We start from the raw sequence: 288,358 nt of genomic DNA on the forward strand, positions 1-288,358 counted from the left end.
GCTCAAAAAATTCTGCTGCTGAATAGAAACAGTGATCTAATAAAATACCCTTAGGGATTTGCAAAAGAGTGTGAATGATGATATGATTTTTTACATTATGTGGAAGACTATTATAAATTTGGTATGCCACTGTTTATTTACACAGTCTAAAAACCGAGCGAGGTGGCGCAGTGGTTAGACACTGGACTCGCATTCGGGAGGACGACGGTTCAATCCCGGGTCCGGCCATCCTGATTTAGATTTTCCGTGATTTCCCTAAATCACTCCAGGCAAATGCCGGGATGGTTCCTCTGAAAAGGCACGGCCGACTTCCTTCCCTAATCCGATGAGACCGATGACCACGCTGTCTGGTCTCCTTCCCCAAACAACCAACCAACCAACAGTCTAATACGTCATCATTAATTCTTAGTCTAGCATCATTGTGTTTTTTATTAGCATCACTGCGTTTTTTATTCAAATAGAAGTACATGCAATTAGTTTTCCTTACAGCTAGAGTTACTTTATTTTTCTGTGGACATCTTTGAGGGCTACATTAGCCTTTCCTCTCTGGCTGTGATCGCTGTATTGTTGTCACCAGCAAACGTATTTTTTTTTACCACATCCGACACACTATGGGGAATCCTTAACGTAAATAAGCAAATTGACTGTCCCCAAATTGAAAACTTCGAGGTAGCTACCAGCTTTTGTAGGATAAATAAGTCACAAGGAGGTTCATGCATACTCATTCATTCTGATTTAGATTACCATTTAAGATTTGACTTCAATTGTTTTAATGAAGAGTGTATTTTTGAAAGTTGCTGTGTTGAGTTAAAGGACTTAAATGTTGTTATAATATCAATTTATAGAATCCCAGGGAAGCTGACAACTGAGCATTTCCTACGTAAATTTCAGAGTTTGTTAGAGTACCTCAGTAAAGGAAAGAGGAAAAAAAGTTGTGGTTACTGCTGATTTCAACATCAATGTGTTGAATGAAACATCTGAGGTATCAAAATTTACAGACTTAATAAAAAAATATGGCTACAAATTAAATTTTTCTGAGTCTACAAGAGAAAATGCTCAGTCAGCTACATGCATTGACAATATTTTAACGAATTACGTGGATATAAATTTTGTCTAGATCTGGGAATTTCTGATCATTCAGCATTATTCATTGAGGTACCCAGAGCAGGTAGAGAAGCCCCATGTAAAAAGCTTATGTAAAAAGGATCTTCAACCAAGAAACTTTGACTCTATTCCATGATAAGCTCAAGGAGACAGAATGGCACTTTATTAAAAATTTTTCATGCACGGCAAATTTTGAAGCATTTCTAAGGGATTTTCTAAGTGTTCTCAATGAAACGTTTCCACAAAAAACTTATTTTAATAAAATGACAAAATTAAAATGGATCAATAAAGGTTTAAAAATCTCTAGTGCTAAGAAAAGGCAGCTACATAAGGAACTAAAACATAATAAAAAAATTGAATTTATTGAATATGTTAAACAATACAGAAGTACATTTAAGAAAGTTGTCAAAGCAGCAAAGCAAATGAAAAATAATAAATTAATCTTAAAACATGAGAATAAATCAAAGGCAGTGTGGTCAGTTGTAAAACACGAATTAGGTATCAAAGCCTGTAGACATGGAATTAGTACAATTAAGCTTGAAGATGAGATCATTGGAAATCCAGCTCAAATTTCAGAATGCTTCAATGAGTTCTTCATTAATGTACTGAAACCAGAGGTTAATGTTGCAGATTATAAGAACAATGTATGCCCATTTAGACTAAATCATAATTCTGAATGCCTCACAAAATTTAAAACAGTTTCAACAGCAGATGTAGAAAAAATTATATTAAAACTAAAAAACAAAAATTCTGCAGATTGGGATGGAATACCAGCAAAATTCCTTAAATTTGTGTGTAAAATAAGAGGATACCCACTATCTAAAATAATAAACCAATCCTTTGAACAAGGAAGCTTCCCAGAGGCGCTGAAGTATGCAGAAGTAAAACCGTTGCTCAAAAAAAGGGACAAGAGAGGATATGGGGAATTATCGTCCCATCTCCCTCCTTCCAGTCCTATCAAAAATCTTTGAAAATGCTGCTGCTAATCAGATTCGAAATTTTATGGAGAAATATGATATTATTACGGAAAACCAATTTGGTTTCCAGCGTGGCAAAAGTACTACTGATGCAATTAACAAGTTTATCAACAAGATCAGCACATCATTAGACAATCATAATAAAGTTGCAGGAATCTTTTGTTATCTCACAAAAGTCTTTGACTCTGTAAATCATGCACTGCTCATCTATAAGCTTGACAAGTATGGGATCAAGGGTATTATTCTAAATTGGCTTACTTCACCTACTTATCAAATAGGAAACAAAGAGTGATTGTCTCATCAAATGCAGCAAATTACTATTCAAAATGGAAAACAGTAGCACAAGGTGTCCCTCAAGGCTCGATTCTAGGACCTATTTTGTTCTTGTTCTATGTTAATGATTTACCAAACAATATAAATGCTCCATCGATTTTATTTGCAAATGACACATATGTATTAACTGAAACCCAGGAGCCAGAAAACATCCCTCTCTACATAATAAACACAATGAACAAACTAGAAACATGGTTCCAACTGAATGGATTAAGATTGAACATCCCCAAAACCCACATGGTCCAGTTCAGAAAAAAACAGTCAAATCCCCAAGAAATTAAAATAACTCATAAAAAACAGGATGTAGAAGAAGTAGATTCTGTGAAGTTTTTAGGGTTAAACCTAGATAAAAATTTAAATTGGAATAAACATGTTGATTACTTGTTAAACAAATTATGTAGCTTTGCATTTGCTATGCAAATATTAGCTGGTGCAACAGACATGAATACAAGGAAAATTGCATACCACAACTACTTTCAATCAGGTGTAAGGTATGGTATTATATTTTGGGGAAATTCTAGCAATATATTGCACATACTTAAGTTACAGAAAAGAATAATAAGGAACATGTGTACTGCCCATCCAAGGACATCATGTCGCCCACTATTTGAAAAACAACAGTTATTAACAGTTCCCTCCTTATACATCTATGATATTATCATCTTTCTACATAGCAATTTAGAGTTATTCGAGAAAAACTGTTTCAGTCACGCATATAACATGAGAAACAAAGACAATTTTATGCTTCCCACTCATCACTTAAACCTATATGTGTAGTCTTCTCAGTATGGCAATGAAAATTCATAACAAGCTAAAAGGAAAGAATGTTCTGAGTATGAACCTAGAGACACTGAAAACAAAGCTATATGATATGCTTGTCAAATGCTGCCACTACACTGTTGAGGAGTTCATGAAGGATGAACTGAACATTTGAGCAGGATAAATTTACATATAGTCTTGTACGTAAATGTAGCTGTCCTTCACAAAAGGGAGGAAAGAAAAATAAAAGTTTATATTAATGTTAAAATTCTTTGTACCAATTAGGCCTAAGTAGTGTTATCCATTTCTTTGATGTGTCTCCTGTACACTAATCATATGATTAGAAATTGTATGTTATGAGACGAATAAAACACTATTCACTGTTCACCTGTGGTATGACTATATTAATATAATTTGTATACGACAGGTGTTTTATTAGAAACACTTTTGAAGTATGTGATGATGATGATGATGATGATGATGTTTGGTTTGTGGGGCGCTCAACTGCGTGGTCATCAGCGCCCGTGAAGTATGTGAGATCTCACCGCATTGCACCCGGTTTTCTAGATATGACTTACACCAGTAGTTACAAGGGAAACTAGTGGCAAAATTGTCCAGTGGGTAGCACAATGAAAGCAGAACACTGATCAAGCATGAAAACAGGAAGAAAGTGTACTGAACTGTGGAAAGGTGAGCATATGCAACATCAAGTAAAATCTAAGATCTGTGGTGTGTTGGTTATATGGTCATGGAGTTGGACTGCAAAGTGGGAGATACATGTTCAAATCTCCCTCATCCCCTTTTTTTCACAAAATTATGAATTAACTGTCTGGTCATTAACGTCCCTGTTCTTCTTCTATAGTCTTTGCAATTGTCATACTAGACATTGGTTATAGAGCATGAGTTATGTGATAAGAACATATTACTGTCGCAAGTAACTGCGTTGAACAGTGAGAGCGGCTTAGATGACGCATACACCTCTCACAGAAATGAAAACAAAAAATAAATGGGTGTTACAACAAAGGAATTCAAGAGACAAAACTTCCAAAACGGAATGCAAGAGTCATAACATGTGGTACACCTGTAAAACAAATAGGAGATGCGTACGTCTGGAGCCTCATCGCCATATAATCACGGAATCCTCGCATCGAGTACGGCTGAAAACACACATAATCTCGTCATCACTAGTGGGACAAACTGCGTGTCACCCCACATTCCATTGTTGCCAGATATATCCAAGGTGGCGTCATGTAGACTTGGCAACAGCACATGATGTCATCCAACATGGTGGATTTTGACAGGAAGGTAGGTCAACTGGGCTACCTCTACTTACCTAACCCTCCAGGAAAATTGGCGGGAAGTTCAAATTCCAACAGGACAATGTGTCACACCTACGAAAAAGGCGGGAGAAAAGGATTTGTCTTCATTATTTAACCAATTTCAGCAGATGTGTTCGCCACTGGGTCTGGACTCCAGCTGGCCTAGTTCATATCCCTGACACCAGAGAGCGCCACTGTGACGTCAGATCATGACGCAAGTACCGTTATTCAAGATGGCTGCACCCAGTGTATCCACCATGTGGCTTGGTACACTGAGGATGCTGTTGTAATGTTAGCTTATCACACGAGTAGCGTTATTCAAGATTGCTCTGACATCCCGCACATTGGGGCTGTTGACAGCTGCCACGTCGTCTGACAGTTAGCGAACAGGTGGGACTGCCCAGTCACCACAGCTGGTGCAATGGTAAAAGGACTCAACCCACAATAGGTTGATGGAGAAAGGAATTTGGGCGCATTTAATTTAAGGATGGAGTATACGTATCACAGAACAGACGCTCTGACATGCCCCACAGCATACAGACCTGCAAACTACTCCTACATAACTCATGTATAAGGCTCTACACACACGCTTGCTAATTGTAAACTGTCAAAAATGACGCATTACACAGCTTACAGACATGTAAACCACTCGTAAATAATACAATGCAGTTATGTCCAGATAGCCAAACAACTCCTAAATTGTCAAAATAATAATCCATCTAAAAGACTCTGCTTGCTAATCGTCAACTGTCGAAATCATACACCAGCCTTCATTTAAAGAATTAGAGGCACACAACCATCCAGTGTATTCGCCACTGAGTCCAGAGCCCAACTGACTTAGTTCATATCGATGCCACTAGAGGACGCTGTAGTGACATCAGCTGATGACGCAAGTACCGTAATCTGAAATGGCGCCACCTAGTAGGTTCACCACGAGCTCCAGACCCAAACTCTCTTAGTTCATTTCGTCGCCGCCAGAGGACGCCTTCGTGACACCAGGTGATGACACAAGTACAGTTATCCATGATGGCGGCAAACAGCTTGTTCTTCACGAGGCCTAGTACTCAATACCACCAGCAGAGGACGCTGTCGTCCTTTTCGTGACGCAAACCAAGATGGTGATGGGAAATGGTGGGGAAACGACTCAGCCTGCGCTGGGCTGCTGGGGAGAGTAAGGATCGAGTGCACTCTATTTATTTTCAATAACTTATTTAAGGATAGATTACATCTATCACACTGATACAAAACATCCACCCTGATGTGCCTGGGGTCATGTTGCACTGCCCACAGTCATGCAACCAACTCGTACTTACAGTACACAATAGCAAACTCCTCCTAAATAATTCTTCACTCTGATGTGTAGACATGCTCAGTACTCATAAACTGTCCAATTTGCGAATAGCAGGGCCTACGGAGCCGCTCGCGAAATAATGCAATCAATGCACGCAAGCACAGTCCGCCTCCCCCTGTCCAGTAGAGTACACAGGGGGTAGCGATAAGTGACGCATCCGTCAGATGTCAAAGCGCGCACAGCCCGTGCTCGACTTCCACAAGCATGAGTTGGTGGCACCCCCATTCATACATAACACATGAGAAATTCCTATCCGCTAGACACCGATGATGACGCGATCACACGTACGGTCGATGTGGCCGTCAACTGTCAAACTACACACAGGCCCCGCACACGTCCCGCAAATGGCAGCATCTCATTCAGACGGCCGGAGTGGCAGAGCGGTTCTATGCGCTGCAGTCTGGAGCTGCGCAACCGCTATAGTCGCAGGTTCGAATCCTGCCTCGGGCATGGGTGTGTGTGATGTCCTTAGGTTAGTTAGGTTTAAGTAGGTCTAAGTTCTAGAGGACTGATGACCTAAGAAGTCAAGTCCCATAGTGCTCAGAGCCATTTGAACCATCTCATTCACATTTCATTTCAGAGAAATTCACATCCAAATACGTGTTAACCTAGACACACTTGCTGACGAGATCGGAAGGGAGCACAGCCACAAGCTGCCCCCGAAAGCAGGCGAAAGACGTATGTAGCCACCATTGATGATGCGACCGGACAGGGATGGGGGCTTATTTACATAGCGTGCACTCCAAACAGAACCAAGTATGTGGGGCGTTCCTCGCTACCCTCACTCTAACTGTGGTCTTCCGAACATGCCGCAGAATTCCATTCCACAATTGCAGAACCTGCATTCCCCCTAACGATTCTAACGGACCATAAGTGACGTTTGACTGAGACTACACCGCTCGTAACTACATACCCCCGCAAACGCATCTAGCAACGTTATCAATCTTATACTCAATTCACATTGCTATCTAAAATAATAACCAAGTCTAAATCTAGTAAATTCCATAGCTCCCACAGAAATACATAACACGCGCTTTTGTACTAGTTTTCGTCTACTCTCAGCTTCTATGCATGGAAATTCATGCCCTAACAGAACCTCATTACGAAAATAACGCACAATAACGACCAATGCAGACTTCTGCGTGGGGTTAACCCCACCTGCTCTGAACATATGCAAATGTTCACACAGTGTAGAGGCTCCCATATCCCAGCACAAGGCATGTTAATGAATCCAACATTATCATTTGCCCTAATCCAATTTACTTGCTGAATTACTGATGCCGCTGGTATCTGAGCACCATCCACCTATTCTTTCTTGGACTTCCAGCGGTTATTTTACATAGATTGCTAAACTGCATTGACAGTTAAACCTGCAAAATTCTCTCCACATTATCAAATACATACCTGACTCACATGAATATTCGAAGCGATGAACATATTTACCAGTGTAACTACAATTAAATATTACGATTGCTGCTACACTCTGTCACCAAACAATATACAAGTAATCTCTTGTCTTGACGACTCTGCTTCAGTATCTATAGGCTCTGAGTGCTATGGGACTTAACTTCTGACATCAGCTCCTAGAACTTAGAACTACTTAAACCTAACTAGCCAAAGGACATCACACACATCCATGCCTGAGGCAGGATACGAACCTGCGATCATAGCAGTCTCGCGGTTCCAGACTGTAGCGCCTAGAACTGCACGGCCACTCCGGCCAGCTCAGTATCTATAGCGCATATAATTTTCCACTTAAAGCTCTATCTAATACGCTTATCATTATCAATCTGCTCAATCTATACATCCCTCACGATAGGACACACAGTCATCCTCTCTAGTCATGCCATAACGTAAACCATACGATCTGTACGATGCAATATATACACAGTTTACACACTGTAAGACACAGTAACTTAACAATACAATATATACACATACCAGACTCTGAGGAATATTGGAGCATGAAACCAATCACCATCCCAGCAATATATCACCAAGTACCGTGTCGATCTAGTACACATACAATTCACCTCCCCCACCATACAAAATCACCCCTTTTACATCAGCGATCCGAAGTCACTCTCAGAACTGTTCTACAAATTGGCGAACGTTTCCCCCCTCGACACAAACGCGTTACTGTCTCTGCTTCCTTTTCCTGGATTCCTCCTGTTGCTGCATAACCTACCTGCTCTCATATAGAAGTTGTGTTGCTTGAGGCTTTCCCGAAGGACATGTTGTATATATGGTTCTCAGGCGAGACGTTGGATGTCATAGTGAAAACTCCACAATATTTCATCAGCGCAACTGGCCGACATCTTCAGGTTGGACGAACACACTGCTAAGACAAGACTAGAGCCCCCTATTTATGCCAGTCATAGGCAGGAAGCGCGCATGCGTGGAGGTGCCAAATTCGATGGCAAATAGCGACAATATCAACCGATAGCTGGAAGGACAGCAACGCCACCTGCAAGATGAAGAACCAAAGACTTCGGCGCATGCGCGGAGGCTGCCGCTGCTGCTCTGCGCTGCCATCGGCCGCTCCAGCGACCTCTGTCGGAAGCCGCAAGCAAAAATCCGCGTCCGCGTAAGGCGTGTGACTATCCTCCTGTTGTCAACAGAGTATTTATGTTGCTGGCAAATCGTCATCCGTCGTATGACCAATATTACTCCTCTCTGCTCGATGCGACTACAATATGGCCACTGCTGGATCCCAACCTGTACTCAGCTGAAAGCCCGTGTCTCTGTTTACAAGATTTGTCGAGATACGTATTTCCACTGCTTCCTTAATAACACTTCCCTGTACGAACTCGTCGACACGAGAATTTTGGTGTGTTGATAATTCGTAGAATGGCTTGTACTGAGACTATGCTCGGCCACTGCAGACTTCTCTGGTTGCTCCAGACGAGTGTAGCGTTGGTGTTCAGAACATCTCTCTTCTACAGTGCGACAAGTTTGTCCGATGTACGACATGCCACAGCTACAAGGAATCTCGTAAACACCATGTCTTCTTAGGCCAAGGCTGTCCTTAGATGAGCGCAAGAGAGCTCTGAGTTTTGCCGGTGGACGAAAGACACATTTAACTTTATGGCTCTTCAATAATCTTCCTATTTTTGAAGAGACACCGCCGATGTATGGCAAGATGAACATCCCCCTTTGTTCTTCACCTTCTTCCAGTTCCTCATGTTGGGTAACCCAGTTCGGGTGTAAGGCACGGCGAATCTCCCGTTCTGAGTATCCATTTTGTTGGAAAGTGGTACGCAGATGGAGTAGCTCATTGGATAAGTTGTCTGAGTCTGATATGGCTCGTGCTCTGTGACAGCTAGTGGCCTGTAAGTATAAGTCCGTGTGTGTTGGTTTACGGTACACTGCATGAACTAATGTGCCATCTTCTTTTCTCCGTACCAGCACGTCCAGGAATGGAAGTTCGACGTTTTTCTCCATCTACATAGTGAACTTGATGTTGGGATGAAGCGAGTTAAGATGCTCAAGAAATACATTCAGCGATGCAGTGTCGTCCACACATTTCTTGAGCATCTTAACTCGCTACATCCCAACGTCAAGTTCACTATGGAGATGGAGAAAAACGTCGAACTTCCATTCCTGGACGTGTTGGTACGGAGAAAAGAAGATGGCACATTAGGTCACGCAGTGTACTGTAAACCAACACACATGGACTTATACTTACAGGCCACTAGCTGTCACCATCCTTCGCAATGAATTGGGGTACTTACGACATAGGTTCACAGAGCACGAGCCATATCAGACTCAGACAACTTATCCAATGAGCTACTCCATCTGTGTACCACTTTCCAACAAAATGGATACTCAGAACGGGAGATTCGCCTTGCCTTACACCTGAAGTGGATTACCCAACGTGAGGAACTGGAAGAATGCGAAAAACAAAGGAGAATGTTCATCTTGCCATACATCGGTGGTGTCTCTTCAAAAATAGGAAGATTATTGAAGAGGCATAAAGTTAAATGTGTCTTTCGTCCGCTGGCAAAACTCAGAGCTCTCTAGGGCTAATCTAAGGACATCCTTGGCCTAAGAAGACCCGGTGTTTAGAAGATTCCTTGTAGCTGTGGCATGTCGTACATTGGACAAACTTGTCGCACTGTAAAAGAGAGATGCACTGAACACCGACGCTACACTCGTCTGGAGCAACCAGAGAAGTCTGCAGTGGCTGAGCATTGTCTCAGTACAGGCCATTCTATGAATTATCAACACACCAAAATTCTCACGTCGATGAGTTCGTATTGGGACAGTGTTATTAAGGAAGCAGTGGAAATATGTAGCTCGACGAATCTTGTAAACAGAGACACGGGCTTTCAGCTGAGTACAGGTTGGGATCCAGCAGTGGCCATATTGAAGTCGTATCGAGCAGAGAGGAGTAATATTGGTCATACAACGGATGACGATTTGCCAGCAACATAAATATTCTGTTGACAATGGGAGGATAGTCACGCACCTTACGCAGACGGGCATTTTTGCTTGCGGCTTCCGACAGAGGTCGCTGGGGCGGCCGATGACAGCGCAGAGCAGCAGCGGCAGCCTCTGCGCATGCGCCGATGTCTTTAGTTCTTCATCTTGCAGGTAGCGTTGCTCAGGGGGGTGAAACTCATATAGGGATTTCCGGTAACACGACGTTGGTTTGGTCCCAGGCCACTTGGAGCGCTGCAAGTTTAGCAATCTACAGTCTCGTGTTCCTATTGGATGACTTAGTCTTCCATAATTGTTTTGGTATCGTAGCAACGTGATCGTGATTTTACGTTTAAATTGCCGTGTAAGTATGTTGCTATTATTCTGCTTAATTTTTGGGTGCATTCGTAATATTTGATGGTGTGATGATTCAGTATTTACTTTTTTACTTTTGTTTCATATAGAACACGAGGTTGTATCATCACATTACGTTCTGTGGACTCTTGTATATTTGTTCCTGCAAATAAATACAATTTCCGTTGCTCAGTTTACTTAAATGGTAAGTATATTTCTTATTTCTGTTCATATTTCCTTGTATTTCATGGAGAATCCCATGCTACAGCTTTTGACTTAGTTGGTATTCAACTTTCCGAATCCTGTAATCGAATATAATTCTGGCTTTGATTCATCTTTCTTTTTGCCACGAAGTACTCTTAGTGACAGAATAAGTACCATTTATTATGCCGTTTACTACATACCAAATATGGGACGTGTTACAATTGATTCGTAATGCCTCGAGTGTGTTCTATTTCCCGTTTTCGACAGTAAATATTCTGTGCAGTACATAACACTCTATCCAGGTAAAAAGTGTTTGTTGCTGTTGTACCGACAAAGGTTGTGTTCTCACATAATAACACATTTGTTTGGAAGTCACACAAAGCAGATTCTTCAAGCAGTTAGACATTTACACGTATTATTGTGGCAATATCCAATGCAATAGAAATCTTCTCGCACTTTAGTACTCAACACAACGTAATGCAGATTTACAGCTGTAACTGTTACTGAATGGTACAGTTGAATTTGGTATCTACCATGGTATCTAGATGCTGAAATATACTGAAATGGTACAATAAGCAGTGTTTCTACTGCCTGATAGCACTGTTTAACGAAGTAGTGTTGAATATAGTGCAACTACGCTCACACAGATATAAAAAGAGTGATGTGCATATCCGTAGTAGAAATGAGAATTTGTTTCGTTTTTTCACTATTTTGTAGCAATACCACATCAGATTACAAGCCGTGATAACAGTTATCAATACTTCAGTACAGGATAGCTGCATTTAGACATAAGCTAATACGATTTTTGATAGGGAAATTAATTTCACATTGAGTTTTCTTTAACATTAATCAATGTAAACCGTACCTGATCTTTTTTCTCGTTCCTGATTTTTGGTTTGAATAACATTTCAGACACATGAGGATGGATCATACAGGAAGAGAAGAATCCAGTTTGAGATTGAAATACTCGTGCGAGTTTCCCGGATGCAGGAGTAGTTATTATCTAAAAACAAATTCCAAACACAAGAATAAACATTTCTATAAATTTCTAGCTTCACCAAAAAGTGAGACTTTAAAGAAGTGGAAATTGATCTGTAATATAGATGAAAGTGTCAATTGTAGTTATTATTATGTGTGTGAGGATCATTTTTATGAAGCAGATTTTGTGAACTTTACTAGACACAGGCTAAATCCTGGTGTTATTCCAAAGCACATGGAATTGGTGTTGTATCACCCTCCCCCCACCCATGTGTGTTACACTGATGGTGGTGGTGGTGGCGGTTTCACCACATCGGGTGCAAATATAAGTGTGCATGAGACAGGTCACAGTGCAAAATCTACAGTAATTCAGCAAAGCAGTCCCCCTGTACAGAGCACAGATGATGGTGAGTACAGCTTTTTATCCTCACCAGTTTATGATGTTGAAATTAGTCCAGGTGTAATGGGATCTGGCGTTTCTAAATGTGATTTAACTCCAGGAAAACACAAAATGTATAAACTGCATAGAATTACAGTTTCCAGAGTGTGTAAATTGAAAAAACAGCTACAGAATGAGAGGAATAAATTGAAAATTCTAAAAGAGTTGTATGATGACAGGAAATTTCAGTTAATTGAAGAAGAGTTGAATGATGTGACTAAAACTTTTATTAATAGTCAGTTAAGAAATGCCAATTTGCACCCCACAGCAGTACGGTGGTCTATACAAGACAAGGCATTTGCTTTATCTATTTATAAGCGTAGTCCCCAGTTGTATAGATATTTGGCCACATACTTCTCCCTTCCATCTGTCAGGCTCCTCAAGGGAGTCCTTTCTCACATACCATTTGATAGAGGACTTAATCCAGCTTTATTAAACTTTTTAGCAAGGGAAGTAAGTAATATGCATGAAAATGACAAGTATTGTGCTCTACGAGGTGCATTAAAGTTCTAAGGCCTCCGATTTTTTTTCTAATTAACTACTCACCCGAAATCGATGAAACTGGCGTTACTTCTCGACGTAATCGCCCTGCATACGTACACATTTTTCACAACGCTGACGCCATGATTCCATGGCAGCGGCGAAGGCTTCTTTAGGAGTCTGTTTTGACCACTGGAAAATCGCTGAGGCAATAACAGCACGGCTGGTGAATGTGCGGCCACGGAGAGTGTCTTTCATTGTTGTAAAAAGCCAAAAGTCACTAGGAGCCAGGTCAGCTGAGTAGGGAGCATGAGGAATCACTTCAAAGTTGTTACCACGAAGAAACTGTTGCGTAACGCTAGCTCGACGTGCGGGTGCGTTGTCTTGGTGAAACAGCACACGCGCAGCCCTTCCCGGACGTTTTTGTTGCAGTGCAGGAAGGAATTTGTTCTTCAAAACATTTTCGTAGGATGCACCTGTTACCGTAGTGCCCTTTGGAACGTAATGGGTAAGGATTACGCCCTCGCTGTCCCAGAACATGGACACCATCATTTTTTCAGCACTGGCGGTTACCCAAAACTTTTTTGGTGGCGGTGAATCTGTGTGCTTCCATTGAGCTGACTGGCGCTTTGTTTCTGGATTGAAAAATGGCATCCACGTCTCATCCATTGTCACAACCGACGAAAAGAAAGTCCCATTCATGCTGTCGTTGCGCATCAACATTGCTTGGCAACATGCCACACGGGCGGCCATGTGGTCGTTCGTCAGCATTCGTGGCACCCACCTGGATGACACTTTTCGCATTTTCAGTTCGTCATGCAGGATTGTGTCCACAGAACCCACAGAAATGCCAACTCTGGAGGCGATCTGTTCAAGAGTCATTCGGCGATCCCCCAAAACAATTCTCTCCACTTTCTCGATCATGTCGTCAGACCGGGTTGTGCGAGCCCGAGGTTGTTTTGGTTTGTTGTCACACTATGTTCTGCCTTCATTAAACTGTCGCACCCACGAACGCACTCTCGACACATCCATAACTCCATCACCACATGTCTCCTTCAACTGTCGATGAATTTCAATTGGTTTCACACCACGCAAATTCAGAAAACGAATGATTGCACACTGTTCAAGTAAGGAAAAAGTCACCATTTTAAGTATTTAAAACTGGGACGTATTGACAATGAATGCGGCCTCATTTTAAAACAATGCACATGTTCCTATCTCTTTCCAGTGCGGAGAAAAAAAATCGGAGGCCTTAGAACTTGAATGCACCTCGTACTTTGTGCTGAAATGTCTCTGGATGATGGTATGTACTATGATGCACATGAACCGCTAATCTATGGGTATCACGACTTGGGTCATTTAGGACGTTCACCTGTAGCTGCTAGTCAAGCATGGTTTTTATGCTGAAAGGCATTCACAGAACTTGGAAACAAGTTCTAGCATATTACTTTACTGCAACCACTTTCCACTACACCCATTTGAAATCACTCATTGTTCACATCATAAGTGAACTACAGAATATTGGGTTCAAAGTCGTTTGTACTGTATGAGACCAGAATGCAACGAACCAAAAGGCCCTTAAACAACTGTGTGAAGCAAATTTGTTGAAGCCCAGTATATTTAATTTTGTCATCAATAATCAACCAATTGTTACCATTTATGATGTACCACATCTGCTCAAAAACACTAGAAATGCTTTGATAGATAATAAAATTCAATTTGAACCTCACAAAGCAGCAAAGTTTGAGTACATCAGTACAATGTTCTTTTTGGATAAAAAAAAAACAGTTCAAAACTCTACCCAAATTAAAAGCATAACACTTTAACTTTTCTGATTCCCATGTCAAAATGAAGGTAAAAGTTGCTGCTGCACAAATGAGCCATACTGTTGCAGCTGCAATTGAAACACATGTTTCTACTCACACATTACCATCTGAAGCTATACACACAGCTGAGTTTGTGGAAAAGGTAGATAATCTCTTTGATTCACTCAACAGTAATGAGCAATATCCCAGGGATGGAAAACAATTTAGGTGCGCTTTATCAGAAAATTCACCACATTTATAAATGTGGTATAGCATATTGAGGGAAATAGGCAGCTGGCAAATAATATATTTAAAAATGGGAAGAAACAAGACTAATATGTTTAGCTTCATAAAAGGTTGGCAGATTACATTACAGTCTATCATTTTCTTGTGGAAGACCTTGAAAGTGGTTGGCTTTAAGTACTTAAATTTAAAGGCGTTCAATCAAGATGCTTTAGAAAATTTCTTTTGTTGTATAAGACAACATGGTATTGCTAATACAAACCCAACTTGTTTTCAGTTTGTACAAGCTCTGAAGACTTGTGTTGTCAATCATATGACTTTGCCTTTCAAAGCCATGAGTGTAAGTAACTGTGAAAATGATGATTACACTCCCTTGAGCAGTTTGTGTCACTTTTTGGTACCTAGTGGTAGGAGTGAACATTTAAGTGAATGTGAGATGAATGACACTGATACACCTGAGCAAATTTATTCTTACTCAGATGGTATCATCGAGTCTGTAGAAGATCAACAAGCCTTAGCCTATGTAGCAGGCTATGTACTAAAAGCCATAGATGTACCAGATAATTGTGAAACATGTAATACCAGTCTCTACTCCTCTGTCGTGACTGAAAATCATTTGTTTACCTCATTTAAAGAGAATAGTGAGGAACATTCTCATTTGATATATCCAGGCGAAAGAGTCATGATATTCCTAAGGGCACTCCATGATCAGCTGTATGAGTATCTAAATAGTCATGGTCACACAACAAGACTACATGATAATTAAAAAAAAAAACATTTGTTCTGTCTCATACAACAATTTGTAATAAACATGACATTGAAGAGAGACTTCTGAAGACAAGTATTCCATTTATAATATACAAGTCTGTGAAAGAAAAGAAATTTACAAACAAGAGGAAATTGTGTATGCAATAACTTAAAAAGAAGTTCAAATCATGTTAAAAGACTTTGTATTTCAGTGTTTATTATGTGTACAATGAGAGTAAGCTCCCTATACATATACAAATGTTGTGTTAAAAGCAGAGAATTACATGTTCATGTACCAAAATCATGCCTTTGATTTGTTATGACAAACTCTGGTACTTCAGCAGGAACATAACTTAACACTCTCTAGATGTGATGATGGGACTCTAAAAGTATAATGAATAAAGTGCTGTCAAGGGGAATTTGTGTTAATTTTCAGTAGTGTACCAAACAAAGTTTTCAAAGAGGAAGTAAATAAATAAAAATGTTAAAAATAAATGTTGTACCAGTGTCTTCTTTCATTATTTAAACATGATGGGTGTTGCCAAAATAACTGCCAAGTTGGGGAAAAAAATGTTACGTGTTGCTGTTCATTTTCTTTGTATGTCTCATTGGCAAAAACATTTTGGCTACATCCATGGAGTGTCTACCTGCTCTGCTCTGCTCTGCTCTTTGTTTTTCAGTTGATGTAAAGTAGTATTTTGTGTGTTTCATAAATTTAATTGAACTGTGCAGAAGTTCAGTTTCAGATGACTGTATGTCCATAAATAACAATCAACAGAAAAAATAATAAATCGGATTTTGTAGACTTTACAGTACATCCTTGGCTTGTAGCACAGATTATTGTGGACATAATGTGCTTTAGGATATGTGGAAACCTAAAAATCATTTATATATGCATGCAATGTCAGATGATTTGTTAGTCTGACATGTGCTAAAGCTAATTTATTTCCACATGATAATGGCAACACAGCCAAAATGCAATATTGAGTTTTACAAAAAAATTTCACAGTCAAAAGGTGACGTTGTAATTTACGAAAATTTTTACAATATAAACTGCAGCTATGAGTAGTTAATGTTTGTTTTTGATTCAGATTTCTTTTATATATTACTTTGCAAAATCTCAAAAACCTTTATTACTGCACTATGCGGCCCACATTCAAAGATCAAATGAAAAATATTGTCATCTAATTCGCGTATTTAGAAATAAACATAAGAGATTTTCGCGCCATATTTTTTCGTATTGAAGTTCACAGCCAGGCGACAAGTAGCGCTGGTGTCGTTCTGTGTTTCCGTATAATAACGTGGTCTTTGCACTTCTACTATATTGGTGTTCTGTGGCGTTGCTGTCCTTCCAGCTATCGGTAGATATCGTAGCTATTGGCCATCGAATTTGGCACCTCCAGGCATGCGCACTTCCTGCCTAAGACTGGCATAAATAGGGGGCTCTAGTCTTGCCTTAGCAGTGTGTTCGTCGCGCCTGAAGATATCGACCAGTTGCGCTGATGAAATATTGTGGAGGTATCAGTGATACACCCGAGTTGACTACTGTATTTAATGCTTTTTGGGAAGACAGTGAATGATTCATTTCTAAGCTTACTCCCATCTGCGTTAAAGGATAGCAGAGAGTGGACCGGGTGATCGATTGAGATGGAGTTGTAACGATGTATGATTTAATGGCCGACAGATTCATTCTAGAGAAGGATAAGTTGATGGAGGTCAAGTTTTTTTGTCAAGTGTTCTGTCCGGTTGCATCAGTCACGTGACATAGCCCTCGTTCTACTTGTATACAGCTACGTGTTCCGTATGTGTTTTAAAGCACAGTCTACTTGCGATCGTTAACGGTGAACCTGTCTGTCATCAGAGGACTTCCATCTCATGTGCAAAGAAACTTGACACACTCCTCTAAACGAGCTTTGATTTATGCGATCGCCCCTGTTGCATCTTGTGTGTGTAAAATCGAGCCTTCAGCGTCATAACTAAGTTATCGGTATGGGCTTGTGATGCGCTACAATCTCCGTGTACACATTTGCCTGACGTATGTAGTGTTTTCAGAGTTAGTGGCGGAATGACTTGTAATTTTCACATGTCGGACGCTGTTGCTATGCATGTATCTGTTTTCTTGTAAGATGTATCCACCGCTACTATAATTTTATATAGGCCTGATGCAGGCATGGTATAATTTCCGAACTGTGATCGGTTGTGAACAGCTGACGCTATACGTCTCCACAAAGCTATATTGTGCTCGTATGATGCAAAGCAAATGTTTTACGGAAGTAGTTTTTTCGTTTTACGATTCGATAAGATAGTTCAGCGTAGAGAAACTGTGAAGAAGAATGTATGTCTGATAGGCCGGAAAGGTAATCGATCTAACATTATAGCCAGTTTTTAAGTGCAGAACGTTGTAGTCTTAGGAGTGCATGTGTTTATGTTCTCTCTCTTACCAATACCTTCCAAGTACATATCCTAACCTATAGAAGAATAGAGTTGAGAATGCTCTGTGACTCACATAAGCAGAAAGATGGATCGTAAATGAAGTACTATGCTCGAGGTCTTAGAAATATGTAGAGTGCTGTCTTGCATACTTTGATGATTTAAGTGTTTGAGAATTAACTCTGAATGGGCGTGCTGAGTAATCATCTATCCACGTTCGCAAAGATGCTCGCAAAGTAGAGAATGGATGGTTTAGCTATGATACTGAAAATGAGAAAACATGCTGTCACATGATGGGCTGGTGTTGAAGTTAGCGTAAAATTGTTCGAACTCTCAAGTTTCATGTTTATTATTGGAGTACATGGATGGTGTCTTTACCATCCCATCCGTGCATTGGTTAGCAGATAATGATTGACTGATATGGCTTGTTTGATTTGGGGAAAAAGTTTTCGTCGATGGACGGCAACTTCCGGGAGTTGCTAGCAGCGAAACAGTGATCGTGTAGATGAGTGCAATATGAGGAATGAGTGGAAATGGAACACGGAGCCATCATCTATTTCGTCACTGACACATGAGTTTAAATGCAGAGGTCGTCAATCACTTTCGGACAGTAGTTTGGAAACTCTCCACAACGCTACCAAACTCTTCTAGTTTCCTTATGTTGTAAGTGTATTTTATTTAAAAATGATCGATTGTTATGGTATCCGCCGTAAGAATATTATTTACACCGTGCGATGTGTAGTTTTCTGTGAGAGGTCGTGGATCAGAGGATCTTAATGTCAGTTTTGAATCTGACACAGACCTCGAAGTCGTGGAAGAAAACGAAATGTTTGGCAGCGTACAAAAGCGTGTTAGAAAAGAGTTTGAATCAGGACCAGAAGGAGCGTCTCATACGATAATTTGCTTAGAGTATAGGTGATGAAACTTTAAAAGTGCTCTCTGCGGTGTCTGTATATTTAATAGAATCGTGTCATAGACACAGCAGGAAGGGGCTATACCGCTAGGAATGCTTCGATGGCAGCACGCTACGCTATTCTGGGCAAGTATTGTGAAATCTCTTACTTCGCACTGTAGGCTCACGGCAGCTATGTGTCATGGCGCTCGCATCGATGCCTTAGTAACTTCTACTTGGTATGAGCTTTTATAGTTCGTAATTTTTATCTCTTGGGCTGATTGATTTGAATGGACGTGGATCTGTAGTACTTGTATCTAGTTTGGGGATGTACCACATTGCCCGCATTTCCACCGAATGGTCAAAACATGGTCCTGTTGCAGTATCTCAGCTCGATCTGTTTCTACACGGGTTGCAGAAGGTGTTGGATATGTCTTTCTCCGACTTCTGCTCAGTTCGGAATCAAATTGGAATGAGCACTTGTGGAAAGCTGTAGAAATGGGTGCGACTGCAATATGTGTAGGGTGTGATTAAAACGAGGTTGTAATTTTACTGTAGCAGACAGGTTCGAGGAAGGTGACTCGTTTAGAGATATGAGAGTGCGCGAAATATGATTGACTTGTGGGTGTGAGCCATTGCAAGTATGTGTTTGAATGGACGTAATTTCTAACATATAGCACAACGTTAGAGATCTGAGAAGTTAGTGTATATTTTTCTTCTTACAACCTCAATCAGCACATCATCTACTACTACTGTCTGTCATTGCCTATAACTGAGCAGATATATCGCGGAACCTCTGATATGGTCTGGAGACAGAATGCGTTGCAAAGGCTAATGAATTATCTAGTCGGGTGCGGTGTGATGGATTCGCAAATAGCGCTTGCATGCCATGTTCCTTAGCCAAATCACTTTCAAAGTTCAGTGATTTTATCTCTAGACTGCATCGCTGGCTGATAATAGGTGTTCCTATGATCACCGTCATGGTATTAGTCCAGATAAAATGACCTCATTCACAGGTAATGTCGTACATCGATTCGTAATGAGGGTATAGGTTTTAACGTGGATACTTGTGTGCACCTATAGAACCAAGACTGATTGTGACAGTAACATGCGCTAGTTGCTGAGATTGTTTTCTTTTTCTTTAATATCTCACAGATTATGTGTCTCTTTCTAGGACACAGTGGTAGGACCCGAAAGAAGAACTTAAGATACATGAACGCCCATCGCTGATTTTCGATCAGTATTGTTTTGTATGGTAGACAATCAGTTATTGGCGAAGTAATATACACTCCTGGATATGGAAAAAAGAACACATTGACACCGGTGTGTCAGACCCACCATACTTGCTCCGGACACTGCGAGAGGGCTGTACAAGCAATGATCACACGCACGGCACAGCGGACACACCAGGAACCGCGGTGTTGGCCGTCGAATGGCGCTAGCTGCGCAGCATTTGTGCACCGCCGCCGTCAGTGTCAGCCAGTTTGCCGTGGCATACGGAGCTCCATCGCAGTCTTTAACACTGGTAGCATGCCGCGACAGCGTGGACGTGAACCGTATGTGCAGTTGACGGACTTTGAGCGAGGGCGTATAGTGAGCATGCGGGAGGCCGGGTGGACGTACCGCCGAATTGCTCAACACGTGGGGCGTGAGGTCTCCACAGTACATCGATGTTGTCGCCAGTGGTCGGCGGAAGGTGCACGTGCCCGTCGACCTGGGACCGGACCGCAGCGACGCACGGATGCACGCCAAGACCGTAGGATCCTACGCAGTGCCGTAGGGGACCGCACCGCCACTTCCCAGCAAATTAGGGACACTGTTGCTCCTGGGGTATCGGCGAGGACCATTCGCAACCGTATCCATGAAGCTGGGCTACGGTTCCGCACACCGTTAGGCCGTCTTCCGCTCACGCCCCAACATCGTGCAGCCCGCCTCCAGTGGTGTCGCGACAGGCGTGAATGGAGGGACGAATGGAGACGTGTCGTCTTCAGCGATGAGAGTCGCTTCTGCCTCGGTGCCAATGATGGTCGTATGCGTGTTTGGCGCCGTGCAGGTGAGCGCCACAATCAGGACTGCATACGACCGAGGCACACAGGGCCAACACCCGGCATCATGGTGTGGGGAGCGATCTCCTACACTGGCCGTACACCACTGGTGATCGTCGAGGGGACACTGAATAGTGCACGGTACATCCAAACCGTCATCGAACCCATCGTTCTACCATTCCTAGACCGGCAAGGGAACTGGCTGTTCCAACAGGACAATGCACGTCCGCATGTATCCCGTGCCACCCAACGTGCTCTAGAAGGTGTAAGTCAACTACCCTGGCCAGCAAGATCTCCGGATCTGTCCCCCATTGAGCATGTTTGGGACTGGATGAAGCGTCGTCTCACGCGGTCTGCACGTCCAGCACGAACGCTGGTCCAACTGAGGCGCCAGGTGGAAATGGCATGGCAAGCCGTTCCACAGGACTACATCCAGCATCTCTACGATCGTCTCCATGGGAGAATAGCAGCCTGCATTGCTGCGAAAGGTGGATATACACTGTACTAGTGCCGACATTGTGCATGCTCTGTTGCCTGTGTCTATGTGCCTGTGGTTCTGTCAGTGTGATCATGTGATGTATCTGACCCCAGGAATGTGTCAATAAAGTTTCCCCTTCCTGGGACAATGAATTCACGGTGTTCTTATTTCAATTTCCAGGAGTGTACTTAGTAGTATTGGTGGGTGCATGATATGTTCGCATTTGAGCATCGGGTTTATAAAGTATGTGTGCTTGTGGAAAGGAGATGAGTATGTCCTGCTGTGGGGGAGAGGGGGGATAAGGATTTGACTTGGAGTACTGTGGTAGCAATGGGGGGAGATTGTCCAGTTGTAAGGACGGTACACCTATTTTCAGAGCCACGTCGCTCATTCTCGAGTGCTGTTTAGTTGAGGGCGCGATCGTAGCATTTAATTGTAAGTGTAATGATAAAGATATATGCGACCAGTTTTCAGGCATGATTCCATGTATGCAAAGTCCGTGGTGGTAATGATTGACGTCTCATGCTAACAGCAGCATCTGTGCGAATGCAGAGACTTGTTCGATTGTAGGAATGTATATGAGTTAACTTTGCCCTTGTCTACTTATCATGTGTTGGGGGGCTTCTGTGATCAAGTGGCACTTTGAGAAGATGGTCTGATTGTGGTGGACTGTTATTCCTTCCTATGTAAATTGTTCGGTTGTCTGTTCGTGCGCATTTTGGGTCTTTATTTAATGGGAGAAGATCGAATGTGGTGTGTGGAAGATACGATTGCCTGTTCTCTAGACATGGGCTTGTAAATTAAATGGATGATATGGAGGATGTTAGATCAGCGAGATCAGTATTCTCAGGTGGAAATATGATTTTTCATGTGTTTGTTTCTAGTTACTCAGTGGTCTACAGGACGCTCCATGTAGCTAAAGTTTAGTGTTTGTAGAGAAATGATTTCGAGTCTACATGTCGGGAATTATGTTGCGTTAGCGATCGGGAGGCTACTGCTAGTTGATATCGCGAAGTATAGGGAAAAAGGTGTAATATTGTGGCGGGAATATGTGTGATCTTGTAATCCGCGAGTCTGTAGATGTGCATAGAAAAGTGAGCAGGCAACAAAGCAGAGACAGCAACGCGTTTGTGTCGAGGGGGGAAACGTTTGCCAATTTGTAGAACATTTCTGAGAGTGACTTCGGATCGCTGATGTAAAAGGGGTGATTTTGTATGGTGGTGGATATGAATTGTATGTTTACTAGATCGACACGGTACTTGGTGATATATTTCTGGGATGGTGATTGGTTTCACGCTCCAATATTCCTCAGAGTCTGGTATGTGTATATATTGTAGTGTAAAGTTACTGTGGCTTACAGTGTGTAAACTGTGTATATATTGCATCGTGAAGATAGTATGGTTTATGTTATGGCATGACTAGAGAGGATGACTGTGTGTCCTACAGTGAGGGACGTATAGATTGAGCAGATTGATAATGATGAGGGTATGAGATAGAGTTTTAAGTGGAAAATTATATGCGCTATAGATACTGAAGCACAGTCGTCAAGAGAAGAGATTACTTGTTTATTGATTGGTGTCAGAGTGTAGCAGCAATCGTAATATTTAATTGTAGTTACACTGGTAAATATGTTCCTTGCTTCGAATATTCATGTGAGTCAGGTATGTATTTGATAATGTGGAGAGAATTTTGCAGGTTTAACTGTCAATGCAATTTAGCGATCTATGTAAAATAACCGCTGGAAGTCCAAGAAAGAATAGGTGGATGGTGCTTCGATACCGGCAGCATCAGTAATTCGGTGTGTAAATTGGATTAGGGCAAATGAAAATGTTGCATTCATTAACATGCTTTGTGCTGGGATATGGGAGCGTCTACACTGTATGAACATTTGCGTATGTTGAGAGCAGGATTGGTATAACACGATGAGGTTAGGCCCGTGAGGAAGACTGCATTGGACGTTATTGTGCGTTATTTTCGTAATGAGGCTCTGTTAGGGCATGAATTTCCATGCATAAAAGCTGAGAGTAGACGAAAACTAGTGCAAAAGCGCACTTTAAGTATTTCTACGGGGGCTATGGAATTTACTAGATTCAGACTTGGTTATTATATTAGATAGCAATGAGAATTGAGTATAAGATTGATAACGTTGCTAGATGCGTTTTCAGTGGTATGTAGCTACGAGAGGTGAAGCGTCAGTCATACATCACTTATGGTCCCTCAGAATCGCTAGGGGGAAAGCAGGTTGTGCTATTGTGGAATGGAAATCTGCAGCATCTTCGCTGGACTACAGTTAGAGTGAGCGTAACGAGGAACGCCCCACGTGCTTGGAGTGCATGCTATGTAAATAAGCCTCCACCCATGTCTGGTCGCACCATCAATGGTGGCTACATACAACTTTCGCCTGCTTTCGGGGGCAGCTTGTGGCTGCGCTCCTTCCCGATCATGTCGGCACGTGTGTCTAGGTTAACACGTATAGTGGTAAACTGAAGAGCGAGCGAGCGAGTCCCCACTCTGCCAACCCAGCTACGTCACAAGGCGCTTCTACAAGCTGTTTCACAACGTAGTACCGGCCCTGCCGCGGCGTGCGATTTAAATCTGTGGCGACGCCGTACACAGATACGTCTCGGCTGCGTTTATTTTTAGACAAATGCACTAAGACCATAAGGAATACAAAAGACGATAGCTTCTTTCGAAATACAACAATAGAGTAAATAATATTAACATAAGAACTGAAGTTAGGATTCTACTGCAAACATAGAACCGAATGCCTGTTTATGTGAATATGGTATATGTTCCTCCACTGCTATTCGTAAAACGAACCGCGCATAATTCAATCGATCTGTAGAATTTATGGCTTGTTCTTACTTTGTGTTTCTACTGAAAGATAGAAGTTTTCAATGAAGGACTGTGTTGAAACTTAACAATTCTTGCAACATGAAGAGTGTTAAAAAAGTAAGCAGAAATTTATAATTTTATGTGTTAGTCCGATTTGCGCTACTTTTTTGTCACTGTCTTCGTGAACATGTCTCTAAAGTATGTGTACAATGTTATGCATATTGGCTATTTACTCTGTTGTCAGTTGTCAAAAAGATTACATGTGTTTTGGTAGCATCAACGATTATTTGTTTTGTATAAAAATAGATCAGATAATCTGTATCAAATTTTGTTGTAAGAATGGAATAAAATGTATGAAATTTTTAGAAATATTGAATATTGCTTTTGGTGAACTTGTTATGAGTAAACCAAGGGCATACAAGTGGTATAAACATTTCAAAGTGGGTCTTAAAGGGCAGCAGTTTTACAAGTATGGATGAGATTAAAGATGTGCAGTTAGAAGACCTATAAACTATCCCGAAGAAACAGTTCCTAAAGTGTTTCGGGAATTGGAAAAAGCACTGGCATAAGTGTGTAGTATGTAATGTGGAATATTTTGAAGAGTATAACATTGCTGAAGACTAACAAATAAAGTTCTTACCAAAAAAATAAAAGTTAATATGTAAGCGCACCTCGTATGTCAAGCTTTCTGCTTGGAAGTCCGGAATCGGGATATGTGTTTCGAAGGGTTTACAATAGCTATTGCGCACATGTCTTAAGCAGTATGTCTTAGAATCGGGTGAATAGTGACCGAGACAGAGATTTAGTGTTCCATCAGCATCAAAGGATTTACGTGATTTTGAAACTGTCTATAAGGATGGGTTTCCTCACAAAATTATTAATTTCCTTCGTGGCGATTCCAGTAAACCATGCGGCTTATTTCCGCGTTTCTTCTTTATGCGTCCTATTGGGCGAGGCTGACGTTTGCCTAAATTACAGCCGATTGGTTGGGAGTAGCAATATTAGCCAACAGTTCTTTTTGCGTCGCCTCTTTAACATACGCTGTACTAACATTAGAGACGATCGAACGCTTGTTACTCCGCAAATATCTTCTTCGTATTCTGCACATTTTCTTACAATGCTAGACGATTATCCATCACATCCAGATATCGAAGTATATCAGTAAGTATACAAAGTTAACTGACACTGGCAACTAAAATCCCACGAACAGAAACGACATATATCACTGCACGCCGGTCTGCACCGCTACACAGGTAACGGGCAACAGATTTTGGGTGCCCCTGTAGTCCGGTGGCAGCGTTCTTCCGGGAAATGCCACTTCCCCCACCAAAAGCGCTGCTCGCTCTTCAGTTTGCAGACAGACTATAATTCGATGGGAATTTCTCAGAAATGAAACATGAACGAGATGCCGTCGCTTGCGGGATGTGGGAGAGGCCTGTGCTTAGTTTGACAGTTGACGGCCTCGTCGACCGTACGTGTGATCGCGTCATCATCGGTGTCTAGCGGATAGGAATTTCTCATGTGTTATGTATGAATGGGGGTGCCACCAACTCATGCTTGTGGAAGTCGAGCACGGGCTGTGCGCGCTTTGACATCTGACGGATGCGTCACTTATCGCTACCCCCTGTGTACTCTACTGGACAGGGGGTGGCGGACTGTGCTTGCCTGCATTGATTGCATTATTTCCCGAGCGGCTCCGTAGGCCCTGCTATTCGCTATTTGGACAGTTTATGAGTACTGAGCATGTCTACACATCAGAGTGAAGAATTATTTAGGAGGAGTTTGCTATTGTGTACTGTAATTACGAGTTGGTTGCATGACTGTGGGCTGTGCAACATGACCCCAGGCACATCAGGGTGGATGTTTTGTATCAGTGTGATAGATGTAATCTATCCTTAAATAAGTTATTGAAAATAAATAGAGTGCACTCGATCCTTACTCTCCCCAGCAGCCCAGCGCAGGCTGAGTCGTTTCCCCACCATTTCCCATCACCATCTTGGTTTGCGTCACGAAAAGGACGACAGCGTCCTCTGCGGTGGTATTGAGTACTAGGCCTCGTGCAGAACACGCTATTTGCCGCCATCATGGATAACTGTACTTATGTCATCACCTGGTGTCACGAAGGCGTCCTCTGGCGGCAACGAATTGTACTAAGACAGTTGGGGGCTGGAGCTCGTGGTGAACCTACTAGGTGGCGCCATTTTAGATTACTGTACTTGCGTCATCAGCTGATGTCACTACAGCGTCCTCTAGTGGCATCGATATGAACTAAGTCAGTTGGGCTCCGGACTCAGTGGCGAATACACTGGGTGGCCGTGCGCCTCTAATTCTTTAAATAAAGGCTGGTGTATGATTTCGACAGTTGACGATTAGCAAGCAGAGTCTTTTAGATGGATTATTATTTTGACAATTTTAAGAGTTGTTTGGCTATCTGGACATACACGCACTGCATTATTTACGTGTGGTTTGCTTGAGCGTGTGTGTAGAGCCTTATACATGAGTTATGTAGGAGTAGTTTGCAGGTCTGTATGCTGTGGGGCATGTCAGAGCGTGTGTTCTGTGATACATATACTCCATCCCTAAATAAATTGCGCCCAAATTCCTCTCTCCATCAGCCTAGTGTGGGTTGAGTCCTTTTACCATTAGTGCAGGCCTATGCACCGACTGCGGTGACTGGGCAGTTCCACGTGCTCGGGAACTGTCAGATGACATGGCAGCTGTCAACAGCCCCAATGTGCCCCCGAACTGTCGGACGGAGAGGTGTGTTCAGGATGTCAGAGCAATCCCGAACAACGGTACTCGCATGATAAGCTGATGTCACGACAGCGTCCTCAGTGTATCAAGCCACATGGTGCATACACTGGGTGCAGCCATCTTGAATAACGGTCCTTGTGTCATGACCTGATGTCACAGTGGTGCTCTCTGGTGTCAAGGATATGAACTAGGCCAGTTGGAGTCCAGACCCAGTGGTGAACACATCTGCTTGAAATTGGTTAAATAATGAAGACAAGTCCTTTTTTCCCGCCTTATTCTTAGGTGTGACACATTACCTGTTGGAATTTGAACTTCCCGCTAATTTTTATGGAGGGTTAGGTTAGTGGAGGTAGCCCAGTTGACCTGTCTTCCCGTCAAAATTCACCATGTTGGATGATATCAGGCGTTGTTGTCAAGTCTACACGACGCCATTTTGTATGATATCATAGCCACTGTCTTGGATACATCTGGCGACAATGGAATGTGGGGTGACACGAAGGTTATCCCACTACTGTCATCAACTGTCATAGGTATGTTCCTTACACCCCACTGTTGCAAATGGACGTCACACCACGACACAGACACAAATTTGCATACAGAAAACAGACACATCAGTGGTCGGGGAGAGGGGGGGGGGGACATTTCATAATTTTGTGGAACAAAAAAATGAGCAGGAAGGGGATTTGAGCAGGGAGCTCCTGTTTTGCAGTTCACCAACACAATGACTACATATCCAATATGCCGTGACCACTTAATTTTGTTCGATATTAAAGATCATGAGTGTTTTTGATGGACTATCCACTGAGCCATTGTACCAGTAAATGTCTTAAGAATGGTCCATCTAATCATGATGCACTACTAGTTACAGTATATGACATAGCTCCATACAGTAATGCAATGCAGTCCTCCAAAATAATGCATTCAATTAATGATTTAACAACCGAAAATTTTAAGGAAAGCTTGCAACAGTTGATCTGGGATGAGGAGTAAAAGGACCTTGTGCTAATTTAAAATTTAACTTATTTCATGATACCTTTGTGAGTATATTTGAAAATAGATGCCCTAAGAAAACAGTGCAACATAATTGAAGAAACCATCTAAAAAGTCATGGCTTACTAAAGAGATAAAAGTATATTGTAAACAGAAAAGGAAAGTATATCTTATAGCTAGAAGGATTAGTGATCCAGAATCAGTCAAACACTTGAAACTACTGCTCCGTTTTGGGAAAAGATATTAAAAAGTCCCAAAGTATGTGCATTATTTCTGAGATTAGCACCTCTGATAACAAAAGTAAAGCAATTTGGAATATTTTTAAATGGGAAACAGGGTAACTGAGAGCACAGGAAGACTGTATTTCTATCAAATTCAATGAAAAGTTTGTTTACAAAAAAGTCAGAAGTAGAAAATATTTTTAATAATCATTTTTATGTGTTGTAGAGAAAATAGGATCCAGCTATTCACTAGAAAAAGTAATGTAATGTATGGAAGAGACAAGACATACGCAATTTGATAAAACGGAAATTCAACCCACCTCTCCTCCCGAAATTAGGAAATAATAAATTCACTCAAAAGTAAAAGCTCGCTTTAAACTGTTGGCATTTCCAACAGAGTACTAGAAGCCTGTTCCCACCAAATAAGTAGGATTCTCAGTGAATATGTAGAAGCTCACTGAAACAGGGCATTTTTCCAGATAGAGTGAAATATGCCATTGTTAAACTGTTGTGTAAAAAAAGGGGATAGGTTTCATGCTAACAACTACTGCCTAATCTCACTTCTGGCAGCTTTATCCAAAATTTTTGAAAAAAGTTATGTATTCAACAACAGTGTCACATATTTATAAAAATGAAGTACTTACAAAATGTCAGTTTGGTTTTCGGAAAAGCTGTTCAACAGAAAATGCTTTATATGGTTTCACTGATCAAATATTAAATGCTCTGAATAACTGAACACCACTTACTGGGATATTTTGTGATCTCTCAGAGACTTTTGACTGTGCGAATCATGAAATTCTTCTAACTGAGTTCAAGTATTGTAACATGAGTAGCACACAAACAGTTTGATTCATATTTAATTGGAATGATGCAGAAGGTTGAAATTAACAGTACAAATAGTCTTAAAAAATCAGAAGATTCCTCTAATTGGGGAGGTATCAAGAATGCTCAAGGTTTCAGTCTTCGTTCCTGCATTGTTCTTAATATATATTAAGGGCTTTCCACTCTATATTCACAAAGATAGAAAAGTTGTTTCTTTTGGGGATGATTAAAAGTAATCACATCCAACGAACAATAATTAGCAGAAAATTATTAAGTGGTTCTTTGCAAATGGACTCTCACTAAATTTTGAAGAAAAAAACCACAGTACATACTATTCTGTACAGTAAAGTACATAACACCATTGATAAATATAGATATTGAAAAAGAAGTCTTTTGCCAGGGCAGAATATTCAAAATTTCTGGGTGTGTGCATTGATGAGAAATTGAATTGGAAGAAACACACTGATGATCAGTTGAAATTTGTTAGGTTTGGCTCCTTATACTATTAGGATTAGTGGAGACTTTGGTGATAAACATATTAGTAAATTAGCCTACATTGACTGTTTTCGTCCACTGCTTTCATATGGCATCATATTTTGGGATAATTCATCACTGAGTGAAAAATTATTCATTGCTCAAATGTGTGTAATCAGAATAACAGCTGAAGCCCACCCAAGTTCTCCTTGCAGACATTTATTTAAGTAACTCGAGATGTTTACAATACATTCACAATATATACATTCACTTATGAAATCTGTTATTAATAACCCACCCCAGTTCAAAAATAATCTTCACTATTCTGGTTTAAATCTAGTTTTTGAACAGAAAGGTGTGAATTATGCTGCCACAAAAATCTTTGCTCATTTGCTAAATAGCATTAAAAGTTTGACAGATAGCCAGCCAGCATTTACAAACAAATGAAAAGAATTTCTGAATGACAACTCTTTCTACACAATAGATGAATTTTTAGATATGAGGTAGTAATTGTAAAAAAAAACAGTGTCATAATAAGAAAACTTATGTTATACTGATATATTCCACATCATTACAAAACGTGGTATTCATGATCTATTGAACAAATATTAATGTAATGTAAGCTGAGAGGGGGTGCAATGGGGACTTTTCCTTGTTAGCTATACCTCTTATTTCTAATAACTGTAACTTAAATAATAAAATTCTTTGGTCAACTCCCTGAAATGCCATAGATAAGTCCAAGAAAATTCCATTCACATTATTGCCTTTTTCCAGTACCTCAAGAGTGACTTTTGTAAACTGTGCAGTAACAGATTCTGCACCTCTTCTGGATCTGAAAATATGTTGTTGATTGAAAAGAAGGTTAAATTTATTTATTTACTTCATTAACCTATTTTTCATTAGTTTCTCAACAGTCTAGGAAATGATGGACTCAAAGAGATTGCTTTGTATTTTCCTACATTTTCTGCATCACCATTTTTATGTATGGATTTCACTTTTGGTTGCTTTAGGTACTCAGGAAAACAGCCAAATCTGAATGATTCATAGATTGTTTTTGTCAATGGAGCTTTATGGTATTTGCACATTTATTAAGAACAGAAGCTGGGATTTCATCTAAAATGGTTATTTTTCAGTTGGTGTATAGCTCATGCCAGCTGTGCTGTTTTGAAACAACATAACTTAATACCCCAAAATTATAGACCTTTCATATAGTCTTTTCATGTCTTTCAGTAAGCACAGATATTTATGTTCACATACATACATATTCTGTAAACCACTATGATTGCATGATGGAGGGTATTTATCGATGTACTACATGTTAGGATTTATTCCCATTCCAATCGCATGTGGAGCATGGGAGGAATTACAGCTTAAAACATTTTTGTTTGTCAATTTGATTAAGATGCAGAGGTGCACTTACGAATACAATGATGGTTCTGTAGCCGGCCGAAGTGGCCGTGCGGTTAAAGGCGCTGCAGTCTGGAACCGCAAGGCCGCTACGGTCGCAGGTTCGAATCCTGCCTCGGGCATGGATGTTTGTGATGTCCTTAGGTTAGTTAGGTTTAACTAGTTCTAAGTTCTAGGGGACTAATGACCTGAGCAGTTGAGTCCCATAGTGCTCAGAGCCATTTGAACCATTTGATGGTTCTGTAACCAAATGCAGACATTTTTCCATGGAGGTACTGACCATCTCATCTCACAGTGGTTTAAATGTACTGACACTTATGGCAATAAATTTTGAAATAATAAACAGTGTACTTATTTTTTTCATCTTTCTCACTGTATATTGGCTAGAGACAGTCAGAACTTCTAATATGGGAAATATTAGTTTACAATGGTAAGGCTTTTGCTTGAAATACTAATTCTCTTTGCTTTCTTTTACAATAAAAGAAAATTATTGCACACTGCAGAGTACTCCTGCAGCAATGGCTGATGTGTCTGTGTACACTCTTTGAAAGTACTGTTTCGATATTATTCTTTTTTATACTTTGTAGTTTCCTCAAGAGACACAGGACTCATGAAATTTTGGAACATACATGTTCAGTATGCTGTTGCAGGTTAACTTAATTTCAGTGAAAATGCCCAGAAGTTTTACGGCTGCTGTGTCATCCAGTGCTCCATTATCACTGAAGCTGCATGTCATCAGCTTCGTTTTGTCTTCTTTAATATTCATATTGTTCAAGGTAAACCAAGCCTTGTTGTCACTGGATAGGACTTCTGCTGGGTGAACAGCATGAATGACACTCTCCATTTTTGAGAACAACGTTGTGTCGTCTGCAGACTTTCTAGTGCTTTAGACTGTTTGTCATCTTAACCCTAACCTGTATTCGTAACTAAGCCAAGTAGTCCTGTTTTCATTGACCTGCACTTCTAAAACCCATACTATGAACCATAAACTAAGTTATTTCCTTCAAAATAACTCAATAATTGATCTTTCATTATGAACTCTATTACTGTAGGTAGTTCTGGTGTTATAAAGGAGTATCCTATAAAGAACGCAACTTTCGTGAATGCTAATGTCGCTGTTAAGTCTGGTGAAATATACTTCTTGACTGAATATTCCCAGAGCCAGTATTTAGAGAATTCTGAAAGTAGATCCGCACCTTTTGGGCTATAAAATTCAACTAACAGCAGAAACGAAGCCAAACGATCACGAAAGGCCCACTGGCTGCTTGCAAATTTCATCAAGAATATTATGTTGACTGATGAGGCTCATTTTATGTTAAATAGCTTCATGAACAAGCATAGCCGCAGAGTTTGGGCCACAGAAAACCGTCTAGCAATTGTAGAGATACCATTACATCCAAAACGAGTGACTTCGCGAGGTGGCATTTGGGCCAAGGGAGTAATTGGGCTTTACTTTTTCAAAGATGATGCCAGAAACGCTTTAGCAGTGGGCGGCGAACGCTACCGCAATAGCTTAAGAGCGTTTTTATGGTCTGAACGTTTGTATGAATGCTCAAGAGGTTTGATTTCAACAAGATGGCGCAGCCTGTCACACATAAATTGCAGCAATGGATTTACTGCGAGAGAGTTTTCTTGAAAGAAATTTCCGACATTTGACTGTTAGTTGTTCACTTATTTTACACAACCATGATTTTGGCTTTATAGCCACTCTCAAGCGCATGTTGAAATGTTAAAATGTGTACTGAGTGTATCAAAAAGAATCATCCTATTTTGCACTTCTACATTTCTGAAACTAATAAACATATACAATGAATTTTGTTTTCTGATGAACGGGAAACTCAAAAAGTTTTATTCATACCTTTTCACAGGTGTTGAATATGCCCCCCTTGAGATGCTCGCCACATGTCAGTGTGGTATTCAGATTGTTCCCACACTGCAGCTAGCATGTCTTGAGTTACAGCTTCCGCACCTGCTGTTATGCGATGTCTCAGTTCATTCATTGTTGTTGGTAGCGGAGGCACACAAAGAGTCTTTTATAAACCTCCATAAGAAATAATTACACACAGTCAGGTCCGGTGACCTTGGAGGCCAGTTATGTAAGGCTGAATCATTTGGTCCAGTGCGACCGATCCATCGTTCAGAAATCCTTTGATTTAAAAATTCCCGCACTTCCAGATGCCAGTGTGGCGGTGCCCCATCCTGTTGGCAAATGAAGTCGTTTGAATCAATCTCCAAGTGTGGGAAAAGAAAGTTCTCAAGCATATCGAGATACGAGCTTCCTGTAACAGTGTTCTCGGCAAAGAAAAACGGACCATACTCCTTCCCCTGTGAAACTGCACAAAACACATTAAATTTCGGAGAGTCCCTCTCATGTTGTACAACTTCATATGGTTGTTCCGTATCCCATATTCTGACATTATGACGGCTCACCTTTCCATTTAAATGGAATGTTGCCTCGTTACTAAACACTAAGTATGGAAGAAAACTTTCATCCTCTATCTTGCCAAGAACGAAATTACAGAACTCTACACGTTGTTTGTCACCTTCAAGAAGAGCTCGCATTAGCTGAATTTTGTACGGTTTCATGTGTAAACATCTACGCAACACACGCCAGACGGACATCGGGGGCATGTTGAGCTGTCGAGCTGCACGGCGAACGGATTCCTATGGACTCTGTGAAACTATGGCGGATGCGTCCGAAATCTGTCAGACACTTGGGGGCGGCCCGGCGATTTGCCCCTCCACAAACAACCTGTTTCTCTGAATTGTTCATCGTCTAATGCTCTGTGGTGTAGGAGGAGTCACACCATACCTTGTACGAACGTTGTGCTGAACAGTTATTACTGACCAGCACTGCGCAAAACGTAGAACACAAAACGTTTTCTGTTGTTCCGACACTATTTTTACTAGAACTGAAAGGGGCGCACACTGTTGCTACCTAGCGGGAACCATGTAAAACTCGAGAGTTTGCTCTTTCGGACAGTACGTTGTTCAGGTACATATCTCAGGTAACATAATACTTATGAGTTTTTTTAATCTGGTGATTGTTTTTGATACAGCCTGTATATCTGACTTGTCTGTGGCATGTTATCGTCGAAAAAAGATATTTCTGGCCTTATGTTTAAGTTGTATTACAGGGTACTCATATTCTGTAATAAAACTAGTCTATCATCGTTTATGTCAGTGGATAGTTCCTCCTCCCTCTTGGATAAATCATTAAATGTCATTTGTTCCAATGGTTATCAAGAAAGGAGAGAAGAATGATGGGGACGAATTTTTCTTGTTATCGGCACAATCTCTAATTTTTGGTCTGCAGATGCATGACAGTGGAAAGTAATGTAGGTGTTGCAACGCTGGTATTACTGTAAAGGAACAGTAGTTCTTCTTTAAATGGCCCAGACTTGGAAAACTAAATCCTAAAAAGGCGCAGTTTCTTTTAATGATCGTGCAGTACGCATTTAAGGCTGCAGAAATTGCTGCTGATCGATAGCACCACCAGTAATACTCGGCATGTTAAGCGGTACGGACTTTAGTACACAAGCTACCGTTTAGACGTTCGCATACGATCATTGTCTACTAACCACTGCCGCCCCACAGCGAGAACAGAAACGACGCAGGGTTGAACGCTGGTACCACCGCGTCATCCCTGCTCTAACCAAGAGCCCAGGGAAAAGTCAGGACTGGAAGGCCAGTCGAAAAGGGCAGTGTTTCACCTGTGTGCGAGTTTACATTTTAAATTGATTTACATGAGCTTTGTATACTTGTTTTGTTTCTGCCCGTTTGAAGCTCACAGCAAATTCAGCATGAATAGTTTCACTGTTAACATTGTGGACGAAGAAAAGACTGAAACAGCACGAGTGAGCGGATATTGGAAATCGCAACGTATTTGCAGATTAACAGCTAAATATTTGTGAAAACGAAGAATATAAATGTCCTTTAAACTGAACTCTTAGGTTCATGCGTAACCACACCCTCGGAAACCGCAACTGTTCGGAAATAAACAGCAAATATTTTTGGTAAGTGAAGAATAGAAGGAAGTGCCCTTCACTGGACTCCCCACAGACAGAATGCGGCCTGCAGCTACGACGGACGGCGCAGCGGGGGGCCGGACCCGCCAGCGCCCAGGGACGCCACCACAGACAAAGATATCATACTCTGTGACGCCACGCAGGCAACGGCCGGCCGACCCGCCGCAGCGACTCTTGATGCGTTAGCTGTTACACTGTGGAAGCGGCCGAACCCCATTATTGAGCTTGCATGCGTAGCGCCATTGTCTTGGCGTTAGACGATTTGGAATCTTCACGCGGGACACGTTATCTTTAGGCGAGGTTTTTTTTTATGTCAGAAATGAGTAGCACGCACTAGCGATACGAAATGGCACCAAGAAGAGATGTTGGGTGCACGACATTAATAGCAAGAGACAAAGCTTAGGAGAATACCATCGTCTGTGTATTGATCTAGAGTATGACGAAGATAGATCCTTCAAATATTTTCGTATATCGCGAGAATGTTTCGAGGAAATGCATCGCCTGATAAAAAGGTAGCGCCGAGAAGTGCACAACGAACTCGAGAAAGCCAATTGATACAAGGCACAGACTAGCCATTTGTTTAAGGCAAGTTTTACCATTTGTGGCCTCTTTGTGTTTAAAATAGAAGTCATATAATTATTCCATTTCAGTTTTGCTGTATCATATGAAAGGTTCGGCGGAAGAAAGTGCTATCGCACAACGTAGTTGCGAGTGGAGTGATAAATTTATCTGCAGTGTTTACGAATACAGCAAACTATAGTAACATCTAGTTCCATATGTCCCGCTAGAGAGAACTTTCTACTCAATAGATTGTTTTGTTTCATTGTATTCATAACATTGTCATTGACTTTAAACAAACATATCTTTGGTCGTTAACTTATCTATTCGTTCTATCGGCATAATTGATTTTAATCTTTTCCAGATATTTGACTACAGGCGACAGTCACCAGACCATAGCTTTTTCTTTTCGGTTAGGACGTTCAACAGTCTCAGAAATTGTGAAACAAGTGTGCCAGGCAATATGGTCTGTTCTACAGCCCAAGTATTTACCTACTCCTGCAACAGAGATGTGGAAGAAATCTGAAGAAGGATTTCTAGAACTTTGGGGGTTTCCGAACTGCCTTGGAAGCATAGACGGAAAGCCTATCAGGTTAAAATTCCCGAAGGATAGTGGATCCCAGTTCTTCTGTTACAAACAGTTCTTTTCGCTAGTTTTCCTGACGATCGTTGATCCATACTACCGAGTTTACAGTAGTTGATATTGGAAGTTATGGACGTCACAGTGACAACACTATTTCTGAGAATTTAGCTTTCTATCGAGGTGTTGAATAGGATTGGGGAGAAGTTTGTGGCACAACTTGACTAGAAGAAGGGATCGGTTGGTAGGACATGTTCTGAGGCATCAAGGGATCACCAATTTAGTATTGGAGGGCAGTGTGGAGGGTAGAAATCGTAGAGGGAGACCAAGAGATGAATACACCAAGCAGATTCAGAAGGATGTAGGTTGCAGTAGGTACTGGGAGATGAAGAAGCTTGCACAGGATAGAGTAGCATGGAGAGCTGCATCAAAGTGGTCTCAGGACTGAAGACCTCAACAACAACATCAAAAGTACATCGAGGGCAAAAGTATTCTACCTCCAAATCAGGATTGCGTGTATCATACAAAAAGTTGTATTCTCTCACCTCCTCTATAAGTCTTTCTGTGTGCTTGCACTACGAGCTGCAAGACAAAAACCGCCTCACGCCACTGCTTCCAGTCTGACCACAGAGCAGCTGAGTGCGTCAACAGAGGCAAGCAGCCGCTCCGGCTTGCGGCGAATCTGTAATCTGTGACAACCCGGCGGCGGCCGGTGCGGCAGGCCGTATGCCGGTGCGTCAAAGCCGCACTCTGTGTGACCGCCGCCATACAGTAACAAGCGATTCAACAGTGCGGCCTGCCGGCTGCGGTTCAAGGCCACAGGCCGGACGGCCAGGCCGCATTCTGTCTGGCCAGGCCTTAAGACGCCGATCAATTGCTTCGAACATCTTCCTGTCGGGACACCTTCGTTCTGGAAAAATGTCTCAATACAAACGTTCCGCGCCACGGCTATTGCCCCGTGCTAATCCATACATCAAATGGGCATCTGTCAACTCCGCATTTGTAAACATTGCACTGACTGCAAAACCACGTTCGTGATGAACACTAACCTGTTGATGCTGCGTACTGATGTGCTTGATGCTAGTACTGTAGAGCAATGAGTCGCATGTCAACACAAGCACCGAAGTCAACGTTACCTTCCTTCAATTGGGCCAACTGGCGGTGAATCGAGGAAGTCCAGTACATACTGACGAAACTAAAATGAGCTCTAACATGGAAATTAAGCGTTTCCGGATACATGTCCACATAACATCTTTTCTTTATTTGTGTGTGAGGAATGTTTCCTGAAAGTTTGGCCGTACCTTTTTGTAACACCCTGTGTATATATGCTAGTATTTTCCCTGTGGCTCACACAATGTGCACATCATATATATATATATAAGGCTGAGTGTATATATGTATGTGGAAGAACTCCTACCAGGCCCATGGACAGAAGTGGCCCAAATCCGATACACAAACTCCTTGCGTGAGATACAGACATGTGTGTTATTAAGCCCCAGCCATATAGGCTGCCGTGCACGACGAGTGTGTTTGTAAATGGTATCGAGCTGCCTTATCGAACTGCTTCACAGGGCAGCCTACATTAAAGGGTCCAGAAATTGTTTTTCAGGCCCCAACATGCAGGCTGCCCCGCACAACAGATGTGTTTTGTTGGAGTAGTATCAGACTGCCTCCTTTATTGGCCTGCTTTGCATGGAAGCCTACAAATCATGGGGAGAAAAGGTATCCAAGCCCTCGGTATATAGGCTGTGCAGCATGAGAGGTATGTTGTGGGTGTAATACCACCCTCCTTTGTTTACCTCTTTTGCAGGGGCTAGAAGTGTGGATGGGCACACCTGGGGGAAGGTTGACATAAATAGGGGAGGAGATGGAGGGGGCAGGAAGGGATGGATAGAAAGAGAGGGGGCAGAAGGGTTGGGTAGCGAGAGAGGGGCAGGAAGATATGTAAAGACAGAGAGGGAGGGGAAAACGCGATGGACAGGGAGAGAGGCTGTAGGGATGAGATGTACAGAAAGAGAGGAGGTGATGGATAGAGAAAGTCGAGGAATTGATGGGCAGAGAGAGTGGAGAGGAAGAGATGGACCAAGAGCTGTGAACATTATACATCACACACACACACACACACACACACACACACACACACACACACACACAGTTATAATGTAGCTCCAATAGGAGCAGAGACATGGGCAAAACTGAGTTTTTTCAGCCACTGACATGTAGGCTATCCTGCCCAACAGGCATGATGTGTGGGAACTGTATCGACCTGCCTAATCGACCTGCCTTGTAGGGCAGTGCACACATCAGTGGCAGAAAAGTTTTCAAACAGCTGATGCATAGGCTGCCCTGTACAACCTGTCTTGTGGTAGAATAGTGTCGGCCTGCTTCATTGATCTCTTTTCCAGGAGATACATGTGCAGATGGGTACAGTTGGTGTTGAAGATTATCTTGGACAGAGAAGGAGATGGACATAGTGAGGGGTTGGAGGGATGACTAGGGAGAGAGGGAATGGGTGGGGATTGACTGAAAGAGGGGGGGCAGAAGGGTTTGTACGGAGGGAGAGGGCACAGGAGGGTATGAATAGAGAAAAGGGGAAGTAGGAGGAAGGGAGATTGGGAGGAAGAGATGGATAGAAAGAGGGACAGGAAAAGATGGACAAGGAGAGGAAGGCAGGAGGAGATAGACAGTGTGATGGGAACAGGAGGTTTTGGACAGACAGAGAGGGGAGTAGGAGGAGATGGATAAGTAGAGAGGGTGGCAAGAGGAGAAAAGAGATGAGGTAAGAGAAGGTGATGGGCAGAGGTAGGGGTAAGAGTGGATGGTCAGAGACAGAGGAAGTGAATCTATGGAGGTGGGGTGTGCGACTTTGAGGTGTAGGGACAGGTGGACAGTGGGGCAGGGGTGGAAGAAAAATGGCACACATGTGATGAGGATAGGTAGAGGGGACAAGAGATGATGTTTCATATATTTATTTGGCTGTTACACAACTGTGAACCTCCAGCAGACAAACTTGACTTCCACGTTGCGACCCCAAACCAAGATTCAGCTCCACCTACACATGTGGAGAGAAGAAACATTGTATCACATCTGAAAAACAACAAAGCACCAGGGGAAGACGGTGTAGTTGCCGAAATGCTCAAGATTGGAGGCAAACTCTTGATTGACAGATTAGGAACTATCATTGCAAATATATCGGAAAGTGGAGTCATACAAGCAGATTGGGAAACTGCTTTGATTCACCCTCTACACAAAAAGGGCGACAAGACCGATCCCAGCAACTATCGAGGCATTTCACTCCTACCAGTCGCTTACAAAATGCTCTCATGTGTTCCTCTCACCAGATTAGAACAACAGAAAGAACATATGATTGGGGAATATCAGGCAGGCTTCTGCCCACATTGACCCTGCACAGAACAGATCTGGAACCTGAAGATGATACTGCAACACTGTCAGTCGAGCTGCACAGTAGTCAGCTTTGTAGATTTCAAGAAAGCATACGACTCAATTCATCACACCAGTCTGTTCAATACACTTCGTGAATATGGTGTAGATAACAAAACTACTTCATTAATTGAGCAGACTTTAACAGACACAACCTAAAAAGTAAAATTCATGGAAGAAGTTTTTGAACCTTTTCAAATTAGGACAGGAGTGAGACAGGGAGATGGGTTGTCCGCACTCCTCTTTAACCTGGTACTGGACAAGTTTATCAAGATGTAGGAGAAAGAAATACCTGGAATAAATATGGCAACAAAGGACAAACGAATCAATATAAAATGCCTTGCTTTTGCTGATGACTTAGCAATAAATACGTGGACTCCCAAGGAAGCCAAACATGCCACTGAGAAACTTCATGAGGTTGCCATCAAAAACGGACTCTTAAATTTCTTACGAGAAAACACAATTCATCGACTCCAAAAGTTCAAATCTGAAACCACTTGCAAAAAAATATGGTGACATCAAACAAGTTAAGTACTTCAAGTACTTGGGTGAAATGATCAGCAACACTGGCAACGAAAAAGTAGCTCACAAAACACGAACAGAAAAATTGCGTAAAGTTTATACAATGACCTGGAACACATACAATAAGAAATCGCTATCCACCCAAGCCAAACTTCACCACCATCATACAGTCACTCTTCCAGAAGCGCTCTATGCAACTGAAATATTATCATTAACCATCAACATCAAGAACATTGAGAAAAGGAAAAGACAAATACTAACAAAAATACTTGGACCCAATATTCAAGATGGTATCTGTATGCGCAAAAGTCCTGATGAACTGTACTCAAAGACTGAACTTTTCATGTCAGTTGCATGGAAAAGATGATAGAAATTCTACTGACATTTAGCAAGAATGGACGCCTATAAAATGACCAAGAAAATCTTCCTTATCATCAAAGGAACTCACCAAACCAGGGCACAATGGCTAACAGAAAGCCAAAATGACCTCACAGAACACAGTATTGACCCACTTGAAACCACATGGACTGCGTGCAGACAGAATATCAACTCTCATAAGTTCACAACCAAAAATCCGACGGAAAAGGACTGAAATTGAAAAACGCATGGACACAAGAAAGAAGACAGACACACAGTGAAAGGATGAGTAAGTTTTGGGAAGAAAAGAAGAACAAGAAAGCTAAGAAGACCAGTGCTGATTAATGGTTCCATGTGCTCCTCAGAGGGCGAAACGAATAAATAATAAATAATATTTGGCTGTAGATGAGTCAAGAATATCCACAGTCAAATATGATACATACTGGGTGATCAAAAAGTCAGTATAAATTTGAAAACTGAATAAATCACGGAATAATGTAGATAGAGAGGTACAAATTGACACACATACTTGGAATGACATGGGGTTTTATTAGAACCAAAAAAATACAGAAGTTCAAAAAATGTCCGACAGATGGCGCTTCAGCTGATCAGAATAGCAACAATTAGCATAACAAAGCAAATATGATGTTCTTTACAGGAAATGCTCAATATGTCCACCATCATTCCTCAACAATAACTGTAGTCGAGGAATAATGTTGTGAACAGCACTGTATAGCATGTCCGGAGTTATGATGAGGGATTGGCGTCGGATGTTGTCTTTCAGCATCCCTATAGATTTCGGTCGGTCACGATACACTTGCGACTTCAGGTAACCCCAAAGCCAATAATCGCACGGGCTGAGGTCTGGGGACCTGGGAGGCCAGGCATGACGAAAGTGGTGGCTGAGCACACGATCATCACCAAACGACGCTCGCAAGAGATCTTTCACGCGTCTAGCAATATGGGGTGGAGCGCCATCCTGCACTAACATCGTTCGTTCCAGCAGGTGTTTATCAGCCAGGCTGGGGATGATGCGATTCTGTAACTTATCGGCGTACCTCTCACCCGTCACGATAGCAGTTACAAAACCAGAATCACGCATTTCCTCGAAGAAAAAAGGCCCGATAACGGTAGATGTGGTAAATCCAATCCATTCAGTGACTTTCTCGTCGTGCAGTGGAGTTTCCACGACAGTTCTAGGATTTTCGGTAGTCCAAATTCTGCAGTTGTGGGCGCTGACAGATCCACGGAGCTTGAAATGACCTTCGTCGGTCCACAACACGTTACTCAACCAATCGTCATCTTCCGCCATCTTTTGAAACGCCCACACCGCAAATGCCCTCCGCTTCACTAAATCGCCAGGTAACAGTTCATGATGCCGATGGATTTTGTACGGATAGCATCGGAGGGTACGCCTTAGTGACAACCAAACAGTAGTGTATGGAATGCCGGTGCGACGTGCGACTGCACGAGGGCTGACTTCCCCGTGCATAGACGAACCCACTACAGTATCCATTTCTTCCTGAACTGTCTCAGCAGCATTACGCCTTGTGCTCGGTCGGCCACTAAGGGATCTATCGTCTAAACAACCCGTGGCTTCGGACATCGAAATCATTCTCGCCACAGCTGCATTTGTCAACGGACCTTTACGCGTTCGAATACCCTTCCTATGGCGATAGGATCGTAACACTGAAATAGCACATTCCCCATTCTGATAATACAGCTTCATTTAAAGCTCCTTTTCGGGTAACGTCAACATGCTGCGACTGCTGGCGCATCTGATTCTCTTTTTTTTTTTTTTTTTTTTCCTTTATTGAATTTCAATTCCCCCCGAAGGGGGCGGGCTGGTAGCAGCTTAGGACGCCGCTCTGCAGCCTACAGATTTTCTGACAAAGAGCAGGAGAATAAATAATAATAAAAAACAGGCGATAAAATCGGGGACTTAGTGAGTAACAAGGTGAAAAGAAAATGGGAAAATTAAAACAAACAACAGAGGGATGATGAAGCGAATAAAAATACACAGGGAGCAGACAGGGGAAACAATAGACAATTAAAAAAAAAAAAAAAACACGGCGACAGTCTGGATTCTGTTCGCAAAGTATATAAAATGCACACCCAGCGACAGCATGGTTTCTGTTCGCAACACAACACTGAATAGTCACAAGAACACAGCACGAAAAAGGCGGCAAGGGTGACACCACAGTCGAGAGCAGGTGGGGGGAAACTGGACAGGAGATGGGAAAACAAAAAGGGGGGGAAAGGAGAGTAAAAGCGAAGGGGGGGGGGAACCGGGAAAGGAGCTGATGGAGGATGAGGACCCATAAGAGGGGTGGGGGTCAGACGCGACAGGGAGGGGGGTAGGCAGAGGAGGGGAATACAAAAGGACTGGGGGGGAGAAGGGAGGTAGGGAGAGGTGTAGTGGGGAGGAAACAGGACGGAAGGGGGGGGGAGAGGGAGCCCAGGGAAAGGACAGAGGAAAGGAGGGGGAGGGAGGATCAGAGTTGATAGGAAGGATAAATGGAGGGAGAGAGGGCATCATCCGGGAGGGGGAGTTGACGGAAGCCACCCTGGGAAATGAGATGGAGGGTGTAGAGATGGAGGGTAGGGGGGACACAACGGTGAAGACGGGGCAGGGGGCGAGGATGGGAGAGGAGAGGAGCAACCAGGGGGTGAGGGGGTTCAAGACGGCGGGAGGTGTAGAGGATGCGGATATGTTCGAGGAAGAGGAGCAGATGGGGGAAAGGAATGAGATCATAGAGGATCCGCGTGGGGTCTGATTCTCTCATTACAGCTCCTTTTATACGCGATTGTCGTGCGCAGTCACTGACGTTTTGCTGTCCAGCGCCATCTGTCGGACATTTTGTGAACTTTTTTTTTTGGTTCTAATAAAACTCCGTGTCATTCCAAGCATATGTGTCAGTTTGTACCTCTCTATCTACATTATTCCGTGGTTTATTAAGTTTTCAAATTTATACTGTCTTTTTGATCACCCAGTATTATGGAATGAAAAGATATTTGTTTGCTTTAACTGTGTGAATCAAGAGTTTTAAAGGAATGGTCATCTGATTATGTCCATAGTACTACCATTTGCTATTTAGGACATCAATTATTTATCTTCCTGTTGTCATCTTAAACGTTACAAACAATCTTCAGGGCTAAATTACATATTTACCATGTGAGATGACGTCGCTTTTTGGGATAGTTGTGTTTAGCCTGTTGTTTTATCTTGGACTGAAGTAAGCGGCTCTTAGGCTTGGTTGCTGACTTCATGAAGCCCTCTACCCTTCGCCATAATTGGATGAAATTCGTTCCTGTTATTTGCACATTTTTGCAAACAGTGATGATGCCTAAATTATACAATTTTCTCTGACCAAATATATCACATGCTTAACAGTGTTTGATAAACACGTCATTTCCCTTGTCATTTGGTGAAATGCGAGTATAAATTGTGCATTTGTTGTTATGAAACAACTCACACATTTGATTAGAAAGCCATTCTGAAAATACTGGTACAATTGTAACATTACATTATATTAGAATTATGTACATAACTTTCATCTATCAGAGACTTTCTTGCTCATTAGGTAATTTTGTTCTTCAGAAATACGAGAATATATGCCTTCTAATTAGTTTATTTGAGCGCATTTCCTGCACTAACTGATTTATTGCTTTACTTTTGGTAGTTCTGTTTTAATAGAATTACTGCCAATAGTAAATCCACAGCAATAGCTCTTAGAATTGACAGCTTTTAATGTATAAGTTAACAACACTCACAGAGTACCATCTTCCAATATTCCAATAAAGATTTGAAAGTACACCACCTACAGGAGCAAATATTTCTTCTTGTATTCATTTTGAGAGAAACTCATTTGTCCACCAATGAAGCTGGCTTAACTACCTTCTCATTACCACTTTTGTTGTCATATGTAGAGAATTTCCGTTTTTTACATTTTATGTAACCTTCACTGATATTTCCAGTGTTCTCTTGTCCTCAGAGTATTCCCCAAATGTTTTGTTTGATTATCAACTACTGGTCTCAAGCTCCATCTGGTGTTCATTGCACTTATTGAAAATTGCGCACTGCAGTGACTACAACTGAACCTTATAGCATCCATGATACATGAAAGTAGGTAGTGGCGTCAATATGATGCTTTCCTGCTTATGTTTCCTCGATCCACACTCCATGTAAAATATTGTGGCCATGTGGAAGGATGAAACAATAAATGTGCTACTTATTGTTTCTCTGAGATGTCATTTTAAGGTAAATCATACTACCTCAAAATTTACTTGGTGCTATGTGCAGAAACGTTATAAATCCTTATTAGCTTTAGCATCAGCAGATACCGTCATCAATCAGAAATCATTATTGTGGAAGTATTTGTACAAGTGAATTCAACCCGTCATCACTCTACCATCCTTACAGACACAATACTTGGGAATTTCGTCCTTCATTTCTGGAAATAGGCAAGAAAAAGTTTGCAGTTGATACTTCAGACTGTGGTCAGGTAGGTCATAAGGTAATATTTGCGAGTAGTTAGACAACAGATGGTAGCACCTATTAGTCTGCACATTTTAAATGTGTAGAAAAAAGTTGACCTATCAAAAAAGTACAGAAAAGTACAACTAAAACATAAGTAGTAGTAGTATTTATTTCATTTTCACTTTGTTCAATAAGTTAATTATGGACATTTTATCAGCAAGAACTCAAAGGATACAGTGCCTAAAATTCCTAACTCATGTCAGAATTTATGTAACATCATATAACAACTGTAAACAATTTTTATCAACAGGAACATCATAGAAACAATTCAAATAAGACAACAGCAATATAAGATAAATATCCTGCAACATCTCTTTACAGTAAGGAATTAACTTTACTTTTATGTGGTAATATTACGAATATTTTGACATTTCTTTGTACAAAATACATAAAAGCTTATTGTAGAAAATACATTATAACATATTTTGACGTACATGAATAACATTAAAAATAGCTTTCTTGATACATAAAATTCTCTAGGTGTATTTAAATGAAAATAAATTATCACATAACAGATTCTTTGACTTACATCAGCCAATTTAACTTTTAATAAATGTATTTGATAAAGGTCTCATAGTTAATTATACTTCACACAGGATCTAAAAATTCCTCATTTTTCTGTTGGCAAAATAATGCCTGTATTAATATATGCTGTATTTGGACTTCCTTGTCCCTTATAGGATGCTTGTACAGTTCTTTATCGATAGTGAATGATCATTTGATATGTATCTTATACAATATATGCTATTCTTCAATATATTAATGTACTTAACAACAGTATCACATATATGGACGGAATTATATGTACATTTAGGGCTTTTTTAAACTAAGCTGAAAAATTCTGTAGGGCAGGATATAATTAGAAAATGAAGTTTCACATTAATATTATGAGATAATGAAGCATCACATTCTTTAAGTGTTAAATTAAACACCTGTTTCAAAATGTTATGTTATAGATAGGTTTTGTACATTATATGTGCATATACTGCAACTGGCATAGCAAGATATGACAAAATGGCACTACTGTGTTAACAACGAAATTTATGTAGAAAAGTATCATGGAAAGAATGTTTATATTATCTCTATTAGAAACATTCGATACATTACTCCGTTCTAGCCCCAACAGAAATTATTTACATTACTCCACAGACACAGAACTGTTAACAACCTAAATCTGTCAGCATCTTCAGTCATCCACATTATTTCAGGCTCTGGAGAGTTTTCGAGATGTTTCGTAGTACCTGTTGTGGTACTACTTCTGAGAGAACAGTTGCAAAGTTTGGGTGGAATACAAGGTGCCTGAACATTGATTTTGCGTGACATCTGCAAAAAAAAAGTTACGATATTAGCATATTTCTTGTGTAAAATTTGGAAGTTAGAGTTTGTGTCTTATAATGTCAATACATATCTAGATTTCCATATCATGCTACCGGTCACATGCAGACATGGATTTAATCGTCAAATCAATGGATTCATTGTCGCACTGGAGAATGAAATACACAGTAGGATCAAGTAGTAGAGTTGACATGCGTGGGAGAGACGACTCACTATCTGTTTACGTACTTGCTGATATGTGGCGGCAACCATCTGTTAGTAGTGAGTTAGTAGTTATAGAAGAAAGGCATGCTACAAATTCCGTGAATATTCGCAAGTTTTAGGAAGGAATTTTCTCACCAACTGGCTGTGCTGAATATGTGAAGTTTCATGAGCATAGTACAGTTTCTTATATGATGTGCATGCCAGCGAGTTAACGAAAAACCGAAAGATGGAAGTGATAGACAGTGGAGTTTTTGATGCTATTCGGACACTTTTACACTACAAAGGCAAGGTGTGTCTCCTTCGATATTGCTTTAGAACGGTTGATGCATGAAAGAAGTATGAGAGAAGAAGCATAACTAAAAACAAGCATCAGTTTATTGTGAAGCAGTTTCATGCTTTTAGTATAGTTTGCCTAAATCCCCTGTGTTGTGCTTGCAGGTTAACTACATCATGCCACGAATCGAGCTTCTTGGAGTGAAGGTGATTTGAGAGATGTGGTTAACGCTGCAATGAGTCAGAAAAATTCAGTGAGGATGAATGTGTAGAATGTCTGGAATTTTACTCTGAAACCCGATCTAAAGCTGAATGATTACAGTATGTAATGTGCAAATGGTAGTTGTGCGAAGATATTTCAGTTTATGACAATATATGTGCCCTTTGTGCAACAAATTAAAAGAAACAGCAGGAAAAATTACAGTTATACAAAAGAAGAAAATACTTTCTATCTTGTAATTGATTATTCTGATATCTTCATTGTTTCCATTGGCTTGAAATTTTAATGAATCTTCTTAAGCCAGTTGTAAACCAATAGGCAAAACTTGCCTTGATAATGAAACGAACTGGTTCCAGAGCACAACCAAGAGCCATTTCTCCTACCCGTGGTGCTTCAGCTTAACTACCATAGGAGGAGAGCTGGCATAATAGAGTCTTATTAGAAACTGCTTAAAATTCCGATTTCATTGATGTGTTTGTAGAAGTGATCTTTTTTCAAAAATGGGAAATGAGTGCCAAACATTTGGCAACCATTTATATATTTACATATGCACTTTAACAGGATTTAGACAATGTTTTCGAAATGTGCCACATCTCTCCTCACTTTATCATACGGAGCTTCGAGAACAATGAAGCAGCCTCGCATTTTCCTTTCCTTGATTAATATCCATTCATAGGACAGACACAGGAGAGAAGTTTTTGTATATGCTATGACAGTCTTGAAGTAAGGTGTTTGCAGACCACCTCTATATCATTAGAGCATTAGAAATTGTTGAAACCGCTGGATCAAAAAAAATTACAAGCTGTTATAAATTAACAAACTAAAACTTTCGGTGAAACTTGCTTCCTGTACTTCTGGTTAATGCCCATTCCCAATAGCTGCTTATATTTGTCTGGCCCTATTAGTCTGAAATGCGAATTCATTTGATGATGTAAGTAACAAAGGCTATCATTCTTGGCATGGTCTTAGATATTATAGCGTCTCCTAAATTTCCAAAATTTGCATCAACATAGCTACCCCTGGTAACTGTTCGACATGTGTGCCAGTACATGTAAGTCGCATACATTGGTAAGAGGTGAGTACTATGAGTAATGATACCAGTGAGTTGCACTCATTATACTCGGAGCATGTATCATTCGTATTACTGGTGAATGTTGTCTGTAATTAAATATTAGTATGTACAGAAATTAGTGCTGTAGTAATAAGACATCCCGCTTCCGTTAGCTGAAGAAGGAGGCAGAGGTCGCACTGTTTGCAATAAATCCTAGTCAATTATATTAACATACTTTGTCTTATTTTGAAGCTATTTTTCGTATTTTTGCGTCAAAGGTGAAGCGACAACATTTTTTTGTAATCACAAACTGTTACCAGCGGTATATAGAAGGTGGACTGAAAGTCACAAAGGAGATACAACTACGAATAACGGTTTTATTATTGCACTGTAGAACAGTAGGTAAGAGCAGGAATAATATTTTGTTAAAAGAGAAGTGAGACGATTCTTAGTAGGGCGTGTCTGCTGGCTATGGGGTGGTTAGTGTTTAACGTCCCGTCGACAACGAGGTCATTAGAGACGGAGCGCAAGCTCGGGTTAGGGAAGGATTGGGAAGGAAATCGGCCGTGCCCTTTCAAAGGAACCATCCCGGCATTTGCCTGAAACGATTTAGGGAAATCACGGAAAACCTAAATCAGGATGGCTGGAGACGGGATTGAACCGTCGTCCTCCCGAATGCGAGTCCAGTGTGCTAACCACTGCGCCACCTCGGTGTCTGCTGGCTATGCAACGGTGTCTTAACCATATGTCAACACGGGAGGCCTGAAGTATAAACAAGCTGGAAGATCGTTTCTTCAAACTATGTGATAGGGATGCCAAGACAATTACTCAGAACTTTGACGACAGTGCGGAGCAGACATAAAGCTCTACTGTAGCGAAGCTAAAGGTAGTAACTTCAGTTAAAGATGCCACAAGGACGCCTTTCAGGACACAGACTTCGTGTAAAGAAGCGCTCTGAAACCTTGAAGTTACATACCAGAGCAGCCAACAGGACTGACAGGCTCAGAAAACGAGAACAAACTCAGTCACCAGAGAGAGAGAAAGGGGGGGGGGGAGGAGGGAAGAGGATTCAGTTATCTGCCTGCCATAAAACCTCTGGTCTCCTCAAGCCCATTATCAGGGTGAGGATACACCATCTGCAACACAGATACTGATGGAAGACTAGCTTTGTTAAGTTGCAGGAAGCTCTGGTTAATTTTACAACAGTCTACAAGCTGCCACCAACTTGGAGTCAATTTATGCAAGTCCGGAGCCATCTGTCTGCAGAGGGGACTTCTGATGTGCAAGCTACAGTGCTGCCGGTCACAATGGTGACTGACTGAGGATGGGGGCAAGGCCGATCTTCTGTGGATGAAGAACTGGGCTGCCTACCTACAAGCTGCTCAACCTCGGCTCTGGGCGCCTGAGTCACCACTACTGGAGTAGTACGAGGGTCACTCCAAAAGAAATGCACACTATTTTTGTAAAAATACAGTTTCCATTCTGCATGTGTGCAAGTTTTACAGTGTATAGGTACATCCTTCCCGCTTGTTTTCAAACTTAGTTCAACCTGTTCTCATGAGTGGCGCTGTCACAGCATGTCTTCAAGATGGCTGCTACACTTGACGTTCGTCAAAAGCAACGTGCTGTCATAGAATTCCTGTGTTGTGAAAACGAGACAGTGGGAAACATCCACAAGAGGTTGAAAAACGTGTATGGAGATGCTGCTGTCGATCGCAGTACAGTTAGTCGTGGACAAGCAGGTTATGTGATGAAAGCGGGCACAGCAATACTGAGGATTGTCCTCGCAACGGCAGGCGTCGTACTGCACACACTCCAGACAATGTGCAGAGAGTTAACGAATTGATGACTGCTGACAGACACACCACAGTGAACGAATTGTCACGCTACGTTGGGATAGGGGAAGGAAGTGTTTGCAGAATACTGAAAGTGTTGGCGTTTAAAAATGTTTGTGCCAGGTGGGTTCCCAGGATGTTGACAGTGGCTCACAAAGAAACAAGAAAAACGGTATGTAGCGAACTTTTGGAACAGTACGGGAATGGTGGAGATGGATTCCTTGGAAGAATTGTGACAGGTGATGAAACATGGCTCCATCATTTTTCACCAGAAACGAAGAGGCAATCAGTGGAGTGGCATCATGCAAATTCACCCAAGAAAAAAAAAATTCAAAACCACACCTTCTGCTGGAAAAGTTATGGCTGCGGTGTTTTTTGATTCCAACGGACTCTTGCTTGTGGACATCATGCCAAGTGGAACCACCATGAATTCTGATGCATATGTGACGACACTGAAGAAATGTCAAGCTCGACTGAGTCACGTTCGACCACATCAGCAAAAGCAGGATGTTTTGCTGTTGTACGACAATGTACGGCCACATGTCAGTCAAAAAACCATGGAAGCGATCACAAAACTCGGATGGACAACACTGAAACACCCGCCTTACAGTCCTGACCTGGCTCCGTGTGACTATCATCTCTTTGGGAAACTCAAAGACTTTCTTCGTGGAATAAGGTTTGAAGATTATGACTCCCTTGTGCACGCTGCCAAATAGTGGCTCCAACAGGTTGGTCCAGAATTTTACCGTGCGGGTGTACAGGCACTGGTTCCAAGATGGCGTAAGGCAGTTGAGAGGGACGAAAATTATGTGGAGAAATGAAAATATTGTTCCTAAAGGATGTATCTACACACTGCAAAACTTTCAAACATGTAGAATAAAAGATGGATTAAAAAAAAGTGTGCATTTCTCTTGGAGTGACTCTCGTACAAGTACTGCCTTACCGGATGTATTGCTGGCACAGCCACTCGGGCTGTTCTTTGTGTTGCCGGTGAGTCTCAGCAAGTTCGTCGCTGGACACTGACGAGCTACCTCGCTCTTTCAAGCAGTGCAGACTCAGCACGGCTGCTAGGCAGTCGAGAAGAAGACAGAGTGACTGTAAAACTCTCGCCAATACATGATTGATAGTTGAATAATGTTTCATTGGCAACTCAGCGCTCAACAGGGTCACTCACCCCCGCTCTTCGCTCGACGTCCTGACAGTAACCCGACCCTGGTTCGAGTAGTAAAAGTATTTATTCTTTTCTCCTTTCTTTTGTTTCCCATTCTGAAAGAGGAAGGGTGGGAGACTGACCATGGAAAAATTGACCACTGTTCAATGAACCAGTCTTCTGGAGCTTTACTTCAAAAACCAGATGTCAACTGATCTCACAGGATGAGCATATCGGCAACATTTCAGCACCAGGACTGGAAATCCATCCTCCGTCGCTTGATTCAACGCTTCAGATGAACAGCGATCAGTGTGCGATCTATCATGATGTTGCATACCCGGGTCATCCACTGAGCCTGAGACAGTGTTGTTGAGGATACAGGAACTTCAGTACGAAGACGTTCTGGACGACTGGGGTTGGCAAGGACGCTACATTGGCGAATTCTGAAACTCGATTTGGATCTCTGTCTCGACTGAATCCAACTGGTACAACAGTAAAACACACACGGATTATCGTCAAAGCCTTGCATGTGCATTCCCAATACAGTTGGGCACGGAAAACAATTATTTCATCCACAAGTTGTTATTGAGCGACAAGGCGCATTTTTCACCTAATGGATTTTTGTTAACAGACAAAATTATAGGTTTTGGGGCAGTAAAAACCTATACTCCATACATGAGCAGGAACTGCATCCACTGAAATGCGCTATGTGATGTGGTATGACGTCAGAAGTGATCACTGGGCCATACTTCTTTGAAGACGATGGAGCCGAAGCATGACGGGACTGGTGATCGATATCGAAATATGGTTGTGACTACCGTGCGTCCTGCAGTGGAGAACAGACTTGAGACGTGGGTTCAACAAGACGGGGCAACGACGCACAAGGCAGAGGCCTCCTTTGGGCTTCTGAAGACGATTTTTGGCCATCACATCACAATAACATAAACTAGCCCTCCCATTTGTTTGACCTCACTCCACCTGATTATTTTCTTTGGCGATATCTGAAGGACGAAGGGTATGTGTACAAACCACAAACAGCACAGGAGATGAAGGAAAACATTCGTGCAGAAATACAGGCAGTCGTACCGGAAGTGTTGACCCCTGTAATGCGCTACACGAGACCCGTATCTGTGAAGCCTATGACGTCAGACAACCATGTGAAATTATTCCACACGTATCTGTAAACAGTCTCCCATCTTTAGCATTTAAGTCATGAAATATCAATTGAAACTAAAGAAAAACAAAAAAAGTTATTTACAATTATAAACCCTTCGTGACTTTTGGCTCACCCAGTATTACGTTTTGTTTAAAGAGAGTGATATAGTGTTATTCCGTTAAACTGTTCATCTGAAATATTTCCGGAAAAGATCAAGATATTGTAATAATTGTGTTTGCTCCTTGTTGAAACAGTGAGAAAGTCCTCAACAAACGACATAGCTATATTAATTCGAGAACTGTCGGTGTCAACTTCGAAATGAAATTGTAGCAGTTTTTTTGCTGCTAGTATTGTATTACGCAATGAAACTAATTCAGTGGCGTTTCACTCTTTAAAATTCGGTAGCTAGTTTCGGAGTAATTACAATATTTAGAACTTAGGATTTACCTGGCTTGCGAATGAAAGTGATTGGTTTGTTAGGCGGAAGTTTCTGATTTCATATCCAAATAAGGAAATACATGAGGTCCAATGAAGAGGACACAGTGCGTTGTGCCGCAGCAAAATTACAGACCAGTATCCCTAACTTCTGTTTGCTGCAGAATCCTTGAACACAGTCTTAGTTCGAATATAATAAACTTTCTTGAGGATAAGCAGCTTATGTTGACGAATCAGCATGGTTTTAGAAGGTAGCGCTCGTGCAAAACACGGGTTGCCCTTTTCTCACATGAAGTATGGATGAAGGGCAACAAGCAGATTCAGTATTTCTAGATTTCTGGAAAGCATTTGACACGGCGCCCCATGGCAGGCTGTTACGAAGGTACGAGCATATGGAATAAGTTCACAGATATGTGAGTGGCTCGAAGACTTCTTAAATAATAGAACCCAGTATGTTGTCCTCGACTGCGAGTATTCATTAGAGACAAGGGTATCGTCAGGAGTGCCCCATGAAAACGTGATAGGACCGCTTTTGTTCTCTTTATACGAGGGTTGGAACTTAAATAATGGCAACTATTTGTTCACAACCGACACAGAAGAGTTACATGTTTGCAGCTGTTACTGTCCTTCAAAGTAGTCACCAGCGTTGTGTAGAACCCGTTGCCAGCGATGTGGAAGGCGTAGCAAACCGTTAGCAGAGCCTGTTCTGTTTGGAGCGGTCTATTGCCTGTCGAATCTCTGGAACAGTTGTGAAGCGAATGCCACGAAGTGGTTCCTTCATCTTCGAAATCAAATTAAAGTCACAAGCACTTACGTCCGGGGAGTATGGTGGATGGTGCGGTACTTCCCAGTCCCATCGACCGAACAGAGCAGCCACAGATTGCGCTGTATTCGCCCGCGCATTGTCGTGCAAAATGATGGGTGGGTTGCGCATTAAGTGTCGCCGCTTCTTTCGCAAAGCTGGTCGCAGGTAATGCTCCAAAGACGAACAGTAATATTGTGCATTGATGGTCTGTCGTTGAAGAACGTAATGGGTTAGGATAACACCATCACAGTCGTACACGAGAATCACCATAACTTTCACTAGACTGGGACTCTGACGCACTTTCGACTTTCGCAGCGACCCCTAATGACGCCCTTCGTTGGATTGGCGATTCAGTTTTGGCTCGTACGATGTGGCCCATGTGTCATCCAATGTTACGATATGGCGTAAGAAAGCCTCTCCTTCGCGCTCATAGCGCTCCAAGTGCGTCTGAGCAGCGTCGTAACGCATCCATTTCTGCATTTCCGTCAAGTCATGTGGAACCTATCGTGATGCAATTTTTCGCATGCCAAGGCGTTCCTTCAGGACGCGAAGCACAATCGTATGCGCTAGTCTGGTTTCGTGGGCGAGCTCACGAATCGTATGGCGTCGATCACTGTCCACTAACGCGGCAACAGCATGCACTTCTTCTTCAGAGACGCTAGGGCGACCAACCAGATGCATGTCTGCCACAGTTTGCCGACCTTCGTTGAAGGATTTTATCCAACGTGCCACTGTTCTGTACGGCAATGCAGATTCCCCGCACGCTTCTGACCTCGATGACACTGTCGTGCAGTACGACCTCTGGCACACTCAATCTTGACCCAACTCCGTTGTTCCTCTTTCGAAAACATAGCGACACCGTTACGTTAGACCGCTCGCTCACAAGTGACTGTGTTTCCCTCGATTGTGCGAACGCCGGTGACGTGGGACGGGCGAGTCTGTTTGCTCGGAGGTAAGGTAGGTATGTCAACAACGTGTGCTATCAGCGACAGTAGTAGATTCCATTGCATAGTGTCTCCACAGCAGTGTATCCACTATTAAGTTCCAACCTACGTATCTAAATGATTTGGTAGACAGTGTGGGCAGCAGTCTGCTAATGGGAATCTCTGGAGGGAACGCGGCGTTCTTTTCGGGAAACACCACTGACAAAATTTAGAGACCCGGCATTTGAAGCTGACTGCCAAACGATTCTACTGCAGCTAACATATATCTCTCGAAAGGACCACGAAGATAAGATCCGAGAAATTAGGGCTCGTACGGAGGCGTACAGACAGTCACTTTTCCCTCGCTCTATTTGCGATTGGGAATTAGATTAGGAAATGAGACACTTAAAATAGTAAAGGACTTTTGCTATTTGGGGAGCAAAATAACTGATGATGGTCGACGTAGAGAAGATATAAAATGTAGACTGGCAATGGCAAGGAAAGCGTATCTGAAGAAGAGAAATTTGTTAACATCGAGTATAGATTTAAGTGTCAGGAAGTCGTTTCTGAAGGTATTTGTATGGAGTATAGCCATGTATGGAAGTGTAACATGGACGATAAATAGTTTGGACAAGAAGAGAATAGAAGCTTTCGAAATGTGGTGCTACAGAAGAATACTGAAGATTAGGTGGGTAGATCATAACTAATGAGGAGGTATTGAATAGGATTGGGGAGAAGAGAAGTTTGTGTCACAACTTGACTAGAGGAAGGGATCTGTTGGTAGGACATGTTCTGAGGCATCAAGGGATCACCAAGTTAGTATTGGAGGGCAGCGTGGAGGGTAAAAATCGTAGAGGGAGACCAAGAGATGAATACACTAAGCAGATTCAGAAGGATGTAGGTTGCAGTAGGTACTGGGAGATGAAGAAGCTTGCACTGGATAGAGTAGCATGAAGAGGTGCATTAAACCAGTCTCGGGACTGAAGACCACAACAACAACAACAACAACAACAACATTTGAGAGTGGAACAGGATGGGAAATGACAAGTAATGCTACAGGGTACCCTCCGCCACGCTCCTTACGGTGGCTTGCTGAGTATCTATGTAGATGTAGATGCAGACATAGGTTTAGATGAAAGGGGCACACAGGAAATGTGTCTGTGTCGCTCACGTGTATAGAGTGCTTGTTAGTTAAAAAATACGAGAGTTGTCCAGAAAATAATTTCCGATCGGTCGCGAAATGGAAACCACTGGGAAAATCGGGTAAAGCTTTGCACAGATGTGTTGGGCGGAGTCTCTAGTATGCCCGTCGATCGTGTCGCGTCCCTCTTTTCAGTTCTGAGTGAACAGTGAGCACGTAAAGATACGTGGGGAATAGCGTCTCCCGCCAAGTACGAGGACGTGGTTAGAGATTTCGCCTGTGCCATGCAACCCATATAACAGAACTGTCGAGCAGTTCCATCTTCGTGCTAATTCTCGGCCGCACACTGCAGGGGCAATGAAGATGCTCCTGCAGCGTTTCCGATGAGAAGTTTCTGATCACCCACAATACAATACATAATTGGCTCCCCCTGAGTCTCATCTCTGCTCACGAGAACCGCTTGCTATGAAGACAAAATTTTTTCCACAGACAACGAGATGCAGACCAGTGCAGATAACTAGCCGAAAGCACAGGCGGCTGCTTTATATGACGAGTATATTGGAAAGTTGATAGAACACTACGACAGAACTCGAAGTTGGAGCTACAACTATGTACAGTTTTGTGACGGCTCCCAAACCCAAGGTCCTCGGCGGTTCTCTTGGGGCAGCCATTGTATAAAGCGTGGGTAGTGACCAGGATGTAGCTATGTCTGTTGGCCGAAAAATAATTAATGACTAGAATTGCGCCGGCTAGAATGAAGAGATAACTTATCTTTATTTCTGACGAAACGTGCACCAGTAATACAAGTCCAAGTAATGTCCAAGAGTAATCCGTGTCCTGAACCTAGTCGAATGCAATAGCAAATATCACACTGCAATGGCTCCGCTATAAACTCCACTAAAGGGTAGCATTAGACAATCGACAATAGACTGTCCGTCTCGGGCCAGCGCTCCTCCTTATATGCGAAAGGCAGAGGGCGCTGCGGACCCGAGCTCAGCCATGGCGCGACCTCTTCCGTCGGCGGTAACGCCCTAAGACGCCGACGGCCGCGACAGGAACTGTGACCAGCGATGTCGAGGTCAGGGCGCGCGTGCGCGAGTTGGTTGGTTGGTTGGGTCCGTGGATACAACATAGAGAAGTAGGTGGAAAGTGTGCCTAACTGTTGCAAATAAAACGTTTCTGGTTTTCACTGTGGTTTCCATTTCGCGACCGATCGGAACTTACTTTCTGGACAACCTTCGTAAATAAACGTCTTTCACAAACCAAGAGATACTACATATACTATTTGTTCTTCACAAGAACGTGAAAGGAACGCAAAGAGAAGTGTTGAGTTGCATGCACAAAGATTTCCCACAGACGGTGTTCAGCGTGAATGACAACTGAGCAAACGTGCAACAAATTGTTACTGGAAGGCCACTGGAATACTACGCAGAGGGAATGAAGATAGTGTGCAACGAGCGGAGCGAACGAAATAGGTGTTCTGGCAGCTGTCACCCATTATTCGCAAGTCAGCTGCAGAGAAACTGCGAGTGCCTCTGCAATACGTGAGGCCAGCTTTGTTCGCATTTTGCGCGCAAACAGCTTCCATCCGTTTCACGCGTGACTTCACCAGGAGATCTGTTACCCGGTTCTCTTTTAACATCAGGATAATAGGTTTTTTCTTCAAAGAATTATCTTTAGCGATGCAGTTACCTTTACAGATCATGGACAGCTGAACGTAATAGCCGGCCGGAGTGGCCGAGCGGTTCTAGGCGCTTCAGTCCGGAACCGCGCGACAGCTACGGTTGCAGGTTCGAATCTTCCCTCGATCATGGAGGTGTGTGATGTCCTTAGGTTAGTTAGGTTTAAGTAGTTCTAAGTTCTACGGGACTGATGACCTCAGAAGTTAAGTCCCATAGTGCTCAGAGCCATTTTTTGAACGTAATAAATGTTTAAATCCGTATCTAACTGCGTCAAATTTGCCAACAGAGGTAACTTTTATAGTTTAAGTAACAATAGATAAATTAAGAACTTGTATGTTTACCTCTCCTCGGTTGTCATCTTTGGGATTAGTTGTGTGCTAGAAAATGAGCTTATAATGCGAAGCCTATGTCGTACAGTGTAATAAAGTTTGTCGAACAAGACTAAAAAAGTGTAAGAACACAGTAAGAAATACGTGTTATTAGGAGGTGAGAATCCGCAGTGGCTGAGGTAAGTGAACATCTGAGGAAGTGGAGTGCGAATATTTGTTGGTGCATTGTTAGAGACTGCATGATTCGTCTTTCCTTCATCGAAGAAACATTAAAGGTTAAAAGGTATGCACAATTTGTAACCGAAATGTTGCCCTTTGTCAATGAGGAAGTATCACTTGGGAAATGTAGACGAGGGACCGATGACCGTTGCAGTCTAGTCCCTTTCATCCCACAAACCAACCAACCAAATGTAGACGTATGTGGTGCCAGCTCACCCGTCCCCTTCGTCGCTGGAGAGCACGTGCCTGTTAGGCGCTCCTGGAATTTTGTCTCTGTGGTAAACCCAAACATGAAGCCTGTGCACAAGTTCCGACGACCTAATGAAACATCGCAGTGTTGCAGCAAGCGTTATGATACAGAACGAACCTCCTCTGGTAATACAGGTTCCTTGCCCACGAGCTGCAGTAGACGGTGGGGATTTCAAACAACTGATGATATAAATGGAATATCAAGGAAGTGTTTATGAGTACATTCTTTTGTGATTTCCCTTTTGTTGCTGTTACTGATGTAATTTTGTAACGTAAGTGTACATCTTGATTTTAGACTCGAAATGCGAAGTTATTATTTTTAACAACCTTTGTACATTTTTCTTGTTTCACAAACTGATCAGTTTCTGACGGGGACCTTTCCTTGAAGACTCTGGCACAGAAGCGGAAGCAGAACTCTTACTGTACTTAACTGACGAACAATCCCAAGTTCCTACGTCCTTTGCCTTCCAGTTGGTTTGTCAGTCAAGTGTCGCTAGCGTCAGTTTTTAAATCTCTGTTTCACTATTTCGCTTTTATGAGCACACTATCTTAGTTGTGTCAAGCTGGAGTACCCCATCAGCCTAATGCGACAGTTTCGTGTAACAACACGAACTTCCTCATAAGACAGCAGTCGGATTCATGTCTGTGTAAAAAGGGGAGTCCACGACATTGGGATCACGGATTTGCTTCAAACTTTGTAAACCTTTAGTAGGCCATTAAAACAACATAATGTGCAAGCAGTAAGGTGTAGTACTCTGGCAATGCCGAGAAAATCACAAGAGAAGTTTTACGCGTCTGTTATGTAACTGATGAATTTGTACGAATATGCCGAAAGTAACAAGTCTTTATGGTCAAGTGATTAGCGTTCGCGCTTGGCAAGTAGGGCGAAGCTATGGATCGAATACTGCTAACACTTATATTTTAATTTATTTTTCGTTTTTCATCACTAGTGTAATTTATATGATTTTGAGAGAACAAAATCACATGCATTTTGATGAAGTAGTACTGAATTTCATGTGTTATTTGACTAGTTACCATTTGTAATTAAATTCTCAAGGGGGAGGGCCACACTTGGAAAACCGAAGTCAAACCTCGATAAGTAATGCGAATGACGTTACGCACAATCAGTAATATAGTAAGTCACACTGTGCCAGACCAAAAGAGTAATGCACGATTACCCGTCGGATGTGCTCTCGACATCACTCGTTGCAGGATGATATTTATCATACAGACACGGAAAACATAAACTGAAACTTGATGTAAATACTTCATGCAAATACACGTGTTTTTTTCGTTATATTACCTCTCAAATGTCATACAAATTAAATAATACGACCAGCGATGAAAAATAATAGATTAATAATTAATTTTGAACAAGAGTCGCCGGCCGCTGTGACTCAGCGGTTCTGGGCGCTTCAGTCCGGAACCGCGCTGCTGCTACGGTCGCAGGTTCAAATGGCTCTGAGCACTATGGGACTTAACTTCTAAGGTCATCAGTCCCCTAGAACTTAGAACTACTTAAACCTAACCAACCTAAGGACATCACACACATCCATGCCCGAGGCAGATTCGAACCTGTGACCGTAGCGGTTGCGCGGTTCCAGACTGTAGCGCCTAGAACCTCTCGACCACCCCCGGCGGTCGCAGGTTCGAATCCTGCCTCGGGCATGGATGTGTGTGATGTCCTTAGGTTAGTTAGGTTCAAGTAGTTCTACGTCTAGGGAACTGATGACCTCCGATGCTAAGTCCCATGGTGCTTAGAGTCATTTGAACCAGTTTTGAAGCAAGAGTCGAACCCTCGCCTCAAGCACTTTCGGCTTACGAAGCTCGAACGCCAATCACTTTTTTTTTAATCTCATTTTGTTCGTTATTGTTCGTTGCAATTGCTCAGGGCGGATGTCCCAGGACGTCCGTTCAAGTTAATCGTTGATCTGTTCAATCGGTTTTTTTATTGCAGAGGACAGCGAACATCGATTTACCACCACGAACTCGAACGTCCGACACCTATACACAGGTACATAAGTCACATAGTAGACGTGTAAAACTTCTCTTGCGATTTTCCCGGAATTGTCAGAAAAGGGCACCTTACTACTTGAACATTATGTTGTTTTAACGGCCTACTGAAGGTGTACAAAGTTAGAAATAAATCTATGATCCCAACCTCGTAGCGTCCCCTTGTGAATACTGTGATTTATCCGAAACTACAAATCGGATTTTTAAGAGTGAAATGCCATTGAATTTTTCCCTACTAGTAATACGGTACTAGCAGCAGAAATTACTACAGTTCCATCTGAAAAAGTGAAGCTGATACCGATATCCTCGTAATTAATATGGCTACGAAAGGAGACAATACATCATTGGGCGAGGATTTGTTCATAATTTACAGTACTGGCCATTAAAATTGCTACACCAAGAAGAAATGCAGATGATAAACGGGTATTCATTGGACAAATATATTATACTAGAACCGACATGTGATTACATTTTCACGCAATTTTGGTGCATACATACTGAGAAATCAGTCCCAGAACAACCACCTCTGGCGGTAATAACGGCCTTGATACGCCTGGGCATTGAGTCAAACAGAGCTTGGATGGCGTGTACAGGTACAGCTGCCCATGCAGCTTCAACACGATACCACAGTTCGTCAAGAGTAGTGACTGGCGTATTGTGACGAGCCAGTTGCTCGGCCACCACTGACCAGACGTTTTCAATTGGTGAGAGATCTGGAGAATGTGCTGGCCAGGACAGGAGTCGAACATTTTCTGTATCCAGAAAGAGCCGTACAGGACATTCAACATGCGGTCGTGCATTATCCTGTTGAAATGTAGGGTTTCGCAGGGATCGAATGAAGGGTAGAGCCACGGGTCGTAACACATCTGAAATGTAACGTCCACTGTTGAAAGTGCCGTCAGTGCGAACAAGAGGTGACCGAGACATGTAACCAATAGCACCCCATACCATCACGCCGGGTGATACGCCAGTATGGCGATGACGAATACACACATCCAATGTGCGTTCACCGCGATGTCGCCAAACACGGATGCGACCATCACGATGCTGTAAACAGAACCTGGATTTATCCGAAAAAATTACGTTTTGCCATTCGAGCACCCAGGTTCGTAGTTGAGTACACCATCGCAGGCGCTCCTGTCTGTGATGCAGCGTCAAGGGTAACCGCAGCCATGGTCTCCGAGCTGATAGTCCATGCTGCTGCAAACGTCGTCGAACTGTTCGTGCAGATGGTTGTTGTCTTGCAAACGTCCCCATCTGTTGACTCAGGGATCGAGACGTGGCTGCACGATCCGTTACAGCCATGCGGATAAAATGCCTGTCACTCGACTGCTAGCGATAAGAGGCCCTTTGGGATCCAGAACGGTGTTTCGTCGTATTACCCTCCTGAACCCACCGATTCCATATTCTGCTAACAGTCATTGGATCTCGACCAACGCGAGCAGCAATGTCGCGATACGATAAAGCGCAATCGCGATAGGCTACAATCCGACTTTTATCAAAGTCGGAAATGTGATAGTACGCATTTCTTCTCCTTACACGAGGCATCGCAACAACGTTTCACCAGGCAACGCCGGTCAACTGCTGTTTGTGTATGAGAAATCGGTTGGAAACTTTCTCTTTCCTCATGTCAGCACGTTGTAGGTGTCGCCACCGGCTCCAACCTTGTGTGACTCTGAAAAGCTAATCATTTGCATATCACAGCATCTTCTTCCTGTCGGTTAAATTTCGCGTCTGTAGCACGTCATATTCATGGTTTAGCAATTTTAATGGCCAGTAGTATATTTGGGCGAAAACAGAATGAAGGTGTCTTAACCTGTTCAGGAAGTATTTGAGCTCAGCGTGATACCCATGTACAATGCAGTTAAAGTTCGACCTCTCTGTTACTCTGCGCAGAATACTGTAGTCGAGCATCGTAACAAGCGAAGCGAGCACTGTGGTGAAATCAAATGGACGAAGCCATTGTCCAGCAGGGAGAAGCAGAAGGTCGGTGTTTTCGTCTCGTTCGTAACAGTATGACGTACTGTAAACTTTGCAGACAGCGTGACACGAGGTCGCTGTCGCCGCACACGCGTGACGTACCTGGTGTCCAGACTGCCCTCGGTCAGCAGCGAGGAGCCGGTGACCAGCAGGCGGCTGCGGAGGTCGCGGGGCGCCGACAGCACACGGTCTGCGCCCAGGCGCGCCGTCAGCGCCGCCAGCAGCCGCGCGGCCACTGTGCGAACCACGGCGTTCTGGTGACTGCCGGGAGCGGACGGGAAACAGCGTGAGTTAGCATTCTGACACGCCCGTACACACACACACACACACACACACACACACACACACAGTCTCTCTAAGCAGTCAGTACACACATGACAAAACAACAGCACTTCAACATAGTCCGTACACTGTACTGTGACCAGGGGCGGATCCAGGGAGGGGGGGGGGGGGAATGGGGGCTATCCCCCCCGCCCCTGGTGCGTGACCGATCTTTTTTTCCCGACTGCCTTAGGTGCTGATTACGTCGGCCTATCTAGTATGTTTTTCTTGAAGTCGAAGATGTAAACAATGGCACGCAGTTTGATGTAACAATTCAAAAAGAGACCATGAAGCCTCTTCCATTTAGTGAATAAACTACAGAAGAAACAACTATACTTAGAATAAAATGATTATATTCGCTGAGGCATGAGCGATCTGTGTCCCTTTTTTAGCACTTTCCCTGCAGTGCGTATGTAAGATTTTGTTTCTAGTGGCAATTTGCAAAGAGATGGTGTTGATAATTAAGCGACGAACATCGAAGGAATACTTATAAAATCATTTCCTGACCACAGTCAAATACCCTATTATAACTTTTTGCAGTCGTATCGTCATTGCTACGTATAAACACATGCGCGAATTCGATGGCAACATTCTGTCATATGAAAGTAATTGGTGAACTAATTTCGAAGATTTAAGAATGGAAACGAACATTAGCATTTTTATAGATTATTTTGCATTAGCAGACAAACACGGAGTTTTTCAAGTGCACGTGTCGTATTTGAAGAATATTTTTTAGGTAATACAGTAAGTTATTTCATTAAACACACTTAACACATAGCGATACACAATTAAACTAAAAGCAGAATATATATATATATATATATATATATATATATATATGTGTGTGTGTGTGTGTGTGTGTGTGTGTGCGTATATAGAGTATTAATGCTTTTACTTGGAATTAATTTTTTGGAAGGCAGGTACCAAAAAATTTACCCCCCCCTGAGCGGGATCCTGGATCCGCTCCTGACTGTGACACACTCGACAGTCTCCCAAAGAGTACTTGACTTACTGACGTGCTACCGCTGCCATGCAAAGTAGGGTTTAGGGGTACTGTAGCATAGCTGCCGGTCTCAGAATCGATAGTTGCCTCTTGAAAGAGTATGGAGAATGGTTGTTAACGAGTCATTTGTGAGCTTTGGGATTGGGGGCTAGGAATATTAACGAACGAGTGTTTTATAGAACGCTGACCGTTACGTTGCCAAAAATGGTTAACACTTCCCACTACACTAGATGTCTGCTTTTACATTAGTGTTCATCAGTGAAAGTGTGGTGTAGTCAACAGGAGTCCCGCCGGTGCCTGCTATCGACATCATCCTCGCCGTCAGAGCGTTTGGCCACACCGATTAGACGCGAGTAGTGAGACACGACCACCCAAGTTCTCTGCGCCACCATCGGCAGCCTGTCTCGGAACAGACTGAAGCATCGACACGAGAACAGTTCTGTGCCAGGCTACATTCCAGTCAACGCCTAGTCCTCAGCGAGCAGCAAGAAGAGTACCGTGTCTGGCTTCAACACAGTTAGAGAGAATCAGTTAGACTCTTCAAGTTAGCTGGAAGTCCTTCCATACGTTTGTGAAATTTGTCTTTGAACAGCGCTACGATGATGAGCTATTAGTGAACAACAGGGCTATGAGAAAGTGCTTCGAGTTGTATTTATGACCACATTATGTTTCAACACAAAGACTGGTTCTGTCTGTGATATGAATGTACCTACGCTTGTAAGTAGGCTGTTTAGGTTTTTATGCTGGTAACGCCACGTAGCGCTCTATATGAAAATCACTGGCTGTGCTGTGTGCAGTCTGTGGCTGGTTGGCATTGTTGGAACATTCGCTATTGTAGTGTTGGGCAGTTGGATGTGAACAGCGCGTAGAGTTGCGCGGTTGGAGGTGAGCCGCCAGCAGTGGTGGATGTGGGGAGAGAGATGGCGGAGTTTTGAGAGCGGATGATCTGGACGTGTGTCCATCAGATACAGTATGTTTGTAAGACTGGACGTCATGAACTGATATATATATATATTATGACTTTTGAACACTATTAAGGTAAATACATTGTTTGTTCTCTATCAAAATCTTTCATTTGCTAGCTATGCCTATCAGTAGTTAGTGCCTTCAGTAGTTAGAATCTTTTATTTAGCTGGCAGTATTGGCGCTCGCTTTTTGCAGTAATTCGAGTAACGAAGATTTTTGTGAGGTAAGTGATTCATGAAAGTTATAGGTTATTGTTAGTCAGGGCCATTCTTTTGTAGGGATTTTTGAAAGTCAGATGGCGTTGCGCTAAAAATATTGTGTGTCAGTTTAGTGTTGATCAGAATAAGTAAAGAGAGAAATGTCTGAGTACGTTCAGTTTTGCTCAGCTGTTTGAAAATCAAATAATGTAAGAGATTTATCAGCACAGTAATTCATAAATTTTTCTAAGGGGACGTTTCCGCTCTAATCCACAGCCACATCAAAGAAAATCTATAACAAAAGATAAGTGGTCATTTTGGCTGTGAATATATTTCAATTCTTACATTTTACATGGTCAATCTCATGTTATTTATCACTTGTTTAGAGCCCAATTCATTTGTGGCAATGCGCAAAAAAAAAGGGTCTATGAATTGCAGTGAAATGGCCGAGCGCGAGCGGTTCTAGGAGCTTCAGTCTGGAACCGCGCGACCACTACACTCGCAGGTCCGAATCCTGCCTCGGGCGTGGATGTGTGTGATGTTCTTAGGTTAGTTAGGTTTAAGTAGTTCTAAGTTGTAGGGTACTGATGACCTCAGATGTTAAGTCCCATAGTGCTCAGAGCCATTTGAACCATTTTATAGTGATAAGTGCGCTTTCTATATCTGTGCAAGTGTGAATGAGGTAAGAACTGGCTGTGCTGTGACAGTTACAATATTGGTAAATGTGGAGTTGAACATAATTCAGTGAGATACTTTAAACTGACCGTCGTTAGAATTCACGAGTGCAAATACTTTTGTGCATGCATCACTTCTGGACATCAGCAGCCAACCACATTTCAGATGAGTTATGCAAACACACGTGAAAGACAGGTGTTGTGTTTTCATAATGCTCTAAATGGAATGGCCAAAAGTCACAGGAAGGGTTTTCCACTTGAAACGTGCTGTGTATGACGCTGAAATATTGCTGCTGGATGTGGTGTATGGCACAGGCGTAGATACAGTCTCTGAGTAATCTGTTACAGACAAGTGTTAATAAATGTGGCAGCATGTCATGATTTTACCGAATTTTAATGTGGGATGATTACTGCTCCAAGATGCATAGCTCAGAGGGTATCTAAAATTACACAAGATTCGGGCTTGCAAGGTCAACAGTGTGTAGAGTAGATCTTCAGTGTGGCAGAGACAGTGGTTCCACATGTGTAAACCACTGCACTGGAGCACTGCAAAAGTTAGATGACCGGATGTCCTGTTACCTTTGCAGAGCTGTACTGTAACTCAGATATCTGCTGACTCAAAAGTGGATGTCGGAATTCTTATGTTGATATCTTGCACAGAATGCAATGACTGGTATGGGCCCATGATCATTATCACTCTACCAGAGATCAGTGGTGGCGCACAGCAAGATCTGATGAATCCCACTTTCGGTTGTTGGTTGTTTGGAGATACCAATCTGCAGTCATTGATGTCCATCAGAAAATTGATCAGATTATGAAAGTATGTAGGAGTGATAAAATTGAGGCTCTGAAAACAATATTGATGCCAGAGCTGAGAAATGATTTAAGGAGAAGTAAAATTATGTGTATCAGAGCAGAGGAAGGTTCTCCCAGGGCTCATTGTGTAGAGAGAACCCCCAGCCACATACAACTGCTGCCAACCTAACTAAGAGTGAAGACAGTTACAGAATAAATAGTCGTTTCTAGTCAGGTCAAGGCTCAAAAGTATTGAACTACAGTTGGGCACATAATAATAAAACGAGGTGACAGAAATAATCAGGTCAGCAAGTGGGTGGAGCCAGGCAAGTTTCCTCAAGGGCTCTGCATGCAGCAGGAGCCGCCCCTCCCATAGCTGTCCCACCTCCGATCCTTTGTAGTCAAAGAGGCGAACAGTATGTATCGCAAGGCTACCCCTAAAATAGAAAATAGGGTGCAATTCAACGAGAATAAAAGAGAGATGACGAAGGCAGCTGATGAACGAAGCAGTGTCAAGTGCCTTCCAAACCCAGCAAGTGACAAGAGGTGCACCATCCCCAGCCACTTTGCACGTGCCTCAAAAGCAGTTTAAGATGTTATATCTGAGAATAAAAACAATTTTCAGGGAGAAAACCGAGAACGACTTCCAGTGTCCTTTTGTCGTTCAGCAATATTAGAGGCAAAGAATCTGGAAGACCTCACTTAACATGGGGAGCCAGAAGGAGGGAGCATTCCAGCAGGGTGTGAGCTGCTGTCTGTAAGGCCCCACAACCACAACGTTAGGTTGGCTCGTTGTTGTTGTTGTGGTCTGCAGTCCAGAGACTGTTTTGATGCAGCTCTCCATGCTACTCTATCCTGTGCAAGTTTCTCCCAGTACCTACTGCAACCTACATCCTTCTGAATCTGCTTAGTGTATTCATCTCTTGGTCGCCCTCTACGATTTTTACCCTCCACACCATGGGTTAATCTGGTATGAGTGATGTGAATGCGATATAAGAGATGGGGTTCCTTCTGTGAGGAATAAAAGGAGAAGCGGCATGCAGCACTAGACTCCATGGCAGTTGTAATGGTACTTGAATTACGTAACCATTACAGCATCTCACCTCAACCTCTCAATACCAGCAATATTCTACTGCGTTTCTGTAAAATAGTTAACATATTTCTGTGACAACATTCAGATTTGATTTCAATAATGTAGAGGTACTTCGATACATCGATATTTTTATATTGCAATGATATTATTCTTATGTGTATTCTTCATGGAGGTAAGAATAGAGGGAGACGCCGTGACGTCACAGCTGTGAAGCTATGTGAAGCCGAGGGTAGGCATCTCAATCAGACCAAAACATTGCTGCTGTAAGCTTGTGTGCATAGGCTTGTCGCTCGCTTTTGGAAGGATTTTGCGCTATTATGGTGACTTGTGTAGTGTTATGATGTACGAATCGTTCTGATTGTGATGCGAAATCGAAGGGAACAACATTTCATGTGTAAGTTGTCTCGTTAAGTGTGATTTTACAACTTCATTGTGAATGAACGTGTGCTACATCGGTACTTGTACTATAGCGTGTTTTTCTCCTGTATGATTTTAGATTTCCTAGAAATGAAAGTCGGAAAGCTCTGTGGGAGAATGCCGTGAGGAGGAAGAATTGGTGTGCGTCTAAATGGAGCACTATATGTTCTCAGCATTTCCGAGAAGAGGACATAGACCGAACTTCCCTTTCAACAGTAAGGCTCCGAGAAAATGCTGTACCATCAGTTTTCCCTACACACCCAAAAAATTTGCAAAAGGTATGTTAATTCAAAGAATTAAATTCTTAGTTTTCAAGTTCACGTTTCAGTATAATACGTACGTATCGTCGATAATCGAAGTGTTGAGTAACTCACTTTGTCTTCATCATGTACCAAATTAAAAGCTAACACTACATTAACTGGCGTAAAGTATAGGCCTAAACAGGACACTGTGTAGGTTTGCCATTCTATGTACCGTATTGCAGTAAATATTGGTGGTAATGAACAGTGTTTCCCAGTAGTGTAATGTAACTGAAATGTCCCAGTACGTATTACAAACAAGATGCATTTATGGGGCTTTGGAGGGAGGGTATAGCTAACTTAGTTTTCAGTTTCTATTATTTAGTTTGTGATACACGTTTATTACTGAATTAACAAAATTATATCGTTTACATTGAAGGCTAGCTATTCGTAATATTACATTAAAAACTATTTTTAATCAGAATAAACGCGGAATTTCGCCTTTACGAGATTTTATTTTAAACAAAAACTTTGAAACAACCAATCTGATGACGTTACATGCGTATATGGTGCAATTAGCTACTGTAATACACGCAGCGCTATAGCACACTGGCAATGTTTTGGTCAGAGTGTCATGGCAGCGAGCAACGCCCCCATGGCTTCAAAACGTAGTACGGCTGGGATACGTAGCGCCATCTTCCCTTATTCTTACCTCCATGGTATTCTTTCTTTTGTCACTATGATCTTTGACATACTTGTAACTCTGATTTTTGGGCATGTAAGCGGTTATTAGAGAGTCAAGTTTTGGTTGTCATGTTAAAAAGACGCAAATTGTAGTCAGTTTATGAAATGTGAACTTTAACTGTGAGGAAGATATTTTCATGTATGTTTTATATTGTGAAGTAATGTTTTGGAACGAGTTACGTGATATTGCAACAACAGTAATAAAAAAGAAGTGTAACTTAAATTCGGAGTGCTGATTACTTTTTTACATCACCATTGTCCTAACTTGCAAAAGTTTAATCTTAAAGAATGGTTTATGAAACACATCTATAAAACTTTTGAATATCGCAGAATAACACCTAGGCCTCTTTGCATCCGAGCTTGGAATCATCACTACCTAGATTTTCGACGATTGAGCCTTGAGTTCACGAGACCAGCGTGGGAAACATTAAAAGATGAGTGCCTAGTTTATCCATTATTTCAAGAAATGCCTTTATTAACTGTGCTCTAATGACACCTGCCACATAATATAACTTTGTTGTTGCCCGAAAATGCAATATTTAGCAGCGTGAGCAACACTACAATCATAATTAATTTTTGACCGTTGTTGTGGTAGGGTTGTTAGACAGTGCAGGATTTATTGGAGTGGACAGTACCCCACCAGATGTCATTCCATCTCTGAGTGAGGAGAGGTCGTAACTGCACCCACAAATTCGCACTTTGGCTGGTCGAAGCGAGTGTTGGGCAAGTAATCGCTTCTCTTGCGAAATGGTCTACCATTTCATTTGCTACAATACCCACAGTACTTCAGACACAGAGAATGACTACTGAGCAGATAGTATGACTAAGGTCAGAGAGAATAGCAGATATCACAGGGTGACAAGAGTAACATCGATCAGTGGCCTGGAGTACTCTTTGAGTCACAACAAATAGACGGTCGAGAGACGTCTGTTCAATAAAACTTTGTGCTCTGTCATTGACTATCAGCTTCACTGTAAATACATTAAATGTTCCTGGCATCAAATGTTGCTCCTGACCAGGATGAGTTTTAATAACATATCCTATCTCATCCATGGTTTTAGAGCAATCAGTGTAATTAATGGTAGAACAGAGACATACAGATATCGAAAGGCAATGGGCGCGGTCAAGAAATACAAGACATAAGAAGTAAATTATTAAAAAAAGTAACTGTAATTTATTCTAATGAAGATAATATTATTTGGAATCGAAATCACGTCAGTGCATTAAAATTTGTGCAATATTTTCTGATTTTATCCTTAAATACGGTTGCTGAATGTCATCCATGTCCAAGATAGTTTATTTTATTTATTCATTTATTTACTTGCTTGTTTATTTCATTATTTGGCCTTCTAGGGACCACAATAAGTTTACAGCTTTCGTGATAAGTGTTATCCTTCCATTTTCTTTTTCAAGCCGGATGTTTTTCACAAATGCACTGCATCTAGCAAGGCCTTTGTCACACCACTTGGCACCAGTCGTTCATTTGTCTTGAAAGGTCCCGAAAGTTACTACTGTTATCCTGAAGGTGTTCCAATAGTGTGTGTCTTCTGCTTGTATATCCTTTTCTCCTGTATATTTTTTTATATTTGTACCACAGTATTATTTTATTGGTTCCAAGTAAAAGATGTTGATCATGTGTTTCATTCCTTTGGAGTCCTGCGTTCAGCCATAAAAGCGAACTCTGCATCAGCTTAGTGTCTCCATATTTTTTTTCTATTTTAGACTAAATTTCTTGTTTTTATCTCTGTTGATAGATCCCATTTTATGGCATGGGCCCAGCATATTGTGTAAGATCTCTTTCTCTCTCTCTTCTCCTTTATACTTCTGCAAGTAAACATTTCTCAAAGAATGCAGACACGCTGGTCTAGACGATTTTTGGTGTTTTAAAGGTTTCCAGGTGATGCGCCACATAAAGTTGTGGAAATTGAAAGGTGGATATATATAAATGGACTAGACATTTATTTTGCAGACAATTTAAGAATGAATGGAAATTTCATGTTACAAGAGCGAAGCAGTCGTGTGTGACATCTGTGGAATAGTCGACTTACGCAGTGAGAGTAATATCTCTGAACTTGTGTATCTTTGGCTCAGTTGTAGAGCACACGTGAGTGAATCCCGGATTTCCTCGCGTTTGCCAGTCGCCCGGCCTGGCATGGCATGATGTGATGTTACTGCGCAGCTATTTCGCAGGCTCATGCCGTTGTTGGTAGTGCTGTGATCTCGTTTCCTTGAGTGTAGATCGTGACCTGTGGCATATTCCGGTATGTAGTGATATCTTTTCTGATCTTGTGAGTTGTTCACAGCATTTTCCGAGTGAACTGAGCTAAAATACGTCATAGTGTGCTGTTTATAAATGTAGTAGTTCTAGACATAGATCCGAGGGCGTTCTTTATTATCGGTTTCCGAAAGACTTAGAACTCCAACGTGAATGGTTGTCTCGCTGTAAACGTGAGGATAAGATTAATATTAAAAATGCAGGGATATGATCTGAAGATTTTCGTTCACAGTATTACGAATGGGACATGCAAAGTGAGCTGTTCGGTTTACCTACAAAAAGTTGCTGAAGTCAGATGTAGTTCCATCCCAGAAAATACATAACTGGTGGGGAAATAAACCAGGTCCAGCAGGCTCTACCCACACAGAAGACGATTTAATAGATAACGTCGTAGTAACATCAGAACAGTGCGGAAGAGGGCTCCCAAAACATTGGAAATTTTGTCTCCCAAGAAAACAAAATTGGGCAAGTCAATTAACAAAGAAATTTCCTCTGATCCGATCGTCGTAAGCAAAGAAGAAGAAATCAAGGACGTGAAGAAAGATTGGCTATTGTAAAGAGCAGAAAGAATTTACTGGAGTAAAAAATTGCAACAATGAAGAAAGTTAAGGAACATTGTGTATCTCTCAAAACATCTGTTGCTGCTGACAACAATACGGGAAGAGTAAGTAAGGAGGTTAAGACTGTACTATCTCAGCGTTTCACCCAAGGACAAATTCGGTGCCTGATGAAGGAAAAAAAGGTGTAGAATGGAGTTTGGAAGACACTGCAAATTCCATTACTTTGAGAGTTTTGTCTTCAAAAGCACATGCTTGCTTAAAAAGAAAGAGCTAGCCTTTGCCCTGTCGATCAACACTCCAAAAATGGAGCAAACAGTTCAAGCATCAACCAGACATTTTAGAGGAAGTACTAGATTTAATTAAGGCTAGGTCAGCAATGTTTACACCATTTGACAGCATGGTGTCCTAAGCTTCGATGAAATGAACAGTGACAGTTGTGTGAGGTACGATTCACCTGAAGATTCAACTTGCACCACACAAGAACTTACAGGTAGCCACGATAAGAATTTATTTTCAAAGTGGAAGCAGCCAATACATAACCATTTTCGTGCGACAATAACAAGTAATTTGTTGCGTTACAGAACTTGAAGGAGTTGGCATTCACGCTGTTGCAGTTACATGCGAGATGGGAGCGAAAAATTCAATATTGTGGAAACAACCAGATGAATCCACAAGTAAGACGGATTTTTCGAACCCTGTGGACAAGGAAGGTTTTTTTTACAATGTACCACATTTGCTAAAATTATTAAGAAATCACTTTGTGACGACAGAATCACCTTGCGTGATGGTACCATATTTACAAAACAGTAATAGAAGATCTTCTGCAACACAAGACAAGTGATCTTTGGATCACATATCACATATCGGAAGCTCACTTGAATGTGAGAGGACGTACACATAAAAACGTTAGAATGGCTGCACAGATATTTCCACGTCGCACTGCACAAGCTGTGAGATATGTCCTCCATAAAGGTCGTGAAGGAAGTTTCAAACGAATTGACATACGACGTTTTCGATGTGTTAAACTCGAGGTACACCTTAAATTCAGAAAGTACCTCTTAGAAGTGTTTATGGTTTAAACCTCAGAAGTCAAGAACATTTCCTGAAGAGGGTTTTCGAAATTTGCTCGAATATGCGAGTAGGGAAAAGAAATAGGCTCTCCCATTTAAAAAAGGATTTGTTACATCAATAAATTCACTTTTTGGACTTTTTTTACATATGTGAAAAATGCTGGGGCAACATACATCGTGCTTGTCAGACTGAATCAAGATTGTCTCGTAAATGTCTTTTTTAAAATTCGCGGTCTTGGTGCATTTTACAATATACCACGCCCTTTGAAGTGAAAAATAGAATACGCCCACTAATACTGACTAATAATGCGACAAATATACCTTTGTCCCTTGATGCTTCCATTGCACAGGACAGAGACCAAAATTCTGCAGAAGAAGTAGTGTGCGAGTTCGAAAACTTTATTTCTGGCGAGTTGTGCAATAAAGTATTTGACACATAACATCACAGTATTTTATATGAAGAAGGTTTGTTTGGTGATTGCGATCTTAGTGATTCAGCGAGCTCCAGTGAAGACGTCGCGATACCTTAAAATACTTGGCAGGATACATCGCGTTCAAGTGGAAAAACATCGACTGTTCATTAGGAATTACAACTGCAAAATGCCATTCGATGCAAAATTAACAGCGAAACTAGACTGGATAAGTGTGCTTTCGTAATGTGGGCTTACTTCCCCATCACCTGACTGGTTTATTACAATATAAGATTTCGAATTTATTTTTGCCTCTTTTCATGGAGCAAATGATTCACGTTGCAAAAGCGTGATGGAATCATTAGCAGCACTAGTACAATCAAGATTTCCCGAAATCTAAAAGGGAATCATTTATTTGTGTGTAAGAACGAGAACTTTATCCGCATTCGATTTTTGAGTAAAGGAGTCGAATGAGATGCAATGAAGAGGGCATCGGCGAAAAGAAACTTTAGTTATCTTATGTTTACCGTTAGATATACGTTTAATTTTTTGTCAAAAGAAACCCAAAACCACGTTCTGAAACAGTTTTTTGTTTTCTCCACTAGACAGTGCCACCAGTTCCTCCAAAAACTCGTAACGCGACACGCACACAAATGTCATAAAAATGGTTCAAATGGCTCTGAGCACTATGGGACTTAACATTTGTGGTCATCAGTCCCCTAGAACTTAGAACTACTTAAACCTAACTAACCTAAGGACATCACACACATCCGTGCCCGAGGCAGGATTCGAACCTGCGACCGTGGCGGTCACGCGGTTCCAGACTGAAGCGCCTAGAACCGCATGGACACACCAGCCGGCACACAAAACAAATGTAAATCCACCTGATGATGCAGGTTTAAACCTCTGAAACGCGTCGTGGAGATAAATAAACAGTGACTGGTAACAGTAAACTTGTTGTTTAATTTAATGTGCTCTGGACTGCACCGCTTTCAGCAACAGAGTTAAATTTTCCGGGTCAACAGAGTAAGGTAAGTTTCGTCATCTTTATCATAACATTCTCTACATATGTTTCAACTAAAGTCGATCCCAAAATTGTAAAATATTCTGCGCAGTCACGTTCTTAAGCTGGAATTATTGGTGAAGAGCACCTACAGCTAACATTGGATATTGAGAAGTGTTGTCATCTTTACGCTTTGTTTTTCCTTTCGAATATTTCTAATAGTGATTATTTCGAACCATCTTGATCTCTTTCAACGAGATGCTCAAAATCGAATGAAAAGAGACACGAAAAATATTTTACTCTCTGAGATACCCACTAGCGAGTGCGCGACTGCGTGAGCGCTGGCTGCCAAGTGACGCAACACGTCGCTGACCAATGAGAATGTACTTGCCGGAATGGTCACCCTCTCTAGGTACCATTGTAGGGCGGAGAGTAGCCGACTGTTGGACACGGAGTATGCTGGCAGAACTTTTAGCATAGTGCATATTGGAGGAGGATTTTACTCAAGAAAATTGTTAGGTATTATTAATCTGATGGAAGGACTTACGGACGCAGCATTTATGGAAAACAGAGAATGGATTCGCATTATGGAAATGTTTTGTAAGGTAATAATTTTTTTGCTGCGTGTACTGATAATATTAGAGATTCTTGCAACAGAATAGTCCATTTCCCACCTCAGTTTAGGTTATTTCAGTTTCATTAATTTCAATTTGCATAATAGTAAAAGCATTGCCTTGTAAGACTTCTGTAAAGGAAGTAATGGTTTTGGTTTTCTGTGAGTGTTTTGTTCATGTGAAATAAGAGTTTAAAATACAGCATTGTCATTATAATGAAGAGATTAGTATTTTCATTGCAAGTATGAAGTTTTTTAAGTATGAGAAAATCGTCTCAATCTTTCTCCCAGTAGCTTAGTTTTACTTTAGCATCTGTCAAATGACGCGATTTCTTCGTCCTGTGCTCTTGATGCTGATTACGCTGTAATTTTTCAGGTGAGATTCTTTTCATTTTTTGTTAGTTTTTCAGTTTCTCATCTCACGTTTCCATTGCGCAAATACTAAGCATTTTCTTTGTAATTCATATTTTTAATGGACCAATGAACAGTGTATATTTCTACACAGTTACTACATGATTTCAGTGTTCAAATTTTTTTGGGCAGTGCGCAGTTTGATTTTGGTTGTGATTTTTGAGTAACAATTTTGATTTAATGGAATATCGTCTCAGTTATGTGACTGGATTTGTGATTTCCTGTCAGATAGTCACAGTTCGTAGTAACTGACGGAAAGTCATCGAGTTAAACAGAAGTGATTTCTGGCGTTCCCCAAGGTAGTGTTATAGGCCCTTTGCTGTTCCTTATCTATATAAACGATTTTGTAGACAATGTGAGCAGCCGTCTTCGGTTGTTTGCAGATGACGCTGTCGTTCATCGACTTATAAAGTAAACTTATCTGAAGATCGAAACAAATTTCAAAACGATTTAGAAAAGATATCTGAATGGTGCGAAAAGTGGCAGTTGACCCTAAATAACGAAAAGTGTGAGGTCATCCACATGAGTGCTAAAAGGAACTCGTTAACTTCCGTTACACGAAAAATCAGTCTCATCTAAAAGCCGTAAATTCAATTAAATACATAGCTATTACAATTACGAACAACTTAAACTGTAAGGAACACATAGAAAATGTTGTGGGGAAGGCTAACCAAAGACTGCGTTTTATTGGCAGTACACTTAGAAAATGTAACAGACCTACTAAGGAGACTGCCTACACTACGCTTGTCCGTCCTCTTTTAGAATACTGCTGCGTGGTGTGGGATCCTTACCAGATAGGACTGACGGAGTACATGGAAAAGTTCAAAGAAAGGCAGCACGTTTATCGCGAAATATGGGAGAGAATGTCACAAAAATGATACGGGATTTCGGCTGGAAATAATTAAAAGAAAGGCGTTTTTCGTTGCGATGGAATCTTCTCACGAAATTCCAATCACCAACTCTCTCCTCCGAAAGCGAAAATATTTTGTTAACACCGACCTACATTGGGAGGACCGATCACCACGATAAAATAAGGGAAATCAGAGCTCGTACGGAAAGATATAGGTGTTCATTCTTTCCTCGCGCTATACGAGATTGGAATAATAGAGAAATGTGAAGGTGGTTCGATGAACCCTCTGCCAGGCACTTGAATGTGATTTACAGAGTATCCATGTAGATGTAGATATAATTTCCTGCACAGTAAACGCCAGTTAGGTTAGTCTTTATGTAAATGTGTGCACTGAGACATGCTGTTCGCATTCAGTTCAACGTTTTTATAACAGAGGACAGTACATTCAGACTTGAGTAAAAAACAGGCAAACATTTAAAGTCTCTTGAACGAACGAACGATAGAGTCTGAGCAAATAACTTTCAAAATTATGTAATATTTTCAACAGACAGTATGAGAATTCTGGATGCCTAAAATACCTGTTCATGATGTATTCTGTAATGCACGTGGTGTACTGAACAACACACAAATACATTGATATTAAGGAAAAGGTTGTGTTATGTGATAAAACCAGATTTCACATATCTGTGCCCGCGAATAATCATAACATTAGAATACTGGGCTAACGAGGTGCAATTTGTTTCCAATGACAGCTGTGTGGAGCAACCTCAAATACGTTTACCGTTAGACTGTGTCGGAACCTACCTGGCACCTTTGGAGACAATGAGTTGGACGGCACGTGCTGGAGGCAATACATCCGCCATCTTGTCGAGGGCGGCGTTGCAGTCAGCTCGCAGGAACCTGTTTGTGTCTGCGGATCGGTGAAACAGCGAGCCCACCAGTTCCTCCACATCCTGCGGAACACAAAAGTAGTCTCAGTGCTGGTCAGTGTAGCCATTGTGTCTTCATCATCACTAACTTAGCAAGTATGTGGGCCTGACAGAAGAGGTACGTGAAACCAGAAATTGGAGAAGTTAGACTGTGCGGCTGGTCCCAGCAGAGGTTCGAGTCCTCCCTCGGGCATGGGTGTGTGTGTTTGTCCTTAGGATGATTTAGGTTAAGTAGTGTGAAAGCTTAGGGACTGATGACCTTAGCAGTTAAGTCCCATAAGATTTCACAAACTTTTTTTTTTGGAGAAGTTGGTATTCCACTTAAGGTGACCACACCCTGCCTGTCTAACCTATGATAATTTAGGCAAGTATTTGACCCATTTCAGAAAAAAACTATTTGATGGAGGACCTTAATATGTTCACTGTATATTACACGATGCTAATAGAGTCAACTGTAATAAAATCTACTTTATCCATTTTATAATTTTTAAGAAACACTTTTTTAAATTTATTAACAAAAAATATTAAGTTTTTCTGCAGAAAATATTTTTTGTGAACTTCCTAATGGGGAAATAATAATGAATGTAGTACCAGAGGTGGCTTTTTATGTTATGCAGAGTCTCTCAAAACTTCATTCAGTTATCTATGATAAGATAATGGGGCATATGTACTGAAAATTTTAGTTTGCGGGAAATTGACTTTAAAGAAAAAACTTTTGAAATTTGTTGCTTACAGTTAATTAAAACTGTCCTGCTGCATATGATGACCCTTCTTTGGCCTCTAGCAGGTCTTAGAGCTTCTTTTTCACCTTCCTGGATGTTTGTCTTGCTTTCTTGGCCATATTAGATGCAGACCTGTCTGCATCGGCTATTCTCATTTTATCGCAATGTTGCAGCCCAGTGATCATATTTTCACCAGGATTAATTCCCAGCTTTTTGGTACCCAACACTTTCCAATGTTACCACAATTGAATGTAATAACAGAATCATGAACTCCTAGTTTCATTGTATCCATGCCTAGAAATACAGTTTTGGGAAGGCGGTTCCAAATTATACTGTTGAAACATTCATTTGGGTTCTGTGTCTGCCCAAGCAGACATTTACTTAGAAGGTCAGGATGAGCCAGGTCTCTGAAAATAGGTTTAATTGCTGTAATAACAGCAGCAGGAAGAGGATGCTGGTGAGAATAAGATTCTTCAGTTGCCTGAGCCATATTGTATTTGCACCACGAATTTACTCCTGATGGACACAATCCACGACATGGCTTATCATCAGTAGAGGACTTATGGAAGAAAATGGCCCAAACATCTCTCTTCATTGCCTCCAGATTGTCTTTATTTCTCCTAATTGCCAGCCTATAGTATACCTGCAAGTTTTCTATTTCAGTTTTAGTTAACCGACCCTGTCCAGTCGACAATTTTCCATCTTCTAATTTTTTTCCTCTCATATCAACAGTTAGTTTTCTCAGCCTTGTTACCAAACGTTTTTGAACATGGCCTACACATTCTATTTTGCTAATAATGGCATCTCCATATGGCTTAGAGTTCATCACATTGTTGAATGCCTTACTGTCACCATCGCCCAAATATTTGGTGTACCGTACACCTTTTGTTTCTATGGAGTGATGAAATATTTGTTGTACCCCATGAACTTACATACCACAACTTGTTCCTCTAAAATTAGCCACACAGTTGTGATCTTTATGTTCACTGACTTTAAAACATTTGCAGTATTTAGACATTATCTCCACATCACACTTTACCGGTATCTACACTCGTGGCAGTCACTACTCCATTCAGAGAAGTATGTCCTCTTTTCTGCCAACTTCCATCAAGTGCAACTGCAACATCCGAACATCCATCATTTTCTTCCACTGCTTCCCTAGCAGCCAGTTTCATGCATTCCTCACTGACCTCACATACAGCTTTCTCTAATATTGCAGCCAGTTTTTCAAATTTATTTCGTGGTTGATGTAAGTTCATCACTGAACAAAATGTTCTCCCTGCAGCCATGCCCTTGCCAATGGATCATAAGGCATAAACTAATCTAGTACTGATTTCATAAGAGCCACTTGCATCTGGTTTTGAAGAACTCATAAATGAAATCACAGCTGAACATTGAGTGCAAATTAAATCCAAAGCAATTGCTAGGCCTTTTCTCCCACTGGCACTCTCACAAATTTTCACACTCTGTGACTCACCACACTGTCTACATTGTACAAATTTAGAAATTACATCTGATGATATTCTCAAATTTATAATAATGTTACTGCACCCCTTGTCACTTACAATAAATTCGTTGTAACTCTCTTGAAATTGTGAGAGCTTCTTTGATGATGCACTTGTTGAAGAATTACAAATAGAAACATCGTTGCCAGGCGACATAACCTCTTGTACAGAAAGCTTTCTAAACTTGTTTCCTCTAATTTGTCGTTTCTCGAAAATCTTTACGTTTCGTCATCTTAAATAAACACAACAAAACACACGTAAACAAGCCCTGCAAACGTAAGTATAACAACTACTCGCAATCACACTTGAACAAAACTAACCGTGTGTTTGAAAGCGTGTTGTTTACAAACAGCAGAAACAAAAGAATACCGACCGTTGCATTCCAAGGATAACCAACACACTCAGGAATAAAAAAAATTCCCTAACGTGCAGCCGGCCGTAGTGGCCGTGCGGTTCTAGGCGCTGCAGTCTGGAACCGAGCGACCGCTACGGTCGCAGGTTCGAATCCTGCCTCGGGCATGGATGTGTGTGATGTCCTTAGGTTAATTAGGTTTAATTAGTTCTAAGTTCTAGGTGACTGATGACCTCAGAAGTTAAGTCGCATAGTGCTCAGAGCTATTTGAACCATTTGAACCTAACGTGCAATGTAGGGGATATAAAGATCTAAAATATATGCAGAAAAGTGGGTGACAGAAAAGTGGGCGTGGCACATAAACACACGTGCTAGGAAAATGCTCTTTAAATGCTCGAAAAAATTTTTTCACCAATATCCTTTTCAGAGTAGTTAAATAAAACCTTAATCTATCGAAATATGATGAAAACCGAAAATCGATTTTTTTCGGCCTGAACCATGGTGTGGTCTCCTTAAAATCCAATAAAACTTATGGTCGCAAAGAAAACGAATTCTGTGTATTATTGTCCCATCAAATTTGAGGTTATTAAATACGTAGCATTTGTTCATATGAACAAGTAATGAGTGAAGTCTCAACCTGGCATTCATCTGAAGGTATTTAGGGATACCATGATGAAAATAAGAATGTCTTGTTGGAGAGTGGATCCCACAAGGGAGGTCAGAGTTTAGCGACCCATCAACGACGAGGTCATTAGAGACAGAGTGGAAGCTCGGACTGGGAAATGAAATCAGGCTGTTGACTGTGAGTCTACTCTCCTACCAAAGCGCCATCTTCCTTGGCGGTTTATTAATTAGTTAATTGGTTACATGTTCCATAGATCATTTGAATGATTCTTTTATCGAAATAATAAGGAACGAGTTAGTTTACAGCATATGTACACATGATTAGTGTTAACATCAATGGAAATATAATTTTTTAGTCCTTATCAAGCAACTACACTTGAAAACTAGTTTTCGTCCTTGTTTTTGATTGCTGTTTTTTTTAAGAGTCGTCCACGGAATAGAAGGAGTTGTCTGGGAAAAATGATTTTATGGTAGATTTGTAAATTTAAAACTTGCTTTGTTACCTGTCAGACTTTTACAGTATTGAGCAAATAATCAAAAATTTTTGTAGCTGCAATCTGAACATCTTTCTGAGCCAGTGACAGTTGTAATAGTAGATAATAGCCGGCCGTTGTGGCCGAGCGGTTCTAGGTGTTTCAGTCGGGAACCGTGCTGCTGCTGCTGCGATGATGAACTCTGGTGATAGATATTGGTGGCCAACTGGCCACCTGAAACTACCAAAACCACTGTTGCACGGATGCACTGTATCTTTGGCAGGGTGGGCCGCACCTTGGAGCTGCACTGGCGCGAGGAGCGAGAGATCTGATAGCCTCTGCCCTCAGGGTGACATCGTCCGGTGGACTAGAAGCTGCTGCATGCAGGGCGTGAACTCGCGGCCTCCCAGGTGCAGAGCCGTCTGTGGACACTTACTGAGCTGTCCTGGGCACACGACTACAGCTGCTAAGGCTTACTACAACGATGACAGTTGTCTGTTTCCCTTCAGCGCTCATCATGGGGTGCACAAGTTGTGCTTGAGGGAGCAGTTAGTCGTGTCATGGACTGCTGGTGCAGCCAACACATGGGGCAGCCACTTAGCCATGGCGTGACTAAGAGCGCTACGTCTGGAAGGCTGGGCAATTGGATGCTGATACAGCAGATTGTGGCGTTGGGATTGGTGTTGATGCGCACACATACTCTATGTGGCGTCATCACTGGGATCAGTGGAAGGCTGGCTGTGTATCCTCAATGCAATAAAGTCAATTACCCACTTGCCGACGTTTGTCTGCCTGCTTCAGCGTGAGTGACGTATTGAACGCCTGTGCTCAGGGGTTGCAACATTTTATTTGGCTTCTTTTGTGGATCAACCATGTTGCAAAAGTATCGAAGTCGTCACAGAATCTTCATAAAGGATAACCAAAACAAAGCAAACAACAGCACAAAATACACTACTATAATATGAGTGAGCACAGTGGGAACAGGTTAACTTTCAGTATCAACAGATGCTACCAGTTTCATACCACTAACGCTAAAATCAAAATTTTATGCCTTAGAATGGTTGAAGTCGATTTCTCATTCTGATTTGCTTTGTCACACTGACAGTCTGTATGCATTCTGCCATCTGATATGTATTATGGAATGTTCTGATATTCCACTCTGTGACTTTCAGTCTGAGTTGACTTAATGTGAGAACAGCATTGACGTAGAAAGAAGGTAATATTGTATATCTTTCAACTTATCAGTGACACATCATCAGTCTTATACATACCTAAAGCTTACCTGAGACAGTGTCCTAAGTGGGCAAGTAAGTCACACTGCCTCCATCTGTTTCCATCACAAAGCAACTACACTTTTATAATGTTACTAACAAGCACTCAGACTTGCGATTCACATCACAAATTCCAAAGCACAGATTCCGTTGCTTACGATTGAACTATCCAAATGGCAAGTACAAAGTAATGTTCGCATCTTACCAGGTCCGGCGTGCGCCGCAGCCCCACGAAGAACTCGCCCGCCGCCTGGCAGGCAGCTCGCGCCACCTGCGAGCGCAAGTTGCGCACGTGGCGCGACAGTGCTGCCGCGACGGCAGGCGCCTGCAACAGCACCGAGTCCGGGTGGTGGCGCACCAGTCGCACCAGCACCGGCATGGCTGACAGCACCTGCTCCCTGCAACATGGGCGTGGGCCACACATGAGGAGTACTCCCTACCAGTGATAGTCAGTGGGATATACCAGGTGGGCTGAGGCCACTCGTATTTATATCCGACACATCAATCCCTCCATCTCCAGGCACCCCATATCCTGTCCCAAGGCAACTTAGACAGCCTCCCTCTTCTTGACCCAGAATTTCTACCTGTCCTACCAATTTTAGCCAAGTTCCCATATAAGTTCCTTAGCTCAGCCCTCCAGTACCTTTCCTAGTCTCCTGTACCACTCTCATTTCTTCTTGTTCAAGCTTCCATTTATGCAGGGTGTTTGGAAAGTCCGTGCAAAGTCCGAGAGATGGCACCACCAGCGTGTATTGAGATCATGTTTAGTTAGTTGCATCTTTGGAAAGAACGCTTACCAAGTTTCAGCCATATTGGTCTATTTCTTTGTGTTTGGCATTTGTGTGAATCAAGGAAGTAAAGTGATTGTTAAAAAGTGGACGAAAAAGAATTTCGTGTTGTGATTAAACATTACTTTATGAAAGGCAAAACGCCTCAGGAGACTAAAGAGAAGCTTGATAAACGTTAAGGTGACTTTTCACCTTCGATTAGAACAGTTCATAAGTGGTTTCAAAATTTTCAGAGTGGCCATATGGGCACAAGTGGTGCTGAACATTCTGGACGCCCTGTGGAGGTTACGACTCCAGAAATCATTGATAAAGTCCATGATATGGTGATGGATGACAGAAGAGTTAAGGTGCGTGAGATTGTTAGTGCTGTGGGCATCTCGAATGAATGGATACATGCCAGCCAGAGTGGCCGAGCAGTTATAGGCGCTACAGTCTGGAACCGCGCGACCTCTACAGTCGCAGGTTCGAATCCTGCCTCGGGCATGAATGTGTGTGCTGTCCTTAGGTTAGTTAGGTTTAAGTAGTTCTAAGTTCTAGGGGACTGATGACCTCAGAAGTTAAATCCCACAGTGCTCAGAGCCATTTGAACCATTTTTGAATGGGTACATAATATTTTGCATAAACATTTGCACATGAGGAAGCAATCCACAATATGGGTTCGCGACTGCTCACGCTTGACCAAAAACGGAATCGTGTGAAGTGTTGCAAGGATGGTTTGCAGCAGTTCAGGAACAATCTGCAGGACTTAATGCGTCGTTTCAGCACTGTGGATGAAATATGGATACATGACTATATTCCTGAGACCAAACAACAATCTAAACAATGGGTTACCAAGGGAGAATCTGCACCAAAAAAGACGGAAACCATTCTTTCAGCAGGTAAGGTTATGGTGACTATCTTTTGGGATTCGCAAGGTATAATCCTGATCGACTATCTGGGAAAGGGTTAAACTATTACAGGTGAATATTATTCATCGTTATTGGACCTTTTGAAATCCGAGCTGCAAGAAAAACGCCGGTGATTGGACGGCACAAAAAACCTTTTCCATCACGACAATGCACCAGCACACAATTCAGCAGTTGTGATCGTAGAATTAATGGAAACAGGATTCCAACTCGTTTCATATCCCCCCTATTCTCCAGACTCGGCTCTCTCGGACTACTATTTGTTTCCCAATTTGAATAAATGTCTGGTGGGACAAAGATTTTATACAAATGAGGAGGTGATCGCAGAAGCTAATAGCTATTTTGCAGATTTGGACAATTCCTGTTATTCGGAAGGGATCAAAAAATTGGAACGGCGTTGGACGAAGTGTATAAGTCTAAAAGGAGAGAATGTTTAATAATAAAAAAGGTTTACCCCAAACACGTAAGTAGTTTTTATTTTTGCACAGACTTTCCAAACGCCCCTCGTATATATTCCACTTCCCAGTCCAACATTATCCCCTAACCCCAGAAAAAGCGATAAATCTATCTGTGTCGCCGTAAGCTTAATCTTTATCTGTATCGCCCTGTTGCCCTTCATCCCCACAACTTTCCCGCCAACATAGCATTTGCCACTGCAAATTGAACTTGAGGGACTTGCAAAATTTATCATCATTATCATCATCCATAATCACCATTATCATCATCGTTATCATGATCATCATGATCGAACTAGCTACATTTTCACCACCTATAAATAATCAACAGCAGTAATTTTTATTTTGCTTTTAATTCTACAAAAAGGACGAACGTTCAGTGTTTGGGGATATGACAGGAACGATTACGCGAAGCAAAAAGGTTTACTAAACAGCTTCTCTAAAATGCATAACTTAAAGCTACGAGCACTTGTTTATCTTCACTTCTATGAAACATGTCTCTTGTACTAAAAACGTGCTCATAGGTCTTAAGGTGTGCAGTTTAAAGTCCATGTTTACTAGACAATTGTTTCTTGTTTTGGTGCTTACTACATGCTCCTAAAATGTAGAAAGCAAACATCTTGCAACAGAAGAGATTTGTTTCACAGTATCGAAGATGAAGAAGTGCTCATAGCTCTTAGGACATGCACTTTAGAGACCATGTTTACTAGATTCAGATGTTCATTCCTGTCATATCTCCGCATTTTCACTATTCTTCCCGGGACACCCTACATAGTGTTTCAAAGTCTTTGCATCAAAAATTTCTAGAGATTATAGATCACCTCATCGGCAAAAGACTTTAGTTAGAGAAATGTATGTCAACATTCCCGGCGACGCTATGCCTCTTCTTATTGAATTCGCCGGTCTTGGAACGACGATATTTCACCAAACTAGTGTGCTGTATCTCCATACTACCTACACTAGTAAACCAATACAGTGATTTCCAACAAGAAAAACGGAAGAGTGAGTATCTCTAAGAGGGTTAAGATATTTTAGAAACGTATTAGCCACTTCAGCTTGTCTCCGTTCACGCAGACCAAATGATTGCACAACAGGCAACACATGTTGCACACACACACCTCGGGTTCCCTACGCCGTGCCGCCGCTCAGTCAACAATAAAGAGACACCCAGCGTCACAAAAAGTTGCTGCCCACAGCGTAACCTATCATCCCAACATGTCTGATGTAAAGACTTTGCAGTACCTCGTGTATAGTCAGTTCCACAAGAAAGTGTACGCCATAATTTTAAATGTATCGTCCGCAGTGACATCGCTGGTAGTGGTCTTGAATCTGCAATCAGTGCACTTTTGCGCAGTGTATACATAAAGTGTGAGAGTTGAATGTTTTGTTTTGTCGGCTGCAGTTTAAAATTTTGCATTTATTTAAAGCCAATTCAAACGTTGAAAAATGTGCAATATTTAGCAAAAATGTTTTCTGAGCTATTTGGTTTGAAACAGGATAATGATCCGAAACATAGCAGCCGTCTCCATACAGGGTGGAAACAAGACAATGGGGTGTCGACGATATGGCCACTTCGAAAATTTTGAAACCACTTATGAACTGTTCTAATCGAAGGTGTAAAGTCACCTTAATGTTTATCAAGCTTCTCTTTAGTCTACTGAGGCGTTTTGCCTTTCATAAAGTAATGTTTAATCACAACACGAAATTCTTTTTCGTCATTTTTGACAATCACTCGACTTCCTTGATTCACACAAATGCCAAACACAAAGAAATAGACCAATATGGCTGAAACTTGATGTGCATTCTTTCCAAAGATGCTACTAACTAAACATGATCTCAATACGCGCTGGTGGTGCCATCTCTCGGACTTTGCACGGACTTTCCAAACACCCCGCGTAAATGGAAGCTGGGACAAGAAGAAATGAAAGTGGTACAGGACGATATGGAGATCGTTAACGAGAGGATATGCAAAAAATCTCGTGAAAATCATGCCAAAAAGGTGCTGGGCTATAATCGATAATGGCAGCGATTGGATTAACTATTAGGTAATTGCGCAACTAGTAATAAAATGTATTTTCTTGTAAACGTATATATTTATAATAATGTCTTTTACTTCATCCAGATAGTGCTGTTCACCATTTTGTGGAACTGACTATATATATAATTCGCCTGAAGAGCAGCAATATGGCTGCTGCCAGTTATGGGGGAATTGAATGATCAATAAATTAAAAGAAATTATGTCATTAAACTCACTCTACACTACCACTGGGAATGTAGTCAGACTCGGGAGAAAGAGGAAAACGGGAAGAAAAGTAAAGAAACATTGTAAACGACTCTCAAGATTTCCTCACAAATTGAAATCGTCTAATCCAGTGGTAGGAAATCCTTAATATGCAGGCGACATTTGATCCACGAATATCGCGCGAACCGCAGAGCCATTATTATTTTGGTCATGGTACAATAGAGATTTCGCCTTTGCAGCATGTCCACACTCAATTCTACCACATAACGCCATGTCAGACTGTTATGTAGCGTAACTCTTGTAAAATGACTTTATTATCTGAGCGTTCTGTGACTGAAAACGAAAAAGAATTCTATGAAACAGTAAAAAATCTACTTAAATCTCGCTTCATACCTAGCTTTACATATGCTGTCAGGATAGTCAATGAATTCACATGGGCCGAGTCCAGTGGAACACAGGAGAAAGGGGAGGGGGGGCACCTCGCAGTAGCAAATCCTCATCACACAGCCTACATCAGCTGTGTTGTCCGTTATTATACCCCCTAAGACAAAAAAAGTCGACACACCGCAAAGGAATTTTCCGAATGGGACGGAAATCGGTAGATATGATGTATGTGTACAGACTGTAGCGGCACCACCGTTTAGGATAGGGAAAGTTAGTTTTGTCCAATATTCTGAGCACAAGTTACAGCCAGGTGGAGGCTGTATTGCAGTGAGTTATGCATACCAACAGCTGTGAAGTTGATTAGAGGCCACAGGGCTGTAGTGTGTTATGAGTATGTGACGTGAAGTGGCGTGTATGGAAAAACAGCGGTGCACAGCTGCATATAAATAGGTGCGGGTTTCTAACGAGATTCATTCAAGTGTGGCAGCTCTCCTGTACGGCGTGGCATGTCACACCACCAGCTACACACTGTGGAAGATGGGGCTCCAGCATTCCAGTCCATAGTGGGTCGCTGGTTCGACCCTCTGAGGCCAACGCAGGGTCCGTAGCCAGCCAGTGGCGAGCCACTCCACGGCTCGCTATCGAGGGCAGTCGTCCTGGCTTCCAACACACGCCAGAGGCATCCCGAGGCGAGGGCCACAGATTTGGACTCCGGATTGCTGGCGCTTGTTGTCACCACGATCTTAGCCATGGCGAGGAACACGCAGCTGGCCGCCTGCGGCTCCCACCAAGCAGCGCTGAGTTGGCAGGGTCGCAGACCACTGAGTCAACTGCTGGCATCCTGAGGACGGCCGCAATCCACTGCCATACAAGGCTGACACACAGTTGTGCATGCACCGGTCACTGAGGCAGCCATTCTGCGCCAAGCCATTTCGCAGGCAGCAAAGTGGTGTCCTCAGCATTGTGGGACCCAGTGACGCAAATTGAGAGGAATGGGGGCACTGTAGTTGGAAACAACAAATCACTCAGAAAACTCAGACGAGTCTTAATACGGTGACTTCTACCTCTTCCCGCTACATTTGGTGTTGCTGTTACATTTGGTACCAGAAGTTGCCGCTACAAGACAAACAAACGATTACAGTTTCAGAAAAATCGGATTTTTATTCAAGAGAAAGAGCTTCACAAATTGAGTCAATAGCGCATTGGTCCACCTCTGGCCTTCATGCAAGCACTTCTTCGGAGTGAGATTGATTGATAGAGGTGTTGGATCTCCTCCAGAGGGATATCCTGGAAATTATGTCCAACTGGCACGTAAGATGTCAAAATCCTGGGCTGGTTGGAGGGCCCTGCCCATAATGCTCCAAATGTTCTCAATTGGGAAGAGATCTGGCAAGCTCCTGGTCCAAGTAGAGTTTGGCAAGCACGAAGATAAGCAGTAGAAACTCTCGCCATATGCGGGCGGGCATTATCTTGATGAAATGTAAGCTCAGGATGGCTTGCCATGAAGGACTACAAAACGGGGTGAAGAATATCGTCGATGTACCACTGTGCTGTAATGGTGCCGTGGACAACAAGCAAAGGGGCGTTGCTACGAAAAGAAATTGTACCCCAGACCATCACTCCCGACTGTCAGGCGGTTGGGTGGGCGACAGTCAGGTTGGTACCCCACCACTGTCTGGGTCGTCCCCAAACACGTCTTTTCTGGTCATCGGGGCTCAGATTGAAGTGGGGCTCAACCTGAAGACAATTCTCCTCCAATCAAAAAGATTCCTGGCCGCCACAGACATGCTGTATAGACAGTATTTTAGAGGATTTAATCTTCGAATGCCTTGAGGCAGTTTACGTTCAGACATGCCATACAGCACAAATAATCACTTAAGAGGTTTAATTACAAGACATCCAAATACATGGCAATCCAGAGTGACCATCTGACTATCTTGTAACTGTAAGGATGAGCCAGACAGTAGGGGATTTTACCTTACTTTATTAGCTTTCAAAAGGTAACTTTATTTTTCTTGTTGGAGCCAAGTCTCAGCCAGCAGTGTCGTCTGCATGTAAATTTTCTCGTCCCACGTTCTGGCAACAGGAAGTCATCACCAAGGAAGGCTACCTCGATCATGCGCCTCCCTCATGTGCTGACAAAGTAACGCCACCCAGGTGTCTCTGACCAAGCCACACTCTGGAAAGTTCCATTGCCGCCCCCGTGGGTTTCTCAGTCCTGACCAATCAGGGCGGAGGAAGCCACATGGCGCGTTGGATGTACCCTGCTGCCTACCCCCCAGGGCCCTCTCTCTTGGACGCATGCTCTGTAGCAGTGAACATCTCCCACTTCTCCTGGTGCTGTGGCGCCGTGGACTTAGTTTTCGCAGCTGGCATGCCGCTCGAACTTGGCCAATTGGCAGACACCAACTGGGGGATGGGGACTGGTATGAGTTAGCGTCACGTTTTGTGGACGAATGGGACGTCGAACCACAGGGAAACAGATGAGATACTACACACACATACTGTCAGATGTGCAGACGTTATTCTCGTATATTTTAATGCCCGTCTGCCTCGGACTGTTTTGCGGAAAGAATATCTTGCAGGTTAAAGGATGGATTCCAAAGTCGTTGAGAGGCGTCTCTGGATCTTAAAACTGCAGTAGATGTGTGAGAAAGCAAACTGCAGATAGTTATAGAACGCTTCTCAGGAAGGTATGCGACCACTTTTGGAGATACTGAACTCCCCCTCTCTGCAGATAAAGAACTGTCTCATGCTCCCATCTATGTTCCATCTGTGACACTGCTTTGGGGAACGTTTTTGATGTTTATCACTTCGCATTGTGTCTAGACCATTACAAAGTCAACATCGTCCGTTGAATGTTAGAAGTCTGAAGTATTGACCTAAACCAACGCGTTGTGTTTGTGTAAAAGCGTCACCGGTACCTGTAGCAGCACTGTACTCACCATTCGTGGCTGTCGAGGTTCTGCAAGCAGTTGGAGAGAGATTCCCTCGGAGTGTCGACAGGCGGCAGCGCCGGAGGGAACAGCTGCAGCTGTTGGGACTGGGCCTGCAGCTGCAGCTGCGACGAAGAGCGGCCGGCGCCCTTTACCACGCTGCAACCGAACACAAAAAATGATTAAAATGGCTCTGAGCACTATGGCACTTAACATCTGAGGTCATCAGTCCCCTAGAACTTAGAACTACTTAAACCTAACTAACCTAAGGACATCACACACATCCATGCTCGAGGCAAGATTCGAACCTGCGACCGTAGCAGTCGCGCGGTTCCGGACTGAAGCGCCTAGAACCGCTCGGCCACCGCGATCGGCACCGAACACAAACACGCTGTTTCTGCAAGTCCCAAAAGAAACAAACCTGTCGCATATTCTTTCCGACCGATACTGCAGTCTTCAACAAGTAGCTCAACCGTCTTTTGGTAATCTGAAACTTTCAATGAACTCCTACTTGTCGCCTCAAGACTGTGACACAATCTCTCAAAATGAATGAGTATCTCTTTAGCATTTACGCGGGAAGGTCGTGTGAAATTAAGGACTGCGGACTTCATGATTACGGAATCCCTTTTTTGGAATACGTTGGCTGCTATTATTATAAGAAGAAGATAGTTAATGGGAATTCAGAAAATGTATGGAAGAGGAAGGTATGAGCAGCATTCTTGTGGATGTGGAGGGCTTTTCCCATTTGGGATTCAGAATTGAAGTCTCTGCTTGGCTGCTTTGTACACAAACGTATCCCACAAATGGATTCCGTAATCATGAAGTCCGCAGTCCTTAATTTTACACGGCCTTCCCGCGTTTAATCCCCCACCATAGCGTTTGGCCCTCCTTCTTCCTTTCTCACGCTGTGTCTCCCACAGCCCAGGCAAACCCAAACTCCGTGCAGTCAAATTCAAATGGTTCAAATGGCTCTGAGCACTATGGGACTTAGCATCTGAGGTCATCAGTCCCCTAGAACTTAGAACTACTTAAACCTAACTAACCTAAGGACATCACACACATCCATGCTCGAGGCAAGATTCGAACCTGCGACCGTAGCAGTCGCGCGGTTCCGGACTGAAGCGCCTAGAACCGCTCGGCCACCGCGGTCGGCACCGAACACAAACACGCTGTTTCTGCAAGTCCCAAAAGAAACAAACCTGTCGCATATTCTTTCCGACCGATACTGCAGTCTTCAACAAGTAGCTCAACCGTCTTTTGGTAATCTGAAACTTTCAATGAACTCCTACTTGTCGCCTCAAGACTGTGACACAATCTCTCAAAATGAATGAGTATCTCTTTAGCATTTACGCGGGAAGGTCGTGTGAAATTAAGGACTGCGGACTTCATGATTACGGAATCCCTTTTTTGGAATACGTTGGCTGCTATTATTATAAGAAGAAGATAGTTAATGGGAATTCAGAAAATGTATGGAAGAGGAAGGTATGAGCAGCATTCTTGTGGATGTGGAGGGCTTTTCCCATTTGGAATTCAGAATTGAAGTCTCTGCTTGGCTGCTTTGTACACAAACGTATCCCACAAATGGATTCCGTAATCATGAAGTCCGCAGTCCTTAATTTCACACGGCCTTCCCGCGTTTAATCCCCCACCATAGCGTTTGGCCCTCCTTCTTCCTTTCTCACGCTGTGTCTCCCACAGCCCAGGCAAACCCAAACTCCGTGCAGTCAAATTCAAATGGTTCAAATGGCTCTGAGCACTATGGGACTTAGCATCTGAGGTCATCAGTCCCCTAGAACTTAGAACTACTTAAACCTAACTAACCTAAGGACATCACACACATCCATGCCCGAGGCAGGATTGGAACCTGCGACGTAGCGGTCGCGTGGTCCTAGACTGAAGCGCCTAGAACCGCTCGGCCACACAGGCCGGCTCCGTGCAGTCCGCCAGCTCTCAGTGCTGAGATCAGAAGTGTAGACTGCGTTTACAGCCAACCAGAAACTTCACTCCAGTCCTGAATCCCAAATGGGGAAAGCCCTCCATATCCACTTGCTGCTCATACCTTCCTCTTCTATACATTTTCTGAATCCCCTTTAACTATCTTCCTCTTTTAATAATAGCAGCAAGTACAACAATAATTACTTTGTGAGTCTCAACGTCCTGCTGCAAGCCTACCAATTGTACGTCTCCTTGGAGACTTGCATGTCCATACATGTCCTTCTCAGATCCCAGTAAGGTTACAGTGGAACGGGACTTACAGTTGAACAGGAATACGGACCTCGCTTCATTCCTATCGAATCTTCACATCACTGAGAGCTGAAGGCTACGTTAAAGGCACACTGAAATATTTTGTGGTCCGACTGTGGATCGATTCCGCCATTTTTCGGTTTCCAGACTCGAACTTTGCCACTGACTCTCAGGCCTGACAACTGTCTCATTACTCATGACGACTTCAAGGAAACCTCATAGCACTTTTCCGATCCCAAGTTCAAACATAGCGTCCAAAATGTCTTACCTACAATGTCAGCCTAACCCACGGTTTCAAATATCCGCTAAACTCTCCCTGTTGCAAATCCAATCACATCCTTAAAGAATGTCCTACCTTGCGTTTCCCACAGTTATGTATCATACGATGCAGTATTTCTGACGATAAAGCTATGGAGTAGTAAACCGCTCCCGCGTTGTACAAACGGTGCTTTCACGCGAGTAATCGCCACTAACCGTACATCTAGGGTTGGTTTTAGACCAGCGCTCTGAGCAGCAAGCAAGTGACTGCTGACCAGGTTCATTGTCGTAGCACTCTCTCTCTCTCTCTCTCTCTCTCTCTCTCTCTCACACACACACACACACACACACACACACACACACACACGCAATATCTTGTCATGTCAACTACTTGTCCTCTGAAGCTGCGTTACATTTAGGTTTAGGGCGCGCTACATAGATGCTACTGGCGCCTGGGGTTATCTGTTACTGTCCTCAAATTGTATACTCAGTCCGCCCCGATAGCTGAGTGGTCAGCGTGACGGATTGCCGTCCTACGGGCCCGGGTTCGGTTCCCGGCTGGGTCGGGGATTTTCTTCGCTCAGGGACTGGGTGTTGTGTTGTCTTCATCATCATTTCACCCACATCGAATGTAATAAGATCTGCACCAAGGCGACCGGACCTGCACCGTCAGGGGCCTCCCAGCCAATGACGCCAAACGCTCATTTCCATTTCATTGTATACTCAAATTGTGTACATCGGCTGATTTTATGTTAACTGTGTGCCACAATGAGATTATTAGCACCAGGGATTACATGAACTGAAATAATAAGAACGTGTGACTCGGAAATATCAGCGTGACCAGTATTGCCAAGGACATTTACCTAGAATTTCAGGGAGGTCAGGAATGGAATCCACTGAGCTTAACCAGAAGAAGTAACCTAAGGAGAGCCTGCGGTTGTGGTCATGTGAAACTGGCATTAAATATCGGGAAAGCTTTGTCCCGGTCACGTACCAATTCACCATTGCCATTAAAAAATAAAGTCTAATTTTGAAGAGAAGCGTATCGTATGGGAAGTAAGTAAGTGAACAGCAGGACCAAAGATAAACGGATGAGCGAGATGTCTGATCTGATAAATATAGTGACTGTTGATCTCTAACGTTACTAGAGAGTGCGAGACAGATGTCTACTTAGTTACTTAGTCAGTTAAATGTTCCATAGATCATTTAAACAATTATTTTATCGAAATGATGTGGAACGACTAAGTTTACAGGATATATATACATGATTAGTGTTGAAATGAGCGTACGGCATTGGTGGCCGGGAGACCCCTCGCGGGGCGGTTCGGCCGCCGCTCCACAAGTTCTTTAACGCCACTACGGCGACTTGCGAGTGAATGAAGATGAAATGATGATGAAAGACACACAACACCCAGTCATCTCGAGGCAAAGAAAATCTCTGACCCCGCCGGGAATCGAATGCGGGACCCCGTGCGCGGGAAGCGAGAACGCTATCAGAAGACCACGAGCCGCGGACATGATTAGTGTTAAGATTAATGAACACAATTTGTTAGTCCTACTCAGGCAACCATTTAGTTTTTTTTAATGTACTATTATTTTTTTGCAGGCTATCTGTGTTCAAACAGAAATTCGTCCATCGATCAGTTGTCCAGAAGAAATGTGTTTGCATACATATTTCAAGTACATACATGTGCAGTGATGAGCTAAAACATGACCATCTGCTTAATAGCTTGTTTGTCCGTCTTTGGAACGGAGTGCATCACTAATTCTGGGTATCAGGGATCCGACACTTTGTTAGAAGGACACTTTGTTAGAAGGTTTGTGGAGGGCATGTAACACGCGTAAATAACGGGCCGCTGGTTCGCGTACGCGGTGATGGCGCTCGATAGCGACCCAGAAGGATGTCTCCCATAGCGTAATACTGCTCCCACCAACCTGCGTCCGTGGCGCGCTGCACGTTTCGAGCCGCCATTCAACTCGGTGACGGCGTTTGCGGAGACGACCATCGACCTAGGGTAGCAAAAAAGTGATTCATCCGAAGAGCGGACGCGTTTCCATTGATCAGCAGCCGAATGCCGACGGTCCCGTGCTCACTGCAATCGTAACCGACGATGTCGTTCGGTCAAAATGTGAACACGTAGGCGTGGTCCGCAACGGAGCTCCATGTTGAACAATGTAGGATGAACGGTGTGCCGCCTAACACTTGTGCGTGCACCAGCACCGTGCTCTTTCAACAGAGATGCCACAGGCCGCCATCTATTATACATCACAGAGCAATCAAGCCTCCGACCCCACGTTCGATGAAGAGTAGTGGACCTCCAACCTATTAGCGCCTGGTGGTAGTTTCACTGTCCTTCTACCTCTTCCTGTAGATGCTCGCGAGACCAGCACGTTAACAGTCGACCAGCTTCGCCGTTTGCGAGATACTCGTTCACAGGCTCCGCGTAATAATAATCTGCCCTTTGTTCAAGTCGCTTATCTCAATGGATTTCCCCGTTTGCAGCCCATATTTTGGCTAGAGTGACCCCCTGTCCGCGTCTGCTCCGCTTACGTACTTTTGTTACGGCGTCACATGCCCATAATGCCACCAGGCGGCTACGAACTTCGCGGTGGGCAGTGTCCATAACCCAGAATGAAATTTTCCCTCTGTAGCGGAGTGTGCGCTGATCTGAAACCTCCTGGCAAATTAAAACTGTGTGCCGGACCGAGACTTGAACTCGGGACCTTTGCCTTTCGCGGGCAAGTGCTCTATCGACTGTTTTTATATATATAAGACGATGACCTTTATAAAATAAAATATTCCTGGGAATCGTCATTAAGTGGACTTTATTTTACATAATGGTGTTACAATAACAAACATAATATATGAGACGATGACCTTTGTAAAATAAAATATTTCTGGGAAACCTAAATAAGTGGACTTTTTTTGCGTAACAGTGAAAAAATTATCCTGCTTCTGTCAGTACAAAACAATAACGGACCACGTTCCTCTTCTTGGGCACGTACCTTACTAATCCCGTTATACCTCGCGTTAGTGCCGAGTACGTCTTCACCTGTGGTGGTGGATCCTCTCCACTGTCCTGGTCCTTTCTTGTTCTGATATTTATAGGCAATAATTACATTCTCCTACCCGGGACACCCCAACCGGGTGGGGGATAAAGCAAGGCACTCCCTAAAAATTAGAATAATATGTTCGATATCTCGGATGTCTCATAAGCTGTGAGTGAAAGTTCTTGTAGTAATGCCCAAAAGTCGTGTACATTTTTATCGCCGTCTCGGAAAAGATAAAGCACAATCAAACCTCGAATCCAAGTCACTGCGTTTGTCTTTGCTCGGGGATAATAGGTCATATCTGGGAGAAGTAGTATCCGTGGTTCTATTGCTTGCGGCACCACCCGAAGGAGGAAGGCAATCATTTCTTGGACCAAACACCATACGTCCGCCGAAGGCCCAAATATCAGGCGATTTTTCTCTGTGTCTATAACATTGCACTGCTGACATAGTGCCTCGTCCGCCATATGAATTGTATGCAACCTGGAACGAGTCACTTATTTCCCATTTACCACCTGATAGCACAGTGCGCGCCTCCCCGTATCAAGTTGCTGAGCTACCCAAGCAGGACTCACGATGTGCCCTCACAGCTTCAATTCTGCCACTATCTCGTGCCCTACCTTCCAAACTTCACAGACGCTCTCCTGCGAACCTTACAGGAAGTTTCATATCGACGCGCACTCCGCTGCAGAGTGAAACTTTCATTCTGGAAACATCCCGCAGGCTGTGGCTAACCCATGTCTACGCAATATCCTTTCTTCGAGGAGTGCTGGTTCTGTAAGGTTCGAAGGAGAGCTTCTGTGAAGTTTGGAAGGTAGGAGACGAGATACTTTGTAAGAGGTCCTTGACTAAGGAATTTATTACTAGCGCACTCGAGCAGATGTAACTTCGACGGATGGCTCACGCGCTGCCTGCGATATATAAGCTACAATAGAATCGCAGACCAGAGAGCAGTGTCGGCAGCTGTAGCAGTAGTAGCTCGCAGTCGGGCGGTTGGGTAGGCCGGTCGTGGAGAACGATGGCGGTGCCTGAGCGATGTAGTATAAAGTAAAAGCAAAAATTATTATTCTTTATTGTTGCGCGCATATGTTAATTGCTACAACTGATTTTTGTACTATTGTTATATCAAAGTCCCATGTAAAAGTTTTCAAAATCTTTCAATAATAATCTTTCTTATAAAGATAACTTTTGACAGTCATTCATCTGAATTTAAAGATTTTACTAATTTCTCCTATCCATAGTCATGCTGATTATCATAAAGAAAATCAGTTGTTTTTCATACATAACAAAATCTAGTGGCCAGCATTGCACTGGGCTGTGCCAGAAAAATTTCTTATAGGAGCAGATATATACGCGTTATCCGACAACATCATTGAGATAAGAATTTTCAGTAGATTCTGTGGTGTCACCGCTAGACACCACACGTGCTAGGTGGTAGCTTTAAATCGGCCGCGGTCCATTAGTACATGTCGGACCCGCGTGTCGCCACTGTCAGTAATTGCAGACCGAGCGCCACCACACGGCAGGTCTAGAGAGACGTACGAGCACTCGGCCCAGTTGTACGACGACTTTGCTAGCGACTACACGTACGAAGCCTTTCTCTCATTTGCCGAGAGATAGTTAGAATAGCCTTCAGCTAAGTCCATGGCTACGACCTAGCAAGGCGCCATTAACCATTTCTGGAGAGAGTCTCACTTGTATCATCAAGAATGCTGTATACAAATGATGGAGTAAAGTTAAGTATTTCAGCAGCTACGTACTTTTCTTTATAGCATTCACAACGTATCCTGTTCCAGACTTCACGCGAGTCGGCGTGAGTTGACGCGTGCCCTTTCGGTTTCCTCGCCTTGTGTCTAGACTGTCTTGTCTAGACACAACAGATTCAGAATGAATTTTCAGGGCCATGACGCAGCACTGCTCACGTCCAGATTTACCAGTTTAGATTCACAGTCAGTTAATTATTGAAAGGTTACATTATGAGATTTCTTTTGATAGGTTATATATCAGTCACTTTTTTATTGGAATTTATCTGTTGGGAGGTTACAACTGGTAGAACTGAAGCTTTGAGGAGAGGTCGCGAGTCGTGCTTGGGTAGCTCAGTCGGTAGAGCACTTGCCCGCGAAAAGCAAAGGTCTCCAGTTCGAGTCTTGGTCCGGCACACAGTTTTAATCTGCGAGGATGTTTCAGCGTCCATAATGGTTTTTCTGATCAATGTAAGAGTTAGTTATAGCTTTGGAGATGTCAGTTTCGAAAAAAACCGACTTTTTTTTACCAAAAACCTGGCAACCGTGGCGCCACATTACAATGTGTTGATGCAAATTTGATCCTCGAAACATACAAATAACTGAGTAAGTAACTAGTACAATGACACTCACGGTCTGGCCTCGTGTTGTAAGGAGCGTCAGTGTTTGTGACGTGGGTTTGTGGCAGTGCGATATACACTACTGGCCATTAAAATTGCTACATCACGAAGATGACGTGCTACAGACGCGAAATTTAACCGACAGGAAGAAGATGCTTTGATATGCAAATAATTTGCTTTTCAGAGCATTCACACAAGGTTGGCGTCGGGAAAGTTTCCAACCGATTTCTCATACACAAACAGCAGTTGACCAGCGTTGCCTGGTGAAACGTTATTGTGATGCCTCGTGTAAGGAGGGGAAATGCGTACCATCACGTTTCCGACTTTGATAAAGGTGGGATTGTAGCCTATCGCCATTGCGATTTATCGTATCGCGACATTGCTGCTCGCGTTGGTCGAGATCCAATGACTGTTAGCAGAATATGGAATCGGTGGGTTCAGGAGGGTAATACGGAACGCCGTGCTGGATACCAACGGCCTCTTATCACTAGCAGTCGAGTGACAGGCATTTTATCCGCATGGCTGTAACGGATCGTGCAGCCACGTCTCGATCCCTGAGTCAACAGATGGAGACGTTTGCAAGATAACAACCATCTGCACGAACAATTCGACGACGTTTGCAGCAGCATGGACTATCAGCTCGGAGACCATGGCTACGGTTACCCTCGACGCTGCATCACAGACAGGAGCGCATGCGATGTTGTACTCAACGACGAACCTGGATGCACGGTTGGCAAAACGTCATTCTTTCGGATGAATCTAGGTTCTGTTTACAGCATCATGATGGTCGGATCCGTGTTTGGCTACATAGTGGTGAACGCACATTGGAAGCGTGTATTCGTCATCGCCATACTGGCGTATCACCCGGCGTGATGGTATGGTTTGCCATTGGTTACACGTCTCGGTCACCTCTTGTTCGCGTTGACGACACTTTGAACAGTGGACGTTACATTTCAGATGTGTTACTATCCGTGGCTGTAACCTTCATTCGATCCCTGCGAAACCCTACATTTCAGCAGCATAATGCACGACCGCATGTTGCAGGTCCTGTACGGGCCTTTCTGGATACAGAAAATATTCGGCTGCTGCCCTGGCCAGCACATTCTCCAGATCTCTCACCAATTGAAAACGTCTGGTCAATGGTGACCGAGAAACTGGCTCGTCACAATACGCCAGTCACTACTCTTGATGAACTGTGGTATCGTGTTGAAGCTGCATGGGCTGCTGTACCTGTACACGCCATCCAAGCTCTGTTTGACTCAATGCCCAGGCGTATCAAGGCCGTTATTAAGGCCAGAGGTGGTTGTTCTGGGTACTGATTTCTCAAGATCTATGCACCCAAATTGCGTGAAAATGTAATCACATGTCAGTTCTAGTATAATATATTTGTCCAATGAATACTCGTTTATCATCTGCATTTCTTCTCGATGTAGCAATTTTATGGCCAGTAGTGAATACATGCACTACATGTTTGAGAAGTTATTCAGCTGACCTGGAGCGTGACGTCAGAGGTCCCCTGCCCTGGGCAGCGGCAGGCTTGACGAGCAGCGCCCCTGCCCGCCTGCCCGCAGGCTGCGGCCTCCTGCTGCCACCGGGGGCTACTGGAGGACCCTCGACGTCCAGGCGGAGGTCGATGACCGGCGGCCGCGTGACGGAGGGCGCGTGGGCCGGCAGCCCGGGGCCGGCTGCGGGGGCGGGCGTGGGCGCCGGGGCCGGGGGCGGTGCGGGCTCCACCGCGGACTCCACCTCCGGCTCCTCTGAGGGCGGAGAGGGCGGCTGCCGGTGCTCCTCCTGGCGGGCAGGCTCTTCTTGGGGCGGGGACGACGCGCGCGTCTGCTGCGGCAGCGCCTGCGGGGGCGTGGGCGTCGGCGTCGGCGTGGGCGTGGCGGCTGTTGTAGCTGTAGGCGTGGGCGTGGCCGCAGGGGCTGGAGTGGGCGTGGCCGACGGTGCAGGGGCCGGAGTGGGCGTCGCCACCACCCCCGCCGTAGGCTCCAGTTGGGGCTGCGGCGAGGCGGTCTGCTGCAGCGAGAGGCGTTAAGTGTACATTCTGTCGGTAAGGGTCTGTTTAATGTTAGCCAAAGCTTCTGCCTTATACAGAACAACAGGCTATCATTATAACATATTATAAATGTATGTAGCTTATATCTGTCCATATGTTTGTAGAGTATCGAGTAAAAATTTGAAGTAAATCGATCAAGAACTTTTCGAGATTTTTGGTAACAACATTTCCCCTTTGTACATCATATACATATATTTACGTATTACAATAACAACAATTGTATGGAGGTTGTCTATGAAAATGATCGTTAGAGAATTGCGTAAAAATTTGAAACAAGATGGTCAAGAACTTTTCAAGTTTTTTGTTAACAACATTTCGGCTTTATATGCATATTTACATATTATATAAATTAAAAATATGTAGCCTATGTGCATCCGAATGTTCGTTAATTTATCATGTTAAAATATGAAATAAATCAATCAAAAAGTTTTCGAGATTTTTGCTAACAATGTTTCCCTTGTATGCTATGTCCGTCCAAACTTTTATTAAAGTATCGTGCAAAACTCTGAAGTAGATTAGCCTAGAAATTTTAGATGTTCTTGGTAACAATCTTGAATATGACTTCTCTTTATATGGTAGTACAGTTTTTATATGTATATTTATGTACCATCATCATCATCATCATCATTTAAGACTGATTATGCCTTTCAGCATTCAATCTGGAGCATAGCCCCCTGATAAAATTCCTCCACGATTCCCTATTCCGTGCTAACATTGGTGCCTCTTCTGATGTTAAACCTATTACTTCAAAATCATTCTTAACCGAATCCAGGTACCTTTTCCTCGGTCTGCCCCGACTCCTCCTACCCTCTACTGCTGAATCCATTGAGTCTCTTGGGTAACCTTGCTTCTCCCATGCGTGTAACATGACCCCACCATCTAAGCCTGTTCGCCCTGACTGCTACATATATAGAGTTCATTCCCAGTTTTTCTTTGATTTCCTCATTGTGGACACCCTCCTGCCATTGTTCCCATCTACTAGTACCTGCAATCATCCTAGCTACTTTCATATCCGTAACCTCAACCTTGTTGATAAGGTAACCTGAATCTACCCAGCTTTCGCTCCCATACAACAAAGTTGGTCGAAAGATTGAACGGTGCACAGATAACTTAATCTTGGTACTGACTTCCTTCTTGCAGAAGAGAGTAGATCGTAGCTGAGCGCTCACTGCATTAGCTTTGCTACACCTCGCTTCCAGTTCTTTCACTATGTTGGCATCCTGTGAGAATATGCATCCTAAGTACTTGAAACCGTCCACCTGTTCTAACTTTGTTCCTCCTATTTGGCACTCAATCCGTTAATATTTCTTTCCCACTGACATTACTTTCGTTTTGGAGATGCTAATCTTCATACCATAGTCCTTACATTCTGATCTATTTGCAAACTTTCAATCGAATCTACCATCACAACTAAGTCATCCGCATATGCAAGACTGCTTATTTTGTGTTCACATATCTTAATCTCACCCAGCCAGTCTATTGTTTTCAACATATGATCCATAAATAATATGAACAACAGTGGAGACAGGTTGCAGCCTTGTCTTACCCCTGAAACTACTCTGAACAATGAGCTCAATTTACCATCAACTCTGACTGCTGCCTGACTATCCATGTAAAGACCTTTAATTGCTTGCAAAAGTTTGCCTCCTATTCCATAATCTTGTAGAACAGACAATAACTTCCTCCTAGGAACCCGGTCATATGCCTTTTCTAGATCTATAAACCATAGATACAATTGCCTGTTCCACTCATAACACTTCTCCATTATTTGCCGTAAGCTAAAGATCTGGTCCTGACAACCTCTAAGAGGCCTAAACCCACATTGATTATCATCCAATTGGTCCTCAACTAATACTCGCACTTTCCTTTCAACAATACCTGAGAAGATTTTACCCACAACACAGATTAAAGAGATACTTCTGTAGTTGTTACAATCTTTTCTGTTTCCATGTTTAAAGATTGGTGTGATTACTGCTTTTGTCCAGTCTGATGGAACCTGTCCCGACTCCCAGGCCATTTCAATTATCCTGTGTAGCCATTTAAGACCTGACATTCCACTGTATTTGATGAGTTCCGACTTAATTTCATCCACTCCAGCTGCTTTATTGCACTGCAATCTATTGACCATTTTCTCCTCTTCCTCAAATGTGATCCTATTTCCATCATCATTCCTATCCCATTCTGCCTCGAAATCTGAAACATTACTGATCGTATTTTCACCTACATTGAGCAACTCTTCAAAATATTCCCTCCATCTGCCCAAGGCATCCACAGGATTCACCAGCAGTTTTCCTGACCTGTCCGAAATACTTGTCATTTCCTTCTTACCTCTCTTTCGAAGACTGCTAATTACACTCCAGAACGGTTTTCCAGCAGCTTGACCCGTAGTCTCCAACCTGTTTCCAAAGTCTTCCCAAGATTTCTTCTTGGATGCTGCAATTATCTGTTTGGCTTTGTTTCTTTCTTCAACATAACTTTCTCTGTCTACCTGAGTTCTAGTATGTAGCCACTTTTGATATGCCTTCTTTTTCCTTTTACAGGCTGCCTTGACTGTGTCATTCCACCAAGCTGTTTGCTTCATCCTACTTTTACACACTACTGTTCCAAGACATTCTTTAGCCACTTCCAGTATTGTGTCCCTGTACCTTGTCCATTCCTTTTCCAATGACTGTAATTGACTACATTCAACTAACTGGTACCTTTCTGAGATCGCTGTTATGTACTTGTGCCTGATTTCCTTATCCTGAAGTTTCTCCACTCTTATCCTCCTACATATGGACCTGACCTCCTGCACTTTCGGCCTCACAATCCCAATTCCACTGCAGATTAAATAATGATCAGCGTCACCAAAGAATCCCCTGAATACACGTGTGTCCCTCACAGCCTTCCTGAATTCCTGATCTGTTATTATATAGTCAATGACAAATCTGGTTCCCCTGCCTTCCCAAGTATAGCGGTGGATGTTCTTATGTTTAAAAAAGGAGTTTGTGATTACTAAGCCCATACTGGCACAGAAATCCAAGAGTTTTTTCCCGTTCCTGTTGGCCTCCATATCCTCTCCAAATTTACCCATAACCTTTTCATACCCTTCTGTTCGATTTCCAATCCTGGCGTTAAAATCACCCATGAGCAGAACACTGTCCTACTACATCACTGAGTGCCTCATAAAAACTATCCATCTCATCTTGATCTGTCCCTTCACAATGCGAATATACTGACACAATCCTAATTTCCTTGCTAGACACTGTCAAATCTATCCACATCAGTCGTTCGTTTACATACCTTATTACAACTACGCTGGGTTCCATTTCTTTCCTGATGTAAAGCCCTACACCCCATTGTGCTATTCCTGCTTTGACTCCTGACAGGTAGACCTTGTATTCTCCCACTTCCTCTTCTTTCTCACCCCTTACCCGAATGTCACTAACAGCTAAAACGTCCAGCCCCATCTTATTGCAGCCTCTGCCAGCTCTACCTTCTTCCCAGAGTAGCCCCAATTGATATTAACAGCTCCCCATCTCATTACCATTTGTTTACCAAGTCGTATCTTAGGAGTCCCTGGTTTGTCAGTTAGAGGTGGGACTCTGTCACCTCCAAAGGTCCGAGGCATTTTGCTTTGATTGTTGCTATCATCATATTTAAAGTACCAGGGAAGCAGGTTGGTTGCCTTACTTGCCGAGTCCCATTGGGTATTACCCCTAACGGTTGAGGGACTAACCGGTGGTTCAAAATGGCTCTGAGCACTATGGGACTCAACTGCTGAGGTCATTAGTCCCCTAGAACTTAGAACTAGTTAAACCTAACTAACCTAAGGACATCACAAACATCCATGCCCAAGGCAGGATTCGAACCTGCGACCGGAGCGGTCTTGCGGTTCCAGACTGCAGCGCCTTTAACCGCACGGCCACTTCGGCCGGCACTAACCGGTGGATTTGGTAGTCTTTGCCGTATGAGCACAAAGGTGACCACGACTCAGAATATGTCCGAGATGCCCTGCCTTATTCCAAAGTAACTGGTATCCCGACTGTCGGGACCACTTACTTGGCCCGTGGTTCATGAACTAGGACATGACCACAGGAACCCACACCATGAACCACAATGTACCATATGTACCAGATGTATTAAAAATATGTAGCATATGTCCGTCCAAATGTTTATTCAAGTATTATGTAAACATCAGAAGTAAATCAGTCAAGAACTTATCGGGCTTTTCTCAGAAAACTTTGTCCCTTTATAAATAGGATATATATACCAAGTCCGTCCGAAAATTTATTAGGGTATCGTGTAAGAATTTGAAGTAAATCTATGAAGTACTTTTCTAGGTTTCTGATAACAACGTTAAACAAAGACTTGTGTTTGTACAGTAGTACAGAATGTAATAGCTGCAGAGGGCCTATAGAAATATTTTTTCTTTACTATTTTGCCTCATTCCTTGTGTTTAGCAATAAATGTCAGTACATTCATATATTACAAGAACATAAATATTTCAATGCATCTACATATATCTTTGCTACAAGAGAGCCTGTTTTCGACTATCGAAACGGAACAATCGAGGGTGATGGCGAGAGCAACACTCATTATTGACGTGTGGCATGGCTGGAGTGTTGGTTGTCATACATGCAGACACGGATAAAACAAGGAAACCAAGATGTGCGCCATATCTTATGCAGAAAGACAGTGATTAATGTTGACATGGGTAAACTGTAGACTGAACGCCCTGTTTTATGCGTGCTTGAACTGAGACACTTTTTGCGTGTGCAGTGGACGCGAATCGGTGTGCCGCTGGCGAAACAATGCGTCCGCACGATATCAGTTTTGTACATTTGGAGAATACTGCTTTGATTTGATTCAAAAATGGTTCAAGTGGCTCTGAGCACTATGGGACGTAAAATCTGAGATCATCAGTCCCCTAGAACTTAGAACTACTTAAACCTAACTCACCAAAGGACATCACACACATCCATGCCCGAGGCAGGATTCGAACCTGCGACCGTAGCGGTCGCGCGGTTCCAGGCTGAAGCGCCTAGCACCGCTCGGTCACACCGGCCGGCGCTTTGATTTGAATAACCCTTGAACTGTGTCGTACAAATCAGCGAAGTGAAACTGTTTTGCTGTTGTCTTGAAGGACGATACTGTGTGGACGAATATCCTCCGTAAATAACTACTTTAAATTGTGCACACTCTGGAACTGCAATACCGCGACATCAAGCTCAAGACGACAGCTATGACGGTACGGGAGTCCCATGACTATCCGAAAACGACCTGGAGGCCTTATTTTCAATGCAGAATTGCCAAGTGCATGTACCAGCACGTCGCACCGTCCTTACCACACTATCTCGGAATCCAGCAACGAGGTGAGGTGCAGCTATTGCTCAAACTTTCTATAAAGACTTCGAAATCAGGGACTTCCAGTTTAACAAGCCCTTTAGTATCTCTCTTCTGCTAAAAATACTATGTTCTTCCAGTCATAATTATACATTTTCTCAATCTGCGACACCATAGCCACTGCAACATTAGACAAAAGTAGTTTTTGCTCCTTCTTCGTCACTAAAATTTTTCTGATACTTAGTAAAATTCATTCAGTGCACCTGAACGTTACGCAGATCCTAATTTCTCAAGTAGGAAATAAATAACTGTCGAATGAACAGATTTGCAACCCGCCATTGTACGGCGTGCGTGTGACCTATCGTAAGCGTGATTTGTTCTGATAGACCGCGAACTGCATCTCGCGCGCCATTCGTTTTTGACAGCTGGTGTTCACACGTTTGGGGCTGGTTTGTTTACAATATTACGTGAGTTGCATTGGTTGGACGCGTCAGTGTATTGGGAATAACTGAGCGCATTTCTGGATGCATGTACTCTTATTATTCAACAAAATTCGTACTACAGGCTGTACTTGCTGTCATCATCATCATCAGTGTTCTGCCAAAAGGCAGGTTTTCACATGAAAGTTCTCCAGGATGTCCGGTCTTCTGACATCCTCTTCAGGTCTGCATAATTTCCCCTTCCCTTTATGTCGTCCATCATCTTGTATCTCCTTCTTCCTCTCAGTCTTCTCCCACAAACCAATCCTTCCAAAGCATCTGTTAGCAAGCACTCCCTTCTCAATGAATGTCCCAACCAGTTCTCTTTCCTTTCTCTTACAGCTCTCACCAACCCTTTCCAATAATCTTTCATTACTCACTTTTTCCATCCAGTTTATTCTCTCCATTCTCCTCCACATCCACATCTCAAATGCTTCTAACCTTTTTTTCATCCTCTCGTCTCAGCGTCCATGTTTCTGCCCCATATAGTGCCACACTCCAGACAAAACATTTGCCCAGCCTTTTTTCTTAGTCCTTCATCTAATTTGCCACATAAGAGTCTCCTCTTTCTGTTGAATGCCTCCTTCGCTATGGCAATTCGAGATTTCACCTCCTGGTGACATCTCAGATCATCAGTTATTGTGCTTCCAAGATATTTAAATGCACTTACTTGGCTAATGGTAGAATGTCCTATTTTAATATTGGACAGTCTGCGTCTTGTACTGATGATCACACTTTTTGTTTTTGCTGTGTATATTTGCATCCCATATTCCACACAAGTTTCATTCAGATCTTTCAGCATGTTATTCACTGTCCGCTCACTTTCTGCCACTATGTACTTGCTGTAACGACATTTAATGTCAGAAAACTATGTTTATTTAATTTTCTTGGTGCTGAGTTTTACTGTTTGAGTAAAGGTACAAGTCAAGTACATGCGTACAATTTTGATGCTTTGGTGAGACTCCCACACGTGAAATTAGTCACTTAAGTTGGTAATATAAAGAGCTTAGGTCATCACATGATTCAACGATCATTTACATTATTTATATCTGTGTCGACTATTTACGTTGTGTTGTACACCCGAACATGTTTCTAGCCTTTTATGTTGTCTTCGGCACGTCGCTTTACTCAGTTTCTTGCCTGGAAATGACAGCAGTATTTTCCAATAAAACACTTAATCGTGGACATTACTTGCACGCCGTCAGCTTCTGCATTACACTGACGGAGATGAAAGTGTGAACGAACGCTACCAACCCGATACTCCAGAACTTCCATGCGTGCTGGATATATTGACTAAAACATCATCTTTAAGTGACCTTACTTTCAGTATAGAGAAAAGTCACTCCTACAGATGTAAAATGGTGTGAGTACGCGATGACTTTTTAGGACCTATAACGTTATTGGAAATTTTCAGATGCGTATTGCAAAAGCGTGCCTGAAGGACATGCGACGTACACAGCATCTTTCGGACTGTGAGAAACGTGGTCACTGGCATAAGGGTCATGGCAGCGTCATACCGATAGATCGCGCGGACAGTTGGCTGAGGTGCGATGACTGCAGTGCCAGTAATGACGAGATGCATTCTGGACAACAGAGTAGCAAGGAGAGTAGGCGCTGTCCCTTCCACATGGACTACAACACGTTTAGTCTCGAAGCCTTTCCGTTGAAGAAAACACGTACCAGGTCCCTCTCAGCCTTTTAAGGAGACGGTACATCTCAGCCTTGTGTACATGTAATACATCCTCATGCAATTTAATTCCTTTGTGGGATTTTTCTCCAGAAATGTGTTGTATATATTAATCCTGGGGTGTCTAAAGCAAAAGGATCGCACTATCCCCTTTTAACTTCACTTTCAAAATGAATAAGTTTTCCCTCTTTCATACAAGGACCTGATCAGAAGATCCAATAACTGTGGGTCACTTACTATAGTCGTTGGTATAAATGATATGAACACATTAAATTGCCTCAGTTTAGAGGGGAGGTGCCGTAGGTAGAAGCATGCACGCTATACTGTAACACATATAATGGTTAATTAAGCTGCATAAGCACTGGATGCATTGCAGCCACTCCCTACCAACTTAACGAGTGATAATTTATCTTGAAATCACGTAATTTCCAGCTACGGCGTTTACTACATTACAGTTTATTAACTCTGCTACTAATTATCTGCTATGTCATCTGCAACAAAACTTGCATCACCTCAGTCGATGAGACAATCTTGTCAAATTTGTCATCATGTGCATGTAGTCAAAATAGGTAAATAAAAAACAGGATAATAATGAGGAAAGTGATAAATGTCAGGAATAATTCAGAACTGCTTCACTTAACGTTTTGTATCACTGCTGCTCCAAGAAGTGTCGATCACAAATGGAAAGCAGAAACTTTTGACACTTTCATTAATCATAACAGATTGTTGAAAAGAACGGGATTGTGTCATTCATTATTTAAATAATGAAAGACTGCATAGTTTTCGCATTTTTTTTCATTCTTAGCACTACGCGTTTCGAGAATTTCACAGTCACGACCAAATATTAACGTGTTTTCTGTACTGATCTGCCTCTCTTGCGCTGCAGTCCTCTTTTTGAGGTAATAAGGCACTGTGCCTCCTCCATTATGAAGAAAATCACACACACAGTGTGAAACTTCACAAACAGTATGAGTGACGACACAGTACAGTGCAAGAGAGGCACAACAACACACACACAAATGTCACACAAAATACTTACGTACATATTTGCACTAGCCTATGAGAATAAACTCTCGAAACGCTTAGTGCTAAACACGAAAAAAGTGCGTACCAGCTGCGCCGTTTCGTTATTTAAATCAGAAACGTTTGAGCCACGCGAAGAGAGCAAACAGCCACAGGTGGCCAAACAACGAAACACGCGAGGTTTGCGTTCGAGTAACGCAAAGGTTTCATGATGACCACAACGATGGCGACGCTGCGCATCTGCCGTAGAAACGCTTTGAGAACGATTGCAATCGGTTGTGATACCTTTACTCGAACGAAGCTGATGAGGCATCTGGGGATACTCATAAATTCTTTAAGACCAATGATTCACAGCTGTGACGCATAGCAAAACCAATCACATCAAAGTAATCACGGCACTTAGGTGCATGTTCTGAGACAACGTAATGCACCTAGGAACATTGTCGAACATGATCGCTTGGTAGTGCAGACGTTATAGTGTGGGGAAGCATACTTTTGCGTGGGCGTAGAGGTCTCCAAATCTTTGAAAACGGTACACTCCACAGCAACAATATTATTACAGCGTCTTTTCAGAGGTGCATCGGCCCTAAGTTAATTTTTGTGGATGACAACACGCGACCGCATCGAATTATGTAGGTGGAGAAGCTCTTGGAACGACAGGACATTCAGCGAATGGATTGGCCACCAGTACCCCCGACTCAGATCCCGTCGAACACTCGGGCGGAGCGTTGATCAGACATATCCGCACGCACCAACGATCATCCGGCAGTTGTCAATCGCCTGGCGGAGGAATGGAAGACTCTGTTACAAGAACTCCTTACGAACCTTGATGTCAGCATCGGAGCACATCGCAGAGCACGCACTACTGTCTGCGGGGATCACACGGTCTATTAAGAACCATGTTCCGCCTTTTGTAAAATCCAGGAGTCATAATAAATCGCGATGACTTCTACATCTACATCTACATCCATACTCCGCAAGCCACCTGACGGCGTGTGGCGGAGGGTACCTTGAGTACCTCTATCGGTTCTCCCTTCTATTCCAGTCTCGTATTGTTCGTGGAAAGAAAGATTGCCGGTATGCCTCTGTGTGGGCTCTAATCTCTCTGATTTTATCCTCATGGTCTCTTCGCGAGATATACGTAGGAGGGAGCAATATACTGCTTGACTCCTCGGTGAAGGTATGTTCTCGAAACTTCAACAAAAGGCCGTACCGAGCTACTGAGCATCTCTGTTGCAGAGTCTTCCACTGGAGTTTATCTATCATCTCCGTAGCGCTTTCGCGATTACTAAATGATCCTTTAACGAAGCGCGCTGCTCTCCGTTGGATTTTCTCTATCTCTTCTATCAATCCTATCTGGTACGGATCCCACACCGGTGAGCGGTATTCAAGCAGTGGGCGAACAAGTGTACTGTAACCAACTTCCTTTGTTTTCGGACTGCATTTCCCTAGGATTCTCCCAATGAGTCTCAGTCTGGCATCTGCTTTACCGACGATTAATTCTGTATGGTCATTCCATTTTAAATCACACCTAATGCCTACTCCCAGATAATTTATGGAATTAACTGCTTCCAGTTGCTGACCTGCTATATTGTAGCTAAATGATAAAGGATCTTTCCTTCTATGTATTAGCAGCACATTACACTTGTCTGCATTGAGATTCAATTGCCATTCCCTGCACCATGCGTCAATTAGTTGCAGATCCTCCTGCATTTCAGTACAATTTTCCATTGTTACAACCTCTCGATATACTACAGCATCATCCGCAAAAAGCCTCAGTGAACTTCCGATGTTATCCACAAGGTCATTTATACATGTTGTGAATAGCAACGGTCCTACGACACTCCCCTGCGGCACACCTGAAATCACTCTTACTTTGGAAGACTTCTCTCCATTGAGAATGACATGCTGCATTCTGTTATGTAGGAACTCTTCTTCAATCCAATCATACAATTGGTCAGATAGTCCGTATGCTCTTACTTTGTTCATTAAACGACTGTGGGGGTACTGTATCAAACGTCTTGCGGAAGTCAAGAAACACGACATCTACCTGGGAACCCGTGTCTACGGTCCCCTGAGTCTCGTGGACGAATAGCGCGAGCTGGGTTTCACACGATCGTCTTTTTCGAAACCCATGCTGGTCCCTACAGGGTAGATTTCTAGTCTCCATAAAAGTCTTTATACTCGAACATAATACGTGTTCAAAAATTCTACAACTGATCGACGTTAGAGATATAGGTCTATAGTTCTGCACATCTGTTCGACGTCCCTTCTTGAAAACGGGGATGACCTGTGCCCTTTTCCAATCCTTTGGAACGCTACGCTCTTCTAGAGACGTACGGTACACCGCTGCAAGAAGGGGGGGGGGCATGTTCCTTCGCGTACTCTGTGTAAAATCGAACTGGTATCCCATCATCGAGTGGCCTTTCCTCTTTTGAGCGATTTTAATTGTTTTTCTATCCCTCTGTCATCTATTTAGATATCTACCATTTTGCCATCTAAATGGTTCAAATGGCTCTGAGCACTATGGGACTCAACTGCTGCGGTCATGTCCCCTAGAACTTAGAACTACTTAAACCTAACTAACCTAAGGACATCACACACATCCATGCCCGAGGCAGGATTCGAACCTGCGACCGTAGCGGTCGTGCGGTTCCAGACTGTAGCGCCTTTAACCGCTCGGCCACTCCGGCCGCATTCTGCCATCTGTGCGACAATCAAGAGAAGGAACTACAGTGCAGTCTTCCTCTGTGAAACAGCTTTGGAAAAAGACATTTAGTATTTCGGCCTTTAGTCTGTCATCCTCTGTTTCAGTACCATTTTGATCACAGAGTGTCTGGAAATTTTGTTTTGATTCACCTACCGCTTTGGCATAAGCCCAAAATTTCAGTGTAGTTGTTGTTTTTAAATAGAAGTGTCATCTATTTTGGTCTACTTTCTGTACTGTATCGTAACAGTTTCTTTATGTATGGTCCACTTTCATTGGTCTATGTTACTTGACAGTGACGCGTCATGCTAAAATTTTGCATACAAGTGTGTAATACGTGACGAGCCTCACGCCTTGGGAAGAGTCGTCGCACTTCTCACGACTTTTTTCGGAGGACTAAGGTTTGTCTACAGGCAACGTCATTCGAAACACAGAAAGCAGAGTAGGGGGAGCACAGCATTCCATGTTAATGTGGCTTTTGTTGGATAGACTTATACAACCGCCTCGAAGAGGTGCAAGGAACATCAATGGCGCACTCGATAAAACAACCACGCACAAATCACCTGTACCCTAGCTTCGGATCGAGTACAAACATGGAATGAAATGCGGCGATGCGAACGCCAGGTTTCTGAGACAGCTTAATTGTTGAAACTATCCAAATATAAACTTCGGGAAACCTAATAACGTGGGACTGGGGGTTAAGTTTAAGGAAATCTTGTGATTCTGCCTTAAATTTGTTAAGATCTCGCCAACCGCCTCCTCCACTGGAGCAGGAAGGTGATTAGAGAATGAGCGTCTCACGGAACGAGAGAGCGGGCTGCGAAAAAGAAATGAGCGTTGTAGGGTATAGTGGGTAGCTGCAGCCAAACTCGGCTATAATAAAGTGGTGGTCCTTCAGCAATACATCAGTCTGCTCAGAGTTCAGGTAGTAACGATAACAAAATAACTAGCAGCACACATGAGTAGCTTGGTAGTCGGAATATTGTGCAGAAAAAGTGGAAAGAACAACTCCGCCGAATACACGAAAGTGCAGCATTAATAAGTCGTGCCAAGCTAACCTGAGATATCACAAAATAATGGAAATTAAGACTCATCCTGAGATATTTATTGAACATTTATGAGACCAATGCTAAATTATTCTGCGGAAGCTTGGTTATTAACGTCAAAAGATACTAGAAAGCTAGATGCCGTCGAGGCCTATGGCCTTGCTACAGTGGTAACACCTGTTCCCGTCAGATCACCGAAGTGAAGCACTGTTAGGCGCCGGCCACGGAGGCTGAGCGGTTCTAGGCGCTTCAGTCCGGAACCGCGTGACTGCTACGGTCGCAGGTTCGAATCCTACGTCGGGCATGGATGTGTGATATCCTTAGGTTAGTTAGGTTTAAGTAGTTCTAAGTTCTAGGGGACTGATGACCTCAGATGTTAAGTGCCATAGAGCTCAGAGCGATTTGAACCACTGTTAGGCTTGGCTAGCACTTGGATGAGACACCGTCCGGGTCTGCCGAGTGCTGTTGTCAAGTGGGGTGCACGCAGCCCTCGTGAGGTCAATTGAGGAGCTACGTGATTGAGAAGTAGCGACAGTGGTCGCGAAAACTGACAACGGCCGGTGAGCAGTGTGCTGATGATATGACCATCCGTATCTGAATCCGGTGACATCTGTGGGCTGAGGATCACACGCCGGCCGGTCGGTACCGTTGGGAGTTCAACGTGTTTTTCGTTTTTAGATGCTCTCGAGAGGAAGTAGAATCGTTGGGCCAATCCTATGAAAAATACAGTATCTAATCAAAAGTATTTCAGAGCCTTATATAATTAAAAATTGAGCACTGGATGCTACGAGAGGCGGACTAGCCAGAGTGAAAGGATTATTAAGTTGCCAGTAGAGGAGCAGTAACGGCAGAATGCGTCGATCAGGATACTTCAGTGACTTTCAGTGGGGACTGGTCATTGGATGTCACTGACTAACAAATCCGCTAGGGACGTTTCAGTGCTTCTAAAATTGCGCAAGTCCACTGCTGGTTCTGTGACTGGGAAGTAGAAACGCGAAGGAAAGACCACAGGTAAACGGAGACTAGGTAGACCTCACGTACTGACGGTCAGGGACTGCGTAGCATTGCAGAGGGTGGTTGTATAAAGTCGAATGAAATCAGCGGAAGGGATCATTCGTGAGTTGCAAAGTGCTAGCAGGAGTTCAGCTAGTACTGTGGTTGTATGGGGCGAGCTAAAAAGAATAGGGTACAACAGTCGAGAAAGTCCTAGTATGTCACAAATTTCTGTAGTCAGTGCTAAGCGACGGTTCAGATGGCGCAAAGAGCGACGCCACTGGACACTGGATGGCTGGAAGCGAGTGATCTGGAGTGATGAATCACGCTGTACCCTGTGGCAATACAACGGAAGGCTTTGGGTTTGGTGAATGCCTAGAAAACGTTACTTGCCATCATGTCTAGTGCGAAAGGTGAAGTACAAAGTAGATGGTGTTAAGGTATGGAAATGAAATAAGCGTTTGGAGTCATTGGCCGGGAGGCCCGTTATGGGGCACGTCTGGCTGCCTTGGTGCAGGTCTTACTACATTCGACGCCACATTGGGCGACCTGCGCGCCGAATGGGGATGAAGTGATGATGAAGGCAACACAACACTCAGTCCATGAGCGCAGAAAATCCCCGACCCAGCCAGGGATGGAACCGGCTCCCGTAGGACGGCAATCCGTCACGCTGACCACTCAGCTATCGGGGCGGACGGTGTTAGGGTATTCATGAGTATTACGTGGTTGTGCTGTCGTCCCCTTACTGTTCTTAGGAAAATGCTAAATGTGGAGGGATTTAAATGTGGAGCCCAATGGAACACATTTGGGATGAATTAGAGAACGTCGACTTCGTTGCAGATTCCAGTGACCAACATTAAAACCTTCTGTGATTTGGACTCTCGAGGAAAAATGGGCTGCCATTCCTCCACACTCATTCAGACTCTTCACTGAAAGTGACCCCAGTAGAGTTCAAGTAGTCATGAAGGTGAAGGACTGATACAGCCCATATTCATGTCCACTAATGGGTGTCGGAATACTTTTGGTCAGACAGTGTATATAGTACTTCACCTACGGGATGCCTAAGACCCACGCCGGTTAGCCAACTTTATTTGCTTAGTGGCATAGCTCCACCCAACATCAGACGAGCTATAGCAAGCGAAGCAGAGCGCCTCAAGCAGCTGCGCGACCAGCGCAATCCTCTCTTCGGACAAAACCCTCCACACACACGTCTAAAATCAAGACGGAGTTTCCTCACCTCAGTTCAACCGCTCGAAACCTCAAAACAAAAGGCCAGACTGTCAAAATGGCAAGCAACACTGCCTACGGGAGACCAGGCACCTCTAATCTCACCCAACGAACAATTGGCCTCTGGAAATGAACTAAAATGGCCATTATGGAGAACCCTCAACCGCCTACGAACTGAGGTGGGCAGATGCAACGTAAACACGTGTAAATGGGGATACCGAGACGGGACGGACACGTGCCAGTGCGGACAGACCCAAACAATGGACCACCTCCTGGAATGCAGCAACATGGGGGAAGTGTGCAGGAAAGAAGATCTGGCAAACGCTACGGCAGTGGCAGTTAAATGCGCTGGATTTTGGCGGGACGTGATACGATATATATACTATATTTGTCTTTATATTGTAATGTGACTCCCCATTTTGGGTTTGTTTTATTTATACATATGTGTATTGTATTTGTATTTGTGTGTATATGTAATATTTTGGTTGTCTGTGGCTTGGACACGATTAAATAAATAAATAACCTACTGAAGAGTAGTGAAACCAGTGAGATTGAAATGGGTGGGACACATGGGACAGGGAAATGGCGCGGGGGAGGTTTGAAGAGTTTAGAGTCGACCGAGAACCAAATGGACAGATAAGGTCACGGAGGAGACGGCTGGGCTGTAGTGGATGGAAGGTTTGAGTGTTGGATCGTGATAACTGGCGGAGAATTACTGTAGAGCCGGAGTAAAAGAAGGAGTAGAGGAAGACTGAGGGGTTCAGGCTGCCAGTTTTGCCCCGACCTATTTGCGAGTGGGACAGACAGGCGACGCGCCGGCTCGGCTACCTTGCCACTGAGGGCGCGCAGCCTGGCGGAGCGGTGCGACTGCTGCAGGGCGGCCGCCGCCTCGGCGGAGCTGCCCGAGGAGTGCGGCGGCTCCAGGATCTGCGACTGCGCCGCCTCCGCCTCGTCCAGGCTGCGGCAGTCCAGCGACGCGTCCAGCTCCAGCTCCAGCTGCGTGGCGGCGGACGGCGGCCGCGGGCTGACGGCGGCGCTCGGCGGCGGCTCCACCGGCGGCAGGAACGACAGCTCGGCCGGCGGCGTCATCACAGAGGCTGGCGGCGCTGAACGGTGGGCAACACAGAGAGCAAGTGTCAGCGTAGGTGCAGCGTGAGCAGCTGGCTGAGTAAACACCAGCGTCATAAACTCTAGCACCAAACAAACTGGTACAGGCATGCGTATTAACACACAGAGAAATGTAAACAGGAAGAACGCGGTGCTGCAGTTGGCAACACCTATAAAGGGTGGCCCATTGATAGTGACCGGGCCAAATATCTCACGAAATAAGCATCAAACGAAAAAACTACAAAGAACGAAACTCGTCTAGCTTGAAGGGGGAAACCAGATGGCGCTATGGTTGGCCCGCTAGATGGCGTTGCCATAGGTCAAACGGATGGCAACTGCGTTTTTTTTAAAAATAGGAACCCCCATTATTATTAGATATTCGTGTAGTACGTAAAGAAATATGAATGTTTTAGTTGGACCACTTTATTCGCTTTGTGATAGATGGCGCTGTAATACCCACAAACGTATAAGTACGTGGTATCACGTACCGTTCCGCCAGTGCGGACGGTATTTGCTTAGTGATACATTTACCCGTGTTAAAATGGACCGTTTACCAATTGCGAAAAAGGTCGATATCGTGTTGATGTATGGGTATTGTGATCAAAATGCCCAACGGGCGTGTGTTATGAATGCTACGCGGTATACTGGACGACGTCATCCAACTGTCAAAACCGTTCGCCGGATAGTTACGTTATTTAACGAAACAGGAAGTGTTCAGCCACATGTGATAAGTCAACCACGACCTGCAACAAATGATGATGCCCAAGTAGGTGTTTTAGCTGCTGTCGCGGCTAATCCGCACATCAGTAACAGACAAATTGCGCGAGAATCGGGAATCTCAAAAACGTCGGTGTTGAGAATGCTACATCAACATCGATTGCACCCGTACCGTATTTCTATGCACCAGGAATTGCATGGCGACGACTTTGAACGTCGTGCACAGTTCTGCCACTGGGCACAAGAGAAATTACGAGATGATGACAGATTTTTGCACGCGTTCTATTTAGCGACGAAGTGTCATTCACCAACAGCGGTAACGTAAACCGGCATAATATGCACTATTGGGCAACGGAAAATCCACGATGGCTGCGACAAGTGGAACATCAGCGACCTTGGCGGGTTAATGTATTGTGCGGCATTATGGGAGGAAGGATAATTGGCCCCCATTTTATCGATGGCAATCTAAATGGTGCAGTGTATGCTGATTTCCTACGTAATGTTATACCGATGTTACTACAAGATGTTTCGCTGCATGACAGAATGGCGATGTACTTCCCACATGATGGATGTCCGGCACATAGCTCGTGTGCGGTTGAAGCGGTATTGAATAGCATATTTCATGACAGGTGGATTGGTCGTCGAAGCACCATACCATGGCCCGCACGTTCACCGGATCTGATGTCCCCGGATTTCTTTCTGTGGGGAAAGTTGAAGGATATTTGCTATCGTGATCCACCGACAACGCCTGACAACATATGTCAGCGCATTGTCAATGCATGTGCGAACATTACGGGAGGCGAACTGCTCGCTATTGAGAGGAATGTCGTTACACGTATTGCCAAATGCATTTAGGTTGACGCACATAATTTTGAGCAGTTATTGAATTAATGTGGTATTTACAGGTAACCACGCTGTAACAGCATGCGTTCTCAGAAATTATAAGTTCACAAAGGCACATGTATCATATTGGAACAACCGAAATAAAATGTTCAAATGTACCTACTTCCTGTATTTTAATTTAAAAAACCTACCTGTTACCAACTGTTCGTCTAAAATTGTGAGCCATATGTTTGTGACTATTACAGCGCCGTCTATCACAAAGCGAAAAATGTGGTCCAACTAAAACATTCATATTTCTTTACGTACTATACGAATATGTAATAAAAAATGGGGGTTCCTATTTAAAAAAAAACGCAGTTGATATCCGTTTGACCTCTGGCAGTGCCATCTAGCGGGCCAACCATAGCGCCGTCTGGTTTCCACCTTCAAGCTAGACGAGTTTTGTTCTTTGTAGTTTTTCCGTTTGACGCTTATTTCGTGAGATATTTGACCCGGTCACGATCAATGGACCACCCTATATAAGACAACAAGTGTCTCGCGCAGTTGTTAGATCGGTTACTCCTGCTATGATGGCACGTTATCAAGCTTTAAGTCAGTTTGAACGTGGTTTTATAGTCGGCGCACGAGCGATGCGACACAGCATCTCCGAGGTAGCGACGACGTGGGGATCTTTCCGTACGACCATTTCACGAGTGTACCGTGCATATCGAGAATCCGATAAAACATCAAATTTCCGACATCGTTGCGGACGGAGAAAGGCCACGCGAGAACGGTCAACGGGACAGAAGTGCAACCCTTCCGCAAATTGCAGCAAATTTCAATTCTGGGCCATCAACAAGTGTCAGCGTGCGAATCATTCAACGGAACATCAATGATATGCGCTTTCGTAGTCGAAGGCCCACTTGTGTACCCTCGATGACTGCACGGCACAAAGCACGCCTGGGCCCGTCAACACCGACATTAGGCTGTTGATGACTGGAAACATGTTGCTTGGTCGGACAAGTCTCGTTTCAGATTGTATCGAGGGGATGGACGTGTACGGGTATGGAGACAACCTCATGAATGTATGGACTCTGCATGTCAGCAGGGGCTGTTCAAGCTGGTGGGGGCTCTGTAATGGTGTGGGGCGTGTGCAGTTGGAATGATATGGGACCCCTGATACGTTTAATACGATTTTGACAGTGACACGTACGTAAGCATCGTCTCTGATCACCTGCATCCATTCATGTCCATTGGGAATTCCGACGGAGTTGGGCAATTCCAGCAGGACAATGCGACATCCCACACGTCTAGAATTGCTACAGAGTGGCTCCAGGAACACTCTTCTGAATTTAAACACTTCCGCTGGCCAGCAGACTTCCCTGACATGAGCATTCTTGAGCAAATCTGGATGCCTTGCAACTTGCTGTCAATACAGGTAAAATGGTTCAAATGGCTCTGAGCACTATGGGACTTAACATCTGAGGTCATCAGTCCCCTAGAACTTAGAACTACTTAAACCTAACTAACCTAAGGACATCACACACATTCATGCCCGAGGCATGGTTCGTACCTGCGACCATAGAGGTCGCGCGGTTCCAGCCTGAAGCGCCTAGAACCTTCTCGGCCAATCCGGCGGGCAACTTGCTGTCCAGAAGAGATCTCCACTCCATCGTACTCTTACGGATTTATGGACAGCCCTGTGGGATCATGTTGTCAGTTCCCTGCAGCACTGTTTCAGACATTATTCGAGTCCATACCACGTCATGTTGCGGCACTTCTGTGTGCTCGCGGTGGTCATACAAGTTATTAGTCAGTTGTACCAGTTTCTTTGGCCCTTCAGTGTATAACGCAAGCACGTTTGAGAAGTAGCTCCCACAAGCGAGTGGAAATACACCGCCGGAAAAAAATGCAACACCCTGAAACGACTGTATTGACTGGCACCAGGGTGTGATAACTGCATATTCGAGAATCGTGATGTTAGTCATTCATTTGTCACAGTCAGCGGCGATCAGATGGCTCTCAGTAGGCCTGTCCGTGCGCCCTGTGTTTTGAATCTGCAGGCAGTAATTGTGCTGAGTTTAAAGGTCAAGAATGTTTGCAACATTCATTCTAGGTCCAGCCACACCCCACCGACGAGTACTTATTCCAGTAGAACAGCTTCAGCATTTGAACGAGGCCGTATTGTGCGCCTGTGGGAAGCTGGATGGAGGAATCGACGGATTACTGCACTGTGTATGGGATGTACCGGTGGCGTGTCGTTGTATTGAACTGTAATCCGTGGAACATTTCCGACACATGTAGAGCAGGTTCTGGACGTACCCGCAGTGCAGACGCAGGTCAAGATCGACGCCCTGTGCGACAGTGGTGGTCGCTCGAGCAGCACACACATTCGAAATCCGGACAAATGTTGCACCTCCTGTGTCATCAGGGGCCATAGAGAACCGTCTGCTTGCTGCAGGGTTAAGATCATGTGTGTCTGTGGCCAGGATACCACGACACCGTCGACCGTGGCCACTCTCGTGTCGTGAAGGAGTTGACTGGGGAGTGTATTGTCTTCAGTAATGGGTTTGAGTTCTGTCTGTATGCGAATGAAGGACATACATGTGTATCGCGCAGAGCTGCCTGTTCCGGAGGTCATTCGCCCATGACACGCAGGTCCCATCCCAACAGGCTTCACGTTATGTGGGGCCGTCAGTTACAACTGGTGTTCACACTCAATGTTTTTGCAGGGTAAAGTGATGAGTGACCATTACAATGCATTGGCAATGGCTGCTGCCACTTCTTCGACAGGAAAATGATGTGCTTTTTCAGCAGGACAATGCACGTCATCATACGTCTGCTGGGGCGCATCGTACTTCCCTGGCCAGAAAGACCACCAGATCTCTCGTGAAGTAAACAGGTGTGGGACATGATGAAGCGGGAACTTACCCCATTCTCTAGTGTCTGCAAGAACCATTGCTGAACTGCAACAATCGGTGATTGGGACAATCTATCGCAGGATGCCATTCTCCACCTTTATGATCGTTTGCATGCGAGAATACACGCCTGTGTTTCCGCCAGAAGGTGGGGCGGTGTGTACACTGTGTACGTAAAGTTCTTATCAGACACTCATATAATGAAGAATTACCTGTCGCCTCACTTGACGATACGATGACCTTGACCTTGAGCGTGCTACATTTGTTTCTCTGCTGGTGTTGTTTCTTACATCTTGCTGCACGTACTTGCCGAAATTGCCACATGCTGAAAGTTTTTCTCAAACTCGCACAAGCCTTGTAAATTCCGTACTCGTACGAATACGTCAGCGTCGAGAAGGGGAAAGGCGCAAACACTCATAGACCGTAAAAATGTAGCATGGGTATCCATAAAAAAATACATAATTCGCCACTGTCAGCCACAGAAGTGCGAAATGAATTTACCAGTTATCTTGTTCCACCACAAGGGGAAGTAGAATGGCTGTATAGACGCCTCTGAAATTTAGCTGATTATTTAATGTTAGCGCAAGCATAAATGCGTTGCATTTATAATAAAAATAGTAAATACTGTTCGCAAAAATCGAAGAGTAATTAGAAGGCGATCTGTTGCTGATATAGCGTGCCGCATTTTTGTATCCTCTTTTCGAATATTTGGCTGTACAGTAATATGGTGTGTTCGAAACTTGCATACGACATTCTCAGAAACTTTTGAACCTGAACGATGTCCTCTGATTTTAGTTCGTTCAGTTGTGATTCTTGATAACATAAATACGTACTCCTTTGTATCCATTTCTTCCCACGAACATTTCTTTTTTCCTTGAGATTTCGTTTTTCACGATTTTTCCTTAATAGTGAGAACGCAAGACCGTGGCGACTCTTCTTCCACTAGCCTTTATTATGACGTGACTCTAGCGGAAACACTTCAGCAGATTCTTGCAGCAGGTTCGTGAAAGAAATCTGTGAAAGTGGCTTGCAGAAGTAAAGTAGCGCCAAGTTTATGTTCTAATTTAACGACTCAGCAAGGGCTAGCAGAAGTTACTTGCGGAAGTTATTTACGAGTGGTCAAGCGCCTTAAAGACGGGAGTGCTGTGTTGAACGTACCGATACCAGACGCCGTTCTCGGATCGTTACATAATGGTATTATGGCGTGTGTCGTTACACGCACGCTAGCAGAGATAGAGCTCAACAGTCTAAGGCTACCATATCGACCAGGGTGCGCTAAGTTCTTTGGGAGACGGACATTCGTTGGCCACTGCCGTGTCGACAACGCGACTTTTTCGATCCGAACTTACACGCATTTTCAAGTAGACAGTAGACACAGAGTGGGTAGGAGGCGAGAGTAAGTATGGGGGCGTGGCGCGAGGGGAGGTGGGTGGAATTTCGAGTGAATCAAAGTTACAGTAAATATTGGGATTATTGAGAATGAAATAAATGTCGACGGAAGATAAGGAGCGCAAGTACGATAAAGACAAACGGTCGGGTCGCGGCACTATCAAACCAATTAGGCAGCCACTGCCGGCTCCACATCCTTGTCGCTACCTTCCTTATCGATAAGTCACTTTTATTCATAAACAACTCTCCACATACAATGCCTGACAAAAAAGTCAAGCACCAGAAAACGTAACTTCGTACACGTACACGCCGTCGGTGGGAATGTAAATGATTAGAGCTGTAGTCCTCTGTGACAGGTAGAACGGCCACAGAGTTCATTAGTGTTGTTCGTGTTTAGTACTGTTACCAGGCCTCTTAGGGTATATGAGGCGCCTGAAAAGAATCACATGTTCAGCGAGCATCGTGAAATACACGGAGATGCCGCGTACTCGTATGAGGCGATGTTATCAGCGCCTGACAGAATTTGAAAAGGTCCTCTTCGTGGGTCTCCATTTAGCCAGCTGGTCGAAATGTGCAATGTCCAAATTTGTGGGACATTCGAATATCAGAGTGGCCTGTCGCTGTCCTGCACCATAGCATAGGGGTGACTCGTCGTGAATGTTCCCGTCGATCATATCTGACCACCACAGGTCAGATCTTATCGATGGCGTCATGATTCTCCTACCTCTGTATTTTGGGATAAGTGTAATTGCGATGGAGATGACGTCCTGTGTAAGAAAAGGAAAGCTGGAATGGGAAAAAAGGAAAAAAAAGGAGAAGGATAGAAGAGATAGCAGAAAAAAAGAAAAGGAGACAGGGAAGAAGCTAAAAAGGAAAAGGAGAAACACTGAAAAGAACAGGAAATAAAGTGCAGGAGCTGGAAATGGGGAAAGAACAGGAAACAGGGGGAGGACAGGAAAAGGGCAAGAACAGGAAAAATGGTAAAAAGGAAGAATACATAAAATGAGCAAATAGGAGAAATGGATAAAGGGTAAGAATAGGAGGAAGGGGAAATAGCAGGAGAAAGGGGATTGAAAGTGTGATTTGGAAAGAGAATGAAAGAGTGAGAGGATTTGGAAGTAAAGGGGAAAGAAAAGTGGAAGAGGGAAAAGTGGAAGAAAGAACAGGGACAGATGAAATAATAGGAGAAGGCGAGAAAGATGACGAACCAAAGAAAAGAGAAAAAGATGAAGAAGTAAAAGTGGAAACTGGAAAGAAGAGGAAAGCCTAGGATTTCTTCTGTGACGAAAAATGGGGAGAGTTGGGTTGATTTGATAAAAAAAGTGTTTGTGAGTTGCACTGTGAGAGGATAGGAAGTTCAAGTAGGTGTAAGGTTGGGCGATATTTTGGTACAAAACACAAAAATTAAGATGAGTGAATATCGTAGAAGAGTACTAGTTTATTACGGGGGAACTTCAGAGGCCAGTAAAGAAGCTTTTTTGTGTGAATAAGCAGAAGTGCCTATGTTGTGTTGAAAGTGACTGCTACTTACCAGTGAGCAGTATGGATGTGTCCTGGCGGACGTTGCCAGCTCTAGCCAGCACCGGTTTCTGCGGTATGGCGAACTCCTCGACTGTTGTGCTGCGTGAATCCCTGAAAATGCAAAAAAATGTTGCCGTATTAACCAACAGAGCGTGTAGTGCTGTGCCAACGTCTGTAGTTATATGGAAGTTCAGAGTTTTCCATTACAATTGCAGAAATACTGTTGCCATCTGTGGTGTCACTGTCTCCATCACTACAACACTAATGTTAGTTAAAAATGCTACAACAAACTGAAAAAAAATGTGACAAGTGAATGTAATACAACATATAAGGTTCATGACAGTGCCTTAATTATTCGGATTTCATATGTTGTACGTGCACCTTGTGCTGCAATCATTAATGCCATTAAAAGGCGTTGCATAAAAACAAAGAGGATCTAGACATGTTTGTTTGGAATAGCCCTGCACGCAAGACGACAAAGCATCAACTGTGGTGGATCGCGGCCAACCAAGCAGTTTCCAGACATTTTCGATGAGTACCAGTTTGTAGCCGGTATAAACATACCGGGAGGTCTCGTCCGAAATGTGGAAGAGGCTCTGCGAACGGCTATGGAACCCATCGTCGTGTACAGCAGGCCGCAAATTGTATCGTAGCTCGTATCGGCACGAATGCCACCTCCCTGTTGTGTTCTGAGAGCTCCCTCGTTCTCCTCTGATTATTGACTGAACTGATATTTAAATCAGCTTGCTTCACTCGTGGCATGGAAGCACGTTCCACAATTTGCAGTTATCTTACACAGACCCTGTAGCAGACCTTTGGTTTGGAATCGAGAGGAAGACCTAAACCGGAGCCTCAGAATATCATGTGACGATCTCGGATGCAAATTTCTTCACCACCACTGTCAGGTAGCAGAGTACGTGAGACGTGTTTTTTTTTTTATTTTTTTAAATTTGAGAAATTCCTCTGTAGACTCGATGGTGAATCTGAGAAAGGAGTAGATGAGCCACGGTAATCACATATGACAACATTCATCCTTAAAAAAAAAAGAGAAACTATTAATATGGTATCAGTTAACTGCACGAGAGTGCACGGTAAGGTCCCAAAATGACTAACCTATTAAAAGTAATAATGCCCACGTAGTACTTGGAACGGAAAGCTGGCTGAAACGGGAACTGAATTACCAACCAAATCTTGATTAAAAAAAAAAAAAAAAAATAGCGAAGGGTACCAAGTGAGAATTCAGAGAGAGTATCTTCTGGGAAGAGTAGGGGGCATATTATGTTCTCCTGAGGACATCTTGAGAAATAAACACGATGGAAAAACCAGAGAAATTAGAGCCCATTCAAAGGGTTGCCGACTCGCTTCTTCCTCGTGCGCCATTCGCAACCGGACCGGGAAAAGATGCAACCAAAATTATGAAAGACATTCTTATACCAATTAAAGCTCATATGACGTGGAACATTATTTTTCTGAGACTGGTTTCGACGTGGCCTCATCATCTGGCAGATTTCAGTGTATGAAAGTGTCCGTGGTAAGGACGTTAAAATATAGCAGACGTATCTTCTGCCTGACCCTGTAAGATGGTTTGCCGTTTATAGAGTAAATGAAGTAATTCACCCATAAAAAAGGTGCTTCAGTGGCTTTTAAATGGTTTTTGCTGTGTAAGGTTCTAAATTCCTTCTCATATAATGAGGATACATTCAAGTTGCTCAGTGGTATTGGGCAGGTGTCGATGGTACGCCATTTTCTTGTCCACGCGAACTGTAGCAACTTTATTAGCTGTCGTGTCGAGTATACACTTTGCTGCTTCTGCGGCAGACGCTGTGCACAACGTTATCTTCAGAGGGCGCCTCACAGCTTGCGGTATCAAAGTATAGCATAATAATCAGGCGCCTCCTAGATGGCGCTCATACCAGAAACTACTTTATGCTTCATATTCATATTGGCAACTCATCCGCTGGCGACTCATCCGCCATTAGTTACGCCTGACAGCTCACAGCGATGGAAACCCGGAACTGTTTGATGCAGCCGCCAGATACAATGAAGCGCCAAAGAAGCTAGTATAGACATGCATACTCAAATACAGGTATATGTAAACAGGGCAGAAAACGGCGCTGCGGTCCGCAACGCCTCGATAACACAAGTGTCTGGCGCAGTTGCTAGATCGGTTACTGCTATTACAATGGCAGGTTATCAAGATTTAATTGAGTCTGAACATGACGTTATAGTCGGCGCACGAGCGGTGGAACACAGCCTCTCCGAGGTAGCGACGAAGTGGAGATATTCCCTCACGATCATTTCACGAGTGTACCATGAGTGTAAGAAATCCGGTAAATCATCAAACCTCCGACATCGATGCGGCCGGAAAAAAGATCATGCAAGAACGGGACCAACGACGACTGAAGAAATCGATCGACGAGACAGAAGTGCGACCCTTCCGCAAATTGCTGCAGATTTCAATCCTGGGCCATCAACAAGTGTCAGCGTGCGAACCATTCAACGAAACATCATCGATAAGAGCTTTCAGAGCCGAATGTCCACTCGTGTACCCTCGATGACTGCACGACACAAAGCTTTACGCCTCGTCTGGGCCCGCCAACACCGACATTGGACTGTTGATGACTGGCAACAAGTAGCCTGGTCGGACGAGTCTGGTTTCCAATTGTATCGAACGGGTGGACGTGTGCGAATATGGAGACAACCTCATGAATCCACGGACCCTGCATGTCAGCAGAGGACTGTTCAAGCTGGTGGAGGCTCTATAATGGTGTGGGGCGTTTGCTGTTGGAACGATATGGGAACCCTGATACGTCTAATACGATTCTGACAGGTGACACGTACGTAAGCATCGTCTCTGATCACCTGTATCCATTCATGTCCATTGTGAATTCCGACAGGAGTTGGGCAGTTTCAACAGGACAATGCGGCATCCCACTCTTCCAGAATTGCTACAGAGTGGCTTCAGGAAAACTCATCTGAGTTTAAACACTTCCGCCGGCCAGCAAACTCCCCAGAAATGAACATTGTTGAGCAAATCTGGGATGCCTTGCAACTTGCTGTTCAGAAGAGATCTCCACCCCCTCGTACTCTTACGAATTTATTGACAGCCTAACAGGATTCATGGTGTCAGTTCCCTGCAGCACTACTTCAGACATTGGTCGATTCAATGCCACGACGTGTTGCGGTACTTCTGCATGCTCGTGTGGGCCCTACACGATATTAGGCAGGTGTACCAGTTCTTTGGTTGTTCAGTGTACAAACGATGGTTTTACCAGGACGACAGTGACCTCCGTGCAAGAAGTGCGAGGTGTCAGACGGCTAGCGACCGAGAGGACAGACTTATTATTCAGCCGGACAGGATCGTACCTCCACGTCACGTACACTGGTGTCCATAATTAAAACAACAAACCGACATTTTGCAAGGCTACATTTATTTTGCTACAAAACAGTATAACCAGGTGATAGTAAAGTAGTACATAAAGAATACTGGACGTAAACAACTGCAACATGTGTAACGCTAGGCAAAAATGTTCTTCATTTTTTCCATTTTAACGGATTTTCATACACATGCTGACAGCTGGTTAATGCGCTCATTATGGGGTGCGCCACCCCTGGCAGAAATACAGGCCTGGCAAACGACGGGGTATGCTGTGAATTATGTCATCAATCTCATGTTGAGTCAATAACGCCTGTTCTTTCCGCAGCACTGCTCGCAAACCTTGGAGAGTGGTTGGTGGAGGCTGACGTGATGCAACCCGTGTCCCTAGTTCATCCCGGACGTGCTCTATGGGACTCAAATCGAGAGAGCGAGCAGGTCGCACCGTACGTGCAATATCTTCCGTTTCCAGGAAAACATCAACCACGCTGAGGTCGAGCATTATCGTCCATGAATACGAAGTCTGGGCCCACAGAATCTCGCAGCAACTGCACCTTGGGTCCCAATATGTCTTCCCAATAACCGACAGCATTAAACCTTGCCGGTTTAACTTTAGAATTTTACGAAGAGGTGTTTGAGTGGTCAACATAATTCCTGCCCACACCATTAGGGATTATCCTCGATGTCAGTCTCTTTCCACAATGGTTGGATCCAGAAATCGTGTTCCACGTTCCCTCCAGATGCGAATCCGTCGAGAATCACTGTCCGGCCTAAAACGGGAATCATCTGTGTAAAGAACATTGACCCACTGTCAGACCGTCCAGATAGTATGTTGACGACTCCGTTCTAGACGTTCCCTTCTGTGAAGAAGCGTCAGAGACACACATACAGCAGGTCTCCGACAATAAAGGCCACTCTGCCGAAACCTTCTGTACACCATTTGCCTCGATATAACATGTTCAGTGGATGCTGCGAGGTCAGATGCCAGTTGCCGTGCAGTACTAAGGCGGTACCGTTGTGCCCTTACAGCGAAATGAAGGTCCTCTGTTTCTGATGATACATGTGGTCGGCCCTGCCCTGGTATTCGGGATACAATTTCGATCTTTATAAACTGTCGCCACACCCGAAAAACAACGGAGCTATTCACATTAACCCATCGCGCCATATCAGGTTGTGACTGTGCTGCTTCCGTTCTTTCTATGGTCCCCCATCGCAGAGTCTGGTAGGCGTCTTCTCTGTGCCATACTGCACCGTCTGTGACTGTGTACTCAGCGATTGTGGGCGTAGGACTACCCAGCAAACAGTAGCGCGTTTGGTAGGCGCTCTGACGCCATCGTTGGCTTGGTTCTCCGTTGACCAGAATGCCATCTTCCGTGCGGGACAAGATCGTACTTGGGAACGAAGTTTTTCGCTACGGCCCATATATGTAAAACATTCTCGGCATTCTTGCCGTGCCAGTTCTGGATAAAATCTCGAGCTTTCGACGATTATCCCCATCGTCATCGTCAGGAGCTGACTGTCTTCACTACTGCTGTGGTAGCCTTATTTATATCCCGTGGACGGCTTCTGATTGATCGGCTTATGATTGGTCGGCGATTACGTACTACTGTCGCAGACGGTGTCACTGTGTGCGCCGGTGGCGCCACCACTTCCGTTGGCACGTAAACCTTGGAAGGAACGTCTCTGCTGCTTCTCTGCAACAAGCGCTCGTTTCCATGCACAGCTCAGATGGTATCCGCTACCGCGGTTAAAGTTGTTTTGGCTCATTCTTATTTCAACAGCCTCCTTAATAACTGAATCCAAGTACGTGGAAGCATGGGATAGAATTTTTGTTTCATCGAACAAAATGTTATGTTTGTTCGTGAGGCTGTGCTCCGCAATTGCCGATTTCTGCAGTTCTCTATTTTTAATGTGGCGTTGGTGTTTTGCACAGCGGTCGGAAACGATAAGAATCGTCTGACCTATATAATTACTTCCACACTCACAGGGTATATTATAAACTCCAGGGACCCTGAGGCCGAGATTGTCCTTAACAGGGCGTATCATCTCCTTAATTTTCTTAGAAGGACGAAAAATCGGTCTTATACCTCGTCTACGCAGGACTCTTCCTATTTTGCTGGAAGTCGCGCCACAAAAAGGAAGAACCGCAATCGCTGTTTCATCCTGCGAGTGTGCAGCATTTTCACGTTTCCTTTTTTTGGAGAACGCTGCCTTTATATCGCGTGCACCATAGCCATTCTTTCGGAACACGTACTTCAGATGGTTAATCTCGGACCTTGAGTCGTCCTCGTCAGAAACAGTTTTGGCTCTATATATCAACGTGTTCAAAACGGCTCTCTTCTGAGCAGGATGATGGGAACTCTGTGCATTCGGATATAAATCGGTATGCGTCGGCTTACGGTATACAGAGTGGCCAAGACGCCCGTCCGCCTGTCGTTGTACTAAAACGTCTAAGAAAGGCAGTCTTCCTTCCTTCTTCATCTCGACAGTGAACTGGATGTTCGAATGTATGCTGTTCATGTGTTCCATGAAATGTTCGAGACATCCGTTGACAGTTAGTACGATTATATCGTGAATTTGGCACAGGACAGGGGAACAGTGGTTTTTGCCTTAATCTTGGACGCCAGAGTACACGGGTTTGTCCGCAGCGAGGCAAGTAGCCACAAGGACAGCACCCCGACGTCTGCAGCGCCACGCGCTGTCAGCAGTCAGCACGGCGGCGCAGCGTTGCGGCCACTCTTGACGCGGCAGCAGAGAGGCGCGGGCTGACGGCGGGCCGCCAGATGTCCAGCACCATCACACAGGAACGGTGGTCACCTCGTCGCGATCCTGTGTACACCACTGCGGTAGATGTGTCCGTATGTGGAGCTGCCGAGGAGAACGAACGTTGCCACACTGCATTCCTCACACCTGGCGTGTGTGTCTTCGCAGTTTATGGGCACTCAACAGCAAGGCTATCAGCGCGCGTACGAAAATTACACGGTAAAAACGGCTAAAATGTCGTCAAATAATAATCTCACATAGTGATTAAATTTCTTCTGGGTATTATTCCGCGTCATAGGTAAAAAACTAAGCGCAATAATAAGCTAAAAAAACGTCATAAGAAAGGTAGCTAAAACCAAAGGGAGCAGAACACGAGAAGAAGGCAAAGAAGAGAAGCTTCCACTGGTACACTTACCATACGTAAAAGGCGTCAGTGAACGGCTAGGCAACGTCCTCCGCCGACGAGGTTTCAAACCGATTTTTCGAAGCAGCCACAGGATCCACGAAATGATAGGTTCCACCAAGGATGTACACAACAATCTTAACACTACAGGTGTTTACGAACTACGGTGTGAGTGCGGAGCTGCCTACATAGGAGAAACAGGGAGACCTGTCAGCTTACGAGTAGCAGAACACGAACGCTATGTACGATTACAACAACATAATAAATCGGCGATAGTGGAACACCAGCGTGACTGTGGACAACCTATCAGGTTCCAGGAAGCCCGAGTACTGGCGAAAGAACCGTGGATGCGAGAACGCAAAATACGGGAGGCGATCGAAATTATTAAGCAGCCTGACAACATCAACAGAGAAGATGGCTACAAACTCCCGGCGTCCTGGCTGTCGGACATTCCATTCCAACGGGCCGCGATCGGTCGCGAGGCAGAATCTACAAGGGACACGGGCGTATCTGCACAAACAGCTGTAGAGCAACTGTCAGTCCACTTCTGCGCACACCAGGAGGAAAACTTGCCGACCAGCTACCAATCGTTGACGACATGGACATCCACGAATTACCTTTTTCCTTCCATCTTCCCTTACGTCATGACTAGCCAGTCATATTAGAGGGCCAATTAAAAGTTTTACAACAGTAACGTCAGACATCGATAGTCTCTAATAAATGGAAGCACCTATCCCCATGCAAAACCAGTCGTGCCCACCCGAGTATGGTGGGTCTGACACACCGGTGTCAATGTGTTCTTTTTTCCATTTCCAGGAGTGTAGATAGGAAATGAGACACTCAAAGTAGTAAAGGAGTTTTGCTATTTGGAGAGCTAAATAACTGATGATAGTCGAAGTAGAGAGGATATAAAATGTAGACTGGCAATGGCAAGGAAAGCGTTTCTGAAGAAGAGAAATTTGTTAACATCGAGTATAGATTTAAGTGTCAGGAAGTCATTTCTGAAAGTATTTGTATGGAGTGTAGCCATGTATGGAAGTGAAGCGTGGACAATAAATAGTTTGGACAAGAAGAGCATAGAAGCTTTCGAAATGTGGTGCAACAGAAGAATGCTGAAGATTAGATGGGTAGATCCCATAACTAATGAGGAGGTACTGAATAGCATTGGGGAGAAGAGGAGTTTGTGGCACAACTTGACGAGAAGAAGGGATCGGTTGGTAGAACGTGTTCTGAGACAGCGAGGGATCGCCAATTTAGTGTTGGAGGGCAGCGTGGAGGGTAAAAATCATAGAGGGAGACAAAGAGATGAATACACTAAATGGTTCAAATGGCTCTGAGCACTATGGGACTCAACTGCTGAGGTCATTAGTCCCCTAGAACTTAGAACTAGTTAAACCTAACTAACCTAAGGACATCACACACATCCATGCCCGAGGCAGGATTCGAACCTGCGACCGTAGGGGTCTCGCTGTTCCAGACTGCAGCGCCAGAACCGCGCGGCCACTCCGGCCGGCTGAATACACTAAGCAGATTCAGAAGGATGTAGGTTGCAGTAGGTACTGGGAGATGAAGAAGCTTGCACAGGATAGAGTAGCATGGAGAGCTGCATCAATCCAGTCTCGGCACTGAAGACCACACCAGCAACAACAAGGGAGTGGGGTAGGTAATAAAAATTTTAAGCTTAAAAAAAAGGGAACCTTGATTCCTGTGTGCATTTCTTATGTACGTAACACGTTCCACATCATGACGGTTACCATGAGACTGATCATTGGAGCACGTTACTAACTAACTAAACAGGATTCCAAGTTAATCTCTTCAAGACGAGCGCCACCGCACATGCGTCGTCCGTTAGCGACCGCGTATGCAGCTGCGGAGGCGGTTTGGTAACGTTTTCTGCCCACTACATTGTATACGCTCGGTAAGAAAAATTTCGTCGTTATCTGTCCTTCACGATATTGCAATTGCAGCGGCGAACAGTGTACTATGTTCAGGTTTTCTTTGGTTAAACTTAAATCGCAGGAGTCGAACGCTGGAGTCATTGTTTCAACAGACCTAACCAGTTCTTTTCCCACACTTTTTCAGTGCAAGTGCGCTACTGCCTTTCGTAACAAGACCTCTTTATCGCTGAGACGTCAAAGTATAATCCTCCTTCCTGCGTGCTAGAACATTCTGGTCATAAATAACAACAACAACGAGTGACAGCCGAATAGTGCAACCCCCATGCTTTCGCTCTACGTGTGTTTGTACACACAGGGGAAACAGCTGCGCAGTAGACGGTCTTTACGGCTACCAGTAAATGTACACCGTTTACGACCCGAGATACGAGGGTTAATTTTCCAGTCGTTAGCGTCGTTAGACTGTCGTTTGCACAGGCCACGGATCGACGCCAGCTCAGCGGCGCAGTTTACAGCGACGGCTCGCAGCGAGAAGATAGGCCGAGCGATGGCGCACTGCGACTGTTTGCCGAGCACAATCTGCACTCCGCCATCTTTCCATTAGGGACGGCATTTTAGCCGTCAGTAGATAGCACTGTGGACAAGCGTCCTAGAAAGCCGTGTTATCGCGAACGACGTTTTTGCACAGAACTGCGAATTCGGGCAACGCACAGCGGGTATTGCCAAAGATTATTTACAGTTACATCGTCCGCCTAAAAAGTTTCGCGATTTATTTTATTCTTGGCGTATAAGTGCCATCGGAGTAACTAGGCTGACAGCTTGAACCGGCACCTGCAAACAACATACACCGACGAAAAAAAATCGCACCACCAACAAGGCGTTGCGCGACATAAACGAATGTTCATAGGCACGTATCTACCTCTGAAAGAAGATGTCTATTCAGTTTTCGCACCAGTCGCGTAAGAGTGGCACTGGTAGTGCCACTATGAAAATGGAAATCAGTTGTGCTTTAAATCTCGCTGTAACTATCGTGAGACTGCACGTGGTGGGGAACCTCACTGGGTTTGGTTGGTTGATGTTCAAAGGGACCAAACTACGTGGTCATCGGTCCCTTGTTCCATTGAAGTAAGTCCATGGGATAAAACGAAAAACAAACAGGACACACGACAGGAGTTCTAGATGGACCAAAAAAAAAAAAAAAAAAAAAAAGCTGAACACACTAGGAACAGCAGAAGACAAGAAAAGCACAGAAAAACAAGAAACAGGCAGAAGAGCTTAAAACAGTAGAGCAGATGTCCTGGGCTGGCTGATCACGAGGATAAAAAAGGATGAGCCAGTCACTCTGCAACACATTAAAATCTCTAAGCTAAAAGTACTAGGGTAGAGAGCCAGGGAGACAAAGGACAGGGACTAAAACTTAAATCGAAGAATAAAAACCAGCGTCAAGGAGAAAATGTAAAACCAAGTTAGCCGTGGAGGCATCGTCTCCTAAAATCGAAGGAAGGGAGTCAAGGAGATTAAAATTCCGTCGTGGAGCGGCTAGATGAGGACAGTCCACCAAAGGGTGGACCGCTGTCAAACGGGAACCGCAGCGACAACATGGTGGGGCCTCACGCCGGAGAAGATAGCCATGCGTCAGCCAAGTGTGGCCGATGCGAAGGCGGCAGAGGACCACAGAGTCCCTGCGAGAAGCCCGCAGAGAAGACTTCCACTCAGTTGTGCTCTCCTTGATGGCGCGGAGTTTATTGGGCGTGAGTAAGCTGCGCCATTCAGCATCCCAAATCCCGAAAACTTTGCGGCGTAACACCGATCGGAGGTCAGGTTCGGGTACACCAATCTCCAGAAGCGGCTTACGAGTGGCCTGTTTGGCCAGCTTGTCAACGAGCTCATTTCCCGGGATTCCAACATGCCCCGGAGTCCATACAAAGACTACTGAGCGACCAGATCGTTCGCGGGCATAAACCGACTCCTGGATAGTTGCTACCAGAGGATGGCTTTGGTAGCACTGATCGGTGGCCTGTAAACAACTCAGCGAATCACTGCAGACCAGTCAGGACACACTGGGGCACACTGGGTTTGAATGAGGTCGTGTAATAGGACTACGGGAAGCTGAATCTTCCTTCTGCAATACTGCAGACAGACTTGTCAAGAATGTGGCCACTGTATGCTGCTGGCAGCGGTGGTCGCGAGAATCTACGGTCGCAAGAAGACCGGGCTCCGGACGGAATCATGGCACTGCCGAGAGGGAAGATTACCGTTTCCGGCGTGTGGCTCTGGCGTATCGTACTGCATCTGCATCAGCGATATGAGTAGCAGTTGGCACCACAGTGATGCAACGAACTGTTGGAAATCGATTACGTCAAGGACTGCTCCGTGGCAGACCCCCTATGGCGTGCACTCCTCTGACCCAAAACCACCGCCATTTGCGTCTTCAGTGGTGTTAAATGAGAGCTCATTGAATGGCAACGTGGAGGTCCGTTGTGTTTCCTGATGACAGCTTGTTTTGCCTCGATGCCAGTGATGCCCGCATGCTGGTAAGAAGGAGGCCAGTTTAGGGCCTGCAACCAACCCTCTTCCGTGGCAGACACACTGGACCTACACCTAGAGCTATGGTCTGGGATACGATTTCATGTGACAGGGGGAGCATCCTCGTGGTTATCCCCCAAGACTGCAAAATTTTATGTAACTCTGCTGATTCGACCTGTTGTGCTACTATTCGTGAACAGCATTCCAGGAGATGTTTTGCAAAAAGATAACGCTCGCCCACATTCCGCTGTTGTGGCCCAACAAGGTTATGCGCAGACTCGGTGAATAAAGGAACATACCGAAGACACTGACAGGAATAAGGGACAGGATGATGCGACATCTGTTAAGACGTCAGAGAGTAACTTCCATGGTACTAGAGAGAGCTGCAGAGAGCAAGAACTGTAGGGGAATAAGTCGAGCAAATAATTGAGGACTTTGGGTACAAGTGGTACTCGGAGAGGAAGAGTTTGGTGCAGGACAGGAATTCGTGGCGGGCCCCACCAAATCAGTGAGAAGTCTATGAAAAAAAAAGAATAGTAAAGTTTAAAATTAAGCCACAGTGTGTCAAATGTCCATGTTGCCTATTGTACATCCAAGAGGCAGCTATAAATCTGTCAGTCTGCTCCTCTCCCTTTTTTACTCAGGTTTCATACATCAACGACAATGTAAAAACAGGAAAAAAATGTCTATGCAAAAACATTAGTAATGTGCAGACATGCTCTTCACACGCATTTCTAGTACCACCTGAAACATTCGTTTATTGCCCTTCGCTCCTTGTCGGCAGGCTCACGGAAAGACAATAGAAGGCAAGAGACCTAGAGGAAGGTCAAGAGACAGACAGATCGTGGGAGTAAAGGAATGTGAGAAGAAGAGATGAGAAGAATGACACAGAGTCGAGAGAGAAAGTGGTGGGTGAACAGATGAAGAGCGTTATGTTCCAAAGAGACCGAGCCAGGGGCTCCATACTATAGAGCAGGATGATGACAAAGACACAAGTCGAAACAAGGTACCTGGAGTGGATGCCATTCCCTCAGAATTACTGAGACCCTTGGGAAAACATTCAGTGATAAAACTATTCCAACTGGTATGTAATATGTATGAGAGAGGCAAAATACCCCCAGACATATAGAATAACGTAATAATTCCAATTCGAAAGACAGGTGTGAATAATATAGAATCATCAGACTAATCATTTATGATTGCGGAATACTGTCAAGAACTATTCACACGCGAATGGAAGGTCTGGTAGAAGATCAATTTGGGTTCCAGCGAAATGTAGAAACATGCGAGGTCGTACTGAATCTACGATTTATCTCATTCTTTGATGATAGGCTGAAGAAAGACAAATCTGGGTTTACAACATTTTCAGATCTAGAGAAACCTGTTCACTGGAATACACTCTTGAAATTTTGAAGGTAGGAGGGCTTCGAGGAGCGAAAGGTTATTTACGACTTGTACGGCAACCAGATGGTAGTTGCAAGAGTCGAAGGGCATGAGAGGGAAGCAGTGACAGGGGGAAGAGTGAGACGAAGTTGCGGACTATACTCCATGTTATTCAGTCTGTACATTGAGCAAACAGGTAAAGGAAACCAACGATACATTTGGAAAGGGATATAAAGTTCAGCGAGGAGAAATAAAAATGTTTGAGGTTTACCGACGACTTTGTAATTCTGTTATAGACGGCGAAGAGCTGGGAAGATCAGTTGAACGGAATGGATGTCGTCTTAAAAAGAGATAAAATGATCATCAACCAAGGAATGTAGGCAAATCAAATAAGGCGATGCTAAGAGAAATATATTGGGAAACCAAACAGTAAAAGAAAATGAGTTTTCGACGGCTGAAGTAGAGAGAGTACAAATTTCTGATTGGAAATAGCAAGAAAATCGTTTCTGAAAAATAAATATATAAATTTAGGTGTTAGGAAGCATTTTCTGGAGGCATTTACCTGAAGTGTACTCTTGTGTGGATGTGAAACATGGACGATTAACGGCTCACACAAGAAGAGAACAGAAGCTTTTGAAAAGTGCTGACAGAGAAAAATGCTGAAGAACGGGCGGACAGGCCATATAACTAATGAATTGACACTGTACACGACTGGCGAGAAAGAAACTTGCTATACAACTTCACAAAGGTAAGGTGTCAGTTGATGGGCCGCATCCTATGGCGTAAAGGAGTCGTCTTTTTGGTAACGGAGGGCAGTACGCAAGGTACAAATTGTAGCGATAGACCAGTTCTTGACTACAGTAAACAGGCTGAAGTGGTTACATTAGTGAAACAGAAATGAATGGGTTTGTACAGGGCAGACTGGCGTCGAGTGGTGCATTAAACAGATCTCCAGACGGAAGTCCAGGCAACAGCGTATTGTTGGGGTCACCTATGAGCTCAGTCCAGACTGTCATCAGCGCCGTCTCTGCAGTAAGCTGAGAATTAGGACACAGCAGGTATTCGGTTGGATCGTTAACCGCTCGCTGTCAAATCTTTTGCGAATGGAGAAATCATCGTGAGGTTTTCAAGCAATATTTCCTGTGGATGCAGTTATTTCCACGGTCTTCTGTATCCCCACGCTGTTTACAACAGCTGATTCTTCTGTCTTTAAAGGCAGCATTCCATCTCAAAGACAAGAGGGTTCCCTTACCCTCCATCCATTCTTCCGCCCTTTTTTGTACAAGGTCATTGACTGCCTGAGGATGACTTCGCTGGCCCCAGTTATTTCATTAATTTTAAAGACTGATTCTGTCTGTAATAGATATACATATACACCAAATTAAAAGCTGCGTATGACATTAACTCTTATTATAGGATATATTTTATTGCATATGTGAACATGAGAAAAGTGATGTGCTACCCTGAAGTGCAAATGTCAACATTAAATGCCAACATAACGTCATTAAGTGTTATCGTCTGTTAAGCTTCTTATGATACCTACTTTACTAAATTCATTATTTAATTCATGATTTTTCTGAATTTATCACATAATTTGTTTGTAAACGGGGCGCACACTGCTACGACTGCACCTAGCTTAAGAGGAAGACAACTGATGCGAGACTCTTATTACACCTGACCACCGCGTACAGGGGCTCAAATAGCTCTCGTATCGTAATAATATATGAATGTTAGAGACTGACATCGTTGGTTATTATATTTCCACTGATAACTGAGTAAGTGACCATTTTAGGAGGGTATTGTTTCGAATCTACGAGTACAATGGAATTTTCTCTCTGCAGCACATTGTGTGTTAATATGAGACCCCCTAACAGCTTAAACCTGTGCGTCAAACGGTCTAGAAATGGAATCTCTGTATTCATAAAAAATGCAACTTTCCACCAGCCGTGGCAATGGTTCTGGCTGTTCACTAAATTCTTTGTGATGTCTGTAGAGGTTGACTGACGCGCGCTAAAATAGCGTATTTAGTACAGTAGTACGGGCGTCAACAGCAATTTAACCAAGAAGGAGCAAGGTTATATAAACGTAATTTCTTATACAACTGATGCCTTGAATTTGAAGAGATTTCATGTCTCAAGAATCAAATTTCACAAGAAGTACAGAAATCGTACTGCTACTAAACGAATGATCGTCATTCACTCAGTATGTTTTTGACGGTAAATTATTTTGGTAGGCAAAAAGTCAGCACATCTCATTAGTCTACGCAACGCATATCCGCTTCTATCAGTAACCTGACTTTGGTGCCACCTTTTTGAGTTAATTTCCGATCATTACATCGCCATATCACTGATTCAAATGTATTCGTCGAGTTAAGAAGTAAAATATTCAAAAAATATATTTCCATTCCTACACCAATAAGAAGATGACATTAAAAATCGTAATTATAAGAAGAATTAGTACGCAAAAATATTGCCAGATATCAATAAAAATATTCAGCAAAAATTGCTGTTGTTTAATACTCTTCGTAACAAACTTAAAAAGAAAGGTTCAAATGGCTCTGAGCATAGGACTTAACATCTGAGGTCATCAGTCCCCTAGAACTTAGAAGTACTTAAACCTAACTAACGTAAGGACATCACACACAGCCATGCCCGAAGCAGGATTCGAGCCTACGACCGTAGCGGTCGCGCGGTTGCAGACTGAAGCGCCTAGAACTGTTCGGCCACACCGCCCGGCACTTAAAAAGAAATAAGGTTTAAAAAATCGCTTTTACAACTTTGATACTATCTATAATGCTTTGTTTGCTTACAAAATCATGTCAATAGATTGATTATTGTCATGCCTCATATTTTTTAATATAGACTGATACAATTAAAGTCGAACAAAATGTAACGTAAAAGCTACATTTTTGGGTGTTTGCGCAAAGTGTAAACCAAGGCCAATGTACAACTGGATGGATGTGGGAAATCTAGCAAAACCGCCCTAAAATTCACATACGACTGAACCACGGCGGTTCCTGTGTCCCCAGTTTGATACTATATTGTGCCAGTTTGATACTATATTGTGCAGCCATGCCAACTGGGTTGCAGAATTCGTAAGTGTATGAATGTATTACATTACACAGAATTCGAGGGGATGCTAACCTCCTGGGCCAGACAATTTTTGCAACCTCGAAATTTTACAAATTAGATTGCTTTTCGGGAGTAGAAAATGTTTGTTTTTCTTTTTCTGACTGCTGCGTTTGGGTCTACACAGATAGTTACAATTACTGCATAAAACGGCGGTGGTTTTCAGAGCCTACTAAAAAAACTGCTCTGCCGCCTAGAACTGAATGTAAGCTCTAGTTTGGCGCAGAGAAGAGGCCAACTACTGATGTACAGCGACAAGAGGGAAGTCTCCTGATGTCCCGGTATACTATAGACGTGTTTATGTAGTACTGGTGAGGGAGTAAAGAAGTGTCCTGGACTACTTCGACACTGTTCTGCAAAGGTTCACAAGACAAGCAACGCCGAAGCTGCCGCCGTCCCAGGCAAACAGCACGATGTCTCGTGAACAGCCTGACAGAGCAGAAAACCTAAGTTATGTAGTGATCGCTAAGCCAACCAGTATTTCTCATTGTGCACAGTAACGCTAAATCTTTGATTTAATAGAACCACAACAGACAGTCTTAGATAGAGATGCAGGAAAATTCTGTAATGAATTAAGTGTGAAACATAGGGATACGTCTCCCCCTCATGCTACACCCGTCCCCCTCCCAGACCCAACATCAAGTTATAAAGTTTAAACTTTCCAAACACAAAAAGCCAAGAAGACTTCACACGTGTGCTTGAATGTAAACCTTTTAGAAGACGGAATTGACAAGGCCACAAGTTGGAACCCGGGCGTAAGGCCTCTTAATCCTTCACAACAGTTTTGGCACGTTGAACTTCTGGATACAAGATGCCGGATGTGGAGCGCACATCACGCGAGTGCGCGGGGGAACGACCCGCGCGTTGGCCGTTGCACCAGCACGGCGTGACTCAGCATTTGCGCAACCCCAACGGAAGCGAGCAAACAGTTGGCATCGCTCCAGGGCGCGTTCGCTTTGTGCATCCGAGATTGCAGTGAACTAGAGAAACAGGAAGTACAGCTCACGAAGTTGCCTGCAGATACGGAAATCAAAGACCAACGTCGATTTACCTTAGGCAGTCACGTGAATAATCGAAACCTTTACCGCCATGTTCAGCTCGGTTCTTGTGTGCCCTGTTTCTGTAACTGCAAGAGGAAATCGGTATTTACTCTCAGTGATATTAAAATGTCACACAACTGTGCGTTCTGAAGTCTTTTTAGGACGATCGAATTTGATGCTAACATGTATGTGAACAACGGCTCATGTAGTTGACGTGACGCAGTGTGGTATTAACTACCATGTCACTAATGAAAATTGAATGTGTCTGCTTGCAGAATGAAATATTATGTTCAAATGGCTCTGAGCACTATGGGACTTGACAACTGAGATCATCAGTTCCCTAGAACTTAGAACTACTTAAACCTAACTAACCTAAGGACATCACACACATCCATGCCCGAGGCACGATTTGAACCTGCGACCGTAGCAGCAGCGCGGTTCCGAACTGAAGCGCCTAGAGCCGCTCGGCAAATATTAAGTCTGTAGCTTAGTTAGCACGAATAAGCTGGTTTCATCTTCATTACCCTGCCAGGTGTTCAGCAAAAATCACAACATACGGCCACAGACATATTTTATCACTTGCCCAATAACATAATATTTCTGACGTACACTCTTTTTTTAATGACTCACCACAAATAAATTATTTGAATGAGACGGAAATACGTAGATGTGATGTACATCTACATCTACGTGGTTACTCTGCAAACCACACTTAAGTGCCTGGCAGAGAGTTCATCTAACCACATTCACAATAATTCTCATTATTCCACTCTCTAACAGCGTGCGGTAAAAACGAACACCTATATCTTTGCGTGCGAACTCTGATTTCCCTTATTTTATTATGGTGATCGTTTCTCGCTATATAGGTCGGTGTGAACAAAATATTTTTGCATTCGGAGGAGAAAGTTGGTGATTGAAATTTCCTGAGAAGATTCCGTCGCAACGAGTAACGCATTAATACGAAACGTGCTGCTGTTCTTTGAACACCCTCGATGTACTGCGTTAATCCTATCTGGTGAGGATACCAGGCCGCGCAGCAGTACTCCAGAAGAGGGCGGACAAGTGTAGTGTGGGCAGTCTCTTTAGTGGATCTGTTACATTTTCTAAGTGTTCGGCCAATAAAACGCAGACTTTGGTTTGCCTTCTCCACAACATTTTCTGTTTGTTCTTTCCAATTTAAGTTGTTCGTAACTGTAATTCCTAGGTATTTAGTTCAATTTATGGCCTTTAGATTTGACTAATTTATCATCGAACCGAAATTTAACAGAATCCTTTTATCGCTCGTGTGGATAGCCTCACGCTTTTCATTATTTAGGGTCAACTGACAATTTACGCATCATTCAGTATTTTTTCTAAATAGTTTTGCAATTTGTTTCGATCTTCTGATGAGTTTACTAGTCGATAAACGACAGCATGATCTGCAAACAACATAAGGTGACTTCTCAGATTGTCTCCTAAATCGTTTATACAGATAAGTAACAGCAAAGGGCCTATAACACTACCTTGGAGAACACGCGAAATCACTTCTGTTTTATTCGATGACTTTCCATCAGTTTCTACGATCTGCGACCTCTCTGACGGGTAATCATGAATCCAGTCACATAACTAAGACGATATTCCATAAGAACGCAATTTCACTACAAGCCGCTTGTGTGGTACAGTGTCAAAAGCCTTCTGGAAATGTAGCAATACGGAATCAATTTGAAATCCCTTGTCAACAGCAAACAACTCTTCGCGTGTGTAAAGAACTAGTTGTGTTTCACAAGAACGGTGCTTTCTAAATCCATGTTGTCTGTGTGTCAATAGACCGTTCTCTTAGAGGTAATTCATAATGTTCGAACACAATATGTGTTCTAGATTTCTACTGCTAATCGACATTAATCATATGGGCGTGTAATTTAGCAGATTACTGCTACAACCTTTCTTGAATATTGGTGTGACCTATGCAACTTTCCAGACTTCGGGTATGGATCTTTCGTCGAGCGAGCGGTTGTGTATGATTGTTAAGTATGCAGCTATTGCATCAGTATACTCTGAGGGGAACTTAACTGGTATATACTCTGGACCAGAAGACTTGCTTTTATTTAGTGATTTAGATTGCTTTACTACTCCGAGGGTATCTACTTGCATGTACAGACAAAAATACGAGGGTTGTCCAGAAAATAAGTTCCGATCGGTTGCTAAATGGAAACCACAGTGAAAATCACAAAGATTTTATTTGCAAGAGTTAGCTACACTTTCCATATACTTCTCTACATAGACGCCGCTCCGACAGAGACATTTGTCGGAGCATTATACCAAATTTCCAACATCACCGTCATAGAAGGCAGCCGCCTGTGCTTTCCAATAATTCTCTACGCTGGTCCATAGCGCGTAGCCTGCGCCCAAGTGTTGTCTTCGTATCCAGCGTTTCATGTGAACAGAGATGATACTCAGGACGAGCCAATTAGGGCTGTGTTGTGGGTGATCGAACACTTCCCATCGAAATGGCTGCAGGAGCGTCTTCACTGCCCCTGCAGAGTGCGGCTGAGAATTGCCATGAAGAAGCAAGTGCGTGGCAGTTGTGTTAGGTGGGCTGCATTCATTAAGGCGAAGCCTCTCAGCGGGCCCTCCTACTTGGAGCACACATAGTTGTTCTAGGCACCTTTGTAACTAGGCTGTTTATGTTTTCTTATTGGCAACGTTACGTAGCGCTCTATATGAAAATCACTGGCTGTGCTGTGTGCAGTCTGTGGCTAGTTTGCATTGTTGTCTGCCATTGTAGTGTTGGGCAGTGGCAGCTGGATGTGAACAGCGCGTAGCGTTGCGCAGTTGGAGGTGAGCCGCCAGCAGTGGTGGATGTGGGGAGAGAGATGGCGGAGTTTTGAAATTACATATATTATGACTTGTGATGATATTAAGGTAAATACATTATTTATTCTCCATTAAAATCTTTCATTTGCTAACTATTACTATCAGTAGTTAGTGCCTTCCGTAGTTTGAATCTTTTATTTAGCTGGCAGTAGTGGCGCTCGCTGTATTGCAGTAGTTCGGGTAATGAAGATTTTTGTGAGGTAAGTGATTTCTGAAAGGTATAGTTTAATGTTACTCAGGGCCATTCTTTTGCAGGGATCTTTGATAGTCAGATTGCGTTGCGCTAAAAATATTGTGTGTCAGTTTAAGCATAGTCTCGTATACAATTTTCCTAAGGGGACGTTACACCTTTACTCGCTCACAGTGCGCTCACAACTGAAAAGAGCGTGTTGATGTGATCGACGGTCATACTGGAGACACTATCCAACACATCGGGTTTTCACTGTGGTGTATTTCACAACCGATCGGAACTTAATTTCTGGACAACCCTTGTATAAACAAATGGTAACAAGTTCAGAAAAATTGATTGATTTATTCATGAGAAAGAGCTTCATAAATTGACCAAGTCAGTAACTCGTTGGCCCACCCCAGACCTTTATGCAAGCAGTTATTCCGCCTGGCATTGGTGATAGAATTGTTGGATATTCTGCTGTGGGATATCATGTCAAATTCTGTCCAATTGCGTTAGATCGTCAAAATGACGAGCTGGTTGGAGGGGCCTGCCCATAATGTTCCAAACGTTCTCAGTTGGGGAGAGTTCTGGCGACCTTGGTGGCGAATGTAGGGTCTGGTAAGCACGGAGAACAGGAGTAGAAACTCTCGCCATGTGCGGGCGGGCATTATTTTGCTGTAATGTAAGCCCAGGATGGCGTGCCATTTTGGACAACAAAACGGGGCGTAGAATTTCGCCAACAAATCGCATTGCTGTCAGCGTGCCGCTGATGACACCCAAAGGGGTCCTACAATGAAATTAGAAATGGCACCCCTGACCATCTCTGCTGGTTGTTGGGCCATATGGCTGGCGACAGTCAGGTTGGTATTTCACAGCTCTCCAGGGCGTCTCCAGACACGTCTCTGCTTGATATCGCAATCTCACAGACTGGAGTAGACATAGGCATTAGTTCCGTTTCGAACTGAGACCCGATGACACGTGAGGACATTTCTGTAGACGCTAATATGTAAAATCATTCATTTTGGGAAATAGAATAATACCATTTGGAATTTTTTGTGGTCTGTCCGCATCATTTGTGTAAATTATGACACATTTTAGGCAAGTTTAACAGAAAGTTAATTGGAATTAATAGAGCTACGAAAAACTAACTTGATTCACGTTTAGCAGAAAAGATCAAAAAGGTGGCACTCAGTAATTGACGAAAGTGAAACTAATTTACTGACGAGGGACAAATCGCGAATGGAGATCGAAGGATTGAATTTTGGGCCAGCTCCATTCTTTAAATACGAACAGTGGAAATGTTAAACGTTCTAAGGGCATTTGATCATAAAACGCATTTACAGTGCTATATTCTCGTTGCTCTGTTGCATACCCCTAGACTTGTTCCATAGAAAGGAGATGTTCCAATCATTGGTTACTAGATGGCGTATGGTATTATGCCAAGCGCCCCCCGAAAGCTCTAGGAACCACGCGTCAAGTTCTCTTCCACCTAGCCTTGTATGGTTTTAAGAGGTAACACACGTGTTTTTGGTGAGTGGGCACAGCTCTTAGAGTGCGACAGAGATTTTGTAATAGCCGAAAACCGGAGAAAGGTAAGAGGGACGTTTATTCCGCAAGATTTACACTATATTGTTGACTCAGCTGAAGCTATGAATCAATTCTACGAGTACGTAATTTCAAGGCATACAACTAACTTCTTTGATTTGAAAGATGCTACTCGAACATTGTTGTCAATGCAGGCGTGTAAAACTTTCAAATGCAGTATGATCAAACTGTCTCATTCTAGTCCATCTCAAACAGCTATCACAAATTCTTACTCTGAAACACAAGATTGGAAAAATTTCAACGTATTACAAAACAGGAAAGACCGTGGTTGAAGTACGTCATGCCGTACTTCATCTGAAAGAACAGCCATGTTTAACAATTTGCAAAACAGAAAGATCTGTTCACGATATTGCCATTTCTTTCTCGACAGCACAGGAGGCAACTCCTCTTCTTCGGCCATCGCCTGTTGTTCTCCTGCCTACATAGCAAAACTCATCTTCTACATTTAGTGCCTCATTTCCTCATCTAATTCCCTCAAAATCACCTGATTTAATTCGACTGCGTTCCATTACCCTTATTTCACTTTTTTGATGCTCATCTTATAACCTCTTTTCAGTACACTATCCATTCCATTCAACTGCTCTTCGAAGTATTTTGCTGTTCTTGACAGAACTACAATGTCATCGGCAAACATCAAAGTTTTCGTTTATTCTCCCTGAGCTTTTACTCCTGCTCCAAATGTTTCTTTGCATTCCTTTACTGCTTGCTCAGTGTACAAGCGAATAACACCGGGGATAGGCTACAACCCTGTATCGCTCCCTTCTCAATCAATGCTCCCTTTCATGTCGTTCGACTCTTTATAACTGCAGCCTGGTTTCTCTACAGGCTGCATATAAACTTTCGGTGTCTGTGTTGCATCCCTTTAATTTACTTTATTTTTTGAGTCATCAGTCTTCGATTATCTTCTTTTCCGGTTTCCTAATAGTCCATGTTTCACTACCATACACCGCTGTGCTCCAAACCTACATTCTCAGAAACTTCGTCCTGAAATTAAGGGCTATGTTTAATACGAATAGATTTCTCTTGGTGAAGAATGCCATTTTTGACAGTGTTTGTCTACTTTTTACCTCCTCCTTGTTCCGTCCGTCATGGGTTATTTTGCTGCTTAGGTAGCAGATTTCCCTAACTTCATCTACTTCAAGATCACCAATTCTGATGTTAAGTTTCTTGCTGTTCTTATGTCTGCTAGTTCTCATTACTTTCGTCTTTCTTAGATTTAATATCAGTCCATATTCTGTACTCATTATTCTGTTCATTACTTTCAGGAGACTGTGTAATTCCTCTTCATTGTCCCTGAGAATAGCAATGTCATCAGCCAATCCTATCACTGATATCATTTCACTTTGCATTTTAATTCCAATCTTTAACCTTTCTTTTATTTCGATGAATATATTAAACAGTAGGGATAAAAGACTACACCCCTGCCTTACACCCGTCTTAATCCGAGCACTTCGTTCTTGGTCGTCCACTGTTATTGTTCCCTCTTGCAAATATTGTATATTATCTGTCTTTCCCTATAGCTTACCCCTATTTTTTCAGAATTTCCAACATCTTGCACCATTTTACATTGTCGAACGCTCCTTCCAGGTAGACAAATCTTATGAACGTGTGTTGATTTTTCCTTAGTCTTGCTTCCATTATCAAACGCAACGTCAGAAATGACTCTTTGGTGCCTGCATCTTTCCTAAAGGGAAACTGATCGTTATCTAACACATCCTCAATTTTATTTTCCATTCTTCTGTATATTATTCTTGTAAGTACTTTGATGCATGAGCTGTTAAGTTGATTGTGCGGTAACACTGTGCAACTATGAAAATGTAAATCGAATGAAAATAGCCAATTCCTGTCAATTCTAATGTGCTGATCGCGAATATCACGAAGAAAATTCAAAATTAGCTCTAGTTTTCATTTTACACTGTTTTTTTACGGTGAGATAATTATATACAGATTTTTATGTTAAGTTTGGCAACGGCCTTGCCGCAGTGGATACGCCGGTTCCCGTCAGATCACCGAAGTTATGCGCTGTCGGGCGTGGCCGGCACTTGGATGGGTAACCATCTGGGCCGCCTTGCGCTGTTGCCACTTTTCGGGGTGCACTCAGCCTCGTGATGCCAATTGAGGAGCTACTCGACCGAATAGTAGCGGCTCCGGTCATAGAAAACTATTATAACGACCAGGAGAGCGGTGTGCTGACCACACGCCCCTCCTATCCGCATCCTCACTGAGGATGACATGGCGGTAGGATGGTCCCGATGGGCTACTTGTGGCCTGCAGACGGCGTGCTTTTTATGTTAAGTTTAAAATAAAGTAGTTTAATGGTTTGTCAAAGTCATAATAATGGATTATATTATTGTCCCTGGTCTTACTTGTGTGCAGTAGTTTGGATATAAACATTTTGATACCAATTTTAGGGATCTTTTTGTCTCCGTCCTCTTCAGCTTCAGTGACTTTATTAATGCATGTAATGATTTTTGCAATTTTGTTTCCTGATTAACTACCAGTTGTTCAAGTTGACTGCTATTGAAGTGAACAAGACTGCCACGAGTTTGTGTTAACAGTGCTGGCACATTTTTCTATGTGTGTGGAGAAGTGACATTTGCGTCCCAAAAACAGCAGATAACTCCATTGATTAAAAAAGCTTACAGTTGTTATTTCTGGTGCAGAATAGGTGATCAGGACAAACCCTGGGCTCTACATGTGATCGCCGGCCGCGGTGGCCGTGCGGTTCTGGCGCTGCAGTCCGGAACCGCGGGACTGCTACGGTCGCAGGTTCGAATCCTGCCTCGGGCATGGGTGTGTGTGATGTCCTTAGGTTAGTTGGGTTTAAGTAGTTCTAAGTTCTAGGGGACTTATGACCTAAGATGTTGAGTCCCATAGTGCTCAGAGCCATTTGAACCATCTACATGTGATCTGGAACACTTGTGCCAGCAACCTCAGGAATTGGATGCATGGGAAACGTTTTCAATGCCCTTTGCAGTGCCCATGATCTGGCGTGAGCCAACTAACCATGTCAGTGACTGCTACTTTTGTGTGGTTCCTCTTATCAAGAAGGGAATACCTAATAAGATGAAGCTGATAGTGATCTAGTCTAACATTTCCCCCTCATCTGCCATACAGTTCTACATGGGCAAGGATTGCCAATACCTGAACCACCGACAGAGTACGAAATTACTTCTGATAGGGATTCTGAATGTTCTGTACCATGTACATCACAAGATCCAAAGTTTCTTCCAAATATATCATCAACTGATGATCCACAAAAATTATCTCAAAATAAGTTCAGTGACCTCATTAGAGATTTGGAGCTCTCCTAAGCTAAGGTTGAGATTTTAGCATCAGGATTGCTGTAGCCCAATTTTCTGGAAAGCAACGTAAATGTTTCATTCTACCGTAGAAGAGAGCAACAATTCACTCCTTTTTTTAACATGCAAGATAGTCTTGTGGCATGTGTAGATATAAATGGTCTAATGAAGGCTCTCAGAATTAATTACAACCCTGATGAGTAGAGACTCTATATTGATTCGTCAAAGTTGAGCTTAAAAGCAGAGCTTTTACCTATTGGTAATGAGCTATCTTCTATTACAGTTGAGCTTAGTGTACATATGAGTCATACCAATACATGAAAATATTTCTAGAAGCGATCAAGTATAATGACTAGATAGTCTTGTGGCATGTGTAGACATAAATGGTCTAATGAAGGCTCTCAGAATTAATTACAACCCTGATGAGTAGAGACTCTTTCTCTTTACTGATTCGTCAAAGTTGAGCTTAAAAGCAGTGCTTTTACCTATTGGTAATGAGCTATCCTCTATTCCAGTTGAGCTTAGTGTACATATGAGTCATACCAATACATGAAAATTTTACTAGAAGCCATCAAGTATAATGACTCTCAATGGCAGATTTGTGGGGATTTGAAAGTGGTTGCATTGCTATACGGTATACAGTTAGGGTTTACTAAATATTGTTGCTTTCTCTGTGAATGGGACAGCCGAGCTCGTGCATCTCATTATAGTGAACAAGAATGGACCATCAGAAAATCTCTTCAATCAGGTATAAAGAACATTGAGAGTGCACCTCTAGAAGACCCTAAAAAGATACTGCTCCCGCCCTTGAACATCAAGTTGGGTCTCATGAAAAACTTTGTTAAGGGAATGGACAAAGATGGTGACGTGTTTAAGAACCTAAGGCAAAAATTCCCTTACTTAAGTGATGCCAAAGTAAAGGAGGGCATCTTTGTAGGCCCACAGATTCGAGAACTTTTTGGGGACCATACTTCTGATGGAATCATACAAGGTGATGAGAAGCACGCATGGGAATGTTTTAAGACAGTCTGTTTACAGTTCTTAGGGAACAAACGAGCAATAAATTACAAGGAGATTGTAGATAACATGTTGTCATCTTATGAAAAACTTGGTTGCAACATGTCATTGAAAATGCATTCCTTACATAGTCATCTTGACTTCTTTCCGAAAGATTGTGGTGCAGTAAGTGGTGAACATGGGGAGCAATTTCATCAAGATATTGCCACATTTGAGAAGAGGTATGCTGGAAAGTGGAGCCGTACTATTTTAGCAGATTACTGCTGGACTGTCATAAGGTATGTTCCTGAGTATGTGTACAAACGTCAAGCCAAGCGAAAACGGTTATCTTTTGAATTTATCTCTGAACAAAATATGTAATTTTTCTTTTGTGCTTTACATGGTTTTGTTACAAAATAGACTTACAAAGTATTTTCATTCATGTAATATTATCTTCATTTTTTCGTAATATTTTACTTTTGTACCTACAAAGCGGCGTTTCAATTTATCAGTGCGTAACACATAACATAATTCAAGTAATTATCCACTTAAAATTTGTTATGCTGTGTCTTGCATATTTAGTTAGTGAGTTATTTATACAAAAAAGTATATCACTTTAAAAAAAAAAAACTAAAGCTAAATATTTATGAAGATGATGATTTTGTATCATTTTATACTGAAATAAACATAAATAACTAAAAATCATGCAATTTACACACTTTCACTTCAAATTTGTTGTTCAGTGTAATTCTCGCACTTGTGAGCTCTTGTAGTCTTCGGAATTGTGTAGAGGATATTTTTCCAAAAGTCAGGTGGTATACCACCAGTCTCATACACTCTCCACACCAACGTGAATAGTTATTTTGTTGCCACTTCCCCCAATGATTATAGAAATACTAATGGAATGTTATCTACACCTTCTGCCATATGCGATCTTAAGTCTTCCAAAGCTCTTTTAAATTCTGATTCTAATACTGGATCCCCTATCTCTTCTATATCAACTCCTGTTTCTTCTTCTACCACATCATCGGACAAGTTCAAATGATCAAATGTGTGTGAATTCATAAGGGACCAAACTGCTGAGCTCATCGGTCCCTAATCAGACAATTCACCAAAGGTTGTTTTGACTTTTCTCTGTGGTGAGTCAATTCTTGTGACAGTAATTTATTTTTAGATTTCTTCACATTTTGCATGCAGCCATTTCTCCTTAGCTTCCCTGCACTTCTTATTTACTTTGTTACTAAGTGGCTTGTATTTCTGTCTTCCCAAGTTCCCTAAACATTTTTTAAGAATTTTGAAGTTTTTCTCAGTTAGCCATGGTTTCTTTGCAGTTACCTTCTTTTTACCAATGTTTTTATTTCCAACTTCTGTGCTTATCCTTCCTAGAGATATCCATTCCTCTACAACTAAACTGCCTACTGAGCTATGCCTTATCGCAGTATCTATAGCCTCAGAGAACTTAAAGCGTATCTCTTCATTCCTTAGCACTTCCACATGTCACTTATTTGCATATTGACTCTTCCTGACTAGTGTCTTAAGCTTCAGCCTACTCTTGATCACTACTAAGCTGTGATCTGAGTCTTTATCTGCCCCTGTGTATGCCTTACAATTCAATGTCTGATTTCGGAATCTCTATCTGAACATGATGTATTCTGACTAAAATCTTACCGTATCACCTGGCCTTTTCCAAGTATACCTTCTCCTCTTGTGATTCTGGAACAGGATATTCGCCATTATTGGCTGAAATTTATTGCAAAAATCAGTTAGTTTTCCTCCTCTCCCATTACTAGTACCAAGCCCATATTCTCATGTAACCCTTTCTTCTACACCTTCCCCTACAACCGCATTCCAATCCTTCATGACTATTATATTTTCATCACCCTTTACGTACTGAATTACCCTTTCAATATCCTCATACACTCTTCCTACCTCTTCCTCTTCGGCTTTCCGCGTCGTCATGTGTACCCGAAATACACTACTGGAAATTGAAATAAGAACACCGTGAATTCATTGTTCCAGGAAGGGGAAATTTTATTGACACATTCCTGGGGTCAGATACATCACACGATCACACTGACAGAACCACAGGCACATAGACACAGGTAACAGAGCATGCACAATGTCGGCACTAGTACAGTGTATATCCACCTTTCGCAGCAACGCAGGCTCTTATTCTCCCATGGAGACGATCGTAGAGATGCTGGATGTAGTCCTGTGGAACGGCTTGCCATGCCATTTCCACCTGGCGCCTCAGCTGGACCAGCGTTCGTGCTGGACGTGCAGACCGCGTGAGACGACGCTTCATCCAGTCCCAAACATGCTCAATGGGGGACAGATCCGGAGATCTTGCTGGCCAGGGTAGTTGACTTACACCTTCTAGAGCACGTTGGGTGGCACGGGATACATGCGGACGTGCATTGTCCTGTTGGAACAGCAAGTTCCCTTGCCGGTCTAGGAATGGTAGAACGATGGGTTCGATGACGGTTTGGAGGTACCGTGCACTATTCAGTGTCCCCTCGACGATCACCAGTGGTGTACGGCCAGTGTAGGAGATCGCTCCCCACACCATGATGCCGGGTGTTGGCCCTGTGTGCCTCGGTCGTATGCAGTCCTGATTGTGGCGCTCACCTGCACGGCGCCAAACACGCATACGACCATCATTGGCACCAAGGCAGAAGCGACTCTCATCGCTGAAGACGACACGTCTCCATTCGTCCCTCCATTCACGCCTGTCGCGACACCACTGGAGGCGGGCTGCACGATGTTGGGGCGTGAGCGGAAGACGGCCTAACGGTGTGCGGGACCGTAGCCCAGCTTCATGGAGACGGTTGCGAATGGTCCTCGCCGATACCCCAGGAGCAACAGTGTCCCTAATTTGCTGGGAAGTGGCGGTGCGGTCCCCTACGGCACTGCGTAGGATCCTACGGTCTTGGCGTGCATCCGTGCGTCGCTGCGGTCCGGTCCCAGGTCGACGGGCACGTGCACCTTCCGCCGACCACTGGCGACAACATCGATGTACTGTGGAGACCTCACGCCCCACGTGTTGAGCAATTCGGCGGTACGTCCACCCGGCCTCCCGCATGCCCACTATACGCCCTCGTTCAAAGTCCGTCAACTGCACATACGGTTCACGTCCACGCTGTCGCGGCATGCTACCAGTGTTAAAGACTGCGATGGAGCTCCGTATGCCACGGCAAACTGGCTGACACTGACGGCGGCGGTGCACAAATGCTGCGCAGCTAGCGCCATTCGACGGCCAACACCGCGGTTCCTGGTGTGTCCGCTGTGCCGTGCGTGTGATCATTGCTTGTACAGCCCTCTCGCAGTGTCCGGAGCAAGTATGGTGGGTCTGACACACCGGTGTCAATGTGTTCTTTTTTCCATTTCCAGGAGTGTATCTTTGTCGGTGTCGGTTTGCTGTCGATTCTGATAAGAGCAACGTTATCACTATTTCAGGGATACAATTTTTGTTCACGAGCACGAATAAAGAAAGTTGACTCTTAAAGATTTACTTTTTAAAGGTTCCACTTGAAAAAAATGGAATGCTGCGTAGACAATTGCTTCAAAAGTTGAGGCAATCACAGTCAGATATGACTTTAGTGCTCCTTCCTCGGTTGCATCATACTGTATGGTATTTTCAAAAGTGGTTTTTAGAAGTAGATGTTTCTGAAACACACAGCTGCCGAACAAATTCAGACTACCGACACAAATCTTAGTAGAGGAAAAGACCAAAGTTTCAACAAGGTTAGACTTACAACTAAATGCTACTTGAGTATATTTGTCAAAACATAAGAGATTTTTTAACAAAGGGGATATACTTTACTGCCATTTTTAGAACATTAGGAGTGGAATGAGGAGACTCAGTTCGATTATTCATTCTCTTAGATAATGTTGCAGCTTCTGCATAGGAGGGGTACCTTGGTGCCTTTATTTGTAAGCAGGTCATCATACAGGTACCACTCTTACACACATAGCTTTACTACAGTGTAAGCTTATTCATAGTTGCAGTAAATGTTGTCCAATACTAATGTAACGGTGTCAAAACAGACAACAGAGATAACATATAGTTTAAGTCGTGAATTGATAGATTAGGAAGTTCATTTGCCTTTTTTTTTTTTGTTTGGTTGCGATCCTTGGACTAAGTTACGTACTGGGAAGCGGGTTTACAACACGAAACAGGTCGAAATAAGGGCAAAAGGGGTCTCGTTTAATTAATACAATATATAGTGTTTCACAAAGGACAAACACCTGAATTAAAGTGGAAACTCTATTTACAGAGGTGTTCTTTTTTCTCGAATAATTGCAGCACGCAAAGAAACACTTAAGCAGCCATTCATCCCGTGCCTCTACGCGAGTCATGAAGGAAAAATCGAATTAATGTCTCACCGCTTATATTCGCCTGATTTATCAACTAACGACATCTGTTTGTTCCCTCATGTGAAAAAGGTAAATGAGTGTACAGTATTTTTCGTATTGGAAAAATGTGATCAATCTAAAAATGAGATTGCTTATAAAATTCTCGTGCAATCCATCCTAGAATATTTCACTAGTGTGCGGAGCCTATCCGAAATAGGACTAACAGTGGGCCAGTGGGCATTGAATGTATAACGAGGAGGGCCATGCGACTGGTGACAGATTTGTTTGACCGTGGGGATAACGTCACGGAAATGCCGGAAAACCTGAAGTGGCAGACATTTCTAGTTAGACGTCACCAGGTCTGCGAAAGCCTACTTACACAGTTCTAAAAAACACAGTCAAGTGAGGAATCTGGGAATCTACTACAGTCCTTACGAAGGACTGCGAAAACAAGATCAGATTAAGAAGCACGTGTGACGGAAATAATCGTGTTACGAAAAGACTGCACGCGGTTGGACACGCGAAAATACTACAAACACACAAACAGTCCATTCAAGAAACATCATATTACGACAATACTGCACCCGGATGGACGCCCGAATATACTGGAAACATACAAACAGTCCATTAATGGGAGAAACTTAAAATCAGGCAGAACTCTCCTTATTCCTGTGTGATCGAAGCGCGTGTTGTCCTGGCGTCCAATTCTCGATGTATCCGTAGGCACACTTATTTTGCTCGCGTACGGATGACTGCTGCTAATCTGCTATATCGAAGGAAAACCTTTTACGTCACGTGGAGTGTGGATACGGCTGTCATAAAAGTGAGACGAGCAAACTGTTATTAAGCCGCTAGGTATTTTTTAAAAAAAACTGCGTGGTTTTTCGCAGTGGTGGGTCTGAACCGCGGCAACCGTTTTATGATCTGGGACTAGTTGATGACGTTTCACACCGGTCGTTTCGTTTCGAAGTTAATGCGACTGTGCCGGACAATTGTTGTAACAACAATGACTGTTGCATCCCTAGTTTGGCTTAAACATCATCCCTCCAAAGTAGCTTTAAATAAGTTTGTTCTGCATGAAGGACGAAACAACAGAACAGCCAGAGGACATAATCTGTATAAGCAGAATCACAGAAGGAAATGACACGTTAAAGTGTTGCATTCGTAGTGCATTCCGCTGAATAATCGCCATCGTCTGCCTGTTGCGCTGTTTACAACTTTTAGACGACGGTAACATCGTTCAGTGTTCCTCTGTAACACGCCATAACATGGACGTCATTTTGGAGACACAAGCCATAACATGGACGTTATTTTGGAAACACGCATGCAAAATGGTTCAAATGGCTCTGAGTACTATGGGACTTAGCTTCTGAGGTCATCAGTCCCCTAGAACTTAGAACTACTTAAACCTAACTAACCTAAGGACATCACACACATCCATGCCCGAGGCAGGATTCGAACCTGCGACCGTAGCGGTCACGCGGTTCCAGACTGTAGCGCCTAGAACCGCTTTGCCACCCATGCCGGCATACGCATGCACTTTCGCTCTATGATTCTAGTAATATCTCTAACACAAGCTATACTGGTCTTTTTTCTTTTGTCTTGGATGGGCCAATTAAGAACCGTGTGTCAGCTTCAATTCCTCATTCGTGTTCTTTTCTTTTCTTGCAGTGCTCTGTCTGTTCACCGCGTTTTTTCTTCATGTCTTCTGACTACATCGGACCAGTTTTTTTCCCACTCTCCTCCCACAGAGACGCATTTAAGCAGGCATTCTACGCGCGTTATACGCAGGAATGGTATGAGGCGAAACCCTCATAAGTGGTAGTGAGGTAAATATCCTCCGCCAAATACAGGGTGCTTCAAAAAGGACTTTACAACTTTGAAAATCCATATAAATTAATTCATAGTACTTACAGAGGTGATTGTAGTCTCAATATGTAGGGAAATACATCAAGTTTGGTCTCGCATAGTTCCCTAGTGCCGAATCGCACCGTAAGGAGCGCTAGCGGCAGTTGCGTTAAAGATGGCTGCCTTCACTGGACCTATAATTTACGAGTGGCATTAATGTTTTGTAGAAACAGGGTGCTCGGTGAGATATGGGAAATCATCAGGTCGTCCAAGCTCATGTGACGACGTCGTTGAGCGAGATAGACAATGTTTCGTCAACAGCCCTACGAAATCGATCCGGCGTGCATCTCGCGGACTGCAAATCACACATACGACTGTTTGACGTGTGTTGAGAAACCGTTTTCATTTGAAACCGTACAGACTGACGATCGTGCAAGCTATAAAAGACACTGATAAAATTGCTAGCAAGAACTCCTGTGCGGATGTGTTAAATCGGTTACATGAGGATAACCATTTCTTGGACAAAATCATCTTTTCTGACGAGTTGACTTCTCACTCAAGTGGTAAGGTTAACACAACAACCGTAGGATTTGGGGCAGTAAAAATCCACAACAAACATTGAAACATGTTCGTGATAGCCCTAAACTGAACGTTTTTTGTGCACTGAGCAAGAACAAAATGTCCAGCCCCTTTTCTTCCGTGAGAGAACTATCAATGGGATAGTGTACTTGGATATGTTACAACAATATTTGATATCACAGATCGATGAGGATAACCGAGAACGAAAGGTTTACTTCATACAAGATGGTGCACCACCCAACTACCTGGCTGACGCGCAGGATTTTCTCAGTGACTGCTTTCCAGGTCAATGGACTGGCCGTGATCCGCCAATTGCATGGCCCCCACGTTTCCCAGACCTGACACTACTCGATTTTTTTAGGGGTATTCATCAAGGATATCGTGTTTGAACCTCCCGTGCTGGCTTCTCTACCTGAACTTAGAGCAAGAATTTACACCGCCACTGAACAAGCTACACCTGCAATGCTACAGCGAGTTTGGGAAAAAATTGGCTTCCGATGGTACGTGAGCAGGATAATCAACGGAAGCTACATACAACATCTTTAGTTTAAGGTAAAAAAACTTGGTGTGTTTCACTACAAAATAACACTAAACTCTGCTGTATATCTTCTTTCAATAAATTTATAAGAATTTTTAAAGTTGTTAAGTCCTTTTTGAAACACCCTGTACTTCACAGCATTTCGCAAAGAATGGAAGTAGAGTGGACCGGGAAGGAACCCTAACATGTATTACAATGCTTTGTACACTGCGCAGCGGTTTGTAGAGCGTGTACAAAAAAATGGTTCAAATGGCTCTGAGCACTATGGGACTCAACTGCTGTGGTCATAAGTCCCCTAGAACTTAGAACTACTTAAACCTAACTAACCTAAGGACAGCACACAACACCCAGCCATCACGAGGCAGAGAAAATCCCTGACCCCGCCGGGAATCGAACCCGGGAACCCGGGCGTGGGAAGCGAGAACGCTACCGCACGACCACGAGATGCGGGCTAGAGCGTGTACACTACATGATGAAAGGTATCAGCAGACTCCTGTGTAACGCGGAACCGACCACCAGGTATCACGAGGGCGCAGCTGCCAGTGTAAAAGGATGCGGTGAGTACTGTGCTGTGAGTAGACAAGCAACAACAGCAGGACGGGTAGGTCACGAGAGATCAGTGAATTACTGTAGATTGTGGACTAGTCACTGGATATCACCAAAGTAACAAATCCATCAAGGATATTTCGACCCTTCTAAAGCCGCCCAGTTCGACTGTGATTGTGAAGTGGAAACGCGAAGGGATAACCGCAGCTAAACCAAGACCAAGGAAGACATCAGTAACTGACGGACAGGCACCGTAGAGCGTCGCGATGGGTGTCACATGAAATCAGTGGAAGGAATCACTCGTGAATTCCAAACTGCTGCCGGCAGTCCATTTAGCACAGTGACTGTGCGTATGGGGATAAAAAGAATGTGTTCAATGGACGACCAGCTCCTCGTAAGCCACACATTTCTGTAGCCAGTGCTGAGCAACGCTTGAGGTGGTGAGAACGAAAACGCACTTGACAGTGGTTGACCGGAAACAAGTGATTTGAATCACGCTATATCCAGCACCAATTCCGTGGAAGAATGTGGCCTTGGCGAATTCCTGGAGAAAGTAACCTGTGATCGTGTGTACTGCCAACAGTGAGCATATGGACTATCAGATCAATTATGTGATTGGATTGAAGAGTTCCTAGATAACAGAATGCAGCATGTCATTCTCAATGGAGAGAAGTTTTCCGAAGTAAGAGTGATTTCAGGTGTGCCGCAGGGGAGTGTCGTAGGACCGTTGCTATTCACAGTATACATAAATGACCTTGTGGATAACATCGGAAGCTCACTGAGGCTTTTTGCAGATGATGCTGTAGTATATCGAGAGGTTGTAACAATGGAAAATTGTACTGTAATGCAGGAGGATCTGCAACGAATTGATGTATGGTGCAGGGAATGGCAATTGAATCTCAATATCGACAAGGGTAATGTGCTGCGAATACGTAGAAAGAAAGATCCTTTATCATTTAGCTACAATAAAGCAGGTCAGCAACTGGAAGCAGCTAATTTCATAAATTATCTTGGAGTAGGCATTATGAGTGATTTAAAATGGAATGACCATATAAAATTAATCGTCGGTAAAGCAGATGCCAGACTGCGATTCATTGGAAGAATCCTAAGGAAATACAGTCCGAAAACAAAGGAAGTAGGTTACAGTACACTTGTTCGCCCACTGCTTGAATACTGCTCACCGGTGTGGGATCCGTACCAGATAGGGTTGATAGAAGAGACAGAGAAGATCCAACGGAGAGCAGCGCGCTTCGTTACAGGATCATTTAGTAATCGCGACAGCGTTACGGAGATGATACAGAAACTCCAGTGGAAGACTCTGCAAGAGAAACGCTCAGTAGCTCGGTACGGGCTTTTGTTGAAGTCTCGAGAACATACCTAAACCGAGGAGTCACGCAATATATTGCTCCCTCCTACGTATATCTCGCGAAGAGACCATGAAGATAAAATCAGAGAGATTAGAGCCCACACAGAGACATACCGACAATCGTTCTTTCCACGAACAACACGAGACTGTAATAGAAGGGAGAACCGATAGAGGTACTCAAAATACCCTCCGCCACATACCGTCAGGTGGCTTGCTGAGTATTGATGTAGATGTAGAGGTGAGGGTGTGGGGCCGTTATTGCGATTAAGAAAACGCTAAATGTGAAAGGACTTGAACACATGTCACAGCAATGTGTATTGCGTATACTAGAGCAACAATTCAGGTACAACTATTGTGTCAGCAGGGCAATGCACCCTATGACACAGTAGCATCTGTGAGGTAGTGGTTTGTGGAAGTAACAACATTCCTAAAATGGTCTAGCCTGCCCTGAATCGAGTCCCCATCTGAAAGCAATGAGATGAGATAGGACGTCGAGTTCTCTCCGGACACCAGCTTCGAACACCACCGCGTTCTCTGTTTTCGGCCCTTGAGGAAGAATGGGCCGCCATTCCTCCACAGACATTCAGACACGTAACTGGAAGCGTCCTTAGCAGAGTTCAGGTCACCGTGAACGCGATGTTCGATCCACCCCATATTAATGTCTGTCAACAGGTGTTAGGATGCCTTTGATCAGATCGTGGGTACTATAGCCCCTACATGTCGTTTTGGTAGGGACTACGAAAACAAAATTAGAGTAATTATAACACTCACGGAGGTATTTAAGCAGTCACTGCAATCTCGCTACATACAGGAATGAAATGCGAAGAAAGCCTAACGTGGAATACAGTGCAAAATACGCGCTGCACATCGGTTTGTAGAGAACGTCCGTTGACCCAAATGGTGGTGGGAGGGAGTATTATTGCAGTAGTACTCCGTGGACAGAGAGAAATTAACATATTTCAATGATATACATGTAATACCAAACGGGTTTCAGGGAGGGACGATCAGCAGATTATGAATCTACTCAGCAGATTATGAAACTGAAGTTCATCCTTTCATATTTGAAACTAAGAAACGGGAAATTCGTGATAATCTTCGTCGATTTCAGAAAGGCCTAAGACTCAAGTGATCGAACCACCTTATTTTAAATTCTTGAAGAGAGTGTCTTAGATAATTAAACAAAAGTGAATATCCAGCAAACCGTGACTAACACGACCTCCAAAGTGAGGTGCAGAGGAGAGGTGTCTGCTGCCTTTCAAACCACAACACGAGCGAGACACGGAGCTCGACTATCGCCTCTGCTCTACAATTGGACTTTTTTTTTCTGGAAAAGTCATCCGAGAATGGTGGAAAGAAATAAACAATTCAGGGGTAGAAAATGGGGCAACGGTAGACCGCAAATATATGAATCTTACAATCGACTGTCAAGGCTTTACAGATGATCTACCCATCTTTCACGCTCCATATATGCGGCAGCAAAACAACTTAACCAACTGAAGACACAGGCAACGAAGGCGGGGCTTTAAATCTCCTCTGAGAACGCGCAGTTTATATACATCTACATCCATACTCCGCAAGCCACCTGACGGTGTGTGGCGGAGGGTACCTTGAGTACCTCTATCGGTTCTCCCTTCTATTCCAGTCTAGTATTGCCCGTGGGAAGGAAGACTGTCGGTATGCCTCTCTGTGGGCTCCAATCTCTCTGATTTTATCCTAATGGTCTCTTCGCGAGATATACAAGCAAAATCAGCGCCAAGAGAACTGGAGGTCGGACTGGGGAAAGTTAAACAGGCAGAAAAGCTTAAATACCTAGAGGAATGAATGGAGGATAACCTGTCAGAGACAGAAACCTTCGTGTCATACGTTAAAAATATGGAAGTGGTCTGTTAACTAGGTAATGTCATCTACAACAATAGATTAATACCCCCAAACGCCACAATTAGACACTAATCCACTGTTGTTCGACTAGAGGCTCTCTATAGGGCAGAGACTCTTACAATAAACGAGAAACGTCTAATGGAGAAATTTGAGGCCAAAGAAAGAAAGATTTTGAGAAAACAGCGTCAGAACCACGAACCAACCGGTGTGAGTCAGGAAGAAAGGTACATGCTCTTATGGATTATAGTATTAGTGATTCTGAACAAAAATCGTCAGATGAATGTATGGCTCAAATGGTTCAAATGGCTCCGAGCACTATGGGACTTAACATCTCAGGTCATCAGTCCCCTAGAACTTAGAACTACTTAAACCTAACTAACCTAAGGACATGACACACATCCACGCCCGAGGCAGGATTCGAACCTGCGACCGTAGCGGTCGCGCGGTTCCAGACCGAAGCGCCTAGAGCCGCTCGGCCACCAACGGCCGGCTGTATGTCTAGTTCTAAACAGTTTCCGAGGAAACCAATGAAAACAATGAAGAACTGGAGAAATGTAGATGATAGTAAATGAAACATTGTGGTTAATGTTTTGTTTAAATGTGCACATTTCCTCATTAAAGACGTTCAAAAACTCCACCGTGACTGCAGTGCATTTTGCAGCTCTTGTAGACAGTTGCTGTGTTCTTGACCTGAACTCAAGCATACCGCCCTTTACTTGAGTACTGCTAACTACTACCCCTGAAGGCCTAAAGGTACCGACCGACCGCCATGTCATCCTCGGCAGATAGGCGTCACCTGATGCCGACATGGAGGGGCATGTAGTCAGCACACCGCTCTCCTCGCTGTCGTCAGTTTTCGTGACCGGAGCCGCTACTTCTCTGTCAAGCAATTCCTCAATTGTTATCACAAGGGGCTGATTACCAACAGCGCTCGGGCAGACCTGCATGGTCACCAGTCGAAGTGCTATCCAAGCCCATCAGCACTTAACTACGGCGGTCTGTTGGGAACTGGCGCTACCGCTGCGGCAGGGCTTGAGTACGCGTGTGTAGAATATGAGCGAGAAATTGCATGTAATAAAGAAGGTCTTGCTGTTGTTTTTTTCGAAATGTCAGTTACTGGAGGACCATGAGCGCACATGGTGTACAAGTCGTCGTGAAGACAAGTTAGAATTCTTCTGCTGGAAGCAGCGGGCCAACAAAGTCAGTGTATATGTTGAGGAAAAACACGTGGTTTCAGAAGAATGACCTATGATCAGTAAAGACAACACAACGTAGCCTAATGTTGCTGCGGTTGTATTCGCGTGTGAGTGTGGTGAAGAAGAATATGCGACTGGCGCCCTGATTTTCAAACAGCTCTATGCTGTTTGCGGTTAAGGAAAGGATATAAGTTTATTTGCAGTTTTTTGCACAGGATCAACAATATTATCATCCCTCAAAGCATACATCCTTCCCCCCTGATTCACCAACATAAGCAGGTGGAGAAGGTTACACGATTCGGAAAAGGACTGCCTTTTTGGCCACGTGACGCGAATGAGCCCACGACGGATGCAGTTGTATGTTAACGTTCTTTCAGGATAAGACAGCAAAGGAGCAGGGTTCACAGAAGTTGTAAAAGATGTAAGACAAGGGAATGTCTCCTAAATTCATGCAGCACCGAGATCCGTTTAAGGAAAAGCTACGAATACTCAAAGAATTCCAGGAAAGGCCGACGCTGAAGGCAAGGAAAGCGTGGGTCCAAGAGAGAAAATAACAGCGCCGGAAACGAATGCGGGCGGCAGATGAAGGTCGTGAAAGGAGACGGTCGAATTGACGCGGTCACTAGATGGACGAAATGATGGAGGAAGAGGATATGCATGCAGTGAATGTCCTGAAACTTCCTGGCGGATTAAAACTGTGTGCCGGACCGAGACTCGAACTCGGGATGTTTGCCTTTTGCTGACAGGTGCTCTACCGACTGAGCTACCCAAGCACGACTCACGCCCCGTCCTCACAGCTTTAATTCCGCCAGTACTTCTTCTCCTACCTTCCAAACTTTACAGAATCTCTCCTGCAGACTTTGCAGAACCAGCACTCCTGGTAGAAAGGATATTACGGAGATATGGCTTAGCCACAGCCTGGGGGATAATTCCAGTGCGCTGATACGAAACTTCCTGGCAGATTAAAACTGCGTGTCGGACCGATACTCGAACTCGGGACCTTTGTCTTTCGCGGGGAAGTACTCTAGCATCTGAGCTACCCAAGCACGGCCAGCAGTTTTGATCTGTCACGAATATTCATATCAAAGCACACTCTGCTGCAAAGTGAAATTTCATTCTGGGAACATCCCCCAGGCTGTGGCTAAGCCATGTCTCCGAAATATCCTTTAGTCTAAGAGCGCTAGTTATGCAAATTCTGCGCCGGCCGGGGTTGGTTCAAATGGCTCTGAGCACTATGGGACTTAGGCAGGATTCGAACCTGCGAACGTAGCGGTCGCGCGGCTCTAGACCGGCCGGGGTGGCCGAGCGGTTCTAGGCGCTACAGTCTGAAACCGCGCGACCGCTACGGTCGCAGGTTCGAATACTGCCTCGGGCATGGATGTGTGTGATGTGCTTAGGTTAGTTAGGTTTAAGCAGTTCTAAGTTCTAGGGGACTGATGACCTCAGAAGATAAGTCCCATAGTGCTCAGAGCCATTTGAACCATTTTGCAAGTTCTGCAGGAGATCTTCTGTGAAGTTTGGACGGTAGGAGACGAGGTACTGGCAGAATTACAGCTGTAAGGACGGGTCGTGAGTCGTGCTTGGGTAGCTCTGTCGGTAGAGCACTTGCCCGTGAAAGGCAAAGGTCCCGAGTTCGAGTCTCAGTCCGGCACACAGTTTCACAGCGCACACACTGCTGTAGAGTGAAAATTTCATTCTGTAGTGAAGGTCCTGTTCTGAAGAGGTGCTCTCACTTCAGTTCCCAGAACCAAATCCGACACGCGCGCGTAACAGCCTGATAGAGCGGTTGGCTCGAACGGGGGTATCGAGTGGACGCGTGGCGAGCGCGAGCGGTGCCGTGGCAAAGAGCGCGGCGCGATATGGTGTGGCGTCACGTGACGTCAGCGCGCGATCGATGGCGGCCGGCCGAGTGCGGGCGGGCGGCAGGTGGTGTGGGTGGACGGCCGCTGTATACCTGTGCGGCGGCGGCGGCGGCTCGCCCACGCCGTGGCCCGTGTTGTTGTTGGCGTCATCTCCGCCTGCCTTGGCGGGCGTCACCGGAAACACCTGCGACTTCTTAAGGAAGGCGACGCGCCGATGCCGGCGCTGGCGCCAGCGGCAGCAGAGCGCCGCCGCCAGCATGCCGACGTCCCGGCGTCGCTTTACGACGGCCAGCGCGCGTCTCACACGCACCGGCTAAACGTAGTTCCGCACGTTACTCCAGGGAGCAGTAGCCGCAAAAACATGCTCGTGAGAGGCGCTGCTCGTCTACTGCGTCGATCAGAACAATTGTATGTTCATCTGCAAGATTCTCCAGCGAACAGTCGCCACGCCCACACACACGCGCGCGAAAGGCACTGTCTGTCTACTGCGTCGATCAGAGCAATTTTACGTAGTTCTGCTCGTTTCTCCAGCGGATCGTCGCCACGAAAACACACGCTAATAGCACTGATTGTCACCTGCGTTGTTGAGAAGAATTTTACGTAGCTCCGCAGGTTTCTCCACCGAATGGTACGGTATTAGCGTTGCGAGGCAGGGTTGTTCACTCATGTTCTCAGGCAGAAGAGCTTAAATCAAACGATCGTCCGTCAGTGGCTGCAATTACAGACACTAGCAGATGAGCCGACAGGGGGTTCGAAAATATTATACGATTCCCAAGAGAACTGACACCTTTGCGTGCAGATTGAACTTGCGAAACACATCTCACAGTAGCTGTCATCTGGAGGCGTCTCTTGCTCCATGAGTAGTTCGTAACTCTCAATTACTGGCTGGTTTTTATACGACTCTCAATCGAGCGGATATGGTAAGTCCAGAAGATCTGCTTGGACTGTATTGGTACATGAGAAGTGTGCGCGCCAGAGAGTAGTGACAGCAAGTGGTTTCGGATACGTGCTTCCATGTGAGCCGTGTCACCTCACCATCCTGCCGTCTTCCAGAGTCGTTGGTCGTTCAGCGTCCAGATGCGTTGAAATAAGTACGTGTCTGCACAGTAACTACTGCATTACAAGGGAGGTTTTTGCCGTTCAGTGTCTGGAAACACCACTGTAGTATCAGATCTACGACAACTGCTGCAAGTTCGTCCGTCGCACACAGTGCAGCGCAGGGCGCAGCTGGCGTGGCTTCAGGCAGGTGTCTGCTCCTCGCCTCCTCGCCCGGCTTCCGGCTGCGGGCGTCGCGGTGCGGGCGTCGCAGCTGACTGACGCACAGCCGCGCCGTCGCGACGGAAGCCGGCGTCGGCGTCGGCGGGTCACGTGACACGCGGCCGCCGCCACCACCCACGCAAGCACGCCGTGTTGCTCGGAGGGGCGGAGGTGGGGGCGGGGGGGGCACCGGCGCCCCAGCACGCGGCCGACGTTCTCGCTCTTCACACGTCTGGCAGTTAAAGCCGACACTGACGGGACGCCAAGGGGGGAGCGCCCGTGCAGCGGGACGAGTTCTGTGATGTCACAGAGTGGAATTTCACGTAGAGTGAAAAGGAGGATCAGACCCGTCAGATTCCTGCAGAGTGGAAAGGAACGTGGCCAGTGACGTGCATGATCGTTTCCTACCTCACAAGCACACCGCCGGGAAAAGACATATTGGATCATGTCGTATGCAGTTCAGTCCGCATTAGGTGGTTTTCATGTTATAATTTACGTGCTGTGAGTGCAGGGTGTCTCAAACAAAGGTGTCACATATTCCTACAGGAGATGGTGCAGGTCCAATGGTTCAAATGGCTCTAAGCACTATGGTACTTAACATCTGAGGTCATCAGTTCAAATGGTTCAAATGGCTTTGAGCACTATGGGACTTAACATCTGAGGTCATCAGTCCCCTAGAACTTAGAACTACTTAAACCTAACTAACCTAAGGACATGACACACATCCATGCCCGAGGCAGGATTCGAACCTGCGACCGCAGCAGCAGTACGGTTCCGGACTGAAGCACCTAGAACCGCTCGGCCACAACGACAGCTGCACCGCCTGTAGTGTCTGCTTCTACCGAACGGAAAACATGGGAAGAAGAAGTCATCTCAACGCGTGTTGGTTTCCGTACATATCATCGTAGGAACTTTTCTCGTAGTTTCGACCAGTACCACCGGCCGCTGTGGCCGAGCGCTTCTAGGCGCTTCAGTCCGGAACCGCACTGCTGCTACGGTCGCAGATTCTAATCCTGCCTCGGGCATGGATGTGTGTGTTGTCCTTAGTTTAGTTAGGTTTAAGTAGTTCTAAGTCTAGGGGGCTGATTACCTTAGATGTTAAGTACCATAATTCTCAGAGCTATTTGAACCATTTTTTTCAGCGGAACGTCTCATGGGCGATTGGCTAGTCGAGGAGGTACGGTAGCGCAGCCTCCCTTTCACTGGAGCTGAATCCGTTGTATTGCTAGCTGTGGCGCCATTGAAAGGCATTGGTGTATGGGTAATCCATGGAAAATGTGCAGACGTCACAAGGGCATGTGACTAGTGCATGTGATGCAATCCGAATGGTGTATTTGGAAGAGTGCGTGATTCACTACGAAGAAGGATTGAAGGACGCCTCGTGAAGCTTGGAGACCACGCGCCGCTCCGCGCCTAGTGTCTGCTTCTACGGAACGGAACAGATGGGAAGGAGAGCTTATCTCAACGAGTGTTGGTTTCCGTACATGTCATCGTAGGAGCTTTTCTTCTAGTTTTGACCAGTACCGCCGGCCGTGCCATTTGAACAGGCGGTGCGGCACGTGGTCACCACGCTTCACGAGGCGTCCTTCAATCCTTCTTCGCAGTGAATCACGCACTCTTCCAAATACACCATTCAGATTGCTTTACATGCACTAGTCACATGCCCCTGTGACGTCTGCACATTGTCCATGGGTTAATCATACACCAATGCCTTTAAATAGCGCCACAGCTAGCAGTACAACGGATTCAGCCCCAGTGAATAGCGCGACTGCGATACCGGACCTCCTCTACCAGTCCTTCGCCCATGAGACGTTCCGCTGAGTTTCTGTGGCGCGATACATGGAAAATGTGGTGGTGTCATGTCATTCATAGACCACAGTCGTTGCCCTTATGCAAAGGTAACGTTCTCCAGTACTGCTGGTAATTCGTGTCGCAAAAATCGTAGATACAGAGTGCTTGTTAATCTGTTTGCTGAAGGGTATGGCTCTATCTACATCTACATCTACATCTATACTCCGCGAGCCACCTTACGGTGTGTGGCGGAGGGTACTTATTGTACCACTATCTGATCCCCCCTTCCCTGTTCCATTCACGAATTGTGCGTGGGAAGAACGACTGCTTGTAAGTCTCCGTATTTGCTCTAATTTCTCGGATCTTTTCGTTGTGATCATTACGCGAGATATATGTGGGCGGTAGTAATATGTTGCCCATCTCTTCCCGGAATGTGCTCTCTCGTAATTTCGATAATAAACCTCTCCGTATTGCGTAACGCCTTTCTTGAAGTGTCCGCCACTGGAGCTTGTTCAGCATCTCCATAACGCTCTCGCGCTGACTAAATGTCCCCATGACGAATCGCGCTGCTTTTCGCTGGATCATGTCTATCTCTTCTATTAATCCAACCTGGTAAGGGTCCCATACTGATGAGCAATACTCAAGAATCGGACGAACAAGCGTTTTGTAAGCTACTTCTTTCGTCGATGAGTCACATTTTCTTAGAATTCTTCCTATGAATCTAAACCTGGCGCCTGCTTTTCCCACTATTTGTTTTATGTGATCATTCCACTTCAGATCGCTCCGGATAGTAACTCCTAAGTATTTTACGGTCGTTACCGCTTCCAATGATTTACCACCTATGGCATAATCGTACTGGAATGGATTTCTGCCCCTATGTATGCGCATTATATTACATTTATCTACGTTTAGGGAAAGCTGCCAGCTGTCGCACCATGCATTAATCCTCTGCAGGTCTTCCTGGAGTACGTACGAGTCTTCTGATGTTGCTACTTTCTTGTAGACAACCGTGTCATCTGCAAATAGCCTCACGGAGCTACCGATGTTGTCAACTAAGTCATTTATGTATATTGTAAACAATAAAGGTCCTATCACGCTTCCTTGCGGTACTCCCGAAATTACCTCCACATCTGCAGATTTTGAACCGTTAAGAATGACATGCTGTGTTCTTTCTTCTAGGAAATCCTGAATCCAATCACAAACCTGGTCCGATATTCCGTAAGCTCGTATTTTTTTCACTAATCGTAAGTGCGGAACCGTATCAAATGCCTTCCTGAAGTCCAGGAATACGGCATCAATCTGCTCGCCAGTGTCTACGGCACTGTGAATTTCTTGGGCAAATAGGGCGAGCTGAGTTTCACATGATCTCTGTTTGCGGAATCCATGTTGGTTATGATGAAGGAGATTTGTATTATCTAAGAACGTCATAATACGAGAACACAAAACATGTTCCATTATTCTACAACAGATTGACGTAAGCGAAATAGGCCTATAATTATTCGCATCTGATTTATGACCCTTCTTGAAAATGGGAACGACCTGCGCTTTCTTCCAGTCGCTAGGTACTTTACGTTCTTCCAGCGATCTACGATAAATTGCTGATAGAAAGGGGGCAAGTTCTTTAGCATAATCACTGTAGAATCTTAAGGGTATCTCGTCTGGTCCGGATGCTTTTCCGCTACTAAGTGATAGCAGTTGTTTTTCAATTCCGATATCGTTTATTTCAATATTTTCCATTTTGGCGTCCGTGCGACGGCTGAAGTCAGGGACCGTGTTACGATTTTCCGCAGTGAAACAGTTTCGGAACACTGAATTCAGTATTTCTGCCTTTCTTCGGTCGTCCTCTGTTTCGGTGCCATCGTGGTCAACGAGTGACTGAATAGGGGATTTAGATCCGCTTACCGATTTTACATATGACCAAAACTTTTTAGGGTTCTTGTTTAGATTGTTTGCCAATGTTTTATGTTCGAATTCGTTGAATGCTTCTCTCATTGCTCTCTTTACGCTCTTTTTCGCTTCGTTCAGCTTTTCCTTATCAGCTATGATTCGACTACTCTTAAACCTATGATGAAGCTTTCTTTGTTTCCGTAGTACCTTTCGTACATGATTGTTATACCACGGTGGATCTTTCCCCTCGCTTTGGACCTTAGTCGGTACGAACTTATCTAAGGCGTACTGGACGATGTTTCTGAATTTTTTCCATTTTTGTTCCACATCCTCTTCCTCAGAAATGAACGTTTGATGGTGGTCACTCAGATATTCTGCGATTTGTGCCCTATCACTCTTGTTAAGCAAATATATTTTCCTTCCTTTCTTGGCATTTCTTATTACACTTGTAGTCATTGATGCAACCACTGACTTATGATCACTGATACCCTCTTCTACATTCACGGAGTCGAAAAGTTCCGGTCTATTTGTTGCTATGAGGTCTAAAACGTTAGCTTCACGAGTTGGTTCTCTAACTATCTGCTCGAAGTAATTCTCGGACAAGGCAGTCAGGATAATGTCACAAGAGTCTCTGTCCCTGGCTCCAGTTCTGATTGTGTGACTATCCCATTCTATACCTGGTAGATTGAAGTCTCCCCCTATTACAATAGTATGATCACGAAACTTCTTCACGACGTTCTGCAGGTTCTCTCTGAGGCGCTCAACTATTACGGTTGCTGATGCAGGTGGTCTATAGAAGCATCCGACTATCATATCTGACCCACCTTTGATACTTAGCTTAACCCAGATTATTTCACATTCGCATTCGCTAATAACTTCACTGGATATTATTGAATTCTTTACTGCTATAAATACTCCTCCACCATTGGCGTTTATCCTTTCCTTGCGGTATATATTCCATTCTGTGTCTAGGATTTCGTTACTGTTCACTTCCGGTTTTAACCAACTTTCCGTTCCTAATACTATATGCGCACTATTTCCTTCAATAAGAGATACTAATTCAGGAACCTTGCCCTGGATACTCCTGCAGTTTACCAATATTACGTTAACTTTTCCTGTTTTTGGTCTCTGAGGACGGACGTTCTTTATCAACGATGATAATGTCCTCTCTGGTAAGCCGTCAGGTATTTTATCGTTTCGCCCAAGGGGGGTCCCTCTAACCTTAAAAAGCCCCGTGTGCACGCCACACGTACTCTGCTACCCTAGTAGCTGCTTCCGGTGTGTAGTGCACGCCTGACCTGTCTAGGGGGGCCCTACAGTTCTCCACCCAATATGAGTCTGTCAAGGACGATTCTAATTTTAATCAAATCTACCTGCCGTCAAAATATTTGACACTTTTTTAAAACTGTATGTATAATCTCATAGAAACAGCACATCGATCTACAGAAAACGGGTTTCTTAGTATGACTTTTTACGATAGAACGACGACAACCAGGAAACCTTAGAAACACTCTCGTCTGCTACGCAACGAACTGGTGTGCCGCTGAAACAGCAGACAGGTGCAGATACTTGAGATGGAGGAATCTGAGATGAACCGGGGTAACAGACTGGAAAGAGGCCATTTTCAGTGAGTTATTTACTTAGCCATGCACGGTCAGTAAATCTTCTATTAGAAGAAAATTTTTTCCCTCAATCCTAAGTTAAATATGCGCTTACATTGCAAAAATATGTTACCTACTGGTTGCTTGGATTAAGGAATGGCAAACCTACGTTTCTAGCATTTGTAGACTTAGAGAAAGCTTTTGACAATGTTGACTGGAATACTCTCTTTTAAATTCTAAAGGTGGCAGGGGTAAAATACAGGGAGCGAAAGGCTATTTACAATTTGTACAGAAACCAGATGGCAGTTATAAGAGTCGAGGGGCATGAAAGGGAAGCAGTGGTTGGGAAGGGAGTGAGACAGGGTTGTAGCCTGTCCCCGATGTTATTCAATCTGTATATTGAGCAAGCAGTAAAGGAAACAAAAAAAAAAATTGGAGTAGGTATTAAAATCCAGGGAGAAGAAATAAAAACTTTGAGGTTTGCCGATGACATTGTAATTCTGTCAGAGACAGCAAAGGACTTGGAAGAGCAGATGAACGGAATGGACAGTGTCTTGAAAGGAGGATATAAGATGAACGTCAACAAAAGCAAAACAAGGATAATGGAATGTAGTCGAATTAAGTCGGGTGATGCTGAGGGTATTAGATTAGGAAATGAGACACTTAAAGTAGTAAAGGAGTTTTGCTATTTGGGGAGCAAAATAAATGATGATGGTCGAAGCAGAGAGGATATAAAATGTAGACTGGCAATGGCAAGGAAAGCGTTTCTGAAGAAGAGAAATTTGTTAACATCGAGTATAGATTTAAGTGTCAGGAAGTCGTTTCTGAAAGTATTTGTATGGAGTGTAGCCATGTATGGAAGTGAAACATGGACAATAAATAGTTTGGACAAGAAGAGAATAGAAGCCTTAGAAATGTGGTGGTACAGAAGAATGTTGAAGATTAGGTGGGTAGATCACGTAACTAATGATGAGGCATTGAATAGGATTGGGGAGAAGAGAATTTTGTGGCACAGTCCTGAGGCATCAAGGGATCACAAATTTAGCATTGGAGGGCAGCGTGGAGGGTAAAAATCGTAGAGGGAGACAAAGAGATGAATACACTAAGCAGATTCAGAAGGATGTAGGTTGCAGTAGGTACTGGGAGAAGAAGGAGCTTGCACAGGATAGATTAGCATGGAGAGCTGCATCAAACCAGTCTGAGGACTGAAGACCACAACAACAACAACTGGTTGCTACGTCAGACAATAAAGTGGCAGCACTTCTACTCACGTAGGTTTCTTGTCAAATGAGAACGCCTGCCCAAAGAAAAAAAATAAAAGAAAAAACATGTATACTTGTCTTCCTGGATAATTTCAGTTCTTACAGCAAGCAGTCTCAAGGGCACTTACAATAGCTTTGCTCTGTTCCCTGACGAAACTCACCTAGAGATATCGTCATCGAGAAATCGCTGCCTTTTATGATCTTAGTTCCCGTATGACAATTAGTAGTGTATCCATTCATTTACACATTATGGGCTATACAGCGTGACTCTAAATTACCATTACACACTTCCAGGTCATGTAGTAACAGGTGAGTAGATCTCGTTCTCAATAGGATCTCTTACACATAGATCAACACTATGTGACTCAAAGTACCTGGAAACCCCCTATATAATGCGAAAATCTACATTTACATCTACATGGATATTCTGCAAATCACATTTAAGTGCCTGGCAGATGGTTCATCGAACCACCTTCACAATTCTCTATTATTCCAATCTCGTATAGCGTGCGGAAAGAATGAACACCTATATCTTTCCGTACGAGCTCTGATTTCCCTTATTTTAACGTGGTGATCGTTCCTCCCTATGTAGGTCGGCGCCAACAAAATATTTTCGCATTCTGAGGAGATGGTTGGTGATTGGAATTTCGTGAGAAGATTCCGTCGCAACGAAAAACGCCTTTCTTTTAAAGATGTCCAGCTCAAATCCTGTATCATTTCTGAGACACTCTCTCCCACATTTCGCGATAATACAAAACGTGCTGGCTGTCTTTGAACTTTTTCGATGTACTCCGTCAGAGACTGGGAGCATTTGCGGATGACTTTGGTATACTTCGTAAAATGTGACATCTGCTGTAATGCACATTACTTTTGTAAGAGAAATAGCCGTTAGGAACAGTTTAGGAATTTCGGTAGAAAAAACAGTTTTTAACGGACATTAAAAATACACAGAAATTTCTAAAAACAGATACTAGCCAACAGAGTAGGTGAAAAAATTTAAAAATCTTCGGGAGGTAATCCTAGAACATGGTTTGAAAAAAAAACTTCTATATCAGAAACGATGCAAAAATGGGAAGGGCATATGGTATAAATAAAAACATTTGCAATAAAACAATGCCTGTTGAAAAATGCAAACGTAAGGCCTTAAATGCATTAGTGTAGGCGGAATGTCTACAAGCAAGTGAATGTCTAACATTAAACTATAATTTAGATAAATTACAAATATTAGAAAAACGAATCACTAGGAAAATATTAGGCCGACGAAAAACTATGGAAGGTTGGAAATTACGAAGTAACGATGACATTTATCGTAACATAGCAAACATATCAGAAGTAATGAGAAAAACAAGACGTATTTTTTTGACATTTATATCGAATGCAAGGCAGCAGATTAACCAAAAAGATCTTCATATATTTGTGGGATAAAATGTCATTAATAAGTTGGACCCACAAAGTAAAAAATGATTTAGGAAAAAATAATATAAAAGCTGAAGAAACAATTGACGAAGATGTGTTTAGAGAAGTACGTAATACCGAATGATTCCAAGGCAGGAGAGCGAAAAAAAATCTGATCTGAATTGGTCAGAAGACAGGTAGAAAAAATAGATAGATAGAACACAGGAAGAAAAGAACAACGAATAAGGAATTGGAATTGGCACATGGTACTTAGTTGACCGACTCAAGAAGAAGAAAAATTAGTACAGAGTGTGATACGCATATGACTAGAATCACGGAAAGAAAGTGCGTACGTGTTCCGAATTGTATGTCCATGTTATGGCGTATTAAAGAAGTGGCCTGAACGTTGTCTGTTGTCGTCTAACATGTGTAAATAGTGCAATAGACATTTCATGGCGATTATTTAGCGGCATGCAGTAAGAAAGTAACATTTCATGGTGTCGTTTCTTTCTGTGATACTTCTTATACAGATTGTGTCCTTTGGTTGTTCTGTTGTTTCGTCCTCCATTGCAGAACAAATTTTTTAAAAACTGTTTTGGAAAGAACAGCATTTAAGTCGAACTAGAGACGAACAGTGATTGTCGTTACAACAATTGGAAATTGGAAATTTGTGGTAAGGTGTTATGGGACCAAACTGCTGAGGTCATCGGTCCCTAAGATTACGCACTACTGAATCTAACTTAAACTAACTGACACTAAGGACAACACACACAACCATGCCCGAGGGAGGACTCGAACCTCCGACGGAAGGTTACAACAATTTATTGTCCCGCACACACTCACTAATTTCAAAACGAAGTGACCGATTGCAGCCGTCACCGACTGCTCTCAGATCATAAAACGCTTGCCACGGTGCAACGCCCACCACGGCGATAACCCCGTAGCTTTTTCAAAATACCTAGTGTATTAATACCGGTTTGATTTTCTTTTTTGTAGGACAGCCAGACTCTCTCTCTCTGATGCGAAATGTTCTCTTCCGCCGATATAGAAAGTTAACAACAGTTGTTAGAATGTGCTGCGGACTTGAGCAAAATAAGTATGCCTATCGATACAAGGGTAAGTGAATGGCAGAGGAAACGATAGGCGGTGCCATCACGTAAGAATAAGAAAAATTCTAGTATATATGCTTCTAACGCTATGCTGTGTTATGTAATATACTAACTACTGAATGTGGAAGATCAATACAGCTCTATCGAACTTACAAAAGAAGAACAAAGGCAGTACCAGTAAGTGTGACCAGAACGTATACGTCTAAATTACACATCATAGCAGGTAAACTTCGATTGGGGCTATACTTTTCAGTAAGAAGATGCACAGAAATGCATAACTTTACGGAAAACAGAAATATTGAAAATTAATAATAATGTGAATCTGGAGTAGGATACTTTGGAACCGAAACTTTGGGTCGCGAAGCGGTGTAGTTTTATTTATTCACCATACGCATAAATTTTCCGTTACGTTACGAATGTAGTCACCATGTTAAGATGGTTACCGTAAATTAAAACTGAAGATACTCGCTGACTGGAGACATTTCGATTCAAACGATTTGGAAGTTTATTTTTGATATCACTATTAGCCTAACAGACTTCCAGGTCAGTTTCGCACTCCTTTTTGTTATCTTTTCCTGTCAGTCCGGTCGTTGCCTTTATGTGCCCTAAATGAAGAAAGTCTTTCGACTTCACTGCTAATTTACACTATTTTCTTTCCTATATATCGGCTATACACTATTTTTACTTCTTTGCTACTGACTTTCTTGACAACTTTTAATCATGTTCTATTGTGCTCTTACCATTTTTACTGAAGTTTGTCTGTACCAAGAGGCAAACAGTACGTTTAATGACCAAACCGAATTTGGTAAGTGGAAATTTGTGGGAAGATCTTATAGGACCAAACTGCTGAGATCATCGGCCCCTAAACCTACACACTACTTGATCTAACTTAAACTAACTTACGCTATGGACAATGCACACACCCATGACCGAGGGAGGACTCAAAACTGCGACGTGGGGAGCCGCACGGACCGTGACAAGGCGCCCTGGACCATGAAAAGGCGCCCTAGACCGCGCGTCTATCACGCGCGGCCCGAATTTGGTTCAAAATGTTCTATTAAACACATTATTTTTCCATTTTTACAGTTTAATTATATGAAAAGTCCCAATATGACTGCTGAGAATGATTTTGATGTTCTCGTATGGGTCACTTCCAAATCTTCAGCATAGTGATGAAGTCTAATGGAAACTCCATAAACGACGCATATATTCCTCAGTATTGTAACATCGATTGAGTCAAATGCTTTCTCAAAATTTATGAATCTCAGGCCATTGGTTAATTCAGATTAATTGTTACGTTTCCATAATTTCATTCGTGATTTTCGAGTGGACTATTCCGTTACAAGCACTTCTAGGGCCAGCTAATTCCTTTCCCGATTAAAATGCAATGTCTTTTCTATGCTGACGGTCTTCAAAATGGTTCAAATGGCTCTGAGGTCCTCATTTCCTTAGACTTAGAGCTACTTAAGGGGAGCCGGAACGATCCATCTCCTCCATGTTAATTTTAGCAAATAGAAGGAACATTTTTTCTAAAACCATTAAACATATCGCTCTGAAATTTGGACTACATGTTCAGCGAATATTTCTCTACAAAGTTATAATGCCATGTTAAGAAATATTTATTGTTTTTTTTTACAATTTTTTTAAATAGATGCTTATTTTTTTCTCTAAAATTTTGCACTTTTTCTTCTATAACTCTCGAATTATACAATATTTTTTACAATTTGTTATAAAAATGAAGGAAAAGAAGTAAACAAGATTGTGTATAAATTTCATTGATATACTGTTAGCAGTTTTTGAGAAAATGTTCCTCAAAGATGAAAATTTTAAAGTTACGGGAAATGGCTTCCAAAGTTTTTTAATACATTCCTGCCTCATATGATGGATTATCAGCATCCTCTCCTTTTTCCAGTGTTAGTTTCCTTTCCAATGGTCTTTTCTTCCCTTTTGCTGCATATTGTAGGCTTTTGTCTCTTCTTCCTGCACCTCTTAGACTTTCTTTTTCAAATAGGCGCATTGTGTCCTGGTTGGAAACCTAAACGTTTCAGCACATCACATTTGATAATGTTTCCTTCATTGTATGTTGCCATTGCATCATACACTCCGAAATGCAATGCTTTTATCTGTACAAACACTCTTTTGGGAATCCTAATCCAAATTAAATTATTTACACTTTAATTTGGATTGTGTGTTTTCCCATGTAAACACTTTTCCAATAAACTTGGCTGTGATAGATCTCTGGAAATGGGTTTAATTACATCAATTACAGCATTTGGAAAACTGTTTTTATTGACATATTCCTTTCCTGATTGGTACTTACACCATGAGCCATCACCTGTGGGGCACAGTGCATGTTGTGGGTGCTTATTTGTTGATGCAGTATGAAAATATAATGCCCATACTGCTCTCCTCACATGCTCAATGCTTCTTGTATTTTACCTAATTGCACACCCATAATACTTCTGCAATCAATCAACTGCTTCATCTGTCAATCTTCCTCTTCCTCCAAGGGTCTTACCATCACTAAGCTTCTGGGATCCTAATGTCTACTTTAGTTTGCACAAGCGAGCCCCCATGTGCTTTTGCACATGTCCAATGCACTCATCTTTTTTAATGTGAATTTCATTGCCATAAAGTTTGAGTTCCTCTACAGCTTTATATCCCTTACAATCACCATCTCCTAGATAGTTAGTGTATCGTATATTATACTACTCCTGTGATCTGGGAAAAAATGCTTTCACTCCTCTACTTCCATCGCTCCACTCGCGCCGTGAAAATTTGCTTCACAACTTTCACTGTGTTCGTCCTTGGTGTTGCCCTTGCATCTATAATGTTTTGAGAGAATAACAACATCAGTTACTTTGCAACTGTCTCCACTGGTAGCTATCACAACTCCATTTAGAGATTTATGACCTCTACGTTGCCATGATCCATCTAAAGCAACAGTTAAATCTCTACAATTGCCATTATCTGTTACAGCTTCTTCAGTTGCTTTCTTCATTGTTGCTTGAGCAATATCTTCAGCAGAAGATCCCACCAATTCATTATAAAGTCCAAACTTGGTTGGTGGTTTTGGAAAGTTCATGATTTCACATAACATTGTCCCCGCAGTACTGCCCTTGCCAATGCAACGCAAGCCACATGCTAGCCTAACATTTGTATTATACATCTTCTTTCCTGTATTACCACTACGAGGAATACTGTTAGAATTAGAAAACGAAACTTTTGCAGCACATTTGTTACACTTCAATAGCATTTTACATGCCAAACCAATGTGTGAAGTTATTTTCAGTTCCAGTCCTCTTTCTTTGCAAACTTGGCATAATACGTTATGTTTCAAAATATTAGAGTTCAAGGAAATGTTAATTATTTCATTGACATCATTACTGTCACTTTCATAGCTTTCAAATTTTTCTTTGCTGTCACAAAGTTTCTTGCTGGAAGAAGTTCTATCACATTCATTTGGAGTAGTCGGTGAAGCAGTCTGAGCAGCATCTCCCTTCGAAACAACCAAAGATTTCTTCTTCCACTCATTGTGCTTTTTCTTAAACACTCGATTGCTGAAACGGGGCATACTGATATCCACAAACCAAATGCGTAAAACAGGTACGAGCAAAATTCGCAAATACGCGAAACTGAACAGCTAAACAACACAAAGCAAACTCTACAAGTCAACACACACATCATAGCGCTTATGTTTACCGATATGAACAGTCACCTGACACAGAGATAAAGCCATACAACGTTGGAAAACAAAACACTATCTAATTCCGCAAAGACACCCTGCTTGCAGCCAGCGAGCGGTGCACACCTAGTCGCTACAACTGTTTACGCGACGCGTCAACTTTGCAGCGATAGAAAACACACTTAGAACTCACTTACAAGGGAACCTCCCCATCGCATCCCCCTCAGATTTAGTTATAAGTTGGCACAGTGGATAGGCCTTGAAAAACTGAACACAGATCAATCGAGAATACAGGGAGAAGTTGTGTGGAACTATGAAAAAATAAGCAAAATATACAAACTGAGTAGTCCATGCGCAAGATAGGCAACATCAAGGGTGGACTGAACTCAGGCGCGCCGTGGTCCCGTGGTTAGCGTGAGCAGCTGCAGAACCAGAGGTCCTTGGTTCAAGTATTAATTCGAACGAAAAGTTTAATTTTTATTTTCACACAATTATCAAAGTTCAGACAGTCACACATAATCAACTTCGCTCTCCAAAATCCCAGGGCATGTTCAGATTTGCTTGGACATATGCAGGATTTGACGGTCTACACACGGAAAATCTTGAAAACGTTAAAAACATATGTTTTGACAGAGCACAGGGAAAACTGTGCGACTGTGAAACTGTTGGATTCATATGTTGCAGTTTATGTGACAAACTCTTATGTTTTCATCACTTTTTTGGGAGTAATTATCACATCCACAAGAAAACCTAAATTGGGCAACATAGAAGAATCTTTTTACCCATTGGCCAAGTGTACAAGTTAGGTGGGTCGACAACATATTCCTGTCATGTGACGCACATGCCGTCACCAGTGTCGTATAGAATATATCAGACGTGTTTTCCTGTGGAGGAATCGGTTGACCTTTGACCTTGCGATCAAATGTTTTCGGTTCCCAATGGAGAGGCACGTCCTTTCGTCAATGAACGAATGGACAGAAAATAACTTTGCGAAAATAAAGAAAAACTTTTCGCTCAAGGGGAGACTTGAACCAAGGCCCTCTCGTTCCGCAGCTGCTCACGCTAACCACGGGACCACGGCGCTCCTGAGCTTAGATTATCCTTGATGTTGCCTATCTTCGCATGGACTACTCAGTTTGTATATTTTGCTTATTTTTTCATAGTTCCACTCAACTTCTTCCTGTTTTCTCGATTGATCTGTGTTCAGTTTTTCAAGGCCTATCCACTGTGCCAACTTATAACTAAATCTGAGGGCGGTGCGATGGGGAGGTTCCCTTGTTAGAAGGGTGAAACTTGATTTGTTTTATTCAGAAAACTCCAAATAATTTTTTAATGAAAAAACAAAAAAAGGTTAATTTTGTCATTTTCATCCTGCCGGCTCCCCTTAAACTAACCTAAGGACATCACACACATACAAGTCCGATTCCGGACTGAAGCGCCTAGAACCGCTCGGCCACAACGGCCGCGAAATCGTCTTCTTCCAAGAGATTCTGTAATAAACTTTATAAGTTACTGCTTATTACTTTTTCCTTAAATACCCAATTTTTATCGAGACACAAGCATCTAATAGCACTTTTCCTTCCTTCATGTGTCGATGGTTTAATAGAACCTCATCTGGCATTATTTAGAGAAAGCTACTTTTATTATTGAGTATGCATTTCTGATTCATACCGTGAGCTACATAAGCAGTTAAATCTTGAAGTAATTGTAAAATGTTCTTTCTTTTAAGTCTTATTTGATCATTTGCCACATTAAGTGATGAAACATAATTTACACCCTTCAAACTCTTATTACCTTTAATATTTTCAACTATTTTTCTTTGCAGTTTCTCACATACTCTCTAAGACATTTCCGAATAATTTTTTTCGGGATTACATGTTCTACCGCGTTCCTTTTAAGTTCCACAGCCTCTGATAGCTCGGAATCAACATGATCAGTCCGTTTACAGATCACGTGTCAGCTGCGACCTCAAGCCAGCACTGTAAGATAGCAGATACTCAGTGTCCGTGTGGTTCTTAATACACTCCTGGAAATTGAAATAAGAACACCGTGAATTCATTGTCCCAGGAAGGGGAAACTTTATTGACACATTCCTGGGGTCAGATACATCACATGATCACACTGACAGAACCACAGGCACATAGACACAGGCAACAGAGCATGCACAATGTCGGCACTAGTACAGTGTATATCCACCTTTCGCAGCAATGCAGGCTTCTATTCTCCCATGGAGACGATCGTAGAGATGAAGGATGTAGTCCTGTGGAACGGCTTGCCATGCCATTTCCACCTGGCGCCTCAGTTGGACCAGCGTTCGTGCTGGACGTGCAGACCGCGTGAGACGACGCTTCATCCAGTCCCAAACATGCTCAATGGGGGACAGATCCGGAGATCTTGCTGGCCAGGGTAGTTGACTTACACCTTCTAGAGCACGTTGGGTGGCACGGGATACATGCGGACGTGCATTGTCCTGTTGGAACAGCAAGTTCCCTTGCCGGTCTAGGAATGGTAGAACGATGGGTTCGATGACGGTTTGGATGTACCGTGCACTATTCAGTGTCCCCTCGACGATCACCAGTGGTGTACGGCCAGTGTAGGAGATCGCTCCCCACACCATGATGCCGGGTGTTGGCCCTGTGTGCCTCGGACGTATGCAGTCCTGATTGTGGCGCTCACCTGCACGGCGCCAAACACGCATACGACCATCATTGGCACCAAGGCAGAAGCGACTCTCATCGCTGAAGACGACACGTCTCCATTCGTCCCTCCATTCACGCCTGTCGCGACACCACTGGAGGCGGGCTGCACGATGTTGGGGCGTCAGCGGAAGACGGCCTAACGGTGTGCGGGACCGTAGACCAGCTTCATGGAGACGGTTGCGAATGGTCCTCGCCGATACCCCAGGAGCAACAGTGTCCCTAATTTGCTGGGAAGTGGTGGTGCGGTCCCCTACGGCACTGCGTAGGATCCTACGGTCTTGGCGGGCATCCGTGCGTCGCTGCGGTCCAGTCCCAGGTCGACGGGCACGTGCACCTTCCGCCGACCACTGGCGACAACATCGATGTACTGTGGAGACCTCACGCCCCACGTGTTGAGCAATTCGGCGGTACGTCCACCCGGCCTCCCGCATGCCCACTATACGCCCTCGCTCAAAGTCCGTCAACTGCACATACGGTTCACGTCCACACTGTCGCGGCATGCTACCAGTGTTAAAGACTGCGATGGAGCTCCGTATGCCACGGCAAACTGGCTGACACTGACGGCGGCGGTGCACAAATGCTGCGCAGCTAGCGCCATTCGACGGCCAACACCGCGGTTCCTGGTGTGTCCGCTGTGCCGTGCGTGTGATCATTGCTTGTACAGCCCTCTCGCAGTGTCCGGAGCAAGTATGGTGGGTCTGACACACCGGTGTCAATGTGTTCTTTTTTCCATTTCCAGGAGTGTACATGTAAGTACGACGACTTGCAGACATTACGCTGGCTCTCTTTATGCAGGCTGTCAGGCGAGCTGTACATCCATGTTTCTCCCCGACAGAGGAATCGGTCATGGTGGTTCTTCTTATGGGTATTAACTGCTGGACGACAGGAACATGTGGACCTTTCTTGCGAATCTGTTAACCAATATTACTGATTATTAACACCATATATTTTCACCTGAATTAAAATTAAAGGGTTTTCTAACAGACGAGATCTCTTCGACTATGACACAATCGTTCTGGCGACACGATGACTCTTTCATAAAAGTTAAAAGTGTGCACAACCCGAAGGTTTTTATAAACAACAGTGTTTTAGTAAGTATGGTTGTGATGGAGGCAGTACGTCTTTGCTGCGAACTTCAGTGGTCTATCTCTTTGACTATTAATACCACTACAAAAAGGATGGAAAACTATCCTCGGTTCGGCGAAGCTAGTGATTAAATTTCTAACAAGAAACACCAACAATGGATTTGTCAAAGAGGGCAGAATAGCGATCAGAGGCTAAAGGGATGCTCTTGAGCCGGCCGGTGTGGCCGTGCGGTTCTAGGCGCTTCAGTCTGGAACCGCGTGACCGCTACGGTCGCAGGTTCGAATCCTGCTTCGGGCATGGATGTGTGTGATGTCCTTATGTTAGTTAGGTTTAAGTAGTTCTAAGTTCTAGGGAACTGATGACCACAGACGTTAAGTCCCATAGTGCTCAGAGCCATTTGAACCATTTGATGCTCTTGACCACGCTTTTGGAATCTGCACCTAATGGCGGAAAAATCAACAATGATCACTGCATGAAAATAAAATAGACAATAGAAATCACTGCATTAAAAAGAATGTGTATCCGCACTATATGTGGTAGTGTGACTGAAGAATTGTCTTAATGATCTCTACACTGGCAAAAGATGTCGGGTTACTTCCCATTCAGGTCTCCGCGATGGGACTGCCATCGGGGAGGTAACTGTGAGAAAAAGATCGAATAACCAACGAAGCCACAACGAACATTTGACGAGTCGGAGCGTGGAATGTCATAAGTCTACACGTGGTAGGGAACCTAGAAAATCTGAAAATGGAAATGCGAGTGATCAATTTAGATATAGTGGGGGCCAGTGAAATGAAATGGAAAGAAAATAAGTATTGGTACTCAGGCGAATAAAGAGTAATGTCAACAGCAACGGAAGATGATATAGCGGAAGTATGATCCTTTGTGAACACGAAGGCAGAGCAGTGGACTGTAAACAGTTCGGTGACAAGATTCTTCTCATCAGAACCGACCGCAACGCCAACAACAATAGTTTAGGTACACGTGCCGTCGTCACTAGCAGAAGATGATGATGATGATGATGACGAGAGAATATATATAAGAACACTGAAAGGATAAAAACAATATGTAAAGCGAGATTAAAATCTGATAATCTTTGGAACGCTGAGTTGAAGAAACGGAGGACAAAGTTTCGGGATACTTTGGGCTCGATTGTAGAAAGGGTAGAGGAGAAACACAAATTGAGTTCTGAAATAAATTTTAGTTAGTGATGACGAATACACCGTTCAAGCACCGCAGGAGGAGGAAATATATGATAGTCAACCGGGTTACAACATGGTCATACAAAGATTCCATAATCAGATATTGGATTGTAAGGCGTGTCCAGAAGCAGATATTAAAGCTTAGTAATGATGAAGAGTATGTCGACGTTTGAGAGAATCGTTTGGAGGAATTAACGTGTATGGAAGTAGATATTGAGACACTAGGGAATGATGATGTGCTTTTGAAGTTCTTTGAGGTTGCGGATAAAGCGTTAGTCAATACAACAGCAAGGAGTGCAGCTGGAGAGGAGTGGACATCCATAAAAAGGGCAGTCTCAGAAAATGGGCAGACAAATATGGATACAAGGCAGGTAACTACGGAGAAACCTTGGGTAACGTAAAAAATACTTCAACTGATCAAGGAAAGAAGAAAATACTAAAAAATCGAAAAACATATAGGGATATTGTTGTTGTTGATGTGGTCTTCAGTCCAAAGACTGGTTTTGTGCAAGTCTCCATGCACTCTATACTGTGCAAGCCTCTTCATCTGCGAGTAACTACTGCAATTTACATCCTTCTGAATCTGCTTAGTGTACCTACGATTTTTACCCTCCACGTTCCCTCCAGTACTAAATTGGTGATCCCTTGATGCGTCAGAACGTGTCCTACCAACCGATTCCTTCTTCTAGTCAAGTTATGACACAAATTTCTCTTATCCCCAATTCTATTCAGTACCTCCTCATTAGTTACATGATCTAACTATCTAATCTTTAGCATTCTTCGGTAACACCACATTCCAAATGCTCCTATAATCTTCTTGTCTAAACTGTTTATCGGCCATGTTTCACATCCATAAATGGCTACACTCCATACAAATCTTTTCAGAAAAGACTTCCTGACACTTAAATCTATACTCGATGTTAACTAATTTCTCTTCTTCAGAAACGCTTTACTTGCCTTCGCCAGTATACATTTTATATCCTTTCTACTTCGACCATCCTCAGTTATTTTGCTTCCCAAATAACAAAACTTATCTGCTACTTTAAGTGTCTCATTTACTAATCTAATTCTCTCAGATCCATCTGATTTCATTCGACTACATTCCATTATCCTCGTTTTGCTTTTGTTGACGGTCATCATATATCCTCCTTTGAGGTCTCTGCATTCCGTCCAACTGTTCTTCCAAGTCCTTTGCTGACTCTGACAGAATCACAATGTCATCAAATGGTTCAAATGGCTCTGAGCACTACGAGACTTAACATCTGATGTCATAAGTCCCCTAGAACTTAGAACTACTTAAACCTAATAACCTAAGGACATTACACACATCCATACCCGAGGCAGGATTCGAACCTGCGGCCGTAGCGGTCGTGCGATTCCAGACCGAAGCGCCGAGAACCGCTCGGCCACACCGGCCGGCTACAATGTCATCAGCAAACATCAAGGTTTTTATTTCTTCTCCACGGATTTTAATTCCTACTACTATTTTTTCTTGGTTTCCTTTACTGCTGTTCAATGTACAGATTGAATAACATCGGGGATAGGCTACAACCCTGTGTCACTCCCTTCTCAACCACTGCTTCCCTTTCATGCCCGTCGACTCTTATGACTGCCTTCTGGTTTCTGTACAAACTGTAAATAGCCCTCCGCTTACAGGACTACAGCACTACAAATCAGCAAGGAATGAATTCAATAGGAACTGTAGGGAAGCGAAAGTGTAATGGCTGCAGCAAAAATTTGAAGAAATAGAAGTGGATAAGGTTGCCTGAAGGAAAGATTCAGAATATAGAAAAGTTAAAAGCAATGGAATCAACATTAAGAGTGCAACAGGAATTCCGCTGTTTACCACAGAGGAGAGAGCGGACGGGCGGAAAGAGCACACTGAAGTCCTTTGTGAGGTAGAGGAACTGTCTGCTGCATTATAGAAGGAGAAATGGATGTTAATTAGGAAGACATATTAGGTTCAGTCTTAGAGTTTAGCAGAACTTTCGAAGACTTGCAAAGAAAGAAGGCAAAAGTAACAGGACAGACAACATTTTTTCAGAATTTCTAAAATCGTTGGGGGAAAAGGCAAAAAACGACTATTCAAGTTTGCCCTCAGAAAAACAACTCGCGAAGAAAGCGAGGACAAACAAATGCATGAAGTCTCGCAACACTACTGGTACTGACAAGAATAATACACCGAAGAATGGAAAAGAAACTTGAGAACCTGTCAGGCGACGATCGATTCGTATTTGGGAAAGGTCAATAGTTTACAAAAGCAAGTCATGTTCATACAATATGTCGCCCTAGAAAAAGCTTTGGACAATGTAAAATGGTGCAAGATGTTTGAAATTCTGAGAAACGCAGGGGCAAGCTATGGGGAAAGTTGGGTAGTATATAATAATATATACAAGAACCAAGAGGAGGCTATTAGAATAAATAACTGTTCGTATTAAAAAGTGTAAGACAGGGTGGCAGTCTTTGTTCTATACTGTTCAGTTCAAAATGAACATCGAAGAAGAATAAGGGAAATGAAAGGAAGGTTCAGGGCAGGGATTAAAATTCAAGGTCAAAAGGGTATCACTAATAAGATCCGACGATTGTTATCCTTACAGGAGGAAGAATTGGAACAGCGAGTGGAATGAAGAGTCAAGTAGGCGCACACTATGGCTTGACAGTAAATCGAAGAAAGACGAGAATATCGAGGAGAGTCAGAAAGGGAACTAGCAATAGACTTAACATCAAGTCTGGGACCATGAAGCAGATGAAGTGAAGGAATTCTGTGATCTTCGAAACAAAATAGCATGTGACGGAAAAAGAAAGGGGGACATTAAACGGAAAAAAGAATAGACTAGCACAGATAAAGAGGGCTTTCTTGGACAAAAGAAGTTTGGCAGGAATAAACATCGACCTCAATACCAGGAAGAAATTTCGGGGACTGATCGTTCGGAGCACCGCGTTGTATGGAAGTGAATCGTAGAGTATGCGAAAACGGAAAGGTTTTTCAACAGAAAATGTCATATATGCTTTCACCAATCAAATTTTGAATGATCTGAATAACCGAACACCACCCATTGGGATTTTTTGTGATCTCTCAAAGGCTTTTGATTGTGTAAATCATGAAATTCTGCTAGACAAGCTCAAGCATTGTGGCACAAGTGGGACAGTGCACAAATGGTTTAATTCGTACCTAAGTGGAAGAGTGCAGAAAGTTGAAATAAGCATTTGGATTTCATTTCCATTTAAAAAATAAAATACTCAAATTTACGATGGAAAAAACCATGTTATGATCATAAGATGACGCCATTAACCACTTAAGACGATTTCTAGAAAACAGTCAAATACTGTGTTGCAAAGCACTGCCAGGTTCGCTATTTATACAATAAAGGGCGCCAACTGGACGACTCGCCCGGGGCACCTGGATGGCTAAGGCCGGCCCTGTCTATAAGCCTAAATTACAGTTTAAAGAATCAAGAATAGCTTGAAGGTGGTTCGATGAACCCTCTGACAGACACTTAATTGTGAATTGCAAAGTAATCATGTAGACATAGAGGTAGATGTACAAGGTGATCATTATTGAAGTACATGAAAAAAAAAACGTAAATGAGTTACAAACTACGGCGTGAACACACTTTATTCAACGTGTAAATGTCAGTACAGAAATCCGGATTTAGGTTTTAACATGTTAGATATGGTTGCTATCATTGGCGATGATGTGGCGCAGACGAATAGTGAAATTCTGCATGAGCCGCTGAAGTGTCGGAACATCGATGCTGTCGATGACCTCGTAAATAGCTGTTTTCAGCTCAGCAATGGATTTGGGGTTATCGCTGTACACCTTGTCTTTAATATAGCCCCACAAAAAGCAGTCGCATGTGTTCAGATCAGGACAATATGGCGACCAATCGAGGTCCATACCAGTGGCCTCTGGGTACCCCACAGCCAGAATGCAGTCCCAGAAGTGCTCCTCCAGGATATCAAACAACTCTCCTGCTTCGCTGGGGTCGAGCTCCGTCTTGCATGAACCACATCTTGTCGAATCAGGGTTACTTTGGATAATTGGGATGAAATCATCTACCAAAAACTTCACGTACGATTCGGTAGTCACCGTGTCTTCAAGGAATATCGCGCCGATTATTCCGCGACTGGACATTGCACACCACACAGTCACCCGTTAAGAGTGAAGTGACTTCTTGATCGTGAAATGTGGATTCTCAGTCCCCAAATGCGCCAATTTTGCTTACTGATGAACCCATCCAAATGAAAGTGGGCCTCGCCACTAAACCAAACCATAGTCACATCAAAATTACCATCATACACCACGGCCAACCACGCTGTTTGAGCGTCCTAACGCAAACCTTTCAGAATTTGTGATCAGTCTATTTCACATTGTTCAATAATTGTCACCCTGTAGAAGTGCTAATGTGGGATGGAGAGTTTGGCACAAGACACAAAGTCGTGGGGGGCCGCGGCGTATAAGCCAGACAAAAAAAACCTCAATCTTAGCCGCAGAAAATTATGGACTGTGGGAAAATCGAAAAACGGAGAATCAAAATGTCAGAGATGTGATGTTAGACGAGAGTGCTGAGAGGTAATTGGAATGGTAACAAATGAGAATGTATCGCAGAGAAACGGGTAGGAAAGGTGTGTACACTGTCTGAAATGTTTCAAATGGCTCTAAGCACTACGGGACTTAACATCTGAGGTCATCAGTCCCCTAGACTTAGAACTACGTAAACCTAACTAACCTAAGGACATCACACACATCCATGCCCGAGTCAGGATTCGAACCTGCGACCGTAGCGGTCGTGCGGTTCCAGGCTGAAGCACGTAGAACCGCTCGGCCACAACGGCCGGCCACTGTCTGATCAAAAGTAGGTGAAGACTCCTAGTGAGAGCAGTCCCAAATTTGTCTAGTGCTATATTCCTTTAATCGATGCATATTAATAGGAAGATTAAAACACCAAGAATGACCAGTACTACAGCAGCGACTGAATAGCGCTGCTGCATGGCGGCCATGGCAGTGCTGCCGCTGCTGGTGGACTCGTTGCTGCTTATGTTTTCCTGTTCCTGTTAATATACATCAATTAAGGAATATCGCACTAGGCAAATTTGGGACCACTATTACGTAAAATTTCTCTTTAAAATTCATTTTGTTTGTAAGGAGACCAAACCGACCCTTTCCGGCGTCAATGGACGTCACATGAAAGAAGTGTTGAGCACTATTTTTTGGGCTCAATTCAGCTAAACATTACAAAACGAAATTGAAAATATCTGCCGAAACAACAGAGAAAATGAGCTTCATCACTCATGGAAGAAACGCATATGTGTGGCCATATTGTCGGTAGTTGCTTTACAATTGTTCCGTTGTTACTACTACAAGAAAACGTGTGTCTTTCTCACAAGATGCGTTTCGCTGTATTGAAGTAGGTATTATCATTGCTCTGTCGTTAATGATATTTACAATTTGGTTTGCTTTAAAGATTGAAAAACAGACCGTAATTTGGCTGAAAATATGTGACATATGCGTAATGGACGAAACCATAGGCAAAAATTAGCCATTACCTTTCGTTTACTTTGTACATGTAAATATCTCTGCTTTGTGAGTGTGTGTGTGTGTGTGTGTGTGTGTGTGTGTGTTTACTTAAAAAGAAACATTGCTACGCATTCTGGGGACGACTAATTAGTCACAAAAGTATGACCCTGCATAGTATAGTAGCAGAAGGGAGAATGTTATTGATTTGCTTGGTTCCTCTAGTGACAGCAACTCAGGAAATCTTGAGGGCCAGGCATTACTGGTAACCGGATACTTTCAGCGTAACTAATGAAATTACGGAAAAAGGCAACGGTACCTTTCGTGACTGAATCCAATCGGCAACATTGCTCCACATTTACCCTCAAGTGTTGAAATAGTGGTTGTGCCGTATTTGTATTGATGGAAGAAGTACAAGAAGTTACCATGCGATCTCATCTCTGAGTGAACATAATGCGTTTAAGATTTCAGATACGGTCCTTATTCATGGAACTCCTCGCTACCGGACGTATAAGATGCTAATGCAGTCTTCTGCCGCCTAGCGGCAGCGACCGATCCCGCGATAAAACATCGTTAGTCGTGCATTACGTTCCTCATGCAAATACTGGCCGGCAGCCGTGTATGAACCCCCGCGTGGCAACTGCGATAACTCAAGCGGAGCAAAATAAGCCTGCAAATGACCGCTGCGCGAACTTTGACCTCTCAGACCGCTGGAAGTAGACCGCGTCTCCAGCGAGAGCCATTAATCTAATTCACTGGTAACGATATAGTTTTTCACAAAGATTAGATGCAGATACATCTGTTTCATTACCACAGGAATTACAACTTGTGTATCACCCCATGCACAAACATGTTATTAAGGCACTCTCAGTCAAGTGTTATCATACACTGAAACGCCAAAGATACTGGTATAGGTACGCGTATTCAAATACAGACATATGTAAACAGGCAGAATAGGTCGCTGCGGTCGGCAACGCCTATTTAGACAACAAGTGTCTGGCGCAGTTGTTAGATCGGTTACTGCTGCTACAATGGTAGGTTATAAAGATGTAAGTGAGTCTGAACGTGGTCTTACAGTCGGCGCACGAGCGATGGGGCACAGCATCTCCGAGGTAGCGATTCGATTTTCCCGTACGACCATTTCAGGAGTGCACCGTGAAGATCAGGGATCCGATAAAACGTCCAGTCTCCGACGTCGTTGTGGCTGGAAAAAGATCGTGCAAGAACGGGACTACCGGCGACTGAAGAGAATCGTTCAAGGTGACAGAAGTGCAGCCCCTTCACAAATTGCTGCAGATTTCAAAGCTGGGCCATCAGCGAGTGTCAGCGTGTAACCCATTCTACGAAACATCATCGATATGGGCTTTCGGAGCCGAAGGCTCACTCCTGTACCCTTGATGACTGCACGACTCAAAGCTTTACGCCTCGCCTGGGCCCGTCAACACCGACATTGGACTGTTGAGGACTGGAAACATGTTACCTGGTCGGACGAGTCTCGCTTCAAATTGTATCGAGCGGATAGACGTGTACGCGTATGGAGACGATCTCATGAATCCATGGACCCTGCATGTCCGCAGGGGACTGTTCAAGCTGGTGGAGCCTCTGTAATGATGTGGGGCGTGTGCAGTTGTTGTGATGTGGGACTCCTGATACATCTAGATACGTACCTGACAGGTGACATATTCGTAAGCATGCTGTCTGATCACCTGCATCCACTCATGTCCGTTGCGCATTGTGACGGATTTGGGCAATTCCAGCAGGACAATGCGACTCCTCACACGTCCAGAATTGCTACAGTGTGGTTCCAGGAACACTCTTCTGAGTTTAAACACTTCCGCTGGCCACTAGACTCCCCAGACATGAACATTATTGGGCATATATGGGAAGCCTTGCGAAGTGCTGTAGTGTTGTTGGGAAGATATCTCCATCCCCCCGCCCCCTCCCCACCGCGTACCCTTACGGATTTATGGACAGCCGTGCAGCATTCATTGTTAGTTTCTTTCAGCACTACTTCAGACGTTAGTCGAGTCCATGTCACGTCGTGTTGTGGCATTTCTGCGTGCTCGCGGTTACCCTACACGATATTAGGTAGGTATAGCCGTTTCTTTGGCTCTTCAGTGTATAAACACACACACACACACACACACACACACACAAACACACACACACACACACACACACACACACACACACACACACACACGCGCGCGCGCAGAGAGAGAGAGAGAGAGAGAGAGAGTTCCAAACTAGCACTTATAATGGGCACCTGAATAAAGAAAATTTCGCAGCCCACGATCACAGTCAAAACGGTACAACAAATGTCACATTCACAGTAGTAGGTGCAACGTAGTAGCCTGCAGTTTGTATACTCAGACGAGTAACAGCTAAATACGTGTACGAGTGTGAGGAATTGTATGTGTACGCCGCAACAACTACAGAACGTATTAAACTTTCAACACTTTACGCAGAAACGTTTTTTTCAGTGCGCTAAATGTATGCAACTGACCGATTGGTCGTCAAGGACACATTAGATGCAATAAATCATACATCGTTATTCATTAATAAGAGTAACTCTGTAAGTGTAGATTCGTGAAACACTTCGTGGCCTAGATGCAGAGCACACTACCAGGCAGCAGGCGCGTCACGTCACGTAGACAATTCATTGGCTCCGTATTGTCGTTTCGAAACACAGTATTTCGCGTCTGCAGACAGGAAACCCTGTGACCAGGTGTCCCAAACGGGCTATTGTCGTTGCTGCTTTCTCGCAGCTGCAGCACGCAATTACGTACTGACCTTTGGCACAACACAAACTGTGTCCATCTCAGCACCTGTAATGTGAATTTAAAACTTAGATAAATGCTCTATCCACTGAATACCTTGAGTTTCGCGCAGTTGCATTCCAAAATATTTATGGAATATTCCGTGGGTTCTGGGAGGAACATCGACATATTAAAAACTGGAATACACACTATTAATATTCCACAATAACATTTATTTAATGATTTGTTATGAACCGGCTATCGGCTTCTTAGGCCATTGTCAGATAACTTAATGCTAAACAGATAGTCCCCCAACAACAGCGAGAATTAATTGCTGTACAAAGATTGTTGTACAAAGATATGTGACATTTTATGACTATATCGATATATCACGCAAGCCTGATATAATGCCTAAAGAGACATTGAACAAATAAATCTTATATTACAGTGTATTCAAATATTAAAACTATATGAATGTATAAGCCAAGTACGTTGTACAAGTTGGTTGATTGGTTGGTTGATTTGGGGGAGAGGACCGAACAACGAGGTCATCGGTCCCATCGCATTAGGGAAGGATGGGGAAGGAAGTCGACCGTGCCCTTTCAAAGGAACCACCCCGGCATTTGCCTGAGGCGATTTAGGGAAATCACGGAAAACCTAAATCAGGATGGCCGGACGCGGGTTTGAACCGTCGTCCTCCCAAATGCGAGTCCAGTGTGCTAACCACTACGCTACCTCGCTCAGTGTGTTGTACAAGTGAGTAATGGCACAGGCTTCTAGACTTACTGACAGAATGAAAAGAGTTGGAGACTGAGAAAGAGAGATTCCACCTCCGCTGAACGTGCTCTGAATGAATGTCATTCATGTGATATGAACTGTGATGTTCTCCATAGACGCACTAAAGGCAGAAAACTAACGTTACATGAAATTCTGGCCATTAATAAAGCCCAAGCCTGGCCTGGTCCTTAATGACCAAATACAGTTCCACACCTCACCCTTAGTAAAGTAGCAGTAAAAATAGTTCAAATGGCTCTGAACACTATGGGACTTAACTTCTGAGGTCATCAGTCCCCTAGAACTTAGAACTACTTAAACCTAACTAACCTAAGGACATCACACATACCCATGCCCGAGGCAGGATTTGAACCTGCGACCGTAGAGGACGCGCGGACCCAGACTGTAGCGCCTAGAACCGCTCGGCCACCCCAGCCGGCAAAGTAGCAGCAGCCGGTTATTATTTCTCTCAGCATTAGATAACAAGCTTGTTATAACTGTTCCACACCCACATTCCATAGGCTTCTTTCTTGCCCCCACGCACACACTTGCGGCCCCTTTTTTCCGGTTGCTAATCACATTCACCACTTTGACCATATGATATAGTAGCCTGTGCCATTACTCACTTGTACAACATATTTCGCTTATGTGTTCATGTTGTATCAATATTTGAATATACTGTAGTATAAGATTTTTTTGTTCAGAGCCTCTGGATATTAATTACATCATACTTACGTTTTTTTATCGGTGTTGTTGTTGTTGTGGTCTTCAGTCCTGAGATTGGTTTGATGCAGCTCTCCATGCCTCTCTATCCTGTGCAAGCTTCTTCATCTCCCAGTACCTACTGCAACTTATATCCTTCTGAATCTGCTTAGTGTATTCATCTCTTGGTCTCCCCCTACGATTTTTACCCTCCACGCTGCCCTCCAGTACTAAATTGGTGATCCCTTGATGCCTCAGAACATGTCCTACCAACCGATCCCTTCTTCTGGTCAAGTTGTGCCACAATACTTCCTCATTAGTTATGTGATCTACCCATCTAATCTTCAGCATTCTTCTGTTGCACCACATTTCGAAAGCTTCTAGTCTCTTCTTGTCTAAACTATTTATCGTCCATGTTTCACTTCCATACATGGCTACACTCCATACAAATACTTTCAGAAATGACTTCCTGACACTTAAAATCTATACTCGATGTTAACAAATTTCTCTTCTTCAGAAACGCTTTCCTTGCCATTGCCAGTGTACATTTTATTTCCTCTCTACTTCGACCATCATCAGTTATTTTGCTCCCCAAATAGCAAAACTCCTTTACTACTTTAAGTGTCTCATTTCCTAATCTAATACCCTCAACATCACCCGACTTAATTCGACTACATTCCATTATCCTCGTTTTGCTTTTGTTGATGTTCATCTTATATCCTTATATCTTATATCCTTATATCTTTATCGGTATAGTCATAAAAATGTCATATCTGTGTACAACAGTCTTTGTACACCTATGAATTCTTGCTGAAGTTGTGTGGATTATCTGTTTAGTATGAAGTTGTCTGATTATGGCCTAATAAGCCGAAAGCCAGTTCATAACGAATTATTAAATAAATAATATTGTGAAACATTAATACTGTGTATTCAAGATTCGAATACGTATTCCGAAGCCTTGGAGTTACTTATGAATAATCCTGTGTGAAGATGGATAATACGAAGGCTTGTTGAAAAGTAATGCCTCCGAATTTTGTATTCTGTTCTGAATATCGGTTGAGGTATTAGATGTCTTACATATTACTCTGCCGACTTTCCCGCTTTCCACCTCGGCCGCTAGATGGCTCCGAGCGGTAGCGTGTAATACGGTGGTGTATGAGGAACAGCGTGCTGCAGTCGAGTTTGTAACCGTAGAAAACTTCGCCCTTCAGCATCACGATGCCAGGCCATACAGGAGCCCTGCGACAACATCTACAACAACCCGATGTCTTGAGTTCTATGTCATCGATTATACTTCATACAGTCCCGACTTGAGAGCATCCGATTGTCATCTGCTTCCAAAACATAAAGAACACCTCCTAGGACTACATTTTAATACTGATGATGGGGTGCACGCACATGTGCGGGTGACGGTATCAATAAACTGGTTTCTAATCGGGAGAAATGTGTTCTTTGCCAAGGTGACTGTGTTCCGAAATACATATGTAAGTTTAATGAATAAAGATACACAGTTGACCTCAGACGTTAAGTCGCATAGTGCTCAGAGCCAACCAAGATACACAGTGTTAATACAGTTAATCTTCAATAAGAACAGATCTATTACTAAGCCTGTCTTATTAAAAAAGCTTTAAGCCTTTTCACATAAAAAATCGGAGGCATTACATTTTAGCCCGTCCTCGTAAATTATCTCAAAGCTTGGAACAGATTTACTGCAGGCAACGTGAATATCAAATTTGACATAAGCTTAATTTTTCTTGGTTCACTATAAGTTTTTCAGATTTGACAATTTATACCTAATTTTACAATAGAGATACATGTGTTTTAGAGGGAATGCTGCATTTAGTATACATCTTTGACTGAAATACGAGAGGCGTTCAATAAATAATACAACATATTTTTTCCTAAAAACGGCTACACTACTGGCCATTAAAATTGCTACACCACGAAGATTACGTGCTACAGACGCGAAATTTAACCGACAGGAAGAAGATGCTGTGATATGCAAATGATTAGCTTTCCAGAGCATTCACACAAGGTTGGCGCTGGTGGCGACACCTACAACGTGCTGACATGAGGCAAGTTTCTAACTGATTTCTCATACACAAACAGCACTTGACCGGCGTCGCCTGGTGAAACGTTGTTGTGATGCCTCGTGTAAGGAGGAGAAATGCGTACCATCACGTTTCCGACTTTGATAAAGGTCGGATTGTATAGCCTATCGAGATTGCGGTTTATCGTATCGCGACATTGCTGCTCGCGTTGGTCGAGATCCAATGCTGTTAGCAGAATATGGAATCGGTGGGTTCAGGAGGGTAATACGGAACGCCGTGCTGGATCCCAACGGCCTCGTATCACTAGCAGTCGAGATGACAGGCATCTTATCCGCATGGCTGTAACGGATCGTGCAGCCACGTCTCGATCCCTGAGTCAACAGATGGGGACGTTTGCAAGACAACAACCATCTGCACGAACAGTTCGACGACGTTTGCAGCGCCGCCCGGTGTGGCCGAGCGGTTCTAGGCGCTTCAGTCTGGAACCGCGCGACCGCTACGGTTCGAATCCCGCTTCGGGCGTGGACGTGTGTGATGTCCTTAGGTTAGTTAGGTTTATGTAGTTCTAAGTTCTAGGGGACTGATGACCTCAGATGTTAAGTCCCATAGTGCTTAGAGCCTTTTTGACGTTTGCAGCAGCAGGGACTATCAGCTCGGAGACCATGGCTGCGGTTACCCTTGACGCTGCATCACAGACAGGAGCGCCTGCGATGGTGTACTCAACGACGAACCTGAGTGCACGAATGGCAAAACGTTATTTTTTCGGATGAATACAGGTTCTGTTTACAGCATCATGATGGCCGCATCCCTGTTTGGCGACATCGAGATTAACGCACATTGGAAGCGTGTATTCGTCATCGCCATACTGGCGTATCACCCGACGTGACGGTGTGGGGTGCCATTGGTAACCTCTTGTTCTCATTGACGTCACTTTAAACAGTGGACGTTACATTTCAGATGTGTTACGACCCGTGGCTCTACCCTTCACTCGATCCCAGCGAAACCCTACATTTGAGCAGGATAATGCACGACCGCATGTTGCAGGTCCTGTACGGGCCTTTCTGGATACAAAAAATGTTCGATTGCTGTCCCGGCCAGCAGATTCTCCAGATCTCTCACCAATTGAAAACGTCTGGTCAATGGTGGCCGAGCAACTGGCTCGTCACAATACGCCAGTCACTACTGTTGCTGAACTGTGGTATCGTGTTGAAGCTGCGTGGGCTGCTGTACCTGTTCACACCATCCTAGCTCTGTTTGACTCAATGCCCAAGCGTACCAGTGTCAAGGCCGTTATTGCAGCCAGAGGTGGTTGTTCTGTGTACTGATTTCTCAGGATCTATGCACCCAAATTGCGTGAAAATGTAATCACATGTCAGTTCTAGTATAATATATTTGTCCAATGAATACCCGTTTATCATCTGCATTTCTTCTTGGTGTAGCAATTTTAATGGCCAATAGCGTAGTTTTATTCACGATTCTTTTACACCATATTATTCCCACTATTTTGGCTACAAAACCCTATTTTCCAGCATAATCTCCGTTCAGTGAGACGGTCTTACGCCCACTCTCCTGGGAGTGCCTGTATGCCCTCATGGTAGCACCCTGCTGGTCGACGTCGGAGCCAACGTTTTGCTGCATCAGTAACCTCCCCATCATGTACGTACTGGTTCCCGCAGAGTGCATCCTTCATTGGGCCAAACAGATTGAAATCGGAAGGTGTTAGATCCGGGCTGTAGGATGAATGTGGAAGAAAAGTCCAATGAAGTTTTGTGAGCTCCTCTCGGGTGTCTAGACTTGTGTGGGGCATTGCGTTGTCACGGAGAAGGAGAAGTTCGTTAGCATTCTGTGGTGACGAACACGCTGAAGTCGTTTCTTCAATTTCCTGAGGGTAGCACAATACCATTCAGAGTTGATGGTTGCACCACGACGGACGACATAAAACGAATACGCCCCTCAGAGGTCCAGATGTTGTCGCCATAACTTTACCGTTTGAGGGTGCAGCTTTGAACTGTTTCTTCGGAGGAGGGATGGTGTGGCGGCACTCCATGGATTGCCATTTTGATCCGGGTTCGAACTGATGAATCCATACCTCATCGTCTGTGACGATGTTCGACAAAAAGTGTCACCATCAGCTTCTCAACGCGGAAGCAATTCCACACACATGGTCCTTCGTTGGTCTTTATGGTCTTCTTTTAGGTGCCTAGGAACATAGCGGGCACACACCCAACTGGTGGAAGGATGTGTCAGCGCTACTAACAGAGGTGTCAAGTTGTGCAGCGAGGTGTTTGATTGTGATCCGTCGATCACCTCGAATGAGAGTGTGCACACGTTCCAACACTATAGGAGCTTCAGCTGTGTGCAGCCGGCTGGCGGCCCTGTTGCAATGGTGACAGACGCCTCGACCAACGACTCACCATGCTTTTGTTACTGCCACGTCTCCATAGACATTCTCGTGCCCCAGGCAAATTAGTAAGAAAATCAGCAAATGGGGGAAATATTCATAAGGTTTTGAAACTTCGGGAAAATACTCGTGTGGGATATAGTAATAAGAAACAGAAAAGACCCCCTTCGTAGGAGGGGGGGGGGGGGCGGGGAGGATCCTCATTTTTGTCCCCTCCACTGCTACTAATTTCATGCGGCTGCTCACAAGGCTGCGGAAGAAAGTGCGTATGAGTGAAGGCTGACCTACATCGCACAACAACGTGAAAAAACTGTCGTGGACAAAGCTGCACTAAAGTGCCTCGCAGTGATTTGACAGAAGATCTGGACGATTTTTTTATGTAAAAAAATATTTACAAGAATTTATTTGTTTGACAGATATTGTGGTATTTTCATTGTCTACATGCTGTACATATGATTTTAAATATATTGCAATAAAAGTGATTCTTGATTAGTTTTACAGCAATTATTAATTTTCATGAAAAATGATTTTCATTCTAATTAACAAAGTTGCATAAATCTAAAGTAAAAGACTATAAAGCAAAATTGTTCCGTATAAATAAAAGTCTGTTTTACAATAAGTTTCACTTTCTTTACCTGCACATTTTACACTCATAAACTAATTAGCAGGCTTAAACATGCATTTGACCTTCTCTGAGGTGAATTTCTCCAGAAACATTTTCTGTCACACAGATAACTTCGTTAAATGAACCGCTTTTCGTGAAGTTTGGAAAAAGGAAAATAAATTACATTAAGGGGTGGGAGAGGGGGATGCTCCCCCGATAGGGGAGGGAACTTTTCTGTTTTCTACTCCTTCATCCCCTAAGAGTGTTTTCCCAAAGTTTCAAAACTTTATAAATTTTTTCCGCCATTTTTCCTAATATGTCTGGACTATCAAGCGTCTATGAATATCTGCAATGCTCTGGTTTTCCGCCAAAAGAAAACCAATGACAGCTCTCTACTTTGTACTCACCTATGTTATATAGCCAGTTTTGAAGGCTACATTTAGCGCTGCCATCTATTGGAACTTCATGAAACTAGAGGGTCTGAAGGTGGAATATTCCACGAGTCGCAAAAAAAATCTGCATTTTTTTAATCCAAAATTGGACGAGGAAAAAAATGTGTTGCATTACTTATTGAATGCTCCTCGTAGATTGATAATCAGAGAGAGAGAGAGGGAGGGACGGAGAGAAATGTAACCTGAAAGCCACATATATAGACACAAACATGTCAACAGTAGCAATACTGACGTGTCCACTTATTCCAAGAATTTCTGCCTTTTTAATTTGAAGAAAGTAAATAAATACACCGGTGGTGAAACATGTTTAGAGAAACACAAACATAAAATTATATTTTAGTAGAAGATGGACCCATATTTTATTCAAGCATAGGCACTAAGCTTAAAAATTCAGGATGATTCACAGTTCACCTTGAAAAGGAAGCTGATATCCTAAGTATTGATGAGTAGAGTAGGGTTATCGGGGGAAGTATGAATGTGCTTAATGCTTAAATGAGTCTATGGTGAGAGATGATACAATCAAATTATTGCAGCTCGCCTTTCAACGGAAAGTTTAAATTAATTCCAATCACGTACTACGAATCATGAAGTACTTCATCATGAACAGTGCGTACTATTTGTACTCCTTACTTTCACATCGCCTTAAGCCTATTGGCCTGTAACCGTGTGTGAGGAGGGATTTTCCTACTGTAACTTACTTACATGTCAAGAAATCATCGATCAGCAGTAGTATTGGCACTGTAGTAACAAACGAACTATTTGTGGGACGACGATCAGCTAGCCATGGGGCAGTGGTGATTTACCGAGACATAGCTTATTCAATGCTGCCGGTAGGAAAAGTATCATCTACAGAAGTTCGCCGGGACCGGTGGGCGAGGAGATAGTGTCCTGATCATCAGACCACCAGTATTTGCAATTTAATCAGGAATGTTTCTGCTCTATCTCTTGAAGACTGTTCATACTTTGTACGTAGATGCTGAGATGTTGGTCTTAATTCCATTCCTCGCGGCGCTCTTTTTATAAATCAGAGGTCGAACTGCTTCACATGAAAGCTGGTTTGTTCGTGATAACCTAAATTCTACATAATAAGAGTGCGTTTAAAGTTTTCGTATTTGGCTTCCCGTTTATAAATTACCCCCACCTTCAATAACAATTATCGGAAGTGTCAAAAAAAAATGGTTCAAATGGCTCTGAGCACTATGGGACTTAACATCTGAGGTCATCAGTCCCCTAGAACTTAGAACTACCTAAACCTAACTACCCTGAGGACATCACACACATCCACGCCCGAGGCAGTATTCGAACGTGCGACCGTAGCAGTCGGGTGGTTCCGGACTGAAGCGCCTAGAACCGGCTTCGGAAGTGTCAACCACCTTTTATTCGCAGTGACGTATGAGGTTTTGTGGGAGATGTGCCGCGCGTTTGAGACTCCATGTCACGGATTGCGCGGCCCCTCCCGCCGGAGGTTCGAGTCCTCCCTCGGGCATGGGCGTGTGTGTTGTTCTTGGCATAAGTTAGTTTAGTGTGTAAATCTAGGGACCGGTGACGTCAGCAGTTTGGTCCATTAGGAATTCACACACATTTGGATATTTTTGGGGGTTGGCTTTCGTCAATAAATACTGCTAAGTCTGACAAGACAACACTGTTGACACTTTCTTAGAAAAAGCGTTTTAAAGCAGTTGATGTATTTCAATAAAGGCACGAAGTCAAAATACCTCGGTTCTAATAATTAGTTTTACTTAAAAGACAATGTTTTAGTTGCTATTAATTACTTATAAACATCGGTAAAAATACATCTATAACTTCCTTAATACTTTACCTAGAGAAAATCTAGTTTCTGTTCTTCGTGATCCTCTTATCAAACTGAATGGTTTGCTACATATGACGACAACGTTTTGTTTGATTTTTATTTTGACAAAACTGACATTTATGTTTTTGCATTGTTATAGCCCCTCCGTCGTCTTTCAACCGAGTTGAATCAGCAGGCAACTAGTGGCGGTTTGTGAGAGAGTCTCAATATCAGTTGGAAGCAATCAATTATCTGTTTCATTAGCTATCAACTTAGCTTAGAACTGCATTGAAGTTAACTTGAGTGGAAGACACATGGAGGCTTCTTGGAGTCTAGGAGTAGTGTGTGTTTTCCGAGACTTGGTTACCAACCATCTACTCATCCCACTTTGTAGGAGGACCAGGATTTTCTTTCGAGGTTATCTCCCTTAGCCGATATGTTCTGATCATTTAAAGGCGCCGGAAAACTTGCCTTCCATCCCGCCCCATTGGCTACATTACATAGAACAACTGTGTGCCGTGCATTATTCAGCAGTCGCGCGACTCGTGTCGTCTCGGACGCACATCTAAATGGTTCAAATGGCTCTGAGCACAATGGGTCTTAACAACTGAGGTCATCAGTCTCCTAGAACTTAGAACTACCTAAACCTAACTAACCTAAGGACATCACACACATCCATGCCCGAGGCAGGATTCGAACCTGCGGCCGTAGCAGTCGCGCGGTTCCGAACTGAAGCGCCTAGAACCGCTCGACCACCGCGGCCGGCGGACGCACATCTGTAGCTGGCGAAGCGTGTGCTGGGTTCACACGTCCACATCATGCCAAAGCTGTCACCACAGCTACCGAACGCAAGGTGTTGTATCCACGGACCCAACCAACCAACCAACTCGCGCACGCGCGCCCTGACCTCAACATCGCTGGCCACAGTTCCTGTCGCGGCCGTCGGCGTCTTAGGGCGTTACCGCCGACGGAAGAGGTCGCGCCATGGCTGAGCTCGGGTCCGCAGCGCCCTCTGCCTTTTGCATATAAGGAGGAGCGCTGGCCCCGAGACGGACAGTCTATTGTCGATTGTCTATTGCTACCCTTTAGTGGAGTTTATAGCGGAGCCATTGCAGTGTGATATTTGCTATTGCATTCGACTAGGCTCAGTACACGGATTACTCTTGGATATTACTTGGACTGGTACTGCTGGCGCACGTTTCGTCAGAAATAAAGATAAGTTATCTATTCATTCTAGCTCGCGCAATTCTTGTCATTAATTATTTTTTGGCCAACAGACATAGCTACATCCTGGTCACTACCCACGCTTTATACAATTTGTGGTGGCTGCCCCAAAAGTACCGCCGAGGACCTTGGGTTTGGGAGCCGTCACAAAGAAAGGCGACTTCCTTCCGTTCATTACGTTCGAGCTAAGTGAACTAGAGCGTAAGCAAATTGTTCGTGCTCTTGTGGTGGGTGTTTTCTAACCAAGGTAGACGAAGTATTTGATGTTTCAAGAGGCACCATATCGAAGATTTGTACCGTACACAGGGAAAACGGGACAAATATCGTCCGCTACGTCGCAACGCAGACGAAATTGTGTGTTGAGTGGTCGTGATACACAGTCATTGAAGTGGATTGTGACAAAAATAAGGCAGCTGTAAAACTAAAGGATGTTGTGTGAACATTGGCTCTGTTTCAAATAATGCAGTTCATGATATACGTTCATTGCTTGTAGAAAATAAACTAATGCTAAATCACAGTAAGAGTCAGTTTTTACAGTTTCTAACACAATACAACAAAAACCGAAGTTTTAATTGCACAGAAAGGGCATAAGATTAGTGAAACTGAACAGCTCAAATTTCTAAGTGTTGAGATAGATAGTAAACTGTATTGGAAAGCCTATTTTCAGGATCTTGTTTAAAGACTAAATGCAGCCATTTTTACTATTCGAACGGTATCTGAAGTAAGTGATCGTTCTACGTGAACAGTAGTCTATATTGCTTATTTTGATTCGCTTATGATGTACGAGTATGGTATTATATTTTGGGGTTACCCTTCACATTTTCAAAGGATATTTTTGGCTCAGAAACGGGCGGTTCGGGCAATAAGTGTTGAAAGTTCGCGAACCTCTTATCGACCCCTGTTCATTAGTTTGGGTATTCTGAGATTGGTTTCTCAATATATATATTCTTTACTGTCGTTTCTTGTTAACAATGTCAGCCTATTCCCAAGATTTAGCAGCTTTCTCTCAGTCAATAGTAGGCAGAAATCCAGTCTGCATTTGGATCACACCTCCTCGAGTCCTGTGCGGAAAGGCCTGCAGTATTCTGCTGCATCCATTTTAAATAAGCTACCACAAGAATTCAAAATCTTTGCCGTAATCTACGCGCTTTCAAATCGTAACTGAAGAGTTTTCGCATGAGTCACTGCTTCTATTCTGTCGACGAGTTCCTTGAAAAATTAAGCTGATTCCTGTGTTATAATGTTTACATAAACTTATGGCTTGACTTTTTTGGGGTTTATAAACATTTTATTTTATCTGTTATTAGTTTTATGTTGGAATTTCATGTACTGACACGTTCCATGACCTTCCAGATTTGCTCCTCAATTTTGTCCTACGGAACTGAACGTGTAAAATAAAAAAAAAATTAAATGATTTGTTTGGTGTCACCGCCAGACACCACACTTGCTAGGTGGTAGCCTTTAAATCGGCCGCGGTCCGGTAGTATACGTCGGACCCGCGTGTCGCCACGATCAGTGATTGCAGACCGAGCGCCGCCACACGGCAGGTCTAGAGAGACTCCCTAGCACTCGCCCCAGTTGTACAGTCGACTTTGCTAGCGATGGTTCACTGCCTACATACGCTCTCATTTGCAGAGACGACAGTTTAGCATAGCCTTCAGCTACGTCATTTGCTACGACCTAGCAAGGCGCCATATTCCGTTACTATTCTGAACAGATAATATTGTGAATCATGTACCGTCAAGAGCGACGTTCATTATTAATGGATTAAAGTTAAGTATCAAACTAATTACGTCCGCTTTCTGAATTCTAATTCCTTGTCATGTTCCAGACCTCACGTCAGTAGAGCCCTTCCCTCCTCACGCCAGCCTGCGTGAGCTAAAACGCGTGCATTTCGGCCCCCACTAGTAACACGGTGTTGGCTCTTCTGCCAACACAACAATTTGAATGTTTCACTCGAGGACCCTGTCAGCACAAAAACGTGACAAAGTGAGCGCCATAAGCAGGGAACCGCAAGGTGAGCTGGAATTCGCCAAAGGCAGTCATCAGTGAAGCAGATCCACGTGGTAGAACAACGTGACGCTCAAGACGTAAAACCTGGACTGTGCAGCAATGGAAGAAAGTCCTTAGTTTGGATGGGTTTGTTTGACACTGCTAACAACTTGTGAATGAGGTTACTTACCAAAATGAAAGACGGCAGGCGTTTCGTGATGGTTTAGGCAGCCCTCTTGTATTCCACGGGTGCCACGGTATTCTGCAAGGTTCGCATTACTGCCAGGGATCATGTGACCATTTTGACTGATAAGAGCCATCCCATGGTACAATGTTTGTTCTTCAATGGTGATGCTTTGTTCCGTGACGACAGGACCCCTGTTCACATAACTCGCATCGTCCAGGACTGGTTTTGGGAGCTGGGGGATGAACTGTCGCATCTTACCTGGCCCCCACAGTGACAAGATCTCAGTGTTATCGAGCCTTTGCGGTCTATTTTTGAATACATCATGGGAGCAGACAGTGATCAATGCTATTACTAACGGTTACTACTAAAATCAGTCTAGATCACAGATTTATTTATTCTGGTAACCGGTTTCGACCACGCCTGTGGTCATCTTCAGACCAAAATGCTGTATGAGCAGGAGCCTCCTTGTTGTTGTAGTTGTTGTTGTTGTTGTTGTTGTTGTGGTCTTCAGTCCTGAGACTGGTTTGATGCAGCTCTCCATTCTACTCTATCCTGTGCAAGTTTCTTCATCTCCCAGTACCTACTGCAACCTACTTCCTTCTGAATCTGCTTAGTGTATTCATCTCTTGGTCTCCCTCTACGATTTTTACCCTCCACGCTGCCCTCCAGTACTAAATTGGTGATCCCTTGATGCCTCAGAACATGTCCCACAAACCGATCCCTTCTTCTAGTCAAGTTGTGCCACAAGCTCCTCCCCAATGCTATTCAATACCTCCTCATTAGTTATGTGATCTACCCATCTAATCTTCAGCATTCTTCTGTAGCACCACATTTCGAAAGCTTCTATTCTCTTCTTGTCCAAACTATTTATCGTCCATGTTTCACTTCCATACATGGCTACACTCCATACAAATACTTTCAGAAACGACTTCCTGACATTTAAATCAGTACTCGATGTTAACAAATTTCTCTTCTTCAGAAACGCTTTCCTTGCCATTGCCAGGCTACATTTTATATCCTCTTTACTTCGACCATCATCAGTTATTTTGCTCCCCAAATAGCAAAACTCCTTTACTACTTTAAGTGTCTCATTTTCTAATCTAATTCCCTCAGCATCACCCGACTTAATTCGACTACATTCCATTATCCTCGTTTTGCTTTTGTTGATGTTCATCTTATACCCTCCTTTCAAGACACTGTCCATTCCTTTCAACTGCTCTTCCAAGTCCTTTGCTGTCTCTGACAGAATTACAATGTCACCGGCGAACCTCAAAGTTTTTATTTCTTCTCCATGGATTTTAATGCCTATTCCGAACTTTTCTTTCGTTTCCTTTACTGCTTGCGCAATATACAGATTGAATAGCATCGGGGAGAGGCTGCAACCCTGTCTCACTCGCTTCCCAACCACTGCTTCCGTTTCATGTCCCTCGACTCTTATAACTGCCATCTGGTTTCTGTACAAATTGTACATAGCCTTTCGCTCCCTGTATTTTACCCCTGCCACCTTTAGAATTTGAAAGAGAGTATTCCAGTCAACATTGTCAAAAGCTTTCTCTAAGTCTACAAATGCTAGAAACGTAGGTTTACCTTTCCTTAATCTTTCTTCTAAGATAAGTCGTAGCGTCAGTATTGCCTCACGTGTTCCAACATTTCTACGGAATCCAAACTGATCTTCCCCGAGGTCGGCTTCTACCACTTTTTCCATTCGTCTGTACAGAATTTGCGTTAGTATTTTGCAGCTGTGACTTATTAAACTGATAGTTCGGTAGTTTTCACATCTGTCAACACCTGCTTTCTTTGGGATTGTAATTATTATATTCTTCTTGAAGTCTGAGGGAATTTCGCCTGTCTCATACATCTTGCTCACCAGATGGTAGAGTTTTGTCACGACTGGCTCTCCCAAGGCAGTCAGTAGTTCTAATGGAATGTTGTCTACTCCCGGGGTCTTGTTTCGACTCAGGTCTTTCAGTGCTCTACACGCAGTATCATATCTCCCATTTCATCTTCATCTACCTCCTCTTCCATTTCCATAATATTGTGCTCAAGAACATCGCACCTGTATAGACTCTCTATATACTCCTTCCACCTTTCTGCTTTCCCTTTTTTGCTTAGAACTGGGTTTACATCTGAGCTCTTGATATTCATGCAAGTGGTTTTCTTTTCTCCAAAGGTCTCTTTAATTTTCCTGTAGGCAGTATCTATCTTACCCATCATCAGATAAGCCTCTACATCCTTACATTTGTCCTCTAGCCATCCCTTCTTAGCCATTTTGCACTTCCTGTCGATCTCATTTTTGAGACGTTTGTATTCCTTTTTGCCTGCTTCACTTGCTGCATTTTTGTATTTTCTCCTTTCATCAGTTAAATTCAGTATCTCTTCTGTTACCCAAGAATTTATAGTAGCCCTCGTCTTTTTACCTACTTGATCGTCTGCTGCCTTCACTATTTCATTCCTTAAAGCTACCCATTCTTCTTCTACTGTATTTCTCTCTCCCATTTGTGACAATTGTTCCCTTATGCTCTCCCTGAAACTCTGTACAACCTCTGGTTTAGTCAGTTTATCCAGGTCCCATCTCCTTAAATTCCCACCTTTTTGCAGTTTCTTCGGTTTTAATCTACAGTTCATAACCAATAGATTGTGGTCAGAGTCCACATCTGCCCCTGGAAATGTCGTACAATTTAAAATTTGGTGCCTAAATCTCTGTCTTACCATTATATAATCTATCTGAAACCTTTTAGTATCTCCGGGGTTCTTCCACGTATACAACCTTCTTTCATGATTCTTGAACCAAGTGTTAGCTATGATTAAGTTATGCTCTACTCAAATTTCAACCAGGCGGCTTCCTCTTTCATTTCTCTCCCCCAATCCATATTCACCTACTACGTTTCCTTCTCTTCCTTTTCCTACTATCGAATTCCAGTCACCCATGACTATTAAATTTTCATCTCCCTTCACTTCCTGAATAATTTCTTTTATCTCATCATACATTTCATCAATTTCTTCATCATCTGCAGAGCTAATTGGCTTATAAACTTGTACTATTGTAGTAGGCGTTGGCTTCGTGTCTATCTTGGCCACAATAATGCGTTCACTATGCTGTTTGTAGTAGCTTCCCCGCACTCCTATTTTTTTATTCATTATTACACCTATTCCTGCATTACCACTATCTGATTTTGTATTTACAACCCTGTATTCACCTGACCAAAAGTCTTGTTCCTCCTGCCACCGAACTTCACTAGTTCCCACTATATCTAACTTTAACCTATCTATTTCCCTTTTTAAATTTTCTAACCTACCTGCCCGATTAAGGGATCTGACATTCCACGCTCCGATCCGTAGAACGCCAGTTTCCTTTCTCCTGATAACGATGTCCTCTTGAGTAGTCCCCGCCAGGAGATCCGAGTGGGGGACTCTTTTACCTACGGAATATTTTACCCAAGAGGACGCCATCATCATTTAATCATACAGTACAGCTGCATGCCCTCCTTCTGGTGATAAATCACTGCTCGGACGACTGGAAGCTGTTTTAAACGCTAATGCGTTTTCTATACAGTGTCAGGTGTGGTAGTGTGTTGTGTATTTGGTGTCGCTATATTTTTGTACACCCCCTGTATGTCGCACGGCGTGTCTTGTCGGTGTAGAGGCGAAATGGGTGTCGCAAGTGCCTGGCTGTCACTTCTCATGGATGGCCCTCTTAGGACTTGGTGGTCGTGAGAGTGCCTCGACACTCGTTGCGAGAGCAGACAGCAGTGAGCAGTGAGCCGCGTCGGCCGCCGTGCCCTGCCGCACTGCAGGCGCGCAGCCAGCCCAGCCCTGCCGTGCTGGCCAGTCACGCACTCCGCCGGCTGTTGCGCATTACCAGGAAGGCCGCCGCGCCACGTAGAGCGCACCACCTGCTGTTTGGGGGGCGACAGAGATGCCTATCTAGGCGCTTTCCGTCTGTTCAGCACAAATTTATAGCGTTTTATCACTTAACAGTCATGCGATATGGAGGCCTTTAAAGGCGCTGCACTAGTTCAGTTAAGCAGTGATGAAACCGCGTAGCGAACCATACCGATGAGGCAGCCCAGGAAGTAGGTTACCAGACTGACAGTAATACTGGCAAGGTGGCAGTACTCCTACATACTGAATACTGACACTCGCTAATGATGAAGATAAAATTTTTCTATATTCTGAGTATTATCAGTATTGGCAAGTTTAGTGTGCTGTAATACGTTTGTCACGAATGTGAAGAAGATTTTAATTACTCCATATTGCGCAACATACACTGCCTGTGTATGAGTAAATGGATTTTTTCTGTCTGGGAAGCAAAATAACTGATGATGGCCGAAATAGAGAGGGTATAAAATGTAGACTGGCATTGGCAAGAAAAGCGTTTCCAAAGAAGAGAAATTTGTTAACGTCGAATATAGATTTAAGTGTCAGGAAGCTCTTTCTGAAAGTATTTGTATGGAGTGTAGCTACGAGGGGTGTTTGAAAAGTCCGTGCAAAAATAAAAACTACTTACGTGTTTGGGATAAACCTCTTTTTATTTTTCGGCATAGTCTCCTTTTAGACTTATACACTTCGTCCAACGCTGTTCTAATTTGTTGCTCCCTTCCGAGTAATAGGAATTGTCCAAGTCTGCAATACGTCTATTAGTTACTGCAATCACCTCCTCATTTGAATAAAATCTTTGTCCCGCCAGTCATTTCTTCAAATTTGGGAACAAATAGTCCGAGGGAGCCAAGTCCGGAGAATAGAGGGGGAGGTGAAACGAGCTGGAATCCTATTTCCATTAATTTCGCGACCACAACTACTGAGGTGTGTGCTGGTGCATTGTCGTGATGGAAAAGGACTTTTTCGCAGGTCAACCGCTGGTGGTTTTCTTGCTGCTCGGTTTTCAAACAGCCCAATAACGATGAATAATATGCACTTGTAATAGTTTTACCCTTTCCCAGACACTCGATGAGGATTGTCTCTTGCGTATCCCAAAAGACAGTCGCCATAACCTTTCCGGCCGAAAGAATCGTCTTCGCCTTTTTTTGGTGCAGATTCTCCCTTGGTAACCCATTGTTTAGATTGTTCTTTGGCATCAGGAGTATAGTAATGTATCCATGTTTCATCCACAGTGACGAAACGACGCTTAAAGTCCTGCGGATTCTTCCTGACCAGCTGCAAACCTTCCTTGCAACACTTCACAAGATTCCGTTTTTGGTCAAGCGTGAGCAAATGCGGAACCCATCTTTCGGATAGCTTTCTCATGTCCAAATGTTTTTGTAAAATATTATGTGCCCTTTCATTCGAGATGCCCACAGCACTAGCAATCTCACGCACCTTAACTTTTCTGTCATCCATCACCATATCGTGGATTTTATCAATGATTTCTCGAGTCGTAACCTCCACAGGGCGGCCAGAACTTTCAGCATCACTAGTGCCCATATGACCACTCCGAAAATTTTGAAACCACTTATAAACTGTTCTAATCGAAGGTGCAGAGTCACCGAAATGTTTATCAAGCTTCTCTTTAGTCTCCTGAGGCGCTTTGCATTTCATAAAGTAATGTTTAATCACCACACGAAATTCTTTTTCGTCCATTTTTTGACAATCACTCGACTTCCTTGATTCACACGAATGCCAAACACAAAGAAATAGATCAATATGGCTGAAACTTGGTGCGCGTTCTTTCGAAAGATGCTACTACCTAAACATGACCTCGATAAGCTCTGTTGGTTCCATCTATCGGACTTTGCATGGACGTTTCAAACGCCCCTCGTATATGTGGAAGTGAAACATGTACGATAAATAGTTTAGGCGAGACGAGAATAGAAGCTTTCGAAACGTGGTGCTACAGAAGAATGCTGAAGATTAGATGGGTAGACCACGTAACAAATGAGGAGGTACTGAATAGAAATGGGGAGGAGAGGTATTTGTGGCACAACATGACTAGAAGAAGGAGTCGATTGGTAGGACACTTTCTGAGGGATCAAGGGATCGCCAATTTAGTGCTGGAGGGAAGCGTGGAGTGCAAAAATTGTAGATGGAGACCAAGAGATGAATACATTAAGCAGATTCAGAATGATGTAGGCTGCAGTAGTTACTCGGAGATGAACAGCCTTACGCAGGATAGATTAGCGTGGAGAGCAGCATCAAACCAGTCTCTGGAATGAAGACCACAACAACAACAACAACAACAACAACACTGCCTGACAAAAAAAGTGAATCCCTTGCAGACATGGACGGACGTCAGTGCCGGCCGCTGTGGCCGAGCGGTTCCAGGCGCTTTAGTCCGGAACCGCGCTGCTGCTACGATAGCAGATTGGAAACCTGCCTCGGGCATGGATGTGTGTGATGTCCTTAGTTAGGTTTAAGTAGTTCTAAATCTAGGGGACTGATGACCTCAGATGTTAAGCTCCATAGTGCTTAGAGCCATTTCGACCATTCGGACGTCAGTGTAACTTCGTGCACATACACCCAACCAGTGGGTATGTGAATGATCAGAGCTGGAGTTCTCTCTGACACACAGAATGTCCACCAGACTGCATTACTGTTGTTCCTGTTCAGTACTGTCACCAGTGCTGTAAAGGTAAATAGGGCACGCGAACAGGGTGAGATGCGGATTGGTCGTTGTGAAGAACACACGGATGTCACGTACTTGTGTGAGGCAGTGTTGCCAGCACCTGACAGAGCTTGAAAGGGGCCTCACTGCGGGTCCCCATCTGGCCAGATAGTCGAATCGGGCGGTAGCCAGATTTGAGGGCATTCGGATGTTGAAGCTGGGCTGCAATGTAGCATGGAGGCAGGCAGGTGCACTCACAAGGGAAGGCAACGACATTTGGAACGCGGGTTTACTGCAAACTTCGTAGACTCGTAGTACTCCATGAGGACAACAAAACGTGTAAGCAGTAGCGCGTACTTCTCTAGCGTTTTGAGAAAACCGCAAGATAATTTCGGCCGTCAAATATATACCTGTGGGTGGCCATTTTTACCATGAAGCGGTGGCAGCCGGGTGGTTAGCGTTCAAGCCCCGTAATGACTAGATCGAGTCCCGTTCGTCATTTTTTTTATTTAAAACACCGTCATTTTCTTCACTATTTATATTAAAATTGATATAATGGGAAAAATATTTGTAATCGGACGAACTTTTATTAAATTTACAATGTTATTTGGCAATCTACAAATTTTTATTATCAGAAATAATATGATATTCATACTAGTAAACGACCAAACCCATTAAGTGATACTGAAAATGTATGCTTGTCTTCAATATTGTTCGTATTTAATCGAAAGAGAACGAGAAATTGCTTCTCGTGAAGACGCTATTAAAATACAGTCGATACTGCATGACCAATTATCAGCGCCGATATTTACGGAAATGCTGCGTTATGCATGGTTTGCTTCCAGATTATCGTCTGAAATAGAGGTTTTTGAAAATGTTAACGAGGTTTGTTTTTCCACGTAAAACCTCAAAAGACCTTGCTTATGCGGAAACATAGCATTTATTCAATGCAGCTGGCGCCGTTTAACTTTATGTTTTCCTGTTTTTTACGAAAAATACCATCCTGCAACTTGTACTCGTAATGTCGAAAGCGACGATTAAATGTACATCATTCGAAAGCCGTCTGTGGCGGTCAAAACTTGGAGGTAACAAGTACTTCCTGGTATAAGGGATTTCTCAAATCACGGACAAGCATACATTTTCAGTATCACTTTATGCGTTTGGTCGTTTACTAGTCGGTAGTTATGAATATTACATTATTTGTGAGTGTGAAACTTTGTAGACTGCCAAATAACATTGTAAATTTAATAAAAGTTCATCCAATTACACGTATTTTCCTCATTATATCAATTGTAATATAAATAGTAACGAAAATGACTGTGTTGAAAAAAAAACTGACGAACGGGACTCGATCCAGCAATCCAGCGATTACAAGGCTTGAACGCTAACCACCAGGCTGACGCCGCTTCGTGGTAAAAAAGGCCACGCACAGGGATATCTATTTGACGACCGAAATTACCTTGCGATTTTTTCAATAACGCTTGAGAAGTACGCGCTACTGCTTACACATTTTGTTGTCCTCATGGAGTACTACGAGTGTACGAAGTTTGCAGTAAATCCGCGTTCCAAACGCCGTGGTCTTCCCTCGTCAGCCGTCGAGGACCCGGTCGACCACTCCCGATCACCACAAGCGACGGCCATCGTACCGTGGACCAGGCGCTCTACATCTGCGCCTGCCATCCGATAGCGAGTTACGATCTCCTTGCAACACCCGGTGTCGTTCCTCAACACTGGTCGGAGGCCAGCAGCAGCCAGACCACGGAATTACCGCCACATTCGTTCGCTGCCGTTTACACCGCACCACAAACGGCTGTGTTCCGACTGGTGCATTAACGGGAAAGCGTGGAGTGCTGATAGACGTCGGCACACTCTGTACAGCGATAAATCGCGGTTCTGCACTGCCCTAGATCACCACCGTGGCCGACTATATCCGCTGCCTGGAGAGTGGTCCCATTCTTCCAGTGTTTTGGAGAGGCACAGGGACGATACTAATGGCATCGTGGGTGGGCAGCCAGCGGATGTGACTTCAGGTCACTACCAGCAGTGACTAAGGAAACTCTGGCGGTGCAGACGTACATCACGGATACCCTGAGTCCTCGTGTGTTAACTCTCAGGTATCAGCATCATGATGTCATTCTTCAACAGGACAATGCTCGACACCTCGTGACATGTCTGCGTGATGTTAAGGCAGCAAGGCCCCCTTTTTTTTATTTTTCATTATGCCTCCCCACTTCGTAAGAAAAATGGTTAGCTCTGAGCACTATGGGACTTAACTTCTGAGGCCAACAGTCCCCTAGAACTTAGAACTACTTAAACCTAACTAACCTAAGGACATTACACACATCCATGCCCGAGGCAGGATTCGAACCTGCGACCGTAGCGGTCGCGCGGTTCCAGACTGTAGCGCCTAGAACCGCTCGGCCACCCCGGCCGGCACTTCGTAAGAAGTATGCGAAACAACTTGTTCCACTTCTAGCAGTAATTTATCGTAGATCGCTTGAGCAACGAAAGGAAAAAAGCGCTGGTCATTCCCGTTTTTAAGAAAGGCCGTCAGACAGATCCACACAATTATAGACCTATATCGTTGCCGTCAACCTGTTGTAGAACTATGAAACATGTTTTATGCTCAAAAATTATCACGTTTTTGGAAAATGAACAGCTCATCTATAAGAATCAACATGGATTCTGCAAACAGGGATCCTGCGAAACTCAACTCGCTCTGTTCCTCCCTGAGATCCACAGCGCAGTGGACAACGGCTTTCAGGCTGATGCCGTGTTCCTTGATTTTAGTAAGGCATTTGACACCGTCCCGCATTGCCGTTTAATGAAACTCTGGCGGTGCAGACGTACGTCACGGATACCCTGCGTCCTCGTGTGTTAACTCTCAGGTATCAGCATCATGATGTCATTCTTCAACAGGACAATGCACACAAGTTCCATAGGCAGGCGTTACAAGAGAAGCGTTGTGCACCACGGAGACATTTACTATTTCAATTTCGGGACAGCACTTTTCAGCAGGAGTCGGACAACATATCACATCCCGCCCCCCTCCCCCGACATACATCTCGCGCACTGACCACAAGGAGAAAATTCGAGAAATTAGAGCCAGTACAGAGGCTTACCGACAATCTTCCCACGCACTATTCGCGAGTGGAACAGGGTTGGAGGGATCAGGTAGTGGTACCGAAAGTACCCTCCGCCCCACACCATTAGGTAGCTTGTGGAGTATGATGTAGATGTAGATGTGGGAGGACCACCAACAGGATCGTGTTTTATAATGTTCCTGGGTGTATTACGTGTTCACACCTCTCGCTACATGACGGTAGTTCCAGCGTTGTCGAACATGATCTTTCTGGAAGTCCACGTGTACAGTATGAGGAGGCATAATGTTCCATGGTCGTGCTGACCTCCAAATCTTCGAACACACTCACCGGTCATCGTTAAATGGTTCAAACGGCTCTGAGCACTATGGGACTTAACATCGGAGGTCATCAGTCCCCTAGAACTTAGAACTACTTAAACCTAACTAACCTAAGGACATCACACACATCCATGCCCGAAGCAGGATTCGAACCCGCGACCGTAGCAGTCGCGTCGTTCCGGACTGTAGCGCCTAGAACCGCTCGGCCACAACGGCCGGCGGTCAGCGTTAATATGACACTGTACTGCTTCCCCACGTGCGTCTTTTGAGGGGTGTGTTGCCCCCTGGCTTCACTTTCTTTGTGGGTGACAAAGTGACGGAACTGAACGGTGCAGGTGGAGCAGCTCTTGGAACGAGTTGATATTCGGCGAATGCACTGGCCTGCTCGTTCCGCTGAATCGGTTCACGTCCACATGCACTAACAACCATCCAGCGGTTGTCTACCGCACTGGCGGAGGGATGGAACGCCCTACGACAAGAACTCATTACCAAGCTTGTGGCAAGCATGTGAGCACCATGCGGAGCTTGCACTGCCTTCTATGGTGATCAAACATCCTGTTAAGAACCAGGTCCCGCATTTTGTAATGTCGAGGAGACCACCATTAGTCGGAGTGACTACTATCCTTGAATAAAAGTGTCATTTCTGTTCATCTCATTGTGTATTTATTTCTGTTGCCTTCTGTACTACGCTGTACCAATTCTTTCTATTTATGGTCCAAGTTTAATGGAGCCATGTTACTTGGCGGTGAAGTCATCGGAAAGTTACTTCATTCTTTAAATTTTGCACACAAGTACACATCTCGACAAAGTCTGATAAAGGTCGTTTTGGTGCTGCGTGGTGCACCACTCAACATTTGTCTGTGGGTATCCTAATACAACGTAGAGAAAAATAGCTACAAGGAAAACCAATGCAAAGAAGGCCACTTAAAAAACTGCTACTAATTTCTCTGAAAAGACAAACAGCGTGCTTAAAGTGGATGCAACACGAACGATCGATCTTTATATTGCAAGCGATCTAAGTTTTGCTCAATAAGGTGTGCAGCAGTTAGCAACGGACAACTTTAATGGCCTTCCACGATAGCTGAAGGCAGTTCATCACAAACGGCAGGTGATTTGGGACCGACTTCAAGGCTTTTACCTTAGCATATGACTGACATTTCCCCGTACAAATACTTTACGTTCATTTATTTGCGTTATAGGGGCGGTAAAGAAAAAGCAGTGTTGAAGTATGAGTACTTTAGCTGTTTCTAACTATGCATTAGGATCTGTTACTTACTAATTTGTACTGAAAAGCACGAAAGAATAAGTTCAAACACGGAAGATTCATTCTCGATAACCTGATCCAACTACCATAATTTGACATCCTTTTTGCTTCCCCATAACTAAGCTTTGTAAAATGAAGCAAATTCTTTCTCTGTATTACGTTGCTATTGCTGCTATTATTCTTACACCGTTATTGTGATTTTAAGTCTTCATGGTTAACATATACACTCCTGGAAATTGAAATAAGAACACCGTGAATTCATTGTCCCAGGAAGGGGAAACTTTATTGACACATTCCTGGGGTCAGATACATCACATGATCACACTGACAGAACCACAGGCACATAGACACAGGCAACAGAGCATGCACAATGTCGGCACTAGTACAGTGTATATCCACCTTTCGCAGCAATGCAGGCTGCTATTCTCCCATGGAGATGATCGTAGAGATGCTGGATGTAGTCCTGTGGAACGGCTTGCCATGCCATTTCCACCTGGCGCCTCAGTTGGACCAGCGTTCGTGCTGGACGTGCAGACCACGTGAGACGACGCTTCATCCAGTCCCAAACATGCTCAATGGGGGACAGATCCGGAGATCTTGCTGGCCAGGGTAGTTGACTTACACCTTCTAGAGCACGTTGGGTGGCACGGGATACATGCGGACGTGCATTGTCCTGTTGGAACAGCAAGTTCCCTTGCCGGTCTAGGAATGGTAGAACGATGGGTTCGATGACGGTTTGGATGTACCGTGCACTATTCAGTGTCCCCTCGACGATCACCAGTGGTGTACGGCCAGTGTAGGAGATCGCTCCCCACACCATGATGCCGGGTGTTGGCCCTGTGTGCCTCGGTCGTATGCAGTCCTGATTGTGGCGCTCACCTGCACGGCGCCAAACACGCATACGACCATCATTGGCACCAAGGCAGAAGCGACTCTCATCGCTGAAGACGACACGTCTCCATTCGTCCCTCCATTCACACCTGTCGCGACACCACTGGAGGCGGGCTGCACGATGTTGGGGCGTGAGCGGAAGACGGCCTAACGGTGGGCGGGACCGTAGCCCAGCTTCATGGAGACGGTTGCGAATGGTCCTCGCCGATACCCCAGGAGCAACAGTGTCCCTAATTTGCTGGGAAGTGGCGGTGCGGTCCCCTACGGCACTGCGTAGGATCCTACGGTCTTGGCGTGCATCCGTGCGTCGCTGCGATCCGGTCCCAGGTCGACGGGCACGTGCACCTTCCGCCGACCACTGGCGACAACATCGATGTACTGTGGAGACCTCACGCCCCACGTGTTGAGCAATTCGGTGGTACGTCCACCCAGCCTCCCGCATGCCCACTATACGCCCTCGCTCAAAGTCCGTCAACTGCAGATACGGTTCACGTCCACGCTGTCGCGGCATGCTACCAGTGTTAAAGACTGCGATGGAGCTCCGTATGCCACGGCAAACTGGCTGACACTGACGGCGGCGGTGCACAAATGCTGCGCAGCTAGCGCCATTCGACGACCAACACCGCGGTTCCTGGTGTGTCCGCTGTGCCGTGCGTGTGATCATTGCTTGTACAGCCCTCTCGCTGTGTCCGGAGCAAGTATGGTGGGTCTGACACACCTGTGTCAATGTGTTCTTTTTTCCATTTCCAGGAGTGTACATTTACACTCTGCCAATCTTTGAAGAGCAAAACAGAGTGTGCTTTTTGATTACAATATATATTAGGGTACCTAGCGGTTCAATTTACGGATGGACTGTTGTAAGAGTGAATGCTCGTACACCTCTCTTCGAGCTGCTATTTGCCTGATTTCATATGCGCCGTCTCTGTGGGATGGATACGAAGTGCTCAAGAATATTTGTAGTTCCTACCCGAGAGAGGACTCGTGAAATTTCATAAGTAAGTTCTCGTGAGGTATATGAAATCCTGCTTCGAATGTCTTCCAGCTGATATTTTTCGACACCTGTGTTCCTCACTCGCCAGTCAGACAAACAAGTGGCCATCTTCTTCACGCACGTTCAGTGTTTCCTGCATCTCCTACCTGATAGAGGCCCATAAAGTTGTGCAGTATTCAGACGTGGACCGTGTAACTATTTGAAGACAACGTGCAGTTTACCGTATCGTGGCGTGCCATTTGTTTCACCTACGACTGAGCCTAGATTATGGTAAATAAGATAGAGGATAGCGTCTGGGATATTTACGTTTGGTTTTGTTTCTTTAGATAACCGGTTTCTTCTGGTGCACCGGTCGTTTTCATACCTAAAAAAATACTTGTGCTGCGAAGTGCAGTTTCTCAACCAGACGAGGTGAAAAAACTTGTTTCTAAGCGCAGTTGTATCAATGATTAATGCAGCATTAATCATGTATACATATCCTGTATACTGACTCGTTCCACAGCATTTTAATAAAAGAATCGTTCAAATGACCTAAAGAACATGTAACTAACTAACTAACTAACAGAGTTTACTGTACAGAGTTTGCTGTAGGATCGTCGCCCTCTTGACAAACTACACTTCACAGTACTAATTTTTTTGTCTGAACATCGCCTGTTAAGTACGTTGAAAGCAGAAACTTGAATAAAAACATAATATGTGATGGTATTTTTCATAATACCAACGAAGATCACCGTTTGACGAAGACGTCATGTCTTCAACCATGAGCCTATACGGTCTTGACCCTTAATATTTCTACACACTGTTACTCCTAAATACAAATATTTGTATGACTTGGCTGACACTAGTTGTGATTAGTTACTCCTATAGTTAAAAGCTTCCCCCCATGAACCATGGACCTTGCCGTTGGTGGGGAGGCTTGCGTGCCTCAGCGATACAGATAGCCGTACAGTAGGTACAACCACAACGGAGGGGTGTCTGTTGAGAAGCCAGACAAACGTGTGGTTCCTGAAGAGGGGCAGCAGCCTTTTCAGTAGTTGCAAGCGCAACAGTCTGGATGATTGACTGATCTGGCCTTGTAACAATAACCAAAACGGCCTTGCTGTGCTGGTACTGCGAACGGCTGAAAGCAAGGGGAAACTACGGCCGTAATTTTTCCCGAGGGCATGCAGCTTTACTGTATGATTAAATGATGATGGTGTCCTCTTGGGTAAAATATTCCGGAGGTAAAATAGTCCCCTATTCGGATCGCCGGGCGGGGACTACTCAAGAGGACATCGTTATCAGGAGAAAGAAAACTGGCGTTCTACGGATCGGAGCGTGGAATGTCAGATCCCTTAATCGGGCAGGTAGGTTAGAAAACTTAAAAAGGGAAATGGATAGGTTAAAGTTAGATATAGTGGGAATTAGTGAAGTTCGGTGGCAGGAGGAACAAGACTTCTGGTCAGGTGACTACAGGGTTATAAACACAAAGTCAAATAGGGGTAATGCAGGAGTAGGTTTAATAATGAATAGGAAAATAGGAATGCGGGTAAGCTACTACAAACAGCATAGTGAACGCATTATTGTGGCCAAGATAGATACGAAGCCCACACCAACTACAGTAGTACAAGTTTATATGCCAACTAGCTCTGCAGATGACGAAGAAATTGAAGAAATGTATGATGAAATAAAAGAAATTATTCAGATAGTGAAGGGAGACGAAAATTTAATAGTCATGGGTGACTGGAATCCGATAGTAGGGAAAGGAAGAGAAGGAAACGTAGTAGGTGAATATGGATTGGGGGAGAGAAATGAAAGAGGAAGCCGCCTGGTTGAAATTTGCATAGAGCATAACTTAATCATAGCTAACACTTGGTTCAAGAATCATGAAAGAAGGTTGTATACATGGAAGAACCCCGGAGATACTAAAAGGTATCAGATAGATTATATAATGGTAAGACAGAGATTTAGGAACCAGGTTTTAAATTGTAAGACATTTCCAGGGGCAGATGTGGACTCTGACCACAATCTATTGGTTATGACCTGTAGATTAAAACTGAAGAAACTGCAGAAAGGTGGGAATTTAAGGAGATGGGACCTGGATAAACTGAAAGAACCAGAGGTTGTACAGAGTTTCAGGGAGAGCATAAGGGAGCAATTGACAGGAATGGGGGAAAGAAATACAGTAGAAGAAGAATGGGTAGCTTTGAGGGATGAAGTAGTGAAGGCAGCAGAGGATCAAGTAGGTAAAAAGACGAGGGCTAGTAGAAATCCTTGGCTAACAGAAGAAATATTGAATTTAATTGATGAAAGGAGAAAATATAAAATGCAGTAAATGAAGCAGGCAAAAAGGAATACAAACGTCTCAGAAATGAGATCGACAGGAAGTGCAAAATGGCTAAGCAGGGATGGCTAGAGGACAAATGTAAGGATGTAGAGGCTTATCTCACTAGGGGTAAGATAGATACTGCCTACAGGAAAATTAAAGAGACCTTTGGAGATAAGAGAAACACTTGTATGAACATCAAGAGCTCAGATGGAAACCCAGTTCTAAGCAAAGAAGGGAAAGCAGAAAGGTGGAAGGAGTATATAGAGGGTCTATATAAGGGCGATGCACTTGAGGACAATATTATGGAAATGGAAGAGGATGTAGATGAAGATGAAATGGGAGATACGATACTGCGTGAAGAGTTTGACACAGCACTGAAAGACCTTAGTCGAAACAAGGCCCCCGAAGTAGACAACATTCCATTGGAACTACTGACGGCCTTGGGAGAGCCAGTCCTGACAAAACTCTACCATCTAGTGAGCAAGATGTATGAAACAGGCGAAATACCCTCAGACTTCAAGAAGAATATAATAATTCCAATCCCAAAGAAATCAGGTGTTGACAGATGTGAAAATTACCGAACAATCAGTTTAATAAGCCACAGCTGCAAAAATACTAACACGAATTCTTTACAGACGAATGGAAAAACTAGTAGAAGCCGACCTCGGGGAAGATCAGTTTGGATTCCGTAGAAATACTGGAACACGTGAGGCAATACTGACCTTACGACTTATCTTAGAAGAAAGATTAAGGAAAGGCAAATCTACGTTTCTAGCATTTGTAGACTTAGAGAAAGCTTTTGACAATGTTGACTGGAATACTCTCTTTCAAATTCTAAAGGTGGCGGGGGTAAAATACAGGGAGCGAAAGGCTATTTACAATTTGTACAGAAACCAGATGGCAGTTATGATAGTCGAGGGTCATGAAACGGAAGCAGTGGTTGGGAAGGGAGTAAGACAGGGTTGTAGCCTCTCCCCGATGTTATTCAATCTGTATATTGAGCAAGCAGTAAAGGAAACAAAAGAAAAATTCGGAGTAGGTATTAAAATCCATGGAGAAGAAATAAAAACTTTGAGGTTTGCCGATGACATTGTAATTCTGTCAGAGACAGCAAAGGACTTGGAAGAGCAGTTCAACGGAATGGACAGTGTCTTGAAGGGAGGATATAAGATGAACATCAACAAAAGCAAAACGGGGATAATGGAATGTAGTCGAATTAAGTCGGGTGATGTTGAGGGTATTAGATTAGGAAATGAGACACTTAAAGTAGTAAAGGAGTTTTGCTATTTGGGGAGCAAAATAACTGATGATGGTCGAAGTAGAGAGGATATAAAATGTAGACTAGCAATGGCAAGGAAAGCGTTTCTGAAGAAGAGAAATTTGTTATCATCGAGTATAGATGTAAGTGTCAGGAAGTCATTTCTGAAAGTATTTGTATACAGTGTAGCAATGTATGGAAGTGAAACGTGGACAATAAATAGTTTGGACAAGAAGAGCGTAGAAGCTTTCGAAATGTGGTGCTACAGAAGAATGCTGAAGATTAGATGGGTAGATCCCATAACTAATGAGGAGGTACTAAATAGGATTGGGGAGAAGAGGAGTTTGTGGCACAACTTGACTAGAAAAAGGGATCGGTTGGTAGAACATGTTCTGAGACAGCGAGGAATCGCCAATTTAGTATTGGAGGGCAGCGTGGAGGGTAAAAATCGTAGGGGGAGACCAAGAGATGAATACACTAAGCAGATTCAGAAGGATGTAGGTTGCAGTAGGTACTGGGAGATGAAGAAGCTTGCACAGGATAGAGTAGCATGGAGAGCTGCATCAAACCAGTCTCAGGACTGAAGACCACAACAACAACATAGTTAAAAGGTATAACGCTTCTACGTTTTGTGAAGTACACAACGAGGAATTTTCCTAAAGTAAGGTTAAATTGTCAGAATTTTCACGGGCTGACGTTTTGTGCAGATCTATCTGGATAGTCTTGTAATTTTTACCGGGTAAAATTTCGTCATAGATACCGGTGTCAACTGCAAAAAGTCGAGAGTGCACGTGGTACTAGTCAGTAAGTCATTAACATAGAAGATGAGCAGCAACGATCCTATTACACACCTCTTGGGCACGCCAGATTTTATTCCAGTGTCTATGGATGACACTCAGTCGAGGACAACGGGGTACGTCGTAGCTGTCAGGAAATTTTTCCAGTAGCAGACTTAGCTATAAGTACCTGTGGAAGGAATTTTCTTTAGATGACGTCCCTGCGGTACTGAAAGGAAAGCTCGCTGCAATGTGATTACGTAGGCTTTCCCGGCGTAATAAGTCCTGAAAGTCTCTTCGGGTTTTCTGTCGGATCCTAAAATCAACTTGACTCGATATTTCGGCGATCCAACTGGTCGCCATCTTCAGGAAATGCTGCTTCCGCTGACGAGTCTCGCTGAGAACTAACGCCAGGCTGCAAATCGACGTCCTATATAGGCCACCGTTCAGTACACGGCGCATGCGCCACCCATCACGGGTGCTGCCCTCTAAGACAGGAAGGTGGCGCCGCCCTTAGTGGAACACCGCTGGCAACGATATATCGCACTCAGGGCCGCACCGAAGAACGTTCAGTTTTGATGCGAGATAATACAGGATTCCACGTCTTGCTAAGAGGAAACCCGTTGGACGAATTTTAAGGAATTGGAACATTAAGAGTGTGTTCCGTCAACCTTCTAAGATTAGGGCACTGCTCGGCTCTGTGAAAGATGATTTGGGGCTTAGGAAACCCGGTGTGTACAAAATTCCGTGTCAATGTGGGAAAGCTTACATTGGCCGTTCGATTCGCACAGTGCATGACAGGTGTGTGGAACATCGCCGTCATACGAGGCCACAACAGCCGGAAAAATCAGCAGTAGCAGAACACAGTATGAAATTTAATGAAACTGTGGTAGTTGCCAACATTGCCGGTTTTTGGAACAGTGTTTATAAAGAGGCGATCGAAATTAGGTTGTCTGATAATTTAATCAACAAACACGATGGGTTTCCTCTTAGCAAGACGTGGAATCCTGTATTATCTCACATCAAAACTGAACGTTCTTCGGTGCGGCCCTGAGTGCGATATATCGTTGCCAGCAGTGTTCCACTAAGGTCGGCGCCACCTCCCTGTCTTAGAGGGCAGCATCCGTGATGGGTGGCGCATGCGCCGTGTACTCAACGGTGGCCTATATAGGACGTCGATTTGCAGCCTGGCGTTAGTTCTCAGCGGGACTCATCAACGGAAGCAGAATTTCCTGAAGATGGCGACCAGTTGTATCGCCGAAATATCGAATCAAGTTGATTTTAGGATCCGGCAGGAAACCCGAAGAGACTTCCAAGCTCGCTGCAAGTTTAGAAACAATGAATCAGTCTTGTTCCTCTTGGTCCTAGCACTCAGGACGTTATATCTGAAGAGCTGAGTTTCGATTGTTCCATGTTTTAGGAACCCATACTGATTTTCGTAGAGGAGGTTGCCTTGTTCCAGGCAGGTAGAACAATGTAAACGTCGCACGGAATTGTTGCCTGGGATATCTGATGAGGTGGATTGAGCCACCTTTTGGAATCGATGTACTTACTAGGTGCACGTTGGCCCCTTTGCTTGTGAAGATGAAAGAATCGTGTCTTATCTGTGTTTGTAGAGTGTAGGTGAGTGTAATGGATGCGTGTGTAGTGTAGTGTTATGTTTGTGTTGGTAGCATTATGAAGGGAAGCAAGGGGGTGAAACCCGGTGCGCCTCACTGTCTACTCGTCTCGAAAAGCACCGAGGAGGAGGCCGCCGAGCTTTAGTTTCCATCCGACGGAAGCATCAACAACAACTGTGTCACATGCCCTCACTTCACGAGACACTGTGAAGAGGTTTGGAATTTAATTCAGGACACAGGCGAGAAGTCTGGTGATCAGAAACTGTGCGCCACCATCTCTTTTTCCTTTGCCGGCCAGATACAGGCAGTGAAAATGTTCCACGAGCCAGGATTCGAGCCGGCTTACCTCCGAGTCAAGCTCCAATGTACAGGCGTGCGTTAGCGAGCTCTGCTACAGAGGCCGGTTTCAGGCAGGTCACAATGTTTGAACCCAGGACACATTTTAGGATTCTCTTACAAACAAATTCGAATGATATAGGACGGCAGTCCTGTGTATCACCTCTACTTCCTTTTTGCTCAGATAGAAATTATTAGTCTGATTTTGTTGTGTTACAGAAGTCTCGATATGTATTGATGGGTTCCGTACAGTATCAGCCCCATAAGTGGAATACAATAAACAATAAAAGAATAAATCAGTGTTGATTAATGTTGTCAGTGAAGTGTGAATAATGAGACTTATACTATGTTAGTTTTGAGTTATTGAGATAACAGATTGTTGTGAGATGCTTGAAGGGGCAAAATGTAGCAGCACGACTCTTCCGGGGAACATGTCCCTTTAAATAACTATGATGTGAACTGGGTTAATGTTGCCAGCAGAATGAATCCGACTGACGTCTTGGTCGAGTTTCGTTATGGGGGTCTCCGATCTAACAAGGAAAGCAGCTTAGGCGGTGTTCGTTTGTTGTGACGTGTTTAAGTACTTACATGGCCTGTCAGCTGGCGGTGCCCTCAGGAGTGGAAGCCAGGCCGACCTAATCTGCCGGCTGCTACCACTGCCACGCACTCCAGCTTGCGCGGCGTGTGGGCCTCTCCTTGTCGTCACGCACGGGCGTGCCTCATACATAATGCACGACACGTTCTCCATATGCAGGCACAGCGGGAGCATGTCGACGCCAATTCTACTTACGCACTGCTACGACTCACTCGCTTTTACTCACGCACTGTCCAAAACTGACCCCATTTCGGAGCCAAACTCTTCGATTCTTGTCCTTTATCTTCACCAGCTGCGACATAATCGCGAATATCTACAGTGATTCAATACTGTCAAATGTTTTTTTATCCCAGTCTTTGATCACAATATAAATTCCTTTGGCGATGACCGGTTTCAGTCAGTAATGGCCATCTTCAGATCTGTTCTACACCATGTCTATCACAGGAGGACATGGTGTAGAACAGATCTGAAGATGGTCATTACTGACTGAAACCGGACAACGTCAAACGAATTTATATTGTGATCAAAGACTGGAATAAAAAAACACTTGTCCTTTATGTCTATCTTCAGCAACGCTAGCATTGGTCTATGGTACACTACTGGCCATTAAAATTGCTACACCACGAAGATGACGTGCTACAGACGCGAAATTTAACCGACAGGAAGAAGAAGCTGTGATACGCAAATGATACGCTTTTCAGAGCATTCACACAAGGTTGCCGCCGGTGGCGACACCTACAACGTGCGGACATGAGGAAAGCTTCCAACCGATTTCTCATACACAAACAGCAGTTGACCGGCGTTGCTTGGTGAAACGTTGTTGGGATGCCTCGTGTAAGGAGGAGAAATGCGTACCATCACGTTTCCGACTTTGATAAAGGTCGGATTGTAGCCTATCGCGATTGCGGTTTATCGTATCGCGACATTGCTGCTCCCGTTGGTCTAGATCCAATGACTATTAGCAGAATATGGAATCGGTGGGTTCAGGAGGGTAATAGGGATCGCCGTGCTGGATCCCAACGGCCTCGCATCACTAGCAGTCGAGATGACAGGCATCTTATCCGCATGGCTGTAACGGATCGTGCAGCCATGTCTCGATCCATGAGTCAACAGAAGGGGACGTTTGCAAGACAACAACGATCTGCACGAACAGTTCGATGACGTTTGCAGCAGCACGGACTATCAGATCGGAGACCATGGCTACGGTTGCCCTTGACGCTGCATCACAGACAGGAGCGCCTACGATGGTGTACTCGACGACGAACCTGGGTGCACTAATGGCAAAACGTCATTTTTCCGGATGAAGCCAGGCTCTGTTTACAGCATCATGGTGGTCGCATCCGTGTATGGCGCCATCGCGGTGAACGCACATTGGAAGCGTGTATTCGTCATCGCCATACTGGCGTATCACCCGGCATGATGGTATGGGGTGCCATTGGTTACACGTCTCGGTCACCTCTTCTTCGCATTGACGGCACTTTGAACTGTGGACGTTACATTTCAGATGTGTTACGAGCCGTGGCTCTACCCTTCATTCGATCCCTGCGAAACCCTACATTTCAGCAGGATAATGCACGACCGCATGTTGCAGGTCCTGTACGGGCCCTTTCTGGATACAGAAAATGTTTGACTGCTGTCCTGGCCAGCACGTTCTCCAGATCTCTCACCAATTGAAAACGTCTGGTCAATGGTGGCCGAGCAACTCGCTCGTCACAATACCCCAGTCACTACTCTTGATGAACTATGGTATCGCGTTGAAGCTACATGGGCAGCTGTACATGTACACGCCAACCAAGATCTGTTTGACTCAATGCCCATGCGTATCAAGGTCGTTATTACGGCCAGAGGTAGTTGTTCTAGGTACTGATTTCTCAGAATCTATGCTCCCAAATTGCGTGAAAATATAATCACATGTGAGTTCTAGTATAATATATTTGTCCAATGAATACCCGTTTATTATCTGCATGTCTTCCTAGTGTAGCAATTTTAATGGCCAGTGGTGTAATATGCTCTAAGACAAAAAAGCGACGCACCACGGAAGAAGTTACGTAACTTGCTCAGAAACTGACATTCATACAGGCGTCGATGGAGGACGGCAACTTGCAAACTTCGGCTGTTTTTGGATGAATGTGTGACGCTGCAGCGCAATATTTACCACGAGGCTGGCAAGGATAGTAAACAGAGGACATATCGATACCAGGCCGTAAAGTCTTTGCGAACTTCATTCCATGTACTCAGCTAGACGGTAACTATGCCTCGAAACAGGAGTGCGATAATACACGCAGATGTCAGCGCCTGCGACACGATAAGGAATTGGGCTCAAAGAAGTAAATTGGAGTAATTGACGAGTCGCTCGACATTTGAATAGGAGCAGTGCCACTATTCGACGATGTTGACGTAAACGGGTAGGCCTTGGCTGAACACGGCGTCAAGAAGAAAGAGGTAGATCTAGGGAGGCCACAGGACGGGCGGACCGAGCATTTGTCAGAGAGGCACTCAAGAACTTAGGCGGCTCACACAATGGGGGCGTCGACTATCAATGACCTCCGTCCACCAACAAGCCTGTTTGCTGTGGTGTCGGTAACATTTCGTCTGGAATCTCATTGACTGGAGTACAATTGTCTTCAGTGATGAGTCCTGCTTAGAACTGAGCTAGGCCCGATAACCCACAGTAATGGTCTGGTATGTAATTTGATTTCATAGAAGCTCTCCTTTGTTGTCATTCGCGGCAACCTTACAGCATAGCTGTTCATCAAAGACATTTAACGCTCCATTTTGTTGCCCTTCATGTCACGCCATCCTGCACTTATATTTCAACAATATAATGGCCGTCAGCATACGCTGAGAGTTTCTACTGCCTGTCTTCGTGCTAGCCAAACCCTGCCTTGGCCGGCAAGGTCGTCGGATCTCTCCCCAACTGAGAACATTTGTTCCCTTATGGGCAGGCCTCCTCCCCCCTCCCCCCCCAACTATCAAGAGATTTTGATGATGTAACGCACCAATTGGCAGAATTAGGCACGATATCCCTCAAGAGGACATCCAACAACTCTATGAATCAATGCCTAGCCGTATAAATGCTTGCATAATGGCCAGTGGTGGACCAGGGTGTTATTGACTTGCTCAATTTGTGAAGCTGTTTCTCTTCGAAAAATCATCCAATTCTTCTGAACTGTTATCATTTGTTTGTCTGTACATGTACATCACATCTATCGATTTGCGTCTCTTTCGGATTATTCCTTCGTAATGCGTCGTTTTTAATTTTTTTTATCTTAGAGTGTATATGTATTGTTGCTTCACCTGAAGTAGTATAAACACGATAACTCCGGTGAGTATCTTGCTGGTCCGTTGACTTCCTCCGTATGCATCACTGGCATACATTATAATGCAGAATACGCGTGTGAAGCTCAGTCCACCAAAAATTCAAACGTTTTGTTGGTTCAGATTTGCCTTGTTACTGACAGAGACCAGCAAGCGACCACGATACTTTCAACAATGACTTTCGTTGCAGTCAAATTCTCGCTTTAATTATATCTGTACTACTCAAAGGTTAACCTGGCGCAATGTCAACTGAACGTTGTCTACCTAACGGCTTCCAGGGGCAACGAAAGTTTACAGTATTTTATACAATTAATGACTGAATATAAAATTTTAAAATGCTGTCGTAATCTATCCAGTAAAAGTATATTTTAATGTTAAAGGATTAACACAATAAGTCAGGTATTAGTGTTAGAGACCAGGCATATGTTTCGAGCCACCGCAACTCACAGGTCACAAATTACCCACACCGCTTTTATCCAGTATTTGGGACTGAGAGAGCTTAGCGACTTCCAACAAACTTAACACGTAATTTCAAACCTTTACGAAACTTTCTCTCGCTGACATCGCTTACAAAATAATTAACGGTTAAACGTGTATCGCTTAAGACATTTTCTCTGTTCTTGCAGTAAAACTGCAGCATCAGGCATGAAATTTTTAATTTGTCACTCCTTTACTATTAACTCTATTCGAACCGCATTTTGTAGACTGTATCAACATATGTCATTAAATGTACCTGCAAGATTATATCTTTGTACGGCACGTAGTTCGGAAGATATTACACTTTATACATGCGAGTTTGCATCTTCAAAGAATCGGCTATAGGAGTTTATCGGTAATCACTAAATCGATTTCGACACAGAAATTGGTTTCAATAGCGCTATAAAAATTAAAGAAGAATTATGTGTAAATGGACGTATAACGAGATTACTTTGTAAACTTAATGCATACGTAAATACACTACATAACTACTTCGTACTTCTTGGAGCCGATGGTTGGTTCAGAACGTCATATAGCCTACACTGTCGACTATCCTGAGACACAAATGTAAGAATGCTGAGAGCTTGTCATGAGGAGGTAGAAAGCGGATCCGCCGAGGTGAGTTCCTGCCTTTTGCAGAATGCGTCTTGAAATGTTGTAGTCAGTCTAGAGGATGTTGCATGGCTAAAACAAAAAAAGAAAAAAAAAGTCTAGGTAGTTCACTCATAGCCGGGGCGGGGGGAGGGGGGGGGGCATTGCAGGCTTCGTCGCTGGTGAGGGATGATTCACTAACTTTAACATAAAATACAGCTTTGTTTTGAACAAGATTTGTCAAAAAATTACCAGTGTTCACGAAACATTTTACTGTATTTTTCTTTTACTTTTCAAGTTATTTAATAGGTAAATTTCAAAACAAAGTAACTTGTTAGTACAAAATGATTAGGTCTCGAAGATATTAACTTTCTGACACTTTATTTACATAGCCAGCAGCAGCTGTTCGTGAAATATTTCAATTTTTCCTCAGGTTACCCATTAAGTTTTTCATAATTACTCTGATTACTTTAAAGCAATTACATCCTTTTTGGCAAAACCAGACGTCACACTGATCAGTTTCATACCCCATTCGTCAATTCCACGTTTCGCTATGAAAATTCGCACGAAAGTTTTCCCTGAATCTCTAATGAAGTTTTTCTTAACAGCTACAAGTTGCATGTAACTTTCCTTTATTGACGTGTTCCATGCGGCCATCCTCAGAAACTTGCGCTAAAGATGATATAACATATCAAAAGCTATGCTATGTTATTCAAATGAAAGACATGAATTTTTCCTTCTAGGACGTATTAAAGAAGCAAAAGAAATATTGTAATCATTTGTATAAACAAAATACGACAGTATTATTGAAAGTAGTGGTAGTGAAAGAATATTTTTACAATTTGCATGTACGGTACAAGGTTTGTCATGTCTGTTAGCATACTGTGTGGCTCTAATTACTAGTCCCAATTCTGATGATTTTATTGATAAGTATGTAGTTTAATATACATGCTGAGTCACGAAAGTAATGGGGTACCTCCTAATATCATATCGGACCTCCTTTCGCCCGACGTAGTGCAGCATCTCGACGTGGCGTACGTCATCAAGTCGTTGGAAGTCCTGTGAGAAATACTGAACCATGCTTCCTCTATAGCCGTCCATAATTGTGAAAATGTTGCCGGTACAGGATTTTGTACGCGAACTTACATTTCTATTATGTTCCATAAATGTTCAGTGGGATTCATATTAGGTGATCAGGGTAGGCACATCAATCGCTCGAATTGTCGAGAATGTTCTTCAAACCAGTCGCCCATGACAAGGCGCATTATCGTGGGAACATGAAGTCCACTAATGGCTCCAAATGGGCCAAAATAGCCGAACATAACCATTTCGACTCAGTGATCGGTTCCAGGCAATGTAAACACAGCCCACACCATTATGGAGCCACCATCAGGTGCCACAGTTCCTTGTTGTCACCTTGGGTCCATGGCTTCATGGGGCCTGCGCCAGACTCGAACCCTACCATCAGCTCATTCCAACTGACTCTCGAACCAGACCACGGTTTTCCAGTCGTCTAGGGACCAACCGACCGACATGATCACGAGCCCAGGAGAGGCACTGCAGACGATGTCGTGCTGTTAGTGAAGGCACTCGCGTCAGTCGTTTACTGTCATAACCCATTAATGCCAAACTTCGCCGCACTGTCCTAACGGATGTGTTCATCGAACGTCCCACATTGATATCTGTGGTTATTTCATGCAGTGTTGCTTGTCTGTTAGCAGTGACAACTCTACGCGAACACCGCTGCTCTCGGTCGTTAAGTTAAGGCTGTGTGCCACTGCGTTGTCAGTGGTGAGAAGTAATGCCTGAAATTTGATATTCTCAACATATTCTTGACACTATTGATCTCGGGATATTGAATTTCCTAACGATTTCCGAAGTAGAATATCCCATGCGTCTAGTTCAAACTACCATTCCGCGTCCAGAGTCTGTTAATTCCCGTCGTGTGACCACAATCACGTCGGGAACCTTTTCACATGACTCACCTGAGTACAAATGGAAGCTCCGCCATTACACTGTTCTTTTGTAAGGAGCGTTCAAAAAGAATCGAATCGGAGGCATAATTACAGAAACCAGTACCTCTATGTTAGAAGTACTAACACTGGCTGTTGAGGCACTTGTCCCTCTGTGACACAAAGAGGTGAATGGCTGCCTCATACAATTCCCAGGGCTGCGATGTTAAACAGTTCCGCACTTACAGCCGGACGTCGTCGTCCGAGGTGAATCGTTTGCCCCTCAGAGCCTTTTTAATGGGATCAAAAATGGCGTAATCACAGTCCGGACTGTATGGAGTATGGCCGAGAACCTCCCATTTGAATTTCTGCAAGAGTGCCGCGACTGTGTTGGCCGTATGAGGCTTTGCATTGTCGTGAAGCAGAATGACCCCACTGGTGAGATTGCCTGGTCATTTTGATTTTATCGCTTGGCGAAGGGTGGTCAAGGTTTGCGAGTAAAGCTGGACATTCTCTGTTGTCCCGTGCTGCAGGAAGTGAATCAGAATGCGGCATCTTCGTTAAAGAAGAACGTCAGCATAACTTTTCCCGCATTCGCGTGGACGACGACGTTCAGCTGTACGTGCAGAACTGGTTAACATCGCAGTCCCGGGAATTTTGTGAGACAGCCATTCACCACCTTGTGTCACAGTGGGACAAGTGTCTCAACAGCCAGGGTCAATACTTTTAACATACAGGTACTGGTTTCTGCGATTATGCCTCCGGCTCTTTTCTTTTTGAACGAATGGTTCAAATGGCTCTGAGCACTATGGGACTGAACAGCTGTGGTCATCAGTCCCCTAGAACTTAGAACTACTTAAACCTAACTAACCTAAGGACATCACACACATCCATGCCCGAGGCAGGATTCGAACCTGCGACCGTAGCAGTCGCGCGGTTCCGGACTGCGCGCCTAGAACCGCGAGACCACCGCGGCCGGCTCTTTTTGAACGCCCCTTATATATCTTGTGTACGTAACGCTACCGCAATATGTATATGTGCGTACCGATGTCGCATGATTTTTGTCACGTGAGTGTACATCTGAGTATTTTACGAAGCAATAGTAAGCTGTTTCTGTTAGTTCAAGGAAACAAATGAGGTGAAGTGAAATAATCCAGTGTAGGGGAGTGTCAGTGAGTGTCACATGAGGTGGCTTTATTTATTCTGTTAAATAAACAGTAACGATGAGATATTCCCGTCTGTTCTATGAGCAGATTGCTGCTGTGTGCTCTCATAATCCTCACTTTGGTTCGGATTGTAAGAGCTGACATAATTTTAAAATGGTTCAAATGGCTCTGAGCATTATGCGACTTAACTTCTGAGGTCATCAGTCGCCTAGAACTTAGAGAACTAATTAAACCTAACTAACCTAAGGACATCACACACATTCATGCTCGAGGCAGGATTCGATCCTGCGACCGGAGCGGTCGTTCGGATCCAGACTGTAGCGCCTAGAACCGCACGGCCACTCCGGCCGACACATAATTTAAAAAAAAAAAATGTTCTAAATGTGGAGACAGACATCCAGCCTTCTACAGATAACGGCTGATTTAAAATTAAAAGAGTATCTCAACGCTAGGCTTCCTTTCCAGTACCACTGTCGATAAAATGCGCGAAGTTCATGGCCGGTCACAAAGTCATTAATTATTTAACGGTCTCCTTTTAGCAGTCACGCCAGCTGAATCAATTAGCGTTCGTGACCGGAAATGTGGCTCTATTTTGGGACACTGAATATGTAGCCAGTTATGAGGCGCCCAAAGAAAACTAAAATTTGCGTCCTTACGTAGTGTGCATGTTTAAGTACACCGCGTACTGGCAACTGTGAGACACTTTTCAGCGCAGTTATACGTTCGTTTATAGACAGGGAACAGAAATGCGTTGTCCACCTAATTTTATGACGGTATTCTTGCTTTCTTGGATAAAAATTGGTTACAGTGTTGTATGTGCCTATCCCACTTTACTACTTTCTTCTTTTTTAAAATTCACTTATTTAACACTTTTTTTAAATACGGTAATATTACTGTCGAATAGTGAACTGACTGCTCAATACATATCCACGTTCTTCAACACCAGTGGGGCCATCAACTGGCAATGAATTGTCAATTACTATACTTCAGTTACTTGTCTATTAATTCTCTGCTGTCCGTAGCTTCTTTTCCTCCCTTAGATTATTTTATCGTTCGCCATCCTGTTGTCTCTCTGTTAACAAATCAAATCCCAGACTGTTTCTGAGAATCATTCTATAGATAACCATTTGTATGACCGTGGAGCAGCTCTTGCTCTGTAGGACCGCTGAGAGTCTTCGTGACAAACAACGCCATAATGCCGTAACGTGGCGTAATGCGGAAGCCGTACAAGTGTAGAAGGGCCATCTGGTGTAGTTGGCATTTGGATCCGGATTTGTCGGTTGACCTATCAGGCATATACAGTCTGCAAGTGAGCGAGTATCCAGAAAGGATACAAATATCGGGATTCTGAATAAGTCTGTTGGACAGGTATTCCTTTTGTCAAGGTAATATTAAAGTACATTGATACTTTCCAGGTTGAACGCGGACTCCATTGGCAACAGTTTGGAGGGTCTTCAGCGATATTATCTGAGCGTTGTGGTATTAGGGACCCATGGCCTCGGCTGGCTTGTTATACTGTGCTAATTGCATCTAATTTGATTTCTTACCCCCAATTACATTTCTATCTGTTTAGCACTTACAATATTACACAACAGTGCAAATGTCGACGGCATGCGTCGTGTCTTTTGTTTGGAAACGAATTTGTTCCACGCACTCACGGTACTTGCTGTTTGGCCTACTTTACTGTTCGCCCTCAAGTTGGCCTTCAGTTCTTCTCTGTCCTGTCTCGGATTAGTTTTTCCGGCTGTGTTAATTGTTCGTTAATGGCGATATACAGCGTACGGACACTTTCACTGATGGAGAGTTGTCAGACGGCGAGATCCTGTTCACTGGATGCATGGCAGAGAGGCACAGCCGGCCGGGGTGGCCGAGCGGTTCTAGGCGCTACAGTCTGGAACCACGCGACCGCTACGATCGCAGGTTCGAATCCTGCCCCGGGCATGGATGTGTGTGATGTCCTTAGGTTAGTTAGGTTTAAGTAGTTCTAAGTTCTAGGGGACTGATGACCTCAGAAGTAAGTCCCATAGTGCTCAGAGCCATTTGAACCAGAGAGGCAAACTGGACTGCGGTGAGCTGTTCCCTTCAGTGGCGGCAACCACGTCACAGTATCGTCTCAAGGTTGCTGCTTGTTTCTTTTGTTATTGTTCGTTTCGGTAATCGGATATTACAAGCTTTTCGCTTTTCTGACGGTATTTTCAACAAGAAAGAGAACTTGGATAACAAAACGGATAAATCATATTCGCGTTATTAACGGGAAACCAGAAACCGCGCATCCCATACACCAAAATACGCAGTATACAAGCTGTTTCCGTAAGAGCGTGCAAAAATGTAACACGACATAGGGAATGCGCCACTGAACAATTTGAGGTAGGGAACCTGCAGTCGGAGTTGCCAGCTTAAGGAAATATGGAAGTAAATTTGTCTACAACTTTGTCTAGCATTACTGTTTTCCAGCTTATTTACAACTAATATCCGTACAAGTCTACACGTACTGTGCTGTTTATTTACATGTACATTTTCTATTTCCTGGGAGGAAACGAGAACTGCCAGAAGTGTGGCTGCCTGTGATGTGATTCCAAACGCCCCAGGGATATTTGTCAGGGTGCGTCAGAATCTTGTTCGCCGATGTCATGCTTGCGTTAATGTTGACGGCCGTCAGTCTCAACACATTTTATAAGATACAGTAGAGATGATAAGTTCATTGTGCCAGTGATGGTATTTGCAGTTAACTAATGTAAATAAAAAGGTACACGGTAATATAATTTTACTCCTATTGCCTCCTTAAGCTGGCTTCTCCGACCCTAGGTTCCCTACTTCAAATTGTTCAGTGGACCATCCTCTATATCCTGTTAAATTTTTATACGCTCTTACGGAAGCACCCTGTATATATCAGAATGACCGAAATTTTGTCGGTGGATTTCAAGTTCACTCAGTACATACCCTAGGCCAGGGGTTCCCAACAAAATTTTCTCGAGGACCCCCTCATCGAGCATGATTGGAACATTGTCATATCACAGTACCTAAAAAAGCCAAATTAAGAGTCTTTTTATACGTTTTCTATTTTTGGTACTTAGAAAAAACATTGACATACTCATTATTGAAAAAAAATATTGAGCGGCCAAAACAAAAAATTGTTATCATACGAAATATATTTAATATATTTTTTATTCTAATAGCTTCTTGCGGACCCCTCTGGCATAGCTCGCGGACTCCTGGGGGTCCACGGACCACCTGTTGGGAACCACTGCCCTGGGCTATTGTAAGTTGAAACTGTATATTTCTCGTGTAAGGAAAGAGAAGTTAAAGATGCGTCATACCGTTAGTTAACGGTGATTGCAGTACGATTTACAAGACGTGCGACCTCTGACAGACTAATAGCATGACAGAGTTCCTCGTGTTTAGGTGGTGATGGTGGTGGTGTTGGTGGTGATGGTGGTGTTAAGTTCCTATGGGTCCAAACTGATCTGGTCGTCGTCCTTAGGATACCACACTTCTTAGCCGGCCGCTGTGGCCGAGCGGTTCTAAGCGCTTCAGTCCGGAACCGCGCTGTTGCCACGGTCGCAGGTTCGAATCCTGCCTCGGGCATGGATGTGTGTGATGTCCGTAGGTTAGTTAGGTTTAAGTAGTTCTAAGCCTAGGGGACTGATGGCCTCAGAGGTTAAGTCCCATAGTGCTTAGAGCCTTACTCACCACTTAATTTAGCTAACTTACGCTAATGACAACACACACACCCATGCCCGAGGGAGGAATCGAACCTCCGACGGGAGGAGCCTCAAGAACCGTGGCAAGGTGCCCAGACCGCGCGGCTACCCGCAGGTCTGGTGCTTAGGGGAGAGGAATAGAAAAAAATGTTCAAATGTGTGTGAAATCTTGTGGGACTTAACTACGTACTAAGGTCACCAGTCCCTAAGCTTACACACTACTTAACCTAATTATGCTAAGGACAAACACACACACCCATGCCCGAGGGAGGACTCGAACCTCCGCCGGGACCAGCCGCACAGTCCATGACTGCAGCGCCTAAGACCGCTCGGCTGATCCCGCACGGCAGAGGAATAGAGATTCTTCATTAATGAAGATATGTCGCAAGAAGGAAGTAATTGAATTTTAGCGACATGGAAGTGCACCTAAGAATGATTGGTCACGGTTGCACAACACGCTAAACCAGATACTGACGTAGCAGGAAGTCTACCAAACCACTGCCTGACGAAGAGAAAGCAAAGCGGCCGGAAAGGGAGGACGAAATGAAATGAAACTTTACGGCTTGGGAGGGTATGTGATGTTATTTCAGTGACTGTAGTATCGAGTCAGATTTACAAACAATTTGGCAGTATGACGCCACTTATCAGTATGACATTTTACCCTTTCTGGACTGGATGAATGTAGTGATTCGATTGGGAAGAGTATCTTAAAATCGTTGTATGATCTCTTTGGGGAAGCTGGCCCAGAACAGCTGTAACTGATTCGTGATGTCCTGGATACTGTTACTGGGACGGAGTTGAGGTCCGGGCTGGTCCCACAAATCTTCTATCGGGGGAAAAAATGTGGGGGTCTTGCTGGCCAAAATCAGGCAGACGTGACTTGTGCGGACTAACATTGTCCTGGTGAAAAATGAGAGGTAAGACACGTGGATGCGGCCGGCCGAAGTGGCCATGCGGTTAAAGGCGCTGCAGTCTGGAACCGCAAGACCGCTACGGTCGCAGGTTCGAATCCTGCCTCGGGCATGGATGTTTGTGATGTCCTTAGGTTAGTTAAGTTTAACTAGTTCTAAGTTCTAGGGGACTAATGACCTCAGCAGTTGAGTCCCATAGTGCTCAGAGCCATTTGAACCATTTGAAAACGTGGATGCAGGCTATCCGTGACGCCCCGTTCTGCAGCCAGAGTTCCCTGAGTGTCCGCCAGCCGAGGCGTGCGGTCAGACGGGACTGCTCCGCACACCGTGCCGCCTGGAGTGACACCGCTGTGCCGCTCCAAAGCACTAGAGCAGCGGGTCGTGTCTGCCCGGGACACCGCCACGTTCGCCGGCGACGGTCATCCGTGGCAGCGCGGCGCAGCGACCGTCGCTGAAGGCAGTGTGGCGCTGTCCGTCAGCAGTGCGTGCTTCCCGGCCACGGCAGCACTCCAGCCTCCAGATTCCGCCGTCTGTACACACTACTTCATAGATAGGGCAATCGCAGCCGAGATATTCCACGATTTCAATAAAGAAGACTGCTGCGACTGTTACATTCCCTTATTGGAGAACACGATCGGTTTCGAGAAATTAAATGTACGTCTTCAGGTGCTTCACTGTATACAGAGGAATAAAAGAACTTACCAGAAATTTAGCCATGCCTAGAAACGGACAAATAAAAGCGATAACGTCTGTGTCTATTTACAGTCAAAAGATTAAGGTTCTATGTAAACCGGACAAAGCCATTACCAACGTTTACAGGGTGAAAAGTATTTAAACCGACAAACTCTGGGAGGTTGTAGGGGACATCAAAACAAATATTTTTCCCTAATGTCATTTATTCCCATTAGGATTATTTAAACCGGTGGAGGCCGTATTACGCTCTTCAATTGTTAGAGGCTGTATTACGATCTCCAGTTGTTAGAGAGCGTATTACGCTCTTCAGTTGTAGGCGACTGCTGTCCACCAGTGTAGTAGTGTAGTAGTTTACTAATGGAGCGATACACCTGGAGTGAGTACACTGATATGGTTGGTGCGTACTACGTAGCGCACCACAACGGACGTGCTGCACAGCGGGTTTATCAACAACAATATCTTAATCGCCGTGTCCTGCATCATACGACCTTTGCTCCTGTGTACCAACGTCTGCGTGAGACCGGGTCATTTAGCAGATTACCTGGACAGGGACGCCGTCGCACGGTAAGAACGCTGCAGTTTGAGGAAGCTGTCTTGCAGCATGTGGAGCGGGATCCTTCAATCAGCACTCGTGCAATTCCACGCAAAATAGGGACGATTCAAACGAATGTAACAACAGTCCTTCGAGAGCAATTGTTACGTCCATTTCACTTACAGCGTGTCCAAAACCTGGAACCAGTTAATTATCCACCCAGAACACAGTTTTCGCAGTGGTACCTGGAACAGTGTGAAATGCATCCTACACTTCCATCCTCTGTGTTGTTTACCGATGAAGCAGCATTCGGGCCTGATGAAGTCTTCAACATGCACAATTTGCATGTTGGGAGTGAGGATAACCCACTTGCCACAGTTACTAAAGCTCAACAAGTGCGGTTCTTCGCTAATGTGTGGGTCGGTGTTGTTGTGGACTGTTTAAGTGGGCCGTATCTGTTACCCAGGCCATTAAATGGCAGGCACTATTACAATTTTCTCACCAGAGCATTGCCAGAATTGCTGGAAGACGTCCCGCTCCCTACAAGACAACGCATGTGGTTCGAACATGACGGGGCGCCGGCACATTTCAGTCGTCGTGTGCGTCGACTCCTGGACCGACAGCTCCCAGAAACGTGGATTGGCAGAGGTGGTCCTGTACCATCGCCTGCTCGATCCCCAGATATGTACCCTCTGGACCTTTTTCTGTGGGGAGAGGTGCGCAACCTTGTTTCCACAGCTCTTGTTGCGTCAGAAGAGGATCTGGTTGCTCGGATAGTAGCAGCAGCAGGAAGAATTCAGGATATTCCTGGGGATTTTGCCCGTGTCAGACAGAACATCATCCGACGGTGTAACCTTTGTTTACTTGTCAATGGGGCATTTTTGAAAATCTACTGTAATTGAAATTGGTTTGTGTTAATGTGTTGTCTCTTCGTCATAAAAAATGGAAAAGTGTTGTCTCTTGGTCATAAAAAAATGGAAAAGTGTTTGTTGATTTAATTAATTTGCCGTCAGAGAAATCTTCCTCTACCGGTTTGAATACTCCTCCTAGGAAAAAATGACATTAGGGAAAAATATTTGTTTTGATGTCACCTACAATCTCCCAGAGTTTGTCGGTTTAAATACTTTTCACCATATATATATATATGGTCTTGCGGTAGCGCTCTTGCTGTCCGCGCACGGCGTCCCGGGTTCGACTCCCGGCGGGGTCAGGGATTTTCCCTGCCTCGAGATGTCAGGGTGTTGTTGTGTCGTCTTCATCATTATCATTCATCCCAATTACGGTCGGAGGAAGGCAATGGCAAACCAACTCCGCTAGGACCTTGCCGAGTCGGGGGTGCGGGTCTCCCGCATCCTCCCCTACGCTCCTCGGAGTATGGGACCTCATCATCATCATATACAGGGATAAGCGAAATTCGCGCACTGGAGCTTCGCAGCGCGACTTCTCACATGCCAGCGATAAAAAGATGTCTGTCACAAAATTTCGTGCGGCGAGTGAACCAGCAGAAAAAGGACGTTAAAGAGTGCCACTCTTTAAACACTGTATTCACATCTATGGTAACTACTTCTGTTAGGACACAGTTGTTGCCCTGTACAGTTGGTGCACTGGATAGAGTTTTGGGTTAGCCTGCAGGAGGTCGAGGGTTCAATGCTGGGTAGTGGTGAATTTTTTTTATTTGCCAATTTCATTCTAATATTTCATATTGTAATATACACCATTTCCTATGTCACATGTGTCCTAAATTTACAACATTTTGTAACGCTGGACATAACAAACACGTGGTTAGACAATTAGAAATAGACAGTTGAAACAAATGACCTGTCATAGGACAGAATAACTATAGAAACAATATCAATTTCGAGATGCTAAAGATGATAGCAAATTACAGTAACACAACATCTACTTGTCATTTATACCACATGTAATATGAGCTTTCAGATGCCGCACATTAGCAACCAGTGACAATAATAATGTTCATATTAATGACACCATGACCTTCACAACGGTATACGTTGTCCTCAGAAAAACATATGCTCAAAGCGACTTCCCTGCATGTCCAAACATTGCGCAACCCGCCGGATCATACAGCTCTGGACCCTTCGCATCGAAGCTGCGTCCACAGTAAGAAGAGCAGCATGAGCAAAAAGTACCAATTCTTCCACATTCGTCGGCAGAGTAGAGTACACGAGCTCCTTCAGGTGTCCCCACAGGGAGAAGTCCAGGGGACTTAGGTCAGGTGAACGCGGTGGCCATACAGCTGGACCTCCACTTTCGAGTCATTTCCCTGGAAATGTCCTGTCCAAATACTGTCGCACATTAATGCCAGAGTGTGGAGGTGCATGATCATGTAGGAACCATATCCTCTGCCGAACATGTAGTGGAACATCTTCCAGCGCATCAGGCAGATAGTTGGAGAGGAACGCATGATACCTTCGTGCAGTCAACTGGTCAGGTAACATGTAGGGACCCAAACGCCTGTGGCCCAATATTCCGGCCCAGACGTTGATACCAAAGCGAACTTGATATCCATGGTCGCGGGTAACGTGCGGGTTAACCTCACACCAATGGTGAGCAATGTGCATATTTAAGACTCCCACACGAGTGAATGCTGCTTCATCCGACTATATTACGGTGTTCACGAAGTCATCGTTGGCTTCCTGTTGTTGTTGGAAGCATTCACAGAATTACATCCGCTGATGGCGATCAGCAGGATGCAGGTGTTGCGTGAAAGCATAATGATAGGGGTGCAGCCCGTGCTCGTGCAGCACGTTAACGACCTTGCGTTGCGAGACACGCAGCTGCCCTGCTTCGCTACATGTACTTCGCTGATGTTCTTGGTGTCTGACCTCTAGAATAGCTTCCTCAGTAGCTGGAGTACGGCGAGGCCGTGGACGACCTCTGGCACTTGATGATGGAAGGAGAGAACCTGACTTCCGAAGGCGCAGCTCCAGGTGACTAAACATATTTTTATCTGGATGGCGTTGACGAGTCTATCTAGCACCAAATTCACGAGCGGCAACACCAGCTCGGCTATACGATGCACCAAGGACCAGAAGCATATACACATATTCATCGTTTGTGTGTGCCATACGTCTGTCACAGTGGTATAGAGGTTTACAATGAGAAAATTCGATACGTGTGTGCATGTACATTGGAGTCTGTCACGGGCGCGTTATTCCGCTCGCAAGTAGTCCCTGTCTGGTGGGAGCGCATGCAGTATAAACATGCCGTCAATCCTGCGCGCTGTTCCGTTTAAGGTGCGTTACCCCTCTGACAGATATTGTTCTGCATGATTCATCCCGACACCGCTAACTGTGAAATGTTTGGTTTCGAATTACACTGTTTCACTAACAGTAACAGACCTGATGTTTCCACAATCTCATCGATAGAATAATAACGTACTGAGACACGTACTAAACAGCATGCGGTTACCGGACTCAATGTTGAAAGGCATAATTAGTGGGACCATGGTGATAACACATACAAATAGTAACCGAGTTTGGAAATTATTCGCAAAGCAAGTTGAAAGTCCTACCGGTAACGTAAGGCCCTAATGAAATGTAATGGACCCGAACGAGGCGAGAATAATAGTTGGTACTAATCTATGGGACTATTGGAGGAGGGTACAAAGAGAATAAGTTTCGCATCTAGTAGACGAAGTGGTGCGAATAAATTCACGCCCACGACGTGGAAACGGCTTCTTTCAAATCTTCCATTTCAGGACTGTAGTATGAAAGTGCAAATTGTTTCTAGAGGACCCGCTGCAATCGCTGTTGACGATTAAGAGGCCAGATACTGTACCACCTGGCCTGCATTTACCAAATAAAAAAAAACATGTACCTCAACCCAGGATCGAACAACCGACCTCCTGCATCCTAATCCAAAACTATATCCACTGCACCAACTGTACACACAACTAATATTTGCTGATAGAGATAGTTCGAAATGGTTCAAATGGCTCTGAGCACTATGGGACTTAACTTCTGAGGTCATCAGTCCCCTAGAACTTAGAACTACTTAAACCTAACTAACCTAAGAACATCACACACACCCATGCCCGAGGCAGGATTCGAACCTGCGACCGTAGCGGTCACGCCGTTCCAGACTGTAGCGCCTAGAACCGCTCGGCCACTCTGGCCGGCGATACAGGTAGTTAACATACATGTGGATACAGTGTTGCCAGGTTGCCGCTCTTTAATGTACTTTTTCTGCTGGAGATACTCGCTGGACGAAATTCTGTGAGAGACATTTTTTTATCGCTGGCGTATGAGGAGTCGCTCTGCAAAGCCCGAATACGCGAATTTCGCTTCATCCTATATATGAATGTATATAAATGTTGGCAATGGCTTTATCCGCTTTACAAAGAACCTTAATCTTTTGACTGTAAGTAGACGCGGATGTTATCGCTTTTATTTCTCCGTTTCTAGGCATAGCTAAATTTTGTGATAAGTTCTTTTATTCCTTCGTATACAGCGAAGCAACTTAAGATATATATTTAATTTGCGAAACCGGTCGTGTTCTGCAATAAGGAATTGTAACAGTCGCAGCAGTATTGTTTATTCAAATGTGCCGTTTGTGCTCATAAGCGTGCCACGGTGATTGCCTGGTTCGGCTGCTGCCAGTCTCCGATCAATGGCTTTGGACGACACAGACTGTTGCGTGGATTCCACTAACTTTTGTCAGATTGGAGGCGCAGGTCTGGAGAGGTTACGATGTGTTCAGTGCACAATATGACGAACCTCCCTAACGCTTGTCAGACGTGTTCGAACCGGTGCCTGGACGACAAATACACCTGCCCTCACATTCCCACTCCGTTCGACATCGGGCCACAGTCACGTCTGAATGCACCGCAAGTTTGGATATTGCACGAACCGACTTGATGGCTAACTGGAGGCCGAGAATGAGGCCAATTTCTGACTCTGTGAGGTGCTGGTAACAATGTATCACGAGAGTAAGCGGCTTTTCCGTGTTCCTGACAGTGATCGCTCGATACCTGCCGTTGTTCACGCCACTTGCACACCAAAACAGGCCTGCTAAAATCACAACACACCAACAACACTAATGCACTCTAGTGGCTGTTCTCTTACAGAGAATTGCAACTCTGATCATTTACGTAGCCGGCGGTGGTGTATCCGTGTACAAAGTTAAATTGGCATCCAACCTCCTCGTCTTCTAGGCGATTCCCTTTCTTTGTCAGGCAGTGAATTTTTAGAAGTAACGTGTTACATTTATGAGAAATGCAGGTGAGCCGTACCGTGTCGACAGGCCGCGGCACGTCTTCCGCATGCCATCTCTCCCTCTAGCGCAAGGCGTGCCGTTTTGACGTAAGCAAGTCGCGGTTTGAAGAACCAATCAGACGGCGGGAGGTGGCGGAGCAGGGAGGGTCTTCAGACACGGCGTCTTCTCATTGGAGCAGTGTGATTTCTCTGTCGACCGACTGGACTTTGGTATTCGTGTCCGAGAGAAAGGTTCTTCCTGGCGGTTCCGGAAGATACGAGGCGGCCGAAGCTGTTCCTACTGCGGAAGTCCGCGGTTGCATCGCCTCTGTTAGGAGGGAAGCGTGCCGTCTTAGACCTCTGGCGAGGTTCCTTAGTTCTGCTCAGTGAATTTTCGGACGGCGTGAAGTTCGCAAAATGTTCTTTTCCATTGTCTTTCCCAGAGCGTCGCAGTCGGCTTATGCCCCTTACCCGACTTCACGCCTATTGGAACTATAAAAGCACCTGCTCAGTCTCCGTGCTTGCTTCAGCCCCAGTTGTGGGTACGCTCTGAACGAGTTCAAGAGGTCTGCACATGTTTGTACCAACTGCTTATTTTACCAGCGTAAATTTGTGATTTCCTGTAATTAAGGCATGCTGTGTTTTTACCTTCTTGTATATGATAGCTTTGTGGACGTTGGTTTAAGTTACGTCACTTATTGCTGTGAGTGGCTTTGATGGTTTCTAGTTAACCTGTTAACTCTGGGAGAAAAGGACTCGTGCCAGTTTCTTGATATTTAAGGTACTGTCTGCTAATGTGATGGAAGTTCATTTGTCAACCGTCTGCATCCATTCAAATCTTGTTGATTTTTCCGTCCTGCGTGGCGGCCCCTTGCTACCGCTGGGGGCGTTGTTTTGAAACTGAATTGCTATGGGCGGGCTAACTTCTTATCTCCTTGTTGAGATTTTGGTGTCTGTTCAGTAATAAGGCCCCGATTGTACTTTTTTTTCTTTTTTTTGCGGATACTGGAGAGCTTGGTTTCTGCCCCTTTATTGATATGTGGGTGTGTAATTACACTCGAAGTCACATTGTGTTCAAATCCATTATTGAGCGGTTGAAGATCACTTGAGATTTAATTATTTGTTGAACTTAAAGATCCTCTTTTTTGCCAGTTGCTAGCGCCATCCAGGAAGCGCCTGTCTCCACGTTTCGCTGGGTAAGTACCTGGGTGCAGCCGGTTGGATTCTGAGGTCGCCGGTTGCTCTTGGTCAACAGCATTCGCGTGTCCAAAAATGGTTGCTTGATACAACATTGTACTGTCTTGTATTTTTTTTTAAAAAAGAGGTATTTTTTTGAAATGTGTGTGTGTGTCTTTTTGGGGAACTGAATGTACATTTTAAGGTCATTGTTTTAGTAAATTTTCATTCGTTTAGTCAGTAATATTGTGGAACATTCTGTTATACCAAGCAATTGTAAATCAGTAAACAAGTTGTCAGAAAATGCGACCTGAATTGCCAAATTGTTTGTGTCACAAATTCTTCTTGTTGTAGCTGGGGAGGGGGATTTTCGAATCGTTCTCTGTCACATAAGTTTGTACTAAAATTTTTTCTGTATCCTAATAATTACATCGTGTCCCATTATTTGAATTGAAACTTAGCGATAAGAGATTAGTTCTCAAGGAACTGCAACAAATTTCTTGGACTCTGAATGTGGGTTGTTGAAAGTATTTGCTTCCATAACTGCGATAGTTAGGAGCAAAGCTCATTTGTTGTCTGTGAACATAGATATTTTCATAACCATACAACGTTTCCGGTTTCTTCTGTTTTTCACAACAGAATGTGGGTCAGTGTGACGGCGCATTAAAGTCTTACTGGAATACAAAGTAAAGACTGCAGCACATGTTCGGGGATGTACACGTTTATGAAATTTGACCAAATGGTTCAAATGGCTCTGAGCACTATGGGACTTAACTTCTGAGGTCATCAGTCCCCTAGAACTTAGAACTACTTAAACCTAACTAACCCAAGGACATCACACACATCCATGCCCGAGGCAGGATTCGAACCTGCGACCGTAACCGTCGCGCGATTCCAGGCTGTAGCGCCTAGAACCGCTCGGCCACCCCGGCCGGCGAAATTTGATCACCTTTGAGGCTTATTGTTATCGTTCTTAACGTGCTGATTAATTAATTGTTGTAAGCTTACAAACCAAATTTTTCGTGATTGATTTGGTTGATCTTTTAAGCATATGTTGTTCAATAAATAAATATTTTGGTGACGATTGATGTTCAATCCTTAGTTGCGCCTAGTCCCCTTCTCCTGGACAACCACGTGCAGAAGCCGTGTAACAGGAAGGTAGAAGCAATAAGAGAACCGGTGGGAAATGTCTAAAGAAAGAAAAAAGAGCCATGGTTAAAAGACGAAGGAATGTTGGAATAACGAAAAAGAGCAAAAGAAAAGAATTTTGAATGACTTTGGGTCTCTGGCTTGCCAAGAAAAAAAATCAGTAACATTTTCCTAACGGATAGTAGTAAACGACTTTGAAACAAACGAAATGTTGGTACGAAGATCATTACTGAGGCAGGTCAGCACAGCTCATGACTCACAAGGGAACCTCCCCATCGCACCCCCCTCATATTTAGTTATAAGTTGGCACAGTGGATAGGCCTTGAAAAACGGAACACAGGTCAATCGAGAAAACAGGAAGAATTTGTGTGGAACTATGAAAAAAATAAGCAAAATATACAAACTGAGTAGTCCATGTGCAAGATAGGCAACATCAAGGAGAGTGTGAGCTCAGGAGCGCCGTGGTCCCGTGGTTAGCGTGAGCGGCTGCGGAACGAGAAGTCCTTGGTTCAAGTCTTCCCTCGAGTGAAAAGTTTAATTTTTTATTTTCAGACAATTATTATCTGTCCGTCCGTTATGTTTTTATCACTTTTTTGGGAATGATTATCACGTCCACAAGAAAACCTAAATCGGGCAAGGTAGAAGAATCTTTTTACCCATTCGCCAAGTGTACAAGTTAGGTGGGTCAGCAACATATTCCTGTCATGTGACGCACATGCCGTCACCAGTGTCGTATAGAGTGTATCAGTCGTGTTTTCCTGCGGAGGAATCGGTTGACCTATGACCTTGCGATCAAATGTTTTCGGTTGCCATTGGAGACGCACGTCCTTTCGTCTACTAATCGCACGGTTTTGCGGAGCGGTCGCAAAACACAGACACTAAACTTATTACAGTGAGTAGAGACGTCAATGAACGAACGGACAGATAATAATTGTCTGAAAATAAAAAAGTAAACTTTTCACTCGATGGAGGACTTGAAACAAGAACCTCTCGTTCCGCAGCCGCTCACGCTAACCACGGGACCACGGCGCTCCTTAGCTCACACTCTCCTTGATGTTGCCTATCTTGCACATGGACTACTCAGTTTGTATATTTTGCTTATTTATTTAATAGTTCCACACGACTTCTTCCTGTTTTCTCGATTGATCTCTGTTCCGTTTTTCAAGGCCTATCCACTATGCCAACTTATAACTAAATCTAAGGGGGGTGCGATGGGGAGGTTCCCTTGTCAGTAGCGATCGATGACACATGTGGACAATGCGTGCCTTTAATGTAGTGAATGGGGAATGACAGGATTTGTGGGTGGCAGCGGTCGTGTGCATTTTGCTAGCGGCCACATTGAACGGGACCTGGCATCTTTGAGTGGTCACTATGATCAATACTTACGGCTAACGCTCATGACAAATATCTCGAATGGCCATCTAGATGACTTTAACGATCGTACCATCAGTTACAGGAACAAAACTTTAGGTTTATTTTTTACTCTGGCATTCTACAAAGGTTCACACGCCATGTGTCCTTTGTTTGACAAACTAGGGTCTCGAACAGTACCAATTATTTGTTAGCAGTTTGGACATGTCCTTTTGACTGCTCAACTCTAGTTACCATTACCACCAATCTAACTACTTTTTAGCAAATTTTGTCGATTTTGTGTTTCACCCGCCTTTCTCACATTAAAAACACATACTTACCAAAACAACAGGCGCCTAATAGCAGTCCGGAGAAATGCTTAGTTTGGTGATCTCTCACAGAACTCAATATCTCATAGTGTGGTTAAGTTTCACGAATCCTATACAAAGCCTTTGCTTGTCCGTTGTGTACTCTTGCTCCTCAGTTGACCACAAAGAAGACTGAGGTTCCCAAAATTGCGATAGCGCTTTTCAGGCCAGTCAACTAAGACCAAAAAAGGTCGACTTAAGGAGAAAATAAGAGTAGTCGCAAATTTTTGTACAGTGGTCGGATGGGCTACCATCAACGACATATTAAAAATCCTGACCGATGAGATGTGTACATTGGAGAGGAGGTTCGGCGTTTAAAGTTTTTTTAAATATGTCTTTCTTGAATAACTTGAAAACTGCGGCATCTAGAGAAAGTGTTTCGCTGCACAAAATTAAATTACATTAAATTACTTACGAAAAAGGTCCAATTCATTTTTTTTCTTTACGACTACGAGTTCTCGCGTTGTAGGTGATGGAAGAAGCGGAGATTATTAAAAATATTGTTTTGACGGTATAAAATAAACGTTTATCTTTACATGTAGTAGTTTAAAAGCAAATATTAAATGTCTCTGATATATCTAAGTGGAGAAGAGCGGTACTGAGAGATATATTGTGTTCTGAGGGTGCAACAGGGTGGAGGGGGAGGAGGGGGGGGGGGAGAGGAGGGGAATCTGGAGTATTAGTGCAAGGGGAGGTAGGTCGTCGGATTGTGTTTTGTTGCACTTGTCTCCTTCATAGGTCTGCAAACTGGAGATCGAGCAAGTGATTTCCTACTCTGTCTACCCCACTACTTCACCAGGAGGAACTACAGGGTGTTTCACAAAGTGATGCCCACCCTCCAAAGTGCGCCTTATGAATCACTGGCGGAAGCAGTGTTTACTTTGCACAAAAAGCATGGAAGGCAGCTATGAATTGCTAGTAACACTAACGTAAGTAAAGCTCATGGACATAATCTACGTACTTCTCTGCGCACTGAGAAGAAATTGACCCTTAGTTATCCAGTAAAGCAGCTGTAGAGTTCTTCCGGGAAAGGCAATTACCGGGTGAAGTCAATTCGTATGGAGAAATGGGTGGTTCGCAGATAATTACACAAGATGCTTTCAGAATCATGACTTATTTAACCAATACCTCTTTGAACTGTGCTGTTGCTCAAAGGAATTCTTTTGAGTTTGTCGTAATCAGCTTTTTGCATAACGGTTTTTAAATCGTTTCCCAATAGTACGCGGTTTTCCTGATTTTGCTATAAGGAGCAAGATATTGTTAAGACGCCAGCAAACCATTATCATCTCTTTGTGAGGTCTAAGCGAATTTACTGTCCGCCGTGGGTGTCTTTTGAAGTTTTTCTTTAAGTTTTTGAAAGTACTCTATTTCCCATCTAACCCTGTCTTATCAGGGTGACGTTCCTCAGATTATCTTCCAGCATAAACAGTTTCATAGCGTCGTTTCTTAACACTTTTCTGCGTAAAAGAGACGCAGGTAATCGTTTGTCCAACAATGATGGAATGAAGCCGAACTTGTAGAAATCAACACAGTAGTGTCTACATTTCTTTTTACATTTGGCCATGTTTCGTATCATTTATCTGTGTACAAAAATTAAGCTGTTTAGGTAAATAGCCGATATTATCAAAATCAATCCTCATGATTGGCTCGTCTCAACTTAATCGAAGGAACTGAAAAAAAAATCTGATAAAAATAATGAACGTACACTTCTCCAGCACTGACAAGGAACATGACATTGATTCACATTAACTATTAACTTGCATGATACCTAGCTGGGCCGGCAGAAGTACGAGGGCAGTTCAATAAGTAATGCAACACATTTTTTTTCTGAAACAGGGGTTGTTTTATTCAGCATTGAAATACACCAGGTTATTCCCCAATCTTTTAGCTACACAACACTATTTTTCAACGTAATCTCCATTCAATGCTACGGCCTTACGCCACCTTGAAATGAGGGCCTGTATGCCTGCACGGTACCATTCCACTGGTTGATGTCGGAGCCAACGTCGTACTGCATCAATAACTTCTTCATCATCCGCGTAGTGCCTCCCACGGATTGCGTCCTTCATTGGGCCAAACATATGGAAATCCGACGGTGCGAGATCGGGGCTGTAGGGTGCATGAGGAAGAACAGTCCACTGAAGTTTTGTGAGCTCCTCTCGGGTGCGAAGACTTGTGTGAGGTCTTGCGTTGTCATGAAGAAGGAGAAGTTCGTTCAGATTTTTGTGCCTACGAACACGCTGAAGTCGTTTCTTCAATTTCTGAAGAGTAGCACAATACACTTCAGAGTTGATCGTTTGACCATGGGGAAGGACATCGAACAGAATAACCCCTTCAGCGTCCCAGACGACTGTAACCATGACTTTACCGGCTGAGGGTATGGCTTTAAACTTTTTCTTGGTAGGGGAGTGGGTGTGCCGCCACTCCATTGATTGCCGTTTTGTTTCAGGTTCGAAGTGATGAACCCATGTTTCATCGCCTGTAACAATCTTTGACAAGAAATTGTCACCCTCAGCCACATGACGATCAAGCAATTCCGCACAGATGGTTCTCCTTTGCTCTTTATGGTGTTCGGTTAGACAACGAGGGACCCAGCGGGAACAAACCTTTTAATATCCCAACTGGTGAACAATTGTGACAGCACTACCAACAGAGATGTCAAGTTGAGCACTGAGTTGTTTGATGGTGATCCGTCGATCATCTCGAACGAGTGTGTTCGCACGCTCCGCCATTGCAGGAGTCACAGCTGTGCACGGCCGGCCCGCACGCGGGAGATCAGACAGTCTTGCTTGACCTTGCGGCGATGATGACACACGCTTTGCCCAACGACTCACCGTGCTTTTGTCCACTGCCAGATCACCGTAGACATTCTGCAAGCGCCTATGAATATCTGAGATGCCCTGGTTTTCCGCCAAAAGAAACTCGATCACTGCCCGTTGTTTGCAACGCACAACCGTTACAGACGCCATTTTAACAGCTCCGTACAGCGCTGACACCTGTCGGAAGTCAATGAAACTATACGAGACGAAGCGGGAATGTTTGAAAATATTCCACAAGAAATTTCAGGTTTTTTCAACAAAAGCACGGTGAGTCGTTGGGCAAAGCGTGTGTCATCATCGCCTGCGTGCGGGCCGGCCGAGAAAAAAAATGTGTTGCATTACTTATTGAACTGCCCTCGTAGATAAAAGTCGGCCGACTTCGGGCCGTCCGCGTTTTATGTCCAGCCGCTGCCAACATCAGCGATATAACATCGAACCTTGCCTATGTACTCGGTAAGAAGTGATGGTTGTGTCGTGTTGTGCTCAGTCGGAAATTAATACACCTCTTGGCTAACGAAGCGTTTCCTGACCCATCACGGGCAGTGCCAGATTCTGTTTAGACTCTTCGGAGAAGGGTAAGCGATAGTACCTTACTGAGTGGAGCTAAAAGCATAATTCATAACGTCGCAGAATGTTGTGGGCAGGAGAGCAAAGATAAAGAGTTGCTCCACCCTCTCTCTCTCAGCCGATGAGGTGGACAGTGACGTACACAGCAGCAAGATTCAGCTCTGTGAGAAGAGAACGCAATCTTGGTTGCGACATGGCTAAATGGGGTACACTCTCGAGGATCCATATTTACATAGAATGCACCCCAATCGCTTTTTCGCTGACGTGGACCCCTTACAACAACCTGGAGTCGACCCCTGGGGATCGATAGAGACTACTTTGGGAATCAACCGTTTACAGATACATATTTTACATAGAAAATTACGAACTATGAATAAGTTCTCATTTAATAAACTGAAAATAACTCCACTGTATAAACACGTACTCGGTGAAGTTATTTCGTCTGCTCACATAAGAGAACTAGAGAGGAAATTCTGGGGAGGTACAGACTGACTGAAAACTGAAAAGAGAGCAGCACTCGTGATGGGGAAATGCCTTTCCCGGAAGAAAATTGCAGCTGCCGTAGAGGATGACTGAGGATCAAAATGGTTCAAATGGCTCTGAGCACTATGGGACGTAACATCTGAGGTCATCAGTCCCCTAGAACTTAGAACTACTTAAACCTAACTAACCTAAGGACATCACACACATCCATGCCCGAGGCAGAATTCGACCTGCGACCGTAGAGGTCGCGCTGTTCCAGACTGAAGCGCCTAGAGCCGCTCGGCCACTCCGGCCGGCTGACTGAGGATCAATTTACCCTCTAGCAGTGTAGAACAGATTGCATTGGTGTTATTAGAACCCCATATCTTCTTTCTATGTAGTTTTCACGCATTTTGGTAAAATTAACACTACCATACTTCGCCAGTGATTCGTAAGGTGCGCTGTAGTTGCTTCTTGCAACGTTAGGGAGCAGTGTGGGGAATTCTCTGCTCGATCTTTAGTTTGCAAACCTGTGGAGAGGGGAACTGCACGAACACAGTCCGACGCCTTACCTTCCCTTGCAATTCTACTCCGCACATCCCCACCCCCACCCCCCCCCCCCCCCACACTGCTACACAGCTGCAACAATATATCCCTTATTATGGCTCTACTGCATATAGTTTTTAACTCACTTCATTTAAAGATAAACACAAATTTTATACCATAAAAACAATATTCTTAATAACCTGCGATTTTTTCCACCCTCTGCAATTTGGAAACTATTAGTCCTAGAGTGAAAATGAACAGATGTTTTTGTAGGAAATTTAGTTTAATTTCGTACTTGGAAACAGTTTCAGCAGAAGCAGCGTTTGTAGTATTGCCTAGAGGTCGAGGTGCCACATCAAAGCTGGCAACGCGAATTGCTGCCACGGACATTAGCGTGGGCTCGCAGCGATCCGCAACGACGAATGATAGGCGTTCCAGAAGAGCGAGCGTCCCTCTTCAGCGTAGCAGCGCTCTCGCATTGAGGTGAATATAGTGTCAAGCATTCAGGGACCTGGCCCAGTTCAATACCGTCGTCTAGACACAACGAGTAGCTCAAATTTCAGATGAACTTGTGGTGTTGTTGATGTTGGACATTGTACCTCAAGAGAACAGTTTGTTTATTAATGCATCAAGTGATGCTTTACTAGTCCATGATAGTTTTAAAATATCCAGTAATCCTGCGGCAAAGAAGTGTGTCGAAATTAAGTAAATATTCTATTCATTTATGTAATAATGTGAACTAATGCTTCATGTGTTGTAGTTTCATGACCCTTCTTCGCCGGCCGGAGTGGCCGAGCGGTTCTAGGTGCTACAGTCTGGAACCGCGCGACCGCTACGTTCGCAGGTTCGAATCCTGCCTCGGGCATGGATGTGTGTGATGTCCTTAGGTTAGTTAGATTTAAGTAGTTCTAAGTTCTAGGGGACTGATGACCTCAGAAGATAAGTCCCATAGTGCTCAGAGCCATTTGAACCATTTGACCCTTCTTCCATAGCAATCAAAGAACCTACAGCTGTGGTTGGACGAAAGTAATTTCGTCTGGTCACAGCAGCGGTTTTTAAGGCATTCAAGAAAAACATAAAAACCCTTTAAACGCAGCCCCTCCCTCTCCTCCCCCTTCCCCCTCCCCCACCCTTCACTCTCACCACAATGTTCACACCCTATCTTCCAGGATTTTTAATATGTTGTTCATGGCACACCAGCCTAAGACTGTAGGAAAACTTGGGACTACACGAATTCTTTCCTCTAATTTTCCTTCGTTGACTGGACTAAGTAGGAGCGCCTTGGAAGTCATTGTCTAGTGAGATGGGTTTTCTGTCCTAGTGCACTCGTCTACAGAGGTCTTAACAATGTCCAGCTATGCAGTTCTCACAAATACCTATAAGGTAAATTTGTGACGCCCAAGTGAGTAACACATCAATCTTCAATTTATAATGCCTAGCTGTGTAATCTGAGGAAACTTCCCCCAGAGGGCAATAAGATATAACGAAATTAAACAACTCACCGATGGCTCCTCGCAGTTGTTATTCCGAACTACTATCAGGTTGAATTTGCGGATAATATGATTGAACTTCAAATAAGTAATGATCCCTTCACGGTAACGTTCTCCGCTGACTATAAAAATGTGCTATGTGAACTTGTCAACATGCGCAAAACAACAGCTACTTATGCACAGAAGGCACAAATTTTGTTCAACCGACAGTAAGTATTTGAATCGGTGTGCCAAACACGTAGTTTCGATTACACAAACTTTCTCCGGCATTTACAGAACTGATAACAACGTTGGAGGCTGTCAGATACGGAAAAAAGCATCAAACGGTGTTGTTGTGATGATGTACGTCAATCAGACTTATTTCGCCTAAAAATCCACCTGAAGGGTAACTATAATATTCCTATCTGCTGTATCAAATTTTGCGAGATGCAAGGAGAGTGGAATTTAGTGGAAAACTGACGTTACTCACATGACTGAAGGCACATAACAACATTCAAGGAAATACGAAGGCCCAAGCAAGGCGAAGGACAAGAATATGGCAGTAAAATTCCCACACTGGACTGTCACACAAAGAACGTAAGCTCAAAAACAGTGCTCAGAAGACTGGCAAACAGCCTAGGTACAGGAGAGCAGCATAGACATGTGCAGGCAGTGATAGCACGACAACAGTAGTATTCGCACCTTAATGTACCAGAAAATTTTTGCTCCTATTTTGAGGCATAAAATAATCAAGGGTGCTACAACAAACATTTGTTCCCAGTAGGCATGGTGGATACACTATGTGGCTCTTGTGGCGAAGAGGAAGAAGAAACATATAAATTTCTATTTGGTTTAAGAAACCAGAGATTTCGTAAAACCTCCTGTTAGTTTGAATTGTGATGTTTCAACTATCGATGGCCAAAATTTTAAAGTCGTACACAGTAAATTAAAATCTAATTTTTTTATTGTAATGTATTGTGGTATTAATCAGTTATGAAAACAGCACGACAGATAAAATCAACTGGTTTCTACGCAACTACTGTAAATTTAAAGGTGTTCAGAGTTTGAACGAAACCAGTAATCATTGTAAAGAATAGTGCCACAGTCGACTACAATAAAAACTTTAGACTAATAACCAGTTATCGTGGATTTATCTTCTGTTTACATCATGTAAAGTTTTCATCAATATAAAATAATGAATGTAATTCTGGAATTCACGTATGATGGAGAAAATTTTATGTTAGATGAAACTAGTAACCCCCGACACCACTCCCAACTGCCCCTCGCCCCCCACGAACTACCGTGTATAAAACAGTTAATGAGTTAAATGTAAGGGGCGTTCAAAAGAAACAAGCCGGAGGCATAATTACAGAAACCAGTGCCTATATGTTAGAAGTACTGACCCTGGCTGCTGAGACTCCTGTCCCACTGTGACACAAGGCGGTGAACGGCTGTCTCATAAAATTCCCGAGGCTGCGATGTTAATCATTTCCGCACGTACAGCTGGACGTCGTCATCCGAGGTGAATCGTTTGCTCCTCAGAGCCTTTTTAAGGGGACCAAAAATGGCGTAATCACGGGGAGAGAGGTCCGGACTGTATGGAAGGTGGCCGAGAACCTCCGATTTGAATTTCTGCAGGAGTGCCGTGACTGTGTTGGCCGTATGAGGCTTTGCATTGTCGTGGAGCAGAATAACCCCACGGGTGAGATTGCCTGGTCGTTTTGATTTGATCGCTTGGCCCGTGCTGCAGGAAGTGAATCAGAAGGCGGCCATCTTGGTCAAAGAAGTATGTTAGCATAACCTTTACTGCGTCCGCGGCTCGTGGTCTTGCGGTAGCTTTCTCGCTTCCCGCGCACGGGGTCACGGGTTTAATTCCCGGCGGCGTCAGGGATTTTTTCTGCCTCGAGATGACTGGGTGTTGTGTGTATTTCATCATCCTTTCATCCTCATTCACTCGCCAGTCGCCGTAGTGGAGCGGCGGCCGAACCGCCCCGCGAGGAGTCTCCCGGCCACCAATGCCATACGCTCATTATTGTTATTACCTTTCCTGCACTCGTGTGGACGTCGACGTCCAGCTGTACCTGTGGAACTGGTTAACATCGCAGCCCCGGGAATTTTATGAGACATCCATTCACCGCCTTGTGTCACAGGGGGACAAGCGTCTCAACAGCCAACATCGAACATACAGGTACTGGTTTCTATAATTATGCCTCCGGCTCGTTTCTTTTTGAGCGCCCCTTTAAGCATTAAGAGAGAAAACGTTTAGGAAAGGTTCGAAATTATGCTGAAAGTTTGTTCGAACTCGCTGAGCGATCTAATTAGGAAGTAATGGACAAATATATTCTGCGTAATTTGCGCTCCATTTTAAGCAGAAACTAGTTTTTCCACGCACGTAAATGTTTATATCGTCATATGTCCACAAATAAGTACGTTAAGTGATATATGTGTATACTGTCTGCAAAATATGTTGCAGATGGGGTTATTAGCGAAGAAGAAATAAATTAAAACGTCACGTCCTGTGCTGGAATTTCATAGAATCAACAGAAAAAACGTGTTAAGCGAAAGACTTTTTCCCTCTCATTATTCTGTGGGATCTCAAGTAGAAAAGATTTCGTGCAGGTTTGCAATCATGTGTAAAGTCTGTTGCAAGTCGCCACGTGCTCTCGTTCTCAAATACTGGTTGAATAAAGTCTGGGTATTTACGCTCGCGGCTTATGTTACACTTCACCAAGAGACAGAATTTCTGACTGTCTTAACATAATACTATACCTCTTAATGAGTAGATAAAGACAGCATTTTAAATTAGATCAAAAATTACGCGAAATATTGGAAATAACATTTTTGTAGCCGGTGGGAGACGTTGGATAGCTAACGTGGAAGTGTTCTGGGTTTCGGGGGGGGGGGGGGGGGGAGGGAGGTTGGGATTGTTTGGGGGAAGAGACCAAACAGCGAGGTCATCGATCTCATCGGATTAGGGAAGGACGGGGAAGGAAGTCGGCCGTGTCCTTTCAAAGGAGCCATCCCGGAATTTGCCTGGAGCGATTTAGGGAAATCACAGAAAAACCTTAATCAGGATGACCGGACGCGGGATTGAACCGTCTTTCTCCCGAATGCGACTCCAGTGTGCTAACTGCTGCGCCACTTCACTCGGTGCTCTGGGTTCCGGGATAACGGTTTAGTAATGTTGATGTGGCGATGTAAGTTGACTGAACCTACACGTAAATAATTTTTGGTGTGATGTAATGTACAAAAATGGTTCAAATGGCTCTGAGCATTATGGGACTTAACATCTGAGGTCATCAGTCGCCTAGACTTACAACTACTTAAACCTAACTAACCTAAGGACATCACACACATCCATGCCCGAGGCAGGATTCGAACCTGCGACCGTAGCGGTCTCGCGGTCCCAGACTGAAGCGCCTAGAACCGCTCGGCCACAACGGCCGGCGATGTAATGCACAGGTGAATACCTATGTGTGTGTGTGTGTGTGTGTGTGTGTGTGTGTGTGTCTGTGTGTAATGTTTAGAAGTGTTAATAACAATAGTAAACAGTCAGAGTGGCTATATGGACTCTATTTCTAATAAAATATTAGATTATTTCTAATTAATAACAGTTATACAGATAGTAAAGAGTATACACTAACTGTTCGCTGCCAAGGAAAGACACGTGTATAACCAGCTGCAGAAAATGTTGTGCGGAGAATATACTACAACGAAGGTCAGATTCCAGTTTTGCAGACTTCGAATACGAGCACGACTTCCCACAGCGCAGTGACATGACACAGGTTCTGAGCGACAACGTCTTTGTGGCAGCGGCGATTGCCGGCACTCGGGCAGGCGATAATTTTAGCCTGTCAGCGGAGGCTGACGGCTTCGGATGAAAAGCGGCGCTGCGGTGAACAGCTCACCCGCCTGGTGCTGACCGCCGCGGCGGACAGGTTTCATTATTCCCTCGCCGTTGCAGGTAAAGGTGAAGGGTACTTGCTGGGAGGGGGGGGGGGGAAGGGATCGATGCGACCTGCGGTGACCTTGGCGCTACGGTTCACACCTCGCGTGATCACCTGTTAGCCCCTTCCTGTGTTAAGAGCTATATGCGCGGGGCTTATCGGTGAAGTGTGCTATCGCGCCGCTGCTGGTTCTGCAGCAACAGGGAATAATGAGACTCGCGGAACTATGACTAGCCCCCGTTATGGCCGTGCGGTTTTTAGCATCAGTAATACAAGCAAGGCTGTAGTGCAGTGCAGATTACTGTAATTATCGCTTGCTCACTTCACCTTCCTTATAGCGGTTTCCACACATCGTTCTTCTGGTCTTCAGTCCGAAGACCGGTTTTATGCAGCTACCCGCGCTAATCTGTCCTGTGAAAACCTCTCCATCTCTGCATAGCTACCGCAACCTACGTCCATTTGAACCTGCTTACAGGATAGATTCCTTGACGATTCAGGACGAGTCCTATCAATCGATCTCTCCTTTCAGCGAAGTTAGCAATTCGATCTACCCACCTAATCTTCAGTATTGTTCTGTAGCAACACATTTCTAAAAGTTTTATTACTGTAACGCTAATCGACCCTGCTGACTACGAAAAATCTCAACGTTTTTTTCTGTTAACTTATTAGCTCTCTCTAGGGACGTTTTCGCTTAGCATCTTGCCAGTACTAGCGTTACGTCATATTTGTTCACTTAATGCAGCTGGCTGGGCTAAATGAACACTCTTTTAAAACATATTACTTTATTCCAGTTAAGTGATCACATCCACACTCCAGCGCTGCCCCAACGGTAAGGACGCCCTTACCACTTGCACTGCTTCCGCCACATTCCGACACACGAAGTAGTGCGTCCAAAATAACAAAGATTTCTACAACTATCCCACATTCTGGCACTCCACAACTATTATCTATGGCTAAATGTCACTGTTCTTGGGCAAATATAACTATTGTATTATAATTCTTGTAAGACATATGGTGCATGGATGCACTATGTAAGCATACTGATTTCCTGCGGAAATAACCAACATCTGGAAATAGTGTCTTTGCATTATTTCAAAGAGCCTCTGTGATGTCGTCTACCATTGGCCATCGATATTGTTGTCCAAGATGCTACTCCAGGTGGGTGTAAAAATAAATGTGCGCAACGGAAAATAATAAACGCTAAAATGAGGATTTAGCCCTGTCTGACTACCCCCTGAAGCAGATCTTAGGATCTCTTAATGGACTTTAACATATAAATTACAACCTAAACATAAATGAATGATCAAGGCAACTAATACTACTAAATGATAAACGTTGTTCCTGCTTACATATTTACTGTAGATTAAAATAAAACGTTTATATTACAAAGCTTACATTTCCTAACTAAAATTACTAATCAATTGCCCAACTCTTCCCCTTATTATGACTGCGCGATCTAATTTCAATAACGGAAGTGACTGACATCATCTATGCACCAAACACTAGAAGACCCTACTTTCAAAGATGATCTACGGTGGTGTGGAACCTGATCACAGCTGTTTGGCTTTTATAGCCCTAATAAGCCGAAGCAATTTGCGATATCGCCAAATGTACTGCTTCCGGTGCGTCGAAGTGATGGCTCTCGTACTCGTTTGCGACGATGGAAGAACTCCAGCCACAAATAAACTCTTTGAAACCCCCTAGGACGGCAGAAGGCGGTCCTCTGACTAATATACTCTGTCTTCTCCTCTCTGTGTTCTAGAGACGAGAAACGCGAACTCCCAGCCACTAGGACGGAGTTCAGATAACGTCTCCACGGAAGTATAGGCAGAGGAAGTGCTCTCAATTACTGAATGCTACATACTCAACGACGACTTCCAACCCGGAGGTGAAGTCCAGAATCGTATAGGTTCGCAACAGTACAGTGCCTAACTATTCTAACTATAAACTCTCCTGAGAGCAAAGACAGCAAGTCCGTTTGTACCAACAAAGCTGACATCGAGCGATCGTCATACAAAGGGCGCTCACAACGTAAGACCTCGTCTCTCCATCGCTGGCCTCCCAGCAAGGCTCGGCTCCCCTCCCTCGTAATTCCGAAAACGATTCATATTCCCGAAACCACGGAATATTCTCCCTCTCTACAGATTCTTCCGAACGCTGACCAACCGTATTTTAATCTTTTGTCGCCAGCGCGGAAAGTTTGCGAGGAAAAACACATGCTACTACAGTAGCTTCTGAGTAAAAACGCTTGGAAATAACCCAGCCTGTGTGTTTTCCGAGGTGACGCTTCCTCGTTCCTCTCAGCTGCGTCTACATCTACATCCATACTCCGCAAGCCACCTGACGGTGTGTGGCGGAGGGTACCTTGTGTACCTCTATCGGTTCTCCCTTCTATTCCAGTCTCGTATCGTTCGTGGAAAGAAGGATTGTCGGTATGCCTCTGTGTGTGCTCTAATCTCTCTGATTTTATCCTCATGGTCTCTTCGCGAGATGTACGTAGGAGGGAGCAATATACTGCTTGACTCCTCACTGAAGGTGTGTTCTCGAAACTTCAACAAAAGCCCGTATCGAGCTACTGAGCGTCTCTCCTGCAGAGTATTCCACTGGAGTTTATCTATCATCTCCGTAACGCTTTCGCGACTACTAAATGATCCTGTAACGAAGCGCGCTGCTCTCCGTTGGATCTTCTCTGTCTCTTCTATCAACCCTATCTGGTGCGGATCCCACACTGCTGAGCAGCATTCAAGCAGTGGGCGAACAAGCGCACTGTAACCTACTTCCTTTGTTTTCGGATTACATTTCCTTAGGATTCTTCTAATGAATCTCAGTCTGGCATCTGCTTTACCGACGATCAACTTTATATGATCATTCCATTTTAAATCACCTTTACTGCGTAGTCCCAGATAATTTATGGAATTAACTGCTTCCAGTTGCTAACCTGCTATATTGTAGCTAAATGATAAGGGATCTTTCTTTCTATGTATTCGCAACACATTACACTTGTCTACATTGAGATTCAATTGCCATTCCCTGCACCATGCGTCAATTCGCTGCAGATCCTCCTGCATTTCAGTACAATTTTCCATTGTTACAACCTCTCAAGATACCACAGCATCATCCGCAAAAAGCCTCAGTGAACTTCCGATGTCATCCACAAGGTCATTTATGTATATTGTGAATAGCAACGGTCCTACGACACTCCCCTGCGGCACACTTGAAATTACTCTTACTTCGGAAGACTTCTCTCCATTGAGAATGACATGCTGCGTTCTGTTATCTAGGAACTCTTCAATCCAATCACACAATTGGTATGATAGTCCATATGCTTTTACTTTGTTCATTAAACGACTGTGGGGAACTGTATCGAACGCCTTGCGAAAGGCAAGAAACACGGCATCTACCTGTGAACCCGTGTCTATGGCCCTCTGAGTCTCGTGGACGAATAGCGCGAGCTGGGTTTCACATGATCGTCTTTTTCGAAACGCATGCTGATTCCTACAGAGTAGATTTCTAGCCTCCAGGAAAGTCATTGCACTCGATCATAATACGTGTTCCAAAATTCTACAACTGATAGACGTTAGAGATATAGGTCTACAGTTCTGCACATCTGTTCGACGTCCCTTCTTGAAAACGGGGATGACCTGTGCCATTTTCCAATCCTTTGAAACGCTATGGTCATCTAGAGACCTACGGTACACCGCTGCAAGAAGGGGGACAAGTTCCTTCGCGTACTCTGTGTAAAATCGAACTGAGCGATTTTAATTGTTTCTCTATCCCTCTGTCGTCTATTTCGATATCTACCATTTTGTCATCTGTGCGACAATCTAGAGAAGGAACTACAGTGCAGTCTTCCTCTGCGAAACAGCTTTGGAAAAAGACATTTAGTATTTCGGCCTTCAGTCTGTCATCCTCTGTTTCAGTACCATTTTGGTCGAAGAGTGTCTGGACATTTTGTTTTGATCCACCTACCGCTTTGACATAAGACCAAAATTTCTTAGGATTTCCTGCTAAGTCAGTACATGGAACTTTACTTTCGAATTCATTGAACGCCTCTCGCACAGCCCTCCTCACACTACATTTCGCTTCGCGTAATTTTTCTTTGTCTGCAAGGCTTTGGCTATGTTTATGTTTGCTGTGAAGCTCCCTTTGCTTCCGCAGCAGTTTTCTAACTCAGTTGTTGTACCACGGTGGCTCTTTTCCATCTCTTACGATCTTGCTTGGCACATACTCACCTAACGCATATTGTACGATGGTTTTGAACTTTGTTCACTGATCCTCAACACTATCTGTACTTGAGACAAAACTTTTGTGTTGAGCTATCAGGTACTCTGAAATCTGCTTTTTGTCACTTTTGCTAAACAGAAAAATCTTCCTACCTTTTTTAATATTTCTATTTACGGCTGAAATCAACGATTCAGTAACCGCTTTATGATCGCTGATTCCCTGTTCTGCGTTAACTGTTTGAAATAGTTCGGGTCTGTTTGTCACCAGAAGGTCTAATATGTTATCGCCACGAGTCGGTTCTCTGTTTAACTGCTCAAGGTAGTTTTTAGATAAAGCACTTAAAAAAAATTTCACTGGATTCTTTGCCCCTGCCACCCGTTATGAACGTTTGAGTCTCCCAGTCTATATCCGGCAAATTAAAATCTCCACCCAGAACTATAACATAGTGGGGAAATCTATTCGAAATATTTTCCAAATTATCCTTCAGGTGCTCCGCCACAACAGCTGCTGAGCCAGGGGGCCTATAGAGACATCCAATTACCATGTCTGAGCCTGCTTTAACCGTGACCTTCACCCAAATTATTTCACATTTCGGATCTCCGTCAATTTCCTTCGATACGATTGCATTTCTTATCGCTATAAACACGCCTCCCCCTTCACTGTCCAGCCTGTCTCTGCGGTATAAATTCCAATCTGAGTTAAGAATTTCATTGCCGTTTACATCTGTTTTCAGCCAACTTTCTGTCTCTAGTACTATGTGGGCATTGTGACTGTTTATTAATGAGAGCAGTTCTGGGACCTTTCTATAGACACTCCTGCACTTTACTATTAGCAGATTAATATTGTTATTCCCTGTTGCATTTTGCCTACTCCTACCTTGCCGCGTCTCAGGAGGCGTCTTGTCGGCCCTAGGGAGGGAATTCTCTAACCTAAAAAACCAACATGTGCACTCCACACGTACTCCGCTACCCTTGTAGCCGCTTCCTGCGTGTAGTGCACGCCTGGCCTATTCAGGGGGACCCTACATTTCTCCACCCGATAGCGGAGGTCGAGAAATTTGCACCCAAGATCTCCGCAGAATCTTCTGAGCCTCTGGTTTAAGCCTTCCACTCGGCTCCAAACCAGAGGACCGCGATCGGTTCTGCGATCGATACTACAGATAGATAGCTCAGATTGCACCCCGCGAGTGAGGCTTTTCCCCTCAACTCCGCCAACCGCCTGTATGAACTGACGATGACCTCTGAACCCAGACGGCAGGAGTCATTGGTGCCGACATGAGCAACAATTTGCAGTCGGGTGCACCCAGTGCTCTCTATCGCCGCCGGCAGGGCCTTCTCCACATCTCGGATGAGACCCCCCGGGAAGCAGACAGAGTGAACACTGGCCTTCTTCCCCGACCTTTCCGCTATTTCCCTAAGGGGCTCCATCACCCGCCTAACGTTGGAGCTCCCAATAACTAATAAATCCCTCCCCCCGTGTGCCTGCTCGGACTTGCTGAAGGAGCGGCCACATGTCCACTCACAGGCAGAGCGGGCGATGCCACACGGCCAGCCTCCACATTGACCTTCCGCCTCGTGCGCCGCGAACGCCGCTGAACTCGCCACTCCCCTTGGGGAGAGGGTGGCCCAACCGCGCCCGGTACCCGCGAAGATGTCTCGACAGCAGGGACAGTGGGTGAAGCATGTAACACCTGGGGTGTACCATGCGACGCACCAGACTCCCCACTGCCGCTACACTCCGAGGCAGCAGCCTGAAGACGGTTGATCGCGGCCATCAACACGTTCAGCTGTTCGCGAACAGTGGCCAGCTCCTCCTGCGCCCGTACACAGCAGTCACACATCCTATCCATCGTAAGAAATCAACAATTTACTGTAGAGAGTTAATCAACTTTTAACTAGACTGCTAATTCACTAAAGGCGGTGATAGTTCACTAAACTGTGGTTACTAGACACTTCTTGTACAAAACAATGAAAATAGCACTACCTGTCTCTGGACTGTATTCAAAACAAACACTAGCACTACTAGCACTATGGCTGACTAAAGGGACTCTCTCTGTATTCAAAACAAACACGAAATCTATGGAACACTATTACTAGCACTCGACAATTAAAGCTTCCTAAAAGCAAAAAACACACGGAAGAAGAAGTGACAAGTAAGAAAAATACAGTTAATACTTAAATTAAGGTAGCTCGCTGCACAGAAGACGTGACACAGACGGCAGTTACGACGACAGATTTTTGTAGTTTCCGAAGTATAATCCTTCCCGTCTGGCTACATGAGCGGCCGGTCGCGACTCTATTGTGTCCCAGTGCTCAGGTGTGCCAACGTCCGCCTTTCTACTTCCTGTGTTTAAGCAGGACCAACACACCTGTGTGGGCCTTCCACCCAGTGCATGAGTTCCGCCTGCCGTTTCATTTCAAAAAATGGTTCAAATGGCTCTGAGCACTATGGCACTTAACATCTGACGTCATCAGTCCCCTAGAACTGAGAACTACGTAAACCTAACTAACCTAAGGATATCACACACATCCATGCCCGAGGCAGGATTCGAACCTGCGACCGTAGCAGTCGCGCGGTTCTGGACTGAAGCGCCTAGAACCGCTCGGCCACCGTAGCCGGCCTTTCATTTTCACTGTCGCTCCAACCTCTATTAGTATGATAATAAAGACACGCCGTCACCTTTCATGCAATAAGCATTAACAATTACTTACAAGGCATAACTGACAATGTCGGTCTCTTTTATACATTCATATATACGATGTACAACCTATCACATGATACCTAATTGTGTTTGTAGATCGTGGCAAAGTATGTGGATGAGTAAGAAGCGAAATTATAGCCACCTTACAATTGTAATGTTATATTACCTTGTTGTCTGGATGGTTTATCATCCACTTTCACATTTGTATAAGGCTACACACCTTACAAATACCTCCAGAAAAGGCTTAATACGTTGTGATAACCTGGTAACACGAGGCGGTACTCACTCTTTGCTGACAACAGGTGGAACGGACGTGATGGCAGGAGAACGGTGCCGCCTCCTCGTGGGCCGAGACAGCGCTGCTTGCTCCTGAAACACACAGAATATATATGTGTAAGGGAAACTGGTTGGCGAATATCTCATGTTCAACTTGCGGCTCACCAGCAACAGTGTCATTCTTCGTATTAAAACTGCAATTTCTTGCAATAGGGTCTCACTACACACTGACTTAGTTAATCTGTCTGATTTCGTTCAGTAAAGAATCGTATCTTGATTCTCCTCCAGGCTATCATCATCTAATTACAAGTTCTTCCATTATCAGAAAGGGAAGATACTGGGAACACTGAGATCTTATATACGGGGTGTCCACCTGACTCTACCACCTTATATATGTTCTCGAAACGACAGAAGATGTGGAAAATGCAAAATGACCAGAGATGTACCTATGCCAGGGGCTCACATAATGGCCAGGAATACACAATCCAGAAATGTAAACAAACATCAGTTTCAATACAAAGTTACTTTTTTTTAATGGCACACGTACATTTCTTCTACGGAAATGAAAACTAGTGGTACAGTTAGTGACGGCAGACTTCTTTTCACTGCTCTAAATCTTATACTTTCTGAAACACATAGACTGTGAAGGATGCCAATGGCGCGCCACAGTTTCTGCCGTAATGCACAGAGCGACGGTTGCCTACAAAATGCTTGAGGACAGTGGAGGCAACCCGCATTGCGGCACTACAGCAGAAACTGTGGCACCGTTTCCATTATTTAAAATCTACATATTCCAGAGAGTAGTGAAACCAAGCCTACCATTACTAATTGTACCTCTTGTTTTCATTTCATTCAAAAAAACTTACTTCTACCAGTGATGTTTGTTTAGCCGGCCGGAGTGGCCGTGAGGTTCTAGGCGCTGCAGTCTGGAACCGAGCGACCGGTCGCAGGTTCGAATCCTGCCTCGGGCATGGATGTGTGTGATGTCCTTAGGTTATTTAGATTTAATTAGTTCTAAGTTCTAGGCGACTGATGACCTCAGAAGTTAAGTCGCTTAATGCTCAGAGCCATTTGAGCCATTTGATGTTTGTTTACACTTATGGATGGCGTATTCCTGCACAATGTGTGAGCCACTGGCATAGGAACATCCGTGACCAACTGCATTTTTCATATTTTGTTTCATTTCGGAAAAATATGACGTAGCAAAGTTATGTGGAACACCCTGTATATTCCGTCAGTCCAAAACGTTTCGAGACTGTATTAATAAAGAATAGATAAACTCTTAAGGTGGTGGTTTCAACGTTTCAGGTGTTCCCATTTGAATAAAACGTGCAGGACGCTCTTATAACCATGTATAACTGTCAAAAAGTCCTTTGGGACGTTGCTCAACTTGCGCGTCACATGGACTGAAATGTCGGTTATGTCGTCGAAGCGTTTATCCTTCACTTGAATTTTTGTACTTCGTTGTTTTGTGGTGAGTTCCTATTGATAACGCCAAGTCCCATCACCCGTCATCATTTTTACCAGAAAAAAGTTGCCTGCGTTTTGCTTTTCAATCAAGTCGCGGTAGGAGTCCACGCGTCGTCGTTTTCGTTCGTGAGTCAAGGTTTGGCGACGAACTTTGCACGAAGATTTCTCTTCTTCAGAACATTCTGGAGAACATCTTCAAGACCCCCTTTTGAGACGATGCTTCATTACGATTTGTGACACAACTACGCTGACGACCGCACGTCCTTTACTTAACACTGCCTGCTCACAGCTGATTGGTCGAATGCACACCTGTTGTTCACAGTTGTTAGTTCACGTTGCAACCGTAATAACTGTGCTAACGTTGCTAGTACGCAAGGAATAAAATCAGTCTCCAATATTTTTGAACGGGGTGTGTATGTCTGGGTGTTGGTCAAATGTAAACTCTGATACCAATGAGGGAGATGGTGTAGCGGTTAAGAAAGTAGGCTCCCACATGCGAGGACAGCGGTTCAAATCCCGTTCAACCAACCACATTTGTGATTTCCCTAGATATAGCAGGGCAATTGCCGGGATGGTCTGAATGAGGAAGACGCGACTGATATCTTTCCCAAATCCGAGGCTGCTCTGTATGCAAAGGCCTCATTTTTGAGTATACAGTAAACCCTAATCATTCTTCTTTTTTTGTACGAGAGTAAGGTGAGAGTTTCTCGGGCTGGCACAAAGATGGCATTGATATCAATATGGCTCTGTTTTTTAAAATCTCATATATGTTGGGCAATACCGGATCTAAAGTGACAACTTGGTATGAGGAATAGTTTGTGTTAATAATTTTGTGTGTGTTTAGGTCAGATGGACAAACTGGAATACCGTGCAAGCATAAACTTCTTGTGATGGACAGTTTATCGCCATCTGAAACTCATCCAAAATTGTAAAGTGTAGAGGCAGTCGGCTCCATATTTTTGGCAATTACGAAATGGATATCTGAATTAAAAGGTGGCTATTCTTGGTATTCGTCATGAAGATAATTCACGTGATTGACTTCGAAATACTGTACGACAAAGTGTAAAAACTGCACAATATGGTACTGCACGGCAGGTAATTACAGGTGTGTCCAATAACTAATAGGATAAGCACATTACAAGAACCAGTATTTGTGACACTGATCTACATCCATACTGTGCAAACCAGTGTGTAGTACATGGCAGACAATACTTTCCATAGTACTACCTATTCTATTTCTAAACGTGCTCGGAAGGCGGAGAGGATTACTCCTTAAATGGCTCTGTGCCTCTGTAAGCAGTTTAATTAGTCTCCCCCCCCCCCCCCCCCCCCCACTACAGGGTCGTCGCGTAGGAGGCTGTGGTATATTCCCCTGAATTCCTCACTCATTGCCGCTTCTTGAAACTTTTTAAGTACGCTTTTACGGGACAGGTGGCGTCTATGCTGTAGCGTCTGCCATTTCAGGTTTTTCGGCTTCCCTATGAAGCTCTCCCAAAGAGAAAAATTCGTGTTGCCCGTCAATATCAATGTTAGTTCTATTTAGTATGGGCCCAAGATATTTGAGCAGTATTCAAGGATGGGTCGAATTGATGTTTTCTAACTAGTCTCATAAATCTTTCCAATAAAGTCATGGCTAACACTTGCTTCACGGAAGATTCTGCCTATGCAGACATTCCATATTATTTTCTATACGTCGACTGTTACCAGTTATGAGTCATTAATATTGTAGTCAAAGGATATTAAGTTCCTGAGTTTTGTGAACTGCATAATTTTATGTTTGTGAATACTTAAAATAAGTTGTTTGTTAGTGCAACACATTGACATCCCATCAAGATCAGAGCAGATATTTATGCAACTTTTTCAGATCGTTTAGGTAACTGCAACATCTGCAAAAAATCTGAGGTTAGTATTAATATTATCTCCAAGAGTATCAGTATACAACGTGAATAACAAGAGTTCCAATACATGTTGATGATATACTCCTGAAGTTATTTCTCTAATTTTTCGATGATCCTCCATCCAATATAACATGCTGCGTCTTCTCTACCAAACAATCCTCAAACCAGTCATTATTTCGTTTAATATTCTGTATGATCGTGTTTTGATTAATAAGCATTAGTGTGGTGCTGAGTAAAATGCTTTTTATCAAACAAGTACTGCCTTTAAACGTGGTTTCCAAGATGTCATGTGACAAAACGAATGGATTTTCTGGAATTCCTCTGCATTGTTTTGAAAATAATTGTATACAGTAACTGACAAAAGCTCCCAACCCCTTTTGGGTCAACTGAATAGGAAAGGAACCTGTGAGAAGAGGCCTGTATTGCAGAAGAAAAATGAAATATCTTCTGTCTGTATGTATATTTCGGCAATGGGAAATCTGAGGCATTTGAGGAACTTATTGCTGAAACATGTACCCTATTCACCAAATTTGGCGCCATTTTGTTCCGTCTACTCCTGCTTATTTAGAAATTTGTTAAAGAAAAACGTTTTGACTTCAATGCAAAGCATTAGCTCTCTAAAACTGTGCCACGCTAGACCTCTCTTCAATGTAGGTATTATGGATGGATATCACAATTACTATAGAACCTATCGCCTACTACACTCCTGGAAATTGAAATAAGAACACCGTGAATTCATTGTCCCAGGAAGGGGAAACTTTATTGACACATTCCTGGGATCAGATACATCACATGATCACACTGACAGAACCACAGGTACATAGACACAGGCAACAGAGCATGCACAATGTCGGCACTAGTACAGTGTATATCCACCTTTCGCAGCAATGCAGGCTGCTATTCTCCCATGGAGACGATCGTAGAGATGCTGGATGTAGTCCTGTGGAACGGCTTGCCATGCCATTTCCACCTGGCGCCTCAGTTGGACCAGCGTTCGTGCTGGACGTGCAGACCGCGTGAGACGACGCTTCATCCAGTCCCAAAATGCTCAATGGGGGACAGATCCGGAGATCTTGCTGGCCAGGGTAGTTGACTTACACCTTCTAGAGCACGTTGGGTGGCACGGGATACATGCGGACGTGCATTGTCCTGTTGGAAGAGCAAGTTCCCTTGCCGGTCTAGGAATGGTAGAACGATGGGTTCGATGACGGTTTGGATGTACCGTGCACTATTCACAGTGTCCCCTCGACGATCACCAGTGGTGTACGGCCAGTGTAGGAGATCGCTCCCCACACCATGATGCCGGGTGTTGGCCCTGTGTGCCTCGGTCGTATGCAGTCCTGATTGTGGCGCTCACCTGCACGGCGCCAAACACGCATACGACCATCATTGGCACCAAGGCAGAAGCGACTCTCATCGCTGAAGACGACACGTCTCCATTCGTCCCTCCATTCACGCCTGTCGCGACACCACTGGAGGCGGGCTGCACGATGTTGGGGCGTGAGCGGAAATCGGCCTAACGGTGTGCGGGACCGTAGCCCAGCTTCATGGAGACGGTTGCGAATGGTCCTCGCCGATAGCCCAGGAGCAACAGTGTCCCTAATTTGCTGGGAAGTGGCGGTGCGGTCCCCTACGGCACTGCGTAGGATCCTACGGTCTTGGCGTGCATCCGTGCGTCGCTGCGGTCCGGTCCCAGGTCGACGGGCACGTGCACCTTCCGCCGACCACTGGCGACAACATCGATGTACTGTGGAGACCTCACGCCCCACGTGTTGAGCAATTCGGCGGTACGTCCACCCGGCCTCCCGCATGCCCACTATACGCCCTCGCTCAAAGTCCGTCAACTGCACATACGGTTCACGTCCACGCTGTCGCGGCATGCTACCAGTGTTAAAGACTGCGATGGAGCTCCGTATGCCACGGCAAACTGGCTGACACTGACGGCGGCGGTGCACAAATGCTGCGCAGCTAGCGCCATTCGACGGCCAACACCGCGGTTCCTGGTGTGTCCGCTGTGCCGTGCGTGTGATCATTGCTTGTACAGCCCTCTCGCAGTGTCCGGAGCAATATGGTGGGTCTGACACACCGGTGTCAATGTGTTCTTTTTTCCATTTCCAGGAGTGTAAATTCCTTTTTAAAAATCTTGGTGAAATGAAATGAAATGGCGTGTGACGAGGGCCTCCCATCGGGTAGACCGCTCGCCTGGTGCAAGTCTTTCAATTTGACGCCACTTCGGCGACTTGCGCGTCGATGGGGACGAAATGATGATGATTAGGACAACACAACACCCAATCCCTGAGTGGAGAAAATCTCCGACCCAGCCGGGAATCGAACCCGGGCCCTTAGGATTGACAGTCTGTCGCGCTGACCACTCAGCTACCGGGGGCGGTAAAAGATATGAAGAATGGGTTAGATTATATAGAATTACGAAATTCTGAGTGAGAAACAATTTGGACTCCACAATGGTCTGCCCAATGAAAGTGCCAACTACGAATTCATCGATCCTTACAGTGTACAGATGACAAAATTACACCTATAAGGTTCTTGTGATCTGTTAAAGATATTCGACTGTGTAAATCACTTTGTATTGAAGATACTGAAATTCTGTGACATTCAAGGTGTTATGTGTAAATGGTTCACTTCATATTCAACCGCTAGGAAACAAAGGTATGTGTTAGAAACTCATACAGATTGCATCTACTTCTGAGAAGGTACAAATCACAACTGGTGTTTCACAGGGTCTGGCATTTGGGTCACTCCTGATCTTCTTACGTATAAAAGAACTTGCATCTCACTCAGATACAGCAGAAGCAATGCTTTCTACTAGTATTTGACAATGTTAACTATTGGGACAGCTCCTCCTCTTACACAACTAAAACAGATGTGTTGTTGTTTGTTGATGGTGCAAGCATTATAATGAATCGCAGCATAATTGAACAAGAGAAGGAACAATAAATAAAATATTCCAGAAAGTTATTGTCTTCCGATAAATGGTCCATCATTTAACTTCAAAAAAACACCATTCAATTCTGTACGAAGCAGATCAACAAATAACTTCCATTTTATTTAGGCAGCTACTACCACTGTGTCGTCGGCCATTTTCTTCGTTATTCACATGGGTTCCTCATGTCTGTAACTTGCGTTTTGCAGAGCTGCTTTAGACGACGAGTTTATAAAGGCTACTTTAAGAAAACAAGTTGGTGAAGTCCTCGATGGGCCTTCCCCTCGTTTGTGATGCGATGCGTCTGTGCATTCATTCTTTCGAACAGCCAGTTCTTCTCAGTTATGAGTGTTCCCCTTCACAAGGGGATTTCAGCTACTGTTTCTAACAGATGAAATCTTCCCCTGAGTACTATAATGTATTATAGCTCTAATACAATATTATTTCTAAACCATTGAAAAGTAAATCTTTATTATAATATTAAAGAAACGTCCAAGGTACATACATACCACCAGTATGTCCTTAGCATTGGTTTAAGTAAAATCAACTTTTCCTTGCCTGATACCTGCAAGTTCTCCTGACGCATCACTTCTCCTAATCGGCTTCTGCATATTTCTAACCGTGGATATTTCTTCGACAACTGTTATTGCAGTGAATACTAATGCAAAATTCCTGGAACGCACTGTATTCACTATTAGGGCCTTAGGCATAAAAAGCCTCCCTCATTCCGAACACAGGCTTCTAAGGAGATGCGGCCTTTCTTCTTTGAAATGGTAACCTGTCTCTGGAGGTGGACTTGCTGATAGTCCAGTACATAACGCTGAAAGAGGCAATGGGGCAATGGAAATCTCTACAAGACGTATAAAGTTTTATTCTTCAGTGTGAAAGTCTGTAATAGGTTGACGCTTGACATCATGCTTAAAATTGAACACCCCCCCCCCCCCCCCCAAAAAAAAGAGATTGATTTCTTCAGACAAAATAACCAACTTTCCAATGTAGGGGAAATAGCAGTGGTATTTTCTAAAGCAGCTATTTGTTTATGGTTCACCTAAATTTTTTTAATAATTTTTACTTTAAAATTTTCGCATATTGGTACTATATTTTATGAATATGTAAAGTAAAGTGTGCTATACTGGAGGTTGAAGTTCCTTGCGTTGTATGTGAGTAATGTATGTAAAATACTATGTAAATTGTTTATTATGTTAAATAATTTTTTGATGACATTTCGTATTTAAAATATTTGTGAGTATAAACTGTTCATGTTGATGTAAATTTGACGGTTGTAAGAAATGATCACACTTAGGAACACTGTAAGAAGCAGTTGTTATGTAAAAGCCAGTGTGCTTTTGTTTGAAACGAAAGTGGCTCTGGGGAGTGGAAAAGGTGGCATGGCAGATTTGGCGCGCTACCTAGAGCAAGCGCGGGAAGTAAATCACACAGTATGTAGGCAGAAGTGATTGAGGCAACACCCTCGTGAAGCAGGAGAAGCTTTGCCTACAAATTTGCACAAAAATGCCTCGGATGAAGACTGCAAACGGCTTACGGCATGGCTGCGAGTTGTTGGGCTACTGTATTAAAACTGAACGACGCCAAGGAGAGAAATTGAGGCCATACAGCAAGATACTTACAGGCTGTACTGTGGGTAGCTGCTATAATTGTTCGCCACACCCAAGCCTACAGCCACCAGATAAGATTTTTTTGGTATTTTACTTTTGTACATCATGAATCATTAATTTAAACTTTGTTTTATTAGTGAATAATCATTCTTGAACTTTAAAGATACTGGTTCACCCTGTTATTTCATTCTAATCATACACCTATATAGAGTTCCTTCCTGGTGTTTGATTAACCTGAGTATCCTGTTTTACAGACTTATGAAGTGCCCAGTTAATATAAAGAGGCTCCATTTAAACTGTTTTTGTGTAAATAATGAGATGTATGTGTGAGGGACTAAATCCTGTAGTAATGAAATTACGTCTCAGTAGTGGAAGAGTGTAAATTGAATAGAGTGAATTTAAATGTAATTTTGCATCATAAAGTTAAAGAGTTCATAAATATTTTCATCTTGAGCAATAGTTAAAGAAATTTTGTCTTAGTTGTTTCACTGAAAGGCGTAATGAAAATTTTAGTTAGAATAATATCACATCCATGTTTTAGTACATTACAGAGAAATAAAGTCAAACTATTCTTGTTTTAAAAGTTTTCTTAACTATTGCAAACTGTTATAGTAAAAGTTTGTTTACATAAAATGCAGTCAGAGTGAAGCAAAGTTACTAGAATCTGTTAAATGAGTATACAGAGTAATTTAAAAGAGTAACAGCTTTTGAAAGTAAATTCCAGTAAGAAAGGAGTTTTCCTGAAGTGAAATGTCCAGTATAAAAACTGTGTGCTTTAGTATCTAAGTATTATAGTATTTAAGTTTGTTGGTTATGGAAAGTGCTTTTCTGAAGGTCTCCCCTGGCCAATTTTTTTAGCTACCTTGAAGTTATCTACTGCGCTTTTTCTCTTTTAAAAACGTAATGAATAAGGGTGTAGCAGTCAAATAATTCCAGTGTCTGCACCAACATTGTTTACATGGAGTAATATTTATTTGAAGAAGCAATTTAAACAGTAGCAAGAAAGTAGGCAAAATTCATACTTGTGCTTTTCTAATACTTCACTGTGTCATTCCCTGGATTTGCTGGCGACCGTTAGTACATATTTTAAACCACTAAATGAACTTGGAACTGAGTTGTCCTAGCTCCAATATAATACAATTCAAACTGCGTTTCTTTCTAACCGTTGGTTAAGATCTTAAGAGAAGAATTGAATAGCCTGATTTACTTATCCATTAGACACAAGGTCAAATCCTGTAAAAAGGGTAACTCTATTGATTACCTTTTCCTATTAACATGATTATCCTCCTATAGTGTACTTTCTTTGGTAACTAAATTTAGTAAGAGGGTTATAGGTGGCAACATATAGACAGGTTTTTCTGTTATTTAGGTAAAAGCATACTAAATTACAATAGTAGTAGTAGGGTTATAAGCTGTTTCCCCCCGTATACATTTATAAAGTAATCTAGAAGTCATTACCACGGTTATCAAAGTGAGCAGATTAGCACAAATCATGATTTATTATCAGTAAACTTACACAAACAGTTATGAATGATTGAATGATTGATAGACAACAATATATATATATATATATATATATATATATATATATATATATATATTTTCTCAGAAAAAAAAATAGTGAGACAAACTTCTTGCTGTATCCCCTCTCTCACAGCGCCCTGGGAGAACTTCTGCTGAGTTTGTTTGGTCGAAAAAGGGAGAACCCTGTGACCTGTTGTCCGCGAAGGACTGGTATCTGGGCTCGGATGCTGATCTGGTACGCGCTACAAAGTTATTGTAATATAATACAGTATTACGTATATCCAGAACTGGAGCGAAACGTACACCAGCTAACTGAAACTAACCATAGGAAGTACACTGAGTAAGAAAGAACTAAGAGGATCGACATCGAGGCAAGACTAGAACACAGTAATGCGAGTTGAAATGATACAGCAGTATACAAAATAATTTCTTGTGGAATATCTTGCTTTGTAAACTCTTTCACACGTTTCATGTACATCAGGAGTGTTATCCTAAATCTCATAATTTTAGTAATCTATTCAGCATGTCACGTAAACAACAAAACCGTTGTATAAGATTTTAGAAAACAATTGCGTAAGTGAGCATGTAACAAAACAAAAGAAAGAATATTCGATATTTGAATTTTTTTAGCTAAACTAACCCTGAAAGACTTTGTCATAAATCTGTTTAAAATGAGAAAACAGATATTAATATTGTGGTTAGACTCATCATGTAATTAACGGGAGGTTCTGGTCTAAACCGATGAAAAAATGGATTTTTTATATGATTTGCATTGAAGCATACAGATCACGGCTGCAAAAAGGATTTTTTGATTGCGAAAGTATTGTCGATGTTACAGCGTGTTGAATGGAACAGTGCGCCGAGTGAAATATGGGCAGCTGTTTTGGCTAAATAGTGTTATACTGCTGAAGGACAAATAAAAAAATAAAAGAAGGTAAGTGGGCAGCTGTAAGTGCTCGAAGAATTAGTTCAAGAAAAGATTCGATCAATATAAGTATTTCTGTCCAACGAAGATTTGCGCAAGTGATGCGCTCGTGCCAAGACGCAAGAAACAACGAGAGCTTCAACGCGTGCATCTGGGAACTGGTACCGAAACATCTTCACTATGGAGCAGTAGATGTAGGCATATTCAGCGAAGGTTTTCTATCCATTCTGAAGACCGTGATTGCGTTAGGAATCATCACAGGGACGAACAGCTAAACAATTTGCGCAGTCATCTGACTGGAAACGTGTGACTACCGCAGAGCGAGGAACCTGGGTTGAAAAAATATCTTTTTGATACCACAAACATTAAACGCAATTGTCTCGAAACATGTTCAGCGCGCGAAGCGACGTAGAGCCTCGACAGTTACAAGTTAAATGACTCTTTTTTTTTTAAAAAAAAAGAAAGATAATTAAATTTAGGGGGTCTTAGACAGAGACTTTGTTTATATTCTTATTTTAGATGTATTTTTAAGGATTTGAACGTAGAAAACAGCTCAAGAAACTGACGTATTTTTCAAATAGCTGCCATTTTTTCCCAAGGTATTTCTCAAACTCCCATCGTGATGGCCCCCACAAAATCATTCTCGTTGAAGAATTTCCTATTTTTATGAGTTTAAGAAATAGCTACGAGTCTGCACAGCGACGCGAGGCGCACTCTTTGACAATTGTCACGAGAGAAAAAATGGTGTTTCATACACGGATGTTCGTTTAATAAGGCGGTAAAACCCTAGATTTACTAAACGCAATCCTTGTATGAAAAAAATTCTACGTTTCACCCATTTTTTGTGCCTCTCGACCAAAACCTCCCCTTAATGGTATTGCTTGAATCGCAGTTAGTGGGTTGTGCTGCCAACAAAGGAAAGTTTTAATTGTATTGCATTACGAACAGACGAAAGTTTACAAGTCAGACGAAGGCGCCGTTCTTTTTTCCATACTTTCGTTATTTACGCTGATGGTCTTTAGTCAGTAATAATGCTTGGCAATCAATTCCTTTTTTACTTTTTTTCCAGTCGTCACTCTTTTGACTGGTTTGACGCGTCCCGCCTCTTCCATGTCAACCTCTTCATCTAACAACAGCCCTTGCAGTCAACGGCCTCAGTTATTTGCTGGATTTATTCCAGTCTCTGTCTTTCCCTACCGTTTTTACCCTTTACAACTGCCTTTAGCACCATTGAGATTATTCGCTAATGTCTTAACACACGTTCTATAACCATGTCTGTTCTACTTGTCCGTTGTTTTCCTGTGTTCCTTTCTTCGATTACTCTGCAGAGAGGCTTTTCATTCCTTACCACATCAGTCCACCTTCTTTTCAGCCTCCTTCTATAGAACCACATTTCAAACGCTTCCATTATCTTCTTTTCCGATTTTCTCACTTTCCATTATTTACTACCAAACGATGGCGGGCCTCAAACATACATTCTCACAAAATTCTCCCTCAGATTAAGGGCTATGTTTGATACAAGTAGATTTCTATCTACTAAGAATGCCCTCTTCAGTGTATAGATTAAACATTTGGGGTGGCAGACTGCATCCCTCTGTTACATCTTTTTAGTGCGAGCACTTCATTCTTGGTATTCCATTCATATTGTTCCCTCTTTGTTCTTGTACATTTTGTATATTACCTATTGTCCCCCATGGGTTACTCCTTTTTGACTCAGAATTTCGAACTTCTTGCAGTATTTTACAGTTTCTAGATCGACAAATCTTGTGAATCTATCTTGATTATTAAGCCCAATGTCAGAACTGCCTCACTCATGCATTTATACTGCAGATTTCTTTCTGTGGGAAACTTGTGCTTGCTTAGTTCGTCGATCACCTGAAGTATTTCTTTACAATTTCTTCACAGTTACCTTCCTTGTACGTTTGCCTTTTCAAGTTCTATGATTGCCCATTTGAGAGATTTCGATTGCTCTTCAACTGAATTGCCTGTTCTGGCATTCATTACCGCAATATATACAACCTTTGAGAGCTACAAACGCAGCTCATTGTTCCTCAGTATCCCACTTGTTTTCACACTTATTCCTACGTTCGATTAGTCTTCATCATTACTAAATTGAGATCTGAGTCTGTGTCTGCTCATTTACTGTAAAACTCAATTAGTCTTTCTCCTCCCTCATTCATACTAGAAAGCGCATACTCTTCCGTAACTCTTTCTTCTATTTCTTCCCTTATTGTCACGTACCAGTACTTCACGATGATTAGATTATCAACTCCCTTTAGATACTGAACTACTCTTTTAATATCCCCATATCCTTTCTGTGCTTCTTCGTCTTCTGCTTGTGACATCGGCATACATACAGACTATTATTTTTGGCGTTAGCCTGCTATCGAATCTGATGAGAACAATTCTATTACTTAACTGTTCAATGTTCCTTTCTATTCATATTGAATCCTACTACCGTTACGTTATTTTCTGCTGCTTTGCTATAGCCGTCTTACTATAAATCTCTATTTTATTTTCATTTTACTTCACTGACCCTACTTTGTCTAGTTGTAGCCATTGTATCCACCTTTTCAAATTTTCTAGTTTTCCTAACACGTTCTGACCTCTGGAAACTATGGTACGACTCGTAAAATCGTACACTTGCATCAGTTATTAAATCTTTTTCCCGCGTTCACCTCCCCGTTGACAGACCACTCTCTGATATCCGAATGTGGGACAAAACCTGAATCACTCGACAATGGATAGTTCGTCAAGACACTTTATCAATTACAAGCCTCATATTACGTGTTTTTAATGCAATGGTTTTCATTGACTTCTGCACGCTCATGCTGTTGATTGTTGCTGATTCTTCCGCCTTTAGGGGCAGTTTCCCACTTCAAGTGCAAGAGAACCTCTGTCTGCTCCTCCACCCTCTTTGACATGGCCTTTGGCGGAAAGAGACTAACGTCTTATACCGAAAGTCTTCTGCCACTATTGCCGATGATTTTTTATTCAAAATTTAAGCACTGGCTGTCGTCGAACTTGGGATACAGAACGATCTGATTGGTAAAGACAGTACCCAGCCCCAACGAACCGTAAAATACACAGCACAGCTAATAATAATGAAGAGAAAGACAGTGATATGCAGTTTAAGCTCTGTTTCCGTGTCTTCAGAAAATACTAATGAATTAATGACGGTTCACTTTATTGTAAGAACACAATTTTTGTTTTACTTAATCCCAAAACAGGTTTCACCATAGTTGTGGCATCTTTATTGCTTTATTTTGTTTGTAAAATACATGCACAAAAATTTTATGTACGGTATGTTAGGAATGTGTTGATATCAGTTTTCGTTGTTGTGTACATTATGTATGCACTCTACCTTCTTTTAAAATTATAATATGTGTCCAATGTGTGTCAATAGAAATCAGCCACAGGTCTAAATTAATACAGGCATTTAGGCCTGCAACACAGGCTACCAGGCCAACGTCTGAATTGAATATCTTCCGACAAAATAGTGACATATGGCTCTTTTTGAGACTTACCTTTGCTGTGGCAGACCTGTCTTGTGCTGTAATGGATTTTTTTGGCTAGTAAAGGTATTGTTGTTTTCATGTTTAATATTATCTGAGGACATCGCTAAAATTCCGTGAGGTTTGGTTTGGCAAACTATTTCATGTGGTTTGCTGTTTATAGACTGTGCTGCAGATTTTTATCAGTGTTTGCTTGCGTTTTCTCTTGCTCATTGGTTAATTATGGATATTACTACCTCGCTCTGCCTTAAACGCACTTTTCACTGCACGTTTATGTTTCAGATATGCCCTACAACCGTTTGTTTCACTGTTTTTTTTCCGATCATCAGCCGCAGAGTTTGAATTTATTCCAGTGTGCTTTCATTTTGAGCGTCTGTGTGTGTGTGTGTGTGTCTGTGTGTGTGTGTGTCTGTGTGTGTGCGTGCGCGGGCGTACTGTACGTGCGAGTTTAATTATGCATTCTTTGATAGTTGGCTTAGAGTATTGTAAATGTTCTGCTCAGATTACTGTTTCATTATTGATGAATTTATTGCCCTATATGATAGCTTTTTGGATTTGGCGATGTTCTACCATTGTTAATAGCTGGTACAGATGATTATCGTATTTTAAGATCTGGAGTTTTGTTTCCGCGCCTTTAGAGTGGTGGTTGTCTCCAGTGAGGAGGTCTGCAAATACGGAGTCTGGGCTGTCGTTTTCCAATGCTCTTAAATATTCAGAGTATCTTATCCTCAAATTTCTACCTGTATTCCCATCATATACTGAATCACAATCTTTGCTTGTTAACTGCAATATCCTTGACTTGCTGAATTTATCTATAGTAATTTTGTATTATTTGTTGTATATGCTTAGGTGTTTTTCACATTTTTATAGTGTATCATTTGTTCTGAATGCCACATGTATTCCTTTTTTCTCTTAATATTTAATATTCTGTGGATTATTTTGTTGTAGAATATTGGTAAATATCATTTTTCCCCATTGCCTGTGGTTACTTCATCTTCTGTACTTTGTGTGATCTCTGTTGTGTGATCATTACTGGTGTGCTATGCTATAATATTCTTGTATGTGTTTTGTGTCAACTATATTTTTATTTTTTGGTTCAATTTGTCTGCTGTGTTTAGTTTATTATCTTTTTATGTTGTGCCATGTCCGATTGTGATTAGTTGATGTTTGTGGCCATCATTATCCTCTGGAATTCTGTCTTTTTAGGAAGTATTGGTATGCTGTACGATGGCTAGATCTGTTTTGTGTTATCATATTTGTTGTTGTGGGTTTTCTGTGCGTTGAGAACTGGTGTTGATGGTTTTTGTTTTCGTAGTGATGTCTAGGAAGTTAATTTTTTGTCTATTTCAGCTTCAAGTGTGAAGTGGATGTCTGGTTGGGCAGTACTGATCTATCCGTGTAACTGTAGTATCTGGTCTCATGTTTCATCTACCAAGCAAAAATGTCATCAACATGGTGATGCCAATATATCAGTTTGACTGCTTTGGTTTTATTAATTCTTCAAAGGTTTTCTTTTAATAATACTTAAGGAAGATATTGGCCAGTAAACCAGTGAGGAGCGATTCCACTGGGAGTACTTCCTGTTGCATGTAGAATTGATCCTTAAAGTTGAAACAATTTTCCCTATGATTACTTTCAAAGTGGTTTCTAGTATAATGTTTGTCTGTCTTACTTGTCTTTCATTTATTTTGATTCTTTCTTCAGCTGGTATGTGGGTGCAAACTGATGTGATGTCAACTGAGAGTAGTGTGACTGTGTCAAGTATATTCATGTCTTTTATTTTGTGGACCAGGTCACTGATATTTTCTAAGCTCCTGTTGTTTGCATGTATTTAGTGATTTTATGGAAATGTATATCTATGTCTGGCTAAATGATGCGCTGGTGCAGTTCTCAGTGTTCATAATAGAAAACCAAATAAGAAGGATGAAAGAAGATCCTACCCAAAGATTACAAACATGTCACAAGCATTAAATCTACGCTCTTACAAAGCCATATCAAAAGAACAACACAGAAAAACTCCAGACCACCCACATTCAGTAGTATACCAAAAATTCACGAGGCTGATGTGGCAATCAGACCAGTGATAAATTTGAGAACTGCACCAGGCTATCATATAGCCTGACACATGCACACTTTTCTACAAAGTCACTACACACACACACACACACACACACACACACACACACACACACACACATACACAACAGAAACTTAGAAAATATCAGTGACCTAATCCAAGAAAACCAAAGGTGTTAATATACCTGTCACAGCGATGCTACCCTCATTCAACATAAAATTCATGTATACCCACATGCCAACTGAAGAAACCGTCAAAATAATTGAAGGGTAGATTAGATAGAAAAACATAACACCAGGAACACAGGCACAAGAAGTCTCAACCATTTTGAAAGCAATCATAGGGCAAAATTGTTTCAAGTTTGTGGAGGAATTCTACACGGAACAGGAAGGGCACTCCATGGCATCACCCATAAGTAGCTTAGAGGCCAGTATCTTCCTTAACGATCTTTAAAACAAAATCTTTGAATAAATAGTAAAACCTAAGCAGCACAAAGCCTACTGGCACATCTATGTTCACGATATTTTTTGCTTGGTAGATGAAACATGAGACCAGAGACTACAGTTACACAGATAGAACAGTACTGGCCAACCAGACATCGATTTCACACTTGAAACTGAAATGGACAAAGCATATACTTCTTAGATATAACAACAAAAAACAAAAATCACCAACCCTAGTTCTCAATACATAAAAACGTCACAACAAACAGTACTATAATGTACAACAGATCTAACCATCCTACAGCTTACAAAAAAGCCAGTGTCAGATACTTCCTACACATATTGAACAGAATTCCACTGGATAAATGTAGCTACACACAAGAACTAAACATAATCAGATAGACTGTAACTGTAAGTGGTTACAAACTAAACACAGTGAAAAAGTGGAACCAAAAACTAAAAACACAGTTGACACAAAACGCACACAAGAATATTACATCATAACACATCAGTAATGATCATATAGCAGAGAACACATAAAATATGTAAGATGAAGAAACCACAAACAACAAAAAACATGGCACACACTGACATTTTCCAACAAAATACCCCACAGAACAGAAAACATTATGAGAAAAGAAGGAATACATGTGGCATGCAGGACATACGATACACTACAGATAATATTTGAAACACCCAGCAAAACCATAGATAAATTCAGTAGAGTGGGGATATTACAGCTAACCTGAAAAGATTGCGTTTTAGTATATGTCAGACAGATACATAGAAATTTCAGAATGAAATGCTCTGATGATTTAAAAGATTTGAAAATTAACAACACATACTCCACATTTATAGAGCAGCTCATTGAAAACAACCACCACCCTAGTGACATAGAAATATACCTCCAGATCTTAATAAAACGTGGTACCATCTGTACCACTTATGAACAATACAAGAAAATTACCACATCCAAAAAGCTATCATATTGGCCATAATTTTCATCAATGATTAACCATTATTCTGCCACAGAACGTTACTCAACTCACTCAGCCAATTATCAACAAAGTGAAAACTCATTGCAACTAATTCAAATCCCACAGTTGCTGAGGGAAAACAAAATAGTGAAACAAAATATCGTCAAAAGCGCATCTGAAACATAAATGTACAGTAAAAAGTGTGTTTAGTGCAGTACAAAGTGTCTTTAAGCCGCGCAACATATTATCATCCACAGCTCACTCATGAGCACGACAAAACATGAGTAGACACTGTTAAAAATCCGCTACAGACTCTATAAATAAAAAACCACAACAAACAGTTTCCCAAACCAAACCTCACGGAAGTTTTCCGATGGTGACAGATCGTTTTAAATATAAAAACAGCAGCAATAACTGCATATTGAACTAAGTATAACGATACATGACAGTTAACTACAGCAATGTTAAGCGTCAAAAAGGGGCATATGTCAACGTTTTGCAGGAATATGTTTAGCTAACGGTAATAAACTAAACAAAAATAATGAAATTCAGACGTTATCCTCACATCCCCGTGTTGCAGATGACGTGTTGTATTAACTTAGATCTTTGGCTGATTTCTGTTGGCAGCTCAGGGCGTACATTATATAAAAGCAGGTAATGTACATATACATAAACTAAACGACAACAACGTGTGATGTCAACATATTCCTAAACTAGGTAAGACTTGTATTTATGTATTTCAGAAACAATAATAGAAAAAATGCGATGCTGCAACTGTAATGAAACATGTTTTGGGATTAAGCAAAACATCAGCTATTTTTTTGACAGAAGGCAGTTCTTTAATTCACTATTAAGAAAACTAGAGTTCAAGTTATGCTATTATAGTATGTGACATAGAAAGGTATGAAGAATTAGAAGAGTCTGAAGTTCTCAGAGACAACAACTGGGCTGAGGGAAGTATTGAGAGCAAATCATTAAAGGATGCCTACAGAAAAAATTGAAGGAAATATTTACAGCCAGAAAAGCCGACGTAAGTTAAATAATGTAGAAATGAAAACAACATTCGATTACTGTTGAGAGAAACTAACTCCTGATGGTTAGTGTAAATCAGCTGAAAATGAAAGAGTATGAACAAAAGGAAGGACAGTTCAGCCGAGGGAGATTACAGCTAAATCGAAAAAAACAACCAGATGTGGAGATATGCGTTTCAAAAACATTAAAGAAGCATGCATTCATTCATCCATTCATTCGCATACTGTGTTCCATGAATCACATCATGCTGGAGACACTCCATGGATATGGAACGGGTCAAGTTATACACTCCTGGAAATGGAAAAAAGAACACATTGACACCAGTGTGTCAGACCCACCATACTTGCTCCGGACACTGCGACAGGGCTGTACAAGCAATGATCACACGCACGGCACAGCGGACACACCAGGAACCGCGGTGTTGGCCGTCGAATGGCGCTAGCTGCACAGCATTTGTGCATCGCCGCCGTCAGTGTCAGCCAGTTTGCCGTGGCATACGGAGCTCCATCGCAGTCTTTAACACTGGTAGCATGCCGCGACAGCGTGGACGTGAACCGTATGTGCAGTTGACGGACTTTGAGCGAGGGCGTACAGTGGGCATGCGGGAGGCCGGGTGGACATACCGCCGAATTGCTCAACACGTGGGGCGTGAGGTCTCCACATCGATGTTGTCGCCAGTGGTCAGCGGAAGGTGCACGTGCCCGTCGACCTGGGACTAGAGATGGGCGATCCGCTCTTGAACTAATTCATAGAGTTCAATCTTTCAAAGGAGTGAACAATCAGTGATTCAGAAAAAAAGAACGGTAGCTCCAAATGTTTCCCACAGCAGAGAGTGAGAGAGAGAGAGAGAGAGAGAGAGAGACGGAGCATATCAGCAGCCTCTGCTGGTCAGAGCACAGTGCACGCCACACAACACAGCCAGCGCCGGCCTCTGCCCTGCTTCTACCTTGGCTGCCTGCATTGTGCAGTGCCCCATTGGATTTTGTGTTTCACATATGCCGTGCCGTCTCTGTACGTCGTCTGCCGTGTGCACTGTGCAGTGTCTGGCACAGCTTAACTTCGCATCGCACTCTGTCGGCGATCGTTTCAGTCGCACGTCCTGCCCTCTGGGCAGTTGATTCGAGCAACAGGACAGAGAGCCACCTAGCGGATAACATAGGAACTACTTGCAAAAACCTGCTCGAAAGGGAACGGACGATTTGTCTCGGAGTGGGTGAGTTCACCGCTCCCCCCCACCCTCGGAACTCGCCTGCTCAACGCTCACCCCACCATCTCGACTCTAGCCAGAGCGTCGAGCAAAGCGACTCAGGTGTCACTCTGGTCTCTGTGGTCTCAGCTCACGCTGTAATACAGCTCGCGGCTCGACCTGCTCGACTCAGCGGATCTGCATCGGAGTTCGTCCCCACTGGATATTGTTCTTTGTAGTAATACTGCTACGTATATTACATTATTATGTTATGTATACATCAATTGTTTTTATTTTATTTTATTTGTTTAAACTGATTAGATTAGGTTCCTGATGACTCCTCTTACTATAGGATTTTTATTATGGACACTCGAATTTCCGCTTTAATTACGAGCAAACCGATAAACGTATTGCAAAATGTGATACACCAATATTATCCTTGTTTTATTCTGCGTAAGGCTATATGCAGCACTTTCGTTTTACAGTCAAATTTATATTTTTTTTTCTTATTCTGGTACGGATTTTGCGATTTTAGGCGTCTTCGAAAGGAAACGTTCACTTTAAAATTATATGGCTTGCGATGTATTTGTATGAGGTTAATGAAATTTTAATACATTATAGCCAAATATATTGTTAATGTAAATCTCAAGTTACAACATTTTCCGATCACCCAAAAAACCACGATAGTGCAAAATAAATCAATAATCAAAAACTTTGTCATATCGTGGAAATTTCAATAAACAATACAAAATTCTTACTCATTATCTGTGTTACTTCAAAATAGGATCAAATAAGATCAAAATACAGGTATAGTACTGGAATAAACCAAGTTTAAAGGGCAATGTGCCTTCCATTTATTTTCTATTGTAAATGAGTGGTGAGTCATGAAAAAGAGCTAATTCATTTCAGGGAGTGAACAGTTCTGATCCAATCTCTGAAAACAACAGTTTTGCCCATCTTTACCTGGGACCGGACCGCAGCGACGCACGGATGCACGCCAAGACCGTAGGATCCTACGCAGTGCTGTAGGGGACCGCACCGCCACTTCCCAGCAAATTAGGGACACTGTTGCTCCTGGGGTATCGGCGAGGACCATTCGCAACCGTCTCCATGAAGCTGGGCTACGGTCCCGCACACCATTAGGCCGTCTTCCGCTCACGCCCCAACATCGTGCAGCCCGCCTCCAGTGGTGTCGCGACAGGCGTGAATGGAGGGACGAATGGAGACATGTCGTCTTCAGCGATGAGAGTCGCTTCTGCCTTGGTGCCAATGATGGTCGTATGCGTGTTTGGCGCCGTGCAGGTGAGCGCCACAATCAGGACTGCATACGACCGAGGCACACAGGGCCAACACCCGGCATCATGGTGTGGGGAGCGATCTCCTACACTGGCCGTACACCACTGGTGATCGTCGAGGGGACACTGAATAGTGCACGGTACATCCAAACCGTCATCGAACCCATCGTTCTACCATTCCTAGACCGGCAGGGGAACTTGCTGTTCCAACAGGACAATGCACGTCCGCATGTATCCCGTGCCACCCACCGTGCTCTAGAAGGTGTAAGTCAACTACCCTGGCCAGCAAGATCTCCGGATCTGTCCCCCATTGAGCATGTTTGGGACTGGATGAAGCGTCGTCTCACGCGGTCTGCACGTCCAGCACGAACGCTGGTCCAACTGAGGCGCCAGGTGGAAATGGCATGGCAAGCCGTTCCACAGGACTACATCCAGCATCTCTACGATCGTCTCCACGGGAGAATAGCAGCCTGCATTGCTGCGAAAGGTGGATATACACTGTACTAGTGCCGACATTGTGCATGCTCTGTTGCCTGTGTGTATGTGCCTGTGGTTCTGTCAGTGTGATCATGTGATGTATCTGACCCCAGGAATGTGTCAATAAAGTTTCCCCTTCCTGGGACAATGAATTCACGGTGTTCTTATTTCAATTTCCAGGAGTGTATATTAACAAGGAGAAGCAATCATTATTAGCCATTTTTGTAAAGTTTACTAACAGCAAACTATGACTTGAGCTACTCTGCTCAAACAGATAATTATGTAAATAACTTGTACTACTTTACGAATACTGAGGGGCCAAACAGCTACTTTGTAAATACCACTGATGTTTCGCAAGTGAGAAGTGAACGAATCAGTTCACAAACATTCAGAAGTGCACTGACATGAACAGATGGCTGAAACTATAAGCAGAAAAAGCACGTTGGAAACTATATGAAGAGAGATAGATAGATTTGTATGATATAGGTGATTCACTCCTGTGCTTCACATCTGAGAAGGTATTGTAAGACTTACAGAGTCTTACAGTGACAGGAATACAGGAGTCATACTGAAACTACATCTGGGTTCAGTAAATATAAAGTCATTCACCTTTTCTTCTTTTTTTTGTTTTTTCCTGTGGTTTTGTAGTTCAGTATGTACCTTGGCGTCTTCAATTCTCCTTAAGATATCACGATCCAGTGATCGAGTTTTCATTCCCTACTGCACATTTTCTTCAAGCTCTCCACGACTCTCTCTATACATGCGGTTCTCGATCGACGCCATCCTCTTTGACCTCTGGGTTTCCATCTACAGTAATATACTTTTAGCAACTTCTGTATCACTCATCCATGCCGTACGTCCTGCCCACCGTAATATGGTTGATCCCGGTATTCTTATAAAAGAGAGTTGTTTACATATAGCGTACAGCTGATGACTGTACCTCCTGCTCCATGTTCCTCTTTCACAGGTTGTGCCAACTATTCATTGACGTCCCTTTTTCTCAGAGGTATCTAGCATTCCAATATCTCTTGCTGTTAACGACCAAAGTCCCAGGCATATTTAAGTACTGGTCTTATAAGTGTTTTACAAATGATTAATTCGGTGAAACAAGTTAAGTGCCTTGCGGAAAATAGTTTTCTAATGCAAAATATATTCTATTAGTTACTGGAAATCCTTGTTTAATTTTGTAAGAGGTTTCATTTGAGTGGGTGACTGTCAATGCCAGATATTTAAACTGCTAAACTCTCACAAAAGTATAATCGCCTGAAGTTTTAGAGTGTTTCGTGTTTTCTTACAGGCACTCCCAACAGCTATACAGGTACATTTTGGTTTCTGTTGGTTGATATGTAATCCTATTTTCCCAACGGCCTGCTCAAGTGCGAAGGAGACTGGATTAGAGCTTTTAGCTTCCCATGGGCAATGAGGCCATTAAGACGACACACAAGGATGTGGAAGGAAATCGGTTATGCTATTTTCGAAGGAATCATGCTGGCATTTGCCTTAAGCTGTTTACGGAAGTCACAGAACATCTAAAGCTGGATATCTGGACTGGGATATGAACCGTTATCCTCCTGAATGCGAGCCCAGTGTGGTAACCAGTGCGGCACTTCTCCTGGTACTCCAGGGAACATTAAAATGGAGAGACGCCAGCTCTCATATTGTCTTACACCATCTTTTAAGAAAGAGATGTTTGAAGCAGGGTTGAAGTAAGATGTCGATTAGTAATTTGCAATATGTGCGGAAATGTGAAAATAATAAAAGCGAAAAATGAATAAAACATGCACATACAGTATTGCAAAGTGTATGGTGTAACATTAATCATAGCCATAACTGTGTAATTTGTATATGTAAGAGTGCATGATGAAAATATAAGCATAATTCAAAAATAGAAGCAGAAGAGAAATGTAGTAGAAGAGAATATATCCGATTTTGCTGAAATAGATAAATCCTTAGAAAAGCATTACATAAATTAGGCTACCAGGTTAACAACTAATCCCACGAAGACTAAAGAAATGGAGACCTATCGGAATTCGTACAACCATTTAGGTTTCAAGAAATACAAAAATGTAGACCGTGCAAAAAATGAAGGGAAAGAATGTTATGTTACATGTTTATTTCAAAATTTAAATAGGAGCATGAAGTGTGAAATAAAAAAGAAGACATAATTCTATACTTTTATTCTGTGGGAAATTTATACCAAAAGAAGGCATATGTTGGCGAGAATAATTATGGTGGGCTGCTTATGATATATTAATTTGACAATGGAGGGAAAACTGCTGGTGTGACAGAGGTCTGAATACTTGCAAGTGTGGGTAGGAATGGTTGAAGTTATGTTAAGTGAGCATACTGGCATACGATAGACAGAAATGTGAAAAAGTATCTATCCAGTTGAAAGGTTATACACTTTACAACATACCGGTAACCAAGCTCAGCATGTTCTAAAACATTTTAAAATTAGAACAGAGGTCTTCCATGAGTTGTGCCATACTGCTAACTACCTAAGAGCTTTAATGCTCCCTGAAATTAATCTTCAAGTCTCTCATTCCTGACAGGTAAGTCAGTATGTTATCAAAAAGGATACCCAAGAACCCCAAAACACGTTAGAAACTAACCAAAGGATCTTGATCAGCAGCCCAAGTAAGTTAATAGTGCGATTAGTAAGGTTAAAACAACAAGCACATGACAGATTTCAAAGGCTGTATGTTTCCTAACTCCAGAAATCCTCTAAAGGAATCTAGCTGACTGTTTTAAGACCGTGTGTTACACGTGGCAACATACTATTGAAATCTTACATGTACGGCTCTTTTCCTCTGTGAAATAGTGAAGGAAATTCCCAGATTTACTACCAGTTATGCTTTTCTCTGTTTTCATTTCTCACTGCAACTCATTTTTCTCTCCTCTCTTCATTACTTGTGTACTGAGATGTGCATTTCTCCCTCTACCATCTCTTCTCTCATTTCACTGCTGCCAATTCCGACTAGCTAAATCTATCTGCTTATAATTTATCTTCATCGATGTAACTTTCGTAAACAAATACAAACTGCGCTTTAATCGATTCAGCTTCCGGTTATTGGTGAAACATTATATATTTTATTAACTAACTGAAACTCTTTTTAGCCCTGTTTCTCAATCTTTATTATCACTGCCTATTTTCTTGCACGTAATTCTTCTCAAAGATGAGAACCAAGCAAACAACCTTTATAACTACACAAAAATGAAACAACTAAATAAATTGTGTTTCAAAATGAATATTTGTGTTTTAAGGCTCTGTAGCGTTTATTACATTCAACTCACTATTATAAACAATACATAAAATGAAAGAGCAACTAAAATAGTTTTTTATACCTGTGTACACAGGGAAGGGTACGTGACGAGCGAGAGTGCCTGAAGAACTTGTAGAACGAGAGAGAGTCTTCCACGCGTAACCCCAAGCAATCAGTTTGGAAGGCTAGTCGCAAAGTGGCGATTCCAGTGACGTCTGTGTTGATACATTAAAGAAGACGGTTACAACTGCATCCTTATCGTTTTCAGTTGTTAAAAGCTCTAAAGCCTACAGACAACGATTTATGTGCCCACTGTACAAACGAAATGTTGCTGCATGGCGATGATGAATTTCTGCGCAATGTTGTCTTCAGTGACCAATCTACATGTGAACACTCATAATGTGCACCTCTGGGGATCAGAAAATCCCTACAAGATGGAGCAGTTGCATCAAGACTCCCCTGAATTGAATGTTTTTTGTGTCATGTCCCAGCAGGAAGTTTATGGGCCTTTCCTTTTTGATGAAGCTACTTTTACTGATGTTTTTTATCTTGATGCGCTAGAACTATAGCTCTTTGCTGAACTGGAAGAAGTTGAAACACAGAACTACGTTTGACAGCAGTATACGATTAGTTAAACGACTTTGTAGCCGACCACTGGATTGGCTGCAAGGGTCGAATGGCAGACCTTACCTACATGTTCAGGCATGATCTGACACCATGCGATTTTTATTTTTGTGGGATCATAAAGGATCACGTATGTGTGCCTCCGTACCAGTTGACCTACCTGAATTTAGTAGCAGCATTTTTGATACAAGTCCTACAGACACGTTGATTAAGGTTTGGAAAGAACTTGCTTATCGATTCGATGCGTGTGGAATGGTGCTCACACTGAACAGATGTTAGAAAACTGTTTAAGATTCTCTTACATTTGATGTATTATTTATGATTGTAAGTTGAATGTAATAACTGTTACGAAGCCTTAAAAACTCACATACTCATTTTGAAACACCTTGCACAATGATTGGGCTAAGCAGTTTTACTAACCAACTGTTCTAACATTTTTCTGGATGTGTTTGTAAAAACATTCTTCAAATTAATCCTAGGGCTCCACAGCTGTATGGGTTACCCAAGTCCACAAACCAGAAATACCAATGTCATCAGTGGCATCTGCAATAAATGCACTAGTGCACATTACCACCAGGAGGATTAACATCATCTTGAGGAAAAATTGAACTTCACATGGAAATATAGCGCTAAAACAGTTTACGTTTAGTGTGTAATTTAAGAAATGTTAATACTGAATTGAAGAGTGTCTAGAAAATACAACAGGATGTCACTCTGAATGGAGAGAAGGCTTCAAACGTAAAGGAAAAAAAAAAACTTTGGCTGTGCTCCAGGAACATGTTATAGGATCACTACTTCTCACAATATACAGCAATGGCGTATTAGATAATGCCAGAAGTTCCACGACACTTTTTGCAGATAATGCTGTTGTATACAGAGAACTCATGAAGCAAGAAAATTGTAGCCAAATGCAAGAAGACATGCAGAGTATCGATGCTTAGTACAGGAAGTGGCAATTGACTGTCAACACAAAAAAATTAACGTATTGTGAATACATAGGTAGAAAGACTCTTTAACGTATTATTACACAATTGCAGAACACTCACGGGTAGCAGTTACTTCCATAGAATATATAGTAGTAGGGATACGGAGCGATTTGAAATAGAATGACGACATAAAATTAGTTGCAAGTAAGGCAGATGCCAGACTGAGATTCATTGGAGAAACCCTCAGGAAATGTCCACCAAAAAAGGAGGTAGCTTACAAAACACTCGTACGACCCGTACTTGAATATTGATTACCATTATGGGATCCATACAAGATGGAACTGGTAGAGGAAATCGAGAAGCTCCAAAGAAGGGCAGCCTGTTTCGTTACAGGTTCATTTAGTAAGCACAAAAGTGTTACAGAGGAGATCAACCAAATCCAGTGGCGGGTTCTGCAAGAGAGGCATTCTGCATCAAATTGGGCTTTACTGTTAAAGTTCTCCAGAGTGTGTGTTCCAAGAAGAGTCGACAAATTCATCTCCTCCTCCTATGTACATGTCACGAAAAGATCATGAAGATAAAATCAGACACATTCCACCCAACAGGGGACGTTACCGGTGTTCGTTCTTCCCGTGAACTATTCGTGACTGCAACAGGAAAGTAGGGGGAAATGACAGCGGTACACAAAGTACCCTCTGCCACACACCGGAAGGTGGTTTGCGAAGTATAGCTGTAGGAGTAAGATTCCAACAACTGCAAACTTAGTCTCTTTTGATGCACACAGCTTGTTCTCAAGCTTTCCTGTGAAAGATTGTATAGATATTGTATCACAATCACTTATTTTACATCACAACAGCTGAGTATAATTAGTACAGTGGATTGTTGTTTTAATCAAAATTATTTCTGATTTCAAGAGAGCAAGCACATGGTCTAGCAATGGGCTCACCCTTATTCCACTTGCAGCAAAAATGTTCAAAGACAAGTGGCTGACTGATTTGGAAAAACAAGTTGGGTATTGGTGTAGAAACGTCGTTATATTCTCCGCATGTGGCAAGGTTCCATTGCACAACTACAGAGTTTCATGGGAAAATGTAGCACGCTAACATAAAGGTCAGTATTGAGTTACGGGTTTCCGCCATTAATTTCCTAGACAACAACTTGCAGATAGAAAGTAGCAACCATAAAATTAAAATTACCGAAAAGACTCGTTGACTGATACATTCATTGCAGCTTTCTCGTAACATTCTACAGCCTACAAACAAGCAGTATTCCACTACATGATCCACCATTCCCTCTATCTATCCCCATGTCCCAAGAAAACTGAGCTAGCACTCAATGCAATAAAAATAATGAATTTCATTCCAATATTAATAAGAAAATTCTCAATAAAAAATTGGAGAAGCAAGCCAGATAGCTACTGTACCCTGCGAACAACGTAGATAGACAGAAAAAGAAATGGTGCAATTTACTTTTTA

At 43.5% G+C, this 288,358-nt stretch overlaps 1 protein-coding gene and 1 pseudogene across 1 annotated transcript; one reads left to right on the forward strand and one right to left on the reverse strand.

The window, feature by feature from the left end:
• Positions 1-44,995: 44,995 nt before the first annotated feature.
• On the reverse strand, positions 44,996-162,944 carry LOC126092731 (uncharacterized). The gene is made up of 9 exons (XM_049908456.1): positions 161,755-162,944; positions 122,062-122,162; positions 114,406-114,683; positions 98,524-99,050; positions 89,126-89,275; positions 81,612-81,804; positions 76,335-76,483; positions 61,992-62,150; positions 44,996-46,212 (listed from the first exon to the last, which is right to left on the reverse strand). Exons 1-9 carry the CDS (start codon positions 161,919-161,921, stop codon positions 46,089-46,091), a joined length of 1,848 nt encoding a protein of 615 aa, XP_049764413.1. The 5' UTR covers positions 161,922-162,944; the 3' UTR covers positions 44,996-46,088.
• Positions 145,160-145,277, forward strand: LOC126093127 (5S ribosomal RNA; annotated as a pseudogene).
• Positions 162,945-288,358: the final 125,414 nt, after the last annotated feature.

The sequence above is a fragment of the Schistocerca cancellata genome, chromosome 7 (genome assembly GCF_023864275.1).
Source record: "Schistocerca cancellata isolate TAMUIC-IGC-003103 chromosome 7, iqSchCanc2.1, whole genome shotgun sequence".
NCBI classification, from domain to species: domain Eukaryota; kingdom Metazoa; phylum Arthropoda; class Insecta; order Orthoptera; family Acrididae; genus Schistocerca; species Schistocerca cancellata.

Coding starts and splice junctions, on each gene's coding strand:
- LOC126092731 (XM_049908456.1), bottom strand. CDS start 161,921: ATGCTGGCGGCGGCGCTCTGCTGCCGCTGGCGCCAGCGCCGGCATCGG. Junction 62,151..76,334: donor ATTGTCTCCAAAGGTGCCAG/GTAGGTTCCGAC, acceptor CGCTCCCGGCAG/TCACCAGAACGCCGTGGTTC. Junction 46,213..61,991: donor GAGGGCAGTCTGGACACCAG/GTACGTCACGCG, acceptor TTTTTTTTGCAG/ATGTCACGCAAAATCAATGT.